General features: G+C 40.7%; 16 protein-coding genes and 1 long non-coding RNA gene across 31 annotated transcripts; 11 read left to right on the top strand and 6 right to left on the bottom strand.

The window, feature by feature from the left end:
• Positions 1-24,767: 24,767 nt before the first annotated feature.
• Trx (histone lysine N-methyltransferase trithorax) lies at positions 24,768-38,602 on the top strand. Its single transcript, XM_076381551.1, has 10 exons — positions 24,768-24,996; positions 25,611-27,039; positions 27,137-27,703; positions 27,785-28,215; positions 28,311-28,472; positions 28,533-28,928; positions 29,037-35,776; positions 35,858-36,020; positions 36,116-36,262; positions 36,373-38,602. Exons 1-10 carry the CDS (start codon positions 24,832-24,834, stop codon positions 36,544-36,546), a joined length of 10,374 nt encoding a protein of 3,457 aa, XP_076237666.1. The 5' UTR covers positions 24,768-24,831; the 3' UTR covers positions 36,547-38,602.
• Positions 38,603-44,698: 6,096 nt separating this feature from the next.
• On the top strand, positions 44,699-45,122 carry LOC143180146 (uncharacterized). The gene is made up of 2 exons (XR_013002081.1): positions 44,699-44,818; positions 44,892-45,122. It is a non-coding gene; the product is annotated as an uncharacterized LOC143180146 (long non-coding RNA).
• Positions 45,123-78,831: 33,709 nt separating this feature from the next.
• LOC143180683 (uncharacterized) lies at positions 78,832-80,691 on the top strand. Its single transcript, XM_076380577.1, has 2 exons — positions 78,832-79,790; positions 79,922-80,691. The coding sequence occupies exon 1, from the start codon at positions 79,222-79,224 to the stop codon at positions 79,597-79,599; it is 378 nt and encodes a 125-aa protein (XP_076236692.1). The 5' UTR covers positions 78,832-79,221; the 3' UTR covers positions 79,600-79,790; positions 79,922-80,691.
• A 9,054-nt stretch (positions 80,692-89,745) lies between these two features.
• On the top strand, positions 89,746-101,917 carry Cic (Putative transcription factor capicua). 7 transcript variants are annotated; one of them, XM_076381571.1, is made up of 21 exons: positions 89,746-89,869; positions 92,049-92,437; positions 92,693-93,251; positions 93,442-93,702; positions 93,984-94,095; positions 94,185-94,391; positions 94,465-94,577; positions 94,649-95,514; positions 95,602-95,815; positions 96,150-96,230; positions 97,195-97,478; positions 97,562-97,975; positions 98,159-98,456; positions 98,534-98,850; positions 99,600-99,666; positions 99,790-99,999; positions 100,107-100,373; positions 100,453-100,651; positions 100,729-100,946; positions 101,031-101,510; positions 101,582-101,917. In XM_076381571.1, the coding sequence occupies exons 2-21, from the start codon at positions 92,069-92,071 to the stop codon at positions 101,650-101,652; spliced, it is 5,607 nt and encodes a 1,868-aa protein (XP_076237686.1). In that variant the 5' UTR covers positions 89,746-89,869; positions 92,049-92,068; the 3' UTR covers positions 101,653-101,917. The 7 variants fall into 7 exon arrangements, with proteins under 7 accessions (XP_076237686.1, XP_076237685.1, XP_076237682.1 ...); XM_076381570.1 differs by having other exon boundaries at positions 99,597-99,666; XM_076381567.1 differs by having other exon boundaries at positions 99,492-99,666.
• Positions 101,918-110,001: 8,084 nt separating this feature from the next.
• Positions 110,002-110,994, bottom strand: LOC143180144 (uncharacterized). The gene is made up of 4 exons (XM_076379677.1): positions 110,912-110,994; positions 110,694-110,833; positions 110,559-110,632; positions 110,002-110,430 (listed from the first exon to the last, which is right to left on the bottom strand). The coding sequence occupies exons 1-4, from the start codon at positions 110,992-110,994 to the stop codon at positions 110,314-110,316; spliced, it is 414 nt and encodes a 137-aa protein (XP_076235792.1). The 3' UTR covers positions 110,002-110,313.
• Positions 110,728-112,521, top strand: Asnrs-m (asparagine--tRNA ligase, mitochondrial). The gene is made up of 4 exons (XM_076380045.1): positions 110,728-110,895; positions 111,058-111,629; positions 111,719-112,166; positions 112,244-112,521. The coding sequence occupies exons 1-4, from the start codon at positions 110,767-110,769 to the stop codon at positions 112,502-112,504; spliced, it is 1,410 nt and encodes a 469-aa protein (XP_076236160.1). The 5' UTR covers positions 110,728-110,766; the 3' UTR covers positions 112,505-112,521.
• A 491-nt stretch (positions 112,522-113,012) lies between these two features.
• Pcf11 (Pcf11 cleavage and polyadenylation factor subunit) lies at positions 113,013-123,163 on the bottom strand. 3 transcript variants are annotated; one of them, XM_076380042.1, is made up of 17 exons: positions 123,049-123,163; positions 121,893-122,119; positions 121,370-121,495; positions 120,991-121,176; positions 120,669-120,908; positions 120,490-120,594; positions 119,190-120,408; positions 118,711-118,825; positions 117,250-118,626; positions 116,894-117,136; positions 116,457-116,809; positions 116,075-116,339; positions 115,758-115,984; positions 115,430-115,671; positions 115,291-115,305; positions 114,335-114,824; positions 113,013-114,226 (listed from the first exon to the last, which is right to left on the bottom strand). In XM_076380042.1, the coding sequence occupies exons 2-17, from the start codon at positions 122,055-122,057 to the stop codon at positions 113,886-113,888; spliced, it is 5,709 nt and encodes a 1,902-aa protein (XP_076236157.1). In that variant the 5' UTR covers positions 122,058-122,119; positions 123,049-123,163; the 3' UTR covers positions 113,013-113,885. The 3 variants fall into 3 exon arrangements, with proteins under 3 accessions (XP_076236157.1, XP_076236158.1, XP_076236159.1); XM_076380043.1 differs by lacking the exon at positions 115,291-115,305; XM_076380044.1 differs by lacking the exon at positions 121,370-121,495.
• A 582-nt stretch (positions 123,164-123,745) lies between these two features.
• Positions 123,746-126,113, top strand: LOC143180438 (ras-related protein Rab-30). Its single transcript, XM_076380164.1, has 5 exons — positions 123,746-124,304; positions 124,513-124,596; positions 124,699-124,882; positions 124,951-125,102; positions 125,165-126,113. Exons 1-5 carry the CDS (start codon positions 124,218-124,220, stop codon positions 125,273-125,275), a joined length of 618 nt encoding a protein of 205 aa, XP_076236279.1. The 5' UTR covers positions 123,746-124,217; the 3' UTR covers positions 125,276-126,113.
• An 884-nt stretch (positions 126,114-126,997) lies between these two features.
• Positions 126,998-129,482, bottom strand: LOC143180965 (retinol dehydrogenase 12). Its single transcript, XM_076381060.1, has 6 exons — positions 129,082-129,482; positions 128,436-128,543; positions 128,114-128,287; positions 127,818-128,025; positions 127,542-127,740; positions 126,998-127,468 (listed from the first exon to the last, which is right to left on the bottom strand). The coding sequence occupies exons 1-6, from the start codon at positions 129,251-129,253 to the stop codon at positions 127,274-127,276; spliced, it is 1,056 nt and encodes a 351-aa protein (XP_076237175.1). The 5' UTR covers positions 129,254-129,482; the 3' UTR covers positions 126,998-127,273.
• Positions 129,483-129,603: 121 nt separating this feature from the next.
• Positions 129,604-133,341, top strand: Kr-h2 (transmembrane protein 33-containing Krueppel homolog 2). Of its 2 annotated transcripts, none has more exons than XM_076381063.1 (6): positions 129,604-129,739; positions 131,363-131,530; positions 131,616-131,797; positions 131,888-131,955; positions 132,067-132,200; positions 132,281-133,341. In XM_076381063.1, the coding sequence occupies exons 2-6, from the start codon at positions 131,364-131,366 to the stop codon at positions 132,492-132,494; spliced, it is 765 nt and encodes a 254-aa protein (XP_076237178.1). In that variant the 5' UTR covers positions 129,604-129,739; position 131,363; the 3' UTR covers positions 132,495-133,341. The 2 variants fall into 2 exon arrangements, with proteins under 2 accessions (XP_076237178.1, XP_076237176.1); XM_076381061.1 differs by lacking the exon at positions 129,604-129,739 and adding an exon at positions 130,564-130,989.
• A 139-nt stretch (positions 133,342-133,480) lies between these two features.
• Rps3 (ribosomal protein S3) lies at positions 133,481-134,922 on the bottom strand. The gene is made up of 4 exons (XM_076381064.1): positions 134,834-134,922; positions 134,049-134,371; positions 133,785-133,972; positions 133,481-133,708 (listed from the first exon to the last, which is right to left on the bottom strand). The coding sequence occupies exons 1-4, from the start codon at positions 134,864-134,866 to the stop codon at positions 133,524-133,526; spliced, it is 729 nt and encodes a 242-aa protein (XP_076237179.1). The 5' UTR covers positions 134,867-134,922; the 3' UTR covers positions 133,481-133,523.
• A 683-nt stretch (positions 134,923-135,605) lies between these two features.
• LOC143180964 (cathepsin O) lies at positions 135,606-138,774 on the top strand. The gene is made up of 7 exons (XM_076381059.1): positions 135,606-135,869; positions 136,729-136,867; positions 137,128-137,363; positions 137,432-137,580; positions 137,665-137,715; positions 138,172-138,440; positions 138,509-138,774. The coding sequence occupies exons 1-7, from the start codon at positions 135,684-135,686 to the stop codon at positions 138,544-138,546; spliced, it is 1,068 nt and encodes a 355-aa protein (XP_076237174.1). The 5' UTR covers positions 135,606-135,683; the 3' UTR covers positions 138,547-138,774.
• Vermilion (Tryptophan 2,3-dioxygenase vermilion) lies at positions 138,563-142,461 on the bottom strand. Its single transcript, XM_076381058.1, has 7 exons — positions 142,362-142,461; positions 141,980-142,140; positions 141,386-141,585; positions 139,615-139,974; positions 139,284-139,533; positions 139,114-139,207; positions 138,563-139,030 (listed from the first exon to the last, which is right to left on the bottom strand). Exons 1-7 carry the CDS (start codon positions 142,388-142,390, stop codon positions 138,859-138,861), a joined length of 1,266 nt encoding a protein of 421 aa, XP_076237173.1. The 5' UTR covers positions 142,391-142,461; the 3' UTR covers positions 138,563-138,858.
• A 1,960-nt stretch (positions 142,462-144,421) lies between these two features.
• Positions 144,422-148,298, top strand: LOC143180968 (glutathione S-transferase 1-1-like). Of its 2 annotated transcripts, none has more exons than XM_076381065.1 (6): positions 144,422-144,611; positions 145,796-145,948; positions 146,015-146,073; positions 146,138-146,279; positions 147,595-147,762; positions 147,849-148,298. In XM_076381065.1, exons 2-6 carry the CDS (start codon positions 145,805-145,807, stop codon positions 147,981-147,983), a joined length of 648 nt encoding a protein of 215 aa, XP_076237180.1. In that variant the 5' UTR covers positions 144,422-144,611; positions 145,796-145,804; the 3' UTR covers positions 147,984-148,298. The 2 variants fall into 2 exon arrangements, with proteins under 2 accessions (XP_076237180.1, XP_076237181.1); XM_076381066.1 differs by lacking the exon at positions 144,422-144,611 and adding an exon at positions 145,436-145,535.
• A 9,130-nt stretch (positions 148,299-157,428) lies between these two features.
• On the top strand, positions 157,429-185,787 carry Ldd (lipid droplet defective). Its single transcript, XM_076381050.1, has 49 exons — positions 157,429-157,491; positions 157,597-157,820; positions 157,981-158,123; positions 158,546-158,676; positions 158,745-159,130; positions 159,209-159,523; positions 159,718-159,973; positions 160,069-160,251; positions 160,321-160,535; positions 160,799-161,009; positions 161,209-161,579; positions 162,189-162,477; positions 162,815-163,009; positions 163,070-163,293; positions 163,353-163,537; positions 163,609-164,138; positions 164,349-164,705; positions 164,772-165,407; positions 165,475-165,663; positions 165,735-165,817; positions 165,896-166,058; positions 166,132-166,313; positions 166,742-167,365; positions 167,481-167,611; positions 167,678-168,000; positions 168,070-168,265; positions 168,339-168,479; positions 168,564-168,887; positions 169,013-169,508; positions 169,586-169,706; positions 170,007-170,197; positions 170,267-170,405; positions 170,636-170,843; positions 171,529-171,669; positions 172,740-172,929; positions 173,502-173,699; positions 173,930-174,439; positions 174,514-174,689; positions 174,760-175,027; positions 175,109-175,208; positions 175,297-175,439; positions 175,512-175,712; positions 176,341-176,521; positions 176,595-176,707; positions 176,840-177,665; positions 177,944-178,092; positions 178,399-178,581; positions 180,367-180,610; positions 185,519-185,787. The coding sequence occupies exons 1-49, from the start codon at positions 157,429-157,431 to the stop codon at positions 185,642-185,644; spliced, it is 12,174 nt and encodes a 4,057-aa protein (XP_076237165.1). The 3' UTR covers positions 185,645-185,787.
• LOC143180969 (uncharacterized) lies at positions 181,214-228,151 on the bottom strand. The gene is made up of 5 exons (XM_076381067.1): positions 228,059-228,151; positions 227,763-227,979; positions 227,329-227,629; positions 226,714-226,847; positions 181,214-181,391 (listed from the first exon to the last, which is right to left on the bottom strand). Exons 1-3 carry the CDS (start codon positions 228,122-228,124, stop codon positions 227,364-227,366), a joined length of 549 nt encoding a protein of 182 aa, XP_076237182.1. The 5' UTR covers positions 228,125-228,151; the 3' UTR covers positions 181,214-181,391; positions 226,714-226,847; positions 227,329-227,363.
• On the top strand, positions 217,099-268,028 carry Mdr49 (Multi drug resistance 49). 5 transcript variants are annotated; one of them, XM_076381053.1, is made up of 15 exons: positions 217,099-217,221; positions 247,367-247,500; positions 250,424-250,493; positions 251,139-251,223; positions 251,730-251,923; positions 252,657-252,905; positions 254,726-255,139; positions 255,652-256,075; positions 257,928-258,131; positions 260,486-260,837; positions 261,186-261,413; positions 261,685-262,634; positions 263,454-263,855; positions 264,118-264,264; positions 267,375-268,028. In XM_076381053.1, exons 2-15 carry the CDS (start codon positions 247,389-247,391, stop codon positions 267,576-267,578), a joined length of 4,035 nt encoding a protein of 1,344 aa, XP_076237168.1. In that variant the 5' UTR covers positions 217,099-217,221; positions 247,367-247,388; the 3' UTR covers positions 267,579-268,028. The 5 variants fall into 5 exon arrangements, with proteins under 5 accessions (XP_076237168.1, XP_076237170.1, XP_076237166.1 ...); XM_076381051.1 differs by lacking the exon at positions 217,099-217,221 and adding an exon at positions 233,447-233,585; XM_076381055.1 differs by lacking the exon at positions 250,424-250,493.
• Positions 268,029-272,537: the final 4,509 nt, after the last annotated feature.

Genomic DNA, 272,537 nt, shown 5'->3' with positions numbered 1-272,537 from the left:
CCAAAATAATTTCTCAAATAATCCCCGCTTTTATTACGTTAACTGTAGTATCACAAATACAAGCTTTTACAAACGAATATGTTTCAGTTAAGCTTTCCATTCGCCGTTCGAAATTATTCGATTAAAACTCAAAAGTATATACTGAATAAAAATGAATTCCTTGTTTTCACTCATCATCCTCTACCCGAACAGACCATAGCCCATCTCAATTTGAAAGGAAATTGTCAGCACAAAGAAAACATAGAAGCTTATCTCTCTCGAGCAATGCTTTCGTACAGACAGCCAGGTGTCGTCGAGTCGCGAGTATCTCATAGACGTTCCGTAAAATATGATTTCCGCGGTACGGCCTGGGCAATCGAGCCTCAGTGGGCAGTCCGGCTCGGAACCAGTTCTCTCGGTTCCCTCGCGGAATGTAAGTACAGCTGTAATTACTTACACCATACTTACCAGCCGCGTGATCGAATCTAGCTGCAGGGTGGATCGAGTCTAGGAGCGTTCCCCCGGCGATCTTTGCGGTATCACACGGCCGCGCCAATTTCCGTCCGTGGAAAGAGCGCGCAAGAAGGCGGGCTCGGCACCGCGGGGTTTGCTCTCGCTGCACGACGACGCAATTCAGGAGAAAGGGAACTCACGATAAAACGGTCGAGCGTCCTCGAGATCCGCGAGAGCACCTTTCACCGAGAGATCAAAGGAGGGTGGGCGCCACGCGTCGCGTCAAGTTCGTTATATGGGTCGTTCTTGCGAAACACCATTGAGGACTAAAGCTGAGCAATTGTCGGCCTTGAGGATCGGCTCTGATCCCAGTGGCGCGACCGACGCGTCGGAACATTGGCCTGGATCCCTCGCCTCGTCCCTACCCCGATTTGCATACCAGCGCGGTGTACCTAACGCTTCCTGTGTAGCACGTCAACGTACAGACGACGCAAAATACCAGGAATCATCTCGAGCTCGGCGCATCACGGCTGCCGATCGATAACGAAATCAATTTCGCGGCCCGTTCGAACGCGCCTTCGCCGGCTACGCCTCTGCGCGTATCGCTGCCTCCGCCAAGCCTCGGGAGATCTGGTTCCCGATCCTTTTTGTCGGCGGTCGTGCGCGTCGCGCCAGTAAAATCGCTTTTACGATCGGTCAACGTCGTCGGATGGCCGGGGCAAAAAACTCGCGTATCTGCCGAGGCGAACTTGTTAGGCTGCGATACGTTAGAGGTGCATTAGAAGCGTTAGATCTTCTTCGAGGTTTTATCGGTTGGCAACAGCCAAGAGGTCGGCCGTTGCGTGTAATAGCTTTCGAATACTCGTTTTCCTAGTAGCTGTATGTATTTGTTGGCGAGTTCGAAAGCCGCGATATCGTTGGCGGGTTTTGTGACTTGCGTGACGACTGCCATGTTTGCGGAGGGAGAGACAGGGCGAGAGAGAAGGAGAGAAGTTAGCGCGACTTCGCCCCGTTGCGCCACCTGCGCCCGTTTACCTGTGCCTCCTACCCGCTCGTACGTACAGCCTTTCCACCAACACCACCTTGCGCCTCTGCGCCCTTTATCCCCCGCGCTGCTGGCACCCGTTAAGCGTACACCGGTGAACCCAGTAATTTCGCGAAAACTGCCACCACCGTCGTCACTGTCGCTGTCGTTGCACTCTTTCCCCCTTTTCTTTCTCTCCTTCGCCCCCTCCGTTTCCCTGACCGGTACACGCCACTGGTAAGCAGCAGCGACGAGGAGGAGAACAACAATGCGAATACCTCGTGTCTGCACGCGATCCTATCCTGACATTTGGGCATCCCCCTTTTCCAGAGTGTGTTTCCTTGTAATTCGACTAGCTCGGCCGAGCAGTTCCTTTAATTCTTAATTGTACGCTAGATTTACGAGCGTCCGTGTCTCCTTTTTCCGTCAACTCTCGGATTCTTCGGGAATAGGCACGAAGAGGAGGGTCCTCGATCAAAAAGGCCGACCCGCTGCCCCTTTTGTCCGCGCCAGCCCCACGCTAGGCGCCCCTACTCTCTCTCTCTCCCTCTCTCTCTCTCTCGATGACTTTTTGCTCGATAATATCCGATCCGTATTGCGGGAATGCATAAAGCTCGGGGATTCTATGGCCGACTAAGGGCCTCGGGTTAAAACATGCGCGTATGCACGTATCGCCTTCAATGAGGTGGGTAAATGGGACGGGAGCCGCGATCTAAACTAGAAGGCTCCGGCTGCGTGACCTGTCACCGTGAGCGCCGCTAGATTTATACGCGGATGCTAACTTGTCGCATATTTACTCCGTCGGAGTTCCCTTCTCGCGTACACCCGCCTTCCTCGACCTTTTTGAGGTACCTTTGTGCCTTAGCCCACCTATCCTACCTACTTTTCACGTGCAACGGTCGCCCCTCTGCGTTGCACCCCCTCACCCCCGTTCGTCGTGCTCGCACCCCCTCGATGACAAGCCGCAACAATGCCAGAGGGGCCAGACTAGCCGACGCTGGGAGATACCAACTGCCACGCGGCCACCGCTTTTTCCCTTCCTTCCCTTCGACTCTTTTCTGCCCATGGGGTAGATACCTGGACGCTTGCGGCCAGGTAGCTAGCCGGACTTGCCCAGTGGTATCGACCACCCATATATATTCAAAGGCTCGTTGCGGGGACCCGGGTGCACCGATCCGCGTAGAATCGTAACTGAAAAGATCGTATAACAACGGACAGCCCACTCTCAGGATTTATTTTGTAACGCTATTATCTGTTGCACGACCGTTCGCGAGCGTAGAACACTCTCTCTCTGTCCCTCGTTCCCTTGCCCGCTCGTTTCCTCGTCCCTGGATAGCCAGTTACTTCGCTTGCCCCGTCGTGTTTGCCCGTTTGATTGTGAAGGCGAAATAAACGGATCGGGGCGGGAAACGTTACTCTTCAATTTCACTTTATCGCATTAACGGTGTAACGTTTGAAATGGTTTCCATGTAATTACTGGGCCCTCGTGTTGTAAAGCAGCCGAGAAAGAATTATCGTTGGCAGTCGATCGCGACGATACCTTCTCTCCTATTTCTTTCTGTCCTCTAGTTTTCCTTTTCCCTCCGTTTTCACCTCCCCCCTCGCTCTTTCCCTTTCTTTTTTTTTTTTTTTTTCATCGATTGATCGTATCGAGGGAGCGGCACCGGGGGTAAAAAGGAAAACAAGCGCGGAATAGGACGCCCCGGTGTCGTTCTCCTCGGCGTTTTGTTTGCCACGAGCGTATTCCAGAAAAATTGAATTTATCCTCGATCAGTTTTCCCGTTAATTGTCAATGGGGGAGCCTCGCCAAAGTCACAGATGGAAATCACCGGAGAATCAGGCTTCCATGGATGTATGTTGTTTTGTTCCCCGCCCAAGCCCATCCACCGCTCGCGGTATCTATCGAATGCAGCGAATCGCGCGGATCCGCGGGGCTGAAGAATAACGAGCACGGTGAACATTTTCAATCGGCGAAGAATACACTGGTCGATGCGCCGTGGCGTTCGCGAAAATAAAAGGAAGGAAAGGGTGGGGAAAAAAGATCGCGATGCGCGCACGATTCTTTCTCCTGCCAATTATTGAACGCTCGCCAGTGTTAAACGAACCAGGTAGCAGGCATAAACACGGAGGGGGAGCGGTTCCTGGCCGCTCTTAAAATATTCCTGCCGGTCTTTCTTTCCCTTTCGACCGACAGGGACGTGACGCCGAAAACGTTTGACGTATTCCACGGGCACCCGCCACGTTTCGAAGGGGCCTTCTTAGCGAAGAATTTTGTTCCGTTGCACGCAATCTTGACTTATGCATTCGACCGTCGTAGAAAATGCATCCCTGGCATACTACTCTGCATACCCCTGTAACTGAACGTTTATGTAAACTTGCAGCTATGTAAGTTTACATAGATACATGTACATGTGCAGGGTAAGAACATAGACGTGTGGGTGGACGGGCGTGTTCCAAATTCGGGGCAAATCGGTGATTCAATTACGAGGGAACGGGAACGAATGTCTTGGGGAAATTTATCTTGGTAAGCTCAGAAATGCTGTTTTAATTGTTCGAAATGTGAGTGTTATACGAGGAGGTGGAATTTTTGTATTTTGATGTGGTAAATGTAAGTAACTCTGTGTGTTGGTTCATTCTGTCTGAAAAAAGGAATTTTTATTTTTATGCGAAATTTGAACAATTGCACTGTTAGTACGAGTAACGTATTCATTATTATCAATATTTCTGTAATTTTTAAATTCCGTACATGTTTTACTCCGGATGTATTACTTGTCCCCATTAACGTTTCTACGTGCTTAATATTTTACTTTGAGTCATGACAACTGTGCTCCATTAAACGTTCATTTTTATAACGTAACTTCTTCCATGTATCTACATGTCAATTAAAACAAAGCTCCGAATTATTTCGATCCATTTAAATGCAACGGTGTGTATTATTTATCCACAGAGGAGATTAACTAAAATTGAATAATATTCCGAGTTAATTTGCATTAATATTTGCCTCCAAAAACATACTTCAAACGGCAGGAAAATATTCGTACATTCGCATATGCATGCATTCAAATTTAATGTAATCGATGCGTCGAAAATAACCCCAATTCCGTGGCAAAAAGTAATCTGAAAATTTCTATGGCGCTGATTTACGCCTCACTGCAATCTGAACGAATTTTCTCCTTAATTTTCTTTCTAGTAGAACGTTGTAATTAGCAAGAAAAAAGTCGACGCTACAGCTGCGGCGAAATTTCAGTGCACGGTGAACAAAATTTGAAACCTTCGAAATGAAAGTTTCGCTGGTTCTTTCCCTCGTCCAACTTTGGTCCTCTCATATTTGCGCGATGATACCATGAATGTAAAAAAAGGCGACCTTATCAGCGCCCCGATATGTTTAATATCACGTGCTTCTCGTCGATAATTAGGCAGATACTTTGCATGAAACGTGTTCAAAATCGCTAGGGGGAAAAAGATTAGTTGAAAATCACGTATAGGTATGTAGAGCGGTAACACTTTATAATAATAAAGTAACCGTGGGTGCTTTATCATTCTGTATACGGGAACGAGCGCGTACACCGCGATTGTGCTTCGCAGTGGAAAAAAAAGCGCGGAACTTTTACGTCGCTCGAGTGAAATACGATGGTAGATTGTAACAGGTATGATTCAATATTTTCACCCAAGTAGACCAGGAAATGCCCGTGAATGAAACTTCGCGAACTAATACCACGGCTGTGTCTTTCAATCCTTTATTCCGTCGGAGAAGAATCCCACAAATTCTCTAAACGAACCGGCGCAACGAAGAATGCGTTCAGTTGCACGGATCGTGTCCCTATTGTTGCCGCAAACATTCCTCCCTTTCATCCGGAACGAGATATTGAATTCGATTACGCGTCGAAAGGAACTCGAAACTTATTCCATTATCGCGCAAACGCTCACAATTTGCCGATGCTAATATCCTCGGAACGTATTACACGACGGTCAAATTGGATATCGCCTTTTGCCATTAATGAGGCTTCAAATCTAGAAAAACTAAGGGTTTATTCCGAGTATATCTATGTGTTTATTATGAAAAAATTAGATTGATATTTTGAGGATAGAGTGCTGTATATTGTTCCTTCTTGGAAGGATTGATTTACATTATACGCTGTGGCTTCGCTATTTTCACCTCTTCGTAGTATTCCTTGGTGTATCGACTCTTGGTTACTTTCGTGTTTCCTTATTCTTGGCGCCTGTACGACGTGAGATAGTCGATGACACGGAAGTGACCTTATTTCATCATAGTGTCGTCGTCGTCGTTCAGAAGGTAGAAGGTTGTAATAAGAGGCTGCTGTGTCTTCCTTTATAAAGTGATTCGAATAATTGAATACTTATTGAAACAGTGTTCAAGTAGTTAAGAGTTTACCGTACTATAAAGTAAGTACCATTGAATTTATGACTGAAGTATTTTATTTTATGTGCACCACTTAACATTGACATCTCAGATACTACTTCTGATTATTTCGTGCTGAAATATTTTAATTTTTAAACGTTCAAATTTTCAAATTTTTAAACTTCCATACTTGTAGACTCTAAAATTAAAAAATTCACAACTTTCCAAGTCCTCAAAGTCTTCTATCTTGTTTTACCTCTTGGATTCCAATTTCTACAACCGGATCACCTGCGTCTTTACGAATAGTTTCGCGCCAAAACTCGAAAAACATGTAACAATCAAGTACTTCTGTTCTCAAGACTGCACACTTTCACAGTCGCACATTAATCATCAATCCTTCTAACAATTATGATTTCATTCATAATCATCGTATGTTCCATCAATCCATTAAATTCCAAACAATCGTCTAATTCCTTCCAGACGTCAAAACAAAACGCTCACAGTTACCACCAAATATTTCTTCAATCGCGTCGCCACGGTTCTCTGAAGTTTCTTAATGGAAACCGCACGGGGAATTTATGAATTCTAATCACAAGTCGAGCGTATCGTCTGCAGGAACGAAAGCAGCGATCAGTTCGACGACGGGCACGATTCGCTTTCCTATAAACGTCTATTCAGCCGTTCAATGAGGCCAATTAAGTCTTCTCGTTGGTAGAATAGCATTGATTGAACCGCGTCGGAGCTTCCACGGTTTCCTGGAGCACCGAATCGCGTCGGATCGCGAGCGTGTCGTGCCTTCAACGCGAAAGCGATCGAATTACAGTGTCTCCTCGATATAGACACACGGTTCATTGAGTTTATAATAAAAGACACGTTTCTGAGGTCACATCATGTTCGTGATAGTCTTTAGTCTCGTCCAAGCTGTGAGTAAGAGCTGTTCCACGCGAGTAAAGCCTTTCCACTCTGAATAATTTGAAACCAGTGACTGTATCTCGTAACGAAAAAAGACTATAGAGCACAGAAATGAGAAGAGATCCAGCGTGACACCATACGACAGGAAGTGTCGTTCTATCTACGAATTACATACTGACGAATGCCTTATCTCTTAAGTCTACACGCACGCTCGATTATCAAAACAAAAGAAGGCCGCCGTGTATTCTATTGAAGAAAAGGTGGGCCACAGGGAGATTAGACCAGCTCCAATCGGACCCACGTTCTCGTCCCTAGATCCCCATCTCCCTACGATACAACACAGGACACGGGATCGTACTCCACGCTTCTTTGGCCTCGTTTTCTTACGGCTGTCCTGGAAGTGCAGTAAACGGAGCAATCTGGCGGGAAGAGCGTAGCCTCGGCTGGAGACCTTCGAAAACAAGAATCCGACCGTCTCCCGATGTGTACCCCTCGCTGTTTTTGCCTCGTTGGGTTGACGTTGCGACAGAGGGGAAAAAAAGGAAGGAAAAGGGGGGAAAAAGGAGGAAAGAAAGACCAAAGAGGGGGGGAGAAAGGGTGACAAGAAGGGAGAGGCGTTGGGACCTTGCCTGCTCCGGTTTCCCGGCTACCGTCGTTCGATCCGATGATACGTATCTCTCGACGGGTCGTGCGTATATACACTGTTCCCCCTGGCTGTGCGAGCACGCGCGCGCGCGCGCACTCCTGTGCATGCATATACAGACTCGCGGCATGCATGGGGGGACACGGTCGTGGGACGGTGTGCTCGGAAAGAAACTCTGTTGGCGCGATACATATTAGTGCGTAGGGGACGCAGGGTGGCTGGCCGCGTTGCTGCACAGCCACATAAGACGCATCGGTCGAAATACATACTTATTCGGGCTCACTTTGCTCGTGAACGGTCTACTCGGCTCGGCTGGCACGCCACGCCGACAGGCGTAGCCTTCTCGGAGGTTAGATGCGCGTGATAATGGGATCCACGGCACATCGTATCCTCGAAGAAGTCTGGCGAACGAGAGAGAAGCAGAGAGAGAGCGAGAGAGGGAGGGAGGGGGGCAGGGTAGAAGGATGTGGGATGTAGGAAAAGGAAAAGCAGAAGCGACGGTGAAGAGCTAAGGAACAGGGGGAGGGTGTAAGGTGGCATGAAACGTAACATGGGCAAGGGAGTCGGGACGTAAAGGAACGAGAGAGAGAGAGACAGAGAAGAGGGAATCAGAGGGAAAGAGTCCGTGAGCTATATACCCTTGCTCCGCGATGGAGTAGGTAGGTATGTACGGTCGGCAAAGTCCGCTCAGTCGGCACGGATAGAATGGCGGGTGTGGTACGTGACTATGCGCGATAGAAGGAGAAGGTCGAAAGAAAGGACGGAGGGGCGGGGGAGCGTGGCGAGGGCGAGAAGAGGCAGGAGGGTAGATCGTGGAAAGGAAGAAGCGGCGAAGGGAAGGTGGTCGGGAGAGCAAGAAGAGCTACCGGAGAGCCGCGAGAGAGGATGCGTTGGTTCCGTTATCGACCTGCAGCAGGGCGTGTCTCTCCGCTTCTTTCTCCCTCGCTCGTCCACCCGCTATCTTCGTCCTTCTTCCTCGCTCGTTCCTTTACCCATTGGCCCGACGCCCGCTCTGCCTCTCTCTCTCTCGCACCCGCGGGGGCCAGCGCTCGCGGCGCTACGGGGCTCCTCTTCCGTCTTCGTCATCGCGACGGGCAGAGCCGAGGCCGACCGATTATGAGCCTTCAGAGCGCGAGGCTCAAACCCTTCGACCCAATCCCGGCTTCCTACCCGTCCGTCGTCTCTCTTGACTTCTCGATTGCGGCACGCTCGGGCCCTTAGTTATTGGCATTATTATTATTTGCACCTTTCCGCGCGTACACCACGCGCTTTGCTCTCCCCCCGTGCCCTCTCATCTCCGCCTGTACTACAGCTCTCGCGGCCCTCCCTCTCTTTCTGTGTACACGATGATCGACCGGCCTCGTTGCACACGCGGGGACAGAGGCCGCGAAGGGACTCGAAGCTGCTGGCTTGTAACGAGTTAACGAGTTTAAAGAAATGACTCACCGCGGCGGCCGCGTCTCCGCGCGCCGAGGCCGCCACAAAGGATAATAAGACGGAACGTGTGACGAATATAATCGCTCGTTAGAGAACCAGAACGACACGATGTCCGTGGATTCTTCGCCTTGGCCCTCCCTCTCCCCCTTCGCGCCCTGTAGATCGATGAACGCGAATAGCGTAACCCGTAGTCGTTCATCGGACCGACCGAGCCTGGATTCGATAGAGGCGAGCGCACACGCGTGTGCTCGCTTTCGGCATGTTTTGTCTAAACGTTTCGTTGCGCTCTTTCTTCTCCCTTTCCCTTTGTCTCCTGTCTCTTTCCACCTTTGTTCCTCCAGCTCTGTCATTTTTCGTTTCGCCCGTACCCTCGGTGCTTTTTCTCTGTCTTTCTCCCATTTTTTTTTTTTTGCGACGTTTGTTCTTATTGCTCGGTTTTCTGTTTTAATAATGGACGTCTCGTTGTGCTTTTAATGCGAGACATTGGCGCCCGACGTATTAACGTGCACGATGCCGTTCGACGATGGTTCATCGTTTTTAATTCCCAGCTCGTTATCCGTTTCGAAAGCCCATCCCCCTTACTCCTGCCACAGACCGACTGCACGGGATTGCAAACTTTTATCGAAATTATTACAATTACTGTCCGAGCGTCGCCGTTCTCATCGACGGGCCCCGTCCACCGCTTTTTAATCGTAAACGGAATGATAATGAGAATAACGAGAGAGAGCCGAACGCGAGAGGCGTTTCGGAAAACCGTGGATAATTAAAGCGTTGGTGTCGTTAATTTTAATTTGTTCTTTAATGCGAACGGAGGCGATGGGCGAGGCCAGTTTTTTGAGGCCGAGGAGGAATGGCTGCTTTGGTTGTTTAGGGTTATGGGGGAATAAATTTCTCCGCTAATTGAACTAAAGATGACGGTAGTTTGAAGGCAGAACGCGTCGAAAGTTCGCGGAGTTCAGTAACAGCGTATAACGCGATTAATATCGCGAGGTTATCGTTATTTCGTAAAAGCTGGTTATCGAGCAAATAGTGGCCGAAGTAATAAAACTCGTGTACTGAAATCTTCGTCAGGGACACCGATTGAAGTTCGCTAAGGGCCAATTAGGAATCACTGTTTCTTTAATAACGGATAAACGCGTTTTATTCTTCAAGGGCTCTTCGTTGGATGTTCTCGACTCGCGTGCAACTTCGGGCAACCGTTGGAGGAAAAGGAAGAAGTATAATGGTGTGCGTATTTCTCACGTTCAAAATGTGGCGAACTACACCTAACTTTCTACGCCCGCGTGTGTATATATATAGGTAAACTATTACTGAAAGAGATAAAGCGGTACTAATAAATCCAACCGTGAGTTTAACCAGCGTATCGTTATGCTCGTGTTATCGCAAAATAATTTTGAAATAGCGATTCAGCTCGGTGTTAGAAATGTACAGCTGGGAGCAGTTGACTTCCGGCCTAGAAGGAATGCACTTTATTGCTCCGAACATGAAATTTGGGGAACAGTTTCATCTTGTGGTCGCTGCGTTATCCGATGAATAATGTGTTGTATTAAAACGCAAATTGAGAAAGAGGTATTCAATATTTGACTGTGGGCTTTAATGAGATGCAGGTAATATTTGCATAACTTATAATGAGAAGGTGAAGTGGTGCTGCAGGTTAGGAAACGCGATAAATTTTCTAGAGGTATTTATTTAAATAAGTAATAACTCCAATACTTAGATATGTATAGAATATTTTACAGTACTTAAATCTACTTTTTTAAAATGTAAAAGGCGGGGAAAGCCTGTTAACATCATCCATTTAAATTAGCTGAAAGTTACGCAGAAGTCTCTTGATCTTGATATTTTAAACTACTTACATACACACTAAATAAAATTGAATATCACGTTTCTGTGATTGCAAAGTAACGCAGACATAAGTCATATACTTCTACCTATAAACTTTCAAGGAGAAAATTCCTCCAATCCAATCTTGCTAAAATACAAATTCCGCTTTCCAAGCTCCAATTAAGATACAAACACAAACTTACCCAAAGTGAGTCCTATCTCCATTCTCCCAATGTCAGCAGATACCTCTAAATCTCATTTCCATACAGTAGCATGCAACACAGTGACTCACAAGCTCAAGCACACGTGAATTTAACAATCTTTCATGAACAAATTCGTGACTCACTATGTCCTGACTCACCAAGCACCATCCACCCCAACTTCGATACAAAAAAAAGAAGAAGCGAGAAAAAGTTCGAACGGGGATAGGCATGGAACGAAGAAATTCGTTATCAACCCATTGGTGCAACAGAAATATTGATATATCAGGGGAGATGGGACGCTTCGGTGGGATGTCTCCGTCAACGAGACAGAGATAAATACCATATCACCGTCCCCGTGGCACGAGAAAAATTGCGACGATCCAGCGGGCGGAAGGGTCGTCGTGCTTCCCCCAAAAATCGTTGTCTCGTAGCGAATTGCACGTCCTTGCGGATCTTCCACGTTCGTTGGTTCGTTTGTTGGATGCGCCTACAGAGTCCTTCTCGTTTCCTCGTAATTACCGTGCCTCGCATACCAGCGCGCGGCGTTTCTGGGGCGCGCACCAATGCGACACCGGAGACAAGAGCGGAACAATCGTGGAAAGAGACGGCGGGGCTAATCGATAAGTACGGTCCCAAACCGAAACTGACAATGAGAAGAATGCCGATGTCAACGGTTCCGCTGTACTGCTGGACGAGCATCCGTTTAATATGTAGCCTGGATGCCGTGGCGAGCGACATTTTTATTTGAATGCCTTTCGTTTTCTTCGGCTCGTGCTTCATTAGAGGTTTGGTCGCTCTCCACACTCTCCATCTCTGCGGAATACTTTTTCTTTCTTCGTGTGTTCGGTGCGCGACGACGTGATTACGGTTTCTGATCTCGGTTAAAGCGGTTTTATGGTAGTAGATTAGTTGTGTAAATAAGTATTTCATTCGTTCGTTTATTTTTTTAGTTAGTATGCTGGGGTCGTAGCATTGGTATTGATTCAAGTTTCCATGTTGGTATCTGTGTAAAATATCCATGGATGAGTCTTCTGTATAGTAATATTATTAACTATTTTTAGTGGATAATGGATTTGTAGTAATTTTAGTATGTCGCTACTAAACAGTAAATTTGATGTGAGAAAAAATTTTGTTTGTCATTTGTGTAGGTACCTACACCTTTCTGTATAGTTTAGGAAAGTTTTTATTCGAATTTAACTGAGAGAAAAATAACATTCATAAAGAATAAAGAATACAAATCGTATATATAAGTTATTTTGACTGCTCTGGTGATCTTTTGATATTCTGCAAAGCTACAAATTCCAATTCGATGGGAAGAGTGATTTTTGCTTCTCTTTGAATAGAAGATTATTTATTTTATTATTGTAGGGGTACAAAATGCATTGTACTAAACATCGTACTTTTTATACGTGGCCGAACGTAGAGGACTTTCTCTAATAAATGAATATTTGGGACATCCTCTTTTTTGACATTTAAATCCGCATGCATATTATACGTCACTTGTGCATTAAAAACGCGGTAAATTGAATTGAAGCAAATTAAAATAGACGGCAGGAAAATTGTGAATTTCAAAGACATCAATAGGTAGCGAAAATGTTCGTGCATTACGATATCTATATATAAGAAATCGATAGATACTGTTTTTACACAAACAAAAAGTAGAACACTTTTTCCTCTCCTTCCTATTTTCATATAGCTTCCCTGGCATTTATAGCTCATAAAAGGAACGCTATTCTCCTTTAATTCATTGTATTAAAATTGTTGTAAATTAATAGTGAAAGTTAGTGAACAAGGTAATAAAAAGCATATTTACTAGTGCATAATACTAGTGCCCGTATTACTTAACGCTATCATATTAGATAAACGAAACTATGCATATCTAATAAACGCATCTAGGCTGCATAAGTCTCGTCCTCTTTTCCACATTTCACTTATAATTAATTAGAAGCATTCATTCAATTGGGAAACCAACAAATCAATAAACACTCTCTTTATGAGGGTATGAATTCAGATTATCGTCAACGATAATAATCTTAAATCACCGGTAAGCTGAGCATGACCCCGATAACGGACACAAATAATAGTATGCAAACGTATCTGAATCGCGTAAAAATACGGGCATATTAACGACAGTGTGCAAGCTGAAGATCGACGACGGAAAATTTGCGAGAGGATCATGGGTGCTTGCGCGGAACGGTCGAATTTAAGATACATAGAAATGTTTATAAGTGGGTTTAGCGCGTGTAATATCTTGAGTGCACTCTGATGTATCGCCGACTTGTAATACGTGGCAGAACTGCGCGGTATGCTTCTGCTTTGAACAGAATTTAACACACAGTACGAGACATCTCTCTAATTCTTTGTTATAGCGACGAGCATTTACATCTGAAAGTAATTAAAACGGAATTGGATCCGATTAAACGGCGAAATATAGGAGGCAGTGGCCCGCTCTCGAGGGCTGATGAAACTTGTATTGCCGCGCTATTGTTTGCGGCCAGCGATTTTTATTCCGGTTGAATACTTACATTTAGAACGCTGTGTGGATTTGCCTTCGTTCGGGGTAGCAGGGTTCCTGACGGAAATCTGCCAATATGTTCGTTATATTAAGCTCGGATAAAAGTAAGCATGACGTTAAAAGCTTGTTATACGGAATACCTGGCCTCTTTCTCTCTCGCTCTTGCATAAACGACTGATAATAATTTGAAGCCCATCTATAAATAAAAGTGGAGGCTAGAATAGGCTCCGTGTAAAATAGAGAAATAGAAGAGAATAAAGATTTTGGTTCGGCTGCTGCTTTAAAGATAGTAATCGTAGAATAGCTATTTAGAAAAGGGGTTCTACATTTTGATTCTTGGCTCGTGCATTCAGGTCATTATGACTCCACTAATTTATCGCTAGATTCATTACTTGCATACCACTTAGCCATAAAACAATTCTAACGATGATATATGAAATTACTTGTAGGAGTAATTTTCTGTGCGTTAAATCACTTTTTTAAAATATAATCTAAATTTAAATATAAATTATTCTTTGTGACTGAAACATAAAATTGCATTTCGTTGATTGGGATCTTGAGTACTTTATGAGCAATATTAATTTAGATGACTATGAATGATACTAGCAAAGAGTTTCAAGAACCGTGGGAGCACCATAAAGTGAATATAAATATTCATGTAAAACAGCTGTGTTTAAAATTGCAATTACTATACATGTATGACACAGTTTTTAACGAATACAACGCATGTTTCCAGCGCATTTTCTATGAAAATTAACAACTATTTACTTGCCTCCTACAACTTGTTATATTGTTAAATTTAATGCAATCCTATCTCTGTCTTCTGCTGAACAATTTAACCAAAAATATTAACTTTCATTAGCAATCACCGTGTCTTTAAATATTGTCTACTGCAGGCTAACTTGAAACATTATTAATCGACGTACATTTCTCTAATGCCTACTTAAATTTTTAATCGTTGGCCTACAACAGTACTCAGAATATATTCTGCACGCTACCTCAAATAACGGAAATCATATTCCCGTTTTCAGTCCATTCTCAGGGATAAAACTTTCCATACCTCATTCAATGTTTCACCAAAATTGCAAACAAAAATCGCAAACGCGCTAGGATCGCTACAATAGCGATAAATTTTCGCGCAGTATAAATTCTGTACGCAGCTCGCGAGCAAGGGCCGCAGAAAAATACTAAAATCGAAGGGTAGAAGAGAATGGCGGGCGAAAAAGCTGGTGGACCAGCATCGTCGCGAATGCTGGCAACTCGATAAAACGTGAAGAAGGGAGACGTGTTACCAAATACCTTTCTCAACATTTTTCCCTCTTAAAGGCACGCGAACGTTATGGAAATCGAAACGGTCCGGGTGAAACGCGCGAAGATTAAAAGGAATTACGAAACAGCTGGAGTTTCGGCGATACGAACGAACGGTCCGTTTCAAACTCGTTCCGTAAGCTGCATCATCTAGATGCATTTAATTTGCGAAGGTAAACACGGTGCATTTATAAAAAACCTCCACAGACGGGAGAGCTCCGTGCAGTTATTCGAACTGTTGGAATTAAATACACCGTTGTGTGCTAGGTTCATGGTTTACTGGACGAGGAATTGTAGTTTCGGTGCGAACGCTCGTAAGATTCGCTGCGAGCGATCCTTCGCGATTCCGCGGTGTATGTAAGTGCGTGGGATCTTGTTACTCGTACCTGGCAAACATTTCCTCTCTCTGTTCCTTCTGTTATCGTTCTTCTTGCGTAGGAAACGTCGCCGAGTAAAAATGTTAGCAAAATATACGGAGCAGAGGGTGGAATATTGCGGACGATACTGGGCTTTGTGGAATCTCAAATATTATAATTAAAAACGTGCCGCTACCAGCGTCGGGTAAGTAAAATGTTTTTTGCGGATTTAGTTCGGTGCGTTGACGCGAAAATATTGTGCCCGTGGTCTGTTGTTCGTTGTTTAAAAATAAATGTGTCTATTCGAGGGCCTTCACGAGCACGCGGCGTTTAATTAAGTAAATGACAACGGCGGTGCTCGGCATCGGTGAAATCCTATTGAACTTGTCGCTTCTGTCACGTACCGCGGCACAATGCACAGAATGTAACGACTGTCGTACAAATCAAGTTTATCAGAACATCGTTGGTGTATAATACAAATTGAACGGGGTCATATTGCGCGCGTTCGTCGTTCGCCGAGGAACTCCTTTTGATTGTGATGGCCAGCGGCGCGCCAGGAATAAGGAAAAGGAATTATACTTGAACGTATGCCGTGTGCGAGCGAGATTACCTGGAATGGAAACATTTCGGATGATTTTTAAGTCTTTTACGTCTGCTCCTGTCTGTTTTTTTTATTTTTTATTTTTTTAATATAAACGTATAGTTTTTTTCATAGCAAAATTGTGAAATCACTGTGCAGATTGTTTTGAATACAGCTGTGGTTTCAGTTTTCTGTCCCTTTTTATCCTGTTTTTTTTTTGTTTGAAAAATTATTCTCGATGGAACGGTACGAAGAGTGCTCTGGAAATACATTTACAAATGTCACACAGTTGAACGAAAACCACACCATGCGTGGATAAATTTAACAAAAGAGTGAACATACATGCAAATGTAGAATTTCGTTTATTTTAACAATATTCACTTTTGAGGTTGTGTGACTAACAGTCCAAGAGATATTTGTAAATTCTTTATTTTAAATTTTCAAAGTTTCAAATTTTCAAATTTTCAAATATTCAAATTTAAAATTTTAGAAATATTCAATTTCACATCTAATACCTTTAATATCGATATCTCATAAATTCACGATTAGTCATGTGCTCCCTTGCCACATGTAGCCTGACGCAGCCTAACAAACTCTCATCAGAAACACAGCGTTCACTTCCAAAGCTCTCCTCGTCACTCACTTTGTATCAGTTCACAAAGCTAAACAAAAACACTTCAATAGCCATTCAGCAAGTGCACGATTACCATACAGAAAAATAACGTTTCCCCATACTTTTTCTACTTCCACCCACCTCGAATTCGACCCATACGCGATATACATTCAGAATACCGATGATTCGAACAGCTCGGCCGGCCTCGTTGTTAAATTCATCGATGCAGATGTAAGAATAAAATCGATTTCAAGATTCCTTTCAGCCAGCCGGTGTGTGTGCTCCACAGGGAAAAACGTAACGCGGATAACCGAGGGCGCGCGTGGGCGTTTCGCATCGGCTCGCTCCTCGAACGTATAGATCCTATCTATTGAGTCCTGCGAATAGTACGGTTACATTGTCGTAAAGCGTGAACCGGTCTCTGTCTCTCAGCGTGTACCTATATATCCTCGGCTATTGATACCTATATCTAACCGTTCGTTCCTCTCACCTCGGCCTCCTCGCCCACCTCGTCCGCTCTGTCTCCCCTGAAGCCAAGGTTCTCCTCTGGCCGAAAAGAGCGAGGAGAAACGGGCGTTATCCGTGTCCGAGCAGCGATTTCAGTCAAGAATATGAGCATGATCGCGGGCATAATAAAACAGACTTCTTTTCACGAGCATCGGACACGATCTGGATAATGGACACCACGTGGGTGTCTAAACTGGATCGGTCCCACGGACATATGCACCGTGTCGGGGCAGCTCTCCTGGAAACAGCTCGACTCTGTCGTAAAGAGAGCGAACCGGTCCCTGGCATCGATACCTACGCGTGCACTTGTAGATCTGCGTGTATACCTGCTCCTATTAATATGTATAAGCGCTGTATATTCCCTGCTTTCTTCCCTCCGCCCAACCTCCCCACTTCTTCGTCCCCATTTTTCTCTCTCCCTCTATTTTCTTTTCTACATTTTTCTCTACCCGCTCGCCACCCATTTTCTATTTAACCACAAACGCGATGATTCAGCGCGAACCCATCGGCGGTGAATCGCAAAAATGACGCCAGACCGGGTCAAATAAAACGTCGACCGACCTGATAATTCCGTGATATCGGCGAATAAAATCGGCTCGGTTCCGCGCGTCGAACAATTTGCGCTTTTGTTAGCCTCGCCCCTCGCTCGAAGATCCTTCGGATCGCGGCCGAAGCGGTTTCGTTCTTTATCCTCGGCAACTACCTGTTTAATAGGGGCGGGGAAGCGCGGGAACTCTGCTTTTATTTTTCGCGGAGTCTAACGCGCGGACGGAGTCGGAGCACGCGAGTGAGCCAAGCGGTAGGGGAAAAAACCAGAGAGAATCGCGTAAGTATTTCTCGTGTGCTCCGGACGCGATGAATCGTCTTTCGGCTCTTGTATGCTACCTGTGTGAATTCGAAATTCTGCGATTCTGGAAGTGCCAAGTCGGCTCTGATTGCTGGGGGAAAATACAGCGAGCTGAAACAATACTAATTTGCATGTGTTTACCTTTTCGTATAAGGAAGTTACAGTATTGTTTTGTTATAAGCTCGTTGCTATCAGTGTTGCCTGTTGAATTTTCAAGGAAACTTCCTAGGTGACTTGTAAATATATGTTCTGATCCAGAGTTTGTAAAATCATTGAAGAATGTCCAAGCACTAAAACAGGACGTACAGTTATCGAAACTATCCAAAAATGCGGGGAACTCAATTTCATATGTTTCTATAGTTACTGCCTTTCTCCACAGTGGGGCAGTATATTTGTGTCTAGCATTATTGCACACAAACTGGGTGAACAAATACTTTTTCGGCCCACTATATTTAGAATGCCGAGGGATATAAAGTTTGAAAACATCGATAGAACCCGTGCGTGCATGCATACACTTGGGATCTATGCGATCTATACATACCTGTAGAGTGTCGTGAACGACCTATGTGGCTCTCCACTGGAAAAATTGGAAAACCAGTACGAGAAAACTCTTCGTTAATAACGTTCGCGTGGCAGAGTAGTAATTCGATGAAACGAGAGATCGCGCCGCGTCAAACCGAAACGATATAGTGTGCGCGCGTGCACGAGCCTCGTCTGGATTGCACTCGATGCGTCGTCATTAACGCCGTGTCTTGAATGCGATCGAATTGCCGGCACAAACTCCGAAAACGCCTGTGAAACATTGTGCCGCGTTCCAACGGTTGTTTAATGAACGTGCAAAAGTATTTCCCAGGTTGGAACGCGGCGTGCGATTTTCCGAGAGCCCCGCCGCTGTCACTGGGACCACTTCGCGTATTTCTCACGTCCAGGGTACAATGAACCAGCTTCCGACTTTCTAAGACCCATTGCTTAAGCCCTGGGCAAAAGGAACGAGCTGACTTGATCAATAATAACTACGGATCGCATAATTGATTCTGTAATCCAGGGCAACTTGTTGGCTGTGAATTGAATAATAGGTTGGCGCTCATAAAATTGTCGCTCTGCTTAGGGAGACTATAATCGATAGAAGTTTTTCTTCCCCTAAGGAAAGCTCGTATATTCATAAATATATATTTGAAAATTTGAGCACTTTAAAATTTAATTAGTTCAATGTAGCAGTTTAGATGAGTTAGTTTCAAGGAGCTGGGAATTTTCAATATTCCAATATTTAGGTATTGGACAATTTTATAGACGCTAAGGGATTAAATTACATGGGTAGTTTCTTACTAGATACCTTTTTGAATCGCTTGTTTAATATAACATATTTATAAAGTGAAATTGTTTCATTAATCTGTGGCTAACGAGAAAAATTACGTAATTTCGTTTTTAAAATGAATAAAATATTATTGGCCATAATGATGCTATTGAAAAAGAATGATAGGAACATTGATGACGGATTATAGAAGATGATGAAATCGTTACAGTATTTCCAGGAGTAGGAATTTATGTATGCATTTCATATTGTGCGCAGTGAAAGGTGTGCGTTCGATAATACATAAAAAACGTTTACGAATGAATTATCTCGTATTTCGCAGCGTGCTATTACGCTCGTTTATATTGTAAAATACGGTATAATGCCAAAAATCAATAACTCTGTTATGTATGTATCTCGTTTAAACCTTTTTCCTTATTGACAATATTCCCCTGTGGTTTCTGATGACATGACTATTGTAGCTGTGTTTTCAGAGCATACTTCGTATTGTTTCATGGGAAATGGTTCTCTCAAAATATGTCCGCGTATTGCATTGAGTTTGACAGTACCGATTCTAGGATTTTCTTTTACCTATTGCACTCACTAGTCCTCCTTTGTTCTTTGGAGCCTTTCCATGACAGTATTTTCGCATTTTACCTTTTATGTTAAATAAATTTCAATTTATTGTTTTTCCAAGTTTTCAACATCGCTCGCCACTACTCTGAGAGCTTTTCAATATTTTTATAAACCTGCTTTTTGTACACTTCTCTTAAAATTTGTAAAAATATGGTGAATGTATAATTTTTATAGAATACAGAATTAATGTTAATAGAATAACTATTAATTTTACTGTGTATAAATTAGGATTATAAAAATGATTTTTTTTTTTGTATTATTATTATCTACATCATATACACTAATCTGTTTATATATTTTTCAGCTTCCTGTGACCTGTGACCCAAATGTTCCAGTTTCATAGCTAAAAGAGTGAGTCGTTGCATCAATCAGTGATTTGTTCATCCTTACCTATATCCTTCGATGTGTTCTTCCCTTATACATATTAACAAATAATCTAAAAGTAGAACAAAACTCCAATTGTATCGTATCCCGGTAGTACGAGTTTCGATTATTCACGATCTTATTATGTGACTCATCAAAGCTGTATACCTCAATTCCAGAATGATTCTACTTCTTCAAAACAAATGAATAGGCTTCAAACAGATTCGACAAAATAATCTCAATAATGAGAGAATCGACTATGAAAATATAATATATTAATATAATGATATTCACAAAATCATAATTACAAATCGCATGCAAATATAATTGGACTTTAATTAATGGACCGAAATTCAATTTGAAACGGATGTCCTTTCTGTACGCAATTTGTTAAATTCTATTAGACTTGACACTCTATTGAATCATTGAATCCTGGTTCCAGTTTTACTCTCAGTTACGCTTATCATTGATAGCGTAGATAACCAACACTCTGATTAACAAGAAATGTTAAAAATTAATCGAGGTTCTACAGCACATAAAAAAATCCAGATATGGTAGATATTCCCTAGTTGCAAGGTAATTGCTACACTCATCATATCTAAGAATTATTTACAACAAACGGAATCTACTTCCAGCAACTCACCTTTTCCTCATGTCATTACTCATATCTTCGATAAGAAATAAATGAGTTATCAAAGCCTATATAGGCCGATCTCATCATCAGAACATATTCCTCAATAAAATCACATAAATACTTCCTAAACCAATAACAAAAAAGAACCATAAATTTTCACGAAAAAAAAATATACTCCCAACAATCCCTCCGATTCCCTTTCGAATCAGTTAATCAAGGTCCCAGTCGTATCTCTGTATATATCTCTTCTCTTCGCGGTCTACCGCCGCGAAACATCCTCTGCATCCGAAATCGGCGCGTGATCCAAAGAACATACAGATTCGAAAAGAGAAAGAGAGAGTAAAAGAAAAAGGAAGAAGAGTATTTCCACGGCGGATAAGAAGCAGCAGGGACGGAGAAATATTTGCCAGGAAAATATTGTTCTGCTTCGTATGAGTAATGCGTGTATCTATTAATATGTATAAGCGAGCATCGGTCTTTCTTTCTCGCGGGCCCCCGCGAATGGTCCAGCGAGTCGGGGCCGTACGCGCTTGTTATCCTTCTAGGATCGCACACTTGTCCGGGCGAGGTGAAGCCCGTGCAGCAGTGCAGCGGATGGGAGAGTACGCAATGCAAAGCAACGAAACGGAACAGCAGATCTTATAGCTCCGTTACAACCGGCTAGCTGACCGTTCCCAACGAATACGGCCGGGTACCACACCCGCTCGGGTATTTCGAACGGAATGATCGAGAGATAAACTCGTTCGCTCGGCGCTTAAACGAATACGCTCCGGCGTAACGAGTCTCGGGTTTCCCCGGCGTACAGGTAAACTATCGCGTTAGATCGCCTCGAATTTGAATTTGATTCAACGCGACACTTTGTGCCAGCCCTCTGCCCGAACGTTCTTTCTTCCCCTCTCTCTATCTGAAACTGCATCCTGCTTCGATTTCATTTTTTTCTCTTTTCTCTTCTGCTCCATTTTGTTTTTCCTTTTTTTTGCTTCCTTTATCTCTCTCCCTGTGTTTCGTTTGCTTTGACGCGCGTTGGCACGCACCGTCGGTGCTCGATCAAGAATCCATCGTGTCTCTGGAAGTGAGGAACAAAAATTAGATGCTGCGAGAATGAAGGAAATGAAATTGGTTGTTTATTGTAGATTGCTGGAAATTCTCAGTTTTCATCGATTATCGATTATTGAAAGCTTGCTTTAATGAGAACAGGATTGGGTTAAGCTTCTGTGAATGTCCTCTGTTTTTTGAGAGGATTTTGTGAAAGATAATTGTTTTTAATCCTTGGTTCAGAGTAAATTAAATCTTGTATGCGATTTTTGAAGAAAGTATTAATAAATTGAGTATAAAGTCTTCTTAAGTATTTGCAGCAATTTGTAGTCCCCTTTACCCCCCTTAATCCCGACGTGAATGAGAAAAAGAAATGGTAACAGAGCTCATTATAAAAGACAATTTTATGTAGGAAAATATGAATAGAATAATAAGACATTATTACTGCATCTCCTTTAATATTCTTCAAAAAAGCTGTAGCTAAAAATAGAAAGAAGTAAAATAAATTGCGAGACGCAGTTCAATTGCTTTTATCAAAAAGATAGACTTTGCCTCTTTTTTAAAGTCTGATAAAATTTCCAGGTCAGCTTAATAGATTGCTTCATTTGCATTTCTTTTACACGTAAGTTTAATATTTCGTACAGTTTTAATTAGTAAATTGATGCGATCTGATCAACCCTTCTCATTTTACCTTTAATATCCCTCGCGCAGCAGACTATTTTGCCTTTATAGATCATTTTTTAAGTGTTTTATATCTTCTACTTTCTACAGCATATTCTGCAGAGTATTGATCTTACATTTCTGTGACACCTTTTCTCACAGTGTACATAAATTGATGACAGAATTTCCAAAGTGCACAGTAGTTGTCTCTAATTGATTCCAGAACTTCTCACGATATCATCATATTTCTTGAATAGTTAACATGTACCATTTTCTTCTTTGATTTGAAATCAAATATAATACCGCTAACACTTTAACTCGATTTTTGCATATTTATGCAAGCTTATTTCGTGAATAACTTACTTTGCGTATGTATTGAAACGATACAAAAGTAGGAAACGCAATACAGTATTCATGACCCTTATTAAAAATATGGAGTTTATTAGCACGTGCGTGCGTGTATTCGAGCGTACATAAATATTTATGACACGGAAAGATCAATAAAATGAGATGTGGTATCGATACCCAATACTTGAGCTCCTCGCTATAATGTGGTTCAATTCGTATAACTATAAAAGTAGAAATTGTGTTCTCTTGTTACCAGGTTCGAATCGTAAAAAGGGCTCGCGTGTATCTGTCTGCGTATGTGCGTGTTGTATTTTGTATTCGAGCTAAAAGTGGATGGAAATTACAGTGCTAACTTGGATATGATAACGTTTCAACCTGCTGCTTTTATTTCATTTATTTTTGTTCGCAAGCGGATTTATTGAAATTAATGGCACATATGAAAACGACCGATTTAAAAACCTGCGTGAAATCCGCAGCGAGAGCCAAAACTTTCGGCTTTCGAAAAAACTGTATCGATCTGTTTCGAAAAGTAATAATAACAATCGTTCATTTTTCAAAGTTATTATGTCAAACCTCTGTCATCAGAAATTTTATTAAATTTGAGTTATCCAATCTACATTCATCGTAGTGGATAAAATACTAAATAGACTAGTGGCTTGCGTGTATTTATGTCTGCGTAATTCGAGCGAATTGATTTAATTAAAGACCACCTAATTAAAGATGCTTTGTTCCTAATAGCTATGAGAGTTTAACAAGTCAATTGAACGAAATTCTAATTGGACTTAAAATTGACGTATAATTTTAATACTTAAATTTTATTAGTATTTTATACGATATTTAAGCAGAAATAATTACAGTTTCGCAAATTAATAAAAATATGACAGTTCGCACCTTCCTTCCTGAAAATTTTATTATACCGTGAATCGCGCATAGCTATATTATGAACGTTGCATTGTTCAAAAATATTATTAATATACCTCGAACAACTCATGTATTTTTTAACTGCGCGTCGTTTTTGTTTTAAAAAATCTCGATTTACTCGCAATACGCAATCTCGTGTAATTTATATTTTTAGTTGGAACCGTGCGTCATACACTTCCTGTAATGTAATAATTATAAAGTTATATCGAATTCGGAATACATTTCAATGGGTCGCATAATGTTAATTTAAAAGCAATTTACACAATTTGTACAGTATAATAATAACAAACGATCTTCATTTCTTGAAATAATGAATGTTTTCGTCAAATGACTGTAATATATTGTACCTTTCCTTAATACTATTCATTCAAATATTAATTTCGTAAACGTTAAACATTATTTGCGGCATCATACGATATATCACGAAAGTAATATCTCACATTAATAATCTATTATTATGATTTACTAGATTCAATATATTTAAAAAAAATGCAAAAGAAATAAAAGATGATCTTTCTGCATAGAAACAAATCAAAACAATAAATCAAAGTGTAGTTAAAGTCATATTCTAAATCCATTATATTTTATAATGCTCCTTTATTGCTTCATAAATAAACAAAAGACAATTTAAAAAGTGTCGAAAAACTGTAAGAACGAAGAGAAAACGCTTATTATACGCTCAAAGCGGAAAGAGCTCCAAAATGAAAGTTACATTAACGAGTAATACTGTAACTTAATATTCCCTAGACTAAAACGCATTATGGTGGGTTCAGACTGGACAGCGTTCAATACGCCGCACACAGAGCCAATCGTGTGCCGTCTGTTACATCTGCTGTTGCTCCTCATTACGTGCTCAGGCACACGAAACTGAGAACAATTAAATCTGCTCTACAAACTTTTACCTATGAGAAACCTACACTTATTGTTCCATAATTGCCACTTAAAATGAATTCGTAGGGAACAGCAACAGTTTACCAATAAAGAGACGAATGAAAAATTTCATTTTATAAAGCATTGTATGCGATCGACGTAGATTAGCCGTAAGATTCTATTTAGATAGGGCAGAACGATAACCGACGACCGGAGCGCGGACCACCTAAGCATCGGTCGAGTAAAAATCACTAGATGGATGGGGCCGCGTATGTATTCGAAACACATGTACCCACCTTACTACTGGTGATTCTGTGTTTGACAGTACGCGCGTATTTCGCGGCTATCATCGAATTCGGCCGACGTTAACCGATGTTTAACGAAGCCAGCGAGTTCCGTGTGTGTTAAGTGTTCGTTGGTGTTCAGTTGGTGCGCCTCGACTGGGCAAAATCGCGTAAAATGGAAACAGAATTTCGTTGTGAGGTTGAGGTTGGCCGTTGAAAATAGTGAACATGGGAAGGTCCAAGTTTCCCGGGAAGCCGCCGAAGACGGTCACCAGGAAACGAATCAAGGTCCTCGGCCAGCCCGAGACAGTCCAAAGCGATTCGGTAACCGTCGCCGAGAACATCTACTACGGACTTTCCCTGTTCAACGAAACATTTGGTGACAACGAGAAGGTAATTCGTAGTTTACTCTCGCGACGAGTACGCGACCGATTAGCGCCTAATTAGAGTCACCTGGATCATCGTTCTTTCATGGTTCACGAGCAACATATATTTGCGCTATGAGCGTCATAGGGACCCATACGGCGCCGATTCGGTGGCCAGAAAAACTGAGATTTGGCTGTCCGATGAAGGTTAACCTATTAGAAGGGAATCGCCAGCTTCAGAATGGCAGATCTATATATAATATGCACTGACGTACCGCCTGTACTTGAAAATGTCAATGACTCGATGAAAATATGCTTTCACGTTCATGTTTTTATTTTGTAGAGATGATTATTTACATTTTTAGCTTCTTGTCTATTGACACTGGTCAAATGTAAACTTTGGTGTGTACATGTAGTGTATTTTAATGCGTATATTAGTAAACAGTCCTGTTTAAGAATGTAAGAATATTTTGAAGTTGAACATTAACAATGTTCTTTTGATTTTCAAATCTTAAAGGTTGTTTATTGTAAACATTTTGAAATGTGTTGCAAGTTTCAAACATCGGTTACTGATGAATAGATTGCAGATTTATGTACTTGTGTGATATGTGTCAATATTTATGTGAAACTTTTCTTGCGTAGGAACATCCACCATTTCATGGTTTTAGCACTAAAGAGGCTAATCTTTCCGTGTCCTATATAAAAACGCAACAACATGACACAGAAAATGCAACCACTAAACCACCAGCTGATACTGTTGAAAATCCTGTACCAAAATCGAATGAACAAAGTGTCACAGATACTGAAAATTCTCCATTGAGTGTTGAAGCCGATGCTGAAAAGTTGTGCGAGAAAAATGTGAAACCAATAGAAGATGTTAAGAAAGATGTGGCTATATTGAATTCCAAATGTGCTAATAAGTTCCATAGACCTAAAAATCGTAGGACTTGCAAAAATATAAAATTCTCAAATTTCATGAAAACACCAGTATTAAAATCGGTGAACAATATCTTGGATCAACATCAACGAACAAGACAACTACGTAACAGTACTGCAAAGAGATTATTGCAGAGGGCAAAATCCAATAGTAATAATGCACGTAATATAACAGCACAATGTGGGGATAAATCGAACACTGTAAGGAAATTTATTTTACCGGTTCGGAGTGCTCATTCATCTAGAGTTATTAAACCAAATAAAAGATTTATTGAAGAATTAGAGGAGACTCCTGGCACGGAGCATAGTGAGAATGAAATTGCTACACATGTAAAGAAGGCCAAGTTTACGTTAAACAAATTCTGCAATCAGGATTCTAAATTAAAAGAGGGAAGTCTTAGTAAATTATGTACAAAATTAACAGATAAAGATGCAAGAAATAAGGCCAAAAAAATAATTCAACGTGCAAATTCCAATTCTCAAAGTGTAATGCAATCTACGAAAAATTTAGAAAAATTAGCACCCTCTATACAAAACGCACAAGTATCAAAAATGATTAATACAGATGTAAAAAAAGTCAATATATCAACTAAAAGCAAAGTGATTAAAACTCCATCCGATGAATCCAGTAAAACTCAAGATTCTTTACAAAATACAGTTAAAAAAGCTCAAAATTTTAAACTAACTATGTCCAAAAATCAGAAACCAATTTCTGTTCCTACAAAAGTTCTTCCTGATTCCGATGTTCTAAGTTCAGAGTCTTCCAGGATTCAAACAAGGTCAGGAACTCAAAGTGAAGTCACTGATCTAGAAGTGCAAGCAAACTTTGAAGATACGGAAAAAGTGAAACATGATACTAGTGGAAAAGGTCAAGATAATTCTAATAATGGGAATAAACCTGCAGAGGGAAATTCAGATAATTTTGACACAGAAAGTACGTTATCTGAAAGTGGAAGTGAACATAGTAATCACACAGAGGACGAACAGTCAGAATGGACTGGAATGAAATTGAGTGGTGGAAAAGTTATTTTAAGGAAAGCAAGGTTAAAGTTAGATAATAAATGTGTTGGTGGAACTGAAGGACCTTTTTCAACAACAAACAATAATAGTGTTTCCAGTGAAAACACTAACTTCGGTATGTGTATAATTTTTATAATTGCAATACTTTGAATATGCTGTCTGTGACAATGTCATTAGCATAATTAATTGATTTTATCTTTATAATTCTTCAGGACTAACGGGTACTATTAAATGTGGTGTTTGCGGTGCTGTACGATTTTATCGGTTTGTAAAACAAGCTCGAAAGTTCGGCATTCACAGTTGTGAATCCTGTAGAAAGTTTATCAGCAAGATGATTAAACGACAAGCTTGTGCAAAATCTACAAACAGTACCCTTCCAGTTCTTCAATGCCATAAAGGAGATGGTTTATGTTTAGTTCCACCTGTTGTAAGAAGTCAGCAATGGAATCTCATGAGATGTGTTTATAAAGCTAGGTGTCCAGCATGTTGGTTAAAAATGTGTTTAAAGTGTTATAACATTCCTTCTTCGTTAAAAACGGGTTTAAATGCATTACTACCACCAATGATGAGAGATCCACTAAGTATTCCTTTAACATTGAACCAAGAGGATACTGATAATCATGGACAAAAATTAATATCTTGTAAATTAGGTTGGCCTGCAGAAGACAGTTCAGAGAAAAACTTATTTAAATCAGCTATGAGTTGGAGAAACATTGAAATGGGTCAGAAAGCTAGCTATCAAGGCACTACTGGTTTTCTGTACACTAAGTTAGATAAATGTAAGTTATATATTTTTTCGTATAAATTTCTTTTTCGTTAACAAATCTGTGTACATTGTTTATATACAATTTTGTTTACAGTCGATTCATCGCTAAATATATCACCTAGTAAAAAGAGAAGAAAAAATAATAGGATAAAAGTGAGGAAGAAAATAAAAAATCCGATGTTTTCCTCGCCGTCCTTAAATCAGTGTCCACAACCCCTTAGGCAGAGACTTGAATTAAAGGGGCCAAGGGTTAAACATGTTTGTCGAAGTGCAAGTGTAGCTCTTGGTCAACCAATTGCTACGTTTCCTTCTGCAGATGGAAAGGAAGATACTGAAAGCAATAAACACATTCCAAAAACATTGAAGGAAAGCGATAAAACAGAGAAAAAAGATTGCATAAAAGAAAAGGAGACACAAAAACATAACGACGAAAATAGTGTAAATCTGAGTACCATCAGTGTAACACAATCTCAATTAAAAAGAGGAAAATCGCAACAAAATATGTCAATATCAAATTTTCAAGTGGTAAGTAGCTACAGTATTAAAGTATGGTACAAATATAAACTTAATAGTTACCACTCATAAATTATAGTTAAAAAATAATGAATCAATTATTGCAGATACCTAAAACAAATAGTGACACATTACATACAGTATCTATAGATTTCTGGGAACAATATGATCCTACAGAAGTTGGAGCAAAAGGTTTTGCTCTTATAGGTTCAGAACTGTTCCATATTCCTGCTATTTGTTACCTTTGTGGAAGTGCTGGGAAAGAACCAGTAAGTACTAGATAAGTGTACATTATTTCATTCAGTTGTACATTGTAATAATCTTTCCAGCTCATCCACTGTCAGTGCTGTTGTGAGCCATATCATGCCTTTTGTTTGGAACCCAGTGAATGGAATGCTTGTGCCCAACCAAACTGGTGCTGTCCTCGATGTACAATATGCCAATCCTGCCATCAAAGATCTGGTCCAAAATTGTCTTGCATTCGTTGTCGTCAATCATTTCATCACTCGTGCTTGTCAAAATCTGGTGTTAGTGCGAGACTTTATAGTCCTGAAAGACCTTATGTGTGTCAAAGTTGTGTCAAGTGTAAAAGCTGTGGTAGTGAAGGAGTTAATGTTCATGTGGGCAACTTACCATTATGCTCCATGTGTTTTAAATTACGTCAACAAGGAAATTATTGTCCTCTGTGTCAGAGATGTTACAATGAAAATGATTTTGACACAAAAGTAAGTAAATATTTATAACACTATTAGTGTTATTTTTATAGAGTTACATATGAACGTAATATTTAAGATAAACAAAAAAATTTCATAATTTTTTGTTGTACTTTCCAGATGATGGAATGTAGTGAATGCTCTTATTGGGTGCATGCCCGTTGCGAGGGACTTTCCGACGAACGTTACCAGATCCTTAGTTATTTACCTGATTCTATTGAATTCACATGCAGCCAGTGTTCTTCTAACCCCAATTCTGTTTGGAGAAACGCTATAGAGGCTGAACTTAAAGCCGGTTTTATAGGTGTGATAAAATCGTTGAGTAAAAACCGAAAAGCTTGTGCTGCATTAAAATGGAGTCCAAAAAAGGAATGCTCATGTAAGTCTATTACCAATGTAAGAAAGTTGGAATTCTCAGATGAAAAGACAGATTCAAACACAAGTAGTAAAGAAGCTTCCACTGGGGAAGAGTCTGAAGAATGTAATAATGAAAAAAGTAAAAGCACAGAATGTAGCCCAAACAGTAACTCGAAATCTGATAAGTTAGATGAAAATCAATTAATTGACTGCTCTAATAGAAGAGGTTTAAGACGACTTCGACAAAAGTTTCATTTGAAAGAATGTTCTGTTCGAGTCAAAAATTGTGCTGTGAAAGATATCCAAGATAACGATAAAAAAGATTCAGCAACTCAAGAAAGTTTGAATGGCAGTCCAATCGATACAGAGTGTCATTGTTCAGACCAACAAATTATTGTTAGACCTTCGCCTACATTAATGTCAGTTAAACGGAATGTTAACAACAATGAATACAAAACTTTGTCACAGTTTCATTATGACATGGAGCGTGTGATCAATTATACCGGTACTAAAGATCTAACTGAGGCTTATCATGAGATTTTACAAGAGGTATTCCCATGGTTTAGTCCAGAAAGTATTAAAAATAATAACGAAAAAGATGATGCGTCGAGATTCACTAATGATAATAACAAGGACGATGCCTCAGGTACGAAACTTGATGATTCTATTCTAGAAGTATGGAAAGAAGAAGTAATGAAAGCACCGAAAGCAATCGCGGCTAAAACTGCAAATTTATATAATATTCATGTTGAGGACAGTAGATCCTGTTGTTTATGTAAAGGTTTGGGTGATGGTCAGGAAACAAAAGAGGGGCGGCTTTTATATTGCGGACAGAACGAATGGGTGCATTCAAATTGTGCACTTTGGTCCAACGAAGTATTCGAAGAAATCGACGGGTCTTTACAAAATGTTCACAGTGCTATTTCGAGAGGACGCTTAATTCGTTGTTCCGAATGTGGGAAGAAAGGAGCAAGTGTTGGATGTTGCGCGAAAAATTGTAATAGTACCTTCCATTATCCTTGTGCAAGGAACATTGGACTTATTTTCAATGATGATAAAACAGTATTTTGTTCTTTGCATTTAAACAATTGTTCGCATAAAACATTACAAAATGAGAATGAATTTAGTTTACGAAGACCAGTGTATGTAGAACTGGATCGTAAGAAGAAAAAATATGCGGAACCAAATAAAGTCAAAGTGATGATAGGTTCGTTAATGATCGATTGCTTAGGCACGGTTATACCTGAATATTCTGATACACCAGAAAAAATCATACCTTGTGATTATAAGTGCTCTCGGCTATATTGGTCCACGGTAAATCCGTTTAAGATCGTAAGGTATTATATTAGGACATACGTACAAATGTATGTTCCAGAAGTTTCTCCAGACTTGGAAAATAATATAACCATAGATCACTCTGAAGAGCAGGAAAAAGAAGATAGGCAGAAAACGGAATACTTAGCAGTAAAACATACATTAGATGCTTTGATCGACGCGGTCTGTAATAAGGAAGTTGACGAAAACTTGGCGGAACAAAATAATACAGATCTTTTGCCCCCAGAATTAAAAGAAGCTATATTTGAAGATCTACCACATGATCTATTAGACGGCATTTCGATGCAAGATATATTTCCAAAAATGACGTACGAAGATTTTTTAGCGATGGATTTAAAAAATGATGGTACCTTTTCATCTGACCTATTTAAAGATGATATGCTGACATCTGAGGTAGATGAAATTATAAAACCACCCGAGAACAAAATCTCGAAAATAGATCCTTCTCTGTTGGAATTAGGCTCGCACAATGATCTTTGGGTTCACCTGGAGACAAAAACTTCTGTTCAAGATTTAATGGACGATTTGTTCAGTTCGAAAAATCAGAAACGTGGAGGCCGAGAACTGAAGAGGTCTAAATCAGAAGTAATGTCGAATAGTCCATTAATTGTTGGGGGACAGAGGCACCATCAACGATCTTGTAGTTTAACTTGGAGTTGCAAACTGGACGGTACTTACGGACCTAGTATAAAGAGGAGAAAATTATCAAGAAACTCGAGCATGACGAAATCTAGTGAAACAAGCGTAATGGTATTAGACTCACAAAATGAACGTCCGCCTACTCTGCATGAGCTAAGGATTCCAGACAGTATAATGGTCACTGTTGGCAGAGCGAATACACCCAACATCTTATCTGATTCCGTGCGAGAATTGAAGTATTGCATTGAAGATGTAAACGGTCTTAATCGTCGTGTAATATCTACGAATCGTGAAGAGGGAAAAGAACATAAGCGGCTTTTTTGGCATGCGAGACAACAACCGCGGATATTACAAGTTGATGGTCCAGCTGACCCAAGTAGCGCTAGTGAATGCAGTTCTCCAGAGTACAGTATTGAAGAGAAAACTACAGAATTGCGTGTGCCAGAGCATTTATCGATCCCACAGTTAGATGGTATTAACGATGAGTCCTCATGTGACAGCAACGAGTTCACTTTGACTAATGAAAGTGATTCTAATTCTTGCGCAAAGTCGTCAAACAACATTTTACGATCGAAGCGAATATATGGATTTATTAAATCGCATATTACCAAGAATAACGATAAATCTCAAAAAGTAAAGGGAAATGACAGCTTTTCAAATTGCCAAAAATGTGCAACTCATAAAATTAATTTCTTTAGAGAGAGTAATTTAAAACTAAATTTGGAAATTCCTCAGTTGGATGGTGCTGACGATATTTCCAGTGATGATGAGTGCATATCACCGCAGCGTATTGAAAATGAAGGGATTAATGTTACTTCGCAATGTGATACGCCTTTTGATCACATTGATCGTCCAGTAACTTGCAAACGATGCCGTTGTACCTACAGAACACAAGATAGTTATAATAGACATTTGACCCACTGTGATATCATGGTTACAAGTGACAGTGACTCGGAAACTATGGATAATAAATTGGCATCGCCTGATTCCAGATTTTCCCCGAGTATTGGATCTGTATCTCCACAGTTTATAACTTTGTCACCATCTGAAGGGCACACACTTTCGTCTGACTATCCAGATATGCAAGCGACATCTCCTTTGGAAGCTTCTGTACCATCGCCTCATCCAGCCATCCAAATTGAACCGATAGCACAAGCAATTATTACTCCACAAATTCATACACACGCCACTGTGGAAACTGTTCACCAAACAGTATTAACATCGAACGATATGATCGTGCAAACACAGTATACTAGAACAACAACCACATTGCCAAATGCTACAGTATTACCTCAAGAGAGTACTGTCCAAATAACAGAAATTACGGATCCACCATCTGTTGCAAGTGATTCTAGTATTACCCAAAACATAATTAATACACCAATGAATTCTCCAGATGGTGTGAACTCCCAAACAGTTCCAAGTCCACAGGTATCACCCGCGTTTTCTTCTACCGGCGTGCAAACTGTGACTAACGAATCACAGGCGAACGTGCAGGTAACAAAATTAGCGAAATCAAAATCTCCACGTGCACCAAAGTCTCGAACGAAAGGAATTAAAGCACAAATAGTGAAAAACACTGTACAGCCACATAATGGACACGCTAGATTTCAGCCCATGCAAAATAACACACCAGTTATACAACTGCAGCAAGCTCAAAGGACAAATGGTCCAACTGTAATATTACAGCAAGTTGCATCTCCTGGTATCATGTCTGCGTACGTAGAGACACTACAACAACAGTCTGGACAAAATCTTCAGTACGTAACGACGCTCGGTAATCAGCACGAAGCTGCATTTAAACCCCAGTTTATAACGACTAATCATTTAGTTCCTGGTGCGTACATACAAGCGCCCTCCGATAATCTATTGGCATTGCAAAATGGAGGTATATCAATATTACCGGGCGTACAGATTGCCCAAACACAGCCAACAGTTCTTGGAACGATCATACAGCAACAACCCAGTGCAATTCAGTGTGGAGTTATATCATCTGAGCAATTGTTATTAAGTTCTACGCCAACATTGGAAATGTTCACGGACTCGACAGGCAGTATGTTCCTTTCAAACCAGCCGATGTATTATGGTTTGGAGACCATTGTGAGCAACACAGTAATGTCTTCCAGTCAGTTTATGGCTGGCGCTGTCCCGCAGGTGTTAGCAAGCAGTTATCAAACGACGACGCAAGTCTTTCAAGCTTCGAAGCTTATGGAACCTATTGTGGACGTTCAGGCTGTCCCAGGTGTCCCCACAGTAACGGCAGTACAGACTGTGCAAAATGTACCTGGAGTACCTGGGGTGCCTAGTGTTCCGAACGTTGCTAACGTGTCCAGTGTATCCAATGTACCTAATCTAGCTAGCATACCCAGTGTACCTAATGTCCCGAATGTACCAACTATACCTACTATACCCACTGTACCTTCTGTATCCAATGTATCCAATATAGCGAGCATAGCAAATATACCGAATGTATCCAACGTACCCACAGTACCCAATGTACCCAGTATATCTAGCATACCTAGTGCATCCAGTGTACCTAGTATACCCAGTGCATCTAGCGTGTCTAGTATTCCTAGTGTACCAAATGCACCTAATACGCTTGGTGTGCCTAGTGTACCTACTGGATCTAGCGTACCTGTCGTACCTAACGTACCTAATGTATCTAACGCGCCTAGTATACCCACTGCACCTGCTTTACCTGCTACATCTAATATTCCCAATATACCAACCGTACCTAACGTCCAAAATGTATCCAATGTCTCCGCTCTTCCACCAAGTGTGCAATCTGTTGGGAACGTTCCCAATATTTCTGCGGTACCCAGTGGATACGTAGTAGTGAATCAGTCGACACCTATACCAGAATCAATCGTGACACCACAAATTAATATACCGTCAACACCTGAGCAAAACTTCGCCTCAGCCACCTGCAACACCATATTGCCTGTATCGTGTCAGAATGTTGTGGAACCGATCACGTCGATACAATTACCAGATACGTGTCCATCTGAACCTCCGCCAGCAACAAGAGTGATATCGTCACCCAAGTTGTTACAAAGTTCGATACCAACGATACCGAGGGTAGCTGTACGTCCAAGTCCAGTCTCTAACTCAGCTACACAACAAAATAATGGACCATGGAAGATCACTGAACCGCTATTCGATTCGGAGCAGATGAACAATAGCGTCCGACCGTACTTTGACTCGAAGCACGTGTCGGAGAATACCAGTATGATAAAGTCTAGCATATCATCTAAAATACTCCCGCTACCTAATCACTGTATAACTCAAAGGGATATTACTGTAAATAAGTTGAATCATGATGTAAATAGTGTGCATAATAATTATAGTAATACTGTACCGAATTCTAACAATATTAATGTAAGTACAAGTAATAGTACAGTTATCACTAGCTCGACTGTGCAGAATAAGATCACCATGTCTGCGAGCAATGTACCTACGAGTCGACCGATGAACAGAGTGTTACCTATGCAAGCTGTAACTCCAAAGCAAGACACAACCAAGGTGATGCAGAAAGCAGAGATCATAGAGGAGCCGACGAAACCAGTAATTAAACCAGCAGAACCGGAGCAGAAGCTCACAGAGTGTAAAAAGCAAATAGTTGAAGCCGTGGCGCCAACGGTTAAAAAACCGGAGACGACCATCAGCAATATAAACGAAAGTCTGAAATTGAACACCGATACTTTAGAAAAGGTGAAGGAAAATCTAAAGTTAGAACTGGACAAAGAGAAGCTGCAGAATGCATCGTTAAAGATAGTGCTGCAAAAACAGTTACAAGATGGATCGTATAAAATCACACATAATATGAAGGCGATGACGCAAAACAAGAAGTCTCCGCAAGTAACGTCTGTAGAAATATTGCCATCAAAGCAAGTACCTCAAATAGCCTCTTTACAGTTGTTGCCAATAAAAACGTTCACATTGAAAACGAATAAGATCGACGAGAAGGTGAAGCCTATCGATAATAAATTCAACCTGTTGAAAACCAAGACTCCACCAGTTGCAGTTAAAAAACCGAGGATTGTTAGCAAATCAATTAAATCTGTCCCGCCCAATTCACAAAATACACAGACGCAGAAGAATTCTTCGAAGGGGCCGACATTGATGTATGAGATCAAGTCACAGGATGGATTTACTCATACCGCTTCTTCAATGGCTGAAGTATGGGAAACTGTATTTCAAGCAGTCCAGAGTGCTCGAAAGGCTCACAATTTACCTCCATTGCCTCACAATCCTCTCACTGAAAATCTGGGTTTGGAAAACAATGCTACAGTATACCTGGTTGAACAGCTACCAGACGTAAACAGGTGTACTAAATACAAAACCAAGTTCCATGATTTGGCACCTCCTAAGCCAGGGGAGGCAGAGAACGACCTGCCTAAAGCATGTGTCAATGGTGCTGCTCGTGCTGAACCATTTAAAGGAAGAAAAGTTCATGATATGTTTAGTTGGCTGGCATCGAGACATAGGCAGCAACCGAAGCTGATAGCCATTTCAGAAGCTGAGTCCAGGTAAAGAGTGCTTCATTATAATATTTTTTTAAGTAAATATAACACTTGAGTATGACAAGTATTAAAATGATCCTTTTACAGACGAGTGGCAAGCACAAATTTGCCAATGGCGATGCGGTTCAGGATACTTAAAGAAACATCTAAGGAATCAGTTGGGGTGTACCATTCTCACATACATGGCAGAGGTCTGTTCTGTTTGAGAGATATTGAAGCTGGAGAAATGGTTATTGAATATGCTGGTGAGGTATGTAAGAAAAAGATTTTTAATATTTAAAAACTTTGTTTAGTCATTAGTCTGATTACTGAATTGTGGGAGTAATGTTTTACAAATTCTATTAGGTGATTCGAGCCTCCTTAACCGATAAACGAGAAAAGTACTACGATAGTAAAAATATAGGGTGTTATATGTTTAAAATCGACGATCATCTGGTCGTCGATGCTACAATGAAAGGGAACGCGGCTAGATTCATTAACCACTCATGCGAGGTATGTATTTTTATAATTGTACGTATTTCTAGAATATATAAGATAAATATAAAGCGATATAACACTAAATTATGGGATGAATTATTAATGGTTTGTGAATCGTGTTGCAGCCAAACTGTTATTCGCGAGTGGTGGACATCCTAGGTAAGAAGCACATTTTAATTTTCGCTCTCCGTCGCATTATTCAAGGAGAAGAGTTGACGTACGATTACAAATTTCCTTTCGAGGATATCAAGATTCCATGTACCTGCGGTTCCCGCAGATGTCGCAAATACCTCAATTGAGACTGCATATATACCGCTATCGTAAGCAGCCAACGAGCACAGCGAAAAGATATGATGTGCTATAATTATGCGCGCTTTGGAATAGGATTCATTTTATTGAACGTTATTCATTTAATCATCAAACTATTTTCAGAGATTGCAGCTTTTTATTACTATAAAGGAAATAGATATACGATTAAAATATTAGAAGGCCAGATAATAGTACACGAGACATCGCGTTATGACAATGTTACTTTAAACGGCTACACATCGTAGTTGATTTAAAGGGTATACTTATAGCAATAAATGATTGAATATTGTCCTGCTTTCGTATCCGAACGGGCCCTCGCGTGTCTCGCTCACACCGAGGCCCATGAAAGTGTTACTTTATCCACGCCTGTGCTTTCACGCACGTCTTCTAGACTCTACTTATTATCTATTATTGAGGCTTAAGTGTACAAGTTATCGTCACTTTACACTAAATCCAAACGCGCTTTTAGCTTCTATACGCGTGCATTTTTTTTCTATGTCGTTTCAGTTAGATTTTTAACAATTTTTACGCGCGATTGGACCAAGACCGAGTATGAAATTTCAACAAAACATATAGCACAAAATCGACGTACTTAGGAGGAGAATGTTTCAAGGACCGTTTACTTCTTGAACACGCCTAAACGTAAGGAAGGAAAATATACGTTCAGCGCGTATGGAGTAACGAAACGATTGAACTTCGTGGATGAACTTGTGTGACTCGTCGAGGGTACACGTATACAATTTTCTGTAAATTTCGATTCTACTCGCGTAAGATGGTGTAATGAAATATTTTATTATATAAAACTACATTTAGTGTACAGTGTACGACTAACTTCGTGACATTTCATGTCTGCTGTAGGGCCAGATTTCAAATGTTCTTGTAAAATATGTAATTGTTAGATTAGAGACATTGTCTTTGATGTAAGTACAGCTACCAGTTTAACGTAAGTTAGTACTATAGGCGTTAAGGAGAAAAGAGCGTGTGAGTAAAAGAGAGTAAGAGAGAGGGAGAGAAAGAGCACGCGAGAACGAGAGTGAGAGCGAGAGCGAGAGAGGGAGAGAAAGAGCACGCGAGAACGAGAGTGAGAGCGAGAGCGAGAGAGGGAGAGTATGGAAAGAAGTAACAGTTTCCTAGGGTGGGATACTGTTTGAAGGTGTACCTACTTTGGCAGACATTGATGATATTTTAAGTCTTATTGTAGTGAAGGAAGGAGCAAAAGAGGAAACGGGAAACGAGCTGAGGCTCCGCTCCCGTAGGATTTAAAATCTGTTCGTTTGTTTCAAACGGAGGATTAGTACGTCACGCGCAATATTATTTTGATATGTTTTTATAGATTTTTAAACGTTGCACCCATGCGTTTGTGCTTCCGCCTTGCCAATATTACAATATTAATCTCATTACATTTATTTTTATATATTTAAATGAAAGCCGCTAGAGAGAAAGAGAGGGAGAGAGAGAAAGAACGAGAGAGAACGAGAGGGAACGAGAGAGAGGGAGAGGATGGAGAGAGAAAGAGAGAGGAGAGATTTTAGTTTACAGAAACTCGATAAAAGAAGGGAAAAAGGGAACCGCTAATTATAAGATAGTTTACGATGTTTCTGTCCAAAATTTTTTAAACGGATCGTGTAAAAGGGAAGAGAGGAAGAGTATCGTGGAATTAATTACGTTGATGAAACGCGAAATGAAGGGATAATTGAAATCATTGTTTCGAAGTAAACTTTTCTAGAGTTGGGATCTAGAAAACGTTTGTGATATTTTCCCACACTGGGAAAGGAACGGTTATAAATGTTCTTTATAGGAATATATTTCCGAGCTTTACGGATGACGCGTAATTCCGTAACAAATGAGAGAAAAGAAATGAAAAGGAATCACCTTTCTGTGAAACGCAGTTTTGCCTTACCTTTAAATGTACCTACGCTTTAACCCGGTGATAGATACTTTAGATGTACCCCGATGACTTATATTCAAACTGACAAAAGAGGAAAAACCTGTAATCGCATTGTCTATGCATCGATTTAAGCTACGATAAAAGTATTTTAGTGCGAATTAATCAATTTCTGCCGAGGTGGTTGTCCCTTGAAAAAAAAAAAAAAAATATGAAAAAAAATATCTGGTGCTCCATGGACACCGTTAAGTGCACTTTACATGAAAAAATGGCCTAGAGTAAGAGATAGTAGAATGGCAGCGGACGAAGCGTTTGACGATGATGATAATAATAAGAAATGCGTTATACGAAGAATTATTGATTGCGAATTATTTAAAGAGGTAATATAATGAATAAATGATGGCAGGAACATTATTTGAGCACGCGATTAAATAACGATGCGTCGATCGTGCAACATTTTCAATCGGCCTGATTTGGTACAAAATATGCGTATGCTGATTTGTAAAAAGTTATAAAATGCAAAGGAAAAAGTTAATGGAAACTTGTTCTGGTCACGAGAAATTGCCATTTTTTAGGTATTTCGAATCTTCACTCTTTTTTTTTTAATATTATGATTACCAATAATAATTAATAACTATTATTGGAAGATGAATATTGTTAATATAATGATAATTAATTTTAATCTGTAAAAAAAAGAACGGTAATACGACGTAAGAAAGGTAATTTACTTGAAAATATAAAATAGCAATGTTAGATATTTTATTGATATTTATTACTTACGGATGACGGTTCTAGGGTTGAGATATGAGAAGTACTAATTAAATTTAAAAAAAAGGATATATACAGAAAAGGTAAAAAAACATGATTTTAGAACATGGTGCACACGAATGGTCTAAGTATTGTCGAGTACTAGGCACGAATGTAAAGTCTCGTTTTTTACAATGGAAGAAAGCATCTTTTCTCTTTTTAATGAATTCTCGTAATTGTTATGTGGTATCATCGCAAATCATTTAAGAGTATGAAGTACGCGATTTGATGTATCAAAATACTTCATGTTCTCGTCGCAGATTAATGTATATTTGTGGTGATCGTAACGATAACCTATATCGAATGTATTTACTTATATCGGTAGACAAATTAAGAACGCCATTTCTTAATTATTTTTTTATTTATAAAACGAAAACCCATAAAGAATATTTTACACCCTGGAGAAGGAAACAAAGTAGGTTTTAACGTTCGTGTGACAGAAATACGGAGGATTAAGTTTTTTATCCACATTTCTCTGACGGACTTCAATGGATTTTATCGTGCGCTTTCTGAAACATACTCTCTCTGTGTATCTTTTAAAAGAAATCCCTAACTCACGTGGAGCGTGTACAAGCTCCTTAGTATTACGCATCCAGCCTTCATTATTATCATTATTATTATTACAATTAATTATAATCTACACGAGAAAGATAGCATAATACATCACCACTCATATTGTGCACCGTTTGTTTACTACACCCATCAGCACCTTTGTTTCTTTAAACGAATAAGAACAAAAAAAAATATACGTGATTCGTGTGAAAAGAGCAACAAATTAACGTTAGAAAAGAAGCAAAAATACATAAGTATAATCTCCAAACTCGAAATATATATAAATATATATATGTATATCTGTACTTTACCTCGAGATAAATTTTTGCTTTTAGGTAACTGGAAGCGTTTGGACATCTACTATTGTTTGGTGTGATAATGAAATGAGTGGTTAAGTTATTCCGTGGAAAAAGTTGTACGGTGCCCATCTTTTCTTTTCACGTAATCGAATTAAATATTCGTAACAGTTTCCGAACAATGTCACAGCGTTGCATCCCCTTTGTAACGAGGAGACTATCTCGCTTCTCTTCGAATCTTTCCTTTCGATTGTCCGTTTCTATCCGTAACGATTAAGGAATTTAATAATTGAACTGTAAAACGCTTTTTAAAAAAACACATGTATAAACGAACAAAAAAAATATGGAATACCTACTATTCTAACGTTTAAACGAAATGTAGAATTTTGAAATATTGTACTTGTTTAACGGAGAGCAGAGACGCAGAAGTGGAGGATGAAGAAATGAAAGATAAATAATATTATTGATAAAATTAATGAAAATGAAAAGGGAATGAAAGGAAAATTGAAAAAATTGTCTGTGATTATCAGTCATAATAATCTTTAGGTCGACATATTTTTTAGAGAATATTTTTTAGCAAATTACAAAATTTATGATATACCCCTATTATTGATATGATATTGGATCAGACACGCTACGCATAATATTTAAAAGTAATTAAAAAAAAAAAAACAAAACTGAAACTTGTAAAAGTTGCAAACTGTTTAATAGAATTATGAATAGTTGAGATCGATGGCTGTTGTAAAATATTCAGTGTTTGGACAAATAATTATTAAAAAAAAAACTATTTATAATGACTAATATCGAGGTACACGATTAATATATATATATATATACATTATATATATATTATTGTATCGCATACTACTTATAGTAGCGTTTTTATCTCTCTTTGCGTTTGCATATTCATCAGGATAGATTGATAGGGAGAGAGAGAAAGCATCGGTCGTAGGCTCGTACAAGACAAAATCGATGACTAATGTAAAAAAATAACGGAAAATGATAAACGAAAACGGAACGAAACCGAAGAGATGCTGCAGGCAAATGGGGCGTATACTGTACGCGTTCGAAGTGTTTAAAGTGTCGTTATAAATCCATCTACTTATTGTAGGGAACTTATGAAGTAATCGTAATATTTACATTAACCAGATGATATATGCGTACCGCATAGAAAAACACATAACCGCTTTCATTTCACACCACACACCGTACAGTTACGTACGTACCACACACGCAACACATACATACATGTACACACATCACAGACACCCGTACGCCCATGTTTTGTAATTCAATGTTTTGTTAGTATTATATGAGACATTAACAAAATAAAAACGCAAATGGAAATATAATGTGTTGTGTATCTTGTGGGACGAGAAGTCAACGTTTTGCGATCATCGCGGACAGATCTCACAAAGATAATCTTACTCGGTACAGTGAGTGATAAAATTATGGTAACATAGATAGAAAACATGTTTTTATTTTAGTAAAATAATAAGAAGATAAAGGATGATTTCAAATTTTACTCGAGAAACTCTTTGGCTACTTCTTCGTAAAACAGTATACACAGTGTTTTAAAGCTATTCCTTCAATAATGGAGTCTTTATACAGAGTCTTATGCATACTTTCACTAAAATACTGATTACACAAAATTTCATAAAAACGTGTATTCAAGACCTCTTCCTTAGCTCTCGCTGTAATTTTACGTTTCTTGGCCAAAGGGTCACAAGAGTCGAAGCGAAAAAAACTGTGACTGCGCCAATAACTTTGTGACTCACTGTATCGAACGTTCTGCCGCGAAACGAGAAGAGCGTCTTGCGCCTTCTTGTATCTCGTTGATTTTACAACTATTGTCAGCGCGCAATTAGTTTAAACGTAAAACGGCAATCTTATCGGTCTCTTTGTCCGTTCCCGCAAGGAGGACAGGACCGTGCGAGTACCATATTGTTGTGATCTAGGGTACACCATTTGCTCATTGTAACAGCGACGTGCGTTATAGGTCATGCTTTTTCCACGTGTGAGAATTTCTTTTTTTCGCGCGTGTATTCGGTTGAGCGCGCGTCGCTGACTCATGCACGTTGCTGGGATGTTGTGTTGCGCGTACCTCGTGGAAAAAAAGAAGAAGAGGGAAAAAATATTGTTTCGTCGAATACGGAGGCTCGTACGCGGTTGCTCGCGATCGAAATCATCCGCACGGTGGTTTTCAAATTGCGACACGTGTTGAGAAGCGTTCGAGTTGGGTTGCCTCGAATCGGGGGAGATCCTCGTTACGAATATTTCTTTGTTTGTTTGGTTAACGTGGGGCATGGTAATGCGCGTTGGCTAAGCAAATTTATGTAACGTTATTAAGTCCTTAGTTGCCTTAAAATGTTCCAGCCTGCTTAATCGGTGGGAAATGAACTGAAATGTAAATGAATTGAAATATTGGCATTCTGGAATGTTTAAAAAAAAGGAACTTAAAGAATTGAATATTTTTGAATGAAGAATGATCCATAAGCGAGTTTTCTATGAAGTTCGATAAAACAATTTTTTTCGAAGATGTGAATTATGGGCATAAGAGAATATACGATGAATGCTTAAGTTTACACGCTCGCAATTTGTAATAATAATTAATCGGCATTACAGTGATGTATCGTTTGAGCATGGTACAAGGTATTTCAGAATAATAGGTGCAATCATGAGTATGCAATAGAACTCAAAAAAGAGGTAAAAATGGTTCAGAAAACGCGTGGCCTGAGAATTACTTTCAATATACGCTCAGCTTTTGTTATATTGTCATTCCTTTTGAAGGATTATGCTCTACAGTAGAAGAACTGATATCTCGAGAGTTCAGCAAATATTTATTGACTTACTGCGGATCAGTTTTGCTTACACCTAGTATGAAGCTATATCTCTTATCGTTCCTTGTATTTACAGTAATTTTGTTTGCTTGCGTTTACTTTGTATATGTTGATTAAAAATTGTACCTTAGTTTGCGCAAACGATAAGTAGGAAAGACCTTTTTACGATAAAATTGAACCAATAAAAAGTAATTCAGTTTCAGGCCTATATCGCTACAACTTACACTTCAATGAGCTCTATCGCTTAATTAAGTTTGTACCTATAATTTTAAAACACCCCGTACAATTGCGGGATAAGATATTGCGGATATCATAGAGGCAGAATACATTGCAACGACATAGGCATACATTATTATCGCTATTTTCGCGTGTGTTATTCATGCACAGTCCTTCCACAAACTGTCTTAATCATATTAAGCGACTGTAACGTAATCAAATATTGTTAGGTGATGTAGATAAAATGTAAATATCATACTGTATCGCTTGATGAATGAAATTTTATTAATACACTTGCTTGTTTCGTATTTAAAAGAAGAATGGCTTACATTGTAGCACTACCATCCTCTTCATTAGATTCTCCAGGAAAAGGAAGAGGTATCTTGGATCAAATTAATTACTCGTCTAAATCACTTTTTCATTTGAGAACTGCCACAAACAATGATACAGAAAGAGATTTATACTATGTATACTGTAATCCTTAATCAGTTACGCAAAATAGCATTTTCTTTGCTTTATATATATTGAGAATTTCTCTAACTAAAATACTCACTGTCTCTCTCTCTTCAAGCAGAAGTTTCAAAATCAACTAAAACTCGAAATTGAACTATATGACTAAATTATTTCTAAGGCAAACTTTTTAACATTAGCACGCTTATTCATTTATCAATCCCCAAAACTCTAAGACCTATCTGCAAACAGTTCTGCAACATACATCGTGTCTTTTTAATAATTCGAATCATTAAAAATCCCTTAGCATCGATGAATTCTAACACATAATCGTCCATAGCCAATGGCACCGCGCATCGAGCAGCGATCAAAGGATCTTATAACTCGCATTACCGTAGCAACACGGTCGTGCCCGAACGTTTCCGTGGAACAGTGAATAACCTCCTCGTTCTCACGTACGGACACTTAAGAAACATGGTTATCCTACTCCCCTCCCCTCTACCCTTTTTACTCTTAGGTTGAAGAAAGCCCGAGCGTTACACACAGCGGACATTCGCCGCTCTTTTCTTTCTCTATCTTTGTTCTCCGAGTAACATCAAAGTGTACGAGCTACTACCTCGTCACCGCGTGTTCCCGGCAACGAGGGTTCGCTGGCTCCGTTCACCTCCTCCGCCGCCTCCCTCCACCGCCGCATTTTCCACCTCCCCGAGCAGCGCTGCTTTCATGCATCCCCCGTCGGTCGGTCGGCACAAGCGCTGGACGGCGAGGTGTTAGTCACTTCAAGGACGTTCGCTGTAATTGGGATAGGTCGGATAGATACGTGAAAGGGGGAAAGGAAGAATGGGTGGAAAAGGGACGGAGCGATCGCGTCGGCGGCGTGGAGGGGGCGGCACGTCGCGAGCGTGAAAGTGGAGGGGGGAGGGAGTAGTAGAGGGACGCGAGTAGACAGAGAGAGGTCGCGTCGATGCGTGCGTTTCTGTAAATGGCGCCTGGCCGAGCGTCGCGCGTCACGACTCTCTCTTTCTCCTGTACGCGGTAGCCGCGATCGGGGCCCGCTTGGTGCATCAGTTCTGGACCGAAGGTTGCGCGGCGAGATCGTTGCCGCGCGAGTCGACGCCGCGAGTGGGTAAAACGGTTTCCATCGATCGAGAAGTTTCGTGTCCCCAGCCGTGGCGTGTGGTGTCTCTCGCTTCGTAAGTGAACGTCAATGCTAGTGGTACGTGTCGTTTGAATCCCGCGTGCATGTAACATGGAAGAAGGTGCGCTGGTGCTACGATAGTGGTTTCTAGGCGAGGAGAGTTCCGCGCGACAGCAACGCCGCCTGTACACGGAACGAGGAGAAACACGCATCGGCTGCTATCGCCTTCTCCTCCTCCTCCTCCTCCCTCGGCTCCCTCTTCTCTTCCTTCTCCACCTCCTCCCTCGCCCCCTCTCTTCCATACTATCAACACGCAGCCGCCTTTTCGCCTTTGTTCGGACTCGAGCCTCGTTGCCACGGACACGACGGAGGCCGCAGGTAAAGACCGATTCAGGGCCGACACGCTGTCACAAGATGCGCGGGAGAGAGACGGAGAGGGGGGAGGCACGGTCGGCGCATCGTGACGACCGGGTTTCGTCATTCTCTGCGAGAAGAGCAGACGAAAAGAAAGGGAGGAAAAAGAGCGAGGTTAGGAACCGACGGCGGCGCTGCTCGCCGCGTCGACCGTCGGTGAAAATGCAATTAAGCCGCCGTTCCACTCGGCTGACGCGAAACCGTGCGCCAGCGCGAGCCTTTTCGCTTCCACGCGGGTATCTACGCGACTGAAACGCGGAATATTAGTAGTATACGCGCCGCGTGACCTGAAAATAGATGGCCGAGGATAGAGCGAGAGGGAGAGAGGTAGATGACCGTGGAGTCTTTCGGGTGTACGTGTGGTATCCCATCGATCATGCTTCCTTTTTGTTCGGCCGCAAGGGGAAGGCCAGGGTGGCAAATCGGTTTTGAAATAACGCTAGGCACGAGTTATATAGTACTGGCCAAACCTTGGTATAATTGCGGGCATCTTTCGCTTATCAGTAGTAGTCTAGCAACAGCCTCCATTGAAACGATGTTTGATATAGCAGTAGAGGTTATTCAACAACAAGTGTTAAAAATTTGGAAGGGTGATTTTGCATGCCAGATAAAACAGGAATCAAAAATAAGAGAAAGTGAGTTTGAGGGTTCGTTTTAGAGTTATTAATTGGTTAAAAAATGTCTGAACTGTGTGTAAACTTCAGGACTGATTCTACTGCCGGTTTACATGCTAGGTCAGACGCAGCGATGTCAGTAGAATAATTCATTATCACCTCAGGTATATTTTTAGCACTTAATTACACGGAAATGTAACCACTCTTGACTTTTGTTTTAATTTTGCGATTAGATTAATGGTTTTCATTCTCAATTTTCTAAAAAGAAAAACAAAGGCCTTTTTGAAGAATACTAGTAGGGTTATGTACCACTGTGACTTGTATCTAGTGTTATTTCAGTAATATTGGTTAACTTTTCAACACCGACGCATTTTTACCTAGAGAAGTACCGTGCAAACGCAATTGAAATTACATCATTAAAAACCTTGTGCTTTCTAAAATGAATACTTGCTACATATTAAATAATCAATGAAGAATTATTAAGACAAATTTTCTTAAATGGATCCATAGCATACTGTATATCATATTTAAGATAGGTGACCACAATTTTCAGTGCTTTCAAATTCTCCCCTAAAAAATCCATGAACTAAACTAAGACCCTAAACTTCATGAGACATTTGGTAATTTCACTAAATAGGTATTGAGAAACATTTTCAGAAACGAGAGTCCGTACAAAGTACAGAGTCTGAGGGGTTAACACGCTAAAGATTGAGTAGAAGTAACAAGAGAGCCCCGCGAATACCTCTGTCTCGTGGATCCTTAGATTTATCTATGGTGAGGGCCAATCGTATCGTGCGAACCCGTGGAAACCTGTTCTCCGTCGCGAGTTATTTCGATCGCAGTGATCCACGGTTTAATTTCTGCCTCGAGCGCGGGCCTGCGCATGCGCCGCGACACGGCTGCTCTGCTATTCTCACCGAATAATTTACGGCACGTGAGCTCCACGGGATCGAACGCGTTCGTGACACGAGCAATATTGTGTATGAATCAAAGATACGTACGCTTATCTCGCCGTGTGCCGATGCTTAGGCGTGACCTAACGATACGTAAGCGCAGCCTGGGCAGAGGCGAGCGAGCGGAACACGATCGCTCGTGAAAGTTACGACCGATCGGACAACAAATTCATTCGGATATATTTACGCGTCATCCTGTTGTATGCACGTTGCACTACGTATCGATTACGCGTTACGCTTACGATGCTCGAATCTTTGGAACTTTCGTTACCATAAACGCCACTTCTTTGCGGCGATTTCACTCGTGGAGAGGTAATAAATCGGTGTTGATTAATGACCGTGGATGACGATCTTTTTTAAACTGTTTGTTGGGTATGAAGACAGGATTATAATAGATTTCTGTGGAAATTGATTTAGTTTTATGACACGATACTGAAGCTGTGTGAGAGGACGTTGTTTGGGTTGAAAGTTTCGAACGGTGTGAAATGTTCGCATGTATAATGTAAATGCGATCTATTCTTGTAGTATCGTTGTAATTATGCAAGTACATAGTGCAATTTTGTTTAAATTTTGTGGTAGATTTTGGTGGTTTTAATTGATTGTGAGTGTAGGTTTATATTAGTTAGGTTAAGTTTGTATTTTTTGGGGAACCTAAGGTGTGTCGATCAGAGGTTAGTGTTTCATTGGTCGTTCGATAAGACGTTTCTCATTACGAGAGCCTTCGTGATTACGTTACGCATTTGTTGCAATACTAAGTGTGATTTCGCAAAGATGCCTCATGCAAACGCACGAGATGCTTGTTCTCAAGTAAACAAAAGAACTTTCGCTGCTCGGGTCACCGATGCAACGCGTGCAACCGATGAGCTAATCGGTGGAACTTCTCCGCGTGGCCAGATCAGTGCAGATAAAGAATACCATTGGTAGAGAGGATTTCTGTTATATTTACGTTTTTTGAACCGCAAGAAAATTAGTCGTGAAGCAGTAGATGATTTTGATTCAAATATTGGAACAAATAAGGACACTCGTAATTTTTGAAATTTGAATATTTGAATATTTAAATATATGACGGTTAAAAAATTTAAAAATTCGTCAAGTAAAAATTTCAAATTGCTTATGTCGAGAAGAAAAAGTGGTTGTGGCGTGTATAACGTCTGTCTTTGATAGGATATTTCACTAACAATACGTAGAATCATGCGCATAGCCATTCCCATACGCTGTGGAACTCGTTTCCTTCGTCAGATTGTCTTGTTCTTCCGATCGGTAAAACAGTGCAAGGGCTTTCTCGCAGATAGGAGAGTACAAGAGGTATGAACCTGTCACCAACGCATTTTGTGTACTTTTTTTCTGGGATACTAGGCTGCTATCTTAGGTCAGGAAAGTTTGTCAAATATTATGTCTACATTTGTACCTTGTTCTATGGTTTTTTCCATTTTTAAGAAGTGCAAGTAAACTACCTTATAGAAATGCAGTGATTCAGTCTATTAACATTCATTGTTTTGGGTGAGAAAATCACCGACAGTAATTAGTGAAATCAAAGAGTTAATATTGGTTTCCTTTCATAGCTCATAAAATACGTCGTGAAATAAGGGAATCAGATATACGGCAGCCGAGTGGTTGTTGCTAGGCACAGTATCCGCTCTTTCTTGTACGCGATGTACATACATATTGAAGTGAATTCTTTTTCGTTGCAGTATTTTCGATAATTTTTTTATTTTTAATACCTACACATTTATTAAATCGTATTTTGTTTACTATATCAGTGTGGAATAATATAAAAAGGTAATTCTTGAATTCTAGCGAGATAAATTTTTAGACTCACATTGGTTAAGCGCTTTTCCATGTCTCTTTAATGACTGTTAAGTACAATTTAAGCACAAAGTAATGGAGATATATCGCTATAAAACATACAATTTTTTTTTATTAAACTACTGATCTTATCTCACCATTTTACGAAATTTTAGTCATGACAGTTTTTCAGAAGACCATCAATTTGCAAACGAAAAAAAGTCGAATATGACTACTTGGAAATTATAACGTTTAACTTTTTCCATGTTTAACATAGATACAGACTGTTTTAGTATATCTATCGGATTTCCCTTTTCGATAAAATTCGCAAATTACAAATTACGATTTTAAAACGACCTGTATAAGTAACATAGCCTAACGAAACTGAGGTTATAAATGGCACCGTGAATTCGGGGAGCAAAAGTGCAAAAAGGAAACGTTTGGAAAAGACAGTTGAGTAGGTAACGAACGCGTGCCAAAACGAAGCCAACTAAGAATTCGGCTACTGTTTCCACGTATGCTATTAGTGCCAATCAATGAGACATTGGGCGAGCCGCCACGCGTTATGAAATAATTCCGAAATTCGGCTCGTAAACGCGCGCGTAATTTGCCACAACACGAAAATGTTATTGGTCGGTTTCGCGCTACGGACTTCCGCTTGATGCACAGTAGACACTTCATTATTCAAACTGATGGGCGCTAGACTCTTGGAATAGGAACTGAAACCCAGTAACTATACACACATAACTAAATCCCTTTATTGCATGTACAGGGTGATCCAAAAAAAGCACTTTAAATATTTTTAAAATCATGAATATAAAACACAATTTTTTAAATTAAAAGTGATCATAATAATATATGCATGTTACTGTTAGAAAGAAATATTTCAAATTCACACGAAAAAAGTCTCTTCTAATTTCCAAGATAAATATCTCAACAACAGACTTTCTGGTCTATTCCGAAAGACCCCCTTAAAGAACTCACAAAATAAAACGTCAATCACCAGTCTACACCATCCTCAGCTTTTTTCCTAAACCAGCAAACAATACCATTTCAATGCAACTTGCAAAAAGAAAGCTGAAAATCTCATTGTTTAAACACCACAGAAATAGATATTAAAAAAAATTCAAATTTTAAATTTTAAATTCAAACCATTGAAATAATACCTCCCTATATCATCTCATATTTATTAAGAAACCATTATCCCGAGATACTGAAGCGCGAAGAAGCCCGTAACAGCGAGACCCTCTCGATTCGTTTAGCCTGAACCTGGTCAAATCTGTTGCTAACCGCGGTTCTCGAGTGGCGGTGGCAGCGGCGGCGGCGATGCTCGACGAAGGAGCGCGTCGGGACGCCCGCGCATACAACTGTCGTCGTCGTCGACGGCGTCGTGGTCGCGTGACGACGACGACGGTGCTCGCCTACGCTCCTGTCGTTGTGTACGCTGTCCGCGGGGCGGGCATATGTAATCGCGAGACTGCAGCCTACTACTCTTTTAATAGACGACGGAATAGGTCTATAGACACACGCTAGACGTCGTCCACGGTCAATGCTTGGCACATGGCGACTGAACCGGGGACGGAACGTTGAATGAAATATTTTCGGAAGCGTATATCCGGTTGCGTGCGTGCGAACGCAGAGGGAAAATCGACCGTAGTTCGACGAGGATTTTTCGACCTTAGCGCGACGCACGGTTCGAAACTGTTCGAACCTTGAACGATGCGGTTCCGTATTTGGATTCGATCGGACGCGAGATATTTTCACGCTTTGCGGTCCCTTGCCACCTCGTCGCATCGCTATTTTTATTTGAAGATTATAGGTGGAAAAGTACTTCTCACGGTCTTTTTAGAGTGTGCTATGGAAAAGGGATAAGTGGGATTTAATTGTGGTAGATATTATTGGGATGGACTGAGTTGCGCGCCGATCGAGTGGAGAAATTGTGATCCACTTTTAGAGCATTTCTGTTTTAGTGTTCATTAGACTTTTTGATTTGGAAGAGTGGATTTATAATAGAATTATTATCGTCTGAATAGACGAAGCATGTATTCGTGTTTCTTCGTTCCTGCTGCAATTGCTTTGCTAGAAGATAGATCTATGTTCGGAAAGGAATTTATACAATCTTTTTTTTATTCTTTTTCATCATAAATCAGTTACGAGCACATTTTAAAGTCAATTTCATACTTCTGCACTGTCCGTGTCGAATTAACTTGCACAAGTTTTACTCTCTTATGCTGAAGTAATTAATTCAATTATAGTTATACGTAGATAAAGTTTGCCTGAGCAGTGTACAAGGGTTAAGCAGAATCTCGAAGCTGTGTCTTTGTATCCTAAGGTTAATTCAACAAATTGGAAAATTCATTAAAATGAAATCCACAGGATTAATATAAAATTTCTGAACTGAGCGATTTAGTATGTATCTTCTGCTTGACAGAATCCTTCATAAACGTTTGTTTTATATTTCGCGGCGAGCAGGCGTATGAAAACGAAATTATTGACACTCTGTGCTTCGCGATACTTTCTAAAACAAGTCGCCGTTCTCGGTACTTGGCTAGAATCGCGTTGCATTCGCACGTTCACGCGTATCACGCCGGTTATCAAGCCTTCTTCGTGCCTTTTCGCCGCATTTACTCTAGAATCACTCTACATTTTTTTCTTCTTCACTCTTTTATCGACTCTCTCGCGTAATGACGTATTTTCCAGGTAATGCGCAAAATGGTCCTTGTGCGTAGTACTTGAATAATACATAATGGAAAAAGTCAGAAGTTTTTCTGAGAAATCGGAGCGAGGAAAACGATACTACTTTTACTGGTAATCCTATTCGATCGGAGAAACAGAACATCTTATCCCATGTACGAAGAAAATTAATGTCGGTCTATGGAATAAGAAGTTGACTGATTTCAGAAGGTTTTATTACATTATATTGTATAATGCTATTTGTGATACAGATTAGTAGGGAAAAACATTATGAAGTAGGTAAGAGTATTTCTTTCTAGTTAGAGATACGTACATTTATACATGTTCTCATAATGTTTCTAGTTCCAGTAAATTTATAAGTGAAATGTTCATCTACAATTTATACAACTCTGTACCATGAATGAATATTATAGGTTCTCGAATTATTCAACTATTTTTTTAATTTAGTACGAACGAGACGTGTTTAATTAAAGAGTGAGTCACGATCAGGTTATGAATTAAAAACCATGTTTTGCATTGTCGCAGTAATGATGATTCACTCTCACCATGGCAATGCGATACTTCTTCGAACTTACCTTTTCTTAGACTAGTTTTTCTAACTTCTCTTAGCACAACTTTTCCAGAGATCAAATTACTACCCTCACTACAAATCAATACCACTTCTTCACTTAATGCTTGATTTTTGTGTCATGATAAATATTATCTCTCCTCGCCAATTTCTTAAAAAGCGGTACCCATTATATCAAGTTGAAACATTATTTTCAATCTCAAATCGCCAACACCCTGTATCTTCAAAGTATTTAGAGCAAATAAATCTCATTTGCATATCCTCCCACTCACGTCTTCGATGAGACCAAACCGAGCCTCCAACGCATGAGTTAACTTTAAAAACTCACTCCTTGTCATAAACTCATAAATCACGAGCCTACATAGAGGAAACACTGTACATCCCCACATTGAAGGACTCCTCTTTTTTTCCTCTCTGTTTTTATAGAATAACCAGCGTCAGTCTGGACGCGTTCTTCGATCATGAGTTTCAATTGAGGCGCGTCGCTGTGTGCTCTAGTGGGTGATCAAACAAATTACATTATGTGGAATTGCAAGCTGAAAAGGCCGCCTATTAACCACCGTCTGCGGAGACGGTCGCGTTGGTGTACGTGCATGCATACGAACGAGATACGCGTGACGCAAATATATACAGGGACTTTCGATTGATTCTGCGTGTAATAATAGCAGAACGGGGTGGTGCTGCCGGGCAGTCTGGTAGTGCGCAACTGATTACGAGCTACAGAAGCCAGTATCGCTGTAAGATGACTTTGCCAATTACCGTCATCGACCATTCGCGCATGTAAACGACTATAAAGGTGCTCGGTTAATAAGATATTTTTTAGAGCCATTTGCGAGACTATTCGCGAAGAAGAGGGTGACTGTTCCACGAACTGATAACATGGAAAATGAAAACAATTTGGAAATCTAGACGAATTTAGAAAAAGCTTCAACATTAGAATATTAAGAAATTGTATTCAATATTGAAATATTTAATTAAACGTTTAGAAAATGTGAAAATCTGTAACGAAAGGAATGGTGAATACGGAAAGAGACACAGTAGTTCGACTAACATCATGCTGACCACTGTTGACGTCTGAATCATTGAATGTTCTATATTTATACTTGATTTCAACGATAAACGTGTGATCCAAATCGAAAGGAATATGTCACTGACGTAACATAAAAGAATTCGTCGCCTTTCGACTTTATCTTTCTGTACATTTAACATACAGCAGCGATGAGAATTGTATGTTCATTCTGGTGTCATCAGTAATACTGATGGCAAATTTATCCGCTGAATGTAACATTGCTCCGGTTGTTGATAATCTCGTCTGTAGAACGAGTGATCTTCAACCCCAATCTTTGCTATGCCACCTATCGATACATACATATATTTTTTCTTCGATAGTTGATTAATCAAGATTTCTTAAAGAAGCTTCTCTATTAATGAAAGGCTTGCGTTGGCAGCAGAATATATTTTTTCGCGTTTATGCGATTGTTCATCAAATATTTATCAAAGTCTGGAAAAAAGTTTTGCAGAAACTTCATCTCACGTTTAGGTCGTTCCTGTTAGAAATAGTAACGCTCTATACAGACACTGAGGCGAATGCAGTTTCCGGTAGATGGATGTGATAACGTTGGGTAGAAACGGCGCGTATAAATACACATCGAACAATTATTTTCCTCGCTCGAATGTGAAAGGTCAGACGATCTTCTGACAAGACAGAATCAATCGAAGCTAACTTATTATTAGCGTGTGATCGATAAGAAATAATCAGCATATCGGCCCCTCGTGGTTTTTCTTCGATAACTCACGATATGCGACAAGCGAGGGCACCTCCTGGACTGATACGCCGTAACATTGTGATAGCATTCTCAATGTCGATTATCTTGGAATTCGATTCTTTTTCCGCGTTATGTCAGTGAGCCAAGAGATATGGAACATCTGTCCACGATCGCTGAGATGCGTTTGATCCAACGTTTGTGATCATCTGAGAAACTGTATCCCACGTTCTGAGCGTTCCTTCGGCTGTTGCAATCACGATCGCGCTATGAATTCGTTCAGTGGTGTTATTGAATTACAAATTTTCGGTGGAATTGTGATAATTAATTAAACACCAATATCCGATAATTATGTAATATTATTATAATGTTAAATATGTGAAGTACTTCTGTGAAATAGTATTTGTGGTTCGTGTGTACCTGTGGTCGTGTTGAACGTAATTAATTTAATTTTAAGCAATGCTAATTATTAAATACAGTAAATAGTATTTGTGTTAATTAGTTTTTATGTTTATTCTTGCTTCTTCTGTTTTATTGTAATTTCGATATAACAAGCAGGTTTGTCAGTTTAGTGAAAATATTGCATTGGATAAATACTGGCGTCGATCATTGATACTCCACGCGGCATGAAACGATAAAAAAGTGATAGATAAAGTTAATTGAATTTATAGTTTAATTGTCTATCATCATGCTATTTTTTCACTATCTTGCACTTAATCTGCCTTTTATCTTTTCCTCTGGTCTCCTGGGAGAGAATTCTCGGATTAAAACTAGAACTGGAGGATGCTTAACCATTCATTAGAATTATCCATTTTTTAACCATTTTTTTATCTTACATACTCAAAAAGGTATAGTTTATAGTGAAGTCTCGATGGTTGCAAGAAACTACACTGAATCTATACGCGTTTTCAAGTTTTTCACCCCAAAATTTCAAATTTATTTATTCATTTCCATTGCTAAACAATCACAGCCGTATCCATCGATCTCCAGCTGTAGGTACCTACAGTCATTAAACGTACCACTAATTACTCCTCATAAAGTCGAAGTACCGCACAGCAACCGCTACGCTGCATTCATCTACTCGCTCAGAACTAAAGCAAACGATATCGACACGAATCGATTCGCGTTTCCCTTACAGCAATCTTAACACAGGCAAAATCATTAGCTTCGGTAGTGAACTCGAGAGTACGTATAGTAGACGACGACATATAATTCCAGTAAAACAGAAGAGCATCGGTCTTTCACACTTCTAACAATCTGTGTTGCGATGGTCAGCTGATTACTCGAGAACAAATCACCGTATTTCTTCTGGATTTCTATCAATTCTGAGCTTCAAAATTGGCAAAATAATATCATTATTCATTATCCACGATACAATACTAGAAGTGTGAAGCACCGATACTCTGCTGTTTTACTGGAATCGCTTTATTATCTCTGTCTCCTATACATCAGCTCGAATCGCTTACGCATTTACTCGTCATCGGCCATTCAGCGAGTACTGTTAAAGCAGTAACTGTAACTTATCGACGTCCTGTCCCGACCATTCCTCGTTTTTCTCTAATTATTCACCCGGTGTACATTGTATCTCACCACGATCGGTCTTTTTGCGCGAGTCATCATCTCCTTCTTCACAGACGGCGACCAGTTATCGATTAGCTATTACAGTCGATGGAGAAGGCGAAAAAAAAAGACCTCTGTCGTGGTACATCTGTACAACGAGTAGAAGATTTATTATGTAATCCGTTCGTTCCTCGTCGTGGAACGTGTCACACGAACGATTCCGTAATCGGCGCTGTTATCGGGAGGATCGGAGCCTTGATCGTGTCACTGCAACAGGCACGTCGCTTTAAATACGGGACACTGATTTATTTCTTACCCAGAGACGCAGCCACGTCGATCTTCCCGAGCCCCTTGACACGCGAAACTATTCGACTCCTGTGAATTCGAAAAGAACTTCCTTCGACTTCGATGATCCCCAGACGGATTTTATATCGTTCGGATTATTTAGTTCTCAACTTTCTGCTGACCTGTTGAGTTTCAGCGGGGAACTCTGCGGTGACTGAAGCGCGAATAACGTGTGGGATGTAGTAGCGTCTGGGATTATGAATTTGAAATTACTAATTAATTAGTCGGGGACGAATTTATTGAAGTCTAATAAGCTGATTTCCTTTTTTCTTTAGGTGAGGGGATTTTGGGGATAGGCAATTTTTAATCTCCTGGTATTTCATAATTTATTGTATATGTTTTTAGAATTATTTCTATTTAAGAAATATTTAGCAGGAGAATTCAGTACTCTGTTGAGAAGTTGGAATCGGAAGTTTCTTCCAGTTCGACTGTTAGTCGAGTTCAGTAATTGTTTAGTAAGCAATTTTGCTGCTCAATTTGTCCTTTTTTAGAAATTCACAGCGTAAAAGTGGAGAGTGGAATCCATGAATTTGCAATTTTTTCAAGTACACTCAGTTTCAAAATCAATTTGTTTGAAGTGAGCTCTTGATTTGCTACTCCTTGGTTGCCGATAAATGAATATACGTCACACGCGTGGTCAGTATTCAATGAACGTAGGTCGTCGACGACGATTACTCATTCGAAAGGTTTATCATTACTTACTCGGCTGTACCGACGAAACTGTCGATTTCGACAATCTGTACTAAGATCACCAATTGCGTTTAATATTTCGATAATCAATTACAATTAATGCCACCAGTATCTCGAATATCGTTAATTATCTTTGCAATTACACATATTCGCCTTTACCAGAACACCAAATATTATGCATAACAATTAAAATAAACTTTGATAAATTATATATTTGGTTCCAACAATCCCTGTTGATCAGTGTATCGAAATCTTATCGCCGATAATGAATTAAAAATATGAAGAAAATACCTATTTGAATATTAGAAAAAATTCCACAATGAATTTTCATATTCACTAACTTAAAATTTGAAGAATATTATACCCTTCGCTATTATCAAAAACACCTTCCCAAACATTGTCTACTTTCTTCTCAATGAACCCTATCAGTTCTGAAAATCCTTACACCTAGCGTATCACATATACTACACTTCATTTGATAGCAAATAGTGTAGTACTTATAGCATCCATCTGTCACCAGCAAACAGTTGCTTCACCCTAACTCAATCAGCCTCGCTCAATTTCCGAGGATCAATGATCGATACGCAGTAGCCTGCATAACGCAGCGGCTCTATGACTGTCCATTATTTTCGTGCAGAATTCATTCCTGACGTTGCAGCCACGTATTATGAAACACCCTGTATATTTATAAAGCCTGTCGTGTCGGCCCTATCGAACCACCCATGCACGTACAAATATACGCGGACCAGTTGTGGCGGTAGAATGAATGTCTAGTGGTGCGCACGTGACCCGAGGCCAGCCAATAGGCCGCTGCTCATTCAACATTGCTTCGGGTGCAGTATCGTATCTACTCGCGCATTGTACTCCTGAATTCGAAGATAAGTCCGATAGCCGATCATGCATCTTTCAATTCAATTTTTCACGTGGATTTCGTGGAGCTCCGAGTCATAGATCGCCACTGGTTTCCCTTTCACACCCTATCTTTTATCCATTCATCGTATTTCACTCCTACGCGGAGAAATTCCTTATTCGAAAGCTTCTGTGGGTGACATAGGTGGTGGAATTAGGATTTAGCTTGTATTATCAGAGGAAGGATTTCCCCCTTTTCGAATAGGGTAATTATCATTTTTACTGCACAGTCGAGGCTTGGGGTTTAGTTTCGATTTAACGAGGTGGTGATTTGTGGAAACTGAAAAAGAGGAACTTTGGAACTGGGTCGCCTGTGAAACTGAGTCTCGTGTTTATGTTGTAATTATTCTTTACTGTGGTTGTACTGCATTGCGTTAGCGAGTATTTATGTTTACCTCGTTAAAAACAATTTTGCTGTTATGAAAATGTTTAATGGGACAGAAGTTTCAGAATTAATATCCTGGTGTGTTCTGTTCGAAATACTTGTTCGTTATGGTATTTAAAGCGAGTGTACGATTTTTTTGAAAATTATATCCCTCAGTTGGTTTCAGTCACGTTGAACCTGTAAGAAAGGTTTTTCGTGTCACGTGTGGGGTTGGCGGAGCTATACAGAACCATCCACGTGAAGTCCCATAACGAGGTTACGCCATTCATCGACAGCGCACGAAAGTCTATGAAGGGAAATACAGAAGGGGGAATCGAGTCACTACAAAGTACCTACTCCGCGGTGCCTCATTGATGAAGTCTCTGCTGGACGTATACTGCCTCTGACAGAGAATGCAAGTGGTATTCGCATAAGCGTTTTAGATGGTCTTCGGATAAAGGACTTTTGAAGTCATGTCGATAATATGTACGAGTCTTCTCTGAGTTTTCTGTCCTCTGTATCATGATATTTTCTTCCTACGATGTTCCTTGAATTCTGTGAGGAAGTTCTGTTACTCTTGAAAGAAAAGAAGCAATTATGTTTTTTTTAATTAAAATAATTTAATGAAAGTAATTTATAAATTTGGTTTTTATAAAATTGAGGAGTTCTAGTGTAACATAAGTGATCTTATTTTAGTTTCAAAGGTAAATTTTTCACTTATCTGATGTTGTCTACTATATTTTGTATCTTTGATCGTTCCTTAATTTAATGTTCAGTTTTTTAAGGAGATAGCAAGTAGATAGACATATTACAATATAGATTTAAAGAGTTCATTTAATTGCGAAAAGGTATATAACAGTATATTTACATAGTGTTCGTGTTTTCCCAGTAGCTCTAATAAATGATAATATTCAATTTACGCGCGAGGAATGCTAGAAATTAGTGAAATTACTGGTGATTCAACATGATTCAGGGAAAGTGGATTTGACGCATGGGAAAGAGCGCGTAGAGAAACTGCTTCTACGCCAATGAGATGCACGCACGGCAGTATATATAGCTACATGTGTGTACGCATGCACCGAGCCTGTCTCTTTCTCTCTTTCTGTTTCTTACGCTGTGGATGCACGCTTGCGTACGACTCGCGATCAGGGCTGTAGCCAGGGACCACTTGTTCGGAAAAAATTTGTTTAAAACAATATCCATTTCTAAGCATTAACTAGCAATACAAAATGTAGAAGAATCAAGAGATATGGAAATTAAAGGAAATAAAAAATGATTCTTAATATAAAAATAACCAATCGTAACATGCTATTCACGTATACAGATACTAAACTATTTCACGCTTGAAGATATTGGCGTAGGACCAATCCAAGACACTGCCCACTGTATACAATAGGTCAAATGGATAATGCATTCGCGGCTGCACTCGGTATTTTTGAACCTCTTGTAAAGTCAGCTCACTTAATTCTGGCTAGACAACTACACACAAATGCATCATCAATCTAATTCCACGTTAGAAGATGTATAGGACTCAAAACAATTGCATTAACCTGCACTCGAGACTTCTAGAATCCAAAATCACCTCCGTTTCTCAATCTTAGAAAATTCATGAAACAAATTTTATAAAATTATATTCTACACTTGCATGTGTAGTACATGTTTTACTTCACAAATCTACTGTTCTGTGTGTTCATATCTTCACTTTTTACTCTGTGGAATTAATTAATTTGACTTCTAAGAATTCATTATGTGACTCACCGCACACGTGGACAATCCCGTACAGTGCTTATTATAATATTCACGGTGGTTCACGCTTTTCTTCGACGTATGTGTATATTCGTCCCTGCGCGCTACCTCCGCGAGCAGTAAATATGTGCATGCACGTATATACCTATGTATGCGCATATGTGTGTGTGTATGCACGATGCACGAGCCTTCTACAAACGCTTACGCACGGGATACGAGAGGCTACTGTTACGCCAGATGTCTACTATGTCTACTATGTCTACGAGGCATGCGTAGATTTTAACGTATGCATCGTGACACTTGACGAAAAGCATGCATCCCATTCGAGGATTTTCTGAAAGAGACGCGCTTCGCGTGTTGCTTTCATTTTTCTCATTTTTTTTTCTCAGAACGCGTGTGATCAATGTTTCCACAAACGTTGATCAATTTTTTATTTTAAGACCGCGATAAAGAATGTCTCCCGCAATTCATTTGAACGAAGAGAAACGAGGATTAAAGAGGGTACTGATTACGTAGACTATTTTGATTCATTCATTGTATCACTCGAAGCCTTTGAACGATGAATAATGATGTTGACATAGAAGTTGCTGCGTCTAGGCAAGCATATGATCATCTCTCGCGAGCGGTTCGAGTATCTTGGGCAAATATTTGTAGTTTGCGAGTAGCTTGCAAATGCAGTCGGGGGAAAGTAATTATCTCGTTTGTGATCGTTTTCATAGCGTAGTGAGGAAGATAACGCCGATTCCCTGGGTGTATACAGCGATCTTCCCGTGGAAACAAAAATTATTGTATTATTGTAAACAAATGTGTATCGCTCGCTTTCCAGTTGGTAGGTGCTATTAAAAGCATCGAACAGTTTACAAGTTTGCAAACGCGTGGGCGGCACACCTACGCGGCTTGTATCTCGCGTACGAATGAAATAATATTGAATTTACCTATGATTAACAACAAAACATGAATCGTTGAAGATTATAAAAAGCCAGTGCTGTATGGGGAACACGTTTTTATGCGATCGCCTCGAGTGTTTTAAATAAAGTGCTCTCTTTAGTTTCCACCATGCATCTCGGGTCACGCGTTAGACGAAGTTTTCAAACTATCGATCATCATTCGATAGCAATGAATTAGCATGGATCGCTTGTTCCTTGAAGGGTGAATCGAAATTGCGCAGCGAGAGTGACGGGAATAGATTTTGTCGTATTTTTATTGAGGGCCCATGGATGAAGTATTTAATTGTTATATATCTATTGGTGCACAGTTGGGAGCAGCTGTTTGTTGCATATTTAGAGATATATTTTTCTACTCGAAGAAAATCGGTGCCTATAAATCTGAGATTATGAGGCGAAACGATATGAGCGGTATGCTTCCATTTCCGAGATACATACTAATATTTTGGACATTAGTTCTGTACTATGCACTCGTGTCTTATTGCATCCTTGTTTTGAAAGTAAAACGTTTTCTTAGTACACTCTCCTTGTGCTAGAAATACAAATTCTATCTTCTAGACCTCGACTAAAGCATAAACTCAATTGTTTGAAAATATGGCTTACGTCGTTCTGTCTTACGATCACAGAAGTATTGCAGTTCTTCCGTGGGAGTCGATTGCTCAAAGAACTTTCATATGCAAAGTACATTTAACCCTTTTGATACGGCGTGTTTCAAATAAAATCTCATAATTGTATGCCTTTTTATGGTTTCACTTAGACTACTACTTGCCTCTCCTCGGTCAGCTTGGAAACTTAGGTAATCATTTTTCTCTCTCCTGGGTAAAAGACAAAAATTGATAAGATTTGTTCCCTTCTGGGGCCTCTCAGTTGAGAAGCTCATTATAAAAACGATCCTCGTCAGTTGTTCTCTTTATCTAAGAAAGCAAAAAAATACTGTAGCATCTTTAATTCTCATTCAGCTGATTAACGTTCACATTAATTCTTTACGTTGCAAATCTCGTTTCTGCCTCCTAGAACGTATCCTTCTTAAAAAAAGGCCTAAAATTTGACAGGAGCTGTTTTTCCTAATCTCTCGAGCTCTCCAAGCTCAGCTGGTATTACGAAAACAAATTCCAAAAACTGGAACGAGCGTAATCGCAGAAAGCGAAACGGAGCGGTATCGACGCGGCGTTGCAGCGGGCAAATTCGAAAGCATAAATGCCGGCGCGTTCGCGAAAACGAGAAAGACCGAGAGAAGAGGAGCAGACGGACGTTCGCATCGACGAATTCCTTGAAGCACGAAGGAGGCGGTAGGAAGGCGCGCGCGAGAGCCCACGGGTTCGCGGGGAGCGTGACGACGGTCCTGAGGCTACAGTCCGTTGCCTGTGTACAGCGCTACACGACGTTCTTATTAGTGTGCGTAGGTGTGCTCCGGGTTAGAGGCTTCGACCACACGAACGCGCTACTCACGCTACCACTCCGCTAAGAGAGAGATCGTTTTGTACGCTCGACTCACTATTCACACACACGGGCGCACATTTGCGTATGGAGTAAGGTAGCAGAGAACGAGCGAACTCTGGCGAGCTCGAGAGAGAGAGAGAAAGAGATCATTAGTGGGAGCGAGTCACGCTGTCAGTGAGTGCGCGCGCGCCGTCTCGGCTCGCTCGAATCGGTCAGCGGTGTGTAGTACGCGTCGCACACATGCGCGGCTCCTCTTGTACGTGCTCACCGAGATACGAGGCAAAGGCGAGACAGTGGTGGTGGAGGTGGTGGGGGAGAAGGAGGCAGTAGTAGCAGTGGTAGCGGTGGGGTGGTAACAGAGAGTAGTAATGGTAGTAGTACAGCGACGTGTGTGCGTGTTGCCTGCTCGGTTATATGGCTCGACAAGTCGCAGGCAGTTCAGTTGAGCAACCGAGTGGTCCGAGTCCGTACGCGTGCATGTGACGAGAAGGTGGGAATCGAGAGAAAGAGAGAGAAAGAAAGAGAGAGAAAGAGAAAGAGAGAAATAGAGAGAAAGATAGTTGAAGCGGGACAGAGAAAAAGTGACTAGGAAGCGCGTACGGCCGACAGGGAAGATGTCAATAATTCGGTGGCACGGTGGCCCGTGCTCCCGTGAACTATGGTAAACGAGGGATATATCCAGTCTCTGTGGAACGTGCACCGACACGGCGACGTCACGACCGTGTCGTGGTATTATAGTCGCCATCTCCTCCCCGATCGTTGCTTCGGTTCACCGTGACGGATTTTCGTGACGCGGGTTCACGCGCATTCGATCCCGCGGAGAGCCGACGAGAATTACGGCACAGTGGCAAGGGCACAGTCGAGGCCCGGGTCGTTGTGGCGCGGTGCCGATGGTCCCCGGGAATTCGTGCCGACTCTTACGCTCGTTGTCGATACGTACACGGTATAGGTGACACGGTGGAGTGGCGGTCTATGCGACCACGACGACGACGACGGCATTCACGGCCCTAGCGTACACACACGCTACACGTCCCCCTGTCTCTCTGCACGTATACGGGTTACGCGTGCGCGCGTCAAGTCGGGGAAGGATGCAATCGTGTGCGTGTGGCGAGTGTATGTGCCAGCGCGCGGGCGCGTGTTATTCGTTCGCTCGGGTCGCTGGTGTGCTTCCTTGTGGGAAGCACGTAGTTACGTGTGAGCACGCCACCGTGTACGTGTGTGCACGTGCGCGTAGCTGTTACATTGTGTGTCAGTGACTCTCCGTGCTCATGGTGGAAGTGAGCGAGGTAGTTCCATCGCTGTCACGAGCATCCACTACCTGCCCTAGGAGCCTTACTATACTATACGACGCCTATATCGTCTCTCGTCTATTTATACGACGACCATACACGACTCGTACTCGCCTCTCCCTCACCTTTGCTCGGTCACTCCTAATTCTCTTGCTTCTCTCTCTCTTCTCTCTCTCTTTTCTCTCTCTTACTCTCTCTTTCTCTCTCCATCTCCTTTCGATTCTTCCTCCTCGTAGCCTCTGTCCCTCTCTCGCTCACCGTTTCGCTCCTCTCTCCGTCCCTCCCCCGTGTCTCTGTTACTTCAACTCCGCCCCACCAGGTCGCCCCTTTCGTATCGGCTCCCTTTCTCCCGCCTCTCTCCCCACGTCTTTCTCTTCTTCTGTCTCTTCCCTCGCCTCGTGACGACATCCGCGAACGAGCGACTCGACTTCGCTCGACTCGAGGCGACTCGAGCCGAGAGAGCCGCGCCGCGCCGGACTCCGTCGTACACCCTCGTATCCATCCGTACTTACGTGCACGCGGAATGCGCTGCCAGGAATTCTCTCTCTCTCACAATGGATTTATTGTGTTAGTGAGTCGGGGAGCAGCGACGACGCGCGCGTGCGACAGTGTTGTATTTCGTGAGCGAGGGCCGACACGGGAGGAGAGGAGACGCTGACCAGAACGACGACCACGACGACGACGGGCACCGAAGAGCAAGAGGACGAGGACGACGTCGACGACGACGACGACGACGAAGACGAACGGGAAGAACGTGCGCGTCCGGCTTAACTCGCGAGCCAAGATGGAGCTAGCAGACGCGGTACGTGAATTTCGCGGATTCCGGGCGAATTCCGGTTTTCGGTGAGAACAGTGGCCCCCGTGTGTACGAGACGCAGAAGAAACCACCGATCTCCGCTCGTGTTTCTTACCGTCTCGTTATCCGTCCCTTCCTTACCGATCCGCGCCCTCCCCTGAATCGTGTCTGTCGTCGCTGTCGCGTTCACGGTCCCTCTTTAGGGGGGATTCTCGTGGAACCGAAGGCGAGTGATTTTGATGGATTTTTCTTGGGGAAAGTGTTCATAGGATTCAAGTGGAATATCTTGGCACGTGAAAGGTACCTTTAAGACTTGAATGCCTCGGAGTTTTCGACGTTCTTCACGTCTTTTCATTTATTGAATAATATGTTTCTGGGAGTGATAATGTTTCACAGTTTAGTGGGGTATTTAGTGGTTTACATTATAGTTCTTACTGCGTAAAGGGTATTTATCTTTCATAAGTTTCTCAGTGAGTATAAGTCTGGAGAATATCTGACAAAATTCGTGTGACTTTTAAATATTCATGAAGAGTATAATAACAGACTTCTCTAATTAGATGAAAGAGACGTCGATTGCTTGTTTAGTATTATAGTTCCCAAGGAATCTATACCTTTGAAACTAGCCTGGACAAAAGTGACCAGGGTTCTTAAAGGAATAAAAGTGAACGCTGATTGAACGGTTATAAATTATATATATTAGGGTTTACTCGTCATAAACGTCTCAAGAGAGAATACTACAAGTTTACTCCTCTGATCGCCAAAAATTGATTCTCAGATTCCAATACAGTTTTCCCCGCTTTATCAGTAGTTTTCTCAGGAAAATGATAAAAATCACTCGCTTCTGAAACAGTGTTACATGAGAATCCCCCCTTAACGCGTTTTCGTGCTCCCTCGCTGCTTTTGTCTCTATCTCCCCCTTCTCCTACCCCCTTTCAGCTCGCTTCTTATCCTGAGGCTCCTCCTTCACCATAACCTCTCTCTTTTCGTCGTTTCGCGAAACGCGCGCGAATGTGTACTACTCGAACGTATACGTGATCCACGGTGGATGAGTTTTATCGGTCGCGCGACGTGTGTGGCTGTGTGCGTGCTGTGCTCACGGCGGTTGATTCGCTACTGGGCTTTCTCCAAGTGTTCTCTATCTATTTTTTTCTTCTTCTTCCTTTCTTTCGTTTTTATTCTCCCGTTGTGCATTGTCGAATGCGTTTCCAGAAAACCAATGGACGATAGTGCTACTTCTACTGTACGTGATATCGGCTTTGCGGTACGATTGATCATGCTGCGGCGAAACAACCTGAATGGGAAAGTGACTGTCCGGTTGTGACCTGTGGGATAAATTAATCGCAAAGCAAGATGGTTCTTCGGTGCGCACAAAAGAGCTGTACACGCAGACAGCGGACAAGGATTATCAGTTCGCAGTAATCCTTGACGGTGCCAAGCCCTAGTAAGTGTCACGCATTTTTCATTTACGTTCTAGGTTAGCCCATTAACGCTCACGTCCGTGACGTACACGGGCACGCTGAATCGTCCAATTTCTGCAAACTCGTGACAGTCACGGGCACGGCAAACGTGTCTGCCTCATTAGAAATGTAAAAAAACGTGTTATGTGATTCATAGAATAGAAATCTATGTAATAGGAAATTTAGAAATGTTTGGGCGGTAAATTTGAAAAATGTCTGAGCGTTAAGGGGGTAAGCAGGGACGAACTTGAGTGTGTTTCACATGTGATATGTTTTTCTTTTGTGACTAGTGGGGTTGTTACGAAAGTACACTGTAATACATCGAATATTGTACAGTGCATCTTTTCTATAAAAATCGTGTCGAAGTTTGTGGTTCATGGAAAGACTTGCTATTAAGGTTCGATACGGTTGTTCCTTTTTTCTAAAGTCTTTTTTGCGCCATATTCATTGGCGATTCGTTGAATGTTGTGAGTGGACATTTTTGTGATACAATGGGAGTGAAAAAATGCACTGATTAGTGACTGTAGTGCATTTTTTGTTTTACCTTTGGTAACACAGTTTGGTTGTACTACTAATACAGAGACCTTATACAGTCGAATCTCGATTAATTGGATCTCAGTTATTCAAAGCCTCTTTTATTCAGGGTTTTATTCAGTGCAATGACAATAAGAGCACAATAGAACATCGATTGTAACTGAACTATAATTTAATAACAGTCTATTGAAAATAATAAAGTTTGTTATTGGAAAGGTGCTACAGGTTTGAAGATTAATCGAGAATCTACCTTGTATTGTTATTAAATATATGAAGTATAGACTATAAAAACGGAACATGAAGTATATTATAAATTTTGCTGAGAAGATATTTCACAAATGAAAAATACAATTTACGTTAGTGGCGGCAATAAAAAATCTATCACGTGTCGGTAGTTATAAGTTGACTCAACTTCCAAAGTACTCTTTGTACGTTTAGTTATTTATAAACGAGTTGACTGTACGTTGAAAGTAAGCCCACAATACGTGAAAGAAACTAGTTCAGATTTAGAAAATTATCTATACACTTTGTTAAACGAATCTTTTTAGTTTGACGTAACTAACTTCACGGCGATCTCCTTATCTATGAACGAGTACTGTTTATCGTTACTACAATGGACCAAAGATCGCATTAACACTCTTGGCAAGCGCGATTTCAAAGCGTGTGGATTTACAGTGCAAGTATTTTAACTTGATTCAATGTTGGAAATCTTCCATCCTCGAATTTAGTTAGAAGCGCAAAAATTTGACATGTTTACACGTGGCATTACATTAATCATTACATTAGTCAATTTTTTTCATTTTTTAAGAGATCAAAAAAGTGCTCTAGCATCTTTAATTCCTATTCAATAGATTAAAATTGTTGTATAGACTCCACTGTGTCCTGAGTCTCATTGCTAAGTCCATTAAATCCTGTTCTTGTTTAAAAAATCACAAAATTTGTCAAGGGTTGTTTCTCTCAATCGATAAATAAGTTCTATAATTTGCAGATAACATAGCGCATCGTTTTGAATTTTAAATCTCGTGTTTCCGGACGAGGGTGTAATAAGAATTCATAGTTTTTCTATCTCCTCTCGCTTCGACGCTTTAATCGTTCGTTAACCATACAAACTAAACGAAATTCTGTCGAGTCACTTGTTAGAAGGAATTTCACAGTTCGGATATGCATTTATATCGCAGACGGAGTTGTAGGAATTAGTCGTTAATTGGCCGCTGCTCGAGTATCGCGATCGTTAAGAGGAGCGGCCGCGATATTAGTCGCGTTTACGATTCGTGTCTCTATATGTATCTGCATGGTTACTGCATGCATTATATCAGCGATGCGATGCGTCTGGTATCATTAATTTTTAATCCGCAACACCGATGATCTCAGTCTACCGCCTCGGTGCCTTTTGGGACTGCTATTATGCAGGATGGATTGTTTCAGTTCATGAGCGTTCTATAATCCACTCAAGATACAAATAATATTTTAGTGATCGTAAAACATTTGATAGGCTCGTAAGTAATAGATTGTGAGTTGAAGTTAGGAATAAATGTCTGGAAAGTGTCGATAAGGGTTGAAAAGAATAAGGTAGTTACTATAAGTATTTCGTTTAGTGATTTTTTCATGGCTGATTAACTGTTTATAAACTCTGCTTCGATTAGAAAGTCTACTATTTTTATAATTCCAATTGATCGCCGACTAGATATTCTGAACATCATCTGAGAGCTAAACCAATTCCATTATTCCCGAATTCTGTACTTTTCTTATATCCTACACTCTTCTCTGTTTAATACCCCTTATATCAAAGTAAATGAAACGAAAGACCTAACCCAAATATTCCACTCGTGCCAGTATCGGCCTCATTCACTATACATGTGTATTTCTGTTCTAAAAGCGAATGAAAATTCAAAGTTGATTCATACAATCGCCGATAAGATTACCAACGATGCACACGTGCATCGGTTGCGTTCTTTGCGTAACGTTCGGCGGTAACCAGCCGCCGATCGTCGAATATTCATTATTTTCGCGCGTTGATACGAGTCGAAATTCTACGTCGCGTTACGTCTCGCCTTTCTTCATTCTCTTTCCCCCCATCTCGTCGATATCTCGATAAATGACTCATCGACCTACCGTTCGCACGTTTCTGCATTCATTATTTTGCAAAGATTCGCGCGACGAGCCGCAGTTTATCTTTGGAGGCTTGGCGACAACTCGGGACGCTTAATTATGTTGCATCATTTTCACGAATCGTTCGCCTTATCATAGGGAGACTATCGAATTTCGATACCAGGTCGTCGTATTACATTCATGCTTACATGGTTCGGAATACACCTATTAAAATATGTTATAATTCTTTAAGCGCTTAGTATGTTGACTGAGGAAGACGAGGTAATTCATTACATATTCGTTACAATAAATTTATTTGCAGAGAAAAATTCATGCTTATTAGAGGGGAGAAATATTAGCAAATAATTAATAAATAAACTCGAGGGATTTTTATAACGAAGGAAGTATTATGTTTAACTTGCTGTTGAAAACCCTGTGATTATATTTTGCTAGATTTCAAAGATTTATTTCTAGGACACCTCGTGTAATCTAATCGCGGTTAGACGCTACGGCCAGTGACATTCTGTTGCCGGATTTTAGGATGGTAACGTGACGTTACCGCAGGATAAGATATAAACATGAGACGAACGTGACAATTTAATTTCAAGGAAACAATATTTCAAGCTTAAACTCCTTACGATATCGTGTAGAATATTTTAAAGTTGTAGTAGAAAATCTTCCACGCTAAATAATTATATTTGTCCACAAATAGGTCCAGTTACCACTTATCAATCTATGTTATCTACTGCAACACTTTCATTCGGAGAAAATTTGTTTCAACGCGCACGTGTTTGCATTAAAATATGATAATCATTAATAGTGCCAGATACCACGATATCTTTTGTTTCTCGTGATCGTCTCTCGTTGAAACACTTTCGTTCCATTTCTGACCATTCACATACACAAATCATCGAGCCATCTATTGTAACGAGTAAAAGAATATTTAATTATCCCTAAAATAGCTTCATCTATCGTCGGCTCGTTATCTCGATCGAATAACAACGAAACCTCGGATTCTTATTTCTTCAAATAAAATTCAGCAAGATGATTCAATATTCTGCTGCGAGAGGTCTAATCAGACATCTTTTCTACGAACTCCGTCGATGTTGCTCCCGCTCGTGGGATCTCTCGTTACAATCGCGGAACAAAACAACGAGCGTTGCGCGTCTATCGTTCACGGTTAAAAACCGAAAGCCGTCGTCTCGATGCAGCCTGATAAGCCGAGAGAAGAAGCTCGGTGTATTCTCGTAGCGCGGGTCACGATAAGGGGCCCGCGGCTGCTTAATGATTTTTGAAGCCGCAACACATTTATATTTATTGCGTTATCACCGTTCCACTGTTCCGACAGCATCTAGAGCATCTGCCAATCCGAATGGTACATTTTGCGCGCATAGTATTCCTTCGATATAAACTCGTCGCTGATTCGTTGGATCCTGAAACATATTTTGAATCGCGTTGAAGATAGTCTCCTTTTTCGTCAAATGAACGAGACGTGCTACTTTTTGTAACGCGTGTCGAGTTGACCTTAGGAAGGTGTCCGTCGTAAACTTGTCAGTGACTTTATATCGAGAAAAAAAAGTATATAAATGAAGTTTGCGCGTAGAGAATAGTTTTTTTACGTGCCTCGATGCTGGCTGCGAAATTCTCCCGATTTTTTCTTCAAGTCGAATCGATAATAATGGTGACAAGGGAGAGAGGACACGCCACAGTTCACGAAGGTTTACGGGTACACGAGAGCGAATCCTTATCAGTCTCGACGTTATCGGTGGCTACTGGTGCATACACAAAATACCATGTTATTCCTTCCGGCCAGTAGATCCTAAATATCTATAATCAATTATTCAATTAGTCGGAATAATTATCTTGGTGCTTACGTAACAGGCGAGATTAATAATTAATAAGATCAAAGATCGTCGCTGGGTAGATTGTACTCGTGTTTGCACCGCGTGCGTTATTGACGAACGCGAAAGGAGAACCGTCAGGAAATTGTGCAGAGATGCATTTTTTAATTGCAACGTTTTCTTTGATTTCTTTTTTTTATTGAATAACCAGGGTAGCTTCTGTCGCTTTTGAAGTTAAAATAAAGTTGCTTGTATTTATTAAAATGAAATAAGTTTATTTACTTTTTCATTGAACTGCCTTTCTTTATTGAAAAGATACATAATGGATAAACTCTGTATTATAAAATGTTTGACTATATGATAATTAGTTTGTTCATGGTAGACCTACTCCCAAGCAATTTAACAATAAAATGTTTTTGTATTGCAAAAAATTAGTAACCTTGCGATAAAACGGATAAACAGTATCAACACTCGCGAAAACATCAATGACCTTACTAGTGTCTGAAGAAGAGGAGTCACGAAGACAATTCATTTCACTCGACATTCAAATTGGTATAGCTGAAATATAAATGTCATTCAAAAAGGTACACCTTAAAATCCTCATTAATATCTATTCAATTCTATCCTTCTCCTCTCATATCTTAATCCAGAAGTCACAATTTTTTAAAGAAGAAACATAAAATCAATTTGAAAGCTGCAGTAATTAAATTCTTCAACAGACAGGAATGCTTTTAATAGAGAACATTAATTTTTCCTCGTATATACTAAATTATCTTCCTTTCAATAGAACGGCCTGACATTTGTTAATCATTTCTTTACAGTTTTCCAATACATAAATTAACAATCTTAAAACGCTTATTATTCCTGAAAAATTCATACATTCAAGAATCAAAGTTACACACCACCTGAAATAGAATTGCCACCGCGTAAAATACTACGCTGCTGAATTTATTTGCGGTTCCATTAAAGTATCCCGACAGTAGCACGGAACAGCAATAACGAACACGATGGCGTTAAGGAGCTCTTTACCATATTCGTATTAATAGCGTTCTATCGCGTGTAACGCGAAGGCTCGCGAAGTGGTCGCTCCCATATACGCGCGCATTCATTTCGCTTCGGCTTGGTTAATTCGGTGCCAGGATCTCTGTCTTTGTCGTCGACCGTCGTCGATGGAACCGCGCGATACGTTATCATCGCGTTTCTTGCGGGAGCGTCGTGTTAATGACTTTTCTTCTTGCAGAGTTGTCGTTGCGTACTTCCAAGCAATATCGATAAGCAACCCCAACCTTATGTCATATTCCTTTTATCGCGGGCCCGTTCCGTTCTTTCGTCCCCTTGCTCGATGCTGACCCGGTCGCCTCTGATGCTTTAACTCGTCGACCTCTGGCTACGTCGTAATAAATATGGAACCCCCGTAAAGCCTACCCTACGTTTAAGCTCTAAACAATCGTGCCTGACTTGCACGCGCTTCCGAGCACACACCATGGTGGATATGGTCTCGCTTCTTGGCATCTTGCTTGGGGAGATGTAGGAGAATTGGTGGTATTTGTTGTTGGTAGAATTTTTTGGATTAGGGCACCTGAGAGTATGTGCCTATCCGCGAGGTTTTTCTTTATGATAGTTGCTGTTCTACAGCACTGTTTCTGAGATTGACTTGTAAGCACAGATTCCTAGGTGAATATATACCTACCCCCAGGTGAACATGCACCTATCCCCAGGAGGATATGTACCTACCCTCAGGTGAACATGTACATACGTACTCACCCCCAGGTGACCGTGTAATTAGCTGTACAATTAACCGATAAGATTATAGGATTTTCTCACATGATTAGTAAAAAGTACTTGATCAATGTGTACTCACTATGTTTTAATTAGATACTTGTCAGATTTCTGATTAAAAAATATATAAGTATTATTGATAGTAGTGTGTAAGTATTATTGATGTTATCTTCACCATCTATCATTTGATGTTTGTGATAATTCTATGAAACTTGTATCAATTGTCTGACCATAGAATTGAATTAGTACCTCTTTGGTGTACTAGGAACGTGTTACGGAACGATAAACGTGGTTCTTTGATGATGAAGACTAAGGAGAACGACGATAATAGAAACATAGAGAAAACGTAGATTTCAGGTTTTATCCCTCCTTTGATACATACATATATATTATTTTGTGTTCAGAATAGCTCCCAAAATCGATAGCTAAATCTCTTCATTTGAAAGCCACCCTATACGTTGATCATTTCTATTCCACCTCTCCTGGTTTCACGAGCCAGCAGTGGGTCGCGCTCTCGCAGTCTGGAAAACACTGTGATGTGCCCATTGATACCCAATCATAATTCACTGACTGGCATCGATAGCATCGGCGCTGTATTATTCCCATCGCTCTCCGAAATAGACGGAACATTGGATCCCATTGTTTAGCCCGCAAGACCACAACGTTATTAGCAGCGCGTTGGAGAAGGCTCGAGTACGATCGCGGGACGATAGTATTGGCGATTATTTGAATTTCAATGGCACGTATCTTTCCGATCGACGGTTTCGACTTATACTGCGACTGGTCTGTCCAGTGCAGAAAACGCGCCGCTGGGTGCACACGCGAGATGGAATCTGATTGTCTACGCGCGGCATTTCACGTGCGCGGCTGTCTCGCGGAAAATGTGACGTCACGTCGTACCAGGCGGTTTGCACGGGTCCCTGGTGTCAGTCAATCTGTTTGCAGTAGGGGGTGTTTCGCTGCGAGTGAAGGTGGACCTACACTCGTGACCACAGCTGTCTCTGCATTCTGCTTGGAATGGTAGGGCAAAGGTCGAACCTCACTATTGATATGCTCGAGGTTCCCTCACGTTCAAATCACACTCTTTTCAATCAAATCACAGGGAAATGATATTCGAGCGAACCGAGAGTGGAGAGTAAGTGAACCATGAGCGTATCGATAGTGTGGCTCGATCTTAAATGTCCCAGTGTGTACATGAACGCTCAAGATGTCAAATGTATTGGTAATTGAATAATCTAAAGATGTGTGTCCCGATACTTGAATTATGATAACTCAGTAGCTGAATATATACTACATGTTTTGTGATACTGCTCCTTTTTGTTTTTAATCACATTGGAATTTTAACTTACAATTAAATAAAATTAGCGTTAGTGTTCAGGTAGTGGGAGATCGTCGGCTACTGGGACATTTATGTGATCACGTTATCGAGAAACTTAATCAGTTGACACTATAGGTATTTGTACTTTGGTTGTATCTTGATTTTTATTTTCCTTGGAAAAGAGATTAGAGTTTAGGAGAGGGGAATAGGAATTTGGAGAAGGGAAAAGGAACTAGAGGAGGGGAGGTAGGAATTTGGAAGGGTTGAGGGGCCAGGAGAAGTAATTCAAGTATAGAAGAGAGGTAACAGGGGCTTTAGTAGAGGGGATGGAAATCAAGAGGAGGAAGCTAAAGGCTAAAGGAGGAAATTGAAAGCTAGGGGAGGAAATTGAAGACTAGAGGAGGAAACTGATAGCTAGGGGAAGGGATTTGAAGCTAAGAGAGGAGGTTCAAATCCACGGGAGGGGATTAAAATCTAAGAAAGAGGATTAGAGTTTAGGGAAGGGGACTGAAATCTAATCTTCATATTTAAAAACTACAAAAAAGCAAACACGGTTTAGTAACTAAATAAGAAAAAATAATGCAACAACTATCACAATAAAAATTCATACTACACAACTATCAGAACATCACGTAACACAATCTCTAGTACCTAAATTTAGAATATATCCTTATTCCAAAAGAATCTTCTTCCCATTTCTCAATATTCGATCACACCTTGCATCAAACATTAACACGTGCAAACATTAAACATTAAACATTAACTGTGCTCCAACCACAAAGAAGCTAGCTCTCGGAATCGTACGTCTCAGACATTCGGTGCTGGTGTGAATAATTTCGGGCAGCATGCATATCCCATGGTAGCTCGAATCGCTCGATCGATGAACCCTCGACGTGTTCGATTCGCTGCGAAATTTGAATCGAGCTTATTCGCTGGCGGTCGACAGAACGGGCCCGATTGTGAATAGAAACGTCGATGACATCGAAATTCATTCTTCAAATGCGATCACTGGCACATATACCCTGAATAGTAAATAGATTCGCGAGTGCACCTATTCAGATTCGCGAATAGCTGGACAGTCGTAATTAGATTAATGCTGGCGAATGAACGCTCGAGAAAGCGAAATAATCGTTATCGAGTCGGCGTATTTTTACCTGAATAAGCTCTGGATATTGATCTCGGCGAAATAGGGGACGGCTGAAGTTTAGCTGAATCTATTTAAATATCTTTGTCGCGATGGTAACGCGAGAGATGCCCGTGGAAGATGTTAACAGAGAGATTATGGTGATATTTGTGGGTATAAGGCGAAACTACATAAGCCACATTTTTAAGAAATCGAGTTTACAACTGAAGTGAAATCTATGGAATAGAATTTACGTTTTTACAGCTAGCAAATTGAACTAAAGGACGTTTTTCTTTAAAAAAACGAGATGCATAATATAAAATGTAGATTCAAATCTTTGAACTTTTGAGTACTTTAGAAACAAAGGTATGTAACTTATGTCGTTTTGCCTTATAACTGCAAGTATTGTTTGTTCAAAGTAGTAATAAGTGAGTTTTAATTCGGTATTTGTGTTTCTACAATTGGGGAATATTACTAGAAGATAATTGAGTGTCGCTGATCAGTCGAGCAAAATTTTGCACGTTGCAACATGGAGACCATTTTCAGCAGTTCTTGAATTAATGCATGTAAATGCAGGATATTTTAAATAAATGTATTATAAGAACTCGTATTCTATGACCTTACCCATGCTCATAAATACGGAACGAGCAAAAACGGTGGTCTACACCGATAATCGAGTAATCGAAACTTTACGAGCAGGTCGGCGATCGAATTTTCAGGTTCAAAATCTTGTTTCCTTGAATCGATTACGTTTACCGGCTCCTTTGGAGCTGGGCAATGAAAAGAAATTTCATTTCCTAACGAAGTTGTCGATCTCCGAGCAACACCCAACGCTTTTTCTTAATCATCTTTCGAGATGAATATTAATTTCAAGGATAAACAAATCGAGCTCGATAACCTATAAGTCGTGATATTGAAATCTACTTTTTGCAGAGATAGTTATTCAATTTTCTTGGATTATTAATTATTAATTACGTTTTTAGTTCAACATGAATTTTTTTAAGCCGATTTTTCTTCGAGTATAAAACCTCAAGTAATAAAGGTATCTTTTTCATGAACTTTCTAGCAAAAAATCATCCTCGATTCAGCTGTGACACGATTTACGGAACACCCTGTACATCCTAATTGACTTACAAAGCTGATCATTGATTCCGACCGCGTTTATACATAATGTACGACGAACGTTATGTATATCGTTCAGTGTTACGTTATCCAGTGACAAACGTATATTTTCGTGTATCGTTGAAATTCATTACATCTAAATGAAAACATGATGTCTTCTTGACTCGTAGATTCCGTGTTCTTTAAAGTGGTTCGAAACGGTTCGCGCGTACGCGATGCCTGAGCAAACGCATATTTTCTAAAGCCATTTCAACCCAGACACCTTGCTGACTCACCGCTGTCTAGGCTCGAGACAATTCAAATACCTTGCTTGAATATTTCATAAGTTATATTCTCCAAATTTATACTATTTTACTGTTATTATTTGCATATGAAATATCTCTGTATTTGCATTCTTTGAATGATATGGATATTGCTAATGAGGGAAACGATATGATAAGGCTTCTTCCATGGCTAGACGCTTTTTAGTTGCGCTGCCGGCTCGACACTTGTCCTCTTCGTCGAACCTTGAAAGAAGCGCACAATCAGTTTCGATTTGTGTACCAGTCTCAAGGTTTCACAGTTCATTCTAGTATTTGAATTGTAGGGCTCATTACAAAAATCACTCTTATCAATTTTTCTGCTTTTTAGAAAAGCAAGTATGTCTATGGATAGATTACCTAAATTTTCAAAAATCAAAAAATAGGGTGTCAGAATCATAATCTAATTGTTGCTAATTTTCACCTTATTTTGTCATAGACTCAGAATCGTGTCTTAAATTGTCTGCCACCTGTTGTCGATTACTCCATCGTTCATAAATGTGGAAACGCAGCTTAAGTATCTATGTCTTTCTACTGGCATAGATTGATTCATATATGCACACGTGCACTATGCATTTGTTGATAGCCCAGGCACGCACGTATCGATGAAATATTAAAGGGTAATGTCACGCTGTTACGGGTCCGGAAATTTATTAATACCTAGTGTAAAAGGTTATAAACGTCACTTAATGCACGTTATACATTGTTTCCTTCTTTTTTTGCCGCTGATATTTTTACGCTCGACATTAAATCGAAATCCGTAGAATGCGCGCGAAGAGAAAGTGGGTCATTTAAATATTTTTCAATCTTATTTAAATTTCGCGCCTGTCCTCTACCAATTCTTTCTTATCGTTTCGCCAATTCTGTGGGTACTTAGAATTGTACTCTCTCGTTAATAAATCAGACGTCAGCCTACAATTTTTCCTTTTCAATTCTGCTAACTTTTCACCTCATTTCTTCGAAATTTTTTTATTGTAACCTTTTATGAAAGGTAATAATTTTTTTATCTGACAAATACGATACGAACATAGTTTTCCCTTAAAAAATATATATATTTTTTAAAAATAAAATTAATCCTAAGATTTCATCATACTTAACGCCAGACGAAAGTTTCCCAGCAGGAATCTCGCATTCGTTCGAAACCTGACATCAGAGTCGTGAAATCTTGCGCATTCGATTCAGTTACGGGAACGGAGACTGCATTTTTTAAACGAAACCATGCATTCCAGCGATACTATTATCTTTGGAACACGCCGGAAGTCGCGCCGCATTCGTGTAGGCACAAGTTGTTCGAGAGTACGCTCGTAGTCGGCACTGTGCTCCGCCAAAATGTGTCATATTCGCTATAAGAGGCTAAATTTAACGTGGTCACGCGATCAATATACTTTGCACTTTAAGAAAATTACCCCTCGTTGGAAATAAGTACAAGTAGTTCCTCAATTATTCACACTAATCAACGAGTATTGTATTTCAACGCTATAACGCTTTGACGACTATCATCGAACATTAATATTTAAGAGACTATTGCTTACTTTCATTATCTTTGTCATCTGGACCAAGAGCAAGTACTGAAGTAGAAAAATGAAACACAATATATGCTACAGAATTATAAACTTCTTCATATGAATTTTCCATGTAAATAGAATTCTGAAATATTTTTTTATACAGACAGAGTACAAGTCTTTTCAATTACACATAGATAAACGTATACCTATGCGTGATAGCTTCTTTTTTAATTTCAAAGAAGAGCTTAATCTTCATTTCAAGTGAACATCTCAGCATCGTTCTTTCGTAACAGAAACAAGGTAGAGAAACGTTGAAGTATTAAATCGAGTGATTGTGTCCCCACAATTTCGGACTCTGGGGGCTTCGCCGTGCGTCGAACATTCGGTTGAACGACGTTCAAACAATCACGGGTCTACATCAATTAGTTGAGGATCGAGGTGTAACCGTTTACGTAACGCGATAAACGATTTCGATCTGATTTATCGCCAGGCTCGAGTGCTCAGGGACCCACGGCTACCCGAGGCCTCACGAGATCGTTGCATTTTTCTCGACCGAAAAATAGCGTTGGCGCCTTTATCGAAGTCCCGGGGAACGGGCAGAGAGAAAAATTTCTTGGCTGCTCGTAAGTAACCAAGACGCGGCGTATACCATTACGAAGCTCGCGTGTGCGCCGCAGGAAACGACGTGATTCGAATGGATTGCTTCCCGTTGAATCTTAATTTTGCAAACAATAATAAAGATATGGTTGCTTTGTATTGTTCGTTCGCCGGGATCAACCTTCGCTTTTCGTTTCGCGTCGTTACTCGACTGCGAGCTGACGACAGCGTGGGATGGAATAATTTTAAGGGATTGTTGTATTTAAGAAATGAAGAAAATAGATTGTGCTCTATTTGAGAAAGCGTGATTTAGTTGATACAATATTCAGCTGTTAAATTAGCAAATCGTGAGGGTGAGATATCTTTTGGTCGACTTTTAGTATATTATTTGTTACTTTATTTTAGGTTTGACTGCACTTCTTTCTTAATGATCTCGCCAATGAAGCCTGACAGTTTATGAATTGCGCGGAGATAAGAGCAGTCCTGTGTGCAAATGTTATTTAGACTTGGAAACGTGGAGTAATGAAAATGTTTCTTTGCAGTTTTACGTCCAAATTATCGCGGATCGTAACTCGAGACAAATTACACAATATTTCAAGTACAAATCTTTACACAGCTATGTTATGTGTAATACGGGGGAATATTGCATGTAAAGGGAACCACTTAATTCTGTTTTTTACCTCAGTTTATACCTATTTTGCTTACATTGAAATATTCATTTTTATTTCTTTAATTAGTCTGACAATTCGTAAACGACAAATATTCTTTCTTTCTAATTTATTGGAATAATGCTATTAGTAAATGTATTCAGTAATGTAAAAGAAATTTATTGTACGTGGTACGTTCAAACTATAAGAATTAACATAATAATGTGAGAATACTATATTTCATACGATTACGTAGTGCTGCTTTGCATGTCTTCGCTTACTAGACGCTTAAGACGATCAATGCAGAACAGATCATGTCTGTCGAGTCACATTGTAGTCGTATGACGAATCGTGGTGCGTAAATAGTACACTTCTGTATCATAAGTGATCAAGGGCTTGTGAAATTTGTATGTCTGATGCGTTATGTCAGCTTCGCAGTAACGCTTTAAGTTTAGTGATTGAAATCGCCACTGCGATGCCATTTTCCAAGTACGGTATTGATTTCATTAACTAGGTTACCTTTTGTTTGACTTAATATTACACCTGAAACTTTTCTACAATCCTGAGAATCAATTTTCGCGAAATAAAATTACAATAATTGTAATACAGGATTTCGAATTTTCGAATTTTTGAATATTTGAAATTTCAAATTTGAAATATTTAAATATTCAAGTATTTTAAATTTTCAAATGATTTATTTGAATTTTCACATTTGAATTTTCAGAACACAATTACCTATCTCCTGGCAAACAGTTTCTCACTCAAGTCCAAAAATCCAACTATAACCCGACACATGTTTATTCATGGAAAGGGAAATATTACCAACAATTTATTCGCGTGCTCGAGCAGCTCCCTAATATCAAACACATTCAGCCCGAAAATGACTCCCATCACACAAGATTTCAAAGCCTTCGCCCTGTCAGCCTCGCCCGCAATAAACTCAGCCGCTCTCATCCAAGGGACTATTCAAGCGACCGTTATTTCAAATAAAAAGCGTTCAGCCCCGAACAAACATCGCGTGCGTGCACCGTTCGGATCTCCTATCGTTAACAGCTCATTGACTCGCGCGTACACGTCACGGATCGCGTCTTTATCACGTGCCCCAAGGCCACCGAGGCGAACTTCAAAAAACCGACGGAGTGTGTGTTATCGTCTCGTATCTCTGGCATAATAGTAGCCAAGAGAAGTAAAAGACTCGGAAGAAGAAGAAGAAGAAAAAACAGAGCAAAGGACAGAGGGACTCGAAGAAGAAACGAGATTGTGGATGTTACAGTAAAGACAATCGCGGGGAGAGACCATGCAACGCGATATCAGCCGAGAAAAGCAGGTGTTTCGGAAGACCGAGATAGGGATGCGCAACAATAGCGCAGGGAAAGGACTAGACGGACAATTGTCGTCCGAGGGTGTGTCCCCCGCCTTTTCTACCTGCCACTACGAGTGGTACCATCATCGTCTGTCTGATTTATGCCCGAAAACTGGCCGGAGGGAGGGAGGGTACGCTGGGTCCCAACCACTTTGCTCTTGCGTCCCATTGTGGCGAGGTGCCTCGTGGAACGCCAGAGACACTGGGCCCCAAGAGCCTCGTATACAATATTCGCGCGACGATTTGCCTCCTTTCATTCAGGCCATTCACCATAGAGAGAGTACAGAAAGGAAAGGTACACGAAGAGGGTGAAAGACAGAGAGAGAGAGTGGAACGATCGATGAAGGGCGAACGAAGGAGGAAGAGAAGGAAGGAAGGAAGAAGGGGGGCCACAGGTATCGGTTACAAGTTGTTAAGGCCCGTTAAAAGGAAAGCTCCTCGAGGGCTTAGAGTGAACGACGGGATCCGCGGGTGGTATACGCTCCGACGGTGATGGTCGAGAGGTATCATCCACTGTTTTCTTTTTTCACGCGTAATTCGTGTAGCCGATACGACGCGCCGGCCTTTCAAAGGCCATCCCTCGTCGACTGCGCTCTAAAGTCAGGAAACTAATACCCTGGCTATAATACCCCAGGACCGACGGGACGCCGCGTTACCGAGTACTCGAGGCTTGAATGGCACCTGCACACGATGCTGTTTCCGGGAGAGACGGGAAAGTATCGGTTGCAGCCTCGACATTTTCACCCCCCTGGGGACACCATGGTGTATTTCAGCGGTGTGACGTTATGCCTGGCGTCGTAATCGCTGATGCGCCTGGCTACTAGGGCTACGGAGACGACGATGACACTTGTCGATGGCTGGGACTTTATGGTTGAGCATCTGGGAAGTAATTAACATGCTACTGTGATAGGTTGAGGACGGACTTGTGCTATACTGTATTTTATTTAGTTTCTTTTTCGTGGGTTTGCTCAGGAGTAAAGTATGCAAAGTTGGCGAATCGATCGTTTTTTGTCTAGATATTAGACTGAATACATTTTGATTATAAGCAGACTCTTAAATAATTTCTGTAAATATTCACTACTTGTAGAAGTAAGTAAATTAATATAGAGGTATATTACTTACAAGACAAACTAGCAGTCTCAGAATTAAGGGTAACATAGACACTATTGTTTAATCCTATAGCTACTAAAGTTGTGAGAGCACAACCTGGGAAAGTGGTTATTTAATTATTAGAGGTGTATAGTGTAAAGACGTCAATTAGAGCAAGATTTAATAGCAGCGACTAACACAGGTGAATTTCACCCCTTGAATACTATGTATACATAAACTCTCATCCTTGCTATTCAGACATTGCTTTACTTTCCTGTTGTAGTATGTACAATGCGATAGAACGTTGCACAGTAATTAAATATAATATAGAACTATGGAATAGCACATAAAAATAGTTGTCTATGAATAAACAAGCTTGCAATGTTTAATTAAGAATGAAACGACCATTCCAAGGTTTTTGTAGTAATTTCCATGCACTTATTGTTAGTTCAGTGATTAATAATTAGCCAGCTGAAACTCGATGTTTATTATTCATTATACCATTAACGTGCTCGTAACCATTGAGAATATTCTTCCTTCATTTATAGTTCATAACTATCTTTAAAACAAACTAGCAAAATAGTTTCACTTCTTTACTGATCCCAATCAAGTACTCGTTACTTCAATTTCATAGATCCTTTATTTCGAGCACAAATTCAAAATTACACGGTCACTGCAACACGATAATTATTCCTGCAAAAGCGAAAATATGTCAAGGAGACCCGAAAATCTCATCAGTATTAAATTATTTACAGAACGATCACGATCGATACCGTGTTTTGTATAACATCGGCATACCTCGATGCTAATTTATACGCTGCAATGATTCATTACAGCCTCGAGTTACAAATCGCGAGGGAAAAAAAAAAGTTATCTGGTCAGACAAGATTATCCGAGTCTCCAAACACGCCTAATCTGTCGGGTTCGTTGAAACCATGAATATTATAATAGGCAACGCAGTGACTAAAGTTTACATTGTCGAGCGTTACGCTGCCACTTCTTATTTGCATTACTGGTAATTATTAGGAAACACGTCGAGGAGGGAACGCGAAACGGTTCTAAGTTAGAAAGCGGCTCGCGAACGCGTGCTAGAAATTGATTAATTCCCGTTTCGATGGTATAACGTTATGATCGCGATAAATTCGAGTGGAAACGAAGTCTTTCTTCGTCATTCCGTCTCTTCTTCTCTCTTTTTCTTTCCGCAAAACGAGCCGCGCGCGAGCGTTGTTGCTGCGCACAGTGGGAAAGCGGACCGCTAATAAAGACGTTGCGCAAACAACTTTTTGCATAATACGGCGCATATATCGCGTGGGCATTCGTGTTACAACTGCATTCGGATTTCCACGTGCTATAGTACGGTCGTGTTGTAACCCTCCTCGTACTTTTCGAATTTCCACAATCTCGCGATCCACATCTGAACCGATTACCACAGAGCCCACTCGACTCGATTTCATCCATTGTACATCGTAGAGGTTTACGACGCGCGCGATTACCCCGCTCGTTCTAATTTATATGCTCCCCCTTCTTTTCGTTCATTAATGAAGATTACATCATTATCACCGAAATGCTCGGGCACGTAACGCTCCGCGATAAAGGATTACGCAACGTGTCCGTACGAAATCGAATACTTTCTACCTGGACGATGTTTGGATATTCAAGGGGGTTGAAAGGGGATTAATCGTATTTTTCATTCAGTCTTCTGGGTGTTCAAGACTGGAAGAACAGAAAAGTAAACTCATGTCGATTTAATCCAGGTGTATATTTCTGTTACTTATTCCATCTTAAAAATTTCGTATTACCATAGTTATTCTATTAATTTTCGGTTTATCTCATTCGGTTTATCTAGTATCAGCAGCTTGAAATTTGTGAAAATGATACTACAGGTATAATTAATTGAAAGAACGTGAGGTGATTTGAGCACGTGAGTTCAGGCGCTAGTGTTTGAATGTTTTATTAATCATCCTTTGTGGCTGGTAGAGAGTCGTTGCGGTAAACGGGTAAAAGGGGATAACTAAATTCTGCCGCGATGTTCAAGGTGTTTAAACAATAGTGTTTCCTCACGTGTTCTTATTACCCCCGATTCTACCGCAATGAAAGTATAAGTTCACAAAGATACCACGATGCATGTAGCATTATATCACAATAAGTTCTGACACATAAAGCGTAAAAGAGACAGGAGATCGTTTTTCCTCAAAATGGGAAAAGTTTCTCCTATATTTTCTAAGTTGATCTTCAATTTTCTTATAAAAGATAGATACCCTCCCATGATAAATATTCAAGAAAATTAATTCTATTAGGGTGAGTTATAATGAAGGGTCTACCTAGTTGCCCAAGAATTTTATGCAAGTGGAATTGACAAGTTGCTTGAAAAATGATAAGTTGTTAATACTGACAGCGAATGCGATTTAACTGTAAGTCTAATGTAACACATTTTATCAACAAACAAATTTCATTTTAAGAAGCAAAGCTTGTTCATGGCTCAACCCAATATTTTTTTATTTTATCATCGTGAAGGTCGGCCGAATGCTCTGATATAATGCTTTGGAACAAAGATACGTCTTGAATTCGATTACGGAAACTTAATTCATCGCAAGTGTTTTTCATCGCTCCTCGTGTGTCGTGCACTCTAATTCGATTAGACCTGTATTATCGGAGCCAGATGTTTTTCGATCAGTATTAGGGTTACTTCGACCCTCGGTCACCTTTACTAAAGAAGTCTCCTGTTTTGACAATATCGAGTGACTAGTAACGCGACACGCCTATCATATCGACGTAAACAAGCATATCCGAAAGAGAAATGGCTAAAAGCTATTTACGCTGTGTTCCCTGCCTGTCTGTTTTAGTTTCGCGCTCCGTCCCCTCGAAAATACAGCCCAGAGAGCGAAAGATTTGCACGTTTTCGACGTACGTCGATATGAAAACGTTTCGATGAGAGCCTTCTCACCTGGACTTCACATATAAGGAGTTGAACAAATATTTGTATACCCAGTTTGCATATAATAATCACTCGTCACTTATTCATTTTCTTCCATTATTTTTTTTTTTACACAGCGTCGAGTATTTTAAATAGAAACTTCACTTTTATGTCCAACAGTCTAGTATACGACTTTTCTATGTAATAAAATTGCATGTAAAACTATTTACTATTTCGACTCGTAAATTGTTCCCATTTGTAGAACGACCCTCGAAGCGGTTGATTGAATAATTTAGTTGCATTAATGCGTCACGAGAAGTTGTTTTCATCCATTTCATTTGAAGCACTCGTTTCACGGTATACGTGCGGCTATTTTACAGTAGCATGACCGTACAACAATTAGAAACCTACTTTTATCATATTACTCACGCGCGATGACTCATTTCTACCTTGATGGTAGCAGGTTAATCTCGACGACACGCTCGTCGCATCGCTGTATCACGAATTCGCGGGTTTACCGTATAAAGCCGCTGTTTAACTTGTTAACCGAGACGAGGTGACTCGCCATTTGGGAATGCACCAGCGTTCGATGAGAGAAATTAATTCGTTGAGAGAGGTTGATAACTGCGCTCACGAATGGAGTAATGACAAGATTGTAATTGCATGGCTCTTGTAGTGGATGAAATTAATTCGTTTGTAGTCAGTTTTGGTAATGGGTGTTGTAGGGCCTCAGAAGTGAAATTGATTGAGTAGAGTGAGACAGAGAAATTTTGTGATATTGGAAATACCTACACGATGAAAAATTAATTAACATGATTTATGAATTACATTAAGTATTATTTAGAGGGCCATGCAGTTAAAAATTTAGAAAAAATGAAGTCGACCAAATTTGTAGAAACTATTTTTTTTATCGTTCTAATTTATTTTGTTTAATTGCTATAAACTACTTGTCACTTGATACACTTCGCATACTTCCATTTAAAATAGCACTCAATAATAGCATAAAACACAATGGGAGGTGAGATACGCTTGATTCGTAGTTAAGATAAAATACTGAAGCTCTTATTAAACGATAAACTGCTATCACAAAGATTGAACCTTCCATAATTTTTTGCTTTTCAAAATGAGATACAACAGTACAAATACCCTCAGTGTACGTTTTATTGCTAATCGTGAATGGGAAGCGTCGTATTTACTGGAATGCTTATCAATGGTTATACAGATAACATCTTAACTTGTTATGTTAATAAGTAACGATAAGCAAATTTCACAAGTTTGTTTGTTAATCATTAAATGTCACAAACGATGAATTGCAATTCAATACGCATGATAGAAATTCATACATTTATTTAATAACCATAAGCTTTCTTATAAAACAAGTATATTCAAGGAAAACCTTTATTCCACATTTTTTTCTATATCATTAATAGGAAACTATGTTCGACTAAGTGCAACATTGATTCACTCACCGAACGTATACCAAAGAATTTATTCAATACATAATATCTATTATGAATACGTATATTCAGCCCACACCGAATTCCCCAGAACCAACTCCTCAAAATCCAGTAAGAAAAAGATCCCAAATTAATTTCATTAGAAGGTAAATCGATCCAAGCAAAGATAAGCTACAATTTCGGCGCTCCGCTCGGACACGGTTTCCCATCTTCTGGGGGCGTCACGTAACAGGTTTTGAATTTCGTCCGGGTACACATGTAGACATTCGACCACCCTCGCGTACCTGTAAACGCCGTCCAACACAACAGCGTGCCCCCGACGAAGAAAGATACTCGCCGAAGACTCGATAGAGAAAGAGGGAGTGGGAGAAAGAGAGAGAAACGATCGCGTGGGAGGAGGTAGCCGAGGTGGTGCGAGAAGGAGAAGGAGAGTCGACCGGTCGACACGACACAATGGCGGAGAGTGTTTCGGAGCAGAGGCAGGCCAGGCAACGTGAGTCAGCCTCGTGGTAGGGAGTAGCGTCGGAGGTTAGTGCATTCCCCCTTAGTCCTTTACCCACACTACCATCCGCGGGAGCGTTGTTTTCCTCGGAGGAGCCCGGGCCACGAGGCGAACTCTCGGGGCTCAGTGTCAGTGCAGCGATCGCGTCGAAGGTGGTAGGACGCGGAGAAGCGTGCTCTAACGTCATCTCTCTCTCTCTCTCTCTTTCTTTCTTTTTCTCTCTTATCCTCCCCCTCCCCTCGATCCCCTATCCCTCTGGCCCCTTTGTTTACCGTCTCGCTCGTCCGCGAGATAAGAACGCGATGCACGCGCGCGCCGTCCTTCTCCCGCCGCGAGCGTCACGCCTCTCACCCCTTTCGCCCACCCCTCGATCCTCTTCCTCTTCGTCGTCGTTTCCCCGATGATTCGGTGCCGCGAGACGACGATCCTCGGGTAGACGCACCACCGCTGTGCGCGATTTCCGATCGACCTTGTCTCTCACCTCGCCTCGAAACTTTCCTGTCGAGCTCTCATCGCTCGTTTGTTTCTCTTCTTCGCGAGTGCGTCTCCGCTGCGCGTGTGCCTCTTCGTGTGTGCTCTGTGCTCTGCGCGCCTCGGCGCCTCTCTGTGCACGCACACGCGCGACACTCACGTGCGCGTAGGCGTCTCTCTGTGGACAGTGTTTCGTCGTTACGAGTGCTGCGTTTGCTATTAGCGAAATTGTATTTGCTGGGGAAATTATTCAGAGCGAGTTTCACGTGTCATGATGTTTGAGGAGGGTCGGAGTGATATTGTAAGTAGTAGTCGAGTTTGGAACTGTTTTGGGGGACGCGAGAAGGGTTTCGATGGCAAGTGTGAGGTTTGAGATGCAACTAATGGAGATTAGAAAGTTTTGGAACTCGCCACTTGGAGATTTGTGATTTTGTCTCGATAGTGTCCCTCTAGAAGGGACAGTCGAGCGCAGAGGGGTATGTTTCTTATACAGGGCGTCCCAGAACTGGTGTTCTTACCCCACGACTTCTTCCAGTACCTAAACCTCTAAAACTGTACTTTCGTACACTTGTAAACAATTGAAGAAGATAATAGAGACCAGAAGATATGCAACTGCAGTCCCCAAGGGTCCCAAATCTTGTCAAAATTTACATTATCGTATTTCTTAAAAGCACCGATTCAGTTCACTCCCTCACTCTACACTTTGCTCATTTGCTGAATGACTAAACTCCATAAAACAGAACTGTTCACATTTATCTGAAGCATAAAAAATAAAGCATGAATCCAGAGGTTTGGTACTAAAATTTAGTAAAAAATTGAGAAGCAGAGGGAATCGCTTTAACCTGTGAGCGACTCATCAAGGAAACTGTCTCCCGTGACCCGTGTGCGTGCGCGCTCCGGCACCTCTCGTTTCTCAGTGCGTGATTCGTGTTGGCGTCGGTGGCGGCGGCGGCGGCAACTAAGTGCCTGTTGACTTACTCGCGTTAGTCGCCCCTGGAATCTTCGTCGGTGCTGGCACGGAAGTGAGAGCCGACCGAGAGCCGATCGTTTCTCTCGCCGCGCCTCCGAAAGAAACTCGACGTGTGTGTCTCCTGCGCAGTGGCGCGCGATCGCCGATCTCTTGAATAGGTTATGTCGCGCGTGCCAATCTCCTCTCGCGCTCCTCGACACGACGCGGCACACACGTGAATCGGTGCTCGTGTACGAGGCCCCGTGTCGCTTACTGTGTTCCTTTTTTTTCCCTCGCTTTTCGCCGACGATCGATCCCAGCGAGAGTTCGATCGCGAAGGTCGACATAAGGGGACACGTCCGTGAGATTTTTCGACGCCTCGAAGCTGTTCTGAGAGACTTCTGGAGGACGTACCGAGAGAAGGTGATACAGTGTTTCCTCATATTAGCCATGTTACGGTTGCTATGGTTTCAAATTCTCATCTGTGTATCATTCTTTGTGTAGCCAGAGTGGAATAGCCATCAGTTGACCTCAAAAAATGTGTTTCACTTTATAATTGCCTGTATCGAAGAATCTATTGAACGAGTGATCGTAGCGGGAGCTGAGTCACGGCAAAAATGCGAGCGATTTGGTTTCTGGTGTCCAGTGTTTCACAGAGTGGCTGGCGTTTCGATTCTCTGTTTGCGCAATTATCGTTGAGTCTCCTAAAGCGCTAACGCACGAGGTTCGTTGGCTTCTTTACTCCGGCGCGTACGTTGTCGCGTATCGGCGCGTTAATGAGTCTGATCGACGGGGAAATATTGACGGGGAATTTGTGTGTAACTGCATCGTATCGAGGCTGCTTAATTGAACAGTTCTGGTGAAGCGTAATCTTTGGTATTTGTATGGAGCAGAAATGAATCTAATGTTGGTCGTATAGAGCGTTAAGTCTTCTAGAGTTTTTATTGGTATTTGTAGTTTATTGACCTCGCGAGTGCCTTGGACGCACGCGTGTAGGTGATCGGTTATCCTCGTGCGTTGAACGCCTATAGGCGGCGAATATGGTTAAGAGATATGGTTAGGGAATTTCTGCAATGATTGCATGTTAAATTGGAAACAGAAAGTTACATTGTGTTTCAGTATTTACATGTTGTAAGTTCATCGCTAGCTCTAGTACTTCTTAGAGCTTCTGTTTTTCTGAGTATCAGTGGCAAGACAAATTTATGAGACGACTTAATTTTAACTAATCGCAGGCCTCGTAACGAATTATCTGATTATAACAAATAATGACTGTATCGCTCATTACGTGTTACAGACTATAGATACGTGTATACGATAACGCAATTGCAAATAAGTTGCATACACAACGGCATAAATTATTAAACAGTGTATGCAATATAATCGTAATCTGTGAATGGATTTCAGAATCTGTGAGATTTTGTAACTGGACTGTGAATGCTTATGTAAATCTATCTTCACAGACTGATTTAGAAGATATACTTCAAATACTATCAAATATTTAACTTTTGATATTTTGCATATTTTTGCGTATTGTGTGGTTTCTGTTCTTTTTGGCATACTGCAATAATAATGCATAATGATCTGTGTAGTATAAATTACGAAATTTCTTTTCTTATTTTTGGCACTTTGTTTCCTCTATTTTATTAGTCAGACGTGAAAAGGAAGTTGTAAAAACATTTACGAAGAATGCGATCAACAGTTGTTTCATAATCTCCGCGGCCGTTTTGTAACGGCACGCGTAAAATTTGATTATACAAATTGAATACCTCTCGACCGCGTGTCCTTGTTCGACGCATCGAATCGACTCATCGATTGTTCGACGAGTAAATTTCGTTTGTTTTTGGCGCGGCTCGCCCTTGCGAACCGGTTTTTAATTTGCAGCGATTCATTACTCTCATACGCACGCGCGATGATGGTGATGACGATGATTGACTCTACAAGCCATTGATTAAAAAGAGGGAGGGGTCGAGATACATTTTACAGTTCCAGGGCGATTTTTCTGTAATTCTTTTTAATTACTCCATAACGGAGCTGAAATACTCATATTTCGATGGAAATATTTCACTTTGAATATCAATTATCAGTTGTCAGTTATTCCCAAATTAAGTGTAACGATTGAACTGTTCTACAAAGTTCTATTTTAAGAGCTTTTATACCTATTCCCGAAGTCAATATCTAGTTATTAAACGTAGAACAAAAAATTTTTGAATAAGAACATAAAAGAAATAGTGTCGTAGATACGAAAACTTGCATGACACACGGGTTTTAATTAATATTTGTTACATTATTCATACACTGCATATGTGAAAGTAACAATTTTCTATCTCATGATCGTAGAAGCAAATGAAGTCTACCTTTTATGTTTTAATAAATGGAAGTCTGCATTCCCGCATAAAAAAAAACCAAAAAAAAAAAAAAAAACGTGGTATGCTGAGGATTTTTTCCCTCTACTATAGTAGCGAATATATCAAGCAACCATTATTCTGATGCAAGAGAACCGCAGTTAGAATCATCCCTCCTCGTTAAAGCGTCACAAAATGAATGACTCCGTATCGATCCCACTAATCACAGAAAATTGTTAGCACAAGAAAGTACCATTCGCTTCACAAATCCAAACGAAGGAGTAATTTAAAATTGAAACAATGCTCAGCCATTAGCGCAGCAAAAGAACGCTGGGCCAACCGGTCCTCCCATACTTCTGGGGACTATCGTGTTTCGTCGACGATAAGGGTAACCGATACCCGATCGAAGGGACTAAGAATAAAGCGATCGAAAAGTAAGGGACAGAGGCGATAGAATTCCCGCTAAGAAGCTCGCGTAATGAGCGGGCCAGGTCGTTCGTGAGAATCGGGAATTCGCAGAAAAGGCAGCCCTTGGGTGAACCGTGACCGAAACACGTTTCTGTTGTTGCAGGACATTGACTAGAGGTACAAGGCAATTAAGAAAGAAGGGAAAAGTGTTCGCCTGAGAGGAGAATTTTCGGAGGAGGATGCTCGGCAGTTGGGGCTGGGAAGAAGAATTGGAGTTGGGAGAGGGAACAGCAACCCCGTCGCAAGAGAGACAAAGACGAGAGAGCCCAGACTCGACGCATCCTGTCCCCGACAGCCGGGTGCTGAGGTATGCACCCAGCCGGTGTCACCACCCTCCCAGCTTCAGCTCGCCACATTTCAGCACACAGCCTCCTCTCGACTGTACAGACTGTAAGTATATACAGTGGATACTCGATTAACCCTTTCTTTCTCTATAAAGTCGTATAGCTACACATCGTTTTAATCGGTGAGTTGAAGAATACTGCAAGTCTAAAATTAATCACTTCCAAATAATCTCAAAATTGCGTGTAAAATGCTTGGAACTACACGTTGAAAGGTGTGGTTTTTGTTCTTCAGCTTACCGATTCAATTGAAGAAATAATAACGAAATAGAATAGGGACTTGAATGTTTCGGGAATGTTAGAATATTTTTATGAAGAGGTAAAAAAAGACAAAAATTAGCAGGGGTTGGCTTTATTATGAGCTCTTCAATTTTTTGTATCCAAATTGAGCTTGCTGGATGCAGTAACAATAAAGATACAGTAGAACAGAAATTGATATTTCAGCCCAGGCAATGGTCCTAGTAATAGAACAGTGTGCAGTATACTTTTTTAGAGTAATTAAATTCAGTCAACAGATTTTTAAATACATTCTATATCCTAAAAAATCTCTGTAGAAAATTTCAAAAAACTACACTTTATAGCACTTTATAAAATATTCTCTGCAATACTTCAGCCATTACGTGGATTTCAATTCAGTTCTCTTACTCACTACATTTTCTTTCACGCACGATATCATTACATTTGTCTGTCCATTGACGTAGCATTAAAATGCGATAATTGGTCAATGCAGTTTGACGTACTATTATACTCAGCCATAAAGTTTCGTGACTAATCACTGTCTTATCAAAAGAGTTCAAACTACAGCCTGCTAGAATTAGAATAAATTACTTTGTTTCATCTTTGTAAATGGCATGCAAAAATATCGTGTTCTATTGACATCATCTATGCGTGACCAGTCGCATTGATTCGACTGAATTCCTCTAGATTGCCTGCACAGTCGTGGTAAGATATTTTTAAGTCCATTTTACTCGGCTGGGAGAAATGTCTCTGAAACACTTTACATTGTATTTCTGTCACCCACGACACCTGACAGTAGGTTTGCTCGAATAGTGCCTAGTACAGGTGAGCTGGGCAACCCATTCATAGGCGATTTCGATATAGCATAGCGAGGATCAATTTTGCATGTGATTCAATATTTACCTTTGACTTCAAACTTCTTCCAAGAAAGATAATAGACTTCAATGAGCGTGACCCTGAAAGCAGGTTCTCGAAGCACCCGTTCCACAAACGCGTATTTTTCCTAGCTTGAGTCAAGGCTACTGGTTAATACAATTTATCTGTGATTGCCGTGGAGTATAGAGAATGCACGTTCACGATAATCATTAGGTATTAAAGCAAATAATACAGGCAGAGGTATCGTGCTGTTCTGCCATAAACGCATCATCGATGTGACTACATACATAATTACATGCAGTTGAAAGCGCGTAGGACTAATCCTAGTTGCTATCGATTGCATGCAATTGATCAGACCGATGATGCATTTGTGATAATACCACGCGATACTTTTCCTACAATTGTGAACAGAGTATAGCTGTACATTGCACGACACTTAAAAAAGGTATTCGCTGAATAATTTACTATAGTTTTCCTACAGTATCTTTATAGTACTTTATTACATAGTTCATAATCCTATGAAACTTCAAACCAATTATGCACGGTTTTACTACCTATCTGCTCTGGAATCTATTCATACACATACTTTGCTTGAAACTAATCCTCGTGTCCCAAACAGGCACTCTATCCTAATCATTTATCATTCACACCTGGCGTACGAGGAGTTCATTCACCTTCCTTCTTTCGTACATTTCTTTTTTCATTCTTTCGTATATTACAGATTATATCAAACCTCCAGGGTTCTTTCACCCCTTATCTTCTTTGTTCTTTCGCTCGCAAAAGTTTCGAATCGATTAGAGCACAACCCTCAGAAATAGACTTCTTTATTAAATATTTTAGGAAAAGAGTCGAGAATCGTTCTCCTTCTTTATTCGTTTATTGCACATTCACAGTTGTGAATCATTGACAAGAACTATTTTTTACCGGATTTAAGAAAGGGAAAATGAATTAAACAGGAAGAGTAATATTAAAATCTTTCTTTTTAATATAATCTTTGTATTTCACGAACATGTTGATTCACCCCTAAATATATTCAGAATTAAAACTATAAATGAAAACTTGCGTTCTCGTGGCAAGGGTGAGAATAGTAATAATGATATTCTTAATTGTTACAGAGCAGCGTGAGGTGGCCAAAATGCTGACTGCTCATTCAGAGATGCATGAGAAACGGGATCCCCTCGGAGGCGGACAATATGGGGCAGGCGGGGGTGGTGGCGGCACTTCGATCGAAGAAAAATCTATTCCGGAACAACCACCCCCGCCGCCGGCACCTCCACAGCGGGATCTGTCCGATCCAACGATCAGCGCTAAGAAACTTCCAAAGAAACGAAAGTTTGATCCATCGGAGCTCGAGGAGATGGACAAAACCAGCAATGTAACAAGCAATATAAACAATATGGTGAATATACGGGCGCCGAATATATCACTCGGTCAATCAGGTTTAGTTCAGCAATCAACCCTAGCAACTCGGCAATCTCCACAACACCAAGAATCCGATTATCAAGTACGTCTTGAATCATCAATATACGTGAATGATACTACGAGGATCTTTAAAGCCATCAATGTCACCAGAGATTTTTAGATTTCTAGTGGAGCATTAGAAAATATTACCATGTTTACAGTCCATTCAGAAGCGATGTTAATTCACTCCTAAGTTCAGTTTTAAGTTCCTCGTATCGTACGTCAGTGAAGCATTAAAAAGTATAATGTAATGCTCATGTATAAGGTACTTGACTAATAGTGTGTAATTATTTTTCAGGTATCTCCGGCACATTCGGTGGTAGTTTTACCACCTCAAAGTACAGCAGTGGATTACTCTATTCGGGATGAACCTTTACGTTCTCGTCCTCGGCCTGCTACTGTTGCTATTGATCTCAGTGAGTGGCGCGACCACAGAGTGTTAGCTTTAAGGGATTCATATTATTATCCGGGTGTTATTCGTAATGTTGTTCAAGGAGAGATTTACATAGAATTCGACGGGGAGAGAAAGCTAGTGCGTTATACTGACGTTTTGGGCGCGGGAAGGTACGATGTGATAGGCGACGCTAGCCCGTCCGTAGGGCAGGTGACTTTAGACGCGAAAGTTTGCATCAGGTGTCCAACGTCAAACAATCACATTGATAAAGTGTTTGTAAAGGGGACGGTGTGCAAGATTTTAACGAAGCCTAAGCGTTTTGTTGTTAAAATACCGAGGGAGGATGATCAGAGTGATAGTTATGTTGTGAAACGTGCGGATATTCGGTTAGTGCAGCCTCCATGGTGGGATGAACTGGAGGAGGGATTGGAAGACTGTGATTCTTCGAGGGTCGAAGGAATTGGTATGTTTAAGTCTATAGTCGTATTATAACAATTAACTCTTTTTGTGAGCAGATATATAACACGAAATGTAATTAGAAAAAGCACATATTTGATAAAGATTTATAAGAATTATATTAACAATGAGTTGATCTGTTTTACTAATTTATATTTTTATTTACTAATTTATAGCTACTGTTCTTTGACTTCCAGATCATGGCTATCGAAACTCTTCAGAAGCTCCAACAGCAGTGCCAATTTTGCAAATCCATCACACTACTCATCCATCTCATCCGTCAATTCATAGCGATACAGGTGGTTACTACAGAACGACTGGTACTAGTCCTCTCATGACCTTAGGCACCACTGCACATCCTACCAGCACAGCATTAAGCAACGGAAGTCGACCGTACGATGATTTAGAAAGCGAAGATGACTTAGATAGGGAAGATATTACATTCCCTTCGGATGCAGGTTAGATAAAATTTTGCTGCATAAACAAATTTCTACACCACAGAATATTTAAAACAGGGAAATCAGAGCCTTCTGTCAAACCTTATCAAACTTATCTACGACTTCCTTCCATCTGAATAATGATTTAAAATTATAGCTTTTATGAAAAATATTTTTTTTTCAATACTAGAAATAAGGCACATTGATTTGTTGATGAAGTAAACTGGAACACTCTGTAGTAAAATAGTAAGATATTAATGATAGTAATATAGTATAGTAATTCAGATGTATTTAACTGACAGATGCAAAATTGTCAGGAAGCAGTAAAAGGAGCAGCATGCAAAGTCGGGGAAGTACTAGTAGTTTAGTTGAACAACGCAGTATAACTCCTCGTTCTCAAGCAGCCACGCCCAGGTAAAACTATTATTAACTTCTATATGCATATTAATTTCAATTTTAAAAGGTACTAAAAGTGCATGTATCATTTATTCAATGCGAAATAGATCTCAGGCGGCAACGCCACATAGATATAAAAAAGGTGACGTAGTGGCTACACCAAGTGGAGTTAGGAAAAAATTCAATGGTAAACAATGGCGTCGACTCTGTAGCAAGGAAGGATGTTCCAAAGAAAGTCAGCGCAGAGGATATTGTTCTCGCCATCTTAGTTTGAAAGGATCGATTCTTAGAGGCCCAACAAACACGTTTCCTGGGTAAGAATATCTGCATTATTTAAGAAAAAGAGATTATCAATAAAATATACAACAATGTTGGTTTCTACAACAGTAAAATGGATGGCGAGGAAACGTCAAGAGATTCTGATACTTCTCCGAATTATGGAGACAGAAGAATTGCTGGACGATTTGATCAAGATGAAACTGAAGCTGCGAATATGCTTGGTAAGTTTTCTACCGTGTAACATTAAAACAATTCTTATAAACTTATTAACAAATTGTGCATTTGATTCTAGTGTCTTTGGGAAGTTCGCGATCAGCCACACCAGCTTTCTCATCACCAACAGGACAATCTTCCATATCTCCTTGTATCAACCAATCCCCAGTTCCGCCATTGGGTTTGAACCAGAACGTGTTTATGCCTATTTCGAGCCCCGCTCATCCTGCAACTCCATTGATTTCGCCTGGCGCGAAATGGAAGCATTCACCCACTCAATCCACTTTTCTTACTCAGTACCAACAACAGGTGATAAAGCCTGAACCTAATCGGGTGGTTAGATCAAATCGACCAGCACCGACAGCCCCTGTTCCCGCTAGTATAGGAACCAGTGTGATAAGAATCTCTCCCGTGAGTCGCGGCATACCTGGACCTAATTTAACCTTGTCATGGTCGGAGCAAAGCCCACCGCCACGACATCCCTCGGTTGTGACAACGATAGCTCAACAACAGCAAGGCATAATACTTCAGCACGCGCTCACGACGAACAATGGCTTTTCGAATCATTCTGAAATTCCTGAACAGAATCCGCAAATATTAAAACCGCCTCACTCGCCACACATGTCACTGTCTGCGCCAGCGCCACAGAATTTAACTCTGTTGCATAAACCGCTGGAACAGCCAGTTGATTATGCGCAACCACAAACGCAGAACCAACCGATTTATGTGATGCAGCATCAGCACGAAAAAAAGTATTTTGTGATAAAAAATAGTATGGACGTGTCTACAGCAGGTCATATAACTAATCAGGACGACAAATACAGACCAGGATTGATGAATCCTTTAGGTCAGCTTCCAACATCGCTACATCAAACGCAATGTCAGCCTCCACAGTCACCTGCTGTTTCATCCGTCCATATTGATAAATTGTCCGTTTTACAGCAAGTAAGTATTTTCAATTCAATTCTTTAAGATTGAATATTATAATATTCGACAGCCTAAATAAATGTCATAATGTAACATTGTTAACAGGCAACTAAAGTGGCTCATGGGTCCGCGCATATGGATATGCAAAGAAATCAACCACCACCCACCAGCGTCGTGATGACAACTACCACAGAGGCTTCGAATCCACCTACTCCAACAAGTGTCTTCCAACACGTGATCGTTCAACCTGGACATTTGGTACAGATTTCGAAAACTCAACCTCCTAGAGAAGAGAACTCAAAAAACAACGGAGTTTTGTGTATGTTTGAAGTCTATATCACATACTCCTCTTTTCATCACATCCTATTTATTTTTGTGTAGTTAAACATTTACATATAGATTTATGCGTAATAACTTGTATAAAATATTTTGATATAAACTATCGTTACATTCAGTGTAACTATTTAAATTGCTAATTTTCATGTTTTATCGTGGACTTTGGTGTTAGAGATTAACGAAAGAATTTATATTATGTTAAATGGATTTATTTCATGGGATGGTTAAATTAAATTTACCTTTTATTTAATCTCATCATTTTGCATTAATGTCATCGTAATACCAGTGAATTTGACTAAACGGTAAGGCTTTCACAGATGGCAGCCATGATGTTCCTCCTGCATACCAGCCCCATCCCCCATCATTACTGAACAATGCAGTGCGCAACTGGAAAAAAGGTTTGAGTTCTCACTGCCAAACAAAATGTATGACTGTTTTCATGTTTGTTGTAAAGTACATTGCCAATGGTACATAAATATGTATGTAGGAATGTTTTATATTTTTTAAGTGAATATGTCTTTTTAAGTGAATGTGTCTTAACTGCAGTAAATAAGTAAATCTATATAGATATTCACATTAAACGTACATCAAGCACATAATTTTAACACTGACATACTATTATTATATTTAGCATATTTTCCTCATGTATATTTTATAAAATAGAATAATTGCTTAATAGCTATGGGGATATATTTCTTTATAATGTATCAGTAACGTAGTCTACTTATTTCGCATATATTTATCTTTTATGCTTATTAAAGATTATCGAATGTCAGTCGGTGTAAACCACACAATATAGTAATTAAATCTATATAAAATATATTTATGATGTACATTTTAGTGATTTTGTACTTTTATAACTTCATAAAGCAACTTCATTTAATTTATTTTAAGTGGAATATTTACGAAACGTACAGAATGTACCATTGTCTATTTTATAACAAATGCAACTAATCAAGTTTTTGCTCATATATTCAATTATATGTTTCATATCATCATACTTTAATTAAAATACAAATCATATTAATGTTTAATGTTACTTTAATGTTGGGGAAGGGTGATTTCAGTGATTTGTTACTCTAATATTATAATTCACCGATGAATGAACAATTTACCATTTATATTTCATTCAAACTATACGGAAATTCATGTTAACATTTACAATGTATATTTTGTAATATTAATTACTTCATCTATTCAATTCATAATGCTGTTTCTATCGTACGCATTAACACACTTCTAGATGGTTATAGCAGCGACTTTAACTGAATAAATGATGAGGATGTTACTTTAATGACTGCTATTTCCATAGTCATTTTACTAACCACAGTCATCGCAACTAACCCACGAATTTCATTGCAGCTTTTTCCTGGCAGACGACAGTACTGGATCAGCCAGAAGTGAGTCCTCCGCCATCAGCGTTAAGTCCGCCTTTGAGCGCGCCTCCTATTCCGATAAGCATGAGCACACCTGGTGAAGACGGGCCTGGTCCAGGTCCAGATCCTATCACACCTGCTGAAGAGGAGGATGACGATGTCTTTGAAACGGAACCGACAACACCCGCAGAAGTTGAGGCTAATGCTAATAAAAGACGCAGTCAGTCCCTTAGTGCATTGCATTCCAAAGAGCCTCAGAGTCCGCTTAAAGTAAGTTTGGATCATTGTAAAAATTAATGTAGCACTTAAAAAAATAATTAAGAAAAAATATTCTATTTTGTGTAATTTTACAGACGAAGGATAATAGAATACGTCGACCGATGAACGCATTTATGATTTTTTCGAAACGACATCGTGCGGTGGTGCATCAGAGACATCCGAATCAGGATAATCGTACAGTGTCCAAGATATTAGGAGAGTGGTGGTATGCCTTAGGTCCAGAAGAGAAGCAAAAGTATCACGATCTTGCGTTAGAAGTGAAGGAAGCGCATTTCAAAGCACATCCAGATTGGAAGTGGTGTAACAAAGATAGGCGGAAATCTTCGACGACGAGCTTTAAAGGCAGTGAATCTCGGGGGAAATTGAACAGTACAGGAGAAGACACAGACATGGGACCACCGATAGACGACGTACCATTAACGCCAAGAGCTACCGACGAAATTACTGTTCCCGTTATTAAAGTCTACAATGAAGGCCTTAAGATGGAGGTAAAAATTTCTTTTAATTACTGATAGACTGCCGATTTTTATGCATTTAAAAAAATATGAAAAATACAGCGTAAATGTTCAGAAAAATGTGAAATAGCATGAAAATTCGCAGTCTACCGATGGTATGCAACCTCCAATTGCAATGACTAACATGTAAACTTTTGTACTGTCATTATTAATTAGTCGGAGACACGTCGGATAATGGAAATGCCTGTACCAGTCGAAAATACTGAATCTGACTTAAAACAAGATGAAGATGGTAATGTATCGGATGACGATCAGATGGTAATTTGCGAGGATCCACAACCTGAAATAGATTTGAAGTGCAAAGATAAGTTAACAGATAGTGATAATGATGTACAAGATGAGGACAATGAGAAGAAATGTTATTCGCAATCACGATTTTCGCCTGTGAGTGGTCAAAAGAGGGAAGCGATGAATGTGAAGCAGGAAGTTACTTGTAGGCCTAAACCTATAAAAGGTTTGTTCCTACACTTGATCGAAAATTATGTTTAGTGACATAGTATACTATGATAAAGTCTTTCTCCGTTTGTCTAGCACGAATACCTTCAACAGGTATAGAACCGACGACGAAATACCATCATACTTCCATGGATAAAGGAGGAACTGTGTCCGTTTTATCAAGCACGTATCCTTATCACAGTCCCGTCAATCCCACTGGAGTGTCAGGTTTCCAACCAACCGGCGGAGCATTCATAACCATGCCAATATCTCCAAAAGTTATTAAGCCAGAACCAGTAAAGAATGATCAACAGTACAGTGCTCAATACAGCAGCATGAGCAATCTGGTAGCAAGCATCCATGAAAACGGAAGAAATATGCCTAAGTTTACAGCTGCCCCAGTGTTACATTCTGTAAGTGTAAATGGATAATCGATACAATATTTCATAGTAACATACATACCGAAAACGACCAGTATGAGGTGGAAATGTAAACGACATTGAATGATATGATTGAATGGCGCATTGATTCGTTTTCTTGGTTGATTCCTTTTTAAGAAATCCCTTTTTGTTCAGGCATGTGTGAATACTATACGATTTAATATACATTAATTGAAGGAAAGATTACTGAAAATGTATTTACGCTATACTAAAGAAAGATTTCATTATGATTTGAGCCTTATTTCTTTCATCATTTCTCAGTTTTTAGTTTTACAAAAATTAGTATGTAATTGCTTTTTATGACTGTTTGAGAGTAAGGTATGAATAGTTACTATAATTTTGATTAATAATAATGTTCGAGTGCTATTCGCACGTGGCACGTGCCTACGTAACTTATTGACATATTAAAATCTTTCTCTTCTTTTTTTTCTTTCTTTGTATATACGTATATTAAAGCCTGAATTGAGGGAGCACTGGACTCTTACATTTCTTCTAAAATGGTTACACGTAAACACATGCGAATAAACTCAGCGATTATGTTACGAATTTAACAATACTCACAGTTTGGGTGAAAATCCATGATGGCTCTGTTTAAACAACAGCAGCCGTTGCAGTCCTTAGGCACTATTCTTCGCCCCCTTACTTCAGCTGTCCCTTATCAACCATCGTTCACTCTAACATTGCTCGATAACGATTTGGTGGCTGTTTCCAAACCGCAGCAGGGATCGCAGTACCTTGGTCCAACAGCGCCACATCCCCGGATGTATGGTTTTCCTATACCTATTTCTGGTAAGTTGGTACAAACAATAATTGTTTCTAATATTACGTGATTTTCATGTATTGTAAAACAGAGCAATCAAAAGGCAGTTAAAAGATAATACTATTTTATGAGTAAAAACATGTTATTTATAGGTGCAGATGCTGGCAACCGCAACATATCTTCACAAGGTTTAGTTTCCGGAAATAAAATGGAAACTCAAAGTGTTATCGTAAGCAAGCCTTACTCGGTTTCGACGACCTCCACTACGTCGACTTATCGAGGAATTGGTCATCCGATAGCACGTCTTGCAGAACCTGAGAAAAATGAGAATCAAGTAGGAACCAATCATGCTCAGTTTTATGGTGAGTTAGAGTTGGTGTACTAAGTAATTGTGGAGTATTCTTGTAGTTTTTACAATATAAATTTTCTAGATAACGAAACTAGAAATCGATCTGTTTTCTTTTTCTAGTAACTAATGTTAAACCTGACCAAGAAAGAAAGGATACAGTAAATATTCTTTTGCCCGCTACAAATGATAAACATAAACAGCCATCTACGCCACATACTCCTCACACACCTCTTAGCAATCATGGTAGTACTGAAATGTCTACAAATAAGTCATATTCCATGGATGAAGGCCAAAATAACGATATAGGTCCGAGTAAAGGCCCTTTTATGCTTGCTCCAACTCCAGCACAACTTGGTCGAGCACCATTACAAAGGAGACAATCAATGGGTATGCTTAACATAACTTTTGTTTTAATATAACTGGTTTTTACAAGTAACTTAATATGCATCTTATATTTCGTGTATAGCAATGCCTCCCACATCGAATGCAGGAGACCATGGGCCTTTGACGTCTCCGTATTGTGACAATCGTCAACAAACGAATCCATCTCAAGGAACAGACCAGATGCAGCAACAACAAAATTTCTCCGAATCTCATGCTTCGCCTTCACCATCCACCAAAAAAGGATCCTTCTTCAAGAAAAATGTTGAAGATGGAATGGACAGGTAATTAAACCACTACTTTCAATTTGTGATTATTTCTAAATACTCCAGCTTGTGTATTAATTAAGAACAAATTGCAGAGTTCTCGAACAAGTCAATTTCCAAGAAAAATTCTCGTCCTTACCGGAATTCAAACCAGAAGACATACAAAGTCCAAGTGCAATCACCATAAATACAGCAGGTTCGTCTGGTCATGGATCAGTGGTAACATCTGGCTTACATTCGTCAAATTTGCAATCATCGGTGCAAATGCAAACTTATCGGAAAAAATCTGCACAAGGACCTCATAGGCCTACAAGTAATTAGTTTAATAATTACTAAAAACATATATTTTTTAAATTTCTTCTTCTGTTTGACCAAAAATGTTATCTTTTTTTAATAGTGAATGAGGACGACATTGAATCTGATACATCAGTGTCTGCTACACCAAAATCAACCTCGAGTGTCAAGTTGACGGGAAATACATTTTTCGGTCCAGACTTTAACGTTGATGCATACAGAGCTAACAGTGAACTAGTAGGAGATGTCGATGCCAGTTCTCCTAGAACACCAAAGACCCCTGGAGGAGGCGGTGGAAACTCAGTTGGTATCGGTAGAAGCGATAACGAACGCGGCCATAGAAAAATGTTAGAGCAACGTCGACATCTTGTCATGCAATTGTTTCAAGAACATGGTTATTTTCCTTCGACTCAAGCTACCACCACATTTCAAGCTAAACACTCGGATATATTTCCTAATAAGACAAGTTTACAATTAAAGATCAGAGAAGTCAGGCAAAAATTGAAAGCTAACTCAACGCCAATGAGTGCTAACAGCCTGGTTAGTCCATTACCCGTTTCTGAATCTTCACCTAACGTGACTGGTAATTATTAAATATTACTGGAGATTATGTTACTAATAATTGTAGATATTTTATTAGTAATGTTCTCGTAGGACCATTGACTGCTCCTCCTACATCGATGGGAGCTCCACATTCACTGCCTGTAAGCAGTAGTGGTAGCTAGCACCCACGTGCCAACTGTGATACTATGCATCCCCTTACTCCACAGCACGAGTACATCATTATCCATTAAAAAGGAAAGTTTTTATTGGGAGAATTGTTGATGTACAAGTTTTTGCGAGTTATAAAGTGCTGCTGCAAGGCTTTAGTGCAATTCAAACTTTGATGTAATCTGGTGCAGGTAACTTAAGACAGGCATATCAAGGTGAGTTGATGTACACATATCAGTAAAACTTTTCATATTGTATATATAAAAAGCTGAGAAAATATTGAAAATGTTTCTCAAGATTGCTCTGACGTTGACTTAAATGTGTGTTCGAGTATCTGTGTTCTATCAGATAAATGATATGTAAAAACTGTAAAATGTTCGCGTTGTAAAGAATTTACCTGTATTTTAGCAACGATAAACGCTCATTAGTGAATTAGAGGCTCAACTTACAGGCTTAAATCACATATATTATTTGATAACAAAGTGAAAGAAAAAAACAAATAATATAATCACACGATACATGTTTCGAGATATGTAATTCGATAAAGAAAGGAAAACAAGAGCTTTCTTCTCTCAGAAGGAAAGACAATACTGTTCTGCATTCTAAATCCAAAGATGATTTATGAAAGGGTAACGAGAAAAATGCGGAAATTATTTTACTACATTATGAAGTCAAGATTCATAGTTGTACAATTCCGAATACGCGACCGATATCTGTACATCGAAACACCTTGGCAGGATTATGGAAGGCCTAAGCCATTGTTAAACATTGTTGAAAATATTATGAGATCCAGATAGAAAGAAAGAGAGAGAGAGAGAGAGAGAGAAAGTATGTGTGATAATAGGGAAGGAAGTTGTGAGCGTGTGTAGGTTACGTGTACATGGTCGGTGTGTTTGAAAGAAAGAGGAAGAGAAAAATCGTAATTAGAGAGTATTAGAATTAATGAAGCATTATAAAATGAAATCAGAGTTTATATACTTTAGTTATACTTTATATATATGATATAGATGAAAAAAGAAAACTATAGAATGAGAGAACTGCGATATAAACATTGCACAAAATTTATGTAATGCAGTCAGCAGATAATGTTTATTTTACTTGTAAATACTATGGCATGACTTGGAATGGGAGATATCCGGAGAGTTTAAACGATGCTGTGTCTAAAAAATTTTAAGACGGAAGCATTCTTTGGTGATTCATAGATTATAAAAAACAGTGGAGATAAAGAAAAAAATCGTGCCATTGTGCGGTGACAAACAAGGGAATGCATGCGTAATAAGCCCTTGATAGTAAAGAATTAATTAATTGTTAGACACCACTTGATATAGATGATATCTAATATGTTTCCAATATTCTCGAAAGTACTTATCTACTGTTTTTAAAGCTTTGCTCAAATTCAACGCATTCGTTCACATTTTATACAAATTTTAAAAATGGTCTGCCTATTTTTTTTTTTCTTTTTTTTGGCCAATCTAGCTGTAAGCGGTTTTATAGAGGCCGTAATTTTTTTTTACTTTTTTTTGGCCGTGACAAATTTTGTTTGTTTTATCTTTAGCGAGAAATTTGAACGTTGAATTTATTGAATATGTTGTTGTGATTTGAATTTTGTTACTATGCTTTTTTTAATGAAACTCTCGTTATTCATTATGCAAATTATATATTATATTCAATTTATTTTAACGTATTTTATTCATAAAATTATTATTTTTACGTTGCAGCAATTATTGGATTACGTCTTTCTGGTAAATGCGTTGAATTTCAGCAGGGATTGTTGAATTTGGCTGTAAAATAGAATATGTAATTAGTGATATGTTTATTAAAAAAAAAATGAAGCGCACCTTGAAAGGTTTAAAGTCTCGCGCCACGGCACGCAACTTGTAGTTAGGATAGGAAACAATGTCTATTCTACATATTTTGTAAATAGGAAGAAAAATACGATATACTAACTGAGTATATAATTATAAAGTTTAGGATACAGATCCGAAACGGTAGAGCATAGCACTGTAATTTGTAGAATAATAATTATAATGAGAGCGCAGGCAGGATTAGGATAAAAGAAAACAATTACAGATTGTGGGCCTTCGTATGTCGTGGACTCTTGCGCACGGGACGGTCCCCCCACCCTCCTCCAAAGTTTACCCCTTTCCTAAAGTGTTAGGATATTATTATTTGTATATAATATATAATTACCTTACTCTCTTTACCATTTCTCGATCTATTATTTTTTATGGAGCGTTAAACGCACCGGTGGCAAGCGAGAATAATTTAAGAGAAGAGACACTTGAAATCTGCACTGATCACTCCTGTGAACGATACTTAGAGAGAATCGTTTTTTTTCTCTACCCAACGAGATCTTTTTCTAAAAGTGTATTTATTGTGTAAAAATATAATTTAATGTTCATATTTGCGCGTTCATTAGTCAAGTTTATTAGAAAACATGTGACACCTTTTAAGCTATACTTACTACTATAGTAATCGACTATAATAGCTTTTCTCTTCATATTTTGTTTTGTTTTTTTTTTCCGTTCCTCTGCGATGCTTTCTTGCATCTATTTTATTATAATTATTTTTTTCTGTTAATTGCCACATCGATGCTTGACAATGATACGTGAAGGAAATAACTCGAGAGCATTTTTGTGATTCACAAATAGTTTTATCGTACAGTGGTATCGTTTCGATCGGAAATTTTTAAATTCGTATTACGGATTGTATCGAAGCACAAATTATCTTGTCCCGAAGATAATCAACATTTTTTTGTAAGTATATTATTTTATTGTGGTAAATATTTTAAATATTACATCGTATGTTTTAGATTTTCCGCAGTATCTATTTTATGTTAATCATTTAATTTAATCCATTACACAGAGTTTATATAGAAGAAGGTAGTTATCGATTAAAAAGCCGATTGTTTAAATTCTCACTATTCACGATTATGCATTACACAGAACATTTTAACATATTGTAATTAATTCCCCGAGTTGTTAAGCTATTTCCCTCAGAAACAGTTCTCAGCGTCCAGGAAGAGATCTTAACAGGGATCGAGTGTCTCTTGCACTTGCCCCTTCTCAAAGAATTTAAATGGAATATTATATTTTGTACTTGTGTAAACTAGTGAACTATTTTCCAGTATTGATAAGATTTTGAAAATACTTTCATATACATACATACATATATATATATATATATATATACACATATATATATATTTTCTTCCTTGTTTCATTTCTCAACTTTTTTCCTTTTCTTCTCTCTCTTCTGTTAAAACGAATGGTGATGAAATATGTTCCCGTGACATAGCAGCCATACATGTGACTGTGATCTAGGAAAACAGAAGTAAAGTAAAGTGGCGGCTACTCTACTGGCATTTTCTTCACCACATCTTGTAATTCTCTTCCTGAACTCCTTCCTCCGAAACCCCTCTCCGTGTATAAAGGAACATGCACTCGATCGAACCCTTTCTTCGCACCTACATTCTCCGTTTCTTCACTTCTTTTTTTTTTATTACTACCATTATTATTTGCAGCGATTGTACATTTTTACTACGTTCTAAGTTGCCTATCGTCTTATTATAGTCATCCTATTATGTCTTGTTTAATTCTGAAATATTTTTAAAATTGTTACATAATTATTGTATATCAGTGACGAAAAAGAGGACGTTATAGAGGTATACCTAACGCGTAGGAGAAGTAAATACCTTTTTATGGAATGGTAAATACGAACCTGCGTAACCAGCAACCATACAATGAATCTTTGTTATGTACAGCATCGGTGCACTGTACTGAATAGCACGCATACAGGTGCGTAGGCAATAAAGCGTAATTGTATGAAAGAAAATCTAAGTACGGTCAAATATACTACACACACACATATATTATAGACACAGACACACAGGCGCGTACATATGCATATATAGTAAATATATATATATACATTACTCATATTATAGAAAAAAAAGAATAAGGCTGAGGTATTAAAATCTGTACCAATCTGAACGATATGCAGTCTGCAGAAAGTTCATCGAACTTTTGTTGAACGTACTCTCGTTCTGAACTTAATTTCCAAGCTTTTATCGAGGCAATTTATGGATAGCTATTGTTTGCGCGATTTCATCGACACATGTAAATAATTTTTACGTCAGACTGGAGAATGTGATTATCGCTGTTACGATGTAAACTTTGTAAATATTGTTCTGCGCATTGACACTGCATTTCCAAAATTTTAACGTTATTATAGCGGAAGATTATAGAAATTAGCGATCAGTGATGTGTTTGCGTATAAAAGTACCCATCGGATATCGTCTTTTCTCGAACGCCTAGCGTACTTCTTCCTATTGCAGGAATCCACAAGTCTTCGTTTCTCGTGTCAATGATACTTCATCAGCTTTTGTACGATATTACGCAAAATACATGTTCCCCTTGTCGGTAATGATCGAACATCGCTGTTACAAGAAATATATTCTCTTAATTATCGTTCGTCAAAATTATGTAGCAAAATCATCCTTCTCTATGAATATTCATTGCGTCAGTCTACCGAAAACAAAAGTATTAAAAAAAAGTACATACATAGAATGGTAAGTGTTAAAAAAAAAACGGTTTGAAAGAAAATATATTGCAAACTCCTGATGGCTGTTCTTGAAATTTCATATTCTAAAGAAATATAGATGTGGAACATACAGATTTTGTTGGTATGACGATGACAATCGAAGAAAAAAGAAATTAATGAAATTTGGTCCCATAATTCTATTATAAAATGCAAAAAATGTATTAAAAATCTTGTGTGAAATCTTTTTATTTCTTCTTCTTCTCGAGTTTTTTTCCAGAAAGCATTCAAGATCGTACTATTCGGTATACAGTCATTTTTGCCCATTCTATATCACATGCATAGACACATGAATTGCAAAATACCCCAAATAGAATATGCAGACGATCGATCGCGATTGGCAGATTTTAACTCCGATGCCCTTATACGAGAACCAGTTGTTGGACCAAATTGCCGGCGTTCGCCATCTTTCACTTACAAATGCGTGTTACATTTTCTAAAGGGAACGAACCCGACGAATACGGAGACATTAGTATAACAAAAGTGACCACGCTCGTTCGCGGAGGCACTGTGACATTTACGGCAGACACGTATTTACAAGATATTTACAGAAAGTGTGTAAAAAGAAGAAAAAAGAATGTCTCTTTAAGAAGACGTATCGTATATATCAGTAGTCGTAAGGCAAGATAGAATAAGTCACATATTTTGAGATATTAGTATTCGATTTTTGGACCTCAGCTCTGTTTATGGATTTGGGTTTTATTATATTCTTCTTTTTATTTTTTATTGTATTCCAAAAATATCAATTTTATCTCGTAGACTTCAATCAAGACGTAAACTCAAATTCCTTTTTTTAAATATCATTTCTTCCGTTTTGCCTTATGGCCACAGATACGTGCTCTTCTTAAAGTGCACATATAGATAAATAGATCATAAATAAAAAAGAATAGTTCAAATCAGCCACAATCGTTCATTGCGAAAATTCAGATAATTTGAATTATTTTGCTCGTGATAAAACGTCGGTGCGTAACTTTTTATTTCAGTGAAATCGTTGAATCTCTCTGGTGCACTTCTCTTAGAAAACCTTTAGATGGCATATCAAAGAAATACTTCTGCAACTTCGAATGCATTTTATTCTACACTCTTCGCTTAGACGATATCTCAGTCAATTCTGAATTCCATATTTCTCACTCTACGTCCCCCTGCTGTCATCCCATTAACTCTATTATCTTCCACCTTAAGAAAACAAAGTACATACAGAAAATCAATGCATATCGACAACTACTTGTTCACAGCAATCGTACAATGTCACACTGCTCGTACTCTAAACGCGTGCAAGAGATACAGCACTTTATCGTCCACTGAAGTGCATTCGATGAATCGCGATTGTACAGCAAGCGATTAACATTTTCACAGTTCACTGAAAGGATATTAATTCGCCTACAGATTCAAAAAATTGAAGAGATCTACCATTATCAATAAGGTCTACAATCTACAATATTTGTAATCAGGAATTCAGGAAGAATGTGATACACACATAGTGTAGGACTGTTCAAATTGCCCTGACCCGTATGTGGGTCATGGACCGTGAACATGTTAATTGCAAATTTCATTTTATCTAGCGAAACGCAGTCGCGTGGTGATTTGAAAAATACTGTAGTCCCTCGCGATAGTGTTACGTTATATGGAAACGAAGCTGTCCTTAAAATTGTAATAGTAGATGAGAAACTGATTCTTTATGAGAAGAGTTACATAGAAAATATAGAATAAAGTTACCTCCGCTTTGTGTCTCTCTCAAGAAGAGTAAATCTGAAAGGGAGTGCGCACTGTTGATAAGAAATTAGTATAAGGAATCTTATTTCTTCTCACCTAGTATGAACGCACTAACATTTATATGTGTACTTATCATCTGATAATTTTAAATTTCAACCCTTCTACGATGGACTTTGAGTATTTTTTCCTACATCACCGTCAAATGAAAATACCATGCAGTATACCACGATTCTATTTAAAAAAAAGTATTCTAGAACATTGTTCAATAATTGTGAAATTCTTCTGAATCATTTGACTTAGAAAACAAAAGCTTTCTAAGCTTGTGAACGCAAAGATACACCATCGTTGAAGAGTTGGCTCTTCCTCTGTATCGTTTCCATATAATCGCTAACAATGAAAGTCAAAATCGTGAGGGCTTACAACTAGCCTTGTCTTTGTAATAAAAACCCACGCCTGTTTGTTGTAAGTTTATGTTTTCGAAACAGAGAGGAAACAGAGTGCATCTCGAGATGCACTGCAGTTTCCCTTCAGGATATTGTTATAGTATTCTCTCGTTATAGGCTCTCTTACCAACGAGGTTTCAATAGGGGATACATTTCTAAGTGAACCGATGCACCGATAGCTCTCTTTTCTCTTGTCAGAGATATAAATGGCAGTACTTGTAAGCAAAACTCGTTCGTTCTAAATAATTTCAAGATATAGTGGACATTGCCACGAGCCTATAACGAGAAGACATTGTATTGTATTCAAATGAAACACGTCGTGTTTCAGCGACGCGTTTGTTTCTTTCTAAGCGGTCTGACAATGCCACGCATCGAAAGGCCAGCTCTACTTGCTTTCTAGGGGCTTCGCTACCGTTTGAGAACGACACACGTTTTAAGGATAAGGCATTATTATAGATTTGAAGCGATATCCATCGATAGAGAGTATTCGAGAAGTTCGAAACGAGACAGGGCGCTTTAAGACGAGGCGAATTCAGTGTCAAATTTGTCAGATTTATTATAATTTTAATACAAGTTGTAAGGGTAATGTATACCAGTGCTATAATATTTATATAAGGATTATAAATATTATAATAGGTATAATATTATTGTTGTATAATATATTGTGTTAGTGTTTGTATTAAGATTATAATAAAAATTCTTTGCTGATGATATCGAGGGAATGGTCCGTCATGGCCGACGGAAGGCTTCCGGGTGCAATGGGAAGACATATGAATATAAAATGAAGATCTCGAAGGTCTCTTGTCCCGTGAGATTTCAATTAAACATTTGTTAGTTTGCAATTTGAAGTATCTGGTCTGAATATTATATTATATTTACGAATTTCGGAGAACCACTTCCGGTTCCCAGAGAACCTTACGTGGCAAGTAACTTTTGAGATTTTCTCTCCCCTGACCCGAAATAATTACGTTGGCAATTTCTGGTTATCATACACCTTCATCCAAGTGGCTTTCTCCTTCAGAATAATGATTTTAATTGACGCGAAGGTAATACTTCCGGTGGAGTGCACAAAGTAACGTCGTTCAGACGTACACGGAGGTGCATTGTTCTCGGGGAAACATTATTTAAGGGCCTCTGTACATTAACATTAAATAATATTAATCGCTACGTATATAAGAAACAGGAACACCTTAGGACATGATCAATTACGAATTTTCAGGAGACGTATAAAGACGAAATATTATCGAGAAATATTCTTCATGATAATATATATATATATATATATATATATATATATATATATATATATATATATATATATATTATATACTGATGTCTGATTATAAAATAATATGGAACAAGTGTTATCGAATAAAATGTTGTACTCTGTGTTGACAATCGCCGACGTTCTAAGTTTGAAAATAATCATCGAACAGATATACACTCGGCTCAAGTGATCCGTGTTGCAATACAGGAAAGAGAAGTTAATTTATGGACCACGGAGCGTTGATATACGTGTTCGATAAATAAATGACTTATATGTAATCTTGAATTATTCGATTAATAATTTGAATTAGATTCGACATAAACTCAATAAAATTTTTATTGAACTACAGGAATTGAGAAAATCGTTTATTTATTAATTTATTCACAATTCGAGGCTGTTTAATTATTATATAAACTCTGTAAGTTATTATACTGTAATAGAAAGTATCAGGATTGTTTATTTATCCCAGAAACAGCATTTAAAAAATATGGTCAGGACATGGACAGCGAAATGCTATAGCCATCTAGCGGAAGTTTCGTCAACTCGTACTTAAAAAATAATTGTTTCAGAATTATTGGTATAGAAAAGTTCATTCTTGCGTGAAATTAAGTTATTGTCTCATCTCTCGAAAAATGATGATTTTTTTAGTTATGTCATTGTTGCAGCAAATGTGTCTTATTAGAATCTAAAAAGATAAGAATCCACGAACCCCTTGTCCTTACTACGAACACACTTGGGAGGTCCATCCATTGGTGAAGTATAGGATAAATCTATTATCAGTATTATTTAAATGAATTCATAATAAAAAATAATAGTCATAGTGATCATAAATATATCAACTAATAGCTAAAAATTACATGGCACATACTTTACTACACAGCAACAAAAACTATCATACCATCAAAAACTCCTGTTTTATTAAAATCATTATCACTTTCGGTTCATTTTTCATCAGAATTAAATGCCTGATCTCTGAAACATACGTATCAAGGAAATAGATGTCAAGATCCGGCTGTTAAATAGATCCTCCTACCGAGACTCCATTTTGTACTTGTTAAGTGCAATTGTGTAGCTTCAGTGCTATCACGAGAGGGGCTATTATTAGGATGTTTTCGAAATTCGTAAAAAGGTTGCTGTCCATAAACCTCAATGCTGCTAAGTGCAATGTTCACACTATGTCAAAAATATCTGATGCTAATTTCAAAGAAGCAGTTGGAAAGCGTATGAAAGTACAGGTTAGCCGTGCTTCACTATTTTTTGATAGCGCCTCCACTTTTCCCGTAATACGCTCGATTTTTCGTAATAAACACAAGAACTGTTTTCTTTCCATTCATATTTTCTTACTTATGAGCGTATAGTATCGTTTATATTAGTTATCGTACTATTTCTTAATTTAGGGTTGGGTTTGGGCGATTAGAAAGATGAAAGAGAATGTCTTTGTTGATCTTTCTGACGGATCAACTCCAAATTTATTGCAAATTGTGATACCAAAATCTACCAAACCGGATGACTTAAGTTACGGTTGTAGCATTATGGCAGAAGGAGAATTAACTTTGGCTCCTAATGGTAGGGTGGAATTGCACGCGAACGACGTTGCAGTAATTGGTACATGCGATGTTATGGATGGATATCCTTTTGCTCCAAGGAAACAGTATTCTGAGGAGTATGTTAGGCAATATTTGCATTTTAGGCCAAGAACTAGAAGTTTTTCCAGTTTATTGAGAATACGAGATTTAGCTTCTTTAGCTATCAGCAATTACTTCAGTGACAGAGGTTTCGTTCATGTGCATACACCGATTCTGACCTCAAACGATTGCGAAGGGGCTGGGGAATTATTTATGGTAAAACCAGACTCGAAAGAGATACTGAAAGCTATGAAAAAAGAGGGTATGTCAGAGGAAGAAACTTATTTCAACACTAAAGCTTTCTTAACAGTTTCTGGCCAGTTGCATTTAGAAATTGCAGCAAGGTGATTAAATTGCAAAATTTTGTAGATGATCATTAGTAGGAAATAGCAGAATCTTGGAAGTGTACATATAAATCTCTAAATTCTTTCAGAGCTCTTACAAAAGTATATACTTTTGGGCCAACATTCAGAGCTGAGAATTCTAAATCAAGACTGCACTTATCTGAATTTTATATGTTAGAAGCAGAGCTAGCATTTATAGATAGTATTCATAATATAATGAATGAAGTTGAATTATTGATAAAATACATCACTAAATATGTAGTTGATAAAGGTGCTGCTGATATACATTCGATTGGTGGTCAAGAACCACAGTGGTTAAACCAAAAGTTTGCATGTATAACATATGATGAAGCAGTTAATATTTTAAAGGAAAATAGTAAAGAATTAAACCAGCCTCTTACATATGGGTCTGCATTTTCTAAAGAGCAAGAATTGTTTTTAGTAAAACATAACAACAATACTCCTATCTTTGTCATAAATTGGCCAAAAGAGGAGAAACCTTTTTATATGAAAGAATGTAAAGATGATACGTCAAAGGTGAGGGATTTGAAATAAGAAACCTGATGCTTGTAAATAGTAAGCACAGTGCATGTATATTTTACTTTTCTTTAAAGGTTGCTGGAATGGATCTCTTAGCACCTGAGGTAGGGGAGTTGGTAGGAGGAAGTATGCGCGAAGATAATTATGAAATACTAAAATCAAAATTACCTTTGACATCTAATCTTTCTTGGTATTTAGAACTTCGTAAACATGGTAATGCCCCAACAGGTGGTTTTGGAATGGGATTTGAAAGATTTTTACAATGTCTTTTGGGTATACCAAACATTAAAGACACTATCCCCTTTCCTAGATGGCCACATAATTGCAATTTATGAATAAATATTTTAAGATCTTTGTGTATTTGATTCTTCCCAATAACTAAATAGAATTTAGGGGAAAAAGGGTAAAGTATATTTACACAAACCCATTAAAAGAAAACGCATTTTATATAAAAGTGTTTCAGTAGTTTTCACTCTACTGTTCTGTTGCTTTCTGGAGGGTAAGGTTGATTGAACAGAGAACAATGTTTTCATGCATTAAGAAAACACAACTTTATTGAATTTATGTTCATGTTACAAAACTTTGCTATGCTAAGGACAAGGACTAAATAGTAACTTTAATACATATATTTTTTTTCTAAAAATAAGTTTTATTGAATATCGAGACAAATCTCAACTAAATAACTTTTTATTCATTAATACCTCTTTATTTTCTCAAATATTTGTATAGTTCAAATTTAAACTTCTAAAGTTTTTTTTCCAGCAATGACTATCATAAAGGGATATTTTAAGAAAGGTAAATTTAGGATCATAAATAAGCAACCAAAGGAAGTAAGACCCCGAATAATCAACAAGATTTTTTTTTATACAACAAAATAATGCTCCTCTAGTAGTAACTATTTCTTCTTCCTTACCCAATATCGTCGAGATTATTTTTAATGTTGGTATTTATGTACACAATAATCAACAATTTTATATCACACAATTTGTTTGTACACCTAACTGAATTGGGTAATCTCTCGTGTTACTTCTTCGCGGAACCTCGTGTTTCCTGTTTTGTAAAACCAAAATACGGACGATACCTCTAGAAAATAATGCATCGGGTATCTCTTGAATGTTTTTACAAAGTACAAACAGTATGAAATTCTTAGTCTCTTGTGCATATCAACGTTACATTTCTGACATCCTTACGTCACGAAATGCAATTGCACTGTTCGTGTTGGGAATGCTACTACACCATCTCGCTCTAATTAACTCGTCTCGATTACATTAAATATGTACACAGTTCTCATTCTCTTTTCCGCTTAATTAAAATTACAAAAAAGAACTAAAATATACACGCATACACATACAATTTCACACGTTTACACAGTATACATTAACTTATACGACATGATGTTCGAAAGCAGACAGATAAAGTGCGATCAATGTTTCTTACCACAATCGGTAATTGAAAGATAGAAATATCTTAGCTAAAAAACGGGCATACGAAATGCAAACGAAAAAAAAATAGGGAAATATTAAAGTACAGAAAAATGAATGGTACGATTAAAAAAAAAAGGCAAAAAAATCTGTAGTAGATACATCACATCGTATAAGTTGCACAAAATGTGATGTACAATGCATGAATACTTAGAATTAAGTAGCGCTAAACAAATCACATTCAATCATTCGCAGCTCGCACACAGACACATTTTAAATATATTACAGGTACTATTTACATAATCGTGCAGAGTCCTGATAACTCTTGCCCTCTATCCACAGGGGGTAAATTAGACAGTTTTCTACCTTGTAAAGCAGGCTTGATAGAAGCAGGCACCAAAGGTTCCGTTACCTCTTCAGCAGGCGTCTCAGCCACTGGTTTCTCCTTTTCCTTCGATTCTTCTGGCTCTTTATTGATGCACAACGGTTTCGTGATATTAATTTTAATTCGGGATGGGGCTGCTGGAATCGCTGCAGGTGTAGAATCCAATTCTACGTTTCCATCTATGGAGCTCTTCACGGCAGCATACGTTGTGTCAACTGTCGCAGGTTCAGCGACTACGCTCTCTTCAGGTTCTAATTGCAAGGTTATTTCATAAATTTATTAATGATTACAACATCAAATAAATTAGCTATACTACTATAAATTGAAATGAAAAAAATTGAAAAATATTCAACACATACCTGGTTCTGGCTCAACAGGCTCTTCTTTAACTTCAACGTTACTAAAATCAAACTGTTCCTCTTCTAATTGCTCCTCAGGTTCATCGATCGGTTCTTCCTTAATTTTAATATTTTCGAAGGATTGATCTATATTTTCTGTCTCTTCTTCTACTTCTTTCGTTACCTCTTTCTCAGCATTTTCAATGTTACTACTCTCCTCGGTATTCAGCTCTAATTCTTGATCTTCTTCTGTTTTATCACTTTGCTCAACGTTTGCGCTCTCTACATTAACCGCTTCTTCCTTATTCTCAACTTCAGAAGTTTCTTCTTGAGCAGTATCTTCTACTACATTATCAGACGCTTCTATCGTTTCAACCTCAGTATTTGTTTCCATATTTAATTCCTCGGTTTTACCTTCCTCCGCGAATGTTTCGTCGGAGCTTTCTTTCTTTTCCTCTTCCATCTCTTCAATCGTTTCCTCCAGCGCTAACGCAGATTTTTCCAGAGCTCTCTAAATAGTGTGAAAGAAAAACAGAAAATCATTAGCGATTTCAACTGTGATAAATAATACGTAACTGAAATAATAGTTACATATTACTGAAAATTATAAACGTGCAACAGAATTGGACACAAACAAAAAGTCAGTGTTCTTTTAAATTTCGAAAATAAATAGCTCCGATACCATTAGGAGTTACTTATATTTCAATATATTTGCTGTATAGTGTAACACTTTTTAAAATGATGTAAAAATACTTGTTTATAAGTGATTATCGCTATTTCTACTTATCTACAGGAACGCTAAAAATGAATATACAATAAAAGGAAAAACTTCTATAAAAACTAAGGCAAAGTAAAACAAATGTATTGCAACTGTACATTACGTTTTTTCAGTGCCTAATTTACTTCCACTATATCTATTAGTAAAGAAACTTTCTGCTAGTGCAATATACGAACATTAATTATTAAGAAGCACATACCATAAGGCTCTTTTCCTAATTATTTGCAAGAATGCAACAAATAGAAAATTCGTTAATAAACTTATATTTCTTAATTGACGAAACGTATGACGGAAAATTTTAACGCAAAACACTAAAGAAAAAAAAAGGGAAGACTAACCTTGTAGTCATCGAGACATAGCGGATGATAATTCTTGTCTTCGAAATTAATCGCAGGCCTTAAGTGCCATTCCTCCTTCTCTTCATTGTAAAACTGTTCAAATGCATCATGGCACACCTGACACCTAGAATCCTCATCCGATCCAGTGGGAACGCTAGGCTGTAACGTTTCCTGAGGAGAATCTTCCGCAGTAATACCTTCTGTATCTGCCGTCTGTTTCTCTGTCTCAAACCAACTTTGTGCTAAAAAGAACAAAAGCAAAAGAAATTTAATATTTTGCCTGGTGCAAATCACCGTGAACTATAGGAATTACAGAAAAAAGGTTTACCTCTATCCTCTAAATCTTCAATCTCTTCAAACTGTATCCAATCACTAACATCATAATACCAAGGTCGCGAATGAGCCTTCCTCGCAGAATCTCTTTCCCGCCTATTTTGCCTGAAGTGCCAATCCAAATGATGGCTATACCGCGTGGCTAATTCAGGCGCAAATCTAGCACCACAGGAGCTACATTGCATCCCACTATACAAGGCAGTGGCAATGGCTGGCTGTTTACTAAAAAGAGAAAAGAAAAATAAATGAAAATACACCAAAATTGAAACACGAAGAACTACTGTAATTTCTATTTGTTCAAACTATACTTACACTTTGAGTGTCTCTGGTTTGTCGAACGAAACAGGAATAATCTCTGGCTCTTTCTTTTCCTCCTCTTCTGGTTTCTTTTGTTCTGTAAGGTTCGGTACAATACCAGTTTCAACTAATCTCTGGAACAATTCGTTCATATTCAATGGCAACGACAACGGCGGAGCAGCTGCAGGAGAATTTTCCACTGGCTCGGCTTGATACGATAAACCGGATGCTGGTGCCATTGCGGATGGCAGAACCGAGGATAACATATCCAACTGCAAATCTGAAAGGAAGCCAATTTGCGCTACAAGATTAATGAAATATTGTGCGTCAAACTTACACGCCCGTGTCCCTTTATCACACTCCATGCATAATATGTTTCCGCGAACACAATATTTACCCGGTTTAGGAGTAGATCTGAGATCAGAACCGTCTTGCGACGTTGATTCTTGTTCGACGGTAGAAAATTGCGTTGAGGTAGTAGAAGTAGCATCGACTTTGGGTTTTTGGGTCAAGAGTGGCGGAGTAGGCGGCGACTCGATGGGTTCCTCGCCTCTCATACCTGCGATTTTAACGTATCCAGGACGAACACCTCTGGGCAATACCGAAAATCTAATGAAATGCTTTTTATCTCTAACAATAATAGGTTTAGGCAGTCCGCCGAATTCGACTTTAAAGGGTCGACCATTCAGAAGAACAGTTTGCAACGAGTCTATAAATTCGAGCGTGTGAGGTTTCCCCTCAATTTCAAATCTGTAAAGTAAATTAAGTGTTATTAAGATTCTATCGCGCATATTCTTATGCTAAAATTTACGATAATATGATATATGAACTTACATTTGTGGCTTTGCGTCCAGAAATACAGGAACCATATTCCGAGCATTAATAATTAGATTAATTTTGGCTACCACCAAATCTGTTCTTTTTATTGTACCAATCTTAACCTGAGGCGGGGGTCCTTCCAACTTAATGCTTACTTTTTTACCGCCAAGATCTATCGTTACGGGCATGCCACCGAAGTAACACTCATACCACCGATCGTCTACGTATAATTCTCTTGTAGGCGCACCCAACTTAATTCTGTAAACATTTAAGAAATATTTACTAGTTTCAGCTTATATTACTTCAAGGCTAAGAATTAAAAGAATGTGTAGGACTAAACAAATATTTAAACATTATATTAGTATACATACCTATGAACTTCGCCTTCATACATAAATTCTTTGTACTGATCGTTAAATGCGCACGTAATAGTATCCTTGTCATCGATTAAAATTCTTCTTATACCGTCCTGGAATCCAATTTCTCTTGGGTCGTCCCAATTCATAAAGACTACACCAGTCTGTCCATAATATCTAATTTCACGTGGTATATTATCAATGTTTATAGATTTCATAGTATCCCTTGCAATTTCATCCAGCAATTTTGGATCTGGTGGCGGTAATTCACGGCTGTGAGGACTCTGATTCTTCAACAGCGTAGTAGAATAACTCTGATCGCCATCCTCAAGATCGTATTTCGAGGTGGAGGTTGGCGACACGTTTCTCGAAGCACTCAAGGATGCTATGCTTGGATTCGATATTAGACTTGATATTGGTCCATTATTCATCATCATTCCGGGCCCATTTATTCCTGGCAGCGATATAGGCGGGTTAGGCATGCCCATTGGACCAATAGGACCATTGGGTAATAGATTTGACATGAGCGGTCCATTGGGGCCCATAGGCCCCATTATCCCTGGTCCTAGACGAGGATTTGGACCAAGATTATGATTGAAACCACTATGGTATTGGTAATCAGGTCGCATTGGGCCAAAGTGTCTTGGGTTCTGCCATGGACCGACGGGCCTGAAGTCTGAATTAAAGTGTCCTTGTGGGCCGTACGGTGGTCCTGGAGGATGAGCCCAGGGCCCTGGCTGTGGCCACGATTGACTTTGCCATCGTGGGCCATTTGGATTCCTTGGAATAGGGTGATCTTTATTTCTTATCACCTCTTTATCGCTCGATGGGCTGAAGGTAGACGTACGATCACCTGACCCAGATATATCTAAAGTTATACTCTTCTCCCAAACGATAGAGCCTACTTCTTTTTCTTTCCGTTGCGCGGCTCTCAATTTTCGATCTTCGCTCATATGCAAAACCTCTTGTATCAGAGTATTATACTGTGTTTTAGTAATGGTGCCTTGATTTAATTGCTCGGCAGCTTGTTTCATTATTATTTCAATATTCCTATCCTCATTTCTATCGGGCTTATCATTTTCTCGGCCCCGACGACCTGGTCTGTTATCTTGATCCTCGTTTGAAAGTGTTCTTCTCCTTTCTTTGGGATCATCTGGTAGTTTATTGTAAAGTCTTAGTCTACCTAATCTGTCTCTATTACGATCTCTGCTATCTCGTTTATCCTCGGCATTGTTAGCTTGTTTTTCTCTGTCATTCTTTGACGGAGTCTTTAGCTTCGCCCAACCATCTTTGCCATCTTCACCTGATATTACAGGTGGAGGAGGTGTTGGCGGACGTCCAGCTTTGGGATGGGTCAATGTTCGCAAGTCGACATCTTCGTTTCCAAATAATCTGTAAAGTTAGGAAAATTACGATATTAGTAATACCTATATGAAATGGAATTTATTATACAATTAAGAGGAAGACAATACACACGCATCAAACTTTTCGGCCTTTGTCTTCTTGGTCAAAGCCGATTCAATATGCTCCGAACTTTGTCTCTTGTTGGCATTAACTGCCGGGGGCAACACGCGCAAATCTAAGTCCTCTTCTGAAAAAATTCCAAAATACAGTGAAATAACTTTTCTATCGCATATTAATCACTATACATATACTTAATTTTACCAGTACATAGGATCTTTGTATCCTCTTTAAAAATGAAAGATTGCTCAAGACAAGAACAAAGCATTACATGTTATTTATAAATGAAATATTTTTACATTTTACCGTTAAAAATCTTGGAATTCATATAATAAGTATAGTAGTAGCTGAAAAAAGCAAGGTGAGTTCCAGGGTCCACCAGGATTATGCATTGAACAAATGAACTCACCATTAAATAAAATAAAATCAACAGTCAAGTCAATAAATTCTATCTAAAGTAGTTATGTAGAAAAAAATGTAAGTTATCGACTCACTTTTCTCTGGTACAGAAGCAGTTGCACCTGGAAGAGGCAGGGTTGCTCTTAAATCCTCGTCTTTGCTGGATGACTCAAGAGTTGGTTCCACAGAAACTTGAGCGTTCCCAGCGTTCACTGGAGAACGTTCAGGACTAAGACTGCCATCCTTGTTTCGCCTTACGTAATTTCTCTGTCTAGCGTTTGGTCGAATTTCTTTAAACGTAGGTGGATGAGGAGGAGAAACTATTAACGAACCGGACTGTTCTTCCTCGGTAACGCCGCCGGAACTGCTTAGACTTGAATTGGATTTCGCATCGTTACGCCTGGGAATTCTATATGGAGGGCTTGGACTGCGCTTTCTCGATTTCGTATTCTTCTTTCGGTTTTTAGAGGTTTGAAAGGATTGAGGAGAGGTACGCGAGGATGGTGAACTGTCTCCACTGTCTTTCTCACGAGATTTGGACCGAACAGGACTGACGTCTCTGTCGATTTTCGGTATCTTACTTGGAGATGTCTGAGGTTGCTTAGATCGCGACTTGTTACCTAACTTTCTGTGCGAGGATTTGGAAGAAGTGGAAGATTTGTCGATCGTCGAAGACGAAGAGCTCCGTGAATTGGAGCCCTTTGAATCTTTCAACTTGGAATCGTTACTCCCACCTCCCCTATTGCCCGCAGATAACGTTAAAGAACTATTACTACCCACAGACAGACTTTGAGAACCTTTGGAAATATTACTGTTTAGGTTACCACTACTATTACTAGACAATCGAGGGTCTTTCTTTTGACTTGTTCGATGCGACACAGCATCTTTATTTGCGTTACCACTGAAATTTTTATTATTATTATTATTGTTGAGGTTCGTATTAGCATTATTGTTATTACTAGCGTTTATCGTCGCAGTATCGGAGCCGGCAAGATTTGTCGGAGACTTGTTGATAGTGCTAGTCACAGCCTGTTTCGAAAGTAACTGCTGTTTTAATTGATCTGAAAGTACAGTGTTTGTATTTGCCGCTAACTGCGTTTGCCCTTCACCCCGAGTATCCTTTTGATTTGTTGTATTAATTCGCTGCCGAGGATCCACGCTTGAAACCGGTACATCTTGAGTCGGAGTCGTTTTTAATCTTGGATCACGCGACACGGGTTTAGCTGATGCTACTGCTATACTACTAGCTGGCGCTATTCGTGGACCATTGTTCGTTCCCGCGTTTTTCAGAAGTGAAGCAGTTGCTGCTGGAAACTGTAGGTAAGAAACGAAATATTAATAATGTAAATATATTACATACACGCAAATATGAGTATATATCGTTCGAATAACTACCTGTTTTGTTACTTGTTTTGGCGCTTGACTTTGCACAGTGGACGTAACAGGTTTTCCTTGCGTAACTGTTTCTGTATTCAGTGTAACTTGCGCCGTCGCTGCAACCTTTTTAGAACAATAAATATGGTTTGTTACATTTTAATGATATTAAAAAAAAGTTTGAAATCATCTTCACTTACTAGTTCTGCTTTTAAATTTCCAGCTTGTTTGTCAAGTTGCCGTTGTTGCTGCTCTAAATTAGCTTTAGCTTGAAGTAACTCTAATTCAATTTTCTTCTTTTGTAGTTCTATCAATTCTCTTTGTTTCTTTAACAATTGTTCTCGCATTACTGCTTCTGTGGGCGTTACAGGTTCTCCCGGAGGCAGTTTGACAGGCGCTACAATTGGTTGTGATACAATAGATGTTGCTGATTGTTGGGGCTGGAAGTAATTAAAATGTATTAGGTTAGGATTTTCTGGTAAAAAGATATACCAAGAAGATATGTAAATCAATTTGTCTTACCATTGAAAAGAAACGGGGATTAACGTGAATAGAACCTGAAGAAACACTAGTAGGAGAGGCAGTGATTGGCCAGGCAGGATCAATACTTTGCACCCGTACATCCAAAGAAAATAACTTCTTTGCAGGAAACACATCATTCCATGTTTGCCTCAACTTCCACATGCTGGCTCTCGTATTCTCATCCACCTGTTCATTTATTTAAACATTACTATTTCTGAACTTGATACAAGTCTACCATTTTATGAAGAAAACTACCTCTACACAATGTTACAAACAAGACAGTAAAGGTACAATGACCTAATATTGACTAAATCATTATCTTATAGCATCACCAAGAGTAAGATAGATTTATGGCTGAGAGAAATATCTATACACAAACCTTTTCAAACACTCCACAAAAAGTATTAACAATGTTTTGTGTAAAGAGGTTTAAATATGCTCCATTAACATTCTTCACAATTGAGTCAATCAAATAAAGAACAGGTAGTTTAATATCGCTTCTCACCTATTGAAACAAAACATATGTTATTTATATTTTAACTTGAAATACTAAAGAATTGCAGCTATTGTTTCATACCATGTTATTCATGATACTAAGGTAATAACAGACAACATTAATGCATAGCTACTATTACAAAAATGTGTACTATATTTTTTTCTTATTATGACAGATTAAATTATACTCAATTTTGTTTGCTTTTTATCCATGTTATATTTTACACATAATAAGGTATGAAACATAGCTTCAATACATTTGGTAAAAATACATTGACATAAAATATTTATAAACAGAAATAAATTTCAGTAAAAAAATAAATATGAAACAAATATATACATAAATTATAAACTTTACAAAGTACAAAACAATTTATATTATTCTATGACTACAATAAATAAATAACCTTTTGCAGATGATTCTCAACAGCTTGAACAATTGCTGGTGCATGCTCAATATTGTCCTCTGCCAGCATAGTCAGCATATTAATTAATGGCTTGCTGTTAATTGTTAAATCAGACAGCGATGAGATATACTCATCTGCTATCTCTTTAGATTTTGCGGATGTCATGGTATTTTGTTGCCAGTTGACAAATGCAACTATTCTTCGTCAGATTGACAGTAGTAACTACACTACAACACACAAAAAACAACTATTAAGTAACCCATACAATATTTTTCTTATAGGAAGGCAATAAAAGTGAACACATGTCTCTTATTCAACTTTTATTTAAAAAACATATTGAATCTAACAACAAGAAGCTAACATTCAATTTTATGATGCAACTTCAATTATTCTTTCTTAACTCTGTTACATAGATTCTAACACTATTAAAAAACCACTAAATAATGAAATAAATTATTCAGAAATATTCACACTATATACATTTATATACTCTATGAGCTAACAAATTACTATGATTTATGACTACTATGATTTAATGATTTGTAGAATGAACCTCATTTCATTTTATACACACATATTCATTGATAAACTCAAAAAATCGTTATAAAAAATAACAAATTCGTCACAGAGGAAGAAACCAGTGGGAAATATTTTATACAATGTTGTTCGTTTGACTTTCTATGGTTAGACTATTCCACTTTTACTGGCCTCTCGAATATGTAGGGCAGAAATGATTAGACACGTTTCGCGATTTCTCAAGATTTCGTTTCCACCGAAATCGCGTCAGTAGCGATCGTTGACCTTAAAGCGGCCAAGTCGATAAGAGGAAATTAGCGCGTTACTGTTTCTATTTATGTAATGTTATCTGGAACCTTTTTACGAAAACTTGATAGACAAGACATATTGATTTTTTTCCCCGTTCGTTCGCTAGTTTCACGCATTCCGCGGCTACTTTTCGTTAAATCGTCACCGAAACGTCTACGCACATTCTAGAAGTACGACACAAATACCTAAATGCACGCGAATAGCTAACACGCATCTGGATTTTCCTCAACGCCCGACGACCGTACTTAAACGACATCAGGCTGCTTCGCGACTTCACACGCGGCAACGATCGCCACCAAACCCACTAAAACCAACACTTATCGACATTTACCTTTGTTTTTAACGCATTTCGAATAACAGAAATATCCCGAACCACGATTATTTTGACTTTTCGCGATAATCACGCGGATACTACTGCTTACGCCGAACGGGATATCCACGTAAAATGGCTACCATTCCTTTGTACCTCCTAACGGGATTACGAGCATTTAACAGTCACCAGGATTGGTCAGATTTCGTCCTCTGTCGGTTGAATTTCGGTGAACGACCAATCACGAGCTTCCTTACAATTTTCTCACGCACACAATCGGTTTGCTTAGTATTCGTTAGCTCCACAGTTTTTTAGGGTGTCGCTAGTGAGCAACATGGAAGCCTTTGGGCGTATTTTCATTAATACGACTTTGGGAATAGTTTCGATTGAGCGACAAAGTATCGCTTACTACTGAAATTTAATGAGAATGCTAAATTGCTGCAGCTTTGAAATCTTCCCGTACAAAATAGAGAGTCTAATGGCACTGAATTAATTTACGCAGAAGGAATTCAATATTTGTGTTATGAATCAGACCTAAGCACCGTTGAAATGATGTTATTTATAATCATAAAAATCTGTTGCAAGTTTTTTACACAATTTGAATTTGAATCACCCCGCCTCTCAATACACTTACCAACAGTAAAACAAAATACGAAGTAGATACAAATTAATACTGAAGAGGTCTTGAATTATCTCTTAAATGATCTCCAGACTGTTATGTGTGCTCTTTCTCGTAAATAATTTCATATAATGCCTACGTCCAAAGAAAGACAAACAGTTATTGCGCTAGTCTCACGTGTTCTTCTATTCACGCATAAATTCACTGTATTTTATTTCTAAACCGAGGCAACTTCATAACTGAACGACGGTGGACAGAGGAAAACGTCATTTTGACAGAATGGCAGAGTGTCTGGAAAGTCAGTCGGGATTTCTGTTGAGAGCTCGTTCCCTTCGTGAAAATGGAACGCCGTGTGTTCAGTGAACCGCGGAGAAACGACAGACGAAGAATAATGCCGTGAACAGTTCTGTTTCGCGCGTTCGAAAAGAAAAGTGCGTCTCGTTTGAGAGTTGTGTGCGCGTTCGAGTCGCCGTCAAGGTGAACGCTCGTGGAAATTGTACATACGCGCCGTGCTCACAAATGTATCGTTAGTTTTATGCAGGACTCCTGACCGTAACACGGTACGGATGTGATGGAGGATTATAAATTTCTCTTTAAAGTTGTGCTCGTGGGAAACGCGGGCGTCGGCAAGACTTGTCTCGTGCGCAGATTTACGCAGGTATATACACGATTTTCGTTTATTGCGTTATTTGTTTTGATAACATTCGGAACATTACGTATCGATAAATACAGTTCGTTGCATCACTTGAGACGTTTCTGTGTGTGCACCATCTGTTTTACCAACATTCTGATTGTTTTATTTATTAATAAGTTTCGTAGTTTTTGTTATGCAGTATGCATTATTGATAAATATGTTTCGTTTGCAGGGATTGTTTCCTCCTGGTCAGGGTGCAACAATAGGTGTTGATTTTATGATCAAGACTGTGGAAGTAGAAAATGAGAAAGTTAAGGTATGCGTATGATGTAATACATTATGATTCATCCAATGTAGCGGTATGTACTTTTTTGGAATAATTTTATTCGGCTAGTAATGAATGTTAACTTTCTTTTAGCTTCAAATCTGGGACACTGCTGGGCAAGAAAGGTTTCGTTCGATAACTCAGAGTTATTATAGATCAGCTCATGCTTTGATTTTAGTTTATGATATCTCTTGTCAACCTACATTTGACTGTTTACCAGATTGGCTGAGAGAAATTGAGGAATATGCAAGTAACAAAGTTCTTAGGATATTAGTAGGTAAGTGTTTTATGATATAGTGTTTATATATCATGGTTATATGCTAATCATATGTAATTAATTTATAGGTAATAAAATTGATCGAGAAGATAGAGAAATTCCAACACATGTAGGAGAAGATTTTGCACAAAGACATGGAATGTACTTTTTGGAAACTTCTGCTAAAGAAGCTGAAAATGTAGAACGGCTGTTTATGGAAATTGCAGCAGAGCTCATGGAGGTAATTGAATAATATATTGTCCTTTAAAGATTCTTTCATTGTAAACTAATGTGTTATTTTAGCAAGCCCGTAGTAAGGAACTACCTAGATATGAAACAAATGCAACTTCCATAAATGGGAAGACAACATCAATTGGTGATACAAGTAACTGTGGTTGTAGTCGACTTTCTTAAGTAGCTTTTATATATAATATTAAGTCATTGAACGAATATGTAATTTCAGTTGCTAAATATGTATCTAGATCATTCATACAGTTTTTACAGAATGTGGAGATTGAATGTATTAGTCAATCTTTCATAACTAACAAAGAAAGTGGATTCCACTATTAGCACAGTTTTGATATTATATGTTAGTATCTAGTGTTGTATCATACAGATTATATGAACAGTTTTGTTGCAAAAAGTATTTAATACTTAAAATTATAGTAAACTCTAAATATGTTGAAAAGTATTTGTTCATAAAATAGTATGCTTTCATAGGTATTAACTAACGAATTTTTTTGTTATGGTTTTATATGATTGCACTATATGGATAATAAATAAGTTGGGGGCCTGTGTTTGGGCATTTAACAATGTTTTCATAAATGAAATTATGCTATATTTTTTATAGTATTTTTTGTTATGTCAGAAAGTACAAATAGATATTTCATATTTGGTGACTGAATTCGAGGTCATCACAGTGAATATAAGATTTTTACTAAAAATTGTAAGCCTAATCGTATCCAGAATTTTTTTAAATGTGCAATATACTCTAAGTGTTTATTATACTGCTGTAAAGGTAAAATTAATGTTAAAAGGCAGGCATTTTTATGTGTTTTTATCACATAATAATTAATGAAAATTGTTACTAATCATTTTTACTCTAATATTGCTAATTATGATAGGTATACAAAATTCTCAAATTGTCTTAGCACTTATACAACCAAAGTTTCGTTGTATTTATTAAGATTTTATCTATGGTTTTTGAACAGATAAGTATTGCTTGTTCCATTTATGTATTGTTTAATGTTATAATTTATAAATCTTTTACCATTATTATTTATATTATACAAAATAAGATATCTGTTACTAATATTACTGTACCAATAATAATTTTATTAGCACATTGTTCTAGTCTTTATAACTTTTTATACTTTGAAAGTGTATAATTATATACATATAAGTTCTATAATTACGTATTTTCTGTCTATGCTTTTCTTTTATTAAAACAATTATACAAGCACATTATTTTTTTATATTAATACTTCTTAATTTCCTATAATCACTAGTTTTAAATGAAATATGGAATTTATGAAAATTGTACATTACCCATAAACCTTTTTCTTAAAATTACTGTCTGTAATTGGAACCGGTATATTTAACGGTAGCTGAAGCAAATTATACTAGTATCACACTATAATTACACACGTGGAAAATATTAGAATATTTCATGTAATTTTTAGTTTTTACAAAATATTACCATGTATTTGCCTTATTTTAAATGTACAATGATACAGTATATTTTGTTGCGGTAATGTCATCATGATTTATATATAACTGTCTTAACAAAAAGAGAGCTTCAAGTTATAATATGTAATACTTTATTGTTATACATATTACAAGTTTTAAAAAACAAAATATGAACAAGAATTTGTAAAATAATTATACTGATGAAGACATATCAGTTCATGAATGGATCAAAGCTGTAACTAAATTAAAAATTATTCGATTTTTATGTAAAAAAAAACTTATGAAAATGAATATTGTAAGACCTTTAGTCTATTTATTACTTAATGAAAAAATAATATAATACATTAAGCACATGATACTTTCAAAATAAATAATTCAAATAATTATATTTAAAGATTTGGGGCAAATGTTTGTAAGCTATCATAAATGATAAATGATTTTGTTGCAGCAACTAGATGCAAGTAATGAAATTATTTTAACAAATACGTTATACATTTTTCTAAATTTACGATCTTAGTAATTTTATATAAGTTCATTGTAAGTTTTTATTGATTTTCTTAGCAATATAAAATATAAATAAACGAATTATAAAATATTATTATATGCTTAAAAATTTCATTCTTATAAAAAGATACGATTATTTTTAGCCTGTAATAAATAGTGATTTCCTAGATTATAAAATATTCAGAATTCAAAGGAATTAACAATCATTTATACGTTTTGCTACAGATATTGAGACAAATTATTTAGTTTTACTTGTTGCAAGGATAATTCTATTAATTGATCTTGAATAGATGGATTAAGTGCATCAGGATTAACAGGACTAGGACGACAATTATTAATGTACACACCACCATTGTTTTCAATAGCTGGATTCACAGCAGCGTATGCAATGGACAGAGCTCCTGCTTTAGGAGTCTAAAAAATACTTTTGCTTATTATTGTTCTCTATTAAATAGTTTAATTAGGTATTATTTGAAAATATATTTACCTTAATGAAATATTGTAGAAGCGCCTTAATCTTCCATAAATAACTATGCACAAAAAGCTCAGTGAGTACTACACCTGGGTGTACAGAATAAACCTGTACATTATAGTCCTTCTCTTGCAACATATTTTGCAATTTTTGTGTAAATACTACTTGTGCCAATTTACTTTGTGCATATGCACTTAAAGTAATGAACCTATTTCTGTACATAAAGATAAGCTTTTAATATCAAAATACTGATTACATACAATAATGAATGAAACAGAATATGATATGTACTTGCTGTTAATATCTTTGAAATTAATTTTACCCAGAAGATGAGCACAAGAGGAAACATTAACAATTCTACTACTTTTTTGTGGAAGGCCACCTGCCTTTAACAATGGTAGTAAAAGGATTGTTAATAAAAAGTGTGATAAGTAATTTACACCCCATTGTTGTTCAAAACCATCTTCTGTCTCTTCATAAGGACAAAACATGACACCAGCTACAAAAAAAGAAATAGTATTAATATATTTCTATTGTACATGCAGAATGAGATAAGCAAAAATCGTAAGTTTTAAATCATGTCTTACCATTATTAACCAAAACATGAATTTCTTTGTAATCTCGTTTGATTTCTTCTGCAAATTGTTTTACAGACTTTAAAGAGGCATTATCCAACTTATACACTTTTGTTGTTCCAGTCTTAATACCAGATTCTCTAATCTGTTTAATAGTTTTCTCTCCAGCAACAGTCCTTCTACAAGCTGAAAAATATGTCAATCTTATCAAGTATGCGCATATACAATATACTACTGTTTATACAACATTGTGTAACGAAGTAAATAGATCAATACATTGCATTCCCTTTATGTAAGGTTGTTTTTGAAAAGCCTTAATGTTTTGTAAACATACCTATTATTACTTCCATATCAAGCTCTAAAAGCATTTTAACTAATTCAACAGCAATTCCTCTTGAACCTCCAGTTACAATTGCAATTCTGCCTGATTGAATTGGACATTCTGAAAAAAAGATAACAATTACTTAATTTCTTATAAAAATGTATTGTTTCATATTTTTATTTCTTCCATTCACGTTTCCTTTAAAAGTAAATGATGATACGTTAGCTCATTTATTCCTTGTCACACAGCTACAAATGTATTATCAATTTTAACTAATTGGATACAAGAATGACAAATTCGAAATCAATCCTAATTAATTTGCTTAGCATGCATCCGTGATTGCGTATTCAGAATAAAATAAGCTGAGTCTATACATAAATTCATGAAATGCAAGTAAAACATTTAAGTGTCATACTTTACAGTGATATACAAATAGTATTGTATTATTCAATATTAAATAAAAAATGTAAATTTTCGAAATATTTTTATCTTAAGATAATCACAATTTACACATATGAACTTCGATAAAAATGCTAAGAAAATTCCAACGATGAAGAGGAAGTATTAAACGACGCAACAGATGCGCGCGGTATAAATTTTGAAAATATGCGATACTCGATAATATTCCTTGGATGCATTGAATATTCCTGCAACTTACCATTTTTATTATATCTAGCGTATATCCAATCCGAAATCGTTTCTTTAACACCTAGTAAACTTAACATTATGTTACTAACAAGCATCTCGAGTAAAAAAGGCCATCTCTCTCGTGGAATGCCATACATTATAGCGCTCGCGATTATAGCGCAGACTGAACTTGTAAAGAGCATTTTATCAAAATTTTTTAGAACGTTCACGTATGTAGTTCACAGAAGAGATGGACCAACATGCTACATGCACGTTTGCGAGTGAGGAACTGATTAGTACGGACACGTCGAGAAGTTTTCTCTACCCCCCTATCACTCTTGAGCTACTTTTTCTCTCGTCCGAAGCGGAAGTCTTCTACCGTTATACTAGACTCACATTTTCTTAAACTGCTACTTTGTATTTTATCTATTTAATACTTTACTTATCTACGTACTTAGATATTACTATTATAACTATATTAGAAAGTATTCTAACGAGTGTTTATATAATACAGCTACATGAAAGTAGCGTTTTCAAATTGCGTAGGATAAAACAAAAATGAGCAGACATTAAATATATTTTCTCGATATACACTCAGTCAAAAGTCAGTGTCAACGCTGGAGTTACATAAAGATAAGCGTTGTTCTTTCGAAACTTGTTGCTTGTATTGAGTTGTGAGTTTATAACGAGTAAGTAACGTATTGCGTTTCGTATCGATTAGAGTATTTAGGGCCTCTGTTAGAACGACAGTAAATAGATCGCGACATTATATATGTATTTACGTATGTGCAATGTGTATGGCTGCATAAGGGCTACTACACGTAATATGTAAGGTTTACAGCTAGATTTTTCTACACGTTGCAAATACTTAACAACAGTTTCAGTAAGAGGATAAACCTACTCCTACCTTACTGCTTCTTTTCTGTTTCAATAATAAGGTCCAGGAAAGAATTCTTAAAAATACCTAATGATGCGTCACAGCCAAGTGATTTTTCCTTGATCGAAACGTTTAACCTAACAGTGTTCGATGTTGTGCAAACATTCTTGGATAATCAACAATTCTTTAATGCCTCGTATTTGTAATTTGGATTGCTGATTTTTCATTATTGAAAATAAATATAGGAAGGTTCTGTCATCAACGATGATGAGGAATTTCGTAACGAGTGGTTGAAATATCTATATAAATCCACCTCTGGGTGGACTTAGCTCTCGCTGATGTCACGATGTTGCTGTTGAATTACACAAAAAAATAAAAAATCTGTATTTAAATTTGCATATGGTAATTTATTAGTGCGTAGATGTTATTAGTGCTCGTAATTATTTAAAAGTAAAATAGGAATAATTAATGTGCGCTTTGCCTATACCAAATACCACGTTTTAGCATTTAGTTATATGGACACCTGAAATTTTAATGGAACAGAATGTAAATTGAGTGGTCAATGTAAAAAACATCAGAATATGCTTTCAGATGTTGAAACATACAAAAAAGAATTATTATTACAGAAAGTATGCTTATATAACAAGTGCTAACACCATTTCCATAACCTGTTCAATGTAATAAGAAGAATAAACTTTGTTCCCTCGTTGGCGCGTTGTCAGATGCGAAAAAATACGAGCGTCAATTTTATTTTTTGAATAATTGTTGGTTAAGCAGATCTTGCGAGAATCGATCATCGCGTATAGCCCTCTAGCGATGGTGTCGAAAAGAAGTAGTCGCTACGATGGATCGTTCGCACCATCTACCAGGAAAATTAGGAATCTTAAAAACGAAACTCAGGGCAATTATTAAAACACACTTTAGTAAAGTATACGTGGGCAGTGAATTTGCGTAAATGCCCTAGTCGATTGAATTCGATCACGTGTATACATTCTGTACGTGCTTTTCGAGATATTTAGATCTTTAGTAAACAAAGGATCGTTCGATCTATCATTGCAGAAAGTAAGTACACTTTTATTAGAATACTATGGATTAAGTAATTGACTCGATTTCAAATAGGAAACACGCTGTTGAAAAGACTAAGATTTAATGGATACTAATAAATTTAATAGAATAAGGTTATTGAAGGTTTAGTATGACATGATACTTTTCGAAAATCGTAATGGAGTAAATTATTTTGAAATGTTTGTAATATGTTCTAGATTTAACGTTTCATCTGAATTAACTGCTTTCACTTTAGAAAACGGGACGCGATTTGCATTTCTATTATAATATGCGTTGAACAGATACATATTGTGTACTTTTTGGAAATCGTTTTAGAATTAAAAGTAATTATTCGTGATTTTATTTAATAGTTTCTTCTTTTAATGTGCAGGATGGCAGATACTACAAGCACAAGTTCGACTGAAAACTTACCACACATGGAACCAGGATGGAATGCATTGAGGCAACATGTTATTGACAATAAGATTAAAGTCGGTTTATGGGTTACAAGACTTTTCACCATCATATTTACTATTGGTTATATCATTCCTATATTTGGGTATGATGTTTTACTGTATTTCTTTATTATGTTTATTCTGAATTACAATTCTGTAAATATTAATTTTGTACTTCCTATATTTCAGCAATTCATACAATATTTATTATAAAGTACTAATGAGTAGTGCAGCAACTAGTGCATTACGACTTCACCAAAGAGTGCCACGTGTTCAGCTCACTAGGCAATTTTGGGAGCAGTTATTTCTTGAAGATTCCTTCCATTATTTATTTTATTCTCTAATATTCCTATATGTAGCACCTGTTACTTGTATCCTTTTTATTTAATATAATGTAATTTATTGAAGGAACACATTAGGTAGGCATCGTTTTGAATTGTTATTTCTTAATGAGAGTTTAGTGGTGTTAACTCCAATATTCTTATTTGCATTAATGCATTTTGCTAGCTATTCTCTTGTGCTACTGGATGTAAGTAAAAAAATTTCATGTTATGGTACTGAATTATATAATAGTAATACAGTGTCATGGATTATGCAGAATCATTGTAACAACTGACATTTATTTTTTCTTAATTAATAGTGTTTGGGACAAAACAGTTGGTGGGGAGCACGATTTATCATATCATTGGTTGAATTTCAATCTCGGAAGATTTTACGCCTATGCGCATTGTCGGAGATCATTATTTCACTATTTACTGTACTTCTAGTATTTACGTATGTAATAACAAATATTGATTATCTTAATCTAGGTAATTGAGAGTAGTCTATATCTTTTTCTTTTTATTCTCTTTCAGGGGTCGTGCTGGTTTATTGACACCGTTTATTTATTTCCAATTTCTAAAATTGCGTCTTGCATCGCAAAGAAATCCGTTCACTCGTAATGTATTTTACGAACTTAGAAATGGACTCTTTTCAATCTCAAGAAAGGAAACGGTGCCGCACATAGTTCGACGGATGATTGACGCTTTACTGTCACTTACACAACAGATGGCTCCTGTTCGTCAGTAATTTTCAATTCCAAACGCTCAATCAGTTTTTGAAACTAGATCTCCTAGGGTTCTAGGGTCCATGCAATAATACTTTGATATAATTGAATGATAAAATGAGTGCAAATATCAAAAACAACAGTAAGTCTATGATTTGTTGTTTGAAGAATGTCTGAAAAACAATCGAGATATAATTTTTGAAAATTTTCATTAATATCTGCATTAATTTCTGAATACGTCTCATGCATAATAGTAACAATTATGAAAATATTTCATACAAATAATTATTAGATCAAGTTATCTGATTAGATTTTTAATATTTTTTAAAACAATGATAACGTAACATGATTATAACTACGTAATTTTAAATTACTAAAGAATGAGTGCATAATATATTTTCCCTCTAGTGAACATCTTTAGAGTGTATTCAAATATATTTTGCATGTATGTTTTTATTTATTGTAATATATTCGTGCACCTATTGGGTGTTTGTGTACCTTTAAGATAAATTCACGTTGTATACTCAAGGGAAGGTGTTTATTTACGTGTTTAAACACACGTTAAAAGGTGTTTAATTATCATCTATACTTGTGCACTCCATTTTTTAAAAAAAAAGTATTCAATACGTGCTAAAAATAGTTATATAATGTTAGATAAGTCAATGTATTCATTACATGTAGATATGGGTTATTTGATGGATTTTCTAATAAAACAGTATTTAGTTTATTGTATTTAGCTTATCTTGTAAGATCAAGTATTTTAGACTAAGTGTCTAAAATATAAGCTGATACTACTATAACAAAATTCTATTAAAAAAAATTATACAAACTACAAAATGAATAAGTATGATCTGTGACCATTTTCATAAATAAAACAAAAACAAATATCTTATATTGTGTGGTTATAAATTAGATCATTTTTACTGTAACCTTTTACCTTTTTTGTTGCTCTTTTACTACAATCTTATTGTTATCATATCAACTTTTAGTGGTAAATGAGGAAATAAAATTTTAATATTTATTTTAAAAGTTTATTTTCATTTCTGTATAAATTACACTGCAAGTGGTGTTGGTTGCGGTATGTCTTTTGGTACTTTCACCTCAGATGTTGGTTGTGAAGGAAATACTTCATCCTTTGGTTCAACAATAGAAACTGAATCTGGAAGAGGTTTCTTTGGACCTGTCTTACCATGAGGATCATATGGGAGCATAATTTTAACTTTGATACCAAGTACACCTAAGATAAAAAAAAGTTTAAATCCAATTTGCCTTTATCTTTCACATAATTATTATCTATAATTTCACTGAAATACCTTGTCGAAGAAGTACATGGCGGATTGCGGTATTAACATATTCATTGGTGGGCTCTCCAGAGTGAATCATTAATCCATCAACGAATTTCATTGATTTTGCTCTCTGTCCACGCAACTTTCCACTGACAACAACTTCACAACCCTTGGCTCCTGATTCCATAATGAAACGAAGGACTCCATAGCAAGCTCTAAAAAATACATGTTTATTACTACCAATCTCTTTACATAACAGAAAAAAGTATATGAATAAATTTGATCACTAACCTTCGTACAGCAAGACCTCCAATTAACTTAAAACGAAGTGATTCTGCCTGTGCAATAGCGCAAAGGCCACGAGTTGCAACCTTTTCAGCATAGAGTTCAATGTTTTGGGTTTCTTTGAAGTTAAACCGTTTTTGTACTACAGAAGTCAATTCTCGAATTCGACGTCCTTTTTCTCCAAGTACGCTTTGTGTGTGAGTCGCCAGCAAAATAATCTCGGTACGATGAGGAGTGACGCGTACTTCCACTCCTGAATATCCATCTTCGGCAAGTTCGCGAGTTAAGAACTCGTTCAACTCGGCTCTGAAGACTCCATCTCCGACAAACTGAAAATGAAATATAAATTAACGGTCGTAAATAAATAATTTTTTACACAAAAGCCACGAGTAATTAATAAACACAGCGATACTATTGCATATAACTTTTAGAAACTCCGCCTAATGAATTAATTTTCAAGTTAACCTATAAGTACATATTTGTTGACAGACACGTTAACTAAATATTAAAGGTTACCGCAAGTCTTCTTAATATATGTCACCGAATAAAACAAATCGTGAAAATAACTCCAATATATACGAAAACGACATGTTTGTAATATTTATAACGAAAAATGTGCGAGCATATAAACCGAACGTAAGATAACAGCTGAAAGCATCCATGTCATCCACAACTTTCACGTGCTATATATTCCAATTTTTCGATGAAATATCCTTGTTTCTGCTTCCATTATTACAGAGAGCATTATATTTTTGCGAATCTTTGGTTACAAATTGCTAAAATTCACCAACCTTCCTCTTCTTTGAGATAGAACGATTGTCCATGTTTTATGCTGGCGCGACAAAAGGAATCGAAAATCCAAAAGACTCGACTGGAAGCGGAAGTAGGACAACTTGCACATAGCGCCACTTTAGGGTCAAAACAATATTTGTAATAAAATCTTATTACTTCAATAAACATTATCATATATATTTTGTTTATAGGGAAATCAATAATGTATTTTTAAAATAAAAAGAAGCAAACAAGAATGTGTACGTCTCACATATTACGTGTATTACTGGTACTTATGCAAGCAAATAGAGGTTATGGATGGTACTCAGTAGTCGACTCTAAAAGGGTACCTTTAAAATATTCATCGTATATTTGAAGCATTTATAAGAACATATTCATTGAAATAATTAGTTAAATTCATATATGTGTATTAATCATGAAATATTATCACAATTTAATAATCTGTTTATTCATATTGTTTACATCAAGTAACAAATATCAGTGACCTTAAAATTACCTAAAGTTATTGGTCAATATGTCTTTTACATAAATATAAATATTCGAAATTTAAGTGAAAGGTAGTTCTAGAACAAATAGAGATTAAAAGGGACGTCCTAAAATTGGCTGAATCATCGTACATTTTCATTTTTTCTTTCGTTATCTTACGAGACCGACCGGCATCGTATAACTAATTAGATTTTCTTCTTACGGCCCTGGAGCTATCAAACACACACGCAGAGAGCGATATGTGTCCACACGCACGTAATATACACACACTATCTTGAGTCATGCAACGAGGTTTCATTTGTGTATGGTTTGTCACTTTGCCGTGAAGTGTACCGTGTTTCAGAATCATGCTTTGCTCCCGACATGGAGTGGAAAACAGTAGTATTTACAGTGTTGATAGTGAGTTTATTTTTCTTGGCGATACCGATCAGAGTGGAGCCTGATACGTCTAGCGAGGATATCAAGCTTTTCAAGAGTTATGTCGAGCGTTACAATAAATCTTACAAAAACGCCCCGGGCGAATACGAAGAGAGGTTCAAACGATTTCAGGTAAGTTGTAAAACAGAACGTGATTCGTGACGGTACTTGATAACGTCTTGTTTACAACAGAAGTAGGTACTACGCGTTTCAATCTTGATGGATGACAATTTTGAATATTTCCCGCGCTGTCCCGCGTAGAACCTTCTTTCTGTTCTTTGTTCATCTGTTTTCTGTTTCGAGAAATTCGAACAATATTAACAGCTAGTTAGAGTGCAGATTATATTAGTAGCGCCTACGATAAGATTACGAAAGAAAGTATTCGTTTCGCCGTGGTTAAAGTAGTTCTTCTTGAAATGATGTACTCGATATTGAATCATGTCACGCGATCAATTTTTATCGAATAAATATTGTATGATGTTACAAGTTGTGTACATAGGATCTTTGCGGTTTTCATGAATAGGTTCTTTACGAATGATCGTCGGAAGAGTCCTTGAAATGGGATTGGAAATTTCAAATGATGATAATTCTGTAGTTCTCTTGCGTTCTTGTAACATAAAATTTGTTATGTCGGAAATCATATATTTTCGGAGCGATAGTTTTATTCAAATTCAAAAGATCGCAAGAAGACTTCCGTTCCTAAATGCCGAAAGGGTTGACTTTAAAATATAAGTTGATTAATCATTTTTTAAATTCTTTTTAATAAGAACTACTACTCCACAAAATTCTTATCCCTTTTCTTACGTGCCTTGTTTTGGAAATACTATATCATAAAAATATTATACAGTATATGTATAGAATAACAGTGAGGTACCATTAAAAATTGCACGTTAATTGCATTGATGTTTTCTGCGATGCAAGGATTATTTGATCAGCTTTTTACGTAATCAAAGTCGCTGCGCACGTAAAGACAGCCGCGTTCTTATTACAGAGATCGTTGCGGCACATAGAAAAAATGAATGGCCTTCGATCGTCGCAGGAAAGCGCTTACTATGGACTCACCAAGTTTTCCGATCTATCGGAGGACGAATTTCTTGAGCAAACTCTCGTACCAGATCTTCCTACAAGAGGTGAGGAATTTTGAGCAGCCCCTATTCGCGAATGAAATACAAACATTAACACGTTTTATACCGCGAGTATGACTGGTACACTATGTTTAATAAATAAAATATAGCATTATAAAACAGTTTATAATTAAGGGATACGTAAACGGGTGAATCATTGATAATACACTTGACCCGAATGGAAAGTTATGAGAAGCTACTATAGTATGAAGCGCGTTAATACAAACAGATGATAAGAAGTATCTTTAATATGCATAATGCACTAGGAGAGAAACACCTGAATGCACCTTATCATCGACGGCACTCTGCACGAGAGACAAACGACAGAGTGAGAAGATCGGTTAGTATACCCGAGAAATTCGATTGGAGGGAAAAAGGAGTCGTCACTCCTGTGAGAAGTCAAGGAACCTGTGGTGCATGTTGGGCTTTCAGTACTGTCGAGGTTGCTGAATCGATGTTCGCGATAAAAAATGGCACTCTGCACTCGTTTAGTGTACAAGAAGTAAGTCACTGAATTTTCAGATACACTTTTATATCGCTTTCTACTTTAATTTGTGATTTCTTCCATAGATGATTGACTGCGCGAAGAACAGTAATTTCGGTTGCGAGGGAGGGGATATATGCAGTCTGCTCTCGTGGCTGTTGGCCTCCAAAGTTAAAATATTGCAAGAGTCTGCTTACCCACTCACGCGAAAGACGGGTATGTGTAAGCTGGAGAAGTAAGTACATAGTAATTTAACAGGCACATTTGAAGAATCAAATGTCCAGGACTACGATTAATGTTGACGTGTTTTTCGTTTCAGGACGCTAGAGAAAGAGTCTGGTGTAAGGATAAAGGATTTCACTTGTGATAGGTAAGATAACTTAAAGTAAAATGACTATTCATCTCTATTTCTGATCCAAGGATAAAATGTTTAGTATGCACTGGTGTGTGTCGCTTCATGTGCAATTAACTGCAAAAGATTTCATTATATAAGCCCGTCTGTTGGTATTGTTTTCGCTGAGGAGAACCTAATGATGTCATTAAACGCACAAGTAAAACAAGTATCATGTTAATATCTTATTAACTTGGCTGAACAATTAATTACGTAAAACGGAATCACTTGATGAGTCCTGGACAAGTTAAACGGAAATTTAAGAAGAATCGCTAGGCGGGAATTTATGAAACAACTGTTATACTAATCTTACAATCGCTGATTAAGTCTCTTGTGTCTGATCTTTATATTGGAAGACGACTGCTGTTCTTATAAGAAGTAATAATGACTTGCAAGGCTTGTTGTTAAGGCGATTAAAGGTTTAACGATTGTTAGTTTCGTAGATGCTGAGGATGAATTATTGGTGACACTGGCTACTCATGGGCCAACGGCGGTTGCTGTGAATGCTTTATCCTGGCAAAACTATTTAGGCGGGGTAATACAGTACCATTGTGACGGCTCGTTCAGTAGCTTGAACCATGCCGTGGAGATAGTAGGCTATGACAAATCAGCTGCCATACCTCACTACATCATCAAGAATTCGTGGGGTCCGAGTTTCGGCGACAAAGGCTACATGTACATAGCAATTGGCAGTAATTTGTGCGGTATGATTCCTTTTGTAGTACCTGATCAGTTTCAAACCTTAAATACTAACACGAACTTTCGCTAACAGGTATTGCAAATCAGGTTGCATCGTTGGATGTTCTCTAAAATGACGGGGCAGCAATTAATCTTAAAACAAGTATTTATATATTAAATCTTAAATGTACATACAATTTGTAAAAGTATCTCTGAGAACAACAATATTGTTATGGCGCATTTTACGTTACTATCATATTCTATAGTTATCTACGCGACAATTTCTATGTTTTGTATTTTACAAATGTGTATTTTAACACGAGCTAAACAGCGAGTTATAATAAACACATAAATTATCGACATTGCACTTCCTAATATTTACCCATTTCTAAAAACATGTTATGTGCCTTATCGTTATTCAAACGTGTTTAGTCTTCACCTTACTTAGGTATCCTCCAGTGGACATTCAGAATTGTTCTGATTGTCGTCCGGGTTCCATCCGTTGCAGGCAATGGATAATTTCGTTTTCATTTGTTTCGTCAATGGCGGGATCATGTGGCGAGGTATCAAGAACGTGGACAGGTTGAATAAGTCGAGAAATACCTTGTATCTATCACTGTAATCGAAACATAGATTAAATTATACGTATATCACTACTTATTCTAGAAGTAGTCAGTAGTAGTTACAACGATACGTTACCTTAAAGTAGACTTTAGGTACTGGTAGCCAGAGGATCCTCCAGTTCCAAGTTGCTGAGACCCAATCATTCTTTGAACCATGAGTACATGATTATCTGAAAACCAAAAGCATCTAGATAGATTATATTCTAGAGACCTAATTAATTCAAAGACGCAAATGCTCTATCTTACACCTCCATTTAGTGATAAGCGAATCAATGTCCATTAAAGCGGTCAAAATTTGATGAGGTTGACTGAACCTTGGCTCGTCACGGTACAAAGTGATCATCACTGCTCCTTGAAATGCTCCATAAGCAAACTTCCTCTCTCCTCGCGATACTAAGGCATTATGAAGGGATTCGTTGAAGATTGTCTCGAAAGCTGCTTGTCGGGACCGTACAGTAGACAAATGATAATTTCTGAGCTGCTCCTTGGTCTGTTTCTACAAAAACGATAATAAGCTTTAACACTGAATTCTAGCTAACAATTTCAAGCATGTCTTATATTTAAAATAAATGATTACTCTGGCAAATTGTTCTTGCTCAGCAAGCAGCTTCTCCACGGATCTCTTGTATTTTCCCCAAAAGTCAAAGTCATGGGTCTCGAGGCCAGGCGTCCTCGCGAGCCATTTCTGGACAAGGCAGCTGAGACTAGGCTCCTCTTCCGATCGTTTGATCGCTTCGATGGCTTTCGGATCTCTGCCAAATACTCGGCTGTAACTTTGATTATACTTGACTCTGTGCTCCTGTTTCACGCCCAGCTTGTTTTCCAGTAAACGAAACTGGAGCGATTGGAAACCTGAGGCTGGGCACAGGAAGTCCCGAAATGCCATGAAGTCCAATGGGGTCATGGTTTCCAGAATTGTCACTTGGTCAACTAAAAGCTAGAGTCAGTGAAAATAGAAGACATTTCCTTGATTCGCTTCTTTAAATGCTAAGTTAAATATTAGTAATCAAATATTTCCTAAACTGCCACCTTCAATTCTCACTTTTCTGTTTATGCAGTCATTCAAGTTTGTCAAGAGCGAAGGGTTGCTTTACTTGACGAGTACAGAGACGCCCAATCGATTTCATCGAGACCGCGCTCAAGACAGTCACATCTGCATTTCTATGGATGCCGCACTTACGCTTCTACCGCAAGACAAAGAAATAATCTCAAACATAGCCGATAGATTAAGCAGTACCATGCTCCTGGCGAATTTCCTTGGGTTATCCAATTACAAAAGAGAAGGAAGATGACAGGAATAATCGTCAAACGATCATTCGTAAAGCTAAACGATCAGTTTGCTCCTGTCTACAGTGTCAAGAAGAAAAGTAATTATCCGCGCAGAAGTGTCAAAGGACGTAGCTGTCTCATATTAAATCCAGCTTACTTAAAACCGTTCGATACGATTTTTCCATGGTACGAGATGACGAGAAAACTCCAACGACCACACCTGCATTCTGTGGTATTGAAAGAGCGCTAACAAGTTTGTTACCTAACGCATCTGTGCGTATCAGAGCGGGGTGTCGCATATCATCTAGCGGTATTAACTTACTTTACCCACTGTTATTTCTGCAGTTCCCACAATCTTTCGTGTTCCGGCATGAAAGGGAAGGAGGAAAGAAACGAAGCATGTGATAGAGTGAAAAAGTGTCACATTGCTGGGAACCTTGGCCCCCTTCGATTATGCTTTATCGATGACCAATGCAATAGGATAAGTTTCTCTTTAAGTTTCTACATATTCTATTAAAATCATTGACTGAATTTTAACATTTTAGTTATCTTAGTTCTGTACTCTGTATTAGCTAAATTCTATTTGCAGAGACTTTTACTGTAGGATGCCAGTTTTGATCAGAGCCCCTGCAGTAGAGCAACCCTTCTCATCCATTTTCGAGTTCTGCATCCTTAATTTAATTAATGTCTTCTTTAAAGATATGCAATTGAAATGGTTTTATCAAGCCACCCTGTACTTTTAATACGCGAAACGAGGCGTCGTCAGTCTCTCAGAGAGACGTCTCAAAGAAATTCGATTAGAGTCACGGTGGTGAGCAACACCCCTGTCATAAATCGCGATGCTCTAATTGGCTTGCGATTAAGGGTCGTTCACGTTCCTTCCATCACTGTCATTGTCAGCGTATGGCCACTGGCCTCGTTTTCCGTTCTGTATAGGATTACCGAACGACACGTTCGCATCGTAGAAACTTTGTTTTCTTATGTTTCCATCGCCTTTTGCTTTTTCTTCTTTCGACTGGCTTCACCGTGAGACCACGAAAACACGATCTCATTGCGGGGGGATCTTTGATCGCGCTTACTTTTAGAATGAGGACGATGCGGTTTAATCTCTTCAGGATTTCTAGCGTCCTCGACTCGTTCAGGATTTGCGAGACCCGATTCTTCTGAACGGTGGACCGATTGTTGGAGGTTCCATTCAGGGAGTCGTTTGTGTCCGAGTTGAACAGCACTCTGACCGAATCCAATTCGTAGATTATCTGCTTGAACCAAAGTTCATACGCTGTGAACCAAACAACAAATTACATTCGGTTTAATGAAATATTTATGTGCTTCGAGTAGTGTTACTTATATTTCATTCTTTCAATTTAGCGTATTTTGAGTGGAAACTTGTCAATGAGTGTTTTTTTTAAAATATTTTTATGTTGACTATTGAAATAGAAATCGAAAGCCAATTATTTTTTGCAAATAGATAAAAAGATTAATATTATAGTTTTATATCAGTAGACTATGTGATACAATTACAAACAAACTTTTTTCAAAAGTTTAGAAGCTTTAATTTAACTTACTTTTCCGTGATAAAGAAAAAGACATTTACTTATTTGGAGGAAACACTCTTTTTCAGTATTTTAGATATCCAGTAAAGCTAGAACATAGGCCATAAATAAATTATTTACCCTGATGCGTGACGATAAAAAGATGCTCATCGTGAACTTCTTTGTTGTACTCTGCGCTGAGTAATCTTTGCGCGGTCAGAATTTTGTCTAATCGAAGGTACTCGCCATAAAGCATACCAGGACTCTCCGTCAATTGATCACTTTCTGGATCGAGGTCTTCTCTGAAATCCAATCATTATTTATTAGTAAGTTCCATTAACCAACTTCCCATATTTTCAAATCTTACTAGTGAATCACAATTAATCGATAATTTGAATTATGTTCAATTCGATCTATAGATCGTTCGTAAGATTTTGCAGTCGTTTAATTTTAATTAAAAAACAAATAAAAACGTAAGGAAATTGGTTCGATTTATGTAAATATTTATTTGTAAATCACTTACGATATGTTATTTGAGAATGGACAAGCCATTTTTTATAGTATTCTTCCCTTCGAGGTGCAATTTGAGAACCTCCCTCTGGATGAAGTTACATACACGCCGATTTATCACTTAGCTTCGTGACTGAACGGAGTGATACCTCACTTTCTTTTTCCCAGATCGAAGTATTAAATACTGCTATTATTATGACGAATTATGATGAAAAACTTGACATTTTGTCAAGTTCCAATGAGCACCACCCGATTTGAAGAAAGACTACAAGCGACGCATGCTGTCGACGAGGTGGTTGAGGCGCGACTAAAAACTGAATGACCACTAGACTCGCGAAACTATCCCTCTTATGTTTCTAAGAGCTGGAGCCCGTGAATGAACGATCGAAGATCGTTGCTTCCTCGAATATTTATATGCAAAAATTGTACTATAAATATATTCAATATTTGCGGATGCTGCATTGCACAATCAGACATCAAGCGTCAAGTTGAATTATATTTTTACAATGTTTCTGAAACGTCATCGTGGGGTCACTAACAGAAATGTTGCAATAGTGCAAACTGTATCCATTTTATATAATATTCTTGACACTATCTTATTTACAAACTGTTGGTCCCCCGAGAAGAGAAACAGGAAGAGGAAAGAATTTCCTTATTCTCTTTTTTGTGGTTTGAGCCTAGCTTTGCTTATTGTTAGAATTATCTAATTGTAAGTGACTTTAGAAATGCTCATATTCATATGATATAATAGTATAAAAATTTAATAATATATTTATTTATAGTTATACTAATTATACAAAAGGTATATCTATTTCGTAATTTCTTATATTTTTATTAGAAAATAACAGATATCTTCTTTTATCCTTGGTTTAATGATTTCATAGTTGAAACGATCACTGGTAGATGGCGCGTCAAGTGCCATTTTAATTCTCCATTACAGATAATAGATATCAGTAGGAGTTCCATACACTGTGGTCATGACTTTTTAAAAAATCGTTTTGAAGCTTTACTCAGCATGACTGGGTTTTGCGAAACATTGATAAGAATTATGATATTTATATTAAAACCTTTATGTTATTTATGTTAAAACCTTTTCTTAAGTGAGTTTTTATCAATTTTATGTTTCAGTTTTATAAGTAACGTACATATTGCGCAAGAGAATGTTATTCAATTTGTTTCGATGACAGTGCCCCTAAAATTATGTATAATTGTGCTTTCGTTGTCAATCCGAGATTCAGTAACGTAGCAACAGGGGTGCAACAGGTGCGCCCATTGGCGTAGAACCCTCGAAACGCGTCTCGCGCTAAAGTTATTTTATAACCAGTCTGCGAAATTTTAATTTCCCACCTTTTCGAGCACTTTTTAAATAATTTATGTCGCTCGTAAACAACTGTGGTTGATTCTGTAGCCTTCGATGGTTTGCTTATCCCATAAAAATATATCATGAAATATCTCTGTTCCTCTTTGAACCTCCTTTTCAGTTTTTACGACAATGCAGATGTAATATTATGATTTATTTAGAGAACGAAAGAAATGCGAGGAATTAAAAACGAAAACACTATTGAAAAAATATGTACAGTATTTTGTCATTATATCTTCGTGTTATCAGCTTAAAATTATTTACAGTGGAAAAGTCTTATTTGTGCGTGCTCTCATTTACTACTTTTAAAATAAAATAAAAGTGGGATTGCATAAGAATGAAATGATCTCGAAAAAGTGTCTTACGTCATAAGCTCAGCAGTGTACAGTGAGTTTATGTTGACGAGATCTAGGCCCCTTCTACTAAAATTACAGGATTCTGAAATCTTTGCTATTGTATCCAAGTTCCAAAAAGTTCTGTTTCTTGTTACTTTTGTAATTTCGTTTTTTTTTTGTGTAATTTAATACTGTATTGATTCTCTGATTACAAAGGAAATTATTTGAAGGGAAAAGCAGGGAACTTTCTCAGATAGTCACATGAAGAGCACGTAGGCAATGAGATGTACGCTCCTGATATGTGATACTTGATACACATGACCTGTTTACAAGAGTATTAGTGCCCTGGTGTTGGGATTTTCTGTAAAACCGCGCACAACTGGTTTAATGACTTATTGGAGTACACAGAAGTCTTCAGCTTTATCTGGTTGATAATTAACGTCCAATCCGAATTTAAAGTCTTACTATTGCCTCCAACCGACGTGCTGCCACACTGGATAAATAATAATTGGCCCGAAGCCCTCGCTGTATTTGGATTACAACTGCTGTGGGGTGTTCATTAGATCAGGTATGTAGTAAGAGCAATAGATAACTGAATCAGCGAAAAAGACTTTTACTTATTCTTATTACTAGAGTGCGACGGTTTATGCGAATTTGTCTTTTTATAAACTGAGTTAAAGTAGTGGGGACCTAAGTAGGGTCCCCATGCTTTTGATATTCCAACCATGCTTTTGATATTCCAACGTGTACTTGACTTTGTATATTTTTAATCAAATATTTTTCTTAAATTAAATAACTCTTAGGTTGAACTAAATTTGCAACGATCTGTGTACACAGTCGTATCGCACTTTCTTAACTACTAACGTTTAACGTGTTATCCGCTAATGTTCGAAAGTTTAGTTCACACATGGGTGGAGAGTTTGTGGTTTTGTTCGGTGGCTGTAGAGAGTCTCAAAGGTGAACGATCGAACTATGCTAGGCAAAGTCTCTGCTAATGATCGGTAGAAGTTGTATTGATTTTGAGAAGTTAACAAATACATATTTTTCATGGAAGATTGGAATGGCACTTCTTATACTCTGTTTGATAATATTTGAGTTGTTTCTAGGAGAGGTACTACATGTTAAAATGCAATATGCATAATTGTATCTAATTAACTTGGAAATATTCCGTTTAAAAATTTAAAATTATTTTTTACACTTCGCATATCGATAGCTTTGCGATATGACTTTGCGTACGGTTCTGTTGGTGCTGACTTTTCTCTTTTTCGTTTCCAATCGGTACTTCTACACATGGGTATCACGCGACGTATCAGTAGATTGCAGTGTGGATCGAAAGACGGTGCTCTGTAAGATAACATAAAGAGAAGTTGCGATCGATCATTTACAGTGTCAATTAATACTGTTCCTTTGTTATTAGTAATAATTTATTACGTAATTATCACACATTTCAATAATTGAAGAGTTCAAAATATAATAGGTACATCCAAATAGCGTAAGTAGTTTTAATCCCTCTTCTCTGTTATTTCTCTATTTGGACGTTTTTCTAAACTCAATACACAATATTTTCCTGCAGTAAACTTGACACAGATTCTATAACTTTTAAAAATTACTTGTCATTTTATAACTGGTAGGTGATGTGTAAAACAATGAAGTAGAAGAGGGGAATGAGAAATATAAGTTTTAGGGAAACCAAGACACAGCACTTACATATCCATTTTTCCATTATTCTAAAAGGTTGTTTAACATTTACAGAAACTTAAAATGCCGAAGCCTGTGCTGTATTCACTGGATGAGAGTCCACCATGTCACCATATTTATTTAGTTGCACAAGCGATCGGTTTGGAACTGGAGCTTCGAAAAGTTAACTTGTTTGAGCACGAAAACTTGAAGGAGGAATTCCTCAAGGTAAGAAGCTATATCAAATACATTCGAAAGTTACATTGGTCTCTAATTTCTCTGTTTTCTCACCAGATAAATCCCCGACACACGATACCGACGCTCGACGACGATGGTTTTATACTTTCAGACAGGTAAGAAATAAAATCTTTCATGAATCGAGCTTCCTGTGGTACTCATAGTAGTTCGTTTTTTTAGCCATGCCATCTCCATCTATTTGTTAGATAAATATGCTGAGGACGACTCTCTGTACCCCAAGGACCCGCAGAAACGCGCGTTAGTCAATCAGTTTCTTTTCTTCGACGCGGACAATCTCTTCACCCCCTTGAAGGCCGTCATCGTGAGTAGATATTCGATCCTAGGAATATACTTAAGAAATAGACGTTAGGAGGTAGAAAAACACTTTCGCGAAGGGAAGAGGCTCCCTCTATTTGCGCACAAGGAACTTAAGGGAACCCGAGAGGACAGGGTGCCTTGGGGAACATCTTCTTTAGAGTAGTAGAAACACTTTCGCAATATTTAAAGAACGAGGTGTTCGATGACAGTGTCTGACTTGGGACTTATTCTACTAACATCACGGTGTCTGACTAGGAACTTATTCTACTGATTTCTCTGTGCTTGGGCAAGGACTTATTTTACCGACGTTACTTTGTCTGACATGGGACTCATTCTACTGACTTTGCTGTGTCTGGCATAGGACGTATTCTACTGACTTCGCTGTGTCTGACTGTGGAACTTCTTCTACTGACTTCGTTGTGTCTGACTAGAGACTTATTCTACTAACTTCTCTGTGTCTACTAAGTACTTATTCTACCGACTTTGTTTTGTCTGACATGGGACTCATTCTACTGACTTCGCTTTGTCTGACCTGACTAACGCACATCGACAGATAGAATAAGCCCTAAGTCAGATAAATTTATAACTCTGAATTGAATCCTTGATTAAAAGTTAGCATCACGTGGCTATACCTAAAAAATCTGCTGCTCTCTATGCATTCTCTATGAACCTTGAGCCTCTATCAAGGGACCACTGTAGCTAATCCCTGAACCCCAATCACAGGATTCGCAATCTTGGTTATTCTTCCCTAGTCCCTTTGTTCCCGTCGTGGCTTCTAAAGCGTCCATCGTGGCCAGCGATTAAGTCAACGAAACGAGGTTAATGCGATTCGCCTTTCCGCGCGCGTACACGCGCAGGAGCATTATGCGATGCCCTGGCGGCGGGAAGTTGCAGAGCATCCTACTCGTATCTTTTACGACGCCTAATAAAGTCGGCTAACTGCGCGTTTTTACCCGTGATGGGCCAACTACGAGGGAGTCGTTCCCTGACCTGCACGTGTACACTTATAAGTAACAGCCGGCTCGAACTAATTTTACGGGAAAAAGTAGCCCCCGCCGACGTGAACTTTTTAAACAACCCCTGTCCATTCGTTGTCTTACGTTCAGGGAGTGGAGTAAGGTGGACGTCCATTCGAAGATGCATCCGCGTAAACCGGATGAAAGGTTTTATTCCGACATTAAGAGCACTCGTAAAACTTTTACAGCCTCGAATCGACGCGGATGCAACTCCCTGCTTCTGTCACGCTTCTACTCTTTAATTACTATTTCATTGACACCGGTTTCTCTGATATTCTACGCGATCTTCTTTGCTCCCCACAGAAGCCTCTAATTTTTGACGAGATGACTTCCATCCCCGAGCCACAGATAAAGGCGATGCAGGCTGGTTGCGAAATGTTGAATACCTACTTGGAGGGTAAGACGTGGCTGGTTGGCGACTCCTACACTATTGCTGACATTTCGTGCGTCACCACTGTGTCCGTTACCTTTGTAAGTACTTTAAGCACTCGTCTTTGTCGATACTGAGTCTAACTAGTTTGGAACGGGAGAGTACATTACTGTTAATTGTTCCACAGAGTATAGTGAACTTGAACGATTATCCGAACGTGAAGACCTGGATGCAGAGATGCGAGGCGGAACTGCCTGGGTACAAGGAAGACATATCGAGGTTCCAGAAACTCTATGATTTCATCACTTCCACCCTTAAATGAAGTTTCTTAGTGGAAGGATGCCTTGCATTTAGCGCTAGAACAGACGACTATTAAAGTATATTTAATTCTACTAAGTTGTTAAAAGCAGAAGTTTCTCAGAAAATATGTCATTCATTTTAGTTTCCTTTACCGTCAGTTTCAATTAATCTGCTCAAAAAGAAATTATGTATTTATATCCGTTGCTTTTTTACTTTTGAGATTTTAATATTCAACGTCTCCTAAATATTAAAGTTCGATTTTCATGAATTATATAATCGTACGAATGTGTCAGTCTCTTACAATGGAGTTTGTGAATTAAACAAGTTCTATGAGGAATTCTGAGTTCCAAATTCCAAATTCCACTGTCGTCCTCCACAACTTGTTTATAATCGTCATGGGCAGACATTCCCCATAAAAATGCATTGTTTAGAGACACGCAATAACTCTCCGTTTTGTTGTCAACTCGTCTATCATTCACCGGACACAATATTTCCCGGAAGGGCAGATAACTAGCGTTGATTAAACTTTCTCTGCTGTCATCTTCCACATGTTTATCTGGGTATAGTTTTTTTGCCAAAGAGGTCGTTATCAGGAACACCTACACACACGATTGACACTCGACACTAGCGATTCGAAGAAGCCGGATCTCGTTGCATGAACCTCGAGATATCGTCGTGGGCAAAACATCCTTTCGTTGATTAGAACGACCACCCGAACCTTTAATTGCACACTTACGAACCATTAAGGATTTGCTATTTCACTTCACTTGTACTACAATATTTTTAGATTCTCATTTACTAGTTTTCTATTAGAATTCACATTGTATCAGCAATTTCAATGGTGTCTGAATTTGATTATATCGAATCTTATAATTATACTACAATTAATATTCGCTTTTTTAATCTCCACGCTCGACGACCGCTCACGGAATGCCTAGCTCACGATCCTTCACTCTCGCAATTAAGTCTGCACGGAAGTTCGAATAGGGACGGTCGGTTCAATTGGTGGACCGGAAAATTCCTGTATTCCGATCTGAGCAGTGGGTTTAAACAGTGTTAACAACAACCTGGAACGATTTACGTAATTCCCCGCGTAATCATCTGACATTGAACCTTCTATCGGACCGCTTAGATCCTTCTTATCCAACTTCTTTTGCCTTGACAACGACTAACCTGGTCTCTGTCGGTCGCCACATCATACACTCACCTGCAATTTGCACAAATTAATACCTCGTTGTGTCTTCCGGCGATTTTTCTGCTTAGCACTATTTACTATATTTTCTCTGGTTTCGCGAGCCCGCGTGGAACGTCTCCATTCCACTGCAGAAATCATTGGCCTGGCACGATTTCTCTTTTTAGAGTTCTTTCACAGAAAATCTTGGTTCTACTGAATGACTAATCTACTAGTCTTGATTCACAAAGGTATGATTCATTATTCAATATGATAAGGGATGTAAATTTAAAACAAGTTAGGCCACTGTGTAAATCTTTCAAATGGAAATTCAAAGTCATTGTTTCAACTCAGTAACCTAAAGGCTAGACTAAGGTCTTCATCTCCCTATGAAAAGCCTAATACTATTTTATAGATTAGTGTCTTCTTGAATGTGTCTTCTTCTTCTTCAAGTCTTCTTCTTGTGTCTTCCCTCGTTTATAAATAAAAAGGTTCTTCTAATACCTTCTCTTCGTTCTAAAAATATAAATTTTATACTCTAGATCTCAATGAAGACCTTACCTCGACTACTTTGGACCTGTGACATAGATCGTTTTGCCTTGTAGTCACAGATATAAACACCTATAAGCACCTAAGCAAGAGGATTCTGTACTCACAGCCATCTTCTACAAGTATTACTTAGTCCTCCTAATCATTTATCGTTGTACACCTGTTAAAAACACTTCACTTAAAAGTAAATTCCTGTACTTCAATATTTGCAAGCTTTCAGCAGTCCCATTAACGAGGGAGACGTCTAAGAAAAAAATCGACGTGACCTCAGCATCGATTCGCGTGAAATGAATGCACATGTCGTAACGCCGTCGATCTGGTCGCGCGAATGGACACGCGGGGCATTGTTCGTCCACGCATTGTATGAAAAACAGCGTGATCGCGGGAAACCCGACGCGAAGTCGGTTAATTGGCATGCATCCATTCGAACGCGCTGGTTTCCCGCCTTTCCAGCGTTACGCGCACCTCCGCTGCGACGAGTCCTTTCCTTTTCTCTTCCTCCTTATTAAACACATTTGACGCAATCGCTTCTTCCTCGACTCGTTATCTGGACAGCAGCGTAGAAACCAGCGTACGCCGTTTCCACGAACCGAACAGGCCAGACGCTTCCTCGGACCCCCTGTCGGACAGGTTCTCGCCTTTTGCCTCGTTTTTTCAATACCATTTTCGCCTCGTATGTTTTCGAGTCGCCTAGATGAAGCATCGCCCGTGGAATAGGATTTTCGGGTTCGATTACGAGGAATCGTGCCATGGGAGGATTGCCTCCTGCGGATGGCCAAGGAGAGAAAAAAGAGGGCCGAGGACTGGGAAGCGTTTCGAGGAAGAAGAATTAGGGGAAGCCTGTTTTCCTTTTCTATGGCTCGGTAACTGCTTCTCGGACACGCGAATATTTACGAACGATCGCGCTCGGTCGTTTATCCTCGATCCATGCTGCGAGAATCCGGGACCAAAGTCGGTTCGCTTCGTTTTTGTCCTTTTTGCTGGACGTTTTTTTGTACCTGGTCACACCTACCGCATTGATTTGGGACTAAAAACAGTTTGGATCGAGATTCGTGTCAGGCGCGGGTCAGCCACGCGTGAACGACTCAGTTTGATTGGAAGGTGGCTTTCGGTGTGAACTTTTGGAAACAGTAGGCTGATGCATCGCTGTAATCTTCTTTGGATATAGCTATCATAGTATGATGCTATGAATTTTGAGAGTGGATTTAATGGATTGAGAGCGATTATAAATTGTAGAAGGCTTTCAAGACTGTTCATGATAGAAATTTTGGCAAAGTTGGCAATTTATAGGCGATTTAAGTTCATTTCCTTGAAGGTAAAATTGAAAGAAAATGGGATAGAAATTCTAGAAAATGGTGGAGGTAGGACGAGCTTATAGTAAGTAAAGAGTGTGCATAGAGACTTACAATTTTAATTCTTTTATCAATGTATTAGAGATTAGAGAATTCTAGATTTCAAGAGAAGTTGTGCCATTTTGCCGATTAATAAATATCTTGAGTACACTATCGTCACAGCCAACGCTGCAGAATCCAAGGAATGCATCGTCACAGCAATGAAGAATGTTCATCATTGACTGCCGGTTTCAGATCAAACGTTTCAATAGTTTAAAAGGTCAGTTGATCGCTTCAATTGATATCGCGATCGCTTATATTTGTTCAGCGAATCGTACCATCCAACGTCGGTATTATGCATATGTACAAGCACAATGAACTATTTTGAATATAACAGCGAACAGTGTGATAGAGTTTCAGAACCTCGCGAAACTTTTAACCAATAACCCAGTACCTACAGACACCTGAACCTAACCACTATATCAGCTCATCAAAATTCTTTCCTATCAAAACAGAATGACTCTGTCATGGTTGCATAAAAAAAGAGATTTACATAATTTTCCTCTATCTAGATCCTTATCTCACTTAGCCAAGTCGCTCATTTAATTTAATTTCATCTCCTGGATAACCTCTCTCACCTTCCCCAGCTCCAAGAATTCTCAGAGGCTCCATGTCTCTACTTCTATTCCCAAAGAACTCGAGTCCTCCGTCCAAGGTCAGCGAAGGCAAACAGCGATCCTCGACATGAACAGACGGGAATGGAGAACGAGTCAGACGGAGCAAAAAGAGGTTCCAGTCCATCCTAAGCACCGAAGATTTAGTTTGCACCTTCGGATGCCGCAGGTGGCTTTCGCTTTCATTCCCCTCGCAGGCTGAAGCAAATCGACGGGGCAAGGGAAAAAGGGGTCCAGAAGAGTGAATTATCGTTCCGGGGGGACCATTTCGGCGAGGAACGCGCGTGGCAGTCGCTTGTGTACGAGCCTATAAATACATATTCACGAGTGGATGTTGAGGCACAGCTTAAGTCCACGTGGTCGTGGATCACGGTGGTGGCAACAGTCGGTCCCCGACCGTCGTCCAAGCGCGCATAAACCGCGAACCGGTGTGTTTCTCCGTCGCAGAACAAGCATCGAGCACGGAGAAGATCGAGGGAGGAGGAAACGGGGCCTGGACGAGCGTATCGGTCCCTTTTTCACTCGAGGAGGCCCCTCCCTGGGCCGCCGAAAAATCAGGGGGTCCTGTCTGTCTCGAGCCAGACGCGATAACACGCGGCGAAGGGTGCCGCGAGTCGTCCTCGCGAGTTCGTTGTTCTTCATGTGACAGTTTCGAAGCTCTTCAACGACCTAGTGATCGCGAAGGATTAGTTGCATTCTGGATTTGGTGATCGATAGTGAAACGAGTTCGCGAGCTGTTGATTCGATGAGGCTCTAGTGACACCGCGGTTGGGCTTTGTTCGCTGATAAAGCGAAAGCCGATCCGTCGATCGCGCCAAGGAATCCAGCGAGAAGAGACGTAAGTGAGCGTGATTGCACGGTTACGTGGAAATTGGTCTTGGTGTTTATGAGCCGCTTCTCTCTTGGTTCGTGTAAGAATCCCAGGGTCGCGATTCTAGCGAGACTTCGATCGCTGATTTATTCACGCCGACGCAAATGCAGAACGAGAGTAGGAAGATTTGTTTGTGCTGGTCAGGGAAGAGTTTTCGCTTTCTGTGAGTGGGAAGATCGAAGATATTGGAGGACAAAATTGCTGCTGGGGATTTCTGAAGGTTTGATAATATAGATGTGATTCAGGATGAATATGAGTAGTTTAAGTACTGCCTTGAAGAGCACTTTTTACGTCATTTATTTGTACAGCTTGAAGCGAGGATAACTATGTATTTAGTTTTGTCTTCTCATGCAATTCGTGACGAATAGACTGTTTCGCTTGTCAGCCTGCCTTGGCAAACTTAACACTTTGAGTGTTATGTTGTTTACTGGGCGTTCCACTAGGTCATGTAGAATGAACCTAGTTTTAAATGGAACTGTTTTTCATTACTTTCATTATTTCTTTTATTAATATTAACTGTAGAATAAATTACTAGTCATAAATGAAATTGTTAGCTGCAGTATCTAACAATCGCTGAAAGGGAATCAGAAAAATCTGGCTTTAAATAATAATTTCCTTAAGAATAAAATAATCCTGCGCGATGTCATTTCTGCGGCTACAAGATACAGTTTCTATTTTTAACAAAAGAGGATTAAGTCAGAGAAACTTCTTTAGAAACCGAGAATACAATAAACCACAAGTCCAGGCCCGAACCTTCAAACTCTAATTTCTCGAAAATAAAAATCTGCGGCTCGACCTATTCAGCCTTCCAACCACAGATTTATGAGCTGACGTAATATAATCAGGACTTCTCGAATTGTCTAGCAAATTCGCCATTCCCTCGATTCAAGACGATCCAACTCATCCCTTTCTCACGTCGGTAAAGAAAGCAAGCTTCCCTTTTTCCCTTCAGCCATCACCAAGGTCTCCACGGCCGAAGGGAAACTTGCTCGACCAGCTGCAATTCAGTGTAATCTGTTTCGACTTCCGAGCAAAGCGTTGCTCCCCATGATTGCTGCGTGTCGTCGACCGACGAGCAAAGGGACGCCCATCGTTTCTGGGATCGAGACGCCTCGCGTCTAAACACGATCTGGACTTTCATCTGATCGCGCTTGGTCCCGTGGTTCGTCCTGTCGCCGACGAGCTGTCGCGCAAGGACACTTGGACGAACCTTTAATTACTGTATTCTTGTTTGTTCTATCATAACTAGCCGACTTTGAACTCTAACCCGAATCTTCCGTGGTTGTAAGTTAAATGTCTCCTTGGCGCTCGATGAATCATAGGCGAGCTATATCGATGAAAGTCGTTCGATGTTTACGATTTAAGGCGTTATCGAGCGAACAGAGGACCGTGGATCGTTCGTGGAACGAGCGTAATTCATTCGACGTGTGATTTAATAGTTATTGGAGCAGCGTGCTGGCTGACATAATCGATAAACAGAGTGAAAGTGCGTTCGATCCGTCGGTGAATGAAAACGCCGTTCGCTTCTTTTTCACTGGAGTGCCTCACGGATCGCATCGATTATTAATGCGTCTCGATAGTGGATAATTGTATGGTAATTTAAGGTCACTGCTACGTCATTACTACCGTTTAAATTTCCTGTTAGAGATTTTTATGGCGTTTTTTGCTTTTCGTAATAGGAAAAACGGGATGGTCTGAAGGAGACTGACATTTTTCTCTGTAAGGAAAGTATTCGTATTAGGCGTCGTTATTTTAGGTGCTGCGGTGTCCTTGAGTAAAAATCGAGTGGAGAACATACGTCTCATATTTTTTTTTTCATATTTTCGAGGAATAAATGATACCTAGTGTTACATTGTTTTCCTTAAATACAAGTGTTATAGCAAATATTTGAATTTAACCTTATCTAAACATGTTAGACAAGCTTCTTTTTATTACGCAATTAATTCACTATACTGATTATTAATTCTTTGTAGAGCCATCTCCATGTTTGTATTTATTATTCAGTGGTTCTCAAAGGTAGGATCTCTGTGTAGCCTGGACCTAATTAATCGTTCTCAAAGTTTACATTATATTGCAAATTACGTCATTGGAATTATCAATTAGGTTATTTATTTCCTCGATGTACTTATACCACTCTCGTAGTAAAATAGCTTATAGCGCATCGCGTAGAGTTCACCTTACGCTTCGAAACCATCTAAACAATTTCTTTTGGTACAAGGACAGTCATTTAATAGTAGAGATTTCCGCTAACAAAGTGATAATTTGGATAATCCCCGTTCCACTGTGGCTTAATCAAAAACCTCGCGAGGGATTTCATTTTCCTCTTCATTTCCTCGAGACCGAGGACACCAAGGTTTTCGCAAACGCATCCACGAACCCAGCGATTACACAAATGACAGAGGCGCGGATGGTGTTTCCAAATCAATAATTATTTCGCATCTTTGTAATCTTGGGCCTGAATAATGATAGGTTCACGAATGAAGAACAGTAAGCGAGTGTGCGAATGCACACGCGCGCTATTCGATTTGGAGGACGACCGAGAGGAAACGTGAAACTCGCTTTTCCGTCTGCTTTGAATGAAGTAAACATTTTATTAACTTCAGACTGCAAAAACAGATTCGCCACTTGCCTGTGGATTATTTTACAATCGAATAATTAGTGACGATCATCCCGCTGCGTTTTAATTTGATAATTTAACAAGCGCCGACGCGAAATTGGACACGAAATCCAGGGGAATCGATGGAATAGGTGCGATTCAAGTTTTAATTTCGTAATTGAAGCAAAGCGCCCGCTGGAACAGCGAGGTGGCGTAACAATTGGCGAATAAATCAGTTAACGCTAGTTTCTGCTGCGACATTGCACGAGCGCAGCGTAAATGATTTATAACGTCGCCTGTATAATAAATAAACCTGATGGGATGAGTTCCAGGGGGTTTCGTATCGGAGTGTTTCATTTATTTACAGGTCAGAATCTCAGTGAGACAAGATACGCGAGTTGATATCATAATGCAAGTAGATCAATGCCAGGATGAAAGTGTAACGCGGAAAGAAACAGTGATAGAAGATATAAGATAAAAAAACAGGAAAGAACAAAAAAGTGATACATGAAAAGAACTGGGAGAGGGATAACCTTGAAAAAGAAAATAAACTGAAAAAAAATTAATTATAATTAACTTAATATTAAAAAAATTTCATGAACACTATTCAAAACAAATAACATCACGCGCAAAATGATGTAACTCATGTACTCGGAGAATTTCAAACTTATGTTTTAATTGCAAACTGAGAGATGAAATTGATATTCCTGACATGGAAAATTTCAAACGTCGATGTCTCTGAAATAGAAATATACAACCTACATAATTTTGCTTTACAACCACAGAATCGTGTAGTAGTCTTACACTGCAAAGCTTGTTGCTGGCTTTAAGGGGTCCAAGTCTCTGCATTCAAAATTTAAGTATCTTCCCACTACGTGTCTCCTCAGAGACGTGACTTGTTCTTACTTCTGTTATCTGTGACGCTATTAATATTTATCATAATTGCACGTAACATAGAATCTAGCACCATAAAAAGAATTTTCTAGTACAATAGTGCACGCTTAAACTCCAACAGAGTCGAGAATCCACACGGGAATTCTCGCGCGGAGTGTCGAGATTTTGCTTCAGGAAAAAGCTCGACTTCGAATAGCTTTCACTAGGTTTTAGTTACGCTAACCCTCGAGAATGAATAGCAGACTCATTAGACTGTAGGTGTAACAATTCTATTGGAAGTGAAGCATGCACTGTACAGACGACGAAACAGCTTCGCCTGGAAATGCATATTAATCGTCGGTCGTCAACTTATCGTCATGATAGCCACTTCATCCGGAAATAAACTCGAAATCCGCAGGGGCTTTGTGCACGAGCCATCCTCTTCGTCCTTGTACGAAAGCAATCCGCTGTTCGTTGTTCATTGTTCCGTTCTACCGCAATGAATCCAGGACACGGCACGCGACAGAGTGAGTCGCGTTTCCGGTTGTCGGTGTATCGACAGACACGCTTGTTACGCTTTTCAAATATTTGTTCTGCTCGCCGCGGCGCACCGACACACGGTTTCATCGATAGATCTTGATTTATGGATTGCTTTCCCGCGAGGCTCAGCCTGGAACCTGTCGAATAGTTTCGAAGGCTCTATCGACAAGATCAGAAGTAATTAATCGGGGAATTCTATAATAATTTAGGCTTTGCAAGCTTGTGGTTGAATGACTAACAAACTTGTCAAATAACCTCGGGTGCATATTATGGCGACCAGATTTCGACATAGGAGGAACATAATTTCAAAAATTACAAATTTTGTATCCTCTTTTATCATCCACAAATTTTTATTTTGACTTCTCCAAATATCAGTCAATACTTTCACATGCCTATATTCTTTCCACTATTTCACAGAAGTGCATTGACTGGAAGATAGGCTTATAAAGTAATCGAATGGAGACTTCGAAGTGTATTTTCTTCGCGTGTTCTATGAAGACGAAGTGGATACTTCATGGTTATTTAAGCGCGGTTTCAAAACCCCTGTTGCGAAGAAACCCGTAGTTCTTTCCTCTACTGAAGTTACTTTCGCGAGTTTTTAAGGATTCCTGTAACTTTTCGAAGGGATGAAACGATCTATGAGGGTTCCTTGAATTCACAACTTCCCCCTTGGTGCTCGAGCAATTTCGCGTTCCCAACGTCAATTGAAAGTCGTGCAAGTTTTCCCCGATTTTTACTTTTCCTCTAAGAATATTTTCCAAAATGAACTTCAGTCGTAAGTGAGCACACTAGATGAATATTTTCGCTACATTCAGTAGGTGCGTTAATATTTTTTTTACAGATTCGGATCACCCTCGCAAAGATGAGGATCGATCAGATCGGGCTTCTTCTCTGGAAGAATTACGTCGTTAGGAAACGTCAACCGGTAATTATTTTGTTTTGGATTAACACTATTTCCTCGCGTTCTTACTTCAAGTATTTATGGGGTAAGAAGTCTGGTGAAAGCACGCGCATAAATTCCACTGTTTAGGGGATACTGGCGTTGGTATTCCTATGGCCGGTAGCTGTGTTCATGATCCTCTACACGATCCGCGACAACGTGGATCCGAAGTACTATCCGACTTGCCAATTTCCTGCGAGGTCGATGCCACAGGATGGTCTGCTACCATTCGTTCAGAGTTTCATTTGCAGCCTCGGGAATCCCTGTGATCCCCTCTCGGAATACGAAGAGGTTCCTTCTTATAGCAATGCAACGTTAGTACAAGAACCATTAACGTCTTGTTCTATACTAACTTCAGTTTTAAAAAGTGAATTTTATAAACATAATCATTGTAGAACTTATATTAACTGGGTCTCAGTTATATGCAGTTTCGTTTATTCAATGTTAAATAATGGCCTTGGAAATTTTCTCTAGCCTAGGCCCATTAGTGGTGGAGTTGCAGCCGATGCTCAACAACCAGACGATACTGACTGCTGTGAAGACACTGCCGAAGAGTATTCAGTTGCTAAAGTCGATGGCGCAAATACTCACTAAACCAGAAATCAAGGCACTTTTTGGTACGTATGCCAGATTTTGAATACTTCATCTGCCATCGCTGTTAGGTATTGTAAACCTAACAATATAGGCAAACTTAGTAACAAGTTTATTCACAATTTATAAAGAATTTCTAGAATAGGCACTTGAAATTAGAAACAAGAAGTTATTCAGAACTTCGGCTATACTACAAATAGGAAGCAGTAAATCAAGTATAAAAAATGAGAATAGGCTCTCTTTAAAAATCTTCTACATAAATTGAGTACATATTCATATGAACTTTTTCTTATTATTTTTGTTCTGAATTCTTCTCTAAAATTGCATTTATATATTTTAGAACACCCTATATTTTATTCTGCCTAAATGGCGAGGTTTATAGAGAAGAAAGTATTACTCTCCAAAAACTATTGAATATTTTACATTGATGCCTCATAACAATGTCTAGATCGAGGCATTCGTCTGGGCGATCTATTCAACAACCACGACGACATCAAGAGTCTCCTCAGGCAGCAAATGCCACAGGCGCGGAAGGAATTGATCGACGAATTGTTCGAGTCCTCCATAAAATTACTCTACGTTAGTATCGTCGTAAAGACGGAACAACGTAATAAATTCCTGTTATTTCTGATTTCTTTGTGCTGCAGCTCGTCGAGGCTCTCGGCACGTCCAACATCGACAGCGTGATCTGCTCGCCAGAGAACTTGAGGAAGTACCTGGTCCTACCTAAAGACGAGGATTTCGTCGAAGTCTCGAGGATCCTCTGCGCCATCGACTCAGAAATGATCCCCAAAATCCTTCAAAACTTGTCCAAACATCTAGATTTCTCTGGCCTGTTGGAAAGAGTGGACCGTGCAATGGCCAAGTTCCGCGATTACGACTTCTTCGAGGATTTGAAACGGGCGACCGAGACGATTCTGAACCTGCAGACCATGCAAAAGTACATTCCAGAGTACCTAAAAATTCGCCAGTGGATGTCTAAGATGATAATGGTCTTCAAGAACGTGACGTTCAAGGAAATCGATGTCACTTTGTGAGTAATTTTCCTATTCTGGGATCCCTTAATAGCGATTTGTAATCGAGCGAAGGATGCTTTAAAATATATTCACAGTGTGAACAAGTCGCTGGAAGTCTTGGATCCCGTGTTCTCGAAGGATCGTAAGTGGGACACAGCACGCGAGGGAATTGTGAGATTGGGAAGGTTGCTGGAGCTGGTGAAAGGGATGACGAAGGACCAATCTGTCAAACCTGGCCAGGATTTTTTCTCGATAATAGAACGACTGAAGGGATCCACCCAGTCTGTGCTTGATATTCTAGAGGACAGCGAGAACATGACTCAAGTGTTGGATTTGGCTATTGGGATTCTGTCTAATGGAGCACAGTTGGTGAAGCCGATCTTGGATTATCACAGAAAAGACATTGATTTGTGAGCTTTCTTGATGCATGAAAATTCTCTTCCGTTAACTATTTCCGTTTCGAGTTCTTCGAATGATAATTGTATCGCTTAGAGGCAACATTAGAATATATATTTTATTTACAAAATAAAAAAGTAACAAGGCTTGAAGTGTAAAGAGTTAACCAGTGCTTCAATACAATAATTAAAGTCAAATGCTTTTGCAGATCATCCAACGTTCTCGATGCACTCCAGAACTTCTTCCAACAAAACATTCTAGACACATTGGGTCATATCCTAGGCTTCGTAGAGAATGTAGCAAAAATTGTACACTACGTGGCCCTCCTTCACGAGGACCTTCCCCATAGGATCTACAACACTTCCCTCAACCACAAAAACACGGTGCAACGACTGCTAACGACCATGGATCCAAAAGCTTATCGATCGCTCATACGATCTTTTTCCAGCCCCGAGTTCGCCGAGGTTAATATCTTTCAATATTGTCCCTCGCTCCCTCTGTGGTTCCTGCGCTTCTGTTTATTTGTAGAATGTTCAGACAATCTTTATGTCCTTTTTAGACATTCTTCACAGAAGCTAACAAAATGACGCCCGAGGACTTCTTCTGTCAGAAGGACACTTTGAGCAAAATTTTTGGGCCTTACGAGAACACGAAATACAATGAGATATTGTGCAGCGTTTCTGGGAAAAGGTTTATCGCTGATATGTACGACAATGTGAAACTGAAAGAGTTCTATATGATTGTGAGTATAGTTATCTCATCATCGAAAGCTGTTTCTCATGTTCTGTTGCGCTGACGATGATTTTTGCAGATGAAGGACACACAGTTGACTGCCCTGAGAACGTTATTCAGGCAGCCGTTAAATATGGAGATCACAAACGTGACGTCGACCATAAAAAGCGTGAAGAACCTGGTGTCGTATTTGACGTCACCAAAAAAAGCGGACCCTGATTGGACTGTCTTTACGATCGATGATAACTGGGCAAAAGCTTTCGAGGATACCCAAGCTGAGGGCAGAGTGGATGTGTGAGTGATCATTTTCTGTATATATAAATGCTACTATGCAACTATATTCCACATGCAGATCACAACTGATCCACCTTTAATGACGAATCACATCGCTATTACAATCATGTTTCTATTATTCACAATTTTCCGTGACTTGTTCACCTGCCAAGTAGTTTACACCCATTTACATTAGTAATGAAAGAGAATCGATGATTCTTTGCAAAAAATAGCCCAGCAAAGACCATTTACAATTCATTAATGTCTTTTACTACATTCCTCAGTCTAGTCATGCATTTGAGCGTCCTGAAGATAACCGGAGACGGCGGTATAATTTCCAAGCTGATCGCGCCTGACTTAAAGATCATAAAGCTGCTGGGTGATAGAATTCTAGAGGATTTACAGGAGGGTTCGATTACTTGGATCGAGGAGGTTAGGCAATACAAATTTCAGCTGATCGAGTCCTTCTACTTAACCGCGACGGACCGAGATAAGGTCAGTAGAATACAATTACGAACCGATAAATTCCCATCGTGTACATGTGACTTTGATTTCCTCTCGATAAGATGAAACACCGTGTCAGCGCGATTACCATGAAATTTGTTATTCGAACACGCTCGCCGAAGACGAGGTGACAGCTCGAGGCGTCGAGCATTTCCTGACCTCCATTATGGATGAATACTGCTGCTTGCAGGTCTTGAAGGTGTTAGAGTACGACAATTTCACCAGAAGTTACTGCATAGAGCCCAACCCGCCAGCTTTATTCAATTTTCCGAAGGGGTCGAATGAGACGGTACTTAAGATGCTCATTTGTCGCCTCGCCAAAGCGGTGCAAACAGATTTGGAATTAGATACGAATCAGTCGAGCTTCGAGGAGCGTTTTCATCAGATGAAGTTGAACAGGACGGATTTCAACACTGTAATAATACGGATTTATCGGTATATTGATAAGTTGGTCCACCAGAAGATGCCAGACTACGCTTTGGATGATCTGAATAAATTGAAGATGGACTTGCAGGCTTCGTGGACCAATGATATCAGCATGAAAGACGCCGCTGAGATCGGGTAAGCGAGTAATGAGTACAGGATACGTGGGGAACAGATTTTTAAATCATTGGAAATTTATTTTAGACTAGTAGCGAAATTCCATAGTACTAGAATCATTGAATTATATGTATAAGTACAGTTGCCAATACTAGCAATTTGTAATTATAGATTAATAATTAATAATTAGAGCTGAATGGAAAATTAGTTTAAACCAGAACTAGCAGTACATTATTCGATATGTATGTCCTAAATTATAGTTATATTAAAAGTAAATTCTATTTTCCTGCACATGCCATAATTAACTCACTCATCAGCAGTGTTATTAACATACCATTATTAGCTTATCGATAGAACCGAGATCAACGGTACACTCGATCCCAAATTAATAATTAATGCATTAATTACGTCTAGTAATTATATTCGCTTCAATTAACTCCGTTACCCGTTAAATAACTACAACAAGCAATTGCTCGGTAATCACAGTCATTAACCCCTATCTTATTTACTTGAATAATCTTTAATCAGTCCACAATTCATCATTAATGATTCCATTTGCGTCCAGTTAACGAGGATAAAAGTAACATCCGATTTTAACCGTACTTCTTCACGCGTTACATCTTTCTGCAGCGTAGGTCTGATCTGCAAGATCTTCAGCCTGTTGGAGAGCCCTCTTTTCAACATCCAACAGAAAAGTGCATGGCGGGATGTGTACGCAATCGGATGGGCATCCGCGGTGGTGTTCGACAAAATCGAGAAGATCGTTGATCAGATTCAGAAGAACAACCAAGTGGCTAAGCTATCTGAGGTCCTCGAGGATATGCCCCAGACGGAGATCCTCTTGAGCGCCATCCTAAGAAACATGTCTCCTCTGATTCTTGACGTGGTCGACATCATCACTATGAAACCCATTCATCTCGTACGTAGAATCTTGGAAATACCCTTGTCACTTAACAAGAGACAGCACTTAAGCGTCACATTATAGAAATTATGTTTTTTACCATTAACTTTGAAAGCTACTTTCACCCCCTAGACATGAGCAGACGTTCATAAGATTATGGACCTAGAAGTGATCGATTAAAAAAATACTAATTGTATTACTTATGGATAACACCCCTCAAACTCTTATTATATTCTACTTTACAAATTTTTAAAGTTTGATTAGAATCGGCGTCTAACGCTTAAATGATGTCTCCCCTGAGTTCCTTTCGTTTCGAAACGCTTCCCTCTTTAATCACCGCTGAATCGTTCCCCAGATATCCGTCCTGGATGATTATAAATCTCGGGAGAAACAATGGCCCTGCGTGGAGAAGGAGAGCGTCGGCGCCGCGATGGAGCTGCGAAACGGCACGCGGGAAATCGTGCGAGAGATAGAGAGGATCTCTTGCAATCCCGCTTTGTTTATCCGCGAATGGAAGGAGCAACCGGTGTTGAGCAGCGTGCAGAAGATCGTGAGTAGCTGACGCTTCCGGTCGCAGACGAGCACCGTTCCCAACGAGGTGAAATGTCAGTTGCAGAACGATGGCGATCACAAGATCCAACTGCCGCCCCTTAATTGGACCCTGGGCTACGTGAAATTTCGTCGAGTGGTCGGGAAACTCGACGATCTGATAAACGACGCAAAAGAGGTTGTTCTGAAAGAGCAGCCAAACTTCTGGGAGCACTTGGAGTCCCTTGTCCCGGAAGTGAAGAGCATATTTGACGAAAGATGGCCGGACGTGAAGAACAACGGCAGGTGAGGATGACGTTGCGTGAGAAGCGATGGTGAGTGGAATATTAAGACACTGATTTTAGGAGCATCATGGATTACATCGATTTGGAGCTTGATAAGACTGTGCCAGCGTTCAAAAGCGATCTCACGGCTAAGGGAATATGGAATCCAAAGGTCTCGATTGATAATCGTATTCTGGTGCTGTCGAAATTCGTGTCGCACGCTGCTCACAAGACACTGAAAGTCGCTACTGATATTCTAGAAGATGGTGCGTACAAAGGAATTATTTTTCTATCATTTTTTTTAAGTCTCGAATTCTTAAGTGATCTTTGATTTCAGTAACTTTGTCCAATTCTCCTTTGAAGCAACTCAACTGGCTGTCCTTATTGGGATTTAGCAAGAGCACTCCTTTTGCTATTATTTATAATAAATTGTCCTACGTCTTGGCTACTTTGGTCAATGGATTAGCAGATCCTGAGATCGATGAACGTATAGTTGAGACACTGGAGAGCAAGACTGACATTACCTGTTCGCAAATATTCGAGTGGTGGTCGTCTTCTTTAATTGGACTCAGCTTTGAAGAATATAGAACCCTGAAGAACTTCACATGTGACCTCGATCCTGACTTCTTCAATGCCTATACCGATTTGTACTTGGCGGAGTCGACGGTCTGGTGGAAGTCTATGAATAAATATCGTTCATTCATGATGACGGTGATGAGTGATGCGTACGACTTTACGAGACTCGTTCATGAAGTAATTCATGGGGATGTAGTAATCCAAATGCCATTCTCGAGAGAGTATATGGTGGATCTTATTCAGAAATTACGGGACTCTTTAGAGGACACTGATAAGGACTCCATTTCTAAGGTGATGAAGGCTACTAAATTTTAATTTATGCTTTGCTCTAGAACAGTAAAAACAAGTGTTATTTAGGAATTTTTCTGAGAAACATGAAATGTTACTGAATAAAATATCGAAACATTTGTTTTACGTTGTTCTGCATTAAAACTACAATTGCAAGGATTTAGGATTACTTTTAATAACAGGTTTTCTTACTTCTTGCAGGCATTGAAACAGAACTACCAATGGACTAACTATAGACTCTTCGTTGAGGGTCTCTCTGAAGCCCTTGTTCACATTTCAAACACATTAAAAACCCTGAACGCGCATAGCCATAGTATCAACATCTGGAACCTCGTCGAAGGCGATGCCCGACAATTGCTGAAGATCCTCGACTCTCATCCTGAAGACACGATCGCTTTAGTAGCTAGCCTCGGCGCGATCAAACCGTACGAGGACGTTAGAAGAGTAATGTGCAATTTTCGCTTCAATTCCAGCTTCTGGGATTCCCCAACTAGAGCTCGATTCATAAAAGAAGTGTGCTCCTTCGACCCCTATCAGCTGCTGCAAACAGTCACCAGTGAAGAGTTCCACGTGAGTAAAATATTCCTCAACAGACAACTTATTTCCAAATGTTTTAACCGAATGATTTTCTCTTAGTTCATTGTGACAAAGAGGACATCAACCTTGAACAAGTTAACTCCTTTGAGGGCATCCTTCGTCAAGTTCTTGGACGTTGTACTAAACCTTACCTCAGAAACGCCTGATCTAACACTAAAATCGAATATTTTCAATTCAACTACCTGGAGTAATCTCTCCAACGAAACTCTCTCTTTGATCAACACAGCTGGTCAAATCTGGGTGCACGAGATCATAGAGAACTCTAAACTAGATACAGTCTTCGGAGTATCGGATCCATTCACCAAATTAGTCAGAATTTACCACCTTCTGGACACCACTCTCGATTTGTTAGCTGGAGGGGACGTTTGGCAGAAGCTAAGGGTCATCTATGAGAACTCGAAGATGAAGCCTCTTCTGACTCTAATAGAGGACATTCCTAATGTCGTCATCAGCGTCGTTGACACGTTCGTGAAGACAGACAAGTTAAACAGTTTCATAGAGAAGCTGGCCCTCGGCAAGGCACACCCCTGCGACATCGACAAATATTTGGTCGTGCCCAGTTTCGCGAGGAAGAAGGTACTTTTGTCGAGCGTCGCTAACTTCTGCCAGAAGTTGCTCTTCGCTGACAGACAGCTGACACTGTTCGACGTTTTGCCACTCGACGCGAAATACGAGGTACGGTCAATAAAAACAGTAGCTGTAACGTTGCTATTAGGGATTGCTCAACTGACGTTCTTTGCAGGAAAGTTTGCTGCTGCGAAATAAGTCCAGAGAGTCTAACGAGAGCTATGTTCTGGAAAAAACGGGGCACATTCAGTCGATGATCATACGAATCGCGTCAGAGGGTTTCAAGCAGCCGAAAGTCCCTGCGTGGTGGACCTCATTCAAGGAAGGAACCTTCAACGATTTTCTAGCAGAATACAGGAAAGAGGTACGCCCTGAAATCTCTGTTGTAACATGGTCCAGGATTTTATTAACATTTGACGACGAAAAAAATTCCAGGAGCCACGAGCGCTCGCTCATTTGCTGGTGAAAAAGACATCGACGATCGTAAAGAACATGATAAATTCCTCGACGAATACCAAGTGAGTCACATGCCCACGTCATTATTCCCGGAATTTGTTTATTACGCGCCAGCGTTATTACGAAATTTCCTCTTTTAGAAATTGCTCGTGGTGCTCTACTCTCCTGTTTAAGGTCCTGAATTCTCAACTCGCGAACCATCGGCTCTACTCGAAGCTTCTATGCCAACTGAATCGATTGAACGTGACGGAAATTCATGACATCTTGATGCGCGATTTTCGTTGGAATGAAACTGCCAGTATGGTGAGCAACGTTATCAGTTATGTCTCGTCGGAAACTTGTTCGGTGTCTCCATGCGAGCCTCGGTGATTTACAGGTCAAGAATTACAAGAGTTTGAACGTAGAACGGACCACGGATGAATTTATGGTAGCTCTGGAGGCTACCATGTATCATATTGTTGACATTGTGGTCGATTTCCAAAATGAGACTTACAGCGAGAGAGTTAGCGAATGCTACCACAAGTTTGTTGGACGACCAGCGTTCTCGAGACCAGGATTGTAAGTGTTCATCTTTAAATTAATTATACTACGACACAATTATAATTAAAATAGTACTTAAAGTTACAAAATGGTATGTAATGTGATATCTGATATAGAATTTAAATGTTACCTAAAACAAGACACTAAATCGCCATTTCAAGGTACCGGATGATACCTAAAAGAGACCCCAAAATAGATACCCAAACGATATCCAAGCCAGTACCCAAACAGGTACTTAAAGCGGTACCCACGCGCACTGAAACCGATAGTACCTGAAACAGTATTTAATCTAGTACCTAACTTGGTACCTGAATCAGCATCTAAATTAGTACCTAAGCTGGTACCGAAATTAATGCCTAAAATAGACTGATCTATAACTTAAACTAGTTTTCACCCACCAGCTCTTCCCTTGCAAAACAACCCAATCCTAACAAATCTCATTCCAGGTACGCGTCCCTGGCGATCGGATTGCTAGACTCCCTGCAGAACAATACCCACGTTTTGGACTCAGCGAAGAATCACGGAAACATCGAGCAGCTGACAAGTCTTGCCGAGAAGTACGTGCCAATCTGGAAGTCGGTGCGTGACGTGGTGAAGCCTTCAGACGTCGACGAGATCGAGGCGTTCCTGCCAGGCGCGATGATTAACGTGAACGCGATCCTGAACGACAAGAACTCCTCGCTGTGTCGAACGAAGCTCGACTGCCGTAACGCGACAGTCCTGTACGCTGGCCTGAGCTCGAAGAGGTCAGGGAAACTGTTCCGCTACGATCCAAGGGTGTCTGGGCATCACTTCGTGCTGGAGATCGCCGATCGACTGTCCCGCAGCCTGGATCTCGATCGTATAGATCGCGAGCTGAAACACTGGCGAAGGGACGCCGCGTGGGATTTAACGTGGCTGAGGGAGATCCTGAGGCACTTGTCCGTCGTTATCGGGGAGGGCGGCGATCTGCTCGACGTAGCCAGTAAAATAGACTTCGAGGACGTCTCGAATGTCCTGGGCGCTCCCGATATCGTCGACGGAGTGGTTAATATCCTGAAGGATAAGACGGTGGACAAGCTTTTCGACGGGTAAGGATGCGCTCGATAACGGGGGCGAAATTGGACCGAGAAACCGAGCACGCGGAAAGAGATCCTCTTATCGATTTATTTACCTCGCTCGCTTCAAAGTACTGTAATCTTGCAGGATGAGGGAAATAGTGGAGGACGTGAGGCCGTTCATCAACGACACGGCGGTGTTGGACGATGCTTATCGCATAATCGTGGCGTTGGAGTCGATGGACATCTTTAAGAATTTGGGACTGCTTGATATGAAATGTAGGGTTACACGTTTTTCGAGGTGTTGAATGTTGATGATTTCTGACGGTGGTACTTTGCTTTCAGATGCCATCAGAGAAATGTTCGATAACTGGGACGTAGTGAGCTCGTATTTGATAGACAAAATAGGAATTTCTAAGGATACTATTATAACACTGAGTCAGGCGAAGGTAGATATGATTTCTGTGTTCATGAAAGAAAGGAGGGCGATAGGATTAAAGGACACCATTTGCTCGCCGAAGAAACTCAGCGATATGTTGAGTTTCAACGGTGGTAATATCACGGCTGAGGAACTCAGTACTGCCATTTGCCAGCTCGACGACTCCCAGACGCAGAATGTGACGATAGCGTTGATTAAGAACTTGAATTTCGATTATATCTTCAAAACTGTGAGTAGATCGTGCTAAGAAGGCTCTGAATTTGTGTCTGATGTTTGATATGCTTCGTAAAATTCGTAGTTGATGAGTGCCAATGTGAAGAATATACTTGCCAATGCAAATTTAACGGAGGCGGAGGGAAAGATGATATTAGACAATCTTGGTGTAGCTGCCAAGTTGCTGCCATTCTTTAAAGAGAAGCTTTCCTCTAACATGCCAGCGGCGGAGGCTTTACAAACAGATGCAGAAGCTGAAACGACGGATCAAAAAGTCTCTAGTGAGTTGTACGGAATTCTTGCATCGAATTAAGACAATTCGAACAGTTAATAAATATTTGAACGTATGCCCAGCTTCCAAATTCCTCCAAGACTCCAGCGAGATGCTGTGTGGTCAGGCGATGGTTTCTGATAATGGTGATTTGTATAAAATCATTTCTAAGCTCGAAGACAACAGCAAAGAGTTCGATCAGGCTGAGCTCGATTCGTTGCCTAGTGTGTATAATCAATTACTGAGTCTTTACTAGCCACATAGCAAAGTGAATATAATTTTGATTAAATTTCTATATTTGGTTGCAGCTGACTTCTGTAGGGACACTTACAAAGGTGTAATCGCTATGGGAGGAGGAAAAATCATATGGTCCTATGTGAAGCCTTTGTTACGTGGTCAGATCCTTTACGCGCCAAATACTACAGTGGTAAATGGTGTGATGGCACTGGCTAATAAAACGTTCTTAGAAATGGAAAGCTTTGGAGTACTGATGGACAGTCTGGGAAAGACCCTTACTTCCTTGGTGAACCTTACTGAAATGAGCGATAGCCTAAAGGAACTGCAAGGCATGATGTATTCAGATGTTATGAAAGTCGCTATCAAGTCCTTTGGAGGTGGCAATTTTGAAGGTGGTAAGTTATAGCATTGACAGCTGTATAACCAATTGCTATTTTACGTCGACACACAAAAAACTAACGTAGTATTGGAATTATTCTAACCCCTTTAACTAAATTGTCCTCATTTTCCTTCATCCCAGGCGATCTCTCAGAGATGAATCTCAGCGAGATCTCATGGCGCCTTAAGAGGTCCAAGCGTTTAATCAGGATGGTGGGCATGCTGAATGATTTATTGGAATGCGTGCTCGTGGATCGGATAAGAGGATTTCGTAGCGAGCAGGAGATGGAAGCAGAGGCGCGAGTCTTGATGGAGACGAGGGAATTCTTAGCTGGCGTTGTCTTCCTGAACAAAGACACTAAGAAATCCAAAAGATCCTTGGAACATGAGCTGCCTGATGACGTGGTATATAAGATCCGGATGGACGTTGACTACGTGCAGTCTACGAAGAGACTGAAAAATCAGTTTTGGATTCCTGGGCCGGAGAGCAGCTTCATCGAGCATCTCAGGTACCTCAGGGGATTCGTGCAACTTCAGGATTCTATCGATCGCGCGATCGTGGGGACGAAGAGCCAGAGGTACCAAAACTGGAAAACTATGACGCAACAGATGCCTTATCCTTGCTGGAAGGACGTACCGTAAGTGTGATTTATTTAGTCCCCTAAATATTCCAGCTGATTTACATGGAAACTCAAAACGATGCATTAAATTGCAGTTTCCAAACAACTGTCTACGAGTCCCAGGGCATCCAAGTGTGCTTCTTCTTCGCTCTAATGATGTGCGTGGGAGCTGCAGTTAGACACATGGTTTGGGAAAGGGAATCGCAAAACGCAATGGTATGAAAGTAGACATTAACTATTTAGCATTATAGCAGACCCCAGTGCCATAGTATATTCAATCCAGTTTGGTAAAAAATGTTCTCTGAATCAAATTTTTCATTCTTTAAAATTCCATATACATGAATCTCTAATGGTTCCAAAGTTACAAGGCTTTTCCTCTGAAAGCTTCAAAAATGTGACTTAATATATTTTGATCCGTGGGTTCAGATATAATAGTGCCTGGTGCTCAAAGGATTAAACAGTCTGCAAAATTTTTCCTCTACCCTTGGACATCACCAATCTGACTAATGTTTTCAGGTAATGAGCGTCATGGGGCTGAAGCCTTGGAGGAACACTATGGCCTGGTTCATCACAACCTTCATCGAGCTCTTAATCGTGATGTTCTCCATCGCCATGATCCTCCTAGCTGGCAAGATTCTACCAAAATCCGACCCTTTTCTGATCTTAATCATGATGATCGATTATGCCTTCTCGATCGTAACTTTCTGGTAAGCTTCTCCCAGCTGATTCACTATCCGTCGCAGACTCTCCACTAAAAGGGCCGAATAAATTTCCAGTTACATGATTTCGACGGTGTGCAGCTCAGCGAGCTTGGCTGCGATCACCACGGTGGTAATGTTTTTGCTGACATTCATGCCGTACGTCATTGTCATTGCTATGGAGGCCGTTATAGGTCTCGGGTATAAGCTTCTCATCGTAAGTTATCGCCATCTACCGTTTCGAGAGCGTTCCTATGATAAATAACGCGTTCGAGCGATTCATTCCCGCAAAACTGCGAGCACCGCGATAAGATGCGCTTCCCCGTATGAGATCAAGCTAATGCGCTATTTATTTTCAAAGGAATCGATTTATCGTCCACTTCCGTTTCCCTCGAATACCCAGCGAGAGCTCCCTGACCCATGGAGACTGATCTAAGAAACTTTCAGTGTCTCAGCATGTCCACGAGCTTCTGTTACGGTTGCCTATATGCAGCGAGGAAGGAGGTCCAAGGAGTGGGCTTGACCTGGGACTCGATGTGGCAGGAATCCAGTCCTGGGGACTCGATGTCCTTGGGCTTGGTGCTTCTCATGATCGCCTTCGACGGATTCCTGTATGCCTTAATCGGTTATTTCGTCGCCAGATACACGAACTCAGGTAGAAACAGATCTATCTAATCTTCGAGGAGGACTAAATCTCTAAATGTCTGGTGGAGGTGTTACACGTAGTAGAATACGTAGAACCTTCTTTGTTCTCTCATTTTTTTTTCCTTTTTTTTACGTGTCTATGTTCAAAGATCCATTCGATTTTTATACGATCACTCACGAGATAGTCACAGCCGCGATTTTTAACACCGAGGCTTTCGGTAGCGCACTTTCTGGTGCAGGTGACACGATCCTTTGCTCTATGTGCGTACATTTCTCTCGTCGATAACCCAGAGTCGTACGATAACGCGTGGATGGTGTCGAGAACGAAACCTAATCTCCGTCCTTTCCCTTAAGCCCGTGAATTTTATCGGGAACAAAGTCGAGCATTCTCGAGCACTCTTGGTGAATTTCATCGCACCCTCCGCGCGTTCACGTCGCCGATAAAAGCGAGAAAGGCGAAGAGAACGGAGTAACGATAATGCATTCACGTGCGCCCACGCTCGCGCTGTCGTAAACTTGGCGCAATCCGACGAGAGCTCTGCGTAACCGCGACCAGTGTTGCTTGGTGAGAAACGCCAAGGGGATGGTGTCGAGCGAGTGGCGCGCGTCCTCGAGCGGCTCTCCGAAGGTCAGTCGATCGGCCAGTGAACTTCTTCTCTGGAGAACGGACAGAGCAGTCGCCAATAATTTTCCAGGCAGGGGCTTTCACGATTTGAGGTCCCAAAGCTTATGGTGGGCCGACGCACATTCCCTCTATGGCGGGCCGAGCTACCTCGCCTTCGTCAACAACCTCTATTTCACTAACGACGTTCTCCATCCTTCAACCACTTACCAAGGTATCGCACTCGCGCGCACTTCCGCACTCGCGCACGATATTCGAGCTTGCTTTCCTTCCTCTCGCTTCTGGCATTTCTGACGCGTTATTTTCTCATCCGATTTTGAGATCAGTTCACTGTTGTCGCAGTGGGGGAGCATGTAAGTAAAATTGTTTTGCTTTGAATAGTTTGAAGCTGTAAACAGTGAATAATTTGGAAGATATGTAGAAACACTATGATGAGGTACTCTGGGTATGAGAAAAAATATAGAAAATGTAGAGCTGTTTTCTTATGGTTATAGTTATTCAATTCCTACAGGGACCTAGACATTATTTAAAAAGGAGAGACTAGGTACCATTTCTATAAGGGTTCCAGCATGCATGAGGATCGACCACTGACGTATGTTCCAAGATTTTTGGCTCTGAGGGACAGGGGCATGCGGGACTAAGAAGAGTTAAGCACAAGTAGTATTGTTGCGAAGTCTTGGTAATTTGAAAATTCTGAAAGGTACCTAAAGCTAGAAGGGCCGCGTAAGACGAAACGCGATCTAATCTGCATAAAGGTTATGCATTCGTCTGTTTTGTAAAATTTGCACAGTGGGGGGAGAGGCTGTTCGAATATTTGGATCGCGCAGACTATGCAAATGCTTGTTGCATCTTCCGTGAGAATGAGATTTCGTGAGCGGATGCTTAATTTATTCAATGTTTCTGTCCAGATGCATCGGAGGGTGGGTGGTTCCAGGACGATTCTTCTTGATAATTTGCATGCACCTGCTTGATTTTCGTGTATAAATCGTTCGGAATGCTCAACAATTTCAGACAGTTCACGTTTTATATTTATTCACGTCCCTCGCTTCTTAAACGAGAGATATAACCTGCTTCCTCTACGCTGCATGCGCTGCACGAATTTTATTATGCTCTATTTTATTTTGCAAACAGCTGGAAAAATCTCGAAATTATTTTAATATATGGAGTTTCTCTGGAGCATGAAGTTTTTCATCGAAACTACTCCAATATGCTTTTAAGATTGCATTATCTTGTATAAGATCGCATTAATTTTTAGTTAACAATTCACTTATGATACTATAACAGACGAAGAGACAGATGCCAGCAGCCTGACGGTAAACGAGAAGCAAACAGGAGTCAGGTTCGAGGGCGTAAGAAAGGTATACCATACCGACCAGGGTGAAGTTGTGGCTGTGGAGGACTTCACTTTGAAGCTCTGCGAAGGGGAAGTGACCAGTCTTCTTGGGAGAAATGGCGCAGGGAAGACTACTATCATGTATGTTAATGAAAGAGTCACTAGAGTCATTATTAAGTAAAGAGATAAAAGAAATTTAACAGGCATCAAATTATTTATAAATATTTTCTCACTTTAAATTACAATTTTCAGTGATATTTCTACTGTAATTCGCTCCTCGCCAAAAATAAGTTCATGAATACGAGTTCCCAGAGCTGGAGTTGACATCTCGATTGGTTGTCTCACACAATATGTATCAATAACATCCCTTCGTCCACTTTTGAATTGATCCACCCACTTGTGAAAATTTGCACAATTCAAGCAACTTTATAACATACCTTTATGACATACTTATTCACATACGATTGAAATTCGATCTTTTGTCTTTTTACTTATGAAATGATTGACGTACATATTCATACGTGACAGCAACTGTTCAGAAGCACCCCGAAGTGAAGTCTAAATGCCAGAAATTGACGTGTCAAGTTTCAACTTATCCCGTCTCGTCGTATCTTATTCCCTTTAACGTTGGGCAAAGAGTTCTGGGATTTTCATCCGCGAGCGTGCTGGATCCAGATTCATTCTCGTCTTTCAAGTGTGTACTCTCGTTTCAGCAAGATGCTGACGGGGATGCTGGCTCCGACCGCCGGTGAGATTTGTTTGAACGGAGAAGAGGACTGCAAACCCGACATAGGGGTCTGCCCTCAGGATAACGTGCTCATCGGTACTCTGACGCCCAGGGAGCACATGATCTTTTACGCGAAACTGAAACGGCCCAAGGAGGATGTTAACATGCAACGAAGCGTGAACGAGTGAGTCGATCGAGCAAACTATCCTCAATTTTAAACTTCTTCCACTCCGCTACCGATTCTCACAATGGTATCCTTCATTTTTAATCCATATTCTATTTCTGAAACGGTTCAAGGTATCTTTAGAGGTGATTGAAAAATATGTTTCTTGTTGTTGGATGAGGAAGTTTCAAATGGGTAATACAGAGGCGATTAAACAACAAAACAAAACAACAGAACTCTGTTCTCCACAGGATGCTAACGTCTCTAGAACTGGGTAAACAAGAACACGAGCCAGTTTACCGTTTATCAGGCGGTACAAAGAGAAGACTCTGCGTAGCTCTAGCGTTCCTAGGATCCCCAAAGTTAGTGATCCTCGATGAACCAGGTGCAGGGGTGGACCCTGCAGCGAGACGTAGGATCTGGCGACTGATCGATCAACACCGAATTGGAAGGACTGTTATTCTGTCGACCCACCACCTGGACGAGGCTGATATGCTAAGCGACACAGTGGTCGTGATGCACAAAGGGAAAATACTATGCACAGGATCGCCATTATCCTTAAAGATGATGCATGGCCGCGGTTACAGGCTCCTTGTGTCGTTCCCTAACGATCGTGAGTCTGACCCAATAGAGAGGAAGAAGGTGGAGACTCTGAAGACTGTGATTGAAGACGTCGTGCCCAACGTGACGATTAATGAATCTTCTGGCACAGAGGTGACTGTCACGTTACCTTTCCAGGGAAAGAATGGCTTAAACAACAAGTAGGTATATCTAAATTAAATAAAAAAGAGAAGAAAGTGTCCCTTGAATTTGGCTAAAGCAAAGTGTGTTTTAGTATCGCGCAGGCTGCGAAGGTTTTGGAAGACAGTCGCAAGATCCTAGGGTATTCTCACTTTTCTCTAGAATGTGATAGTCTCGAGAGAGTCTTTCTTGATCTCTGTGCTCGTGCTGAGAGTGGGTCCTCAGTTATCAGAGCTAACCAAGATAACGTGACTACCACCGATTACGTTGGTATGCAAACTGATGCATAGAAGTTTTTCCTTTAAAATTTACTTTGTTATTACACAGAAATATTTCATAGGTGTACCGATACCCAACGACGATGTGGATTTGATCGATATGGATTCCCCTCTGAAACCTAACCCAATCAGACAGATGAAAGCTATGCTGAAGAAAAGAGTGTGGCACTTCAGGAAAGATTGGATAACATTCTTGGCTGGGCTACTTCTGCCAACAATGTTCGTCGCTGTCGCTATGGGATTCTCGTTGATAAGACCACCATCCGAAGATGAACCGGCGCTGACCCTTACACCGAAATTGTATGACACTCATCCGACTTATTTCTACAGGTAGAGATTTATCTAGCAGTTAATTAATAATCTTAGATTATTAGTAGCTCAGGTTACAATTTTCTGAACATCTTTTTCCAGTATCGATAATGGCAACGATTCCTTCTTGCAACACGTGTCCCTTCAGCTCCACGATCGGTTCGGCGATGACTATGCTGGTGCCTGGCAAACTATGCCAAATGTAAGATAATATAGTGTACAGATTAACTATTTGATAATTAATCTTAGAATTATCCGAAGTGATCGCCGAGTAATTCTTCTTTAATCAGGACATGGGAACCTGTAACTGCGTGGATGGCCAGCAGGTGTGTCATGGAGTGTCACAGGCAGTCGAAGGACTCCTTCAAGTTCTACCTGGCAGACCTACCCTCGATTGGATCGTATCGACCCATCAAGAGTACATAGAGAAAAGGTGCATTGTCTAGTGAGACTTCAGGTTCATCTAGAAAAGTGAAGACACTGAGAATTTGTTCCTTCTTGGTAGATATGGTGGATGGTCACTGTCTCACTCCAACAGCGAACCACTTTTCACTGTCTGGTACAACAACAAGGGACACCACGCACTGCCGTCATACTTGAGCGCCCTGAACGAAGCGATTCTGCGAGCATCTGGCGTTCAGGGTCGTTTAACGACCCTCAATCATCCCTTAAAGCTATCCAGCGATCAACTGAATCGGACGACCCTGTAAGTCTCGATTTATGCGCTCCCGTTTCCATAGGATTACGATATACCCCGCGACCTTCGAAGCAAATCCTATTGGGACGCGAACCCGAAAGCCAGTCAAATTGCTTTAAGCGTGAAACACACAGGGGAGCGACTATACAGTTTCATAGGACAGAGAAGCATTAAAAAGTATCGTGCAGACACTTTGCAGTTGACCACTGCTTTCCCTCGAGTGCTCGCTCGTTAGTTTCTTTTTTGAACGCTTGTCTAGTTATTATGCACATTAAGTGAACTTCTAGTACCACTAGATGCGTTCGAAAAAAGTAATTAGGGTAACTTTTACATGTAACTTCGTGTTTTAATAAGCGTAACGCAATCACCTGCTCAGATATTACTCAGATGTTCTCAGGTTGATTTTAGATAGCGAATAATATGCATCAACGAAATCGCGCGTGTTTCGTTTACTTTTAATTAACTCTCTTCAGGATCGTTGTTCAAAGACTCTATTATTTCTACCGTCCTCTCTCTTAATCTTCTCCGATGATTTCGTGTGTCATTTTTATACCAAAGAATTCCATAACGCGATGGAAACGTACCCAGGTCGATTACACAATCGAAGGAGATTCCAATGAAATTCCACTCTATTCAGGCTGCAGCACGTGGCAGATGTTGGCGTCGCTTTGGTCCTCTTAATCGCGTTCAATTTGGTCGCCGCTCAAGGGTCGAAAGAATTGGTACGGGAGAGACTGTCGGAAGAGAAGAGGATCCTCTTCCTGGCAGGAGTCCATCCTGTCACCTACTGGGCCACCGCATTAATCTGGGACTTCCTTGTGAGTGGTTGACGGAACAGGAATGGGGAATAAAGATCGTGCTCTGATTTGAATTCGATTCTATTCTTTTCAGGTGTTTGGCCTGTCGATCGTCCTGGCTATTATCGTCTTCGAGATCTTTGGCCTTCCTGCATACGTCGCGAGGGACAATTTGCCTGGGATCTGCCTTTTACTCTTCCTATTTGCGTGAGCTTTCATCATTTAGTTTGTGATTAAAGACTACTACATACTACAATAATTTTAAAATTAATTAACCTTAGGAATACTGAGCCTTGAGTCGTCACAGAGAAGTCTAAGTCTCTCATCTTTCTCTCACAGGTGGGCAGCATTATCCTTCTGCCACCTAGTAGAAAAGGCCTTCGACGACTCAAGCCTCTCCAACATGGTCCTCTTCTGCGTGAACACCTTCATAGGAGTCGCCTCCTTAGCCACGATCCTAGTCTTAGACATTCTAGGCAAGACCAAAGCCGCGGAGGACACCAGGGACATCCTACACAACATCCTCTTAATATTCCCCCAGTACGTCCTAGGCGACGCTCTAGTACAAATATCCAGGAACGACATCACAGCTCAACTACTCGAAAAATTCCACATGGACACATACGTATCACCTCTCAGCTGGGGCCTACTGGGCCCCCACTACGTGTACCTAGCAATCGTGGGCACCCTTCTGTTCTCCTTAAATCTAATGATAGAGTGTCGAGTCCTGCCCACATGGAACAGACAGAAGTGTCCTTACGACATCGGCCAAGAGGACGACGATGTAACGAAGGAGAGAATGAGAGTAGAAGGTGGCATGTCAGACGACGTACTACAGACAGTGAAATTAAGGAAGGAGTACAGAAGCGTGTATGGGACGAACGTGGCTGTGCAGAATCTAAGCATAGGCGTGCAAGCAGGCAAGTGCTTCGGCCTCCTTGGTACCAATGGCGCTGGAAAGAGCACCACCTTCAAGATGCTGACCACGGAGATCATACCCACCGCTGGCAGGATCATTCTGAAAGGCAAAGAGGTCGGCTCGGGACCACTGTGCAACGGAGAAGTCGGTTATTGCCCTCAGAGCGACGCCCTGGACGGTTTCCTGAGTCCGCATCAGTGTCTGACTATTCACGGGGAAGTTTGCGGACTGAGCAACGTTCCCAAGGTGAGGCTTGATTTATGCCGAAACTTTCGACCCTCGCAACCCGAGTTTTCCTGGGGACCTTTAAGTAAGTTACCCTTCGGCCCAGAGGGCTGCACTTTTAATTATTTCGACGGCGACATCCCAATGTTGCGAGCAGTCGGAGATTCCTCGCGTTTCCTTTTGCTCGGAGAACTTGGGATGAGTCGTCAGACGTTTCGCGTGATCTATGATCGACGATACTGCCGGGCGTTGTTCTTTCGCGAGCTGAACGTCATCACGTGAAAAATCGTCCGTTTCAGGCGGTCGAGGCGACGCTCAAGAGGCTTGACCTACTGAAATACGCTCATAAGAGGGTGAGCAGCCTGAGCGGGGGTAATAAGAGGAAGCTCTGCACCGCGCTGAGCGTCATGGCGCCGATGCCCGTCGTTCTTATGGACGAACCAACGAGGTATAAATGAAGATTGCTCGTAGATGGTCTGAGAACAGGGATTAAATAACGTTTTAATGAAAATTCGAGAAAATAATTTCATTTACTGGAATATTATTTAAGTAATCAGGAAAAATACTGCAAGCTACAGTTTTCTTATTAGACTTTTTCTGAAGATACACTATTTCTGAGGATACCCTGAGACGTCTAACAACGGACGAAGTTCGGAATATAATGAAGAAATTTCATTTCATTTTTAATGAGCTCAGAGGAAATAACTCGCAAGACTTTATATTCCAGGCTAACGTTCTGTTTATCCCGTTACAGCGGCATGGACCCCGCCACGAAGGATCTTGTGTCCAAGACGATAAGGCTCATAACGAAGAGCCAGAGTTGCGTGATTCTGACCTCGCACAGCGTGGCAGACTGCGAGAATTTGTGCAACAGAGTCAGTATTCTTGCCAAAGCCGGTCTCAGGTGCATAGGAACGCCGCAGCATCTGAAGCATAAGTAAGTTCCTTAAAACTCCCTGGAGTTATTCTCCCCACCGCTCCTCAGATAACCATCTCGTTTCACAATTCCCCGCTGAACTGATTGAAAACTTTTTATTCAATATTAATACGCTATTAACAGTCGCTCCAAAACGTTCAATTATTCCGGCCGAATACGCAGGCGGCCGTTGTATGCGGCCGGGATTAATTTTAGCCCGTGCATTTTAATGATGTTGTTTCAACTGATGGATTGTTCGTGTCGGGCTGACCTCTCGAAAGGCTTCCTAGCGAAACTCGTAACACGACAATTTATTCGACGCGCTCCCTCGCCCCCGCCGCCGCTGATTGATTTTTAATTCCATCTGTCGTTTTTCGAACAGCGGTTTCCCTCGCAGCCTGCGCTCCCATCGAGTTTCAGAGTCATGCACGCTCGCAGATTACACGGGGCCATTACGCGAGTCGTATTACCAGTCCTGTCGGATCCATTTTAATGCGCGACCATTCGACTTCCCTTTCGGAAATAACGAGCCTCGCTATAAATATTTAGCCAGTGCAATCCTTTGATGCTAGCCACTCGGGGAGGATGTAGTATGATATGACCCTTTTAGCGTTCGATTTTTTTCTCATCGTCCACTGACATTGAGCACCGAGGAATTTACGATATTTCGAGCACTTGTGCATCCTGCTGGGTGCATCCTATCATCTGCACTGTTGAAGGATGGAAGAGTTTTTATTTTTTTTTTTTGGTTAAAGAAAACAGAGTGTTTTCTTGATGTAGAATCATGGCTTGGATTAATGGAGCTTTAAATATTTGTAGTCTTGTTTATTCAGAGTTAGGTAGACTGCTCGATGTGGTGGCGATAAGGGCACAGTAGAATATTGATTGAGACTTCAACTATAATTTGATAGCGGTCTACCAGAAATAGTCTTAGGTATCGACACTCTGTGTCTAATATTTTAGAATCTCTCCTCACGCTCCGAGGATTACAATGTTGTTCCAAATAACTTTAAGACGTATTGAATACAGCAATAACTCGTACAATTTGAACTATGACCTGTTCTATGAAACTCGATTCTACTCTCTGAGCGTTCTACGTTCGTAGTAAATCTTGAGAAACTATAAGGTGGTTTTCAAAGCAATACAGTACAAGATCTCATCCCTTCCTGCCTCTGGAAAGCGTTTAATCTACTGAAGGGTAGAGCGAAGGGAATTCGTCCAATTGTGGCATTTGACCCGAGCGCTTTGACCATCGGCTGTCTGTCCTGAACCGCCATGCAAATTTACGGAGCGAAGCTGTCGCGCAGCTTGTCCTCTCCCACGGTATAATTTATCGATGCTGATACGTACGCATTGTTGTAAATAAATGCGAATAGACAGATCTATCGAGCAACGCGATTTGTTGTGGATTGCTGACGTTGCTACTTTCGTTTCGACGCAGCTTCTATTTAGTAGAATTCTTCTATTAATAAAAAGTCTGATTGAAAGTTTCAAATTTTCAATTTTTCAAATTTTCAAATTTTCAAATTTTCAAATGTTTAAAATTTCAAAATTTCCAACTTATGAAAATTTCGAATATTCAAACCTTGAGTTTACTCATTTTTAGCTTATGTGTTCCAATTTTCTAAGTTCCAGTTCTTGGAACTCTGTATTTGAATTAATTAGTACCCTTTATCAAACTCGAGACAAATTCTCAGGGAAACTTAGTACGTCGTCATTTTAACTCTTGAAGTGACATAGTACCCGGTCACCAGCTGTCGAAGCTTTCAAGGAACATACTTCCAATGTAGTGCCATTTGTTTGCAGGTTCGGCGAGGGATACGTGGCGTTTCTACGCTTTCGACAGCCAGTATCCTCAATGGACTTGAAAAGAGTCTTGCAGAAATACCTTCCTGAGGCAGTAGTCTCCTCGAGGCAGGCCACAGCAGCTCGTCTGCTGCTGCCGAGAAGCCAGGACATGGCCCTGAGCAGCAGCTTTAATAAGGTGAAACTGATGGCCGAGGAACTCAAAGCCACGGACTATACGCTGACCCAAAGTTCCCTAGATCAGGTTTGTATCGTAAAAGTTTTAGAAGTGTCTGTGAGAGAACAGCTCGCCATCGAACCCTTCGATACAGGAATTTTGCATTGATCAACTTTCCTCCTTATCTTGGGTTAATTCTGAAAACTTTCAACCACTGGGTCGGGGAACGTAAAATGAAGGCTAATGTAGGTTCAAGATTATGTATTATCTAAATTTCAACCATCACTATAGTTCACAAGGGAATTTTAGAAAGTAAAATTGGCTGGAAAATAGAAAGTGTTAGGAAAAAGGGTCTAGCCCTTTAGAATCTTAAATTAGAATCCTAAATTTATATTAAATTAACAGAGAGGGTTATTGACTGAGTCAGTCTCCATTATTAGGTACTTAAACCTAATCTGTAGGGTACAGCCATACATAACTACAGCCCACACAATCTATAAATCATGCATAGACACTACAACCTATAACACACTAAATCGGTCCAACAAATTTACACTTAACACAATCCATGCATAGCTACCTAGAAAATATATAGATACAATATTCGCAAATTCCCCCAAACGCACTCACCTCCTCCAAACACGCGCTTCTCTAATCGTGTTTCACGGAGAACGTCATTCAGGCTTGCATAATATCCCAGAGAACAGAGGCGCCGATCGAGCAGCAAACGTGTAATTCAAGCCGAAGGACGAGCGTCGCCTTTCGCGTCGAGGAAGAAACCGTTGATCGATTCGAGGCAATTATTAGACGTCACGACGACGGTGGCTACTATCGACGTAACGTGACTCGTCACTTCAGCGAAGAATTCCTTCGAAAGGCGGAAAAATAGAAAGTTAGTAGAAGTCCCTGGGGAGGTGTCGGCGACCGCTGCATTAAAATTCTTCCAGCTCGCGGGGGAAGATTAAACGTAGAACGAAAGTAACTCGACCTGGCCTGAATTAAATCGTTCCCAGGGCGTAATTAATTACCAACGAGTTTCGCGCGAGATGCCAGAGTTGTGCAGTCAGACTCGGGCGCGAGAGGGCGAATCAGAAAGCATTTAGGCGGGTTTAGGGAGCAGACGGTACCAAAACCGAGAGTCTGTGCGCGCGAGCGTACAGCTGTAAGACGGAGGATCCATTAATATTCCTCAGGCTAGTTGGGACGTAAACGAGGATCGTCCTTGGTCGAACGGTTGGAGGCAGCGTGCGCTGGCAGTGCATCATCTGCGGGAGACAAGACCATAGTATATTGCGCCACGGTCACCCGGAACTTCATCGATTCCCGTTTGATTCGGAACGTTTGTTCGGCTCTGTACTTCCGTAGCCATTGTATTAACACTTTTGCTCCGGTGGCTGCAAGTGTCTCGCTTGAAATGTGTATTGCTTGAACTTGCGGGTGATTTTTGAACCATTATACAGGGCGTTTCAGAGGTACATGTTAATACTTCAGGAACTGAATATACAAACTGAGTTGGGTATTTCGTCAAGACTGTCATCTGTGGTTGACAACAGTCTTCTAACCATAAAAATGATTGAAATGGTATGCCTTCGTTTTATTAGGACAAGTATCCCTTGACCTAGTGGGTGGGTCATGGGTCACCCATATGTTAAAGTGATATAGTTGACAGCGTAGGAAGAGTTTGAGAGCTCTGAAATTATACACTAAACCTGGCCGAAAGAAAACGACGACATTGACAAGTTTAATCGTCCAAATCTTACAAATTTATTTCCCATTAGCAATGAAGCACATTGATCCACATCACAGTCAGATCAGCATTTAAACAGCTTAGAGCAGAGCGATTACGAGTTTCGTTTCAGAATAAGCACAAGACTTCATGGGTGTAGGCACTTCTGCTCGATAGAATCACGCCTGCATCGTTTGTTCGTGTTCCGTCTTCCTTAATGGAGATAAGATTTCGTGTGCATGAGGCTGTCACAGAATCCTCTGATCTGGTTATGTTTACCCATATACAAAGCTCATTCCCAGAGATTAACTCGGTTTAGAGGTTGCTCCTCCTTAGCTGTATTTGCTCCTTTTTCATAGGTCGACTTTAAACTCGAGCTTAATAATCAAATAGGAAAACTTCGAGGCACTTAATTAATTGTTATGGACTAAAGGAAGTCTGAGGTGTCATTTTTAGGGAGTTACTTCTCTTCTGAGTTTTATCTGCAGAGATTTAATTAACTGCTCCTATATAGAGGGACACTGAACGAAGGGCAATGTTGAACAGGTCCCTCATTTCCTGTATAACGTTATCGATGATAGGCGAGACAATGCATCGACAACCGACGAGATAATTAAAGGAAAATAGAAAGAGGACCGGAGTTGCTCTCGCGGGAACAACGAACGATTTCACTGCTCTCTGGCAGCGCGGAATATTAACGAAGCAGTCAACGATACGGCCGAATAATAATTCGATATCGCTCGGAAATTGTAAAAGCAGCTGAATAATCGGGGACCTGTTATTCTACGCGTGGTCAGCTTGCGTTGTTGTTTGTATACTGAGCGCGAGCCGAATCTATAATGTAAGCAATATTTTACTATTTGCTCGTGCAGGGTTCTTCATATTTTCTTAAAAGATTTAACAATTTTTAAATTTCAAATATTTGAACATTCATATATTCAAATTTTTTAATTTAAGCTTTCAAATATTCAAATATCCAAATTTAAAAAGCAAAAGATTAAACAAAACTCAATTTATGTGAACCATAAATTTACGATCATCCAATCATCGCATCGAATAAAATATCGAGGCAAAGGCCCCTCCACAAAAACATTCAAAATCACTGTGGAATAATTGCAGCGCTACCTCGTAAGCCGCCGAGGGAACATAAATCATAAATTCGACTTTCAGCGCTGGCGAGATCGTCCAAGACAGATATGTAGATTTCCCAATGCCGAAAGTGCAGGGTGGCTTCTTTTCTACCCATTTTTCAGTGTCTGTCCAATGGAACAGACTCACGAACCGAACGGATTCCTCGGACAAAGGAACGAAATTGAAAGGGAATCCTTTAGAGGAGTGTCCGATCGGAAGTCATGTACAGGCAGGATACGTTATCGATGAGAGGTGATCAAATGAATGTCCGAGGAGAAAGTGATGCCCTCGGCCTTTACGTTTGCTACGTGTGCCTCGAGAGCCCTCGACGATCATTTTCATCGCCCGCATAATTCGGTTTACGTTCGCAAACTGCTCCTAGGGAAATTGTTCGCGCCATCGTTGCCAAAGGCGCTTACGAAACACCGAGATCCGCGAGCACCCTTTAATATAATATCTTCGCGAACTAAGTTCCCCTGAATTAAGGCCAGCGTACGTACGGTGTAACTTGGCGCGCGGTGATGATTCAAATGTATCTCGGGACGTGTTCACCAATTAAGACTAAGTATCGCGGCACCGCGCTCCGACCCTACGAGAACTTCCCTTCTTCCAGCAAAGTAGACGATAATCACGTCGCTGGGTTATTGGCGAACTTCGAGTAAGTCACTGTATCGCGCGGGCTGCGCGCTAAATTTGAATGAAATCGATAACACGAACGTGCGACAGCCTCGATGTAGGTACTGCTAAATGACGTCCTAATCTTGACAGCATTTCCTAGAGTATCGAGAAAGTAGAAATATACAGGCTTCTTAATTACCATCTCAATTAATCTCAAAACCAGAGGATTCACTGATGTCTCGATTCCACGAGTCAGAGATTCAAACAACACAGACTCACTTAGATTCTAGGTTCTCGAAAAAGAGGCAAGTTCAAAACTCAGAAATATCTGCTCGAGAAGAGAACTATTCACGCACACAACGTCGCTGTTTCTCACCTTAAAAATCTGACGAATTGAAAACATCCCCGACGGTGAAATCCTACTTTTCCCCAAAGGATCCTGTAACACGAGTTCAGCTCGGAATCGTCGCGAACAAGTTCACCGTCGCGTGGTTTTTTCCCCTCTCTTGGGTGAGCTTGTATGCAAACCGCGTAAACTCGCGAGACTCTCGAGATTTTTATGGCTTTCGGTCTCGGAGAATGCGTTCCCCGTCCTCAATGTCTCCATCCCGCCGAGTTTTCTTCATGTTTTATTCCCCTTCAGCCTTGGCGCGCACCTTGCCGCGGAGGACGCCGAGAAACGACCGCCTCGTCGCCAATCACCGAAACTTTATGCATCCTCGACGCATGGAGCAGTCGTTGTCCCCCAGAACTTTCACGATTCGCATTTGTAATAATCGCCAATTTAGTCGTTACGATACATTTGACGGTGCCCCGAGGCTGGTTCGCTCGCGGGTATCGTCGATAAATTCCGAGGAAAATTCGCGTCCCATAAAAGTCGCGCGCCGCGATGATTCACGCGACGAAGGGAAAACGCGGAGCGGCTCTGGGAAATTACGCCCTCGCTTCCCTCGCTGTTTAATGCGTTATACGATAGTTGAAAATACTAGGGTGTAAAACACGGAGACAGTTTGCTGCGAACGCGACGTTCCACTGTGGAGGAATTTTTCTATTGCGCGAGTTCGAGTCGGTTGTTTTATGAATTGTGTTTATGTATTAAGGAGTGGGAAAATGAAGAGGACGTGGAAAATTGTTTTAGCGTGATATACCATGGGTGATTTTTAGAAACTAATTTTTGAAGAACCTTGGTCATTTTTGGGAAGGGTAGATAATTAAGGGCGCGAAATTTGAATTATCGAGGGGATGCATAGTTTCACTGTATTTTATTTTTTATTATTTCAGATTTTCTTCGCTACAGTTTTTAGGTTACTTTCTGGAACTGTGTATCCTTTATTTCTGAGTTGCTTTCAAATTCATTACCTTTTTTCATATATTTTTACAAGCCATTCTAATCGCGTTCATTTCCTCAAACGTGTCTCAATTAATGAAACTGTATATTTTCTATGGAGAGATCCAATATGTCATCCTGTTCAGGTGACGAGTACGAGAAAAAGAACTAATAAAAATTGTCTCTGTTACAGGTGCTCGTTAATTTCTCAGAGGAGATGGACAACGAGATCGATGGATCAATTTACACGGAGGGTAGCAGGAACAACGTTTCCAGCGTCTATTCCAGCCACGATACTATACTCATGGAAACGTTCTGATCGGTTTCACGTGTTATTTCGAGTTATCGTTAATCGATCGTTGCCGTTTCCTAATTCATATTTAATTCAAGCCTCGCGCAGTTGGCACGTGGATTGCGCTGGCCTCTGTGATAGCTTTATTATTCCCCTTTACCTAACGCCACGTTGGACGTTGGAGGCTTGCAACTGCCTACCAATTTCACGGATAACAGTCCTCCATTTTGTACAAAGTTCTTCTCTTTTGATAATTCTCGCACAATGTTTTATAAATATTTGACGCTCCGTGGAAAGCTCATATTGAAATAAGCCCTTGCGTATTAGCAATAGTATTACCTTTTAGTTGCGCTATCTTTCTGATTGTAAGGCATTTCAGATAACAGTTAGTTCCGCGCGAGATAGAACCGGATCGCGTTGCACAGAACGAATGAATCGGGTCAGTTGTTTAAAAATTTCCACGCGGCTCGAGAACATTTATCATCGGATGTTTCCTTACACCGAGTTGACGAGTGTATCGATTGATCGTTAGCTATTTACACAAGGTTCAACTTCTTATTTTACTAATTAGATGTAGTTAAGATTTTCATGGTGCAAGATTATGGATGTACGATTTCAGAGTTCCTTTTCAACAGAACAGTAATTTTAACAAATTTCTGTGACGAATTTCGGTGGTCTTAGTGATCGATTCGTTGATCAATTTTCAGTATCAGAAAGTTTGTATCGAATGTTAGGAAGCTGATCGAATAAATAAAAGTTTGTACGTTAATTGTTACAGTAAGATGTAATCGATGTTATTACAGGTGCATCGATGCCGTAATACTTGCATCTTTCGAGTGTTTTATCGATTCTACCAGCGAAGTCCAAGACCATTTTACATTCGACATATGAAGCGAAAGAACATTCTCCTCTTGCGATATGCCTCGATTACGGAGCCTTATCGCCCCGTATCAGTTACGTGATTCATCCAGCCGTTGATATCGACGTTCGCGCTGGAACGTGGCCACAGAACCGCGTGGAATTCGAGCACACGTGACTCGTCAGTTCACCGTGGAAAAATGTGCTCTAACACGATAATCAATTATTGTTCACCACCAGAGATGACCGTAACGCGTGTCGACTCATTTTTTTTCCCTGGTAAATTATACTGGTGGTCAGTGAATTTTCTCCTGTCATCAGTCAATGCTCGTTCACGTGTTACAAATGTGGGTGAAAAATGTTGCAGACCAACTACACATTAACAATATATTTCCCTAATGTTTCCATAAATAACACTGATTACAGTTAAATAGAAGGCTAGTCGGTCTAACAAGATATAAATTATCTAGCAATAAGTATAACTAGAGAACTAGATTGAGTACTTTGCTAAAACGAGATCGAAGTATGGAAAATGATAAATGAGAAGTGCTGCTCTTAAGAATGCTACCCTAGGTTTCAAGAGAGAAAAGGAAGACTAGAAACTTTAGATTATTAGATGAATAATCCTGGTTCTGTACGAATGTCTTTGGAAGAGGAAGGGTGGTGATGGTAAGCTATTTTGGACGAAGCTGTTACGAAAGGGGAAGCCTAATAACTACTAAAATATCAGCAGCAAGTTGGTTATTCAACACATGTTGGATACTAAGAATTCGACAAAAATTCGTGTATGTAAACGTGAAAAATAACCATCCCCAAATGGCACCTCATCCACCAGATTCACTGATACACCAGCTCGAGCTGAGCAGCTCGAATCGACGAAATTTCCGTAGAAGCCAGTGAAATAATCGAGTCGTCATAAGGAGGAAGGAAGACGCCTCAGTTGTTCTCGTGGATGGGATTTCCAGGGGAGATATTACGGTCGCAGACTCTACTTCCTCCCTTTTTCCTTCTACTTGGGACGGAAGGTACAATCTCTAGATTAAGAGGCAGGAAGGTGTCCTCCTTTGTTCGTGTTCACGTTACAACACAGAGCCAGCAATTAGTCGTCGATACTTGCAGGAATGGGAAAAACGGAGTTATCGAAGCCTAATTAAGGCGGGAGGCGAGATAGTTCGACGTTCATTGAATTCTCCTTATCGATAGAAATGAATTGTCGACATCTATTCTTAAGATCTAGATGGTGTTTGCTGGCACACCTGGAACGTAATCAATTCTGAAATGGTAGCATACGTTAACCCTCGAGTGTGATAGTAGACTCTGACAGAATTAGTGTAGTGGATTCACTGTGACCGTAATTTTCACTCTTGATTTCGTTTCACAGTACCTCTAGTTTCTCATATTTAAATCTAGTTTCCATTTCACTGCTGCAACTAAAAAGTACGCCATCACTGAAGGGTTAAAATTGAAAACTGATAGAGAAGATATACGATAGTCTTCAAAAATTATTAATATTTTCAATACCTGTAAAAGAGCCTATGAATTACATACAGGTCACCCTCAACAAAAGGGCTAAATCGCAAAATTCCTTCATTCTTAAGACCCTTTCATCGTTCACTTTCTCATTTAGCGAATCACGACGGATGAAACTCAGATTTTCTGAGCTGCATCTCGTTAAAAGTCAAACGAGACGAATAAGAATAATCTAAGTCCCCGAAATTCTGTTCGATTCAGGCTCTGTTACACCAACCGCACAGCTACCCCTTAGGCAAACGTCGGATAAACGAAAGAGTGTTGTGGGCGAACGGAAAAAACGAGGAGGACTCGAAAACGATATCCATTACTGGCTCGTAGAGAAATCGTTCCTTCCGCGAGCCTCTCCTCGTTAAATACGAAGCAGTAATTTCGTCGAGCGACAGCCAGTCGTGTCTCCGTCGGCCTCATTATTCTCCCCGCGACCACCCTCCTTTTTATTTATAACGTCGATTATTCGCGGATTTGTACGTACAGCTGCACGATATCATTGCGGTCGGTTCCTCACGGCCGATAAAGCTCGAATTAATGTTCTACAGGTTTTTCAGTGCCGTGGACGATGTCGAGGTATTTGCATTAAAATCGATTCGCCCCAACCCCCTTTTCTCTTTTCCAGCTGGGTTTATAGTTAGGAGAAAAACGCTCGGCTTCGAGAAGAGGTCAGAGACAAGAGAAAAGGGATTAGTAGAAGGGAAAAGGAGGAGGATGAGGACAACTTTCTACACCCTTTTCTTCTCGTATTAAGTCCCCTTTTCTGGGTAATTCTCTTTTCGAGTTACGAGGGAGTACATGCCAATACCCATTTAAGGGAATATATTCTCAGTAGTATATGAAGTAATAATTAAACCTGCTATGTAGGCTTTAAACCTAGAGCTACAACGAAATGTAAGTAGCATTTTAATTCTGAAACAATACCTTCCTCCGAATAAATTTTCTTCCACTCTAATTTTCCTCTGCCTCACGATTCACAGACAAACTACAGTGCTTCGCTTCTGGGCCATTCATTATTAATCAAACACCTATTAAGTCCGACATTTCCAGCTACGTGATACGATCAGCTACTTAACGGCAGGAATTAGCGAGTATGCTAAGGGGCACTCTCACCCCCTGAATCGCCTACGTGATAGGACTTCGAGGATCCAACCGAAAAGAACTTCGAAGGGAAAGAAAAGAAGACAGGGATAAAGCCTCGTCGATTTCTCTCGATACAAGCTAGACACGTTACTGGCCATGTCTGGTGCCAACCTGCGCGAAGAATGGAAAATTAAGCAGATTGATTTTGTATTAATCTTTCAGGAAGAACGCTAAGCGGAATTTTACGCGACTGTTCTGGGATTTGCATCAGAATGAACTCTATTCATCGATGGCCGCGAGCACGGCAGGGTTTTTAATTTCCGCGATCGATCGAGTTGAACCAGAGGAGATCGAAGACTGGAAAGGCGATTCGTGTCGCGTTCTATTGACCAAACGAGGCGTTATCAAAGTCGAGAAGCAATAAAACCTCGATCGATCATGTTTCCCTCGATCTCTTTGTCCTTCGAATCGATAGAGCGACACGGAAGCGCGATCGTTTCGAACGGAACCGAAAATAATATTCCATGGAGAGTGTAACTATCACGCTGCATTTCGACGGTTGATAATTAAAATGAAATTGCACACGTCGCGCTTCGTGGTACAATCATCATGTTAAATAACGCGTTGGGCAACGTATTATTAGCGGGCGTTATTAATAATTCAATAAACTGATAATTCAGGAAATTATTATTCTCTACCTGATATAAAATGCTTCGAAACGGTTACAGTCGAGCTTTTGCGTTTTGATCAGAACGGTAATGAATTGTTTAATTTTACTGGGTATCGATCCAAGTTCCACAGCTACCTACATGAAATGTTGAACTTTCTGCGTTTTCGATGTCCAATTATTACCGTAGAGATTATCAAAAGTACAGCGACGCGAGTAATAATTATTATTCCAGACTTATGTCCTTATTTATGTATTTTATAAATTAACTTCTCTTAATTTATTTATGATAAGTACACTTAATTTTATTAGGAGTGACTGGTTTTAATTATAGATTTTAGCAGAGAACTGATAATAATGGCAATTTGGCTCTTTTATAATTGACTTACTCTTAGCTTGATTTTCGCTTTTCCAAATCTTTTCTTCTGTTAAGAGTACGGTGACACATTCTAGCACACATGGTCACTTAAATAAGTGACCGCCCTGTCTCATTTTCCATTTTGGGAAAGACACACCCTGATTCGAGTCTGATAAAAAAACTTTGAGTCACATGCATTCCATAAAGTCATATATCTTCTGGATTGAATTTAGTTACTTAATTTAGAAAAAATAAATTGCCATTATTGGAAAGCAAAAGGCCTAAAATTTTCTGGAATTATGCCTTTGCACGCTTCGGAAGTTTATTTAATAACTAATGATTAGACTCCCTTTGTCATTCCTTCAGTTTACTGTCTCTTTATCCCCGTCCTAAGTAGTTTAAACGATAATTGCCGTTTACATTATGCTATTCAAGCCACGACTAACAAGTGATTAAAGTTATTTTACCGAGCATGGTTGGATTCATAGCCAGCAATTACAGTTTCATTGAGTCCCCGAGTATTTCCGTGTCTGCGTCAGAAAGGAGCCGCTCACTCCGATAAAATTGGATCCCTTAATCTTTCAACTTCGTCGAGGCCCCTTAATGGCTCTTTAGTTTCAAACTAGCGCGCCAGTGGAATAGACGAATTATCCGTCGTTCTTAACGACCACAGACAGAATGATGGATCGATGATCGGTGTCGCTTGACTACGTGTCGTAACGATATCAATTTGCCATCAATTTACATGTAATCGATGCAAGGGATACCGGCTAAGGCGCCGCGGAGACGGGACGCATCTCTTCGGTAAACGGAACTTCGAAACTTGGCGAACGACGTGGCGCAACGCCTACAAAATGAATCGTTCTTTAACAAAATTTTGGTACACGCTTCGTTTCCATGGCAGAAGTCCCCAAGTTTCCTGGGTTTCTTCGTGGTAGAGCTCAAACTGACGCTGGGATTCTCTGAACTTAAAGAAGAAATTTTTCATCAATTGAAAAGACCAACTTTCTCTTTAAGAGTGGGATCTAGATAGCTAGGAATTCTAAATATTGAATTATAGAATAGACTGAGAGTTCAGGATTATTATAGAAGCCCATGAAATGGAATTCTAAGCATAGCTAATTAGTCGTAAATAAATCTTTAAATTTTATCTCCTTTTCAGTAGATATAGTGTTACAATGTAAAATAAGTTACTGTAGATTACAGAAAATCCCTCACCTTTTAGTTCTATTATTTTTCACGCTCTCTAAATTATGTTTGAACACCCTCGCCGATTTCACAATCACTTCAAACTTTTCTGGATTCCCCTTCTCAAAAATGTCTGCTCTTCTTCGATACCTTTCCACCAAATGTTCTAAAATCTTCGTAAAAGAGCTGTCGTTGTCCGAAACGACGTATCACACGAACGTTCTCCACCAACAGGAAGCTCAAATTCGGGTAACCGAGCGAATCGGAAAATCCGCTACGTACCACAGCTTCCGCTAAACTTGGAAACAACTGCTGTCATTTGCAGATGCGCGCACCGAGGGCGTCCATGGAATATGCATCCTTACTTTGGGGGAAGTGCGAGGAAGTATGCTGCGTAGGCAGTCTGCGTATTTTCGAGAACTTCACGGGTACCATTAGATCCTGGAGAAGGAGAACCTCGAGTCGTTATACGTAGAAACGTGTATTTCTTGAGAATCGACTCGTTTATCGGGAAAGATTGGTTTCGTTTAACCCTCAGCGGCTTTGGAGCGGATCGATCGATCAATTAGAGCGTTTGACGAAACAAATGTTCTTTGAAACGCGAGAGAATCTCGCGAGAGAACTATCCATTACGAGGATAGGAACAATTTAGACCAATAAGTCTCTGACAGCGTACTTGCTTGATTATTTGGTGCGAGGGAAATAAGTGAGTACGAGGATCCTTGGAAATTAGTGGTGAAGGACGTGTTATCGACTTGTGTAGGAATGATAGTATACAGAGAATTGAAATTATAGAGCTTCAATTATGAGAGCTTACAATATCCTCGTTAGTTTCAGCCTTTTGGTATTCTTGTTCAGTGACTTTGTTTGTCTTTTCCATTATTAGGTCTCAAGTCACTATTCGACTGTATTTTGCTTTCGCAAACAATTAGGAAACTAGTGTATTCATTTGATTACACGCTGGAGAGATCAGAATAATATCGAACCAAAATACTCATCAGCATAGGAGCGTAATAGTCACTCCAGGAAGCTCAGAAGAGTATGCAAATCAGTCCGAACTTCAGAGTCGAGTGACGCAGTGTTTGAACAACATATTCGCCCAAGCGACACGAGGAAACTCTTAAATTCGATTGGAAACATTTGCCTCCAGTATTTAGTTACCACGGCTGGGTACACTATGCAGCCATTAGTCAACATCCAGGTGTAACTGATGCGTTCGTAGGAAGGTCGTGACGCGACACGAGGTCGTTCCGCTGAACGTTGATCCCCTATCGTCCCTCGAGCACCTCCTCGAAGATATCCCTCTTCGGGGGTAACTTGGACCGAGGACTCGAGGGAGTTAATCTCCAAAGGGTCGTTCCTTCAGTCGGCGGCTAGCGTGAGTGTTCGAGATACCGCGGCGAGTCGATTCAGCGATCTCTTGGAAACCGATTCCTCGGTGGCGTGGAACTGTCGATGCGGAGGATGCGTCGTCCATGTCGATGGTTCGACTGTGATCCGTGTAAACGGCTGTCGAGGACTTTTCGACGCGTGGAATCAATTCGGTTGTCGGTGTAATTTCCGTGAAAAAATTGCTGACAAGCGCCGCAGTGGATCGCGTTGCACGCTCCAGTCCCGTGGTTTATCGATCTCTCTGTCGATGTTTAACGGTTAACCGCTCGTTCATCGCTCGAAAATCGGAGGGACTTCCTTTCCTTCGTTTTCCCGATGCTCGGTGTTATCTGATAACACGGCAGACTTGATGGTGCTAGTACGAACCGATTATCGCGACGCTGCGAACACGGTCTTCCGTTGTGTAGGTATTGGTTTGCTACTTCAAATACTGAAACGTTCGAATTTACACGTTTCTAAATCTTCAAAGTTTTATAATTCAAATATTCAAATATTCAAATATTCAAATATTCAAATATTCAAATATTCAAACATTCAAATATTCAAATATTCTGAAAACAGCTCACCAATTCAAATACCCTCATTTTCCAAATATTCAAATGATTAAATTCTCACACCATTCAAATCATCTAATTTGCAAGATCTCTTAAAAATAACTCCATCCATAAACTGCTCCACTCGATTCTCTGACCTTCAAAGTCCATCGAAGAAACGATTAAGTAAATGGATGAGCCCCCAACTAAGGGCAATTACATTACCTTCACCCCCTATCCAGAGGAAATGGACGTCATTTGAGCGGCAGATAAAGGTCGACGAAATTGTGTATGGTCAGTGGACAAGTCTAAATGAAAATTATGGCGACGGAATCACTAGCCTGCTCGAATAATTCATAGGGAACGAAACGAGAATAAACGTGACGTCTTGCGCAATAGGCGAGGAGGCAGAGGGTGCGGGGGCGTGCAACGACATCCCCATTACTATCGGAAATTGAAACGGGTCGAATTTATTCGGTCACCTTCGCCTCCCCTGTCGTAGATTCTCGTTTAACTTTTCGACTTTCCTTTCGTGGAACGAAAATATTGTCCCTGATCTTGGAACACGCCATCGACCTGTGCCAAGGAAAATTGTTAGGATACGCGACTGAGCTTATACGAGGCCATGATCGTCGCTTTTCGAAGAACCTGTTTGGAATATCACGTAGATAGATAGAGATCGAATACCAACATCTAAGTACCTAAGATCTAAGGAACGTTTCTTGTTTCACTTGACGCAGAAGGTAAGAAAAGAGGTAACGAGAGATACTGATTTCTGGCAGTTCGGGGAAAATAGTTTCCCGACGCTGGAAACTTTCCTTGCGCCATCGAACTTGATTCACCCACCGAACCCATCGACCAATCTTCCGAACTTCTGCTCTGGTCCAGTTTCTTCTACTCGAGAGATCGTTAAAGCTCTGCAACTTCCACAATTCTATTCAATATAAATATTTGAATTCAGCTTTCCGCAATTATTGCAACTCGTGCTCGGACCCAGTCAGTTCGCTGGAAATATTTCAATTTAGGTCATGTCAGTGTCACTCCGATTCTACCATGGTTCCCTGGAAATATTCCACTTTGGTTCAGTTGCAAACCAATTCAATCAGTTACAATTCAACTTCTTGCTCCAGGGTGGATTGAATTCGATTTTACGACCATCTCAATGATGAGTATTTTACTCTAAATAATTGTCCTGTATGTATTTTATGATTGCGATAGAGTTCCAATTGATTTCAATGTAGTACTTTTTATAATGGCCCTTTTAAATTTATTTTTGCATTGGAGGAGGCTCTATTTCTTCTTGGACCCAAACTTAGGTATAACACCCACACAATATTTTATAATAATATCAAATTATACAGAATATCTGTATCAACGAACTTATAACGAGAGAATACTATGTTTTTATAAATCTTACAATAATCGTGCCCCAATGAAAAATCATTCACCAAAGATTCTATCACAAGTGGTCGATTCTATCATAAATCGTGCTTCGCTTTAGACAGGGGTTAGCAATGTCCCAAACAAATAGGATAGCATTTGCCTCAGATGAGCCGCCGATTTTCAATTACCAAAATCTTGGCGCCTCCCCAGTGAAGGATTCGATCTTTCCCCGTCGCGAGTCGACGTCGTGGAAGTTCCAGGATCTCGCGGGATCTTCCCTTCGGCGCTCGTGTAATTTGCATACGATTAATCTTGATCAGCGCACCACCCTCCACGCGCTCGTCTTCGTCGTCGAAGCGACGGGAACCAGGTTAAACGGCGAACACCTCCCGGGCCTCATGATGGATCGTTACGTTTGCTTATTCAGGTTACCGCAGGACGAATTCGCCTACTAGAATCGATTTAATTAGAGACACTTTTCGGACCCTGAGAGACATCGAATACAAATTTCGAGATAGACGATTTGCTTCAAGATGGAATCTGGTTTTTATAGATCACTGTTAGTCTTTGAGTAGTGTCTCACTCAGTTTTTATCCAGTCTTTTTATTGGTAATCCAAAATAATTACAGTGTAACTGAGTTATTTAGTTGGGAACTGGCGCAAAACACTTCCCTTAGCTTCGTGCCAAATTAACTCGTGTTATCGATTGGTAAGAGCTAGTCAAAAATTGATAATAAATTGTGGAATGCGTACCCTGTTATTATTTTCAAAATTTATTAGCATTAAAAAAATTTTGGACTCACGCCATTTGATAATTAAGAGGCTCAACTGGACTACCAGTTCAGCAGGAGGTTAAACTCTGCTCTATATTTAAACGACGATAGATTCGCGTCAAGGATTAGATAGGGAACACCAGAGCCGAAGTAGAATAGTGTGTCAAGGATTAATCAAAGCTTAGAATATTTTCTTAGGAGTATATTCTGGTACTTTTTAAATAGAAATTATAGAATTCTAATTTCCTGCAGACTCAATCATCGGATGGTAAGGTACACAGTAATTGCATCAGAAACGGCGACGTCTTTTTGGCAACGTAACCCCAGTTCTCCAAGATTTCATATGCAACGATGCAAATTTGATTGGCATACATTACGAACTCAGCTCGCCTGTCATATTTTTACAGCTATCTTGAACACTTAGTTCCTAGTCACTCAACAGCGGCGTGACTTTGGACCTCTATCATCTCATATGCAAATTATTCAGATCTTGGTCATTGAATTAGAACCATGTATAAAAATTATATTTTTTAGTTAGAACATTACCTATACGATGAATGGCGAATCTTTGGTTACTTAAATTACTACTAAATATGCGACCAATCAGAATATTTAAAACAGGAAAAAGGCTTATATAGCTATTCTTCTAAAAGCTCGTCAATTCTAGGAAGAATACTTCGCTAATTTTAATATCTTGGACGATTCTATTTTGACAGCTACGAGCCATAAACTCCATCAGAAGCCAAATGGTACCGTATTAAATATAACACTGCTATGAGCGCATATCTATCGACAATTTTGTCTGTCTAAAGGCCCACTACAGACTGAACAATCCTTTTCCTATCCAAAGCATAAAAAGAAAAACAACACTACAACACTATCGCTCTCAAACTGTCGCTAGGTTTCCGCTTAGCCTAAGAGACAAAGTAACAAATATGAGTCAGTAGACACCTAGACAGACTGTTGTCGCGCAACCTGAACGCGCGACTCTGGCAAGGATGCCCGACGAAATTAGCCGCGGTTTTATCGTCGGCAACAGGCGGATCAAACTGGTTCGCGGAGAATCCCGTCGATGTAGAATCGCGACTTTCGAAAGGAACCCCTTGGCTGCCAAGTCAGCCAAGCATCGAGTGTCTCCAAACGGAACCAGCGATATTCGAATAAAATTGATCGTCAATTATATTAGTGGTGGCCCCTTAAGTAGAATGAGATTGAATCAGACGTCGACGATCTATTCCTGCGCCGCGTGATGGATCGTCTTGCTTACGCGTCGGGGTTACCCCGAGACACATTCGCCGAGTGGATCTAATTAGACAGTCCTCCCTTCGTCACAGGGGCGGGCTAAGGGGACTGATTGAATTGCTCTCCGCGGATTTCTGCGGAAACCAATGGTACTGTGCAATATTCGAGCGGACGCGACGCTGCTCTGATGAAGACGTGTTCCAATCAGTCGGAACGGTTCACGCAGCTCTCGCTCTGATCGGCAATTTCTTGCAATGTGTGTCGATTAGAGAGCTGCTTCTCTGGATTATGAGACGGTGAATAGTTGGGATAGGGATCCATTTTCTGCCTTGGTATTCGTGGGGAATGATGAAATTCTCTGGTCTTGGATATTTGATTCGTGGAGATATAGTGATGGGATTACTCTTTGTGTGCAGAGGGAGATCAGGTTATTTGGAAGCCCTCTAATGAGGATTGGCAGCACTTACAATGCTAACAGCAATTACAACAAATGCTGTCAATATTCAGAGGACTTCCAGATAAACTGATCACTCTGTACAGTAGGAGTTGGATCAAGTAGCTTTCATGTAGCAGGATGTGTACCTCTTTGGTGATGATTATCAATTATTTTTTATCGTTCACATGGGAAATAAAAATTGTGTGACTCTCAGAAAATTGATGATGAATAGAAGAGTAGGAAATTCCATAGTTTCTATGTACATATTGTAATACCTACTTGAAAGACCATACGATCGAAAAAATGTCTGTATCAGCAATCTAATCGCTGAAGCTGATTAAACGAAATCCATGATTGACTTTACGTGTTTCTGACCACGCACAAATTGACAGTGGATCTATGGCCATATTCCCTTCGACGGTGCAAGAGTAGAGGGACTGATATAACTCTCCAACTTTTCACAGAACATTGTTATACGCCAAAATTTCCTCATTCGACGTTCATATCCATCCACCGCGGGGATTGGAATTCGGCGATAGAACACTGGTAATAGGTCAAAATTCTGCACCATCCACGCGAAAAGTTACGAGCTCAACGATCTATTCAGTCCACGATGTTTCATTTGAAACAGCGAACTCCAGCATTTAACTTGATTTTCCGTAAATTGCCTTCAGAATGGAATTAAACTTACTAAATCATCGCGGAACGTTTCCTCCGCCCTCTGATAAAATCGACCGTGCGTTTCGAATTCCCTCTCCCCGACACGCGAAATAATTCGTCGGTATTTTTAGTAGCCGCGTAGATATCGTTATCACGCTTACTCTTGAAATACCCCATTGAAACGTGCGGCTGTACGCATTCTTGGCTAGATCTAGACAATAGAATTCGGGGAACCACTCGATGATAGAGGAACCGACGGCTAAGGCCAGCTTATCATCCTTACGATAAACTTGAACGAAACGCGGGCAAAGTGGGTTAACTGATCGGGCCGCTGAATGGAAAAGGTAAAAGTGTCACGCGCTGACGAGAGCGTTACACGCGCGATGGGTATTCAATATTCCCTCTTGCGAGATATCGAGCAGTTCGGTGGAATTTCGATGGATATTCGGTAGTGGATATCAGTCTCGGAAAAAGTTTCACGATTGAAAAACTAACTGCAATATTTTCGAGAACTTTTATACATTCCTATATGAAATTTTGAAGAAGTAATTTGAAATTTTCGCCGCAGCCTTTTTTCAGTGACTTTTATATCACCACCAGTGACGCTTTATTCGAGATCCTTCTATCGAGAATAATCTGGATCAAGTGAGTCGCGAGTTCAAGCTGTCGCGAGGTCCCTCGCGAAACGTTTCATGGCATATTCGTCGTGTGTTTTCGTGTAAGCTACCCTTGAGTTACGGTGGAATCTTTCAGTCGAGATAACACTGATGGTTTTAATTATATCTTCCCTCCTTGTCCACGTACACACGTTCAGTTTTCGTTTCTGTTATCTGGAATTATTCCACGCGTTAAGGAACTTTTTAGGACACAGTATTCGCGTCTATCATAGTGCACGCCCCTTTTACATTTAACTGTACTGACGATCCAACGCGAGTTAATCAATCGAACGATCCGCGACGTTTCAGCGGAAGGACCAGTTTCTAAAGGTTGTGCAATTGGAGCAACGAATCGTGGATTGGCGCAGTTGAGGTTCCCTTCGTTTCAACGACGATCGCTGGCACAATTGTCGAAACTGTCCAGGACAGACGTCTCGCGGAAGGATGACTCGCAACCGCGATCGGGAAACAAATTGGTGATCCGTTACATAAGCTGCGAGGGAAGTTTACGTAAGTAACGTTCGCAGTGATTATGGACGAGGCGGGATCCTCGGTTGCAATATTTCCTGGCAAAGTGGATGCAAATGGCAAAATAAAGGAGTTTTGCGAAAAGAATCAATTTTGTTATCTTAAAAGATATGTGAAAAATTATTTGATACTTTTTAAAAATTAGCAGGTTCAATTTGATGCATATATAATTTGTTTAGACCTCTCGGTTCTCTTAATTTTTTATCTCCTCATCGAAATTTTGAAATTTTTCCTCGACATGTAACATATTTGCTCTGTCAAAACGTGATCATTTATCGACTCCTCAATGATTTACTGTAATTGATTCTAATCAGGGAGTAAACCATTTTTTCGGGAATGGAGATGCAATGTGGTGAAGTTAGTACTGTTATTTAATTGAACGCGAATGGAAATCATAAACAACCGAATTCGATCTAACAGTTATCACGTTAGGTAGTTTCAATGGTTTTCTGGTTTCCTGGAATTACTGAACGAATACGCCTTCGAGAATCGATTACTCTGGAACTATTTTGCAATACGTCGTGCTTCATTGTTCGTCGTTCCAGCAGAACACAGCATTCAATCGGCTCGTTCATTAATTTTCCTGCCCCACTCCTCGAATAGTCTTTTGTCAGCTATGAATACAAACTCTTCTCTGGTGGCCTTCATTATTTATTGGATGATAACTTAAAATCGAATTATATAATCGCATGAAAATTATTGATTCTTCTCATGAGTGATTTCGCGACAAAGTGGTACAGCCGTCGTGATTTTCTTGGGTGCATTGGCCACTGGTTTCCGCAAAGATAATTGTGATAAAAATTATAATTACTTATCGGTCGACAGTTTGAAGAGAGATGTACCATGCAACGATAACAAAATTGTCTACTTATTAATTTTCAGTAAGTAGTTAACTGGGTCATATTTTGATCAGAAATACTGGCACTGTTTTTTGAGATTGTATATTCAAGAATGATCGAAGATAAGTTATCTCGTTTGGCTGGTGCGAGGGTTACGTATTCATGATTTAACATTGTATTTTTTCCTTATGTATGCTCGTTACTGGAAAATATTTATGACGAGGAATTACTCATTTTATCAAAAGCAAACTATTGTAAAACTTAATTCGCTTTCCTTGAGGTCATTATTTTGATTCCAGTGTTTTTTATTTCAACATAATTGAAAGAATGAATACACTTGTTTAAAGTTACGTAAATTCATTTAACGACCAACTGGAGCCGAATTTTTAATGGATAGTGTATGAGCAATTATTAGTATGATTCAGACTCATTCACGTGTTCTCTGAGTCAACCTTTTTTCTATATACAATATTCTCGTCACCTTATCAGTTAATTATGTAATTGGTCGAGAAATGTCGTCACTTTCGCCAAACTGTTAGTCCACCGATCGCAGCGTTGCTCACGAAATACGATGACCCCTCCATGCACGATTTTCCCTACTTTTCCATCACGTAAGCGGCAGCTTCCCGATGGAAAATCTTGATGCCATTCGGTCGAGGACACTCGTGCCGTGGATCTCCTTTCTCTTTTAAAGTTACTTCAGAGCATATAGGTATGCACTGACACTTTAGTCTGCATTTATTGAAATATATTTATTAAAATTCTTCACACTGATGATTTTAATAGCAAGACCTAATCAGAGATTTGAGAGGTGTCTGTATGACACATGTTCTTATTGTTGAGACTTTAGATACGAGCCGTATTCTTTTAGAAGGAACATTCTAACGTTTCGCAAGCATTGCAACTAGCTTGTAATGACACACTGATGAAGTTAACTGCAGTGCTTGCGAAACGTTAGTATATTTTGACCGAAAGGATGCAACTTATATCTGAAACTTATATCTGTTAAACAGTGAAGTGAGATCAGCGTTGAGAAGAGTAAGGTCGTTTATCGTTAATTCGTGAGTTAACTATAAACAAAATATGAGACGTCAATTCGCTTTCAATTCACTTTAAATACTCTACAGATAGCAGATACATACTTCTTTTTGTGAAACGACTCGACTGAAAGGTTAATCAGTATTTCTCTCTTTTTAATAACCTCAGCTACAGACTCTCACTACATAGATTACTTTTTACATTCAATAACTGTGATTTTCCTTTGACATTTGTACATCACCACATGGAACATAGGTATAGTCTTTTGATACATCTACTAGTAACCAAATCAAAGAAAATGAGAATTGGCCTTTTCCTCAAGAGATTTCCTCGCCAACAATCCCCCAAACGCAAAAACACTGTCACCCACGCCCAGCTGACGCATCATCCGAACGATTGAAAAGATCAATGATCGGGATCCCGGGTTCACAAAGGGACTCGTTATCTCTCGTCTCTCGTACTCCCATGCCAGTACAGTTGCACCCATCAGGGGCGGCCTCGGCACAACGAGTGGAGCAGACTATAGAACACGCACACAGGGCCACGGCACGCAACATGGCAACCGTGGCAGGACGTAGACGTCGGTTATACGTAGACGTTCCAGTGGCAGGGGGTCAGTGTAAAACGGCCTTCTGCCCGCAACGTGTCGAAGCGGCTCAGCCGACTCGATTTTCCGCGGTGTCATTCCTGTCATTCACAAACGCTGCTCGCGGCCGCCTGGACACGGTCCGAGGATCGAAGGAGAGAGAGAGGATCATTCCCCAAGTACAGTGTTAAACAGGAGGACCGAGGCATCGCTGATAAAACACGGCCTGGTGAACGTCCAGCAGTCGTGCAAGGTAAATCGACGATGATCGCGTGGGAGATCCGCGACACGAGTGTCCCAAGCTTGAAAATTTCCTTTGTTCCTTCGGCTCTGTCGGCGGTGGTCCGCGACTGGCCGCTTAACGAGGGCCCATTCGATTTGCTCTGGGAATAAAATTCGCGGAGGACGTGGCCGCCGAAAGCAGCTTACTCTTATCGATCCGCCGCGTTGTTTGCTTAGGTATATCACGTACGGAATGTTTGCCGACCAGGAGCCATCGCTGACAGAATTAGGCGATCTCTGGTAGCTTCCAGAGAACGCGCAGCGTCTGGGATGAGCGTTCACCTCGGCGATACGCACGCCAGACGCATTGCAGTGAACTTGGGTCGATGAATATGAGCTGAATTGGTAGCATAAACAGCCAGGGTGAATCTGTTGGGCTCTGTTTTGGAGCTCCTCGGATTGGCTCTTAGACAGAGTCTCTATTCTTGGAGCTGCACTCGTATTTCGCTGACATTCCGCGGTCGGTTGACTCGAACGGATAAGCATCTGTTGTCAGAGAGGTAAATTCAACGTGGCGGTTCGATGCAAGAAGAGGTGCAGGGTTGTGTAACAGTGACTTCATTGCCAGGGAAGTTCAGAACTCATTCTGAATGACGATTGAACGGTTTGGAATGTCTTCCTGTGGTCTTCAAACTGTCTTCCTCTATTAGTTCCTCTTGATGGGAAACGAATTGGAGTAGAGACACTTCGTATAGCCTTGGGCGAGGTCCCAGATCTTATCTTTTTATGTTTCTTTCAACCTGTCTGATGGTTGAAATACTTTGTTACTGCACATGAACGATTTTATAGTCTATTGTATTCTTTCCATTAAGTATACGCTTGTGCGATAAGGTTGTCGTATGAGCCATTAAACACGATTTTCGATAAGTACTTGTGGGATGTTTCAAGTAGATATAAGTTGGATGTTCAGACTTCACTAAAGACTAAATGGTTAATGGATACTCAAAATATATTGATAACCAGTGGCTTAGAATCACTTTCCAAAGGGACAGACTGAACTCTTCCAAAATGGAGCATTTTGACTCACAGAAGCACTGTGCAAATGGAAATGAAAATGTATACAATTAGAAGGCTTGTATTTTCCAACTTAACATATACACTGATATTTAAAGCTTATTAAAAGAGCATTTAGAAAAAATCCTGAAACAGAACTGTGGTCAAGGATTCCTAGTGCATGGATTCCTGCATCTGATACCGAAACATGGAAGAAAATATTGACCCTCTCCACTACATTCTCAAAGCCAACGAAATGGCAGAAGATCCGAAAATTCCTCATTAAAGCACATAAGCTATACTTCCAAAACTGACAAGTAAATCCAAACTCCCAGAGGTGATAATACGTACACACAGTGACTTCGTCAACACAAAACGTAAACGTGTCTAGCAGTTGGATCGCGTTCGCGATCCCTGGGCACTGCGCGTCGCGTGTTTACGTCGCCACTCGTGTTGCTTCCATGGAATTTAAATTTTTGGCCATGCTACATATGGAAACCAGTCGAGGCGGCAGAGGGGACAGAAATACGTTCAGGTAAAAGGCTCTGTATTGGTCGAGCGTGATCGTCGGCAGCTTGTCAGTATGTGGGTGCGTCCCGTTGTGTTGGGTCTTACCTGGTGGGTCAGGTAACACTGAGTGTCACGGGGCGATTTTCAAACGTGCTTCTGCTCGAAAAATGCCCCGATGCACGCGATCGTGCGACGGAATATTGATTTCCCTCCGTTCGTGCGATGGAAATTCGTTGGTTCCACGATATTTCATGTTCGAGCCGCCCCAGTTTAAATTTCCCGCGCTGCTGGCCGCTGGACAGGCACTTTCGGTATCGGGCCTTTGCTGGTCGTTGTGTCAACAGCTGTTAATCGTCGATACGAAAAGTATGTACATAGTTGGCACATTAGCTGTGTCGAAAGTGCAACGAGGATTGTATGTTCGACGGTTTCTTATCGGTAATCTATTTAGAATTAATAATAGGTTAACGACAATGGCTAATACGCTGCTTCATAACTAGTGGACACAGTTTCGCGTGGAATTTAGTATAATATAATAAAAGCTGGTACACAAATTTGGGATTGAGCTTATTAAGATTCCTCGTTTTCATCTTTAACGAATTCAGAGTCCGATGGTCCATATATGGGTCAGGAAAATTTGTAGGATTATTTCTGAAGATATTTTTATCAAATACTCAGTATGCAGATTTTGTTGACGATGGTATATTCTTTTCCTTATTTTTCAGTGGAAATTTTCAATAATTTTGTACAACTTGTTTGTGTCGATTTCTTGATAAGTTTTTTGAAGAGTGAAACAGTAAAATTGTTTACAAAGACAAGTGTATTAGTATTCAATTACACGCGCCCATGAAAATATCGATTTCAAACTTTCTTTCGGCTGCGCTACTTTCGGCGAGTTTTCGGCGCAGCGATTTTACGAATACTCAAATCGGTTTCTCTGGCGAAAGTATAACTGACACGGAGCACAATGGGTGATGTTTTTAAAATATCAGAGCGTTGGCTAATCGGAACGGGGCCATCGGAGAACGCTGCATTCCATTTGTTTCTGGGATTGGGAATGTGCAAACATTCGTGATCCTTTAGCTGTTGCTGCGTGTTTATGGTGTGCTCGGTATAGAATTGAATTCGCACGATTCGTCTTTCGCTATACAAATATATGACATACTGGGTGTAGTAAAAATACAATATTGTAGAAAATATTAAAAAATCATCTGTATGATTACTTTACGCAGTGGTAACTTGAATTTGTCTTCTCAAAAGAATCGACAGAGTATTATCGTAAATTGAAGACACTGTTTGTTAAATTCTGTTGAATAATCGACTTCACAGCCACAGATTTGAATCACCCTGTACAACTAATCGCGTTCCCGGAACTGACAAGTCGCGTTCACTCGATATTATGTGGAATATCGCGCTTGCAAAGTTATTTGCTTCGGGCCGTATTCGCCACGCAATGAATCACGTCCTTCACGCGAAAAATAGCCCTGTCGTGGATCACTGAGCGTCAGAAAAGATAGGAGGGTTCCTGTGATCTGCAAAAGGAAAGATCCATATCTTCCTTTTCATACTGACAAATTGCATAATACAAAAATTGTATGTCTGATAGTGGGAATACAACGCTAGCTGCATGCCAGAGGCTCCAAATTTACCAGTTAACTAGTTCGTTATTATCTAAATAACCTTTATAATATCCAACAACCTGACTTTCTACTTAGGCTCGTGATCGTTAATTTGCAAACACGCGATCAACCTGAGATCACCAGAAGAAACTTGATAGATTTTTCTTCAGCCTTGAACCATGAACTTGAACAATTTTATAATAATAGTAATCACGAAACTAAGAAAGGGCTAAGGGCAAGGGAAAGGCTTTTCTCGTAGAAGCTTTTAACCAACTGAAGAGGCATTTTAATATTTCAAGCAAGGGATCTCATGAAACTGTCTATTGCATCGATTTTTTGTTCGACCTAACTCCACGATACAAGTCATCTTCGACACGACAGATCCAGGACCTTGGTCCCAATACGCAAGCTACCTGCAACATCTCGCAGAAAAGCTTGTCAAGATTCTCCACAAAGTTTTTGGCCAACTACTCTATCGCCAGTTCTCGCGTTCCTCTTCACCAGAAAGCCTTATCTCTTTCCCCACTCTCAGTCAGGCCGTGGTTACAACGCTTCAAGGCCTAGGCAGCATGACGTCAGGTCATCTGTTTCACAGAATGTACACTCTTCCTGAGAAAGCAACACGTGCTCGCCAATGCTCGAAATCGAAGTCGATTGCACTCTCTTTGGCTTATCTTCAGTCGAGTACACAGAAACAACAGATACAGTCGTAAATGCTATCAATTATCGATGGACGCCTCGGAAATTTGTCAGCGACTGTTGACATCCTGCTTTCTTCAGCTCGCAGCTGGCACAATATCAGTTCTTGACATTCTGGGTCGATGTATCGACCAGGTGACAGATCGACGCGCGGAATTCAAACGAGTCAAAGTTCTATTCAATCTTCTCAGGGTTAATAGCCCCAGGCTGACCCGACACGGCCCTCTAAACGGTTGCGCCTGGAACAGCGCTTCAAACTCGACGCCCCGCGAGCGTTACATAAGTCTGCAGGCGCGAGAATCGGCGGGAGTTATCGTGAATATACCTTTACTCTGGTAAACGAATCCGATTATCTGGTTTCAGCTGGTTCGTACACGTGGTCGCCAGTTCAAACGCTCATTGCCATTCCCGTGGACAGATAGTTGCGCATTTTTCTTGTTGAGCTAGGCTCCCGCGTGGAACACGCGAGCGTTTTACGAGGTAACGTGTGGCGAATGGGGAAGGTCTGCTTACGAGGCATTAAGAAGAACGAGTCGAGTATTTATTAACCATGACGTTTTTATAATACCTTGGAATTCGAGAAATTCTGTAAATTCTAACACCTTCATGATCTTGTACGATAGTTCAGTCTTGAAAAACTCAGTTTTGAAAAAATGGACTTAGGTTAGTCTGGCTCTCAGGTACAGATGTATCACCCTGGTAACCAAAAAAATGGATGAATTTTTTAACTCTTTTTCCATCTATTAAACAGATAAATAAATAAATAGTCGACGAACGAAAAACAAACGTGTTTGCTTCGAGCTTGAAGCGTTCTATCTATATCCGTAGTACATATGTAGTGGGGGTGTAGTGTGCGTCGATTGGAAAGTTCCAAGATCGCGTTTGGATGTGGCTCGTTCGGATTCGGGTCGCGTTGGAGCGCAGATGAGACGATTAACAAGTTTCGACGACACTTTTTGGTCTCGGTGTATTAGAAATAGACGAATGGTACAGAGTACCTTGGCGTCCCTTGCGAGCTAAGTGTCGAACTATTGCCAAGAGAACGGTAAAAGCTCATAAATATATCGAATATCGTGAATGATCGTAGCATGTACTCTAGGGAGACACAAGTATGCAAATGGGATGGACCACTTTCTTCAATGTGCTCCGTTATTTTCATCGAAACCATTCCCGCGAAGCGATAAGCTCATTCTGTATCAAATTCAATTACACGAAATATTAATTGTATTAAACTGCAACGCAGATAGAAATAGATTGAACTGGTCATTTGAACGAAATGGGTTAATCATATGATCCATCGAAGTTGTTCTAACCGAGAAGTTGATAAAGAGAAACGCGACATGATGAACGATACCCATTGGTTAATCAAATTCCAGCCATAATAATTTTCCATCAGGATTTGCTCCGATTCCCATATTATACAAATAGGAATTATTTAGAATCGAACTGCTTCCGGCCGCAATATTTTGGGCGATAATGAAATTTGTTCCTGGACACGCATGCATTCTGCGACCGATTCATTTTCCGCGAAATTTATGTATATCCCCTGTTTCAACAGCGATGCATCATTTTGCTCCATGACAAGTAATTAAGCGACCTTCTCCCCTGGAAAATTCGACAATCGCGAATTTCAATTCCGATTTTGGCCTTTTAAAGGCATGCTGCATCAAGGGGAATAAATTAAGATTAGCATGTCAGGGTGTGGTTAGTTTCTTCTGCCTTTTGTCTCATTATACGGTACGTAGCTACTATTGATTCTTTACGGATGAGGGATCCGTGTATGTGTTCAACGAAAGCAATTGATGTGCTCAGCAGACCATTATGGGCTGGAGAATGTTTCATTTATGACGATGGCATGAGTAAATTTGTAAATGACTCGCTATTACGCTGGTGAATTTTATACAGTTTTGACGCGTGATAACTATTGGCTCCGCAGGATAACTCGATGGTTAATTATACTCTCGCTGTAATATTTAATGGTGACTGTTATGTTCGTGCTGTGTGGAACGTTTCATCGTCGATCTTATTCGCCCTCGGTTTTTTGCACCTCGATTCTGCATTCTGCAGACAAGGCAGCCTTGAAGTGTCGCTCGCTGTTTTCCGCTACCTTATTATAGATAACGATAACATGCGCTGACTGTGCGTTACAGAAAAATGCGTGTACCATCCTTGCTAATGGGATACAACCCTATTGTCACAAGCGTGACAGGCACTTTATATCGAGCAGAGTTCTTTGCCTTTTAGTTTACGACAACGTTAGTTTCAATTAGGATGAGAATGCTTTTCCGAGCTGGGGGATACGCTTTGACGCATTTTACGTAGAAAATGGGAAACTGCACTAAAAATTTGAGCACACTTAAGGGAAATATGGGGACGGGGAGCGTTTTACCAAGTACAAAGGTTTACAGGGTGATTCAGATATACTGGTCAAAGCTCTAGTCGCGTGAAATAAATATTATTTGGAGCTCGCCATTAAATATTCCATTTTCTTAATACACTAGAACTGCTCTATGTACGGTGTTCAGAAGCTTTTTGATTAAAATAGAGACAAGAATACTCTCAATTTCGAGTCTTCCTTCCTTCTAGAGGGCCATATGACTCTTTTATTTTTCAATCGCAAAACAATATGTCGGCAACAGTCTCTCGAGCTCCCAACTGGTGGCAGTGAATTTCATTCCAGGTTGCTGGCTGAAGAATCCAAACGAAAGCTAATACGCAACGTGCGTATCGCTGCAAGTCACGCGTTCAACGACGAGCGCTCTCGTGATTTCTGGCCCGAGGAATTGTATCGATTCCATGACGCGTCCTGGTGACTACACCACCGTATCGATCTCCCAGCGCTGACTGCTGCTAGCTATTAAGTTTGGGCAAGTCCCTTTCTTCAAACGGTCACAGTTACAGAGAATTATGGTCCAGAGCTGACAAGCGACTCGATGTCATTGCGATTTTGCACCCATGTTGTGAAACATTTTTCATGAAGTTCCATTTCTGTGATTGTATTTATGAAGATAGAAATTTATGAAATTAGGAAACCAAGAACTGGAATTTGAGTAATCTGCAGTTTAGTTATATGCATATTGAAAAATGTACGTATGAGCTTGAACGTTGAGCTCACTCGTAGCGCAAGACTTACAAGAAATCTCACCTTTATAGGTGTTAGCGTGACGCGTGCAAATTAGAGGTGTCACGCATCGACAGTGATTATTTCAGTCGCTTCCGCAGTGACGTTTGATGTTGCTTAAATTAATTCACCCATTTTTGTCGGGAGAATCGACCGAACTCTATTTCCAACAGCGATATGCAATAGGTCTGATTGGGCATGTGACGTACAGTTGAAAGTATACGTATGTCACAGATGGCAAATTCGCTTCACTTAATTTGGCGTGGAAAGGGTCAAAATTACTTCGCTCCTAGATAACTTCTGACGAGTTTGGCTTCTCAGGTTAGAAGCTCCTGCAAATTTGGATTGCATGAGATGCGAATATTAAGTGGATTGGTGGCATCCAGAGGGTAATTAGATACGTTGTCTGAGGAAAAAGATTGAATTAATTTAAGTGACGTCATTTCTAAATTATTCGTTTCATAAGACAATTAGATATGCGATCAATCTTCTCCAACATGATTAAACTGAAAATAATCCAAGTACGATTAGAATTCAATTTCAAATCAAATTGACCCTAACAGTGTCTAAGAATTAAATCAGTCTCTTCCAATCATCAAATACTGTACTCATTTCATCGCATCAAAGACAAAATCTAGTTTTATTAAAAACATAAGATAGGTACACACACTTCGAAATGTCCCAGAATTATCCATCGACCATCTAGAAAATTTTAATCCACCGCGGTCTCCAGTGCCAGCCCCTACCATCGATAACCTTGCGCAATTTAAGGTGGATCGATCCTGGGGTCTCCAGGCGTCCTAATGGTGCAGGCTGGTGCACGTGGAAGGGCTGCCCCTACAACTTGTACTGTGCATGTGTTCCCCGCAGGCAGAAAACAAGCGGAGAAAATGATCGGCGTTCTAGTCGGCTCGTTGCTTCCGAGTGATCCGTTTCTCGCCTTAATTTCGCGCCGTGCATCGATCCCGTCAGCAGCGATTAAAACCGTCGGACAGTGGTCAGTGGACCGAGGTGCGTGGTAATACACTTTGCATTCTGATTCGAACAGTCCGCGCGGCTCTATTTGCGTTAGCGGTAATATCCGCCCAAGGGAATCCAGATTTCCGCTGGGCCCCACTTTTGAGCTGGTTGGTTCTTTTTAGCGGCGACACAGTGTTCCAAAATGATCGGCTGGCCACGAAAAGAAAAGAAAATTTCGATTATATAATTTTTGGTGTTATAGAGTCTCGAATCCTTGAGACGTTATTTGGCTTAAAAAATTGGCTCACTAATAGTCTGGGTTCAGTTTTATGATTTTAGTAAAAATTAGCTACTATTACTTCTTTTTATAATATAATTAGTAATGTGTAATATAATATACAAGACTTATATATTGTACTGATACTGAAATTGAAATACTTATAATGTAGTTTGAGAATCTTCGTTCCCAGTTAAGTAACTCAGTTTTTGCTTGATATATTTCGAATTCATTGAAGAAAGTGATTAATCAGAGTCGTAATCGTTAATGAACTAACTTCTTCTCAGTAATATTATACACTTTTAAGATAACATATACTATCTTGCAATCAGATAGCCGTTTTGGAGCACTGCGACGCAGCGAACCGCGCTGTTTACGAAACGTCAGCGAGAATTCGATGCAATGCTTCAGTTCCGTAGTCGTAGAAGCGATTCTAGTGAATCTTGAAATTGGCTGGGGGCGTGAGAGAACCGCAGATCTCCGAGATGGAAAGTTGGCCCACGTTTCCAGGAAGGTCCAAGGCTTCTCTTGTTTTCAGTGTTCAGTGATCAATGCAGTAACTCCAAGTTGAAGTTTTTGAAAGGTCCTGTGAGTTTTAGAATTTCACGTGAATCCACATGTTGGGGCTCAGAGGTTTGACTTCTCATCGTTGCTATTGATGACAATCAAACGCTTCGATTTACAGCATTTCGCGAACCATATGGACAGTTAGACTTCAACACTTTCGCGATTTATCTAACTGGTGAACAGCACAAAACGCAGTGCACTCGTTTTGATAAAACTTTACATGTATAGGGATGAAAAATCGAAAAATATTTGATCCACGTTCAAATATTTGCGCAAACACTATTTTCATTGCCCTGTAGTTTGTACGGTATTGGGTCTCGTAAACTTTCTACGTAAAACAGGTGAGCGTGAATGGAACATTTTTGGCTGCCTTCCGTTCGTGGAATATCATAAAAACTGAAATGGTGCTCCATCGTGAATGATGTCCCATTGTACACACGTTTTATTTCGAATACGCTTTTTCACTCTGCACGAGTTTGCATAGCCATTGTTCTGTAATTTCAGAGACATGTCGTTCATGCGCCATGAGGTCTATCTAAAAGTTTGGTGACTTGCTATTTCAATTTCGAGAGAAAACTACTCTATCAAAATTATTCAAGCTGTATGTCGCACTTCACGAAAAAATTACAAGAGAATTAATTACTTCTCTATTACAAGCTTCTTATTATGTTCCCTATAAATCGAGCTCACTTAGAGCAATCAAATTCAATTTTTACTCAAATACTGTCACCCACATCTTTCCTAAAATCACATTGGATCATATCTACAGAGTCATCCCTCGACTCTCCCTCACTATGTAGCCTCGTCAGTGAGCCCAAGTCTATATCGAGTTACCACACTAAATACCTCCAACTCTCTGCGATCGATCGCACTGCAACGAAAGCTCCGATCGGTGTGCGTGCTCCTTTAAGTGCACAGCCGGGAGATACACGATCGATCGCAGTCGAGGTCGACGTACCCACGTTAACGCGAACTTTCGTAGAATTTATTGTCCTGCGCTCTTAGAGGGAACGATTCATCGTGTGTCGGATCGAAAGCGCGAGTTTCGTTGAACTGGTCGCGCCAGCGCGCGCTCCTGCTGCCAGGAAGGTCAATTAGCGGTAAAATTCATTATGAAATGAGATAAAACGCGGCTGTCGGCCAAGAGAATAGCTCGATACGCTGCTCTCGATAATTCTGGAGCCTTGTCTGAGACGAGACTTCACGGTTGCCGCTTCGAAATCGGCGACGTGGGTGTCGATCGTTTTTCCTTTCCAGTAACATCTGTTGGAGTTTCATTTATCTGGGGGTCTAGAGTAATCTATTTTTATCGTGCGCGTTACAAGCTCCAATCGATCGTTTTTATCTTCTCGGTGATAGGTGCTGGCTTCGTGATAAGATACCTAGTTCTTTCCCATCGCGAGGGATTATTTTTTTTTTACTTGAGAGAAAGGGACGAGCTGTTGCGATTTTTCGATGCTGATAAAGGGGCTCGCTATTAGTATTATCCACGCGGAAATTTTACGATTATTAAACAATTATTTAGAAAAATTCTTCTTAACTTAATAGTGATATCCAATAAATGGGAGTCCACTAAATATTTCTGATAGGTGAACGTAACTTTTACGTGACAGGATCTGGCTACTAGTAGCACAATTACTACTCTATGTATAAAATTCAGATCTGAGAATTTTCTAGATTTGGTATTACTATAAGTAACGATCGATATGCTTCTTTCACCTCTTCTCTTCAATAATCCCAGTGAACAATCACTAAGAAAGTTCCCTTTCTTCTGATCTCCCAAGCATGGCATATTTTCGATAAGAAGACCCAATTCGCGCCAATCTCGAATCGAACCGCGATAAGACTATGAGCAATTACGAGGCAGCAAAGTTTCACGGAACCAAAATTTCAGATCCCATCTCAGTAGCTTTGGCAAACGTTCACCGATGGAAATATATAACCGCCGAGGGATCGCGATGCTGCAGAAAAATACAGTTTAAGATACTCGGTGATCTCTGTTAGAAAGAGGATCTCCAGGCACCGTGTAGCTCCTTTGAAAGATTCTCGATGTCTAGACGCACTTCCCCCGTGTAATTCAGTCGCCCCAGGCACCGTCGGAATTCCACGCTCGAAGGGAAAAACTGAAATTCACGTGAGCCAGTGCACCAAAACTCCATTCCCTTTTTTCTCCCGTCTGCCTCGTCGCCGTCGTCGTCGCGGAAGGGAAAGTTTCGCTCGCAGCCTCGAGGTGGCAAGCAACGGGATTCCGGATGATTGATAGCAACCAGCTCGCGCTCCTAGCGCGCTAGACCTGAAATACGAGCTGGCTGGAACGAGAATTCGCGGCTGTTGACCTGCGATCTAGATGCGAGCCGTTCACGTTGCCCTTATAACCCCTGGCGTAATATTAAGCAAGTAGTATGAGCTGGCAATTTTTCTAACGACACTGTTTAGAAGCGCTAAGAGCGTCAAGGAGAGTAGAGTGCATTTGACAACAGTTTACTAATGCGAGCAGGGTTATAGCTCGAGTTATCTCAGTCTGTAACGAGCTGACGTGATGTGAAACAGGGGGCACAGAAAATATTCCATCCTTTGAGTACTGGACAGCTGTGATCTGAGTTTTGATTAAGGCTTCGCTTTGCATCGTGTCATTTTGCAGGGTATAAGGGGTTATTTGAAATTATTTGGAAATTAGTTCGGTTATTAATCACTGAGAGGAGTAGATTTGTATGAATTTAGGTTCTGAGATGAAAAAGAAGTGAAAGTGAGAGGCAGCTCTGACTATGAGATGATACATATAGAGTAGACCTCAGGTATTGAAGTTTGATAGAAGAGAGGTTGTCCAGGGAAGTCTGGGGGATTAAAAGAATTCATTAGCTGCAATCTAGCGGCTGATTGCGGGGATATACGGATCGAGATAAAAGCATTTGCGTCAGCAATGGCGTGTCTCTCGTAGAAAAACTTAAGTGCCTTAATTCGAAGCTTGACTTTCAGTTTTTTACGCGAGTCACGAGTCTCCAGCAAAAATTCTATTATTGACAATGGTATTTTTTCGTTTGTACAGGCCGCGTGGCTCGTTAATGGCTGCCAGGGTCATCGACTAGAAACCGCTCAGTGGAGTTTCAAGCTGCTAGTGCGATCACACATCCTGTACCCGATGAGTGTAAGTACGAATCGACCACCCTCCGACCATTTGTCCTAGTCTGTTATTTGTGACTCATTGATAGTTGATTAGAGCATAAACTTTGTACAGTAGAACCTCGATAGTATCAACTTCGATCTTTGTAAACCTCGTCAGTTCTACTAAGAAATAGCTAATGAGGTTTCACAAAAAAGGAAATAAGCGAAGATTGATTGGTTCTCGATCTTGTCTCCATTTTCTATAATAATCACGGTTCTGCGAAACGCACGTAACACTCACCACTATTATTATCCATCTACTAATACAGCACCTCGTATAACGAACTAAAATTGTAAATAAATTCTTCTTCTTCTTTATTCTTAGAATAAATACTACTCAAAGCTAGAAATTGAATTTCGACATCTACTACTAAAATTGCACTCTTCAACCACCCTGTTGCTCACTTGAATCTATAACCCAAGACCCTCAACTAGAAATTCAATTTCGATATCTACTACTAAAATTGCACTTTTCAACCACCCTGTTGCTCACTTGAATCTACATATAACCCAAGACCCTCAGACTTTCCCCCAGTTCTCCCTAGCCCACCCTCACCACCTTTTTGCAAATTTCCCCGAGCATTACACTCGATTGCGAGTTCACGAGCACCCCTTACACATTTCCATGTGCGTGACACGAAGCACGTATAGGGACGTTGTTGTTCGCTCGATAAACGCCACGCGCTTTTCCCTGGCTTCGAGAGATCGTTCTCGACGCGGTGCTCGGTCCCATTTTCCGTCGACACGCGATCGAGAGACCGACGCTCGTAACAGGCCACGCGCGTGTCTTCTCGCAGGCGATGTCTTCGTATCGAATTAAGCGCGACCGGTCGAATTAAGTCCAATAAAACGGCGGCTGGTTCTGCGTCCAGGCTGGTTCGTTTAGCCAGAAAGAGCCCTGTCAAATGATCCGATTCAGAGGGACGCGTAAGCGTCGCCCGCACCAGCGGCGCATAAATTAATTACATGAGCCAAAACGATATTCAAACGATTACGTCAGATGACGCAATATTGGGATGGTTATAAACCGAATGAGTGGAAAACTTCCGATGAAGACGTTTGGGACGATTAGTGACTGAACGAAACTAGTTTCTCACGTTGAAATTATACTTGTGATGGTATTCTTTTAGTAAGTTATAGTAAGTTGAAGAGGAGAGAGGGTGGAATAGAAGAGTGTTTGTAAGAAGTATGAGAGAAGAAATATAAAATATGAAATATTGTAATACTGTAGTATTGTAATTTTAAATGGACTGCTTTGTGAAAGCTACTGTGATCTAGATACATATTTCTTCTTTCATTCAGGGTTTATTTATCATTTAAGGTTTTACCTTTCACTCCTAGCTTTTAGAATTTCTAACACCTTTCCCAGTTCACTTAACAACGAAAAGGATTTTCTTCTGCAATTTAGCTAATAAGCTTTCTGCCTTTGAAATAGCTCACTTTTATAGTCAACCCTTATAAAAGCCTCAAGATTAACAATCTTCAAGTCGTGTCACTCTTTCCTCGAATCAATGATCCTCATTTCGCAACACAGCCCATAGCAATAACGATACTAAAAAAATTATAATCAGAAAAATGTAATCGAGAAAAATCACGATACGCGATATCCTCGGTGCCTTATCAATCCGCTCCTAACTGGACGCTTATCTTCCCACAGGTTAGGTCAGTAGGTGGTCACATGGTGAAGCAGAGGAGGTTCATCGGGAACACCAATAATAAGATGATCAACATACGAGAACATTTATAGGCTTTTTAGGTGAACGAATATACACATATACGACTATAATATAGACACATAAATAGTATAGAACCAAGGAGCTCGTAGAATCGGATCGATCTGCATGCAGCTGAAACGGAGCACAGTTCTCGAGTCTCCGCGACGTAACCGCTCACGCCTTAAATCGGTGACGAATTGTAAAGCGCATTGCGCCTTCGCGGTGAATGTAAAATAAACGATCCTCGATACCTATCGTTGGATCAGCTCGAACGCGAGTACACGCGTTCGTCTAGCTATGCTCAGACTGCGACCCGGTTCCTTGCTTTACGTAATCCGCGAGAGATGCTCGATTTTCACGCGCAGGTGAGTGCACCCGTCTCCATCCACGATCGTCACCCACCAACAATCACACTGTTTCACGTTTCAGACGGAATTTACCCAGACGTTCCAGGATCCAATTTGAAAACCCATTGATAAAGGAGCATTGAAAAGGATCATTCGAAAAAAAAAGAAGGATCGTTCAGCGAAGAAGAAAACAAGGCTGCTCGAAACGCGAGGCATGAGCATCCTGTAACGCGCGTGATCGATCGAGATCGATGCAGCCGCTGCACACTCGTTCATGCATCGGCTCAACGAGGCTGCGTTTCGTTTAGACAGGTAACATCCAGCGGGCGACTTTCTAATGGTATAGCCACCGAAGAGGGACAGATTTTTCGTTGGAACTCGACGTTCACGAGCGGCTCGTAACCGCGGTGAAAGTGCTCGTCGAACGATTATGCCAGCGACGATCGTTCTCTCTTGATCAACTGGCTAATAGCGACGAAGTCTGAAGGAGGTAATCGCGCGATCGTTTCGCGAGGTCGTGTCGGGGTTGCTGCGTCAGCGTGCGATCGGCCACGGTTTCGAAAGCGAGGGAAAGTAAGAGAGGAGCAATTTTCGCCGAGCTATCTTGCTGGGGATCCCCTTTTTGCTTCGATTCGCGGAGGAGGTTGATACAGCCGGAGATTCCCGCTGAAAAATGTATATTTGGGATAAACGGGGCGGGGGCGTAAAGTAAACGGCGGGAAGAAATATTCCGCGAGGAATACGTTCGGATTTCATGCACGAGATATCGCCGCGAATGCTGTTCCGTCGCGATACGCTTTCGAGGCAAATGGCGGGGGAGACCTTCCTCTAAATATTGGTTAACGTCGCGTTTATTCGAGAGCAGTTTGTCATCATTTAACGGCGGCTCGATTGCAACGAGCGAACGTCATTCCGAACGTTAAACTGTTGCCTCTTCGATGGACGACTGGCCACTTTGCGGATTCTGTGGCAATAAAATGGTGGACTCTTTTAACAGGAGATTGTTGGTTATTTCATTTCTAGAGTACTTTGCTTTTTAATTAGCTGAACAGTTGACAAGTGAATTGAGATTAAAAGGTTGCGCTATATAGAAGAAAATTTGATAATAATGCTAGAAATAGAAATAGAAGAAATATCATAAGTGGTGACTAAGTGCATCGCTTGTCCATTAAGGGGTTCAAGTCTCATCTACTATGTACATATTAAATATCTTTATAATTATATTAAACCTGTTAAAAGAATATCCGATCTATCCCTTCTAATTTTTCCGCGTCTTTATTATTCATTACCAGGGATGAGTCAATTAAAAGTGAACTCGTTTTTCAGGTTTTTTTTCCAGGTTGTCAGCATTTATAGTATTCATGCGAAGAGATAGAGGACAAGCCAAAGTAAACCAGTGATATTTTAATGCAGTATTGTTTCTTCCGTAATTGCAAGCGTATTAATGCGAATAAGAGAAAAAGAGAGAGGATATTAACGAGTCGTAAAGATAGAAGGATTGAGAGAACAGAGGACAAAGTTGACCGAAAGAAATTTGCAAATTGTTCCCAGAGATTCTGTCATTTGTTTCTACGACTCGAGCGCCGACATCGGCAGATTTTCTTCAAAATGGTGAGTACGAAACCGCAAACGTAGACGTTATTACTCTTTTGTAGAACGTATCGCATCGAAAGCGCAGAATCAACGTCTTCGAGCGTGGAATATTTCGCGTTGGTGGCGTTTCCTAGAAAACGAGGCTCTGACAGTGTAAAAAACATTACAGAGACAATGTTGTCACGAGCTTTTCATTGAGCTATTCAATTTATACCAATCTGAACAATTTGCACAACCACTGGGACGAGAATCTACATCGACACGCATCTCGGTTTATCGCGCTTAATTACAATTAACGAATTCGAACTCGCCCGTGACAATATTTATTTTTATGCATCGTTAATAATTATAACAATCAATTTTTTTGATTTATTTAAATAATCGCCCTTCGCTTACAGAATATTTACAGAATTTGCATAGTAGCTTAAAAAGGGGTAATTTTTCTCTTGAAAAGATAAATTGTAAATAAACCCTCGTTTTCTGGAGAAACGACTTTAAAGAGAGAGTCAATCGAACCAGGTGGTAGGTAATGGAAGAAACGTCTTCAAATTTGCATTTGATATTATGAAAGACAGAAATAAATGGGAGAGAAGAGACTGCGTTATTCGTAGTTCTTAAGTGGATGCAGAAACCTTGTTCGTGAATCTTGCGTGTACATACACGTGTTCAGCGTCGTTCACGATTCGCCAGAGCTTCTGGCTGATTCATTGGTTAATTTGAGCGACCGCGGAATCTCGTCCGCGAATTCTGTACACCCCTGGAACGTCTTATCCAGCCAGGCTGCTTCACGAAAGTTATAGTTATTAGAATAGCCCGGAGGGCGCGGATAATTGAGTTTCGTTGTTGTTAGCAATCGGCCAAGAAGAAGTTTTGATAATACGCGAATCTCTGGTTTCGGCGCCTCGTTACTCACAATGAAGTTCAAACGATGAGTATCGTTAGGAATTTGAGATAGGTATAACTGACCGAAACACAATGAATCGTTATGGTCAGAAACGGTAACTCTATTTGTGCGTTCATTTAGATCTGTGATTCACATATTCGAGGTCTTAAGACTGCAAAATTTGATGTATTAATGTTTTTAGAAATTCAATAGAATACACAAATTTTTGAATTTTTAAATTTTCAAATTTTCAAATTTTTAAATATTTAAATTTTCAAATTTTCAAATTTTCAAATTTTTAAATTTTCAAATTTTCAAATATATGTATAAGCAACCTCTCAAAGCACCAATTTATCAAACATTTACATTCTAAGAACCGACGAAGACTCACCAAAAGCTGAGCATTACATTCGCAGTACGTTCCCCCTAAGTATCATCCTACAATATCTCCTCAGCGTTACTAAATTACCTTCAGAACCACAGAGCACCGTTTCCACCCGACCAATTAAAAGTTCAAGGGTCGATGAACCGTAACACAAGTCCATCACCCGAATACCTGGAAACACTCCCTCCGTTACACCAGTGGGCTCGTTAACAGCGTGTCCGACTAAGTATCCCACGCAAACACATTTTACACCGCGAGTCCTTTGAGCAACGAATTCATAGCTCCTAGATGGAACATCTAATTAACATAACGCGCAGTGGCCGAACTGCACGGACAGTTTCCTGATGTTTGAAAAGGGTTGTGTACCTCGAAGTTGCACGGTTCGTCGCGGTTTCGCGTCTCGTCTATTTCCCTCGGGTGGAGGAAGAGAGCTAGGATCCTTTCCATAGACGCGAGGGTTGCGTTTCTGTTTATTCTTTTATCGTTCGCGGTGCGCGCCATTGAAACTGGCCGCCTCGCGGGGCGAAGGAGGACGGCGGCGACAATGGCGCGCAGGAAATGAGGGTGACCCCGATCCGAAACGCAAATGAAGCTAGGCGGGGGTGGGCCGCGCGAGAGGCGAACGCTGCCACGTGGAAAACTCGCGTGCGTCAGCGGTTTTCCATATCTCTGCTGGCCGCCCCCGCGTTTTCCGGGCTGCGCGCGCGATTAACCGCCGCGACGAAGAATAATTAGCGGTGATGCGGCCCGCGAAACCGGTACTAATCGGTTCGGAAATAATAGATGTAGTCGCGGGGGCTGCGCCGCCAGGAAAAGGATCGAGAGCGCATAATGTTGCGATAACGGCTTAATTAACGGCGGAAAAGTGGTCACGGGAACCTCTGAATTATTTATAGGCTTCCTTTGCCGCGGATGCCAAATTTCCAACGTTTTCGAGCTGGTTTGATGCACGGCTTCCTGCTTTTCTATTATGTCTCGGTTGGGTGGAAACAATTCTTTGAGTGGCGAGATATTTCTGATTTTTTCATTTTTCTTTGGGGGAGTTATTAACCCTTGAAGATAGAGTCTTGTTTATTTGGATGTAACTGCTGAAGAGAGGTTTTCAATGTGTTGGGTTGAAGCTAGTATCAGGGTCAATTATCATAGTTATGGTATTGTTATGGAAATATACGTATCTTTCTGCATTAAATAGTAATAGAACGATAGTAGTAGAAATAGAAAGTAGAAGTATCATTACCCAAGTATTCAAAAAATATCTAAATGAATAAGAATCTTTAGAGAAGCTTCTCCAGGAAATAAAATTAAGCTAGGTCCCCATGTCTACTTCATCAGCACGTACCATTATTTTTATATCCTTTTAATATTGAAAATGAACGTGCAGCTTCACTCGCCAACAAAGAGTGCACAGAAACCTGTTCTTCGAATGCACCGCTTTAGAATGCCCGCCAATCATTTTTCCATTGTCTTGCGTTTCGTTGAATCTGCTCCAGGCATCGTCCCCAGCTATCAGCCAGCTTGCACTCGCAAAACATGTTTTGTACTTCATACGATACCTTCGTGGTCTCTGTTCGCCTCAATCTTCTATTAATTCGAAAATATCAGCGTGTTTCGCAGCTTACCAGAGGCGTTGATTAAACAAATAATAAAACGAATATTTGCTTTGTCGCGATTCATGTTGTTTGAGGTCTCAAGTTACAATTGTCCATGTACCTCGATAAAAGCAGGGCAATATAGAAGGATGAATCGCTGAAGAATGTTCCCACGGATTCTCGATCCGAAGCTCGTTTCGCGACAATGACAGTGATCTCGCCGAGGAAAGGTGGGGTGGGATAAGCAAGCGGTAAAATATCACCAGGCCATCAATTCGTCCCTTTTCATTGCCTCTATTTTTCAACGCTGTAATCCGTCAATAAATCCTGGCCGAAGATATACTAGCACTGTGGCTCGTTACAAAAGCGCCACTCACTGGAGTCCCATCCGCGAGGGACAACAGAAATTTCCGTCAGCTCGTCTCTCCTGCCTCCTCGTTTGTCGACTCGTTTGCAAATTAAAACTTCGATGTTCCATTTGTTCGCTTAATTCTCGCGTTACCTCGCTCGTTCCACGCGTGCCGCGCTGAATCGTGACATGCTGCTACCATTGGACGTGGAAATCGCAAGATGTCGATAATTCGATAGGTACACATATTTTTCGTGGTGAGTAAGTAGTGAAGGTCCTTACGATGGCGCAGAGCGAGTCTGTGTTCAATCTATTGCTGAATTACTCAGCATCGTTTACGAAATTCCCTGCGAACGCAGTTCGCTATATTTTTGGATCCACAGAGTTTGTTTAATGGAGGAAAAACACGGTGGCATGTTTTTAAAAGTGTCATAAGGGAAAGTATTTTAGTTCGAAAATTTAAGTAAAATGAACTCTGTTGTTACAGAAGATATTAAATAATTTGTTAAAATATTACGTCCTGCGATGATTAGGTATATTTGCTCTCCTTAATGGATTGAATTCAGCTTCAATGGAAATACAATGTTCCATGGAAAGTACCTCATCATCATAAAATAGCTTCGGAATTCGCTGGAGATTTGTGGAGGTCGGAAAGACTGTATTTGCCACCGATGCCAAAGAAATATGATATAAGAAGCGTTCACGAGGGTCAAGCATTTGCTCCCCATAAAACACAGTCATTAGTTGCGTTTCAACAGTCGCTATATCATACTTTTTTCGAACAAATACACTCTGCTAAAATTAGGTTTGTCCTTGGCTTCAGAGGCTACTGTATCTTACGTCACAATCAAATATCCTGAAGAGTCTCTCTAAACCACATTTGTCACAAACTTCTTGCATCGTTTAAATTAACCTCATGCATTGTGCAACGTTAGTCCGATATCCCAGTTGAGAATTCCTCCAAGGGATCTGTTCGTCGTTAATAGGTGTCAATGGAGCTCGACCAGAGTCAGATCGCCAGTGATCAATCGATCTGAACCGGACGCTTCTCCGAGTGTCATGATTTCATTTGCTATCATAGAATGCTCAGCTCTCTGTTTAAAGAGGCGAGTCGGTGTCAGGGTCCGAGCATGTCCCGCGGATGTTCTGTCGTATGGTCGTCGATCGAACTCATCGAGTTCGAGGTCTCTGAGGTCGAGTTTCGACGGTCGATCGTTCAAGAATGGCTTCGCGACGGACACGGTTCTATTTTCGTCGGCGTCGATAGACGGTGCGTTGACTTCGTTTGAATAATTCACATCGATTACCGAGATCTATTCTGAACACTCACTTATCATTTGTCCAATTCCTTTGGCGCATCTGCATGGGTGTTTGGGAAACATCAGGGGAGAGGAACACGTGCATGAAGAATTGAAAAATATGGAGTCTTCAGAAGAAAAATAGATGAAGGAACTGACGAAATTATGCGATCAAAATGTAGACAAACTGAATACCACTTTTTTCCTATATTTCCTGTTTCAAGTTGCGTGGATGTTGAGGAATCAGAAATGCAGATATTGAAAATAACTAGAGCCATTATTTAATGGAAAAATAGCTAAGGGATATAGAAAGGTTCGAAAAAGTGCTGGAAAAAGTGCACGTGAACTGTGTCTGGCCTTCGGTACATATTCTACTGTGGGTGTTGCGCCTGGTCTATCCTACGACACCAGTAGAATAGGTCCGCGTGTCAGACACATTCTACTGACATACCTTGTTGATCATAAAATCAGTTCATTTTTATCACATATAAAAATCCCAAATAATCGCTGAGACCTGTGAGACCTGCAAGACTGAGAACTGAACGAAGCCTCAAACCTCTAATACCTCTAGACTCGTTATCCCCATATCACTTTGATCGTGTTCTCATTCAGAAAAGTATTCGTTAAGTACGTACACTTTTCCAGAGCGTGAAAGAGTTGGAGTAAACAGCAGTGAAGTGTCCTAAAGTAGTCGCACATATCCAAAGATGACTTTAACAGACGAGTGCCTCATCAAACGTCCCGAAGTCATTCCTCCTGAATTCGAGTGATTCAAAGCGAGCGAGACACTCGACTTCGGAAGTAGATCTCTTTCAATGCGATCCCACGACTCCACGTTCCCAAAAGGTCTCAGAAACAGGCCAGACATCGTCCTTGACGGTTCAAAGCTCCACAAAAGCGCATCGTGCGCCGTCGTCAACGCAACTTCAGCCCCTTTCTGCCTGGCAACCTTCCCCACTCTCTCCCACGCGGCAAAGAATTAAACGAGCGCGGGACATGTCGCGTCTTTCAAACGGGGACGTACAAAAAAAATGATTGTTCAGCCTTCGCCAGTGCTCTCCGGCGGGTCCCCAAGGGTTCCTGGCGGGTTTTGTTCGCTTTCAGTCCGTGGCGAAGCTTTCCCGCGTTCTGAATCGCGTTAACAGTCGTCCCATGATTTAGGGGTGACTCGTGCGACCAGACGAGGTGACAAAAACCAGAGGGAAGGGACGCAAAAGGGATAAGAGTATGGCGAGAAGTGAAATGCAACGTAGAATATTCGAGGATGGGGGTAGCTTCTCTAGTTGTCTCGTAGCTGACAGAGAGGAAGGGGTAGTTCCACGCGATAACTGTTCTTTCGATAGTTTTCATGATTTATGACGAGTATGGCGAAAAATAAAATACAATATAGAATATTCGTGAATACGGTAGTTTCCTAGTTGCCTCGTAGCTTACAGAGAGTAAAAGGCAGTTTCACGCAGTGACTATTGTTTCGACAGTTTTCACGATTTCAACCCCTGTTAACTTTTCTACTTTGCCGACACAATTGCATTTTTTACGCCTATCGTAAACACTGCTATTAACTGTGTGCAGTTGTTGCCAGCGGTGTTTTCATAGTTACATTTGCGTTTTCCAACCAACAGTGCACTTAGGAATAATTATCGTAATATTTTAACTGACCCGAGTCACCGCGGCCGCTCGAACAATGTTGTTCATTTAAATTTTCTCGCGACTCGCGTAATTTGTTACGGTGATAATTGAAAAAAATAGCTGGTTAACGAATGATGGACGTGCTGTGATTTCGGGAACTAATGCAATTGAGGACCCACGCTGATTAATGTCCTCGTAAATAATGTCGGGGAATCGATTTTATTTGTACTACTGTTGTTCAGAGAATAGTGAACGTGCTGACCAAATTTTTACGTGCTTTCTGTATTCGCAGATTAAACTATTTGCTTGTCTATTTATATAATCAAAAATACAAGTGATATACCTTATATTCTTCTGAAGTTAGTTAGAATGCTAATCAATTCTTAGTTTCTAATAATTTAAGAGAGAGACTAGGTAAATTAATTCTTAGTTTGTGTCAAAGACTAAATTGACTCCAAAATTTCCATAAATTGTAAATTAACTTCCTCCATAAATCATTAATTAATTCACTGATACTAAAGAACGTCTGGGTACTCCCTGCAATTACGAATGCACGTTCCCAACAGAAATTGAGAACAGAGAAAAGGATTCTTGTAAAGCAATTACGAATAAAGCGCGGAAGACGAGCATGAAACTAGATTCTCGTATTCGAAAGAAAGGGGGATGACGTTTCAGGGTCTGTGAGAAGTTCTCTGAGAGGGCGCGATCTTATCGTTCGTTCTTCACCGAGTACAAACAGGGAGATATTAAAATCGCAATTTCCGTCGGTGCCCGCCCTTCGTTTCTTCTTTTCCTACCGTTCTCGTCTTTCGGTTCGAGAATTTCCACGGTGCTTTCGACCGATCCTCGTTAAATGAACTGTTCTGTATACAAGGGCGCGCTTCCCTTGCGCACGTACACCCACGCGGAAAAAATATCCGCAGGAAATGGGGCCTCGAGACTGCGGTGTTTGGACGTGAAACGTGGATTAAGGCTGGCAGGGAGAGAGAAAGATCTGCTCGAGACGTTGCATCTTGATGTTATTAAGCTCTCGCCAGAAGCTTGAACCTTTATTCGTAGCGTTTCTTGAGGGATGTACCTACTCTAACCACCATCCTTTTTTTCATGTTTTTACGTTGTACATATTACTGGAGTTCAGGACAAGCCTTCAGGGGCATTACTTGAGTCTTAAGAATTCTGAGAGCTGTAATAGGATTAGGGAGCATTGACCTCTTATGAATAAAAGCTCGACTGGGTCAGGGGAAGTTGCGACAATTGAGCAATCCTGTAAACGAGGACGAATGATATTTCACTGAAGAGTATACAGATATTTCTCAAGTTTCTTGGAATTTCAGGTTTCAGTTCGCAACAGTCTGATAACGTGTTGCAACGATCTAACGATTGGCTTAATCGACATGAGTGTACGTGTTTTCCCTTAACCAGAGGAATTTCTTTCCTCACACGACTGCTTTTTCCTTCCTGTTAGCAGAGATAACTTGCACCATGAATAATTTCTCGAATCGCTTCCCTCGTTTCTCATATCTCTTGGTTGGTAATTCTGTCGCAGTTTACCTTGCCCTGAGAAGACTGAAAAGGATCACGTTAGGAAACCTACGAGTCGGAAATTGTCGGAGGTAGTTTAAGGTGAAAATCTGTCGCAATCGACTTTCACAGCTGAGGGACGCCATCGAAAGGAACTTGTTTTCGCCATTTCCCCGCGCCGAATTCACTCTCGAAGTTACATTCGTCAGTAACATAACACTCGATTCGAGATAAAGCGTATTGAAGACCATTCGCTCCCGTTCTCAATTCAGTTACCGGAAATAGTCGAGCTCTCTCCCGAAAATTCTTTCAGCTTACGCTCCCTTCAGCGCCACTGACAGACCCAATCCTTCACGAGCGGAGGCAAAGAGCGTTCGATGAAGTTCCATCGACGAGTTCACCTCGAGACGAAGGAGAGGAGATAGCTTCCCCATTTCCGCGAAGGATTTCCTTTTACCAGAGGCGGAGGGCCCCGTTATTGAGTCCGTATTTTGAGCAGACGGTCTCGCTAGCAATTTTAGGGCGATTCGAGCTCCATTGCCCCGCCGCAAGCTCCTCGAATGGATTTCAATTAAAACGACTGTCCGTGGGATGTGTACGGCTTCGGCGGCGGTTCAAAGAGGGGTTCAGAGGTCGTTGGAGTGCTTTCATAACTGTTAATAGGAAACAATTGCCGTCTCGATTAAATTCCACTGAACTATTACGGCTGGCGGAAGGGGGGGAAGAGGCTGAGGGGTGTTCTAGTTTAGGGGTGACTGGCCTTTCTCTTGGGCTCGCGTCTCGAGGATCCCGCCGGCCAGCTTCCTAGTTTTACACGCTGCTTCCTGACCGCGACTGTGTATCATAGTAATCGATAGCCCTTCGTTGAGATTCTGTAGGCTGAATTACGATTTGTATCTCCCTTCGATGGGTATTCGCGATTTTGCATTCCTGAATTTCGGTGGATCGTGTTGTAAATTGAACGTTGAATGATTGTGTTGTAAATTGAAGTCGATGCGAGGGATGTTCCTGTATGATCAGTTGATATCGGTAATTGGATATGTAGGATCACTGTGATCCTACCAATTTTACCTCCACGTATAACAATGCCCATGTATTACACGAAAGCTATGAAACTTTTCAAATATTTGCGACTACAAAGCAAACTGACGTAAGTCACATTTTTAACAAATTATTATAACAACCTTCATTTAATTGTGAAGTATCTTTTAGTGCAAAGATTTATCATTACTATAAATTTCAAAACATAGATTGTCTAGCAAGTTTTATCTCACATATGTTTTGCAACACCCTAGTTGAATAATTTTTCAAGCAGAAACTTCTCAAGAATTGTACGCTCTCGACTCGGGACACTTTTCTCGCGGAGATTCGATATAGAGCCAAGGTTCGAAACTTTGAACGTCAATATCTCGAAAATGAAAATCCTTGGTTGTTTTGCCTCAGCCACAAAAATATCGCAGATCTCGGCGATCTCTTAGAACAGAAATACATGAAGTCAACTTCCACCCCTTCCTCGAAACGTGATCACGGCCACGATACTCCACCCCAAAGTGGAAGATGGATCATCTGTCCCAAACATTTCAGTCAATAACCACGGCACAGCGTACACGTTCTTGAGTCCCTTTTGCCATCCGATACGAGAATCGTAACTACGCCTGTCTCGGACCAATAGCGTTTTCGCAAACGATGAAGATTGATTCGCAAAGGACGGCGAGCCACGAGCAATCCTTGCTAGGCAGTCGGGGTTGTTATTTGCTCGTTATTTTAACGCTCAATCATCGTGATAAAGCCACGCCTTGACTTCCGAGATCATTGACAGATTACACAGTCTACGTTCAACGACTTTGTTTACTCACCGGTGGTTAATTTCCGCTGATCCGTGGTCTTGCTCGCGAGTCGATTATCGTGGTCCGCTGGTTTGCGCAGCTTTGTGCACTCCATGGTTATCCGCGCCATTGGCCGAGTAACATTGTCAACAACCTCCAATTACCTGCAAACATTAGATTGCTTGGAGTGAGGAGTTGGTTCTTCTTCAAATCAATCTTCCTGAGTGATGGAATGAATGTACAGGGTGATGCATTGTTAAGGATTATACAGGTGATGAACAGTTTAAGGGATGATTCTACAGTAGTGGTCATAAGAATTGTACTAAATTAAAAATGTGAATGCTTTCAGTCTAATCCTCAAGATATTTAAATAGAATATGAGATAAAAATCTAGAGTACTAAAATTGCTCCTGCGGCTATCTTTTTTAAATACTGAAACTTATGAAATTATGTAAACCATGTTCAAAGTAATTACCAAATAGATCCCTGAGTCTGATGGATCGTTAAGCGAGAGTAGCTACCATTAAAAAGCATTAACGCAGTCTGTCAGCTGCAGGTACCTTCTACTCAAACTTCTAGCTATTAATAACTTAAAAAGAAAGCTACGTTCCCAATTGACTTTCGTTTGACTTCGCCATGTAGTACCAGTATTAAGTTTCCTTTTAAACATTGTGGAACGATTATAGACGATTAAGAATTAACTCCATTTTACGGAAGCACTTCCCACTACTTTGTGCCCTCTTCAGCGATAACTTTTTAATTAATTCCATGACTCCTTCTGGACCGAACTCTACCCAAGCAGCCCGTAAAGTATACACCGCAAACTTCTGTCCAAACCGCAAGGCGTTCTGCGCGAAAATATTCAAAGACTTCGCTTCTTCGGCGTAAATAATGCCAGCGTGAGCCGCCTGGAAGCAGCCTTCACTTTTCCGCTTAATTGCCAGCCCTGGAAATTATGAAGTTTTATTTAACGACGACCTCGAGAACCTGAAAAGTGTCTTCCTCAGCAAAATACAATAGTTAACGAGTCGGTATCTGCTGTTGCTCCAGTTCTATCGCGAAATCCACGAGATGTGCACCTTTCGCCAAGGATTTCGCTGCCCGTGAACCGTGCCGCGTCTTTCGAGCGTCCTTGGGAAGATCTGGCATCGGAAATGGGTCAGTGTGTCTGCCTCGACGTCGAGGGTCGATCTCGTTGCATCTGCATTCTGCAGTGGCTGAAATCATGCCCTGTACACAACCTCCACCGTGAATAATCGATGTCAGCCTGTTCTGCGATGCCGACCGCATCATTTCCTTCAACAGAGGCCCAGATAAAGCGTTTTTTATCGCGAATATCTCTAATCGCGTACTCTCGCTTGGATCTAATACTCACTGCGTCAATCGCTGCTGGAGTCATGGGTCTAAAGGTTAATACTGATACGATGGTCGTAGTTTTCATCGCTGATAACTCGCATCTTTTGCTATTTTTGTTCTTTGTTTCTTCCCAGAATGTTTTGGGCTTTTGGAAGTACTTTTTTTATTTAATGGGAAGAGATATTTGTGTAGTATTTGATAATAGTATGGAGTTTGAAACAGTGCTTCCGAATTTTTTCTGGTTTCAAAGTTCCTCAAAAACGTAGTTCTTCTTGATTCGATACTTATATATTTTTAGTATTAATTACAGTGAATTTTGTTTTAAGTTTTAGGATTTTATTTTAAACACAGTGCACTAGATTTCTCCTTAAGCACCTATCAAAGCTCTACGTTGAAGGGCAAGCAGTAGTTCCAATGGTCTGACAGCGGTAGTCTGTTTCTACTCACAACCAATAGAGTCTGTCTTAGGTCACGATTACATTAGATTAGATGTTACGAATGCATATCATTAAGGAGGACCGTAGGATCGAGGATCTAAGGTTATCATAGATGCAACAGCCAGTTTGGTTGTTGACATCGGGGATTGTCCATAGAGAAGGCAAGTAAACTTATGGCAGTGTTCTAGGCGCCTTATCAGCCCTCCTCCCCATCACATTGGATTATCTTCTCACTTAGACGTCGACTGAGATTAGAATACAGAGCGCGTGTAAATATTAAAATCTATGACGCAGATTGCTTGATACAACGATATCCCTAGTTCTCGTGCCCAATATCATAGACCATCTCTCGCCATCAAGTCCAAATTGAAGTCCGACAACAAATCCAAGTTCAATTGCTGTCCTATTAATCTTATCTCAAAATCTTCCTTTCCTAATTTTAGTATTAAAATCATTTTCGTGTCCACTATCGACCACGAATGCAGTTCATTGTCACAAAGGGAATCGCAGGAGGAAGAGTTCAAGGTCGCCGCTTCGACAGAACCTACTTTCCTCGGTATCCCCATTTCTCTGTACAATATCACGAAAACGAGTCTCTCATTCACCAAGCATCAATTCCGATCGATTCACCTCTCGAGCGAATATCGAGTCCCAGCGTGTACTCCCAGGATCAAGGATTATAGAAGTACTCCCTCAATAGAGGACCGATTTAATCTCGTCCCCGAAAACCAGTGTCTGATAAATCGGTCGGATTATATCCATTCATCAGCTGGCGAGCAGCAGTCCGTTTGTACGCGTCGTGCTCCAGCAACCCACATTTATCTCGTGCCAAGCCTGCGCTTTCGTATTTACGCTTAGCCGAGGCCTCGTATCCGGCCTCTGATGTCAGTCTTCGCGCAGAATTTTTGCTACTTTCGTTCTGGCCGCGTCGCTGATCGATCTCTCGGTCCACGCGCCTCGATGACACCGAACGAACACTTCGACGTGGGTGTATTTGGGCCAATCGGGCCATCGTTCAACTTCGAATCAAAGTTAGCCCTTTGCGGTTCGAGTTTCAGTCGCCCTTTTGCGCCAGTTAGCCTCAACTCATTTGGGCAATTTCGGTTGGTATCATGTACTTTGCTTTTAAGTTAAGAGGTTCAGTTAATAGAATAATGAATGGATAATTTATTACATTCAATTCCATTTGCTCTAACTGGTAGTTTATTAACTGAACAAAATGTACGAGTTTTATATTCTAAAGATGAGCAAAAACACTTAGAAACTAAAACAAAATAAAGTATCCCAGTCAAAATCGACGTAGAACCGCAAAGGGTTGACCCACCATCAAGCGATCGATCCGAGCTCAAAGAACGGATCCACACAGAAAACGCTCAGCAAAGTCAGACGTGGTTCGTCAGCGATGGAAAAATAGCTCCCGGTTGCGCGGCGACTTCCGCTCAGTCCGAGAGCGTCAGAGGGCCTCGAGGTACGTCATCGAGCTCGAAAAGCCTCTCGCTGGTCGGACGTCACCGTTCGATCCCAGGGGCGTCGCGACGCCTCGCCGTGCCAGGCGTCCCGTTCCCAAAATTTCGACGATATCCGGTTCGCGCCGGTTCCCGCTGGCACGTTTCCGATCTCTCTCGTTTAGACCGTCTACGTCCGGTCGCTGGTCGTCGTTGCCCGTCATCGACGTCGTGCACGTCGTCGCCGTCGTCCCTTTTCTCGCTCGCGTCTGCCTCGGCCCGAGGGGATGAAAAAGAGGGGACACGGCGTCGTTGCGTAAGCGTCTGGACGCCGAGGCACCGTTGCGTCAGTCGTTCGAAAGCTACTAAGCACCGCGGTCCACGAAAACCCGGCGAAGAGGAACCGGTGCGAGTCCGCAGCATCCGTGAGTTCCCAGCGATCGCGCGCGCGACCCACGAGATCGGTCGGCTTCCGCTTCCCTCGGCGTCACAGCGCCCTGGCTCTCCACTTCTCGGCCCCCGCGCCTCCTCTTCGACTTTCTGACCCGACCTTGCCGCCGGATATTTCAAGGTCAATGCCACCGTCGCAATGGCAACACGCGCGACCACGCAGACGCGCCGTCGTCGAGTGAACTCGGTTTCATGGTGACGCTGGTTCAATGATACGCGATTACGGACGAGTTCGAACGATATTGTCGATGAAGATGGATCAACGTTCACGCGTGTATATGGATTGATGGATTGACTGTATGAATTCATCAGGGGAATGGTTACGTAAGAATTGAGGGGATGAAGGTGTTCGTTCTTCTATGAAGCATGAATGGTTTCTATTGTTTATTACCAGAGTTCCTGAAGAGTGGGACATTTAATTTTATGGAGATTGTCTGTTCGCGTACCTGTTCGTATGTTGTTTTTAGTGATCGTGAAGAAATTGAGTAAGGATGATAGACAGTTTGTCAACTGTTTGCAGACATTGTTCGCGAGCAATGTCTGCGAATTGTTCGCTGGTGTATATCTAGTTTCAAGGGATTATGTTGGAGTGATCGTCGTTAGATTTGGGCTTAATTGTTATTGAACCATGGAGGTGCTTGGACAAGTTCCTTTCGGCCCGGGGCGATCGGAGAGACGAACGGTGGTTGGAAGCACGTGCAGCGATGCGACAGTTCCCAGTTTCTCGGTTGCGGGTCCACTACTGCACCGGATGCGGTGGCTGTTCTGCTTTAAGGTGGCGCGTCACTTCCCGGGCTTGAATTTTTTCGCGACCTTGTTCAAGGGATAAGTCTGCTCGTTTATGGAGAAGTGTTTCTGTGCTCGTGTACTTTGTGCAGAGGTATTTATTTGAGAAATGAATTAGAGACCTTTCATTGATCTGTTTGTTGCGATTCGGTGGGGACTGCGTGTAGGTACCCTCGTGCAAGGTCATGACGAACGTCGTCTGATGGAAAGCTACTTTGACACTTGCGCGACTGACAAGTGATTCATCATGGACTGATAATAGTAGCTCTAGATATCGGTTGATCTTATTATCCCACATGAAATGTAAATATACAAACACTTTATTCGGATATCATTTATATCACGAACATTCTTGCAGTTTTGATGGATTCGAGTGGTTTTAGTCTTTGGTTTTATAAAAGTGCAATCCTGTGTTTGATGTGTTCTTCATTGGTACCTTGTGATGCGTCGTCTGTGAGACGAATGGCGAGGTTTTCAGTGTTTCCAAAATTCGAACGATATTAAAAGTAACTCGAATGTCGCCTGTTGGAGGCAACTCGAGTTGACTTGACCCCTTGCTACTCAGGGGTTATCGTAAACGTCAGCGTTGCACGCGTTGCAAACTGACGTTCGTCTGTCAGCAAGTCTACTTTTATAGGTTATTGAAGAGTCAGAGTTATCATTGCAACGTCATCGATTGAAACCCTAAACACGTCAGCATATTTTGACATTCGTCCATATCGATATTCCCCGAAGCTTGAAGGAAAAAGTGGGATTTCCTTGCCAATTGTTTAACCACGAATCGTTGATCAACCACGTGTTTTCCTTGTTCCCATGTATCGCGATCGTGAGCAGCGTTCAAACAGTGTTTAATGAAACATAGTATTGAGAAAATTGATTACCATCACGCCACAAGGAAGTTCGAACGGATTTTTTTCTCGCGATAACTTTTTTCCTACAAGTGAATTACGGCGATCAAAATTCTAATAAGTTCTAAGAATATTTCCTAGGTGCCTGGTACCATTGTACCAACTTATGAGAGTTCCTCAAGTGATATACTAGCATTTACTAATTATTTGTGTTTGCTAACTTATGTATTGAAGTTTATGGTTCTGTTTGCACGGGACTGAAGTTTCAAGTCTTGAGATTAAAATACTAACAATATGCATTTTGAATCAAATAATGCACTTCCGCGAAAATGCTGTCATAGGTTGAAAATATAGAACTCTTGAAATTAGTGAAAGATGAATTCTATTTATAAAATTAATATAGGCTATCTAAAATTAACTTTCGAATCTACTATTATAAAATTAAAATATAGTAGAAGCTACTATAAGTAGAAAGATATCATCAGTACTTCAAGCTTTACTATCACGCAAAATTTGATACGAGCACAAGTGTATCGCTCGAGGAATCGTCCCAATTTTCGCCTTCGCCGCGTGTGTCGCATCATTCCAAATTTGCGCCACTACTTCCGCAGTGTACCTGTCGCCCGTCATCGCCGCGTTATCTAGCACGTGATCGTTCGAAACCAGTTTCACTCCAACATAAATATTCACAACCTCTCAATGCTCATCTGTTTCCTATCGTAAAATAGTCAGCACACTAAATGGTTCGTTTCACTCAGACAAAAATTTGGTTAAATATTCCTACATCTCCAGAATATTTATTCAACGCTATTTCCATTGACTTCAAGGCGATTCTCCTTCCATGAATCGACCAGAAATAGGCATCGATAAAAAACATTCCCAGGAGACCAAGGCGTGAGGGATTCTCTCTAAATACAATCCCAGAAACGCTAGAATTTCACTCATTCACCTGACACGAGCACAGGACTCGGTTCCAATCGATGCACTTAGCCATCGCTGCACGATGCAAACGGGTTGAAACTATCCAAGAATAGATGCTCGGTAATCGCGTAGGGTTCAGCGTGACGAGACGACGGCGCGGGTGCTACGACCGAGAAGGAGGAAACTCAGCCGCATGTAAACTGCGGGTGCCGGCCTTATCTCGCCGGTGTCACCTCGAGCGTATAAAAGACAGGCTCTTTCGACAGGTGGCTTCAGTAATTCGTACTCGCGCGAGGACGCCCGCCACGGGATCGTTCTCCCCCAATCGTTGCGCGTGAAACCCTTGGTCAACAACATCCTCTTCGGTGACACCAGCGTGTCGCGCGGATCTCATCCCCCCCCTGCAGCCCCCTCAGACGATCCACGAGCTCGAAGTAGACGTCCAGGTGGTCGCCACCCCCGAGTCGAGCATTCCCATTGGTCGACAGGTCGCGCGGTTCGTGCACGTTGGGAAAACGTGTGCACAGTCAGCCCGCCATACTGAAACCCAGTGAAGTCGCGAGGGACACTTATGAAGGGGTCCGTCAACGCGCCGAGGCCGATTGTTGATCAGAACAGATATATTTGGGATAACGATTGGAAACAGTAGCGCGAAGAAGGTATGTCACAGATCCGAGTGAGAGACCCCCACGAACTTTTTGCTTAATTTTGTTGACCACTGAGACGATGGAGTCTATTAATATCGAGGTATCGACTTATCGGCACGATCTGACCGATACATCATTCTATTTCTTATTTTATTTTTGTTTATCGTTTGAGATATGGTTTTGAGAAGGTTTCGTGTATGAATGAGATAGCATGCTTTCTTTGGTTTAGGTTTTTGGAAAGTGGGATTTATGAAATTGTTTAATAATTCTTGTTATAGTTGTATTACTTCTATGACAAAGTAGTTTAGTAACAAACCGAGTCTCTTTAAACGACATCTTCTAGTGATTCAAAGATTGCGAAATAATCTCCATTTTCCTCTCGTTCTTGATTACTAATCTGTATGGAAAACTCACTGCCACAGTTTATCGTTCAAATTACGCGTGAGCTGTTATCTGTTTCACCAGAATTAAGAAGAACAGCTACGATATACATAATCCCTAGATCGATTCAAATTTCTCGACTTTATGCAAGTCAATCTCTGACTAACCGCGTACTTACAAATGATAAATTGCACGGAGCTACACAGTCGAGGACGTCAGATAGGCGATGCAGGAAGACATCCGCTAGACGAGAGACGTCCACAGAGAAATCCCTGATCTCTGGCCAACGTGCAGCTTATCGAAGCCGTGGAAACGCGCGTCTCTGCTCGTGTAATCGGCAGAAAGTGTCAAACGCACGTGCTGCACCGCTGCAACGGATGCAACAGGGAAGCCAGGTCCGCGCGCTGACTTGACCTATCGTCTATGATACAAGCGCGGATTAAATCACTTGCCACCGATATCGACTGCACAGATCCATGCTATGCTAAAATACATAGCTACTTTTCGTGAAACCAGAAATTGAAAATATTTATAATAGTTTCAAGTAGATATACCCTTTCAAAAACAGTCAATTTCTTCGTCAATTTTCTCATTTCAAATAAGCATCCCTAATTCTTAACAGAAATAATGCAGAAAAGTTTGAATCCTCCATAACCAACCTCGTTCTCAATGACTCACGCACCTCGAAGTGGAGTATATACATTCATGGTCAGACAGCCTTTTCAGACCACTTCCACTTTCGTCCTTAATTCCAAGCGAGTCGCGCAATATCTGCTCACAAGAACGCCCTCCCCATATTCCCTAAATTTTGCAACAACGTTCCCCTAAAATTCCATCCCACCCTCCCTTCACGCAAGGGAAAAATCCTCTCGCGACGAAACCGCTCGGACCGCGGCCAGCTGTGTCACGAGGGGTCTCCTCTTCAGGTCAGCAGCTCCGAAAATAATCTTTGGCCGCGTGTGATGTTTATTAAGCTAACTGGCACAAGGTTCGCGCCAGCCTAGCCGTGTTCGTTGACCCACATGCCCGGAATCGGACGATTTACCAATTTCCCCGCGGATTCCCTACCGTGGCCCGTGCCCTGGCTCGCGCCGCCTGTTCCGCGGGCCGACGTTTAATATCGGTGGAAAATGAAGTTTGACCGGCGCTCCTGGCCGTGCCCATTAATATCGCACCCGAAATAAACTCCGTCGATCTCTATTGGCTGCAACGAACGCAAATTGGTAGAACGCCAAATTTCAGCCGTCTCCGAGCGGATGGAAACGCTCCGCTGGAACGTGCTGGCTGCAGGCAGCAGCGCGCGCGCTGGTGAAACCGCTACTGGCTTCCGGGCCGCTCCATAGGCGGAAGTAAAAAGCGTTTCCACGGTGATCGGGATTTATGGAACGCCGCGGAAAAGAAAATATTAAAAAGTAATACGAAACGTTTACTGCCATTCTCCTTCGCCCCCCAATCCAGGCTTTTATTGAGGTTTTTATCGCGAACGCTCGTGCCGCGGGTGGACCGGAAACGCAGCCAGGGCACGGGCGTTATTGACATCGTTTCTGCGGTTGTACACAGGGAGCTGCATGTTTTATCATTGAATCTGATGCGTAACGTGATGGAAAGGGTGAAGCTTCTGCTCTTCTCTGTTATTGACCGCAAGATACGTGTGCTTGTTGTATTATCGGTCAACGAGTGGAACGAAATTTCCAGCTGTATCGGTGGTTACAGATAAAGGGGATTAACATTTGCTCGATACACGTGTAGCGTTGCGATGTTTCCCGTGACACGTTGCTTTTCCAGCGCCACAGGAGATTTGAATTGGTTGTCGCGTGATCGAAGAGGAAAAGTGTCTTATGTAACGTTCCTCGGCCCTTATCTTCGCTACAGTAGCGAGGCAAAGGATTAGAAGATTCTAGATTGTAAACTGGCGCCTCTGACTCTGTCCCTTATCGCCAGCCATCGTGTTTCATATTCGGTTCGACTGTTTTCGATACAGGGTTGCTTATCGTCCTCTACTTCTCTGATGCAATTTGAATATATACTTTGCCAAAGGAACACCATAAAACACGGCTATGAAGTTTTTTTTTATGGCTCGCCTGGGTCTTACGGGCGTGCTTGCGTCTACCAGCCTGGAAATGACGCAAGCTCGTGGTGACGTTCAATCTGGTTCTGTCGTAGAAGATTGAGGTCGGTGTTGGAAGATTTCTGAATTCGCTGATGGAGGATAGGGGATCTGTTGGGAGATTTTTAGGTCGAAACTTTTCCAGAATTGCCGAAAATCGACGCTGACTCTTTCAGACTTCCCGATAACAATCGAGAGATAATCTGTGCTCGTCTGTTTCGAATACTGATTGATCGAGTCAACACGCTCGCAGGCGCCCGTTACGTAAAGGACCCTAAGAAATTATCGGCGACATTCGTGGAAGGAGAAAGGTCGTTATTAATTCGTGAGAAGGACGACAGAGAATGCAACTTTACGATAACAGTAGACTGAGAATCTCGTGTAAATGATCCACTTGATTAGATAAATCTGTCTCTCTTATCGACATATGGTTTGTGAGTAAACGAAAATGATTCGCGCCATTGCACCAATCATCGCGACGTTTCGTCACTGGCGATGACTTCCTCCTCGAGACGTTCGTCGAGTCAATAAAAATTTACTCATTATCAATAGAAGAGATACTGTGGAATGAAATTAGTCAAGCGTGAAATTGACCTGTTCGCGAGATAAGGACTTTGTTGTAAGGCTTGGAAGTTCTGAATTTTCGCTCTGCTATTTGATAGACTTGATACTTTAGCTCCTGTGTTATTCACGCAACTGTGGATAATATATTAATTTTTAGCCATTTAACGTCAAAGGAAGAATTTCAAATGACATGTATGAACAGTTTCAAATTGATTATGCAAAAGCATTTGAACTCTAATTCAATTTCAGGAGCTGAATTGTGATTTAAATCTGTTTCTCTTTGATTATTGTGAATATGGAGATTCGAGTGAAATTAAATAATACATATATAGAATATTTGGTTAATTTAATTCTATCGAAGAATTCTTTCTATCATCTCCTAGTTTATCTATTTTTCTTATTGAATAATCAAGCCTATCCCTTCTCCATATATGCAAATACCTACAGAGTACAATGGATACAGTTCTACCATTAATATTCCCATTTCAAGTGACAAATTCTATTCCACTTCCTCACACATGAACAGTGCGCAGAAATTATTGTTCATCCTGCGCGTACCAAGCCAATTTCCATCGACCTTTGTCTCCCAGCGACCTCCTAAGAAACAATCGAATCCACGCGGGCGGTCGTCACTCTCGACCCGCGGCATTTCACACTCGATCGTGGATTACACAATGAGCAGAGACTCCAGTGTTTCGCGTCGATTCGCCTAACACCTCGGACAACTCTGAACTGCTGTAACCGGATTGAACAGGGATAGTTAGCAGCAGCTGTTGCGCAAAGGATCGCCACCGACTAGATCCCAGGGCTCTAATCTCTTCCGCGAATCCTAGTGATCTCTAGCACGTCCTAACGACTCGAAATTCCCAAGCAAGTGTGCTATAATATTGCCCGTGATCTCGAGCGCTTCGTGTTTTCCTTCCCCTTCGTATTCAGGGACGTTCGAGGCGTGCCGCTCGAGGGCAGAAAAATTGGACACGAAACGGTGGATTTTCGAAAGTCGTAAACCGCGATTGAAAATCGCGCGGGATTATTCGCCTCAGGCGATCTGGTACCGAGACCGACCAACTGCATCGTGCCTAGCGAGCTTCCACCTCTGCTCACTTTATTTTTCATCGTCGCGCCGATTACTGCGAGCGAATTTTCATTCGACCCTTCGAGCGAGCTTAAAAGACAATGGTTCGGTCTTTGATTAAACTTGCATCGCTCGTGCTAAAAATCGCTTCCTTGGCAGGACTGTTCAGTGTAGATATATTAAAAGAACGTATTCTCAATTCTAAGAAACCAGTGTCAAGTATTATCTCTCGATTACGCTGTTCTATATTTATCGACCGCGCAAGGTTACCTATTTTGTTTCAACTTCCACCAAAAATTTACGTCACAAGATACGCTAGGGCACTCTAAACATTACACAGGTGCAGAACTGATTATCAGCGAAAACTAACAGAGCCAATTTTTCCCCGTCAATATTTCCAGGCATTTAATTGCATATCTTAGATTTATTTTTCTAAGCGTTATTTAAATTTATCAGCGTAAGCTTCATCAATAAGGTCGAACTGTGTATTTAAAGACAGTCGTAAGAATTCCCAGATGTTATCGAGCGGAACGGAATCAGAAGTCGCTCTATTGTTACACATCACGCCATCGATACAGCCTTAGACAAACCGTCCATCGAAAGATGATCGAGCGAGCTGAGGCTAGGGTAGTCGAGAGTCGATTAGATCTGGAAAAATTGTCTGCCAGTCGGAATCGAATGTCATTTCACACCGCCTCGTTCTCTTCGCTTGTGAAAGGTCCACGCTTTCTCAGTGGAGCAGACTTCTGTCAGGAGACCCTCACGAGGGTATCGCGTTTCGTCTCGAAGTTCGAGAAAGACAGATAGTACAGATAGTACAGAGAGTAGAGAGAGCACGAAAGAGACAGATATGTATCGATCAGCTCGCTGAGCGCAGTCTCTCCAGGGTGGAATTTTTACAAGGGGATTAAGCCATCACTGGTCAGACGTCGACAGGAACGCGATGTCGCGCGTTCGAGATCGTTCCATTTGTCACAGATCGGATTATTTCCCCAAGTTTTCTTTTCGAACTTTTCTCTCGATGTACTCTTACCCTCTCTGTTTTCCTCGCCACGCCTCGCGAGGCTCCAGGGTCGTAAAAATGCAGCACTCGTTTCCACTCTTGTAATCGGGAAAGTTTTGGGGAGCGAAAAAGCGTGGCGCTATCAAAATCGTGGATCGATCTAAGATATATAGATGCCTCATCGATGTCACCGTATCTGTCGCCACGATTTCGAATATGTCGAATGGAATTCCCAACCGCGTGAAGCCTCTCGCGCCTCTTATTTCCACGCTATATCGAGATTTATTTCTGGATCGAACGCCGATACGCTGCTTCGAAGGTAGAAGGGATTGGGACGGCGATCTCTGCCTCTGCTTTCAGCCAGGCCAGCTGTGAAGTAACGACAGAGAAGGAGAAGCAAGTGTTTGGATTCGCGAAACGTGAAGTGGAGGAGGGGAGTCATAGACAGACGCGGATTTTCATGTGTACTCGATTTTGTGCGTGGCTGGTGAACGTTTCAGACTGACTTTGGGGGAAAGTGAGTCTCGTAGAAGAATGACATTTCGAATTTAGGGACTTTTATTTTTTGATATTATTTGAGTACATGTTTTCAGGTAGTTAATCTGGAATAACTTCTTAGGTTAGGTGCATAGTAGCAATTTTAGTGTAACAAGCTTTTACTATTGGAAGCAGAAGAGTTTTAGTCTGATGAGAACGTAGAATACCACATCCCCAAGAGGAAACTGTTACAAATTGAAACTAGAAAAAAGATTGAAACCTTCAATATACGTATTTGAATATAACTAAAACTTATTTCTAAAGCTTCCATTTAAAATTAACAATAATAGTATACCTATGCATCAGAGAATACTCCCACGCAATTGTTAGTGCGTGCCAAGTAGGTGTTTAATTATTAACCTGACTTTCATTACATCGAAGATTCGAGAAACGAAGAAAAACTTTGTCGAGCGTGTCTAGCACAGTCATATCGCGATTAATCTGCGTTTCTTATTACCAGACAAAAGATACGATAGCCGGGGATAACCCCTCAATTGCCCGTCGATAACGACAGCGCCGCGATATCTGGCTCCTTTCGTGTATTATCAGTTGATCTGGCTACCCCGTTGCTCAATCTATCTTCAATTATAGTCGCTCGAGGCGACGACACATTTCCCGTGAAACGTGTACCTTTTCCCCTGTCTCCAGATGCTTTTCTTGGCACCGGAAATGCTACTCTCTTCCTCGAGGAAGGATCTTCAGATTCGTGATGGCCAACGTTGGCAACGGGAGCAGCCTCTTTTATTCTCTGGAAGAGCGATTTTACACGACGACGTCGGGTAAAATGTACTGCATATTCTTCCGTCGAGAAACGCGGAGGCGACGTCTCGCGTCTCGTCGTTACCACGCGATATTTCTGGGTTTACATGATGGCACGATTTAAAAAAAAAAAATAGAGAGAGAGAGAGAGAGAAGAGATGAAAGGATTGTGACTGGCTAGAGGATAGAAACACAGAACTTGAAGCCCACGTTTTTCTGCCAGCATTGCAGAAGCTTCCGCGACAGATCGACTTGGCAGAAAAGTGGGCGGCACTGGCCAGACTCGTCCAAGGTTGCAGACAAGTTACTCTGTCAGGGTCCTCGTATTTAGCCTTTCGATTACCGCACGTGGGTATAGGAATCGCTTGTGTATAAAAATACGACGAGACGATCGCGTTGGGAAGGCTTCGTTGCCTTCTTTATAGGTACTTGAAAAGATTGATTATAGCAATATAAGTGCTACAGGAAGTGTCCCGTAAAGAGAGCCTTGTTAAAAGCTTCTTAAACGTAGCGTTTATTTTACGATGATTTATGATTTTTGGAGCTTGTAGAATACCTATGCGACCCAAAGAATTTGAATACATGAAAATTGTTAATTTTAATAGGAAACTCAGAATCAGAATTATGTCTGCAAATGTCTATTTTAGTGATTCTAGGTAGGTAGCTTAAAACTGGGTTTTCAGCCAAGAGTTGAACAACTTAAAATGAGTGAAACGAAACGAACGTTTCCTTCCACAATTTCCTCCTCACGGCTTCATGAGTCTTCACTCGTGTATCAGAGCAGTAATAGCAAAGAATTAAGTTCCCTCTCGTTGGATTTATCTCTTTCCATTGCCACTAAGTACGTCGACCGACGAGTATCGCGTCTAAATATATCACTACCCTTACCTAAGAAAAGAATTCCCATTTTATAAATAGTTTTCCACAGAGAGTGGAAAGATTTGGCTGAAACGAACCGCATTCTGTTGCCAAGATCGTCATTGCGAACATTAAATGCAAGGTATAAGTATTTCCCAAGGAATTGGATTGCTTCGTTGATGGGGCAATCGTCAGACAACGCAAGAGAAAGATCAAAGTTCAAATTCTGATCCATATTTTTTCCTCCTCGCAAAAAGGAATAATACTCATTATAAAAATGTCTATAAGAAACAGACTCAAAGATGAAAATACACAGAATGAAATTTTCAATGTACAGTAGACAATGGAAAGATCCCATCTAAAAGTCAGATATTTCTAACAAAGCTTTTCCGGAAAACGAGCACATATCTCTAATTTCCCAGAAGCGAATTAACGATTCACTGCGTTCCATCGTTGCGCAAAATTGTCAACGAGATAAATTAGCTCACTGAAGTCTAAATGAAAACGACGCAACGATGACTCGATTTTTCTTATCACAGTTTGTTGCCACGACGATGCTCACGCGTGCTCGTTCAAGGCTCCCATTCTCGAGTAAACGCTCGCGACCAGTCTTCGGCATTTCAATAATTCAGCGACTCATAAATGTTAACGATCCTTAAAACCGTTTCCACGAACGCAAGATAGCACAGAAGATCTATCTCGGTAACATGATTTCTGGAACAGCTAAAATTAACCCGACTCCCGCTGTTTAACTCGATTCACTAGACGCTCCTGGACCCAGTCATTTAAATAAATCCCCTCCGATAAGGCGGCCAAGATAAATATTAAATGCAAACGTCGGCTAAAAACAAACGATAAACCTTTTCTAACCTATCGCCCGAGGGTCCTGAGGGCGCAAAGTAGCATTAACAATTTCTCCTCCAGAAACGAGCAGGTCGAACATGGAATATGTTTGTGCAGAGCCCTCCATCGGAAAGGGCAATCTAAAAGTTCCACTTTGCCGCGGGATTCCGAGGCTCGAAACGATTCAGGGAAGAAAGGAGCGCGAGATCAACTGGTGGAGGGAACGCTCGCGGCGGAACTTTCGTCCGCTCCTTCCTTGAGCGGGAACTTCGTTCAAACATTTATCATCCGTCCCTCGAACGGACGAAAATTTCCCTCGTTTTCGGTCCGACTTTTCCACGGGACAACGGTCCGTGCCGGATACGGAAACGTAACCGAAAATTGGCGGGCATTAGATTCGTTCGTGCCCGCCAGCGTGGCACAACGAAAATTCATTTGTCGGGCTTAACGAACCTCAGAGAGCACAAAGCGCGACCGCCGCCGCGGAATCTCTTTAATTATAATCAGACACGGGAACATTAGTCACGTTCGTGCACGCGAAAGTGGCCCGAAAAATTTTACCTCGTCTGGGAACGGTTTTTCGCAGTGCCCTTGCGTCTCTGCTGTTTTCTCTTGGTAATTGAGCGGTCGGCTGGCTCATAGCGGATCTGTGGATACGCGAGGCTGAATTCCTGGGTTGGAGGGAGAAGTACTGTGAGTCAGAGATTTGGTCGTAGTCGAGATGTTGGCGTTTGAAGGTTTGGATCTAGGGTTTCCATTGTGGACTTAGGGGTCGATAGCTTTTTTTAAAATACAATTTTTATCTTGTGTCTAAATTTTAGGAAAATGGTGCTGACTATCTGTGCTGTTTTGATTTATGTATTATCTAAGTAATGTGTTCTTAGAATCGTTGATAAAAGTGATGGAAATGAGAGAGGAGATTTATTTGAAGTGAATTGCAGGTGTTGAAGTGTAGATGAAATTTGATTTCTATTGATAAAAAAAATGGAATTGCAAGGGTTCGGAGGGAATCTAGTAGAGTATTGATCTTCGAAAGTAGAAATCTCTCTGTCACCATAAGGGTCTGATGATAGGGAGCATTGAAACGCGCAAGGAGAATAGGACCGTTGGTTGTCAGACACACTCCGTTCAGTGTAAAGTAGTATAACCAGTCTTTAATTCTTCCCTCTTATATTATTACCACCACTTTTTATATAATCTTATCATGAAATACAATTTAAAACTCTTACCTAACAAATATAAATTTTGAAATTTGTTCAAACCTGTAGTCCAGGCACAGAATGTTCTGCAAGAAAAAGATGAATATTCTAATTCTCCACAGAAATCTCACACCAGTCGATGCAAATGTTCAACTACAGTGAAGACACTGTGTTCAAGAATCTCTTGTAGTTATATGCCACAGAAACATTCCCACGAGTCAGTGGCCCCTTCTCTCCAATATTTATCTTTTGAATAAAATTCGAGCGAAAGTTATGGCAAATAGCTTGATCAAATATTTGTCGATATTAGCAAGAACTCCGGGAAATTCGCGGGGGCGGTTGCATCGTCCAGAGGGGGATCGAAATTTATGCGGACCGCAAAAGGATTATGCGACGGTCGGGCTGGGGACTCCGTTGGAAATTAGTTTCAGAGCTTAATGGAGTTTTGCCATTGCGAAAGGTGCCGCGGCAGACGACGAAAGTCGCCGGAACTTTTCGTGTAACTTTAGCAATTTTTCCCATTAGCTGCGATTTTTCAGCGACGGAACGCGCGACCCTTGACAAACTTGCGGGCCAACGAGGGGAAGGGTCGAAGGGGAGGACGTTCGTGAGCAGACCGCGAATACGTTAGTACGACAAACTCCTGGCTGATTGTTTTCCACGCCGAAATTCGCTTGCGACCGTGTAACTGAATCGCGAACAGGCTGCCTCGTAAACTGGGGAAAAGATTGCTTTCTTGGACGAAGGGATAGATCAACCCCTTGTTTTACGAGTTTTCTTAGCTTCCACGAGTCCAGGCTGATTTAACCCATCGGCTCCGTGAGTTCATTTTGTTTCTCAAGATTCGTTTCGTAAAATGAAAAAAGAAATACTAAGTAATTGCAAGTAAACGAAGTTGTATGATAGGGGACAGGTTAATGGCTTGTTAAATGAATAATTATAAAGGGTCTTTGACTTCGAAATCCCCTTTCTCCGCAAAGTTCGACGAGCTCCAATATTTCAGATGTAATTGTTCCTTTAACAAAAACTGTGATATCATTACAAAACAAAGAGAAATGGGAACCAAGAGGCTTTCCTGGGTTTTTCTTATCGAATCGATTAACTCACACGATAATCGGTCAAAACCGATTACTCGCGACTACTACTAATTAAGATAAGATTCCATCTATCTTCATCGATTCTAAAATTCCCTAAGATGTGGCCTTAATCATTCCCCTCCGATCTGATTATTTTCCAACGTTTCATTTCAGTCGTAATCTCACAAATATAGAACACGTAAGCTCTCGCGATATCGCGCTGTCAAAGTTGGAGAACGTAACACGGAGGTCCCACGAGATCAGCGGAATGAAAACTTCCATTTGCTAGTTGAGGCGGCGCAGATGTCCCCTGGTCGATCCTCCGAAAATAGAAACACGAAGACAATACGCCAACAAAGCGTGGGCGTCGAAGGCGGCAGACACATTCAGACTCTCCTCATCGTTTCGTTAACGCGCAGGCGACGCGCGACAAGGTTGACAAAACGATGCAAATGCGTCTCCGTATCTCGACGGCGGCTCCTTCCGTTCGACTTCCGGTTTCGCGATCTCATCGATGATTTACGAGCCGCGAAAGCGATGGGGGTGGAGAGTGCAAGGGTGCAGCGGTGCACTCTGCACGAGAGGCAGAGCGTGCAGCGGCGGAGACAATTTATCGTCGCATCGATCGTAACGAGGGGGGAAATTTTATAAACTTCTCGTCGACGGGGCAACCAAGGACAAATTGGATACTTGTGTACTGGACGCTCGTGGACGAGCGGGATGTTGAGGTTATTGGGGGGAAGACAAATGAAATCGAGGAGTTCGCTCGTGAAACACGATAATTCGAGGGGAAGAGCTGGGGGTTGTCTCTGCGGCACGTCTTTATTGTCTCCTGAGTTTCTGAGTTTTAGGAGGAGAAGGATTTTTCAATTTCTGATTGCTGGTGTTTCAGTTAATGGAGATTTTTATGAGTGATTCGAGAGGGTTGAGTAGGGTTGCTGGAAACTTTCAACGAGTCCAAGTTAGGTGAAGTTTGCACTTGAGTGAGGGTAGACTGCAATGCATTGAAGAGGGTTGAAGCAGGTCTTTACGATGAATCCTTGGACTTAATATGATCAGATATCAAAATAATCAATTGTAGATAAAATACTTAATATTAATTTACCATCTAAAAATTTATCTAGAACAGAAATCTAATATTAGGTATTTCCCCGTCAGTTTAAAAAAATATTAGAATTCTGAATGCTTCTAAAATTTAAATTAGAATTGCCTAAAAATTCCAAAAAGGAAAATGTCGAGTCTCCTCAGAAGCCACAGTTTCTCGCATAGTTCAAATATTGAATGAGGACTTCCACTTTAAGGGGCTGAATTCATCGATGGAAAGTAAAGGTGTGAGACACCGATACGTAAAAACGTTCGTTACTTTCAGTTACTGAAGGCGCGGTACCGTTTCCCCTTCGTTGATGAAAGACGGGACGCGATAACAAAGGGATGGCTGATCAAAGCGCAAAAGTAATGAAAGATAAGGAACCTTGCGAATAAAAAGGGCGGTAGCTTTATATTGGCTTTTTCTCGTTTGTCCGACGAATACTCTTCTGTGAGACTTCTCAACCTTATCAGACATTCTTGGATCTGAATTACCGACACGGAAAGGAGGAAGTAGATCGCTATATTATGAAGGTGCAAAGAAATTGATGTATATATTAACCCTTTGCTTTATAATAATGAGGCAAATTATTGCTACTGATGTTAGCAAAGGAGGTACAATTATGGAACCTTTGAACAGATGACTTACGAGTTACACAATTTATATATCTGCATTTTCTGCAAATTACCTTTGATGTATACACCCCAAGAAAAATTCTAGAAGTAAAGAATTAAATTAAAAGTGGCACAGCTGAAAAGAGTTTTACCTGAAACATCAGTAACAAGAAACTCGACTGCTTCTTTTAGCAACTGAAAAGGTTTTTTAAAAAGGTTTAAAAAGGACAGGACTTCCCCCAGGTTAATGAATAAGGGCAAACTAAGTCGCTTTATGACATTGCAACGACGTCCCTTGCCATTCTAATTGCACTGTTCATTCAGCAATTAGCGCAACATTGAGATGCAAAGTGCTTTCACCATGTCCGTTAAATCGTCATTACACGCGACGTAACTTCTTATATTCCCACAATTCCTACATAAAAAAACAAAATTAATAATTAACTACTAAAATCCACTGAAGATGCACACATAGAAACAAAATATAAACTATAACAGATTGAAGTGCTATCCGAGCCACGATGATTCACGATTATCAGCAGCGTATTTTAATCGTTCCTATGACAGAAACGCCAGCAAACCATGCGGACGTGATAGCAGATCCTCTCGGTCAATCGACTAATTAACAGGGATTAACGCAGTTTCTAATCATCGCTTAGATTGGATATCCTGTACGGTGAACGTATGATACAGTGGATAATGACCAGGGTAAATAGAGTTTGTTGTCTCTGGATTATCGTTGCTAATTGCGCCAAGTCCTCCCCCTCCTCTCTTCCTCCGATGACGAACGAAATGGACGCCAGTTATCGAATCGAAACGTCGACAATGGATCGGTTCGACAAATATTGACCGCAACAAATATAGGCTGGACGACAATCAAAATGACAGGGTGGCTTAATTCGTCGCGGTCGTGCGAGGGTGGTGGTAGTTGCTTTTTTCCCCCGTTTACGCGACGCCAGTTTCGTTAGGATGTCGATCGTTTCGAGTCTGTTTAAGACTCAGGGACGTTGATGATTGTTACAGACGCTTGGGGAAGGGGTTTCGTTACTTGACGAATTATATTCTAATTACTGATAAAATAAAATATTAGAATAGAGTGCTTGGGATTATGTAAAGCTTTGCTTATATGTCACTTGCATTTCTTGAGACCAAAGTGGTTTTGGCAGGTGAGATGTTCTTAGGAAAGTAGTCTTAGATATGAGTGTGTTGTTGGGTTGAGTATACAGGGAGAGAGTTCTGTATAGTGTTCCCTTGTTATAGGTTCGTTATTGTGTTTAACATATCTTGGAGTTATAATTAGAGTGAGTGGCTTCATGAACGGCTTCTCAATTTCTATTACCAGGCAAGTTAATCTCAGGGATACATCTTGATTATAAACTCCTTGTTACCGAGCTATCAGTTTAAAGTGAGGGAATACAGTACTTGTATAACAAATGCAAAAATCTAGTCAACAGTAAACCCACAGAGAAACGAAACATTAATATAACAACCTTAAAGAGCAAGCATTAAAATATTCAAATATTATACAAAGTTCACGCGCAAAGTTCCACAATGTGATCAAGGGAGCTAATTACAATTTCTAGACTTCGTTTACTCTAGTTAAAGTTCAATAGACTCTCTCCAGCGTATAGAATTTCGTTATCCAAGGAAACTCTAATATGCTAATGGTTACCGTCCCTTCTGATTTCAGAGTTGTTAATTAAGAATGCGCGATGACACGGCGAATTTATCAGTGGAACGGAAACCCGCGCGAGAAGGCGCAGGGTATGGAAATGGAACCCCAGAAAACAAACTCTCACCGCCAAGAAAAAATATTCTTGAAGTGTAAGTATTCGTTTACACACGCCACGCTCCTATCGATTAGAGTAAAGCACCAGCATCCCTCTGCCCTCTACTAACATCCCCCTCGCCCCAGCGATGGTGTAATTTCCCCCATTTTGTCGGAAGCTACGCGTTTATCGGGCAATTTCGGTGAATTAATTTACATGGGCGGCTGGCTTTATCAGCTGCATGCTGGGTGAACTTTTCATGGTACGCCGTGTACAAAGGCTGCGATGGGGGATAATCCACCAGTGGATTAACCATTGCCGATCGATACCATCGGTTTTCGTGAACGATGAACCAAAAACTTGAGATTTTTTCATCCCTTACAACTCAATCGCTCCTGTTCCCTCATCGAGACACTTGATCGCTCGTGATCGCGAGTCAACGACAATCGAGATTTCGCGGATCGACTGAGAGAGGATCATCTCAATTACTCAACAATATGTATCACGCGAGTTTCAATTTTCTATGCTGGATTATGAAATCAATAATCGTCTAAATCCGATCGACTGCTGCTCGAGGAGTGGTCTTTGATTGTTTGTCGTTTCTTCGACCTTTTTCGAAGAAAATCGCGACCAGCCTACGTCGTGTCAGTGGCACTGAATGTGCTGAACGATTGATCGGTTTCGGTGTCACAAATCCGAGGAACTACAACCGTGTCGCGTTACAAAGGATCCAATTAAGCTAACGTGATCGGGCGAAGTTCGTTTGAAGCGCGATTCCCGCTAGCTCGATGCAAACCTAGAAAGGGGCGGTGTTAAATTTACAACCGTGATCCAACTATGGGTGAACGCGTAATTAGCGACACCGATGGGGCGTGCTGCAACTTTTTCTGCCTGAGATTTTCCCACGGCCAATGATTCGTGCAAATATACGCGCATCGACGGAATACGGTATTTTCGACGGAGGGATGGCGCCGCAGGGAACTATCTCTTGTGAAACTGAAATTAGAGGTATGAATAATGGTGCACCTTAGATGGTACTCGCGAATTTTCTTCTGCTCTTTCGCGTATCGTCTGTGAAATATGGAAACGAGGTGGGAAATATAAATGGCTTGGTAGAAGTTGATATTTGCTTGTCTTACTTTGCTCTTCCTGGTCTTGTAAGAGGAAATGTACTATCTTTCGAATACGTCTTCAGACATATTATGGCTTCCTACTGAGCTAGTTATATTTCAATTTCTGTTAGTGATAAATAGGATACTGTACAGTGCGTTTCAAAACTTAGAGGTGGTGAATTGGAGGTGCGAAAAGTAATGAAAAGTTGTATGATGTAATCATTTACATGTGTTTGTGGCAGAAGTAATTGTAATTAGTAACTACCTGTAAGTTAGAAACAAGGTCGAATTAGTTCAATATTTCTACTCACTCCTTTCATTACTTTTGTACTCCTATGCAACTAACACGCGTTTCAAAACATCCCTTAGGACATATCGAACTAACGCCACGAATCTAAATGACCTCGATCCATTCAGGGACCTCGATCGATCCAATCAGGGGTCAAACGACAAAATTCGGATTGTAACTTCCAAAGTTAAACTTCGAGACTCGTTCCATAAAGAGGAGGTGAATACACGCGACACTAACTCGTTCAACCAGCGATCTGGTGTTCTTCGTATAAAATGCCGATCGTAAATTTGTCGCAGGAGTTTCGAACAGCAATTATGTTGCTAATGGAGCTCCCGAGGGATAATTTTGGCCGACTTTTGGTCAAGTCCATCGCTCAGCCTGCGATTTCCTTTTTCCTTTCACGCGCCGACGACGATCCATAGGCTTCTCGTGTTCCCGTTGATCCGCGAACCGACGATTTACGAAGCGTTCCGCGCTGATTTATGATACCGTGCAACGCACCGTCTCTCTCGGATCGTTTATTACCCAGCAGAATAATGGGAATCGATTCCCATTGCGAGAACAGCTTAACGGAGCTCCTCCTCCGCGTTGACACTCCTGGGCTCTTGTTTTTCAAATTTTCGAGGGAAAGTTGAAGACAGCTGGGGTAGCAGGTGTGGTTCTGCGAGGAGGAATGGAGCGATTGAATGTAGGGGATGTGGAGTGGATTGTTTATCGCTTTGCAATTTTGACTGAAGGGTGAAAGTAGTTTCAGACTCTCTTCTAGAAGGGATTTCACAGTTGGTGCTTTGCTACTGTGTTTTAAGTGAGTTAAATGGCACTCTTTTTATGCTCCTAATATGGAGCAAATCATGCTTTATGTCTTATAGACTGTTATCACTGTTCACTTGGAAATGTTTTCCCTAGTACTGGGAAGAGTTATTCAAGGTAAAGCATATTTTTTAACATACTTCGCCAGCTTAAACATTTTGTATGATATCAAATTTGGGAACTCAGAAATTTAAATATTTGAAAATTCAAATATTCAAAAATTCAAATTTCAAAAATTCAAAAATTCAAAAAGTCAAAAATTCAAAAATTCAAAAATTCAAATTTCAAAAATTTAAAGTCTCAAATTTCCATTTACGTTACATTTACGTTTGAGTAGCTCTCCTCATAAGATTTTAAAACACGACAAAGTTCACGGTACGTATCACGATTTTGCAAGAAACATTCGCGAACGGGGAAACCGACAAGCGGCGCCAGTGTTTATTGACAAACCGTGTGTTGAATCAAACACATGATTGCAATCGCTGCGGATTCTATGTATTAATTACGGCAACCATATCATTCGCACCGATTTCCAACGCACGTGCTTAATAATCAACGTGGAAAATAAATACCAACGTTCGTGTTGCGTTAGTAGGTTGACGATAGGCGTTCACTATGGCGCCATCGTCGACTGTGGAAGACTTCTGCCCTTTCGCGACGGGTGGAAGGGGATAGTGAAGCATCCTTAAAGCTTTTCCCCTGATGCATAGGAAAATATTGTTGTAGGATTCTCTGTGTACGGTACCTTCTATATTTCATTTCAGACACGCTCCAAGACGCGGAGAAGGATAAAGAGGAAACAGAGTATATGCTACAAGAGAATGGCAAACCAATGTACGAATACGATTCTTACATATGAATGTCGTGTTATATAAAGATATGAGAACCGAATGGCAGAAATCAGGAATCAGTTTGATAGAAAAGATATATGGGAATTATTAATGAGAGAGAGAAACTTCGTCCTAGCGACTGGAAGAATCGTATAAATTTACTATAAAAGTTTCTATAGTTTCTAGTAACTACATACATATATTCCTGTTAGAGTATTTCTGGACTAGCGAAACACTGAATTCGAAATACAAGTTTCACACTCGATAAAGTGATTGACATTTATAATTAAGTTGTTGACAGTCCCAACAATACCTTGCGCATACAATAAATAAACTGTCAACCAGGAGAATCGAATGTGAGGAATTCTAATTTAAGTTCTCCCTCAATTATTATACCTTGCAAAACAAATAGGAACAAAAAGAGTATAAAAAACAGAAAGAAGATCAACACATTAATCCTTTTTAATCAAACTCTTGGCCATTTTGTCGAACCCTGTTATTTCTGCACATCCAGAAGTACTCTACCGAATACAGTATCTCGTTTCCCACGGTGGTGTGAAACAGAAGTACGCGAGAACCACCTGATTCTATGGCGAGATGTTCGCAGGGAGGATCTTAATTAAGAATCAACGATCTTTTGTGTCCACAGTGAGTTCGTGCCACCGCAAACGAAGGAGGAGGACAAGCCAGCAAAGCCAGAACAAACCTTACCACCGGTGCCTTACTTCAGACTCGTAAGTTCATCTCGGCCGAACAATCCCCACCCTCGAAATTCATCCCCCGCGAGACACCCCTTTCGTCTTCGACGGTCTCAACGAGCCCCCAGCTTTCGTCGAGCCCCCACCTCTGTTTTTGTTTAGGACTAGTCGGATCTCCAGGCCATTAATCACCGACGTTAGGGCCGACATTAATTTTCCGGGTTAAATCTCCCGTGAAGCGGAAGTTGGCCCCCCTCGCTCCCACTAAATCATCCGGGGAGAATATGTTTCTGAAATTTTCGACTAGTTCGCGACAAATTGCCCTGGCAGGGAATTTCACGGGATTCCAGCCGAGAACCCATCATTCGGATAATTAACATAACGTCGATGCTCGGTCGCGATTAATTAAACCCATTCCCTCGTCATTTGTCGCGTCTGTGCCCCGAGCCCTGCCAGAGGGGAAAGTTTGAATTTCAGTTTAATAGCGGCGCGGAAAGTTCGACAAACCGTGACACGAGGATCGCTTTGGTGCTTGTTCGCAGTTTCGATTTGCAACATGCGGGGAGCTGATGCTGATCATCGGCGGCCTGATCATGGGAACCCTGACAGGCCTCTGCATCCCCGTCTCGACGATCCAGTACGGTGAGTTCACCACGCTGCTGGTGGATCGCAACATGAAGAATCACACGAGCACGCCGACGCTTATAATGAAGTGGTTCGGAGGAGGAAAGGTCTTGTAAGTCTTGACGTGCCTGCAGACACGCTTGCTACTGTTCGTACTTTTGGAACGGATCCCCCGCGGATCTCGAGACGCGACGCTCGCAGAAAATAGATCACGTGAAACGAGATAGCTCTGTTGGATTTGCTTGTTGGGCGGAGAGTTTCGCAATCGAGAATTTTGCTGATGCATCGTTCGTGTAATTTGTTCGTTACTCTTGGATGAACCGAGGGTGATCCATTTGGATGTCTATGGCGGATCTGGTGGTGATATGTTGCAGGATTTTTTGAGAGGAAAATAATATGAGTAGTTATCGCATTACTAAAGATAGTAGACTTTTGTTGGGCAATAAATGCTGGGAGCAGGGCGTAATATTTTGTTGGTAGTAATATTTTTGTGATTCAAACAAGTAATATTTATACTATTTCTAGAAAAGATATAAAAAAATTTCTTTCTCCAATGATTGAATACCATGAGTGTCCTAAATATTGACCTCTACTCCTGAAACATGTCATGATCGCCTCAAATATTGACCTGTACTACTGAAAAACGCGACTAATCTTTACCATGTAGTTTTCTAATCGAGGTGCATAGTGATTTACGAATTTATTTGTTACTACGTAAATCTAGTTTGAACGAAATTGCCTTAGCAAAGGATACTCTGCAAGTAGAATCAGTCAGTCTACTGTCAGACCTAGTTTATACTACTTTTCACTCACTCTAAAATAATTTGCGCCAATTTGCATGACAGGGGACCTAATGCCACATACGAGGAAAGAATGGAGGCTCTCTACGACGATTCGGTCGCCTTCGGTGTGTCCTCGGCGGCCCTATCGACGCTCCAATTCGTGTTCGCCGTTTTTACGGTCGACTTCCTCAACATGGCAGCGTCCAGCCAAATTGTGCGAGTGCGCAAAATGTTCCTGCGAGCTGTACTCAGACAAGACATGACATGGTATGACATCAACACCTCGACCAACTTCGCCAGTAGGATCACCGAGTGAGTATCCCTTTTATTCATTAAATGTCAATATTGGAAAATTGAGTTTATACTTAACCGTACTAAAATTTATGAGATATGATTAGTATTTTCAATGAAAGGGGATTCAACTAAAGGGACATTTTCTTTAAAGAGCGAGAACTAATAAAATGCAAGATTATAATATAGAGTTGTGATAGAAAAGTTTGAACAATAATACCTAAAAATAAAAATGTGTGACTTATACAATTTTGCCTCGCAGTCAGATACCTGCATATCCTCTGACACTAAACTCTAATGTATGAGTCTCTTAGGTAGTATTCCTGAGTCCACTAGGGATCACAAGACGAAATTCTTTGACTCAGCAATCCCAAGTGACTCAAGCGATCCACTTTTTAGCAAGAGAGGATCAGAGCAACCTCAACCACCGCCTCGAATTCAAACATCATCTCGAGAAGCCTATTTAATATTTCCTTCCCCAGCTTGTCGAGCAAAGGAAATCCTGTCGCATTCTGGTCCATGACATCATCCTCGGGAGCCGCTTAAGTAGCCGTACTTTCTCACGGTGATCCGGCTTCGAGGGGAGGAATATCGCGTGTTCGATCTCGGAAGTAGGCGGATGTAAACGCGACGGGTCTCGAGGAAGCGTCGAGCAAAGTTCAGGAAACGAGATCCGCTCATCAACAGGTGGCCCCTCGCGAGCCCCAAAATCCTCGCCCGATACAATGTCTCCGCCCGCGTCGACTCTCGCGTAATTATCGAAGAGTCAAGGGTAGATTCACGGACGGGTTAATTAAGACGCGCCGCGAGACGCTGCACTTGCGCAACCGTTCTATTTCGAGCGACGTCGCTTTGGAGCAATGTATCCGTTGCGAGAGCGTCTCGTTGCGAAACGACGCGACGTCGCGCGAATAAAAATTCATATTCTTTGGTAGATACGCGTCATCTCTCTGCTTCAGTGTCGCAGCTGAGCTTCCGGGTCGGTTGTGATAGTATAGGCTGACTGACGTCAGGTTGGACTCGTTGTAAGAGGAACGATAAAATGGGCTGCACATAGCTCTGCGAGATATGTACATCAGATCACGAGAGGATCGAGTGGCAGTAGAAACGCGTTGTCACGTGACTGGCATCTTGTTTATGATGCCAATTACGTAGATTTTATCTGCGCCTTGGTGGGTCGCGAAGTTTTCTGAATACAATCGCGAGAATGAATGCCTCCCGTGTATTCGCGATCGCTGGGAGAGTGGATTCACGATTCTGTCTGTCATCGTAAATTATCGTGGATCATGTTTAGACTGTGACGTTGATCATTGTGGCGTCACTTGCATTATATACTTCTGTCATGTTGGTCGTATGTGTATTCGAAAGGGGGAGAGAATAGGGTGATAAGAATTTCTAATTTTAATCAGAAGTAGCTATAGAAAGAATGATTCACAGTGAGGTTCCATTTAAACTAGTCTCCAAGGCGATCTCTGCTCGAGCCGAGATGTAATTAATTCGCTGAATTGTTGCCCAATGGATGTATTTTGGCCAAATTTCGGGGAAATTAGAGGGAAGTTATACAAATGCGTTTCGTATTGCATCAATTAAGTATCTGTTATAGTAGAAGGTCTGAAACAGCGTTATTCACACGCGGGACCTTCTGTGCAATTAGGTTTAATGGCGCATTCATTTATCTAATTTCTCCGTAGCATTTTAATTAAAGGACTATTACAGGAGACTCTCCAAGAAACCTGAAGCTAAAATTACGCGGCACTGATTGATAAAATAACTAGCTACTAGAAAAGAGAACCTATCACTCGCTTCGTTAACCAACGTTCCCCTTTCTATCTGTTCTACAGGGACTTGGACAAGATGAAGGACGGCATCGGCGAGAAGCTGGGCGTCTTCACGTACCTAATGGTCTCCTTCATTTCCTCCATCATCATCTCGTTCGTTTACGGCTGGAAATTGACGCTGGTGGTGCTAAGTTGCGCGCCAATTATTGTAATAGCCACAGCAGTGGTGGCGAAGGTGCAAAGCTCTCTGACCGCGCAAGAACTGTCCGCCTACGGTCAGGCGGGAAGCGTCGCTGAAGAGGTCCTGGGCGCTATCAGGACCGTGATCGCATTCAATGGTGAACAGAAGGAGGTCGACAGATACGCGGAGAAGCTGGTCCCAGCGGAAAGGACCGGAATTAGACGTGGAATGTGGTCAGGAGTCGGCGGAGGTGTCATGTGGTTTATCATCTACATCAGTTACGCTGTGGCGTTTTGGTACGATGTTCACTTAGTTCCTGTCTAGACTATTCGCCATGTTCTGCTGAGAAATCGTTTGTCTTATAATGATCTTTGAAACTATATAGGGTGCCTCAGAATTCTTCAATCTTTTTCATAAGTAGTGTCGTTTTTTGATAAATACTTCAAGTCTGAAATGAAGAGATATGTTTTGGAAAAAGAATTTGAAACTTATTTGAGAACTTGAAAATATGAGAGGTAGAATACCCATTAGTGTAATTATGTATCAAGTGATATAAGTTTCTGTAAGTTCTACTTTTTTGGAAGTTAGTCTGAAAGGGAATACTACAAAGTTCCAGTTCCAAGTAACCCTAGATCTTGAAATATCTTGTTTCTGTTGGTCTTCAAATCTACAGACCCTACTACTAAATTTGTATTCAACAATTCTTCATTTTCCTATATTTCTCAGCCCTCAGATCTTCAAAATACTTCACACAACCTTCTCTTCAGAGAAGAAGCCTCATTGATTTTTCCTTCATCTCTGCCACTAGGTACGGTGTTCAACTGATCCTAGAAGACAGACCCAAGGAAGTGAAGGAGTACACACCCGCGGTGCTAGTTATAGTATTTTTCGGCGTCCTAGCCGGTGCTCAGAACATGGGTCTAACGTCTCCTCATCTCGAGGCGTTCGCCGTGGCGAGAGGATCCGCAGCTGCCATATTCCAGGTGCTAGATCGTGTGCCAACGATCGACAGTCTCAGCAGCGAGGGTCAAAGGCTGCCATCCGCCACAGGCGAGATCGAGTTCAAAAACGTACACTTCCAGTACCCCGCGAGGAAGGACGTCAAGGTTCTTCAAGGTTTGAATCTCAAGATCAATCACGGCGAAACTGTTGCCCTTGTCGGAGGATCTGGCTGCGGCAAATCGACCTGTCTACAGCTCATCCAACGTCTCTACGATCCTGTCCAGGGACAGGTGAGTAAAGGGCAGAAATAAGATCTCTGAGTGACGAGCATAGGGCGAAGACTCTAGAAAACTCTGACAGTAAACCGTAGATGTAAAAGGTCCAAGGAAGGGAGAACCCTGTAGCCGTAACTTTTTAAGGGTATAATCCTCGCAGCGAGGGTGTTGAAATTCAAAACGCGCCAGCTTCTTATTAGTCCTGGCTCCTGTTACTCCACAGTTCATTTAAGAAACTCCGCTGTTCCCTGCTCTGATTCTCGGCAAAGGAAAAATAATAACGTTAAAAACTCCCAAGCTATTCAACGCGACTCAATTTTAGTCACACTCTGTTCTAGCTACTTCGAAACTACAATCACAGACTTGACCAAGCGACAACCGCGTAATTCCTCCGCAAATCCCGCCCCATCATGCATACCAATTTCTTAAGGAAGAACGCGAGTCACGTTCCTGTTCTAACAAGCATGAGGCCGCGCTTCTGAAACACCTTGCGTCAACTCGACTGGATTTGCTCGCTCCCATTCGTCGTCGCGGTTCTGCCGCCTGTTTGTTTACCAAGAGACAGTAATTTAACACGGCGCAAGAACGGCCGATATTTTTGCGCGGACGTTATGCAACGACGGGGGTTAATAACCGAGTCATGAATATCCTGCTGACGTTTTTGTTCCCGTCGGAATTATGGCTGCGTCGGATCAAGCAGCCGGTGCACGCGGCATCGCAGCCCCTCGTTGCTCGGGAAATAACTTCACTCTCCGCTGACTTCCTCCCACTTCTCGTCCGAGCAATCCTTTCGACACAGCCTTCCGTCCTAGGGTGGCCACAGCTTCGTCCACCGTCGGAGGAGACTCGTTTCCCCCGCAACGTAGAACGAGTTTACGAGCCGCAGAACGGAAACAAACTTCAATTCTCCCCTGCAATCTTTCGTGCGATTAAATTACCGGGAATTCCGCTTCGACCGTAAACGCGAATTTATTTATCCCGTACGGGGGCTAACGATATCCCTGTCGGCGTGAATATTCTATTATTACATCTGTACACGCTGCGACGAGGGGGGATTTACGGGGGTGGGACAAGTTTGAAGCGTTCCTCGCAGGAATACAGTGCGCCGTCGGAGTTTTCTCAGTAGTAAAAGTTTTACGATTCTCGCGTTCTGCATCCATCGCAAGTCCACCCCCCGACCCTCGACGGCTCGAAAATATTACGCCATATATTCGGCATACTGATTTCGGGCCCGCTCTCGTCGAGACCTCGCCCCTCCTTGACATTTACATTTTCCACGTCATCGTTGCAACGGCACCGATAAAGGAGGTTCTCTTAAAATTTGCTCGCTTGACGGGCTGCTTTCGTCTTATTTCATATTGTGGATGCGCTTCCCGGGTGTTTAATATAAGTGGAGGGATAGCGGGATGGAGGGAAGAAAGTGAAATCTGTTTTAGTTTTGCCGTTTAAGATGCAAAATTGATGTTATGAAGATACTTTACGTAGCATAAAGTACACTATTCATGGATTGTAATTTCATACTCAGAGGAAGGTTAATTAAATTTTTAGTTGAAGGGGAAGACGAAGCTCCTTCCGTGTTTCATTTTCTGTTATAGAGGAAGAGTCTTTAAACTTTAAAAGAAGTCGATTTTTTTGTTTAAGAATAAAAATTCTTATTTAAAATCGTTCTCTGAAGGTTTAAGCCAGGAAATTCCCTTAAAAGATTAAGAGATTACCTTACGTCACTGTACTGCTCACACAAGAGTAAGAACTATCAGTACGTTTATCCTGCATGAAAAATCTGACAGACACCCTTGGCGCCAACAAGTATCGACACAGAGCAGACGTCGAAGACAATTTTCTCGAGTTATTCGTGTCTTTTGGACAGGTTCTGCTGGACGGTGTGGACGTGTCGAGGTTGAACGTTCAATGGCTCCGATCGCACATAGGCGTGGTCGGGCAGGAGCCAGTGCTCTTTGACACGACGATACGGGAGAATATCCGGTACGGAAATGACAGCGTTACCGAGGAGGAGATGATCAAAGCTGCGAAGGAAGCGAACGCCCACGACTTCATCAGCAAACTGCCCGAGGTGAGTGCCACCGAACCTCTTTTCTCCTATTCCGTTCGCGTTTCTCACCGACCGCGCGGAATTTTCGTTTTTCAATCCCCTGTGCCTCGACACAGGCACGTCACATTGATCTGGTCACTCTTGAAGAGGGATCAGGACGTACCACGCACGCCTAATATAGACGTCCAAACCAAAGCCTTTTTCCTTTTCCCCTGCTCCCGTTCCTCTTTTTTCGTGCCGATAGATTGTGAAATCTCGGTCGCCAGTCTAATTAAAATCGTGCTCACCAACCGTGAATTCACTTTGAATTTTAATCTAGATTTTGTCCTCTCATTGTTGATCATCGACGTTTGCTTTCCCGATAATCTGGGTTGCGATTGGGAGCCTTTTATGGACTATGGTCCTGTTTTTGTTCAGATGAATATTGGAATTGGGATTTATACATTTTTTGCATATTAAGTTGGTGTGGCTAGATTACTCTTTATAATACTATTACAATGGTGAGTTACAAGTATGCTTTAATTCTGCAAACTGCTATCGTGATTACACTTTATTTTCAAATTATACAATGTATTTCAAACTTCGCGAGGAAATTATTTAATTTCACATTTACAAATGTTCAAAATTTTAAATCTAATCTCCAAACTACCGCTGCTTAACTGCTCTTAATATTTCTACAAACTTCATTCCAAATCATTAGCCTTCTTAATCGTCAAAATCTCAACCCTTATACCAACCACCAACCCTTATACCAACTGCCAATCCGCACCTGAAATCGATTGCGACACTTCTTCGAGACTAATCGAACCACGCCGATCAAATAGAATGAAATTTGCGCGGCGAATGTTTCCAGCCTATCGGATGCACGCGGGCCATCAGAGCGCCAGCAGTCCCAACGTGTTAACAATAGTCTCAGGTGTGACTGTCGATCCGCGGGACGGGCGCGCAAACAGGCGATAAAACACCCGCGTTAAACCGCGCGCGAGCAAATAACGGTATCCCCGATTACGGCCGCGTCGACGATTAGGGCGTTTATTACCGAATTATCGGCTAGACGAGTTACCGATGCTTGCGATGGTTCCATCGAGCTCGGGCGCGTGTGTGTTCAACCCCTGCTCGTGTATCACACGTTTAGACTAGCAATCGACCACGGAAACAAGTGGACCAGACATTTTCCAGTTTATGGAGAATTGCTGGACGATGGTGGTCCACGGAACGCTGACGATCAGCCTCGTGAAATTTTATTTGCACGCTGGGAATCGTTTCGAGCTGTATTTGCTGATCGTTAGTGGGTCGTTGATTAGAGGAACAGGTGTATGGTTAAGGATAGATGAGTACCAGAATGGCGACGCTTGGATGGAGAACTGGAATTCCATAGGTGTTTAGCTTTTGATGTTTAGATGTTTCTCGTTATAGGAAGTACTGTTATTTGTCGGTATAGCGTATCTCGTATTAAAGCCAGATTATTAATACTGTTCGACTTCATCAGTGTATATAGTTGTTTTATTGCGCCCCACACGTGTGCAAAGTTTCATCGGCGCGCAGTCGAAAAGCGGGCAGAGCATTAAGCGGTGTTACACCGACGCCAGGCAAAGTGCTCCTCCTCGTAAATTTATTAAATCTCGCCGCAGTGCATACGCAACGCAGACGTGGCAGCCCGTCCCTCCTTTAATTAAATAATCGTTATTTCAAACCGCAAGCCACATCGGCGGCGTCCTCGTCGCGCGCCAATCGAACGAGCAAATGGCGCGGACGCTCTTGTGTCGATAATCATCAACAAATGTGACCGCTGCCGAGAGAGGTGTCTTAAATTTCAATTAACTCTCGATTTCTATCGGGACTTAGAGTACAATTTTCGATATCACGAAATAGATTTGGATCTCGATTTAGAATGAATATTTTTATTATATAATGGCTATCTTATTCGTTGAAAATTCTATTAGGATACAGTGTAAAATAGAATGTTATGAATTGTTAGAAATAGACGTAAAGTGTGCGCGAGATGTGTCTGACTAATGGACTTATTCCACTGTCGGTGTGCAGTACTCAGGTCAGGCGCAATAATATCAGTAGAATAACCCTCTAAGTCAGACATATTATATAGATACAGATTTTATCAATTAGGAACTCTCTATATCATCAGACTTGAAGTTTCGCTTCAATTTGGCTTATAGAATTACCCTTAAAATTTCTAACACCTCTTATCGAACATCCTGCACAGTGGTGGACGTAATAAAAACATTCCAGAATTTCGTGTCAGATCATCGTGCTCCATTTCGTACACTTTTTAAACTTTCTTCGAATCGTCACTGTGCAAGAGTGAGGAAGGGCAGGAAATATCGAATCAAAAGTTATCGCCAAGATCCTCGTTTCAGGGTTACGACAGCCCGGTAGGAGAACGAGGTTCGCAATTGTCAGGCGGTCAGAAGCAGAGGATCGCGATTGCTCGAGCTCTGGTTAGACGACCAGCGATACTGTTGCTGGACGAGGCCACGTCAGCCCTGGATCTTCACAGCGAGGCGACAGTGCAGAGAGCTTTAGATGCCGCGTCAAAGGGCAGAACGACCGTCGTTGTCACTCACCGGCTGTCCACGATCACCAACGCTGACAGGATAGTATTTATAAAGGAGGGACAAGTGGTCGAGGAAGGTACTCACGAGGAGCTGCTCGCCCTCGGGAAACACTATTACGGTCTTGTTTCCGCCGACGCCAGTGCCACCGCGAGAGGTAATTGTCTGAGACTTTTTCCAGTTACGGACGATCGCGATTGTTGACTTGCTCTCTCTGAGGCAACAGCAGCTTTGTCTGCTGCTTCAATTGAATCATTTTTCTTTCGTCGCTGCTGAAGTATCTTTTATTTTCATTGAATTTACGGGGTGTTTTATTTACCCTGATGATACTACGATGAATGGTATTGTTTCTTCAAAATTATGCTGGTGAATTTCATTTCGATCGAGTCAGTAGAACGTGGATTCATTCATCTAGCTAACTTGGCCAGAAGATGTGAAACGCCCTGTATATTTCATCGAACGTCATTATGTATTCAATTAAACGTGTGAAATGTTGTCGATTTAGCGAAAGCCACCGCGTCAGCCGCGAAGACTGTCACGGCAGCCATACCGAAGCAGAAGCCACCGCTGAAGCGACAATTCTCCACCCTGTCTATGCACTCTCATCGTTTATCCCTGGCAGGTGCCTCGGAAGCCTCAGCGAATGAACTGGAGGAACACGAGAAAGCATATGATGCTCCAATGATGAGGATATTCGGTCTTAATAAACCAGAATGGCCTTTCAATATAATTGGTACTGAATGCATTCATCAAATTCATTCATATTCCATTATTTATCTCATTCTCCTTTTCTTTAACCCTTTGACTACTACTAACACACAGTTCAAAGTTGAACCTCTATCAAGTCCATAAATATAATCAACAGATACGACCAGAAAAATTCCACAACCGAATGTCAAACATTTTTATCCCCATATTCAAAGGGTTAAAAAATCCCTCTCTTCTAAAACTCTTTCCCTGCTTCTAAAATCCTCACGTCATCCTCGAAAATCTCTCCATTGCAGGATGTCTAGCAGCAGCGATGGTCGGCGCATCATTCCCAGCCTTTGCAGTCCTCTTCGGTGAGGTCTACTACGTGCTGGGTCTCCAAGATGACGACGAGGTGCGACGAGAGACAGTCAATTTCTCCATCTTATTCCTGATAGTGGGGGTGGTCACTGGTGTAGGGACCTTCCTACAAATGTACATGTTCGGCCTGGCTGGCGTCCGTATGACCACGAGAATAAGAAGAATGACGTTTGCTGCAATGTTGAGGCAAGAGATGGGCTGGTACGACGAGGACACGAACAGCGTGGGTGCTCTTTGCGCCAGGTTGTCCTCGGACGCAGGTGCTGTCCAGGGCGCCACGGGAACACGAGTCGGGGCGATTCTTCAGGCGATGTCGACGTTGGTCCTCGGTATTGGTCTATCCATGTATTACACCTGGAAGATGACGCTGGTCTCAGTGGTTTCGATTCCCTTGGTGTTGGGTGCCGTGTTCTTCGAGGCCAGAGTAATGAGTGGCCAAGGCCTGCAAGAGAAGAAGAAGATGGAGGCAGCCACGAGAATCGCTGTCGAAGCGATCTCGAATATAAGAACTGTGGCTAGTCTCGGCAAGGAGGACTCATTTTTCCAAAGATACTGCGTCGAGCTGGACCACGTTGCCGCGGCGACCAAGATCAGAAATAGACTCAGGGGATTAGTGTTCTCCTGTGGTCAGACCACGCCGTTCTTTGGATATGCTTTGAGTCTCTATTATGGCGGAGCCTTGGTAGCTACCGAGGGTCTGAGTTATCAAGACGTGATCAAAGTGTCTGAGGCGCTGATCTTTGGGTCCTGGATGCTGGGACAGGCCTTGGCCTTCGCGCCAAACTTCAACACCGCGAAGATTTCCGCGGGAAGGATATTCCAACTCCTGGACAGGGTCCCAGAGATTACCTCGCCACCAGATTCGGAAGACAAAGATCTAGATTGGGTAAGTGGATTTTTTCTTTGGTGGTAATTTTGAATAGCTACTTTTTAAGGGTTAAAGAACGTGGGTCGGTGGCATGTGGTTGATTCGACGAGTATCTGTAGCTCCTTATTTAACAAACTATCGAATTTATGATGTTCTGACAGCAATGCCTCCGGCAACGTGCGTTAATTACGCTCAGAACGGGGAACCGTATTCGATCGGCGCCACGACGAGAACGCTGCAGAATTCCAAAGCGTTTAATGAAGCGATCCGAACGAACGACATTTCCAACTCGCTACACAAACGTTCGGAATTGCCGCGTGTAACGTGTTCGGCGAGCAAAACGTCGTTGGTTTGCTCGACAAACAATTTCCTCGTTATTCGTCACGTCACCGACCTGCTCGCTGTGCTTCTTTTTTGAGCGGTAATTTAGAGATTTCGGGGAACTTCGAGCGATTTGGAGCGTGAATGCGAATATATGATTATTTATCTCTTTGAGGATGTGTTTACTTGAAATGGAATAAAATGGAATCGAATTTTATCCAGGGCAATTCAGGCTGCCCTTTCTTAACGAGAAGATATCTTGTAAATTTCATTTTCATAAAATTTAGAAATTTTGGTTCCCATCTAACTGATTTTATTTCAGCTTCGAAAGCAACAGGACTTTTCTGCCTACTTAATAGTAAATTGCTTAGAATTCTACTCTAAATAGAGATCTAATACAGAATCACTGAAATATTTTCCTGAATTACTCTATCTAGCATATAATCTATAAATCTCATAAGATTTCTATTTCACTATTTCTCATCTACTTTAAATTATAAAATTTGATGGTTTCAGAAAGCGGATGGTCTGATACAGTTCTCGAAAGTCGAGTTCCACTATCCTACGCGACCAGAAATGCAGATTCTGCAGGGTCTGAATCTAATAGTGAAGCCTGGTCAGATGGTCGCCTTGGTTGGTCAAAGTGGATGCGGCAAGTCCACATGCATCCAGCTGCTTCAACGTTTATACGATCCCATTTCCGGCACCGTGACGATGGACCGCCGCGACATATCCTCGGTCTCTTTGCGCAACCTTCGTTCCCAGCTCGGAGTGGTTGGCCAAGAGCCGGTCCTATTCGACAGGACGATCGCCGAGAATATCGCATACGGCGACAACTCTCGCAGGGTGGCGATGGACGAGATCATCGAGGCCGCCAAGAAGTCGAACATCCACAGCTTCGTCAGCTCTCTACCATTAGTGAGTATCACTTTTTACTTCGTGGGTCCCAGAGGATTCTTCACTGTCACGTTGCTCTGAGATAGGGAATATCCCTCCCTTTATTTTGACCCTTCCTTCTAATCTACTCCTACAAGCACTGCTGCTTCTTGGATACAGGTGTATGACTTTTCATCTTAATTTCCCCTTTCTCTGTGCTACTCGCTTCTCAGAGCAGACAGTGGCTGAAGATCAAGGGACATTCCAAGACTGTAATGGTAACACGGACTGGTTGTTGTTGCAGGGGTACGATACTAGGTTAGGATCTAAGGGCACGCAGCTCTCCGGAGGACAGAAGCAACGTATAGCGATAGCACGAGCTTTGGTCAGGAATCCTCGAGTCCTGCTCCTGGACGAGGCCACTTCTGCGCTTGACACTCAGAGCGAGAAGGTAAGGGTTTGCATCCGGTATCTAGCTATTCTCGAGGGCGTTGACGAAACAATGAAGCACCTGTTACACCCTGTCTAGAGTTTCTAACAATGTCACTTCCTCTGGCCTCTATCGTCTCGCATTGTTTCGTTATTCGCGTCATTTCCTTGGCGTAGCTATCCATCGTCGTCCATTTCGGTGATAAGCATTCTCGATTAGAGGGCTTTACGGGAAATTGCATAAGAAAAAGTGGTGGTAGATGATAAAAGCAGCTTGAAAATGCTGGGGCCTCTCGGTGGTATTCCGCGGCGAGTGGCGAAAAGAGAAACAGAAAAGGGGAGGAAAACAAACGACCATCCCCTTGAGAAGAAGTGGAAGGAATTCTCGCGAGAACAAAGGCGCAGCATTGCAGCTCACCTCGGTATTGTGTTACACCTGCGACTAATTAATAGCGTCGTAATATCCAGAGAGTCCTCCTTAAGGCGGCGATAACGCTACAATGCACCGAGGCTGAATACTGATCGACGAAACACGATTGGGTTCAATTGAAAATCCGACGGAGGTCCGTGGTCTTGTTATTGGTCTCGAGAGAATGGTCAATCGAGCTAATGGCTGCTGAAAATGCGAATCGACTGAGGTCGCAATCCCTCTGGGACCGATTGAGTTTCCTCGATTCAGATAAAGATTCCACGAGGTATAGGGTTACTATTCTCATTCTTGGGAAATTTTTTTAACCCTAGGATCCATGTGATAAGTTCATAAATTACACGTGAAATATAGGTACCAATATTTTAAAGATCTCTAAATTCTACAAGCTTCTCGATCAATATAGTCAAGTCTTCACTTTTTTAATTCACTTTGATCAAGTAAAAAGTGAAACTATAGTTAGTTTGCGCAAATATATAATACATACGATAAAAAATAAGTTGACACACAGGCAGAAGCAGATTTCTGTTGTAAATAATTCGATGTAATTTGAAAGTGTGTATAGACTCTAGCTTTTGGCATTCAATTTGGCCTAACTGACGGGGGTGTACCAGAATATTTTGTCGTCGCGAATAACAGCGCGGTTCGGCAATGTAAACTAGCGCTAGTGTTGCCAGTACGCTGGCTGATGAATATTAATAGATTCTGATGGATTTTAATGAACAATACGAGCAAAGAGCGCAAGCCGAAGCTGGCGAAAAAAGATATCGCGATCTAACCGGTCGTGCATTACGTCGTGCAGCCTGTACACTTTGTATGCAAATTCCCGCGAAATTAAAATTCATATTGTTTAGGCGCGGCCAGATCAAAGCCCCGCTTCCGTCATGATAACGCATCGCATTACACCGAGTTAACTTTGTTTCGATACTTATTCAAAAAGCGCTCTCGATGAAGGAGCCGAAAACAAAAGACTTTAACGCGTGTTTTTTATCATAAGAAATTTTTTACTTAAATCTTTGGAGGAACTTTCCATTTTTTTCTTTGGTAATGAAGCAAAATTGATACGGGAATATTAATGTTATAGGATCATAGGATTTTAACGTTGAAACAATTTTTTATCGCTAAGTTCAGTGTTTATGGAAATATTTAGAGAAAAAAGAGGAAAATGGAAAGCAGATTCATTAAATAAATTATACACCTACTGAAATAGAGGTTATAGAATATTTTAATAAATGGGATGTCGTTAATGGTGATCTCGAGACTTTCAAGTAGTTTTCTTAATGTTAGATCTATTCATCTGAGAAATCTAAATCATGAAAATTACTATATTTCGACTCATTAGGTCAGAATAGTTTCTGATTCCTAGTTTAACGTAACTATTTGAGGCAAAGACGCTGGGGCGATTACCCGCGTTCAGCGTTTAATTTTCCAAACCACGAGGATCGATTATCCTAGCCACAGACTCTCGAAATTGACAAGGATCGTCGACAACGTTGCGGAATAGTATTATCTACGGTAACAATCGGAAATACTCGGCTCCACGTCTATTCAATTGCTGTTCCCACGCGGAAAAGCGGCTCGTCCACCAAACAAATTTCCACAATTATTGTTCGGTGGCTGCTTACGAATACCGCTGGCTTGGCTCATTGTTGCCTCTCGCTATTAGCAAAATACAGAACCGCTGCCACTCAATTGCCCGCCATTGAGCACATTGGCCAATCACGTTTGTTCTATTGAATTTTTCGTAATGCTTGCAGTCCTTTCATTTGCTCAGTAAAGAACTTGACGGAGGTAAAACACAGCGTAAAGATAAATGTGATTCTGTGGATTCGTAAGATTCTTCATACTGGGCGAAGTATTTGAAGATGCTCTAAATTTCCGAGACTGGTCTCTCCCATTATCGATCATGCTCGAAAATTCCTTGGATGCCCCGGATCGTGTGATAACATTCTGTAGTGTCATCGTTCAAATTCATTCCCCTATAGTTGCAGCAATATATACGCGGAACTTGATTTATTATTTTAGGGCTTTTGAGACAGGAAAGTACTTTTCTCATAATGTTCCGTTATTAAGTATCCTGAATATATTAATGAAGTAAAGAATAATGAAACTAAAAAAAAATAATGTCGAAACAATTATTCAGTTTTCGTATGAAGCAATATGCAATTTGTAACTAAAAATTCCGCTCATATTTCACAGGCATGTTGGGTGGTTGCCTTTTGAGGCGCCAGTATGTAGCGAGTTACTCATTAGCAAGTGTCAGAGGCATCCACGTTTATTAGGAGTCTACTATACATGTAAATTTATGAAAAAATAATTGCGTAGCCAGAGTTAAAGTGCCACTGTAAAATGAAACAAAATATGACGTACGTTTATTAGACAACTATTCCTTTGACCATTTCCTGCCACCTACTGATCCTACAGAATTCAATTGACACGATTAGATTGATAGAAGAAGGGTACAGAAAGTGTCCCAAGTTAATTTTCCGCGACATTTCTCTCCCAGCGTCTGCTCAAAGCCGCAACAGACGAGACGTCTTTCATTGCGTAATGTCTTACTTCATTCCCTCCATATAACTCCCAATATGTCCCACTCCAGAGCCTTTGGCGCCAGCCTTCCTTTCAGAATTCTCTCCATAAAATTATTAAAAGGAAATGAAGATAAAGACATCCTAAATTCATTTTCTACTTCATTTCTCGCGCAGGTCGTCCAAGCGGCGCTGGACAAAGCCATGGAGGGCAGGACGTGCATCACCATCGCGCATCGTCTGGCCACCATAAGGAACGCCGATGTGATCTGCGTGCTGGAAAAGGGAACAGTTGCAGAGATGGGCACCCACGACGATCTAATTGCGGCCGATGGTCTCTACGCTCATCTGCACGCTCTTCAGGAAGCCGCGATGGAATAAACTGTTCCAGCTCGCGTGGAAATTCTCGATCGGCGGGTACTTATGCCAGAAATCGAGTCATCCGAGGAACGAAGTCGCGCGAGCCAAGCAAAGTAACACGAACCCTTAAACGCGACTAGCCAGGGTGCTAGAGATTTTTCCAAATTTGTCTTTTACTCTTACCTCTGCTTCGTTTTCATGGATTTCATTCAGCGATCGAATTCCATCATTTTCTCACGCGAAAGCCACTAAAAGTGGTCAAGATATCAGGAAGAAACTTCTCTCGTAGCGATATTTAAATCTATTAGTATCATATCAGATTTTGGTCCAGGTAGATATTATCGAAACGATGGTGTCTTTATGGTGCTCGTTCTTTTCCTTATTCTTGCGCTTGACTCATAAGAAACACCATGAGATCGACTACCGTGTTCTTCAAAGCCAGAAGTTCCCATAAACCCCGCGACGTTTAAGACCTTTACTACTTTCACTCCAGTCACCAAGCGAAAATCTTCTCATTTCCAGCGACGAAACGTGAGGTAATCATTTGTCCTAGTCTGGGACATCAGACACCGTCCCGCGTGCGTCGATCGAGTCTCCTCTCCTCTGATTTTGATCTATTCTCTTATTTTCCTTTTTTGGAGCTAGACTATAGTTTCCAACAGCGAACGCTGATCGACTCGAGACCTGTTTTCGCGACGGGGCCGCGCTGGAGGAGAGAAGGAATGTCGCCTGGGAATCGCCGCGGGCGTGAAGAAATACGAGCGCGTTCCTGGAATACGCAATCGAGCTCGAATCGCAGGGATTGGAGGGATATTTACTCGAACAGGTAGAAGTCAACATTTACGTCGGCTGGTAGAGCTGATTGATCGATCACGCGGCGAACAGGAACAAAAGGACACGAAGTAAGGAGCGCAAATGAGGAACGTGTGACGGTGTCTTTTTACCCTCGTGAAAGATGCACGTATGAGTGTCTCCCCTTGACGCAGACAATCGTTCCCATTTTCATTGTTGCCCACTTGCTCGCGCGAACCCCTGTCTTCTCCTCCTCGCTCTTGAGAGACGTTTGTCGATCGTCTACTCGTGAAACGTGACAAATTTGGGATTGAATATGGTCAATCGAGCCGAGATCGCAAGAGAATGGCTTCTTGTGCCTTAATTATTACGTCATTGGGTTTTGGAGAAGGGGCGAGGAAGGGAGAAGGGGAAATTTAATAGAATAATCGAAAATCGTCTTCGAAGATAATTACGATATGGTAGGTTGAAAAGGAAGAATTTGGACAAGTTTGTACTGCTCGATTGAGTGGAAAGCACATGCAAGTGCACTGGAAGCTCATACATTTCTAAAAGGAGTGTATTTCTTGTAGAACACTCGCGAGATATTTCTAGAAGCAGATTCTTTCGGAGGCCAGATTTTCTTGGCTGAACTTTGCGGCAGAGTATTTTCCCTGAACTTGTGCCTTCACTTCATACACTTAGCGATAAGATTTCGCCGGGACCCCTCGAGGCTTATTAGCTCGACAATGGTGTTCGACGTAGCGTAAATCTTCTTTGCCACTTTTCATATGAATATTCTTATAGGGCAAGTATTCGCTTTCTGTTTCAAATTGCTCGAGATTGCAACGCTTAATTTTCTTATGTTCCGCATAGAAGTCGAACTTGATCATGCAGTACTTAACGCCTCGAGGAGCGACCGGAAGAAGGCCTCGACTAAGCTTTACCGTGATCGATAGTGCTTTACGTCGCCTACGACGATACAAGGTAGTTGTAGAACCTTTTGGTCCAGGGACAAGCGTACGCGACTGCGTAGCCGTGTTTAACGTTTTCTTAATCCTTAATTAGCATAAGAACTGGAGAATCATGAGATCACATGAATTCTCTGACGTCCTTCTTGCGTACTTATACAGCGTTCGAGCGAACCCAAAAGAGAACAAACGAGTACAATCAGCGCTTATCGAAAGGCTATTTGGAGAAGCGTTTCGATTTAATTGTAAGCGTCCTCTCTCCTGGTTTGAGAATTTGGTGCTCGATCAAGACAAATTACCTAAAATTGCTTTGAATTCGAGTGGAAATTAGAGTCAAATTTAGACGAAATTGAGGCCAATTAGAGTCGAAGATATTGGAAATCGTTTTTAAGGAATAAGTCGAGTGAACAGCGGTCGAGCATCAAACTAAAAATAAAATAAAACATATAGATCGAAGTGGAGAGGTTATAGCTGTAAAGATGTTGAGAATGTGACTTAAGGCTGCGGCCAGCGTAACTTACAAGGCGTAGATGTTGGGATACGTGAATGAGTGACAATTTTGGTTCGACTACGAGACTCTTACGATGTAAAACAGATCAGCGCGGAGTGGCAGTCTCGTTATTAATCCTGTTTTCCTTTTTCTCTTTTCATATATCGAAAGCGTGTCGAGTTGTAATCGTACGACGAATCACTTAGGCAGTATGACAACAAAGAGGAAGTATTAATTTTATTTTTCTCTCGTTTATTTTTCCTTGTTACAAGAGAGACGGAGCAGATCGTACTGCTGTCATATACAAAATAAATGGAAACATAGTGGACAGAAAAAAAAGGAGAGCCCAAAGAGAAGCAGTCGTTTTCGATGCACCCGTTGCCCGAAAAAATTGCGAAACAGAGCCCATACCTACTCCTATACTGCACACGTTTCATCCGTCTGTCCCGACCAGTTCCCGCCTCCCCCGTTTACGCTATATTTTTTTTCGCGGCGCGAGTTTATTCGCCGAGTGGAATTTATATCTATTCGCGCGGCCTTTTAGCGTTCATCACGAGACTCGTCGTTCGTTCGTTCGCGAAAATCCGACGGGGGAAATTAAAAGATGCGCATTGCCGCGTTAAATCGACGTCAATAGCTGCGAAAAAGCCGACCGTTTCGATTAGTTCTTCGACAAATCCGATTTTCCCGCGAACTTCGAAATTCTGTTCCTCTTACCACTGTCGCTAATGAATGGTTTTCGAGAGAAAAATATCACAATTTCTTATTTTCTCCTCTAGGCTTTCAGATTTCTCTCAAGTCTCTACCTTTATTTCCACAGAAATTCATTAAATTGTTAGGAGAATTTTCTATGAATTTGAAGACGATCCAGTACTTGAAATATCCGTCTGTGGACCAGTCGAGGACCCAAGAAATAAGAATATATCACACACCTACTTGCCCTACGATCACAGACATCTCTACAGTGCCTAGAAAAATTTGAACACTGTTCGTCACAACACCCCTTTACACGAGAGGAAGAAGAGAAGGGTGAGATGTGCAAGGTGTGGACAAAGTGGATGCTAAGTTCCCCGAACAGGGGCACGTCACTTTTTGAAGAAACTTCCAGTCAGGCCCCAATGCAACGTAAATACGTTGCCAGAGAGGGTGGCTCCAAGTGGAGTGGAACCCCCGCTGGAAAGGGGTTTCAAAGGCTAGCCATGGATGTTTCCTTCGAGAGGGGACGAGTAAAGGGTGTCGTATGGAGGATAAAGAAGTTTCGAGCGCGAAGGAAAGCTGATTTATTACCGCCAGCGAGCCGTGAGGAAAACGTAGGGGTGGGCGAGGAGGGTGCACGTTGTCGGACGCATAACTTGCCGGAAGTTGCCAGATTATTCTGTCGAGTTTGCGTTCGAACGTGTTTCGGTAAATCGCCGGAAAGGAAGTAACGAGCCGCGTCTTAATCGTTCGAGGCACGCAGCGTTTTACGGTGAAACGTGGTGATTAGAGTAGACGCAACGAGTCATTAGCGTCGGTTGATCCGATTAGCACTCTCGACCGATATAATGGCGCGCGCGTTTGCCTTTTATCGCGCGTACACCTTCCGCGGAGTCTCCACGAGTAACTAGTACGAATAATTCATGCGTTTCAACAGCGGAATGCGTGCTCTCCTAACTTCGTCCCGCGTTATTCCATGAAGATTGCACACGATCTCGCTGGCGGAGTTTGATGACATGAAACGTAAGTTCGTTGTTCTGTACGTGACTGTAATATGAATATGTATGCTTCGAGATTATTGGAAGGTTACTTCTTCTCAACACGTGATACCGTTTGAATACTTATGAGAGGTACTGTATACTCGAATCCCTTATCTGGGCACATCAGAACATACTTCCAGTACTTTAGATACAGTAATTTTCCAGGTAAGCAACCAGTTTCTACAATAACAGAAAAACTGTGAGGTGCATACAACGAGACACTGAAACCCCAAGTCCGAGTTCGATTCGGCTAACGAGGTCTCGAATAACGGGGATTCTACTGTACACTGTTGCGTGATCCAAGATGGATGTGGAAATAAGAGCTGCTCGAGATCCGACTGCTCCACCCCTGGTTCCCAACCCCTAGTTCAAATTGAGCCGCAGCCTCGTGCAGACGCTCGAATTGAATTGCCCCAACGTTTACTACCCCACCATTCTTCAGCTCGTCGCTTACGGCTGATTAGAAAACGTAATCCTTTTCCTCTTCGTCAACGTTGTCTCACAACGCCTGTAAGGAGAACAGTGGTATAAGCGCGAGAGAAAGAGATCCACGACGAGTAGCTTTAATCTGTCGAGTCGAAGGCGATTAGCATTCAGAGGGAAAGCTCGCTCGTTGTTGTACCGACAGCTTGGACTTGGAATCGCGGGATCGTGCCAACTGGATAATTACTAAGGGGATAGAGTCAAAGTTCTGGGTTGAGATAAAGATAACGCTGAACATAGGTGCACAAAGAATGTGGAAAAAAGTCGCTGCTCAAGTTCGGGCAGACACTCATAAATACAAGTAAAAACCCTGTTGCTGGACGATGGAGATGACTGATGAGTCGGTGTTCGACAGACCTGAGATGGATGTTTGATACAGGCGGTCGCATCAGTATTGATTCATGGATAGCTGGTGGGTAACAAATGGATTATAATGAAGAGACCCTTGTCGAAAAACGACGAGAGTGGAAGCTTTAGACGTGGAAAGTGGGAATATGTGGGACATCGGGACTGGAGGGGCAGTGAATTG

This window comes from Calliopsis andreniformis, chromosome 6 (genome assembly GCF_051401765.1).
Source record: "Calliopsis andreniformis isolate RMS-2024a chromosome 6, iyCalAndr_principal, whole genome shotgun sequence".
NCBI lineage: Eukaryota > Metazoa > Arthropoda > Insecta > Hymenoptera > Andrenidae > Calliopsis > Calliopsis andreniformis.
The sequence above is the reverse complement of the archived record's forward strand: the minus strand, read 5'-3'. Positions and strand labels throughout refer to the sequence as shown.

Excerpts from the sequence above, each read along its gene's own strand:
- Trx (XM_076381551.1), top strand. The coding sequence starts at position 24,832 with ATGGGAAGGTCCAAGTTTCCCGGGAAGCCGCCGAAGACGGTCACCAGG. Across the intron at positions 28,473-28,532 it reads GAAGTGCTGGGAAAGAACCA|CTCATCCACTGTCAGTGCTG; the intron begins GTAAGTACTAGA and ends TAATCTTTCCAG. Across the intron at positions 36,021-36,115 it reads TTATTGAATATGCTGGTGAG|GTGATTCGAGCCTCCTTAAC; the intron begins GTATGTAAGAAA and ends AAATTCTATTAG.
- LOC143180683 (XM_076380577.1), top strand. The coding sequence starts at position 79,222 with ATGCAACGCGATATCAGCCGAGAAAAGCAGGTGTTTCGGAAGACCGAG.
- Cic (XM_076381564.1), top strand. The coding sequence starts at position 92,069 with ATGCTGACTGCTCATTCAGAGATGCATGAGAAACGGGATCCCCTCGGA. Across the intron at positions 94,096-94,184 it reads TCTCAAGCAGCCACGCCCAG|ATCTCAGGCGGCAACGCCAC; the intron begins GTAAAACTATTA and ends AATGCGAAATAG. Across the intron at positions 100,652-100,728 it reads GTTGAAGATGGAATGGACAG|AGTTCTCGAACAAGTCAATT; the intron begins GTAATTAAACCA and ends AACAAATTGCAG.
- Asnrs-m (XM_076380045.1), top strand. The coding sequence starts at position 110,767 with ATGTTTTCGAAATTCGTAAAAAGGTTGCTGTCCATAAACCTCAATGCT. Across the intron at positions 110,896-111,057 it reads GAAAGCGTATGAAAGTACAG|GGTTGGGTTTGGGCGATTAG; the intron begins GTTAGCCGTGCT and ends TTCTTAATTTAG. Across the intron at positions 112,167-112,243 it reads GTAAAGATGATACGTCAAAG|GTTGCTGGAATGGATCTCTT; the intron begins GTGAGGGATTTG and ends TTTTCTTTAAAG.
- LOC143180144 (XM_076379677.1), bottom strand. The coding sequence starts at position 110,994 with ATGAATGGAAAGAAAACAGTTCTTGTGTTTATTACGAAAAATCGAGCG. Across the intron at positions 110,834-110,911 it reads GGAGGCGCTATCAAAAAATA|TGTGAACATTGCACTTAGCA; the intron begins GTGAAGCACGGC and ends TTTTTGACATAG. Across the intron at positions 110,633-110,693 it reads AAGTACAAAATGGAGTCTCG|AGATCAGGCATTTAATTCTG; the intron begins GTAGGAGGATCT and ends CGTATGTTTCAG.
- Pcf11 (XM_076380042.1), bottom strand. The coding sequence starts at position 122,057 with ATGACATCCGCAAAATCTAAAGAGATAGCAGATGAGTATATCTCATCG. Across the intron at positions 118,826-119,189 it reads TGCTTCTGTACCAGAGAAAA|AAGAGGACTTAGATTTGCGC; the intron begins GTGAGTCGATAA and ends GAATTTTTTCAG. Across the intron at positions 117,137-117,249 it reads TATGAAGGCGAAGTTCATAG|AATTAAGTTGGGTGCGCCTA; the intron begins GTATGTATACTA and ends AAATGTTTACAG.
- LOC143180438 (XM_076380164.1), top strand. The coding sequence starts at position 124,218 with ATGGAGGATTATAAATTTCTCTTTAAAGTTGTGCTCGTGGGAAACGCG. Across the intron at positions 124,305-124,512 it reads TCGTGCGCAGATTTACGCAG|GGATTGTTTCCTCCTGGTCA; the intron begins GTATATACACGA and ends TTTCGTTTGCAG. Across the intron at positions 124,597-124,698 it reads TAGAAAATGAGAAAGTTAAG|CTTCAAATCTGGGACACTGC; the intron begins GTATGCGTATGA and ends ACTTTCTTTTAG.
- LOC143180965 (XM_076381060.1), bottom strand. The coding sequence starts at position 129,253 with ATGCTCTTTACAAGTTCAGTCTGCGCTATAATCGCGAGCGCTATAATG. Across the intron at positions 127,741-127,817 it reads TTCAAAGATATTAACAGCAA|AAATAGGTTCATTACTTTAA; the intron begins GTACATATCATA and ends CTTTATGTACAG. Across the intron at positions 127,469-127,541 it reads TTCTACAATATTTCATTAAG|ACTCCTAAAGCAGGAGCTCT; the intron begins GTAAATATATTT and ends AGTATTTTTTAG.
- Kr-h2 (XM_076381063.1), top strand. The coding sequence starts at position 131,364 with ATGGCAGATACTACAAGCACAAGTTCGACTGAAAACTTACCACACATG. Across the intron at positions 131,531-131,615 it reads TATATCATTCCTATATTTGG|CAATTCATACAATATTTATT; the intron begins GTATGATGTTTT and ends CCTATATTTCAG. Across the intron at positions 131,798-131,887 it reads ATATGTAGCACCTGTTACTT|TGGTGTTAACTCCAATATTC; the intron begins GTATCCTTTTTA and ends ATGAGAGTTTAG.
- Rps3 (XM_076381064.1), bottom strand. The coding sequence starts at position 134,866 with ATGGACAATCGTTCTATCTCAAAGAAGAGGAAG. Across the intron at positions 133,973-134,048 it reads GGAGGTCTTGCTGTACGAAG|AGCTTGCTATGGAGTCCTTC; the intron begins GTTAGTGATCAA and ends TGTATTTTTTAG. Across the intron at positions 133,709-133,784 it reads CCATGTACTTCTTCGACAAG|GTGTACTTGGTATCAAAGTT; the intron begins GTATTTCAGTGA and ends TTTTTATCTTAG.
- LOC143180964 (XM_076381059.1), top strand. The coding sequence starts at position 135,684 with ATGGAGTGGAAAACAGTAGTATTTACAGTGTTGATAGTGAGTTTATTT. Across the intron at positions 135,870-136,728 it reads AGAGGTTCAAACGATTTCAG|AGATCGTTGCGGCACATAGA; the intron begins GTAAGTTGTAAA and ends TTCTTATTACAG. Across the intron at positions 137,581-137,664 it reads GGTATGTGTAAGCTGGAGAA|GACGCTAGAGAAAGAGTCTG; the intron begins GTAAGTACATAG and ends TTTTCGTTTCAG.
- Vermilion (XM_076381058.1), bottom strand. The coding sequence starts at position 142,390 with ATGGCTTGTCCATTCTCAAATAACATATC. Across the intron at positions 139,534-139,614 it reads AGCAAGAACAATTTGCCAGA|AAACAGACCAAGGAGCAGCT; the intron begins GTAATCATTTAT and ends TCGTTTTTGTAG. Across the intron at positions 139,208-139,283 it reads GCTTATCACTAAATGGAGGT|ATAATCATGTACTCATGGTT; the intron begins GTAAGATAGAGC and ends TTTGGTTTTCAG.
- LOC143180968 (XM_076381065.1), top strand. The coding sequence starts at position 145,805 with ATGCCGAAGCCTGTGCTGTATTCACTGGATGAGAGTCCACCATGTCAC. Across the intron at positions 146,280-147,594 it reads CCCCCTTGAAGGCCGTCATC|AAGCCTCTAATTTTTGACGA; the intron begins GTGAGTAGATAT and ends TGCTCCCCACAG. Across the intron at positions 147,763-147,848 it reads CCACTGTGTCCGTTACCTTT|AGTATAGTGAACTTGAACGA; the intron begins GTAAGTACTTTA and ends ATTGTTCCACAG.
- Ldd (XM_076381050.1), top strand. The coding sequence starts at position 157,429 with ATGAGGATCGATCAGATCGGGCTTCTTCTCTGGAAGAATTACGTCGTT. Across the intron at positions 163,538-163,608 it reads TACTGATATTCTAGAAGATG|TAACTTTGTCCAATTCTCCT; the intron begins GTGCGTACAAAG and ends CTTTGATTTCAG. Across the intron at positions 168,480-168,563 it reads TGAGCTCGATTCGTTGCCTA|CTGACTTCTGTAGGGACACT; the intron begins GTGTGTATAATC and ends ATTTGGTTGCAG.
- LOC143180969 (XM_076381067.1), bottom strand. The coding sequence starts at position 228,124 with ATGAAAACTACGACCATCGTATCAGTATTAACCTTTAGACCCATGACT. Across the intron at positions 227,980-228,058 it reads CTCCAGCAGCGATTGACGCA|GAAATGATGCGGTCGGCATC; the intron begins GTGAGTATTAGA and ends CCTCTGTTGAAG. Across the intron at positions 227,630-227,762 it reads AGCGAAATCCTTGGCGAAAG|GGCTGGCAATTAAGCGGAAA; the intron begins GTGCACATCTCG and ends CATAATTTCCAG.
- Mdr49 (XM_076381053.1), top strand. The coding sequence starts at position 247,389 with ATGACACGGCGAATTTATCAGTGGAACGGAAACCCGCGCGAGAAGGCG. Across the intron at positions 251,224-251,729 it reads CGGTGCCTTACTTCAGACTC|TTTCGATTTGCAACATGCGG; the intron begins GTAAGTTCATCT and ends GCTTGTTCGCAG. Across the intron at positions 260,838-261,185 it reads CGCCAGTGCCACCGCGAGAG|CGAAAGCCACCGCGTCAGCC; the intron begins GTAATTGTCTGA and ends TTGTCGATTTAG.